We start from the raw sequence: 235,693 nt of genomic DNA on the forward strand, positions 1-235,693 counted from the left end.
CACACACACACACGGCCCACACACACACACACACACGGCCCCACACACACACACGGCCCCCACACACACACACGGCCCCCACACACACACACGGCCCCCCACACACACACACGGCCCCCACACACACACACGGCCCACACCACACACACACACGGCCCCCACACACACACACGGCCCCCACACACACACACACGGCCCCCACACACACACACACGGCCCCCACACACACACACACACGGCCCCCACACACACACGGCCCCCACACACACACACACACGGCCCCCACACACACACACACACGGCCCCCCACACACACACACACACACGGCCCCCACACACACACACGGCCCCCACACACACACACGGCCCCCACACACACACACGGCCCCCACACACACACACGGCCCCCACACACACACACACGGCCCACACACACACACGGCCACACACACGGCCCCACACACACACACACGGCCCCACACACACACACGGCCCACACACACACACGGCCCACACACACACACACGGCCCCACACACACACACACGGCCCACACACACACACACGGCCCACACACACACGGCCCACACACACACGGCCCACACACACACACACACACGGCCCACACACACACACACACACGGCCCACACACACACACACACACGGCCCACACACACACACACACACGGCCCACACACACACACACACACGGCCCACACACACACACACACACGGCCCACACACACACACACACGGCCCACACACACACACACACACACGGCCCACACACACACACACACGGCCCACACACACACGGCCCACACACACACACACACACGGCCCCACACACACACACACACGGCCCACACACACACACACACGGCCCACACACACACACACACACGGCCCACACACACACACACACACACACGGCCCCCCACACACACACACACACACGGCCCGCACACACACACACACACACACACGGCCCGCACACACACACACACACGGCCCCCACACACACACACCACACACACACACACGGCCCCCACACACACACACGGCCCACACACACACACACGGCCCACACACACACACACGGCCCACACACACACACACACACAGGCCCACACACACACACACACGGCCCACACACACACACACGGCCCACACACACACACACGGCCCACACACACACACACGGCCCACACACACACGGCCCACACACACACACACACACACGGCCCACACACACACGGCCCACACACACACACACACACGGCCCACACACACACACACGGCCCACACACACACACACACGGCCCACACACACACACACACGGCCCACACACACACACCACACGGCCCACACACACACACACACACGGCCCCACACACACACACACCGGCCCACACACACACGGCCCACACACACACGGCCCCACACACACACGGCCCACACACACACACACACGGCCCACACACGGCCCACACACACACACACACGGCCCACACACACACACACACACACACGGCCCACACACACACACACACACACACGGCCCACACACACACACACGGCCCACACACACACACACACACACACACACACACGGCCCGCACACACACACGGCCCACACACACACACGGCCCACACACACACACGGCCCACACACACACACACACACACGGCCCGCACACACACACACACACACGGCCCGCACACACACACACACACACGGCCCGCACACACACACACACACGGCCCGCACACACACACACACGGCCCGCCCACACACACACACGGCCCGCCCACACACACACACACGGCCCACACACACACACACACGGCCCACACACACACACACACCGGCCCACACACACACACGGCCCACACACACACACACGGCCCACACACACACACACGGCCCCACACACACACACACGGCCCACACACACACACACGGCCCACACACACACACACGGCCCCACACACACACACACGGCCCACACACACACACACACGGCCCACACACACACACACACGGCCCACACACACACACACACGACACACACACACACGACACACACACACACGACACACACACACACGACACACACACACACACGACACACACACGGCCCACACACACACACACGGCCCACACACACACACGGCCCACACACACACACGGCCCACACACACACACACGGCCCACACACACACACACACGGCCCACACACACACACACACACACACGGCCCACACACACACACGGCCCACACACACACACACACACACACACGGCCCACACACACACGGCCCACACACACACGCGGCCACACACACGCGGCCCACACACACACACACACACACACACACACACGGCCCCCACACACACACACGGCCCCCACACACACACACGGCCCCACCACACACACGGCCCCCACACACACACACACACACGGCCCACACACACCCACACACACACGACCCACACACACACGGCCCACACACACACGGCCCACACACACACACGGCCCCACACACACACGGCCCACACACACACGGCCCACACACACACGGCCCACACACACACACGGCCCCCACACACACGGCCCCCACACACACGGCCCCCACACACTGCCCACACACACACACGGCCCCCACACACACACACACACGGCCCACACACACACACACCACACACGGCCCACACACACACACACACGGCCCACACACACACACACACGGCCCACACACACACACACGGCCCACACACACACACACACGGCCCACACACACACGGCCCACACACACACGGCCCACACACACACGGCCCACACACACACACGGCCCACACACACACACGGCCCACACACACACACGGCCCACACACACACACGGCCCACACACACACACACACACGGCCCACACACACACACACACACGGCCCACACACACACACACACGGCCCACACACACACACACACACACACACGGCCCACACACACACACACACACACGGCCCACACACACACACACACACGGCCCACACACACACACACACACGGCCCACACACACACACACACACGGCCCACACACACACACACACACGGCCCACACACACACACACACACACACACACGGCCCACACACACACACACCGGCCCACACACACACACACACACGGCCCCACACACACACACACACGGCCCACACACACACACACACGGCCCACACACACACACACACACGGCCCACACACACACACGGCCCACACACACACACGGCCCACACACACACACACGGCCCACACACACACACACGGCCCACACACACACACACGGCCCACACACACACACACGGCCCACACACACACACGGCCCACACACACACACGGCCCACACACACACACGGCCCCCCCACACACACACGGCCCCCCCACACACACACGGCCCCCCCACACACACACACACGGCCCCCCCACACACACACACACGGCCCCCCCCACACACACGGCCCCCCCCCACACACACACGGCCCACACACACACACACACGGCCCACACACACACACACACGGCCCACACACACACACACGGCCCACACACACACACACGGCCCACACACACACACACGGCCCCACACACACGGCCCACACACACGGCCCACACACACGGCCCACACACACACACGGCCCCACACACACACACACGGCCCACACACACACACACGGCCCACACACACACACACGGCCCACACACACACACACGGCCCACACACACACACACGGCCCACACACACACACGGCCCACACACACACACGGCCCACACACACACACGGCCCACACACACACACGCCCCCCCCCCCACACACACGGCCCCCCCACACACGGCCCCCCCCCACACACACACACACGGCCCCCACACACACACACACACGGGCCCCCCCACACACACGGCCCCCCCCCACACACACACACACACGGCCCCCCCACACACACACACACACACACACACACACACACGGCCCACACACACACACGGCCCACACACACACACGGCCCACACACACACACGGCCCACACACACACACACACGGCCCACACACACACACGGCCCACACACACACACACACGGCCCACACACACACACACACGGCCCACACACACACACGGCCCACACACACACACACACGGCCCACACACACACACGGCCCACACACACACACACACGGCCCACACACACACACACGGCCCACACACACACACACACACGGCCCACACACACACACACACGGCCACACACACACACACACACGGCCCACACACACACACACACGGCCACACACACACACACACGGCCCACACACACACACACGGCCCACACACACACACACGGCCCCCCACACACACACACGGCCCCCACACACACACACACGGCCCCCACACACACGGCCCCCACACACACGGCCCCCACACACACGGCCCCACACACACGGCCCCCACACACACGGCCCCCACACACACACACGGCCCACACACACACACACGGCCCCCACACACACACACACGGCCCCACACACACACACACGGCCCCCACACACACACACGGCCCCCACACACACACACGGCCCCCACACACACACACGGCCCCCACACACACACACACGGCCCCCACACACACACGGCCCCCCCACACACACGGCCCCCCACACACACGGCCCCCCCACACACACGGCCCCCCCACACACACGGCCCCCCCACACACACGGCCCCCCCACACACACGGCCCCCCCCCACACACACGGCCCCCCCCACACACACGGCCCCCCCCACACACACGGCCCACACACACACGGCCCACACACACACACACACACACACACACGGCCCCCATACACACGGCCCCCACACACTGCCCACACACACCACACACGGCCCCCACACACACACACACACGGCCCACACACACACACACACACACACGGCCCACACACACACACACACGGCCCACACACGGCCCACACACACACACACACGGCCCACACACACACACACACGGCCCACACACACACGGCCCACACACACACACGGCCCACACACACACGGCCCACACACACACACGGCCCACACACGGCCCACACACACACGGCCCCACACACACACACACACACGGCCCACACACACACACACACGGCCCACACACACACACACACGGCCCACACACACACACACGGCCCACACACACACACACACGGCCCCACACACACACACACACACGGCCCACCACACACACACACACACACGGCCCACACACACACACACACACGGCCCACACACACACACACACACGGCCCACACACACACACACACACACACACACGGCCCACACACACACACACACACACACACGGCCCACACACACACACACACGGCCCACACACACACACACACGGCCCCACACACACACACGGCCCACACACACACACACGGCCCACACACACACACACGGCCCACACACACACACACGGCCCACACACACACACACGGCCCACACACACACACACACGGCCCCACACACACACACACGGCCCACACACACACACGGCCCCCCCACACACACGGCCCCCCCCACACACACACGGCCCCCCCCACACACACACACACGGCCCCCCCACACACACACACACGGCCCCCCCACACACACACACACGGCCCCCCACACACACACACACGGCCCCCCACACACACACACACACGGCGCCCCACCACACACACACACGGCCCACACACACACACACGGCCCACACACACACACACGGCCCACACACACACACGGCCCACACACACACACACGGCCCACACACACACGGCCCACACACACGGCCCACACACACGGCCCACACACACACACACGGCCCACACACACGGCCACACACACACACACGGCCCACACACACACACACGGCCCACACACACACACACGGCCCACACACACACACACGGCCCACACACACACACACGGCCCACACACACACACACGGCCCCACACACACACACGGCCCACACACACACACGGCCCACACACACACACGGCCCACACACACACACGCCCCCCCCCCCCACACACACGGCCCCCCCCCACACACACACACGGCCCCCCCCCACACACACACGGCCCCCACACACACACACACGGCCCCCACACACACACACACACGGCCCACACACACACACACGGCCCCCCCCACACACACGGCCCCCCCCACACACACACACACACACGGCCCCCCCACACACACACACACACACACGGCCCACACACACACACGGCCCACACACACACACGGCCCACACACACACACGGCCCACACACACACACGGCCCCACACACACACACGGCCCACACACACACACACACGGCCCACACACACACACACACGGCCCACACACACACACACACGGCCCACACACACACACACACGGCCCACACACACACACACGGCCCACACACACACACACACGGCCCACACACACACACACGGCCCACACACACACACACGGCCCACACACACACACACACGGCCCCCCCCACACACACACGGCCCCCACACACACACACACACGGCCCCCACACACACGGCCCCACACACACGGCCCCCACACACACGGCCCCCACACACACACACACACACACGGCCCACACACACACACACGGCCCACACACACACACACACGGCCCCCACACACACACACACGGCCCCCACACACACACACACGGCCCACACACACACACACGGCCCCCACACACACAACACGGCCCCCACACACACACACACACGGCCCCCACACACACACACACACACACACACGGCCCCCACACACACACACACGGCCCCCACACACACACACACGGCCCCCACACACACACACACGGCCCCACACACACACACACACGGCCCCCCCACACACACGGCCCCCCCCACACACACGGCCCCCCCCACACACACGGCCCACACACACACACACACACACACGGCCCACACACACACACGGCCCACACACACACACGGCCCACACACACACACGGCCCCACACACACACACGGCCCACACACACACACGGCCACACACACACACACGGCCCCCCCACACACACACACGGCCCCCACACACACACACACGGCCCCCCACACACACACACACGGCCCCCACACACACACACACACGGCCCCCACACACACACACACGGCCCCCACACACACACACACACGGCCCCCACACACACACACACGGCCCCCACACACACACACACACGGCCCCCACACACACACACACGGCCCCCACACACACACACACGGCCCCCACACACACACACACGGCCCCCACACACACACACACGGCCCCCACACACACACACACGGCCCCCACACACACACACACGGCCCCCACACACACACACGGCCCCCACACACACACACGGCCCCCACACACACACACGGCCCCCACACACACACACGGCCCCCACACACACACACGGCCCCCACACACACACACGGCCCCCCACACACACACACACGGCCCCCCACACACACACACGGCCCCCACACACACACGGCCCACACACACACACACGGCCCCCCACACACACACACACACACGGCCCACACACACACACACACACACACGGCCCACACACACACACACGGCCCACACACACACACGGCCCACACACACACACACGGCCCACACACACACACACGGCCCACACACACACACACGGCCCCCACACACACGGCCCCACACACACACACGGCCCCACACACACACACCGGCCCACACACGGCCCCCACACACGGCCCCCACACACACACACACACACACACGGCCCCCACACACACGGCCCCCACACACACACGGCCCCCACACACACACACACACGGCCCCCACACACACACACACACGGCCCCCCACACACACACACACACGGCCCCCACACACACACACACGGCCCCCACACACACACACACACGGCCCCCACACACACACACACACGGCCCCCACACACACACACACACGGCCCCCACACACACACACACACGGCCCCCACACACACACACACACGGCCCCCACACACACACACACACGGCCCCCAAACACACACACACACGGCCCCCACACACACACACGGCCCCCACACACACACACGGCCCCCACACACACACACACGGCCCCCACACACACGGCCCCCACACACACACACGGCCCCCACACACACACACACACACGGCCCCCACACACACACACGGCCCCCACACACACACACACACACGGCCCCCCACACACACACACGGCCCCCACACACACACACGGCCCCCACACACACACACGGCCCCCACACACACACACGGCCCCCACACACACACACGGCCCCCACACACACACACGGCCCCCACACACACACACGGCCCCCACACACACACACGGCCCCCACACACACACACGGCCCCCACACACACACACGGCCCCCACACACACACACGGCCCCCCACACACACACACGGCCCCCACACACACACACGGCCCCCACACACACACACGGCCCCCACACACACACACGGCCCCCACACACACACGGCCCCCACACACACACGGCCCCCACACACACACGGCCCCCACACACACACGGCCCCCACACACACACACACACGGCCCCCACACACACACACGGCCCCCACACACACACACACACGGCCCCCACACACACACGGCCCCCACACACACACACACACGGCCCCCCACACACACACGGCCCCCACACACACACACACGGCCCCCACACACACACCGGCCCCCACACACACACACACACGGCCCCCACACACACACACACGGCCCCCACACACACACACACGGCCCCCACACACACACACACGGCCCCCACACACACACACACGGCCCCCACACACACGGCCCCCACACACACGGCCCCCACACACACACACACACACGGCCCCCACACACACACGCCCCCACACACACACACACACGGCCCCCACACACACACACACACGGCCCCCACACACACACACGGCCCCCACACACACACACACACACACGGCCCCCACACACACACACGGCCCCCACACACACACGGCCCCCACACACACACACACACACCACGGCCCCACACACACACGGCCCCCACACACACACGGCCCCCACACACACACACACACGGCCCCCACACACACACGGCCCCCACACACACACGGCCCCACACACACGGCCCCACACACACACACGGCCCCCACACACACACGGCCCCCACACACACCACACACGGCCCCACACACACACACACACACACGGCCCCCACACACACACACACACACACGGCCCCCACACACACACACGGCCCCCACACACACACACGGCCCCCACACACACACACGGCCCCCACACACACACACGGCCCCCACACACACACACGGCCCCCACACACACACACGGCCCCCACACACACACACACACGGCCCCCACACACACACACACACGGCCCCACACACACACACACACGGCCCCCCACACACACACACACACGGCCCCCACACACACACACACACGGCCCCCACACACACACACACACGGCCCCCACACACACACACACACGGCCCCCACACACACACACACACGGCCCCCACACACACACACACACGGCCCCCACACACACACACACACGGCCCCCACACACACACACACACGGCCCCCACACACACACACACACGGCCCCCACACACACACACACACGGCCCCCACACACACACACACACGGCCCCCACACACACACACACACGGCCCCCACACACACACACACACGGCCCCCACACACACACACACACGGCCCCACACACACACACACACGGCCCCCACACACACACACACACGGCCCCCACACACACACACACACGGCCCCCACACACACACACACACGGCCCCCACACACACACACACACGGCCCCCACACACACACACACACGGCCCCCACACACACACACACACGGCCCCCACACACACACACACACACGGCCCCCCACACACACACACACGGCCCCCCACACACACACACACACACGGCCCCCCACACACACACACACGGCCCCCACACACACACACACGGCCCCCACACACACACACGGCCCCACACACACACACACGGCCCCCACACACACACACACACGGCCCCCACACACACCACACGGCCCCCACACACACACACGGCCCCCACACACACACACACGGCCCACACACACACACGGCCCCCACACACACACACGGCCCCCACACACACACACGGCCCCCACACACACACACGGCCCCCACACACACACACGGCCCCCACACACACACGGCCCCCCACACACACAGGCCCCCCTTCGCCCCCTGCCCAGTGCGAGCCCCCACCAAACGTGCAGCGTCACCCCCTGCCCAGTGCCGGCCCCCCTCACAACGTGCACCGTCACCCCCTGCCCAGTGCCGGCCCCCCTCAACGTGCAGCGTCACCCCCTGCCCAGTGCCGGCCCCCCCATCACAACGTGCAGCGTCACCCCCCTGCCCAGTGCCGGCCCCCCCATCACAACGTGCAGCGTCACTCCCTGCCCAGTGCCAGCCCCCTCACAACGTGCAGCGTCACCCCCCTGCCCAGTGCCAGCCCCACCCCAACGGGCCGCGCCCCGCTGCCCAGCGAGCCCCCGCAGCGTCCCTCGCAGGGAGAGAGAGGCTGCACGTCGGGGGGGGGGCTCGCAGGGAGAGAGAGGCTGCACGTCGGGGGGGCTCGCAGGGAGAGAGAGGCTGCACGTCGGGGGGGGCTCGCACCACTGCCCCGCGAGAGCCCACAACAACACGCACCACTGCCCAGCGAGAACCCCCAAACGTGCAGCGTCACCCTCCGCGAGCCCCCCCCCTTAAACATGCAGCGTCACCCCCCTGGCCACTGCGAGCCCCCCAAACATGCAGCGTCACCCCCTGGCCACTGCGAGCCCCCCAAACATGCGTCACCCCCTGGCCTCTGCGAGCCCCCCAAACATGCAGCGTCACCCCCTGGCCACTGCGAGCCCCCCAAACATGCAGCGTCACCCCCTGGCCACTGTGAGCCCCCCAAACATGCAGCGTCACCCCCCTGGCCACTGCGAGCCCCCCAAACATGCGTCACCCCCTGGCCACTGCGAGCCCCCCCTGGCCAGTGCAAGCCCCGCAAACGTGCAACGTCGCCCCCCGGCCAGTGCGAGCCCCCCCAAACGTGCAACGTCGCCCCCCAGCCAGTGCGAGCCCCCCCAAACATTTAGCGTCGCTCACTGCCCAGTGCCAGCCCCCCAAAACGTGCAGCGTCACCCCCTGCGAGCCCCCCCAAGCGTGCAGTGTCACACCCTGCCCAGTGCAAGTTCCCACCAAACGTGTCAGCCCCTGCCAGCCCCCCAAACGTGAAGCGTCGCCCCCTGCCCAGTGCCAGCCCCCCCCAAACGTGAAGCGTCGCCCCCTGCCCAGTGCCAGCCCCCCCAAACGTGCAGCGTCGCCCCCTGCCCAGTGCCAGCCCCCCCCCCCCAAACGTGCAGCGTCGCCCCATGCCCAGTGCCAGCCCCCCCCCAACGTGCAGTGTCTCCCCCTACCAGCCCCCCCAAACGTGCAGCGTCACCCAGGGCCAGCCCCCCCAAACGTGCAGCGTCGCCCAGGGCCAACCCCCCCCAGTGCCAGCCCTTCCAAACGTGCAGCGTCGCCCAGTGCCAGCCCCCCCCAAACGCGCAGCGTCGCCCAGTGCCAGCCCCCCCCAAACGCGCAGCGTCGCTCACTGCCCAGTGCCAGCCCCCCCCCCCCCCCCAAACGTGCAGCATCGCTCACTGCCCAGTGCCAGCCCCCCCCCCCCCCAAACGTGCAGCGTCACCCCCTGGCCAGTGCGAGTCCCCCAAACATGCAGCGTCGCCCCCTGCAAGCCCCCCCAAAACGTGCAGCGTCGCCCCCTGCAAGCCCCCCCCAAAACGTGCAGCGTCGCCCCCTGCAAGCCCCCCCCCCAAAACGTGCAGCGTCGCCCCCTACCAGCCCCCCCAAAACGTGCAGCGTCGCCCCCTACCAGCCCCCCCAAAACGTGCAGCGTCACCCAGGGCCAGCCGCCCCAAACGTGCAGCGTCGCCCAGGGCCAACCCCCCCAGTGCCAGCCCTTCCAAACGTGCAGCGTCGCCCAGTGCCAGCCCCCCCAAACGCGCAGCGTCGCCCAGTGCCAGCCCCCCCCAAAGGCGCAGCGTCGCCCAGTGCCAGCCCCCCCCCCCCCAAACGCGCAGCGTCGCCCAGTGCCAGCCCCCCCCCCCCCCCCCCAAACGCGCAGCGTCGCTCACTGCCCAGTGCCAGCCCCCCCCCCCCCCCCAAACGTGCAGCGTCGCCCCCTGGCCAGTGCGAGTCCCCCAAACATGCAGCGTCGCCCCCTGCAAGCCCCCCCCAAAACGTGCAGCGTCGCCCCCTGCAAGCCCCCCCCCAAAACGTGCAGCGTCACCCAGGGCCAGCCCCCCCCAAACGTGCAGCGTCGCCCAGGGCCAACCCCCCCAGTGCCAGCCCCTTCCAAAACGTGCAGCGTCGCCCAGTGCCAGCCCCCCCCAAACGCGCAGCGTCGCCCAGTGCCAGCCCCCCCCCAAAGGCGCAGCGTCGCCCAGTGCCAGCCCCCCCCCAAAACGTGCAGCGTCGCCCCCTGCAAGCCCCCCCCCAAAACGTGCAGCGTCGCCCCCTGCAAGCCCCCCCCAAAACGTGCAGCGTCGCCCCCTGCAAGCCCCCCCCCAAAACGTGCAGCGTCGCCCCCCTGCAAGCCCCCCCCCAAAACGTGCAGCGTCGCCCCCTGCAAGCCCCCCCCCAAAACGTGCAGCGTCGCCCCCTGCAAGCCCCCCCCCAAAACGTGCAGCGTCGCCCCCTGCAAGCCCCCCCCCAAAACGTGCAGCGTCGCCCCCTGCAAGCCCCCCCCAAAACGTGCAGCGTCGCCCCCCTGCAAGCCCCCCCCAAAACGTGCAGCGTCGCCCCCTGCAAGCCCCCCCCAAAACGTGCAGCGTCGCCCCCTGCAAGCCCCCCCCAAAACGTGCAGCGTCGCCCCCTGCAAGCCCCCCCCAAAACGTGCAGCGTCGCCCCCTGCAAGCCCCCCCCCAAAACGTGCAGCGTCGCCCCCTGCAAGCCCCCCCCAAAACGTGCAGCGTCGCCCCCTGCAAGCCCCCCCCCAAAACGTGCAGCGTCGCCCCCTGCAAGCCCCCCCCAAAACGTGCAGCGTCGCCCCCCTGCAAGCCCCCCCCAAAACGTGCAGCGTCGCCCCCTGCAAGCCCCCCCCAAACGTGCAGCGTCGCCCCCTGCAAGCCCCCCCCCAAACGTGCAGCGTCGCCCCCTGCAAGCCCCCCCAAACGTGCAGTGTCGCCCCCTGCAAGCTCCCCCCAAACGTGCAGCGTCGCCCCCCTGCCAGTGCCAGCCCCCCCCCAAACGTGCAGCGTTGCTCACTGCCCAGTGCCAGCCCCCCCAAACGTGCAGCGTCGCTTACTGCCCAGTGCCAGCCTCCCCAAACGTGCAGCCAGTGCCAGCCCCCCCAAACGTGCAGCGTCGCTCACTGCCCAGTGCCAGCCCCCCCAAACGTTCAGCGTCGCCCCCTGAAAGCCCCCCCAAACGTGCAGCGTCGCTCACTGCCCAGTGCCAGCCCCCCCAAACGTGCAGCGTCGCTCACTGCCCAGTGCCAGCCCCCCCAAACGTGCAGCGTCCGCTCACTGCCCAGTGCCAGCCCCCCCAAACGTGGCAGCGTCGCTCACTGCCCAGTGCCAGCCCCCCCAAACGTGCAGCGTCGCTCACTGCCCAGTGCCAGCCCCCCCAAACGTGCAGCGTCGCTCACTGCCCAGTGCCAGCCCCCCCAAACGTGCAGCGTCGCTCACTGCCCAGTGCCAGCCCCCCCAAACGTGCAGCGTCGCTCACTGCCCAGTGCCAGCCCCCCCAAACGTGCAGCGTCGCTCACTGCCCAGTGCCAGCCCCCCCAAACGTGCAGCGTCGCTCACTGCCCAGTGCCAGCCCCCCCAAACGTGCAGCTTCACCCCCTGTCCAGTGCGAGTCCACCCCAAACATGCAGTCGCTCCGTGGCAAGTGCGAAACGTTCCACATTGCCTCCTGCAAGCCCCCCCCAAACATGCAGCGTCGCCTCCTGCCTAGAATAACCCCCACATTCCTTATGAAACCTCCACAGCATCGCCCCCTGCTCCGTGTAACCCCCCTTCATAAGCCACTTACCTTATGGAAGCCTCCACAGAACGGTGCTGCAGCTTCAGCACATGCCCTGAGATATACACGAGCTGCAGCCCCCAGTGGTGACAGGAGACACTGCTCTGTGCCCCCAACATCCAGGCTGAGACCCCAGAGCTATAACTAATGAGGGAAAGCTGAATATTCCCCCATCTCAGGGTCAGGATCCTCCGCTCTGCACTGAGGAGCCCGGGCACTGCCGCTTCCCGCTCACAGATCTGCACGGTACTGAGGAGGCCCCGCCCCTTCCGGTGACATCATGATTTCATGAAATCACTCCTCCCCCTCAAAAAATCAACTCCGATCTAGCCTCTACCGTGCACTGGACCATAGTCGCCTGCGGCTGCTTCCTCTTTGCTCAGGCTCTCGGCCTACTGCACCGAGGAGTCGGAAAGGCCTAGAGCGGGCTCGGCCGGTAAGAACCGTTCTGTTGTATAGCGTCTCGTACATTGTGTGGTGATGGCTCCGCCGCTCGGGCCCGGACCTGCAGGTGAGGGAGGGGGTGAGGGGCCGCCGCTGTTGCTGTGCGGTATTATGAGGCGCCGTCAGGTAACAAGAAAAGCCGAGTTCTTGGGAAAATGCGCCAAAAAGTTTCCATTTCTTTGTGATCAGCTGAAGTTCTCCCATCAGTGTAGTGCGGAGAGCTAGAGACCTGCCGGTGCGGGGCTGCTGTGTGCCACGGGACAGTGCCCACGGGACAGTGCCCACGGGATAGTGCCCACGGGACAGTGCCCACGTCACGGCAGACTGCTCTCAGAAACAAGCATCTTGTGACAGACCATGGTGGCCTAGGCCGGCTAAATACAAAAATACCACCGGTGCCAGTGGACGGTCGGTGTGTCACCAGTGGACGGTCGGTGTGTCACCAGTGGACGGTCGGTGTGTCACCAGTGGACGGTCGGTGTGTCACCAGTGACGGTCGGTGTGTCACCAGTGGACGGTCGGTGTGTCACCAGTGGACGGTCAGTGTATGTTTTTACCATCAGTACATTCAGTGTCTGTTTTGTTTTTTTCATTGGTGTATGGTCTGTATGGGTTTTTACTGTGTTTTTACCATCAGTTTGTCATCAGTGTACAGTCCGTGTATGTCTGCACTGTCGGTGTGTCATAAATTGATGGTAAAAACAGACAATACACTTATGACACACTGACAGTGCAGACATACACGGACCGTACGCCGATGACAAACCGACACACGGACCGTACGCTGATGACAAACCGACACACGGACCGTACGCCGATGACAAACCGACACTACACTGATAAATTGATGGTAAAAACAGACAATACACTTATCAGTGTAGTGTCGGTTTGTCATCGGCGTACGGTCCGTGTGTCGGTTTGTCATCAGCGTACGGTCCGTGTGTCGGTTTGTCATCGGCGTACGGTCCGTGTGTCGGTTTGTCATCGGCGTACGGTCCGTGTGTCGGTTTGTCATCGGCGTACGGTCCGTGTGTCGGTTTGTCATCAGCGTACGGTCCGTGTGTCGGTTTGTCATCGGCGTACGGTCCGTGTGTCGGTTTGTCATCGGCGTACGGTCCGTGTGTCGGTTGTCATCAGCGTACGGTCCGTGTGTCGGTTTGTCATCGGCGTACGGTCCGTGTGTCGGTTTGTCATCGGCGTACGGTCCGTGTGTCGGTTTGTCATCGGCGTACGGTCCGTGTGTCGGTTTGTCATCGGCGTACGGTCCGTGTGTCGGTTTGTCATCGGCGTACGGTCCGTGTGTCGGTTTGTCATCGGCGTACGGTCCGTGTGTCGGTTTGTCATCGGTGTACGGTCCGTGTGTCCATGTTTACTTTTAGTTGTCATCAGTGTTCTTCACAGATTGATATATTACATAGCTTCGCCTTTGCAATGTTAAATATGTAGCCCACACTGGTGCCATCTGTGTGCTATGCACTTTACACGGACCCATACACTGGTATTGGCAGTATTCGTCCGTGATACTAGAGAAAAAGACGTCTCCATGAGTATTGTACAGACATACGATCTGCGAAAAAACCGGATGTGTGAATATTAGATTATAATGGATACATGTTGTATCCATGAAAAAAAAACCCAGATATAACACGGTTGTGCCATGAGGACATCTGAAGGAGACCAAAGAAGTCTGCCTGATATGGTTGGTTCAAATTGATTCTTATGTCCTATTCCAACAGCCTGTTGCAGTGATCTGCTGCCGATGGCTGGGAGAGCTAGTGCTCCATCTCGGAGACATCCGCGGCTCTTCTATTGATTAGCTGACCTGTACCGATGCCAGTACCAGCTGTTGCCTACCAACATCCATGGCCTTTCTTTTTATTAGCCGACCTACCATGATGTCAGTACCACCTCTTATCTGATGACATCTGCAGCTCTTTTCTAATTTGTTGGCCTGACCTGATGTTAGTACTGCCCTCTTATTAGCTGGCCTGGCAGGAAGTCTGTACCGCCTCTTATTTGCTATTGTTTTGATTGGCTCTTCTTTTGATTGGCTGATCTGGTATGACATCAATAACGACTCTTATTGCCGGTGTCCACATCATTTCGTTGATTAGACAAAGAAGAGCCTTGGTTGTCCCCAGGTAAGAGGCAGCACACCCTCTCCCCGATCAGTGGCCAATGGGATGTGGGAATAAATTCGCTCCGCTGCCGTTCACATGCTATCCCACCCTGTGCCCATTAAGGGCTGATAACCAGCAAACAACAATTTTATAAGTTCATGTTTTTCTGTTGTTAGCAGGGTCTAAATTCACACTCATGTAGAGTATATTGTAGATATATTGTGACTTATTCTCAATATTGTACCACTTCCTTTTGTTTTGCCATAAAATGTGGACCTTTCATGCATTACGTGGAATGCTAGTCTAGGTTAGTAGGATTAGAAACAGACTAGTGAACAGAGCCTTAGGCCAGATTCACATATCAGTGTTCAAATATGGATAGTGATGGATATCCTGCTCCGAACTTGAGGGCCAATGAGGGAATGAGTTTGTGTTGGTACCCCTTGACCAGTCTGCGAAGGACAAACGTATGTGTGAATGCAGAAAAGAAACTGTGGAAGACCTTGTTTAAAAACAAACAGGAAAACACTTCCAATTGTGTGGAACCACCCTAAGGCTATGTGCCCACGCTGCGGAAAATGCGCGGATTTTGCCGCGGATTTCTCGCGGAAAAGCCGTGGATTTTCCGAAAATCTGCAGCAGCGGCACTTCCCAGCCATTTCTACGGCTTTTTGGAAATGCTGTGCCCATGCTGCGGATTTTTCCGCAGCGGATTTGGTGCTGATTTTGATCCGGAAAAATCTGCAACATGTCAATTATTGTTGCGGATTTTGAGCCGGATTTTGGCTTTAAAATTGAGAAAAAAAAAATCTGCATCAAATCCGCGGGAATTCCGCAGTAAATCCGCGGCAAATCCGCACCTTTGAAAAGGTGCGGATTTTGCGGGAAAGCTGCGGATTTTGGTGCAGAAAAAATCCGCAGCTACATTCTCCCGTGGACACATAGCCTTAGGGGTACTTCTCACATAGCGAGATCGCTGCTGAGTCACGGTTTTTGTGACGCACCAGTGACCTCATTAGCAATCTCGCTGTGTGTGACACTGAGCAGCGATCTGGCCCCTGCTGTGAAATCGCTGCCCGTTACACACTGCTCTGGTTCATTTTTTGGACGTTGCTCTCCCGCTGTGAAGCAGCAACGATCTGAATGTGCAGGGAGCCGGCTTCTGGCAGCCTGCGGTAAGCTGTAACCAAGCAAAGTGCTTTGCATGGTTACCCGATATTTACCTTGGTTACTAGCGTTCGCCGCTCTCAGGCTGCCAGTGCCGGCTCCCTGCACACGTAGCCAGAGTACACATCGGGTACATAAGCAAAGCGTTGCTTATTAACCCGATGTGTACTCTGGCTACGAGTGCAGGGAGCCAGCGCTAAGCGGTGTGCACTGGTAACCAAGGTAAATATCGGGTAACCAAGTGCTTGGTTACCCGATATTTACCTTAGTTACCAAGCGCAGCATCGCATCCACGCGTCGCTGGGGGCTGGTCGCTGGTGAGATCTGCCTGATTGACAGCTCACCAGCGACCATGTAGCGACGCACCAGCGATCCTGACCAGGTCAGATCCGCTGGTGGGATCGCTGGAGCGTCGCTAAAGTATGACTGTACCCTAAAGGGGTCAGCAAATTAGCTTATGCAAATTTACAGTAGCAGCTTGACTTGTGTTATAAAAGAATTAGTAAGATTAGTAAGTCTACTGATGTAGCTCCTCTGTTTAAAAAAAAACCCAAAGAGTTTATGGCTGAATCCATACAGCATAGGCTGTCAACTTCAGGTCAGCAGACCCACACTCATCCGGGTCATTCCGTGTCAAGTGGACCAGTTTTAAAAATCGTCCCCACTCGACGTTCTCCGTTTTTGCTGAAAATTTATAAGGATGTACATGTATGTTTGAAAAGAGGTTCTGTAAATTTTTAGGGCCAGATCTCAAATATATTGGGCACTGTTGACCTTTCACTGGAGGCCCCCCCCCAAGCCTGCAGCTTCAGCTAAGAGGATTTTGCAAACTTTGGCACATAGCCATTAGAGTTCTATACTGGCTATGATGCTGAAATTTGGCATACTAGCTCAACTTTTGCTGCTAAACACGATAAAATTATTACCGGCTATGACAAAACAATATTTCGGCCGCAATTTTGTGTTAAAGCAGCTTGCAAAACGCGTCGCATAAAATTTATGCCAAACTTTGCCCTTATATAACTCAAGACCAAAAACCAATAGTAACTGGTGCTTTGCCCTGTACAACAAACATCTTCATGACTTTGCATTGCTGCAATATCACGGTCAAAGCATATGTATTTGTGGAAATATTCACACCCACATATGATGAAAAACTTAAAAAAAAAAAGAATTTTACCTATTTTTAGGTCAAATTTCCCAAAAAGGGTACCCCTAAAATATATTAATTCTGTTATCATTTAAAGAGCACATTTTTCTCTACAAGGATCATTGGGGTTTTTTTTGGAGTCTCTCCATTTAAGAAAAGAAAAATGCCACTGAACATGGTGTTATTTATTAATACGCAATGAATGGTAACTGCACTATTCAAACCCTTGCGTTGGTCCATGGTGGTTATACCACAACCAATTCCCTAAGAATTGGTCTTGTAATCCTATTAAGAATTGTAATAATGCTGTCTTTCAAGAATTGGCAGCTCCATCGCCTAGGAGCCATGGCCGATAGCCGTGCAAGGCAAGTCGCGGGTGGGTCTCTTTATCGCAGGTTCCAAAGTCTGAGGGTGGGTGTCTTTGCCTAGGATCCCAAGCCTAATATTGGGTATCTTTTGTTGGTTCCCAAGCCATAATGTTCAGTCTAAGTGGTCTGGAATTGTTGCTGAATTTGCAAAATAATCGGTTCAGAGAAGCTGTATTGTCGGCCCATTGCTGTTGCAGCTGGTGCTGGAATTATTGCAATGATTGACTGCTCGGGAATCCAGCATGTATCATTTCTCACAGGCCAGTGAAAGAAGCTAGCTGCTCCATGAGGATGCATAAAATGTATTAATGCATCATGGTCGTCGACTGAAATTTCAGAAATATTTCCAATCCACCAGTTCCTATCGTAAATGCAGGCAATGTATTGCCCTGGCTGGAGGTTTGCAATTGGCACAAAAGGCATTTCTGATCTGACAGATCAATCTACATGGGCAATGAAAGATGAAGGGTCATTTGACACCCTTGAAATGCGAATCTTTTTGTCATCAATTGGCACAAACTGGTGATTTTCTCTTGTTCCAGCAATTGTATGTCCATCTTTGAACCTTTCCTCTTGAACTACCCGTATTTCGTCAATTTTTTCTTTTGGAACAAAAAAAAACTTGATTCCATGCAGTTGCTCGTTGCAAAAGTTGAATAAATCCACCGGGGTCAGTATTTGGTTTTCAGTTGGGCGTTGAAGACTGGCACGAGCTGCCAACCTCTTTGCTGTCCCTCCAATCCCATCACCGGGGCGACTTTCCATGACTGGTACCAAAAAAAATTCCATTCAGCGCTGATATTGAAATCAGCATTGTGGTGGCACAAGTTGAGAACATTTTTGAAATTTTTGTACTGGGCTGCAGAATCCATCACTGAAGTAGTGGATATGATGAATCCCATTGATGAGTCTTGAGATACTCCACAATTACTGTTAAGAAAGTGTGGACTGCAACTGTGTCATGTCGTGAGCAATCACTGATTATGCACAAGCTGATGTTCTGCGCAGCTTCACCATTTAACTCCTTGAAGTAAATTACAAATGGGTGTACTGTCGCTTGACTATTTTCCCAGTGGAAACCTTGAATGGCATCTTGAACAATAAATGAGTAATTTTCAGCAAAGTCCATAAAGATCACAAGCTCTCCAGGTCTCAGATGTTCCTTCAACGATTTCAGATAGCAGCTTTGATGCTTGGCGATGTAGTGATGGCTACAAAGTTTAGAAATTTTCAAAACCAATTCTTCAATGAAATCTTCGATAGTCAGTTGTTTGGTATCAAGCGTGTCTCGATCTGTGTGAATCCATTGTTTGAACTCAATAATATCATCAGGGTCACTGTTGACAAACACATTGACTAGAAATTCTTTTAAAACTTCAGGACCCGGGCATTTATCACAACGGCCAAGCATACAGTCCTTGGATTCAATTCCACAGACCATTTTGCATAGGAGTTCTTTGTAGTCATCATTGATTGGGCATGCTGCAAGCATTAGTTTGACATTTTGGTGAATGGTACACTTACGGAATGTGTTCCAGCAGATCCAACGGTTACGCACCACTTTGGCTGAAGCTCACAAAACTTTGAAAATCCAATTTCAGGGCCATTCCGATCCCAATAGGCAACAAACATTTCCCTCATATTGCTCAGTAATAGTCGCTTTTGCATCTGCTTTTTTTCTCCTGCTATTCGCACTGATACATAGTCTTTTTTTCCAGGGCACATTCGACTGAATTCATCATCCTCAAAAAATGCCTGCACCTTTTTCTTCACTTCCTCAGAATCTTTCTTGCCACACTTGATTGTAGGTAAGGCTAAGATCCCATGTTCACATTTAAGCTTTCGAGCTTGTTTGACCATTCGTTCAGAGACTCCGAATTCGTCTGATATAGCCTTAATGGACCAACTGTTAGGTGCCAATGTCAAGATTTGGACCTTTTCTGCCCGACTGGACACCTGCAGCTTTTGCTTCAAATCTGCCAAAAGGTGATTGTAATCCAAACACATTTTGCACTGTGCTGTTTTTGTTTGCTCAATGTCTTTCGGCTCAAGCCCTCCAATTGAAGCAATCTTGCTAGAAAATGCATTTTGTACCTGGCTTATCTTTCTCCTTGCATATCCAAGTGAATCTCGCTGGCTTAGGGTACTTTCACACTTGCGTTATTTTCCTTCCGTTACAATCCGCCCTTTTGGGAAACAGCGGAATCCGTTAACGGATTCCGCTGTTTCCCATAGACTTGTATGGTTGACGGATTGTACCAAAAGGAGCTGCGTTGCTTCCGCTGGGCGACGCTCCGTTGCTTCCGCCCAGCGGGAGGAACGCAGCATGTAACGTTATTTTGAGCAGCGGAATCCTCTGGATTTCACTGCGCATGCTCTTTTTTTTTTTTTTTTTTTCTTTTTTTTTTTTTTAAATCAAACTTTATTTTGGCTCGCGGTGGCCGAACGTTCAGCTGAGCGCCCGGCCGTCGGCAAGCGACAGCGCTCAGCTGAATGACCGGCCACCAGCATGCCCGGCCGCCGGCAAGTCACAGCGCTCAGCTGAGCGCCCGCCCGCCGGCATGCCCGGGCGCCGGCAAGTGACAGCGATCAGCTGATCACCCGGCGGCCGGTTGCAGGGAGCGATCAGCTGATCACCCGGCGGCCGGGAGCGATCAGCTGATCACCCGGCAGCCGGCTGCAGGGAGCGATCAGCTGATCACCCGGCGGCCGGCTGCAGGGAGCGATCAGCTGATCACCCGGCGGCCGGCTGCAGGGAGCGATCAGCTGATCACCCGGCGGCCGGCTGCAGGGAGCGATCAGCTGATCACCCGGCGGCCGGGAGCGATCAGCTGATCACCCGGCGGCCGGGAGCGATCAGCTGATCACCCGGCGGCCGGGAGCGATCAGCTGATCACCCGGCGGCCGGGAGCGATCAGCTGATCACCCGGCGGCCGGGAGCGATCAGCTGATCACCCGGCGGCCGGGAGCGATCAGCTGATCACCCGGCGGCCGGGAGCGATCAGCTGATCACCCGGCGGCCGGGAGCGATCAGCTGATCACCCGGCAGCCGGCTGCAGGGAGCGATCAGCTGATCACCCGGCAGCCGGGAGCGATCAGCTGATCACCCGGCGGCCGGCTACTGGGAGCAATCAGCTGATCACCCAGCGGCCGGCTGCAGGGAACGATCAGCTGATCGTTCACTATAGTCTGCCGCTGGTAAAACCGGGAAAAAAAAAAAAAAAAAATCAAAACGAATTGCGTTGTTTTGCAGCATCCGTTGCATCCGTTGTGTCACTATATGCAACACATCCGTTGCATCCGTTACACAACGCAATGCAACGGATACCGTTCAACGCAAGTGTGAAAGTAGCCTTACCCGTGGATATTTCAGAGGAGAGATGCCAATGGATGTTAAGCTTGAATTTAGACTTTCAGGAGAACATTCCATTCCATCTGGATCTGATTCAGAGGAAACTGGATCAGCTGATTTTTTTTTTCTTTTAGCAAATTCTTTTCGACATGATACACACATCTTCTGGCCAGGCTTCACATCATTCTTTGTGAATTCGTTCAACTGGTCAGCTGCTAACAAATTGATAGCTCGCAAATTCTTTTTGGTGTTATGACCTTTCTTCTCAAAAGGATTGCAACACGATTTTTGCAAATGCTCATATTTGGTCAAGAATGAAGCTTCATGGTGTAAACAGATTTGTGAATGTTCGTCAAAATTTAGTCCCACTCGTCGACGCAGCAATTTCTGTTCATCCAATCCAAAGCTTGTAAACAATTTCAACTCATCCTTGCTATGGGTGAATGTCTTAAGGTGGCACTTTGAATTGTTCGCAAGGCCGATAGAGCACTGGGCCGATTCGTCATCAATTTCATTCTCCATCACTAAAAAATAAATAATATATGCATTAAAATGTAACAATAGTCAATAGGTTTATAGGTTTTTGATTATAATAGACATTGCTAGCAACAATACAACTCTGTAACGTGATAAGAATCTGAAAATCAAACACAAAATCAATGCATTACGTGCATACATAACACCATGTTCAGTGGCATTTTTCTTTTCTTAAATGGAGAGAGTCCAAAAAAAAACCCAATGATCCTTGTAGAGAAAAATGTGCTCTTTCAAATGATAACAGAATTAATATATTTTAGGGGTACCCTTTTTGGGAAATTTGACCTAAAAATAGGTAAAATTCTTTTTTTTTTAAGTTTTTCATCATATGTGGGTGTGAATATTTCCACAAATACATATGCTTTGACCGTGATATTGCAGCAATGCAAAGTCATGAAGATGTTTGTTGTACAGGGTGAAGCACCAGTTCCTATTGGTTTTTGGTCTTGAGTTATATAAGGGCAAAGTTTGGCATAAATTTTATGCGACGCGTTTTGCAAGCTGCTTTGACACAAAATTGCGGCCGAAATATTGTTTTGTCATAGCCGGTAATAATTTTATCGCGTTTAGCAGCAATAGTTGAGCTAGTATGCCAAATTTCAGCATCATAGCCAGTATAGAACTCTAATGGCTATGTGCCAAAGTTTGCAAAATCCTCTTAGCTGAAGCCGCAGGCTTGGGGGGGGGGGGGCCTCCAGTGAAAGGTCAACAGTGCCCAATATATTTGAGATCTGGCCCTAAAAATTTACAGAGCCTCTTTTCAAACATACATGTACATCCTTATAAATTTTCAGCAAAATCGGAGAACGTCGAGTGGGGACCACTGGTCCACTTGACACGGAATGACCCATCCATTACTAAGGGTACCGTCTCACTAAACGACGTACCAGCGATTCCGACCACGATATGACCTGGTCAGGATCGCTGGTGCGTCGCTACATGGTCGCTGGTGAGCTGTCAATCAGGCAGATCTCACCAGTGACCAGCCAGCAGCGAGTCGTGGAAACGATGCTGAGCTTGGTAACCAAGGTAAATATCGGGTAACTAAGCAAAATGCTTTGCTTGGTTACCCGATATTTACCCTGGTTACCAGCGCGCACTGCTTGGCGCTGGCTCTTTGCACTCGTAGCCAGGGTACACATCAGGTTACTAAGCAAAGTGCTTCGCTTAGTTACCCGATGCGTATTCTGGCTACGTGTGCAGGGAGCCAGCACAAGCAGCCTGAGAGCTGCGTACGCTAGTAACAAAGGTAAATATCGGGTAACCAAGCAAAGTGGTTCGCTTGGTTTTCCGATGTGTACCTTGGTTACCAGCATCCGCAGCTTCCAGACGCCGGCTCCCTGCACATTCACATCGTTGCTCTGTCGCTGTCAAACACAGCGATGTGTGCTTCACAGCAGGAGAGCAACGAGCAAAAAATTAACTAGCACTGTGTGTAACGAGCAGCAATTTCACAGCAGGGGCCAGATCGCTGCTCAGTGTCACACACAGCGAGATCACTAATGAGGTCACTGGTGCGTCACCAAAACCTGTGACTCAGCAGCGATCTCGCTATGTGAGAAGTACCCCTAAGGGTTCCGTTACACATAGCGACGTACCAGCGATCCGACTGGCAGGGATCGCTGGAATGTCGTTACATGGTCGCTGTTGAGCTGTCAATCAGGCAGATCTCCCCAGCCATCAGTCACTAGCGACCTGTGTAACGACTGCTCCCTGCACACTCAGAACCAGCGCTCGTTGGTCTCCCGCCGTCAAACACGCTGATGCGTGCTGCACAGCCAGGAGAAAAACAAGCAAAAATGGTCCTGATCATTTTGTCACGATCAACGACCTTGGAGCAGGGGCCCGCTTGCTGCTGCTTGTCACATCAGCGACCTCGCTGGCGATGTCGCTGATATGTCACAAAACCTGTGATGTTTCAGCGATCTCTCTGTGTGACGGGGGCTTAAGACTGTGATACAACTTGGGCAAAATTGCATAATGTTACATGTTGATTTGGGTGACCTGTACCATATAGATGGTGTCAGCTAAATCCTATTGTAATGGAGGAAGCTGCCATTCTCTTGATCAGGACAATAAGAGTCCTCTAATCCTGCGCTCCACCAGCTCATTACGCTGCAGTTGGTCCTGTGAATGTGAAATGCTGGAAGGGAGTGGCAACAACTTGCATGTCCACCTTCCAACAGCCCAGCATAACCGAGGTCTAGAACAACCAGATCAATCAATGTGTCCTTTCGATTATGCATTGGCCAATGATGTCAACCACACGTTTATATAATATAGATATATATATATATAATGGATGCGCACTGCGCATGAACTGGAGTCTGTAGCACTTCCGGCCATGCGCACTATACCTCACTGAAGCCAGGAAGGCTACAACTGGCATCCGTTTAATGCGCAAGATCAGAAGTCCTGGGAGCTCCTGATCATGCACATCCATCCTCCGCTGGCGGTCATCAAGACTGAGGTATGTGCGGCATAGCTTCGCATTCATTAGCATGTTAGTACACCCACAGAGGCGTGGTGTAACATGCTAAGGGGGCTGAGTAGCCAAGGGAAGTAATGCTCTTGTGACTAGTCCCTGCGCTCATTAGCATATAATAAACAATCTTTAGAAATACTTTTTCTAAAGATCCCTTTATCTATGCTAGTGTATACAGGGACGGTAGGCAGGGTTTAGCAATATAGACCCAGAACTGCTCATGGTTCGTAGTCGACTGGTTTATGATAAAAAAAAAAAAGTCTAGCATTTGTAAAATTTGCTTATGAACCCAATTCGTAAGGGGAGTTGAATCATTTGGATTGCAACTGTATTTAGGCTTAGGCTGGGTTCACACATAGCGACAGCGGCGTCACCATTTTCTGTGACGCAACAGCGACCTTGTATGTCGCTGTTATGATCGCTGCTTAGCTGTCAAACACAGCGACGCAGCAGCGATCATAACGTCGCTACATGAGCAGAGAGCCGCGCACACTGCTTAGCGCTGGCTCCTTGCTCTCCTAGCTACAGTACATATCGGGTTAATTAACCCGATGTGTACTGCAGCTACATGTGCAGAGAGCAGGGAGCCGGCACTGGCAGCGTGAGAGCGGCGGAGGCTGGTAACGAAGGTAAATATCGGGTAACCACCTTGGTTACCCGATGTTTACCCTGGTTACAGCTTACCGCAGCTGCCGGCTCCTGCTCCCTGCTCGCTTCATTTCGTCGCTCTCTCGCTGTCACACACAGTGATGTGTGCGTCACAGCGGGAGAGCAACAATAAAAAAAAAACGAACCAGGGCAGTGTGTAACGAGCAGCGATCTCACAGCAGGGGCCAGATCGCTGCTCAGTGTCACACACAGCGAGATCGCTAATGAGGTCACTGCTGCGTCACCAAAACCGTGACTCAGCAGCGATCTCAGCAGCGATCTCGCTGTGTGTGAAGCACCCCTTATGAAAGAGGATAGCTGTAGTAATCAACCCCCTTAAAGATTCCCTATCACTTGCCTTGAAGGGAATCTGTCGGAAGGATCAACCCTTCTAAGCTGTCTATATGGGCATGTAGGTCTTAGGAAGCTGAATAAAATGATACATTCATTGATATCTGCGATCCAATGTCTTATTCCAGATAAATCCACTTTTGTCTTGCTTAAGGCTACTTTCACAATTCCGTCTTTTTCCATCAGTCAAAATCAGTTTTGTGAGTGAGACGGATCAATCACAGATAGTGGGAAAACTGATGCGATGGATGGTGTGAAAAACGGATCTGTTGTACCAATTTTTTTTTTTTTTTTTACCTGCCAAAGGTTGTTTGCCATTGAAAACCTATATGACGCTCAGGAGGAGAGAGAGATTAATTTTACAGTCGATCTGGGCATGCCTAGAGTAAAATAACGGATCCGTCGCCTGATTCCGTCATTTCAGGAATGACTGATTCCTGCGCCCACAGGCTGTCATTATAACTAACGACGGATCTGTCGCTGTCCGTTTTTTCGACTCACAGAAAAAAATGTTACATTCAGCGTTGCTTCCGCCCGATGGTCAGTCATTCCACGACTGATTCATCGCGGGACAGATGCAACGCAAGCCCATCAGTCGCAATCCGTTATTAATAGAAGTCTATGGGGAAAAAAATGAATCCTGCTAATTATTTTGCAGGATACCGTATTTTCTCAAGACGATGGCTTGCAACTGAAGGAAAAAGACGAAGTGTGAAAGCAGCCTAAGGCTACTTTCACACATCAGTTTTCTGCATTCAGGCACAATCCATTTTTTTCCTGATCCAACGGGATCCGACAAAAAATGTAAAAACCATATCCACCGGATCCGTTTTTTTAACGGATCCGTTATGCTGGATGCGTAAAAAAACGGATCCGTTTTGCATCCGTTTTTGCATCCGTTTTGTCCGGGTTTTTTTTTTTTTGCTGGATCCGTTTTTTCAAAACATTGGAGCATGCTCAGTTTACAAAAATGGATCCGGCAGCCGCATCCGTTTTTTGCCGCATTACGCCGTATCCGGAGTCCATAGGCTTCCATTGTAAAACACGCCGGCGCGATGCGTTTTTTTTTGCCGGACAAAAAAAGTTACAAGATACGTTGCCGCCGACCGCCGCTTTAATTAATCTTGCCACATCCGGAAAAAAACTGATGCAACGCAAAGCCATCCGGCACAATCCGGTAACAATGCAAATCTATGGGGATAAAATGGATGCGGTACCGGATCCGTTTTACCCGTTTTTTTCCGGATTGTGCCTGATGGAAAAAACCTGATGTGTGAAAGTAGCCCTAATGAGATGTTCCAGGCTATGGGCCAGACACTGATTTCCTTGCGCTCAGTGTTTGGCCCATTGTAAAATATAAGAAAAACATGTATTGCTTTGGAATAAGACATCAGATTGCAGATATCGGCGTATTGTTTTAATCAGCTTCCTATAACCTACATGCCCATATAGACGGCTTGGGGGGGGGGGTGCATCCTACTGCCATATACCAGCATCCTACTGCTGTGTACCGGCATTCCAGCTGCTGTGTACCGGCATTCCAGCTGCTGTGTACCGGCATCCTGGTATATGGCCTATATTCTGTGGCACATAAAAAAAATAAACGTTTATACTCACCTTACCTCACTCCAGCAGCATCGCTCGTCTTACTGTCTGTATCAGCGCCGCTGGAGTGTGGAGCAGTAACCGGTCAATGCAGCATCGCAATGTCCTCCTGTCTGCTGTCCGCTGATGTGTGTGGAGCCGTGTGCACAGGGATGACGTCATCGCTGTGCGCACCGCTAGTCTCCACACACATCAGCGGCCGGCAGACAGGAGGACGTTGCGATGCTGTAGGGAAGTGACCGGTGAGTATACAGTACTTATTCACTGCCCCCCGCGATGATGATGATGACGACGACACCACACATGATCACTCACTCCAGGCTGTAGTTGCCAGGGTGATCACGCGGCCCGGCTGCTAATGATGCACGCATCATCCAACCCATCATCCCGCCCACCTGTCAGCGCCGGCTTCAGCGCTGAGAGATGATGGGCGGGAAGATGCATGCATATGAAATAAGCGGGCCCACGTGGTCACGGCAGGCGCTGCTACAGCCTGCTTGTGCAGCCGATGACCCGCGCCACCGCAGCACACTCATTCCCCGCAGCCATGCCCTACATTCAGACTTTAAGATGCACCCCCCACTTTCCCACAATATTTTGGGGGGGGGGGGGGGGGAGTGCGTCTTATAGTCCGAAAAATACGGTAAATGCTGCTGTTCTCCTGTTTCTGCTATTATTTTGGGGGTTTTTCGGTTGTTTTTTTTTTTTCTTTTTCTGCCTCTCCGTTCCTGAGATTTTAACACCCCCCCCTCTTCATTGTATGTATATCTAATGTTGTAAGCCAAAAGCCCATGATCCTCAATTAACGTACAGAAGAGTTGGGCCCACTTAACTAACTAAAGTCTAGACTTGCATGCTAGGAAGATTGGGCCACATTTCAGGCGCAGAGGCGCGCGGGAATAAATAAAAAATATAATGCCAGATTACGTAAAACTAGTATTTAGACTAGGTAAAAAAAGCTAAATATATGGCTTAATGGCCACAACATGTTGTGACGCATCAGAGTAAGACCTTGATCACATGTCACTATTTCATCAAAACAAATGGATCAAAACACAGGACAGGAGTGAATCTTTCAGTGAGGACTCGCACCATTGTATTGGACAATTGCAATCTGATTTTGTTTTTTTTGTTTTTTTTAATCTGATAGTACGTTGACCAATTTAATGTGGCAGTGCTAATCAACATTTTTGTGGTATGCTGTTATTTGATACGTCAGAAGGATGAGACTCGTGTATGGAAGTCTATGGGTGCATGGAAAACATCTGATTGCACTCAGATGACATCCAAGTGCAGTGTGTTTTCTCCAGACTTGCACAATGGAGAAGATGGTGAGATTTTTGTTTCCAAGACCCTAGTTCTCATTTTTCAGGATCTGGGGCTCAGTGACTGTTTTTTATTTTGCGTCTTGAGCTGGTGTTTTTAACATCTTCACAACCCATGACGGACTGGGTACATCATGGATCGTGTGAAGTTAATCCCCACAGCCTGTCGTGGGCAGTCCACGGCGATCCGCACACATGTCAGGTAATTTCAACAGCTGACATGTGTGCCTGCCAGGCGTGAGTGGAATCGCTATTCACCCGCGCCTATTAATCCCTTACATCTCGCTGTCAATATCTGGCAGCGAGATGTAACAGAGCGCCGTGGTAAGCATTAACTTACCCAGCGCCATCGGAAGTCATGTGACGTGATCACGTGACTTTCGGTGGTTGCCATGGTAGCACAGGATCATGTGATGACTCCTGTAGCTATCATGAGTCACTTTATCTCACTGCCGGCAGACTGCTGTGTGTGAGAATAAAGCAGCTTTTCTCCAGATCTCAGCTGTGATCTGGAGAAATGGAAGAGTGATCAGACAGCTGATTCTTATAGCCCCTAGGGGTGCTAGTAAAATAAAAAAAAAAGTTATAAAAAAACCTAAAAGTTCAAATCACCCCCCATTTGGCCCATAGAAAATTAAATTGTTAAAAAAATACACATTTGGTATTGCCACGTTCAGAAACGCCCGATCTATCAAAATATAAAAACAATTAATCTGATCGGTAAACTGCGTAGCTGCAAAAAAATTCCAAACGCCAAAATTACTTTTCTTTGGTCGCCACAAATTTTGCACAAAATGCAATAACAGGAGATCAGAACGTAGCATCTGTACAAAAATGGTACCGTTAAAAACGTCGGCTCGAGGCGCACAAAATAAGCAGTCACTGAGCCATAGATCCCAAAAAATAAAAACATTACGGGTTTTGGAAAATGGGGCAGAAAGTCCGCCACTTCTTTTAGACAAACTTGTGAATTTTTTTTAACTCCTTAGATAAAAGTAAACCTATACATGTTTGGTGTCTACAAACTTGTACTATATGAAGTGAAAGCTGTGCACCAAATTCAGAAAAATATGAACAAGCATAACTGCTTTAGGCTCTGTGCGCGTTTACCGGTTTTTGCTGCGGATTTGCTGCATGTTTCGCTGCAGAAAATGTTCATAACATCTCTGCAGTGAATCACCAGCAAAACCTATGGAAAAAAAAAATGCTGTGCGCACTATGCGGAATTTGACAGCTGCATGTTTTTCTGCGGGATTCCCGCAGCAAAAACAATTGCATGTCACTTCTTTTTCGCACATCGCTGCGGGATTTCACTCCATTGACTGCCATGTAATCGTGAAATCCCGCAGGGAATAACGCAGGAAGCAAATTCTGTGCGGTTCATTGCGTTTTCCTGCGTTATTCCCTCCGGTATTTCGCGGTTTACCTGCGGTAATGTACATCGCTTGCCTGCGGTTTGCAGGAAAGTGATGTCATTATGACAGGAAGAGGAAGCGGAGCAGGGAGTAAAAACACACACACACACACACACACACACACTACACACTACACACAATACACATAGAAAGTGAACGGAAATATAGAAAAAAAACCATGTGGGCTCCGCCGTATTATTACCTTCCGGTCGAGGTAAACGCACAGCGGCGGCCCGGTATTCTCAGGCTGGGGAGGGAGAGGGGCAGGGTTAATGTCCCCCGCCTCCCTCCCACCTCCCGCAGTCGAGAATATCAGCCGCAGCTGTCCCGGTACTGTCGCATGCATTATGCGGTAGTACCGGAGTGTCCGCGGCTCTTCTTGTTGCCGTGATGCAGTGGCAATCAAGGTAATGTAAGGAGTTAATGGCGGCGGATCACCGCCATTAACTCCAAGCTTTATCATGGCAGCGTCTATGTGACAGCTGACATGATCAACCCGTAAGTAAAGTGAAAAAACACACACACCGAAAAATCCTTTATTTTAAATAAAACACAAATAAGCCTCGTTCACCCGTATATTAACCCCTCCCGAAACAAACCTCTGAATTAATCCACGTCCTGCGATGCTTGTATCCAGCCGCGACTGACACACAGCTGAATGCAGGCTCGCAGCGAGTCAGCAGAGGTAACCACAGGTCATTTCCCACGGCCGGTAATGTGAACTCACTGCCGACCGTGAGAAATGCAGCGTGTGCTCAAAGGGACTCTCTGTCTATTCTATCTCAGAATGAAATTACTTTTTTTTTTCTTCTTCAATGTGCTTTATTGCATTGAATGCAATAAAGCACATGTACCAACCCACACACGGCAAAACCACAGCAAAACTGCAGCAAACCGCATGCGGTTTTCGGGTGCGGTTTGCCGCGTTTTTTTACCGCGGGTGCAGTAATCTTTCAATGCCTGCGGAATTTTTTTGAGAAAATTCCATTTTCCAGTGCGCACATAGCCTTATAATACATAAAGAATGAAAAATACAATTAGCCATATGAAAAATTTAAATGTGACATTGCATAACTGCTGAGGATTATTTGAAGAAAAAAAAAAAGAGATTTAGCTAATGTATTGATCAATTCATTACTGCCCCATAACCACTTCACAGTAATCTCTTATTTATGGGGTCCCTAACCAAATGTTACCTCTGTGCGGCTAAAACCTGCTTGTGTGTATGGGTCTGTAACCAAAAGTTACCTCTATGTGAGGTTGAAACCTGCTTCATTCATTACTGCCCTTTAGCCATGTTTATTCAATTTCCTATATAGCCAGGTCTCTGGCTTCCCATACACAAGCAGGTTTTAACCGCATATAGAGGTAACATTTGGTTAGGTACCCCATAAATAAGAGATTACCGTGAAGTTGGGCAGTAATGAATAGATCAATACATTAGCTAAATATCTTTTTTCAAATAATCCTCAGCAGTTATACAATGTCACATTTGAATTTTTTTAATTTTTCATGTGGCTTATTGTATTTTTCATTCCTTATGTATTGTAAAGCAGTTATGCTTGTTCATATTTCTGTGAATTTGGTGTTCAGCTTTCACTTCATATAGATTGTGTATATTTTGGCTAGCAACCTGTTCACATTTACAATGGTGTTCCAGCAGTCTTTTTGATTCTTATACAAACTTGTACTGACCTGAGACCTGGCACATCAGTTTTTCCATCTCGTGATCACAGTGAATAAAATATCCCAAAAACTATTGTGCGATCACACTTTTTTTGTAGTTTTTCCACACATGAAATTTTTTTGGCTGTTTTCCAGTACACTATATGGTAAAACTTATGGTTTAATTCAAAAGTAAAACACGTCCCGCAAAAAGCAAGCCCTCACATGGCAAGATTAACGGAAAAATAAAAAAGTTACGGCTTTAGGAAGAAGGGGAGCAAAAAAAAGTGGAAAATCGCACGGGGGTGAAAGGATTAATTACACCATTTTTGCGTAGATGCACTGTTCTGATTGTGGCTAATCAAATGTGTATATATTTTTTTTTTCAGTGGGTCAAAAGGGGGGTGATTTGAATTCTTAGGGTTTTTTATTTTATAATTTTTTTTTTTAATTTATATTATTGATTGAACTAGTTTTCCTAGTGGACTTTGACTCCACAGTCCAATCACTTCTCCTGATCAGAGTGGTGCAGCAGCATCGCTCTGATCAGGAGAAATGCTCAGCCCCTGTGAGTGCTGGCGCTCTGTTGGCTCTAACTGGGAAGTGAGTCATGACAGCGTGATCTAAGCAGTTATCAGGTACCGGAAGATCGGAAATCCACCGCTCCTGTGTGCCACATGTCTGCTGATCAGATCAGCAGATCTGCGGGGAATTCCACAGGCCTGCCGTCAGAGCCCGCGGTAGCTGGAGGGATGCGACCAAGGAGTACCAGTTCGTCCTTTGTCCTTAAGGGGTTAAACACATCTGTGAAAAAATGTTATTAGTATGTGATCTGTGTATCTGTTTTTACCATCAGTGTCTTTATCAATGATTTTCACAGATAAATTACAAAGCATCTTCTATCTTTCTCAACTTTCCTTACGGACCGCACACAGATGCCACCCATGTGCTGTACGTGTTTTTCATGGACCTATATCCTTCTATTGGCCCTTTTTTTCCGTGATACCGGGAGGGGAGTGGACATGTGAAAAGTACCATAGCTTATAATGGGTACTTGTAGCTGTTAGAAAACGGGTGCAACACAGAATGAGGCCTAAAATATTGAGCAGCTTCCAAGTAGAAGCCGTGTGAAGAATGGTCAGGTCACTTCTTTTAACCACTTCGTATTCTATGAAATTGAAGCAGATGAAGAAGTTAGACAGAGTAAACATGAACAACAGCAAGTTGTACATTGCATGTGTTCACTCTTGTTAACCTTTACTTAGTGCTTTTTCAGACGTGTTCTAGAATACTGACGAAAATGCGATGTGTAAAATATGCCTACTTGAAGATTAGGCTGGTTTCACACTTGCGTTGAACGGCATCCATTGCGTTGTGTGACGGATGCAACGGATGTGTTGCATATAGTAGCACAACGGATGCAACGGATCGTACAAAACAACGGAATCAGCTTTCCTTTCTCGCCTTTTCATTGGGGGACACAGACCGTGGGGGACACAGACCGTGGGTTATATGTTGTCTCCAGGGGAGGCTTGACACTAGATTTAAAAAAAGAGTTAGCTCCTCCTCCCACAGCATATAACCCCAGCTAGGCGGGAACTAGCTCAGTTCTTTTTAGTGTCAGCAGGGAGGCTGACATGTCTCGACTGAGCTCCACCAGAGGTGCCTCAGGCCAGCTTATTTTCACTTTTTATTTTGTTTTTCTTTTCTTATTCATTCTATTTTTGATAGGGGCAATACCAAGGTGCCTTTCCACCCCCGTTCCCCCCGTGTACGGGCAGAGGAAACCTGGCGTGCGTCACTCTTCCCTCGCGCCCAAGTGGTCGGGTCTGCGTACCCCTCCAGGCTCCCTGGAAGCACCTCACAGAGGTAGCTCCAGAGGGCTAAGCAGAGCCGAGCACCTGCTAGCCTTGAGCCGAAGATGCATCCCCGAGATCCCCGCATCCCAGGACCGACGTGTCTTCAGACGGAGCAAGAGCAGGTAGGGAGACGACGAGTCAGTCCCCTGCATCCAGACCGCCGCCTGAGAAGGCGCCGGTGGGGCGATGCAGGCCGTGATCCCGGGGAAGCATCATTAATTTAGCTCCCGGCGTCGGCCTGCATGTTTAGCAACGCCCCCTCTCACTGCTCTAGAAGCCGCTCCCTGTAGTGGGCCGTCTCTCCCCTCCATGCTGCCAGAGAATACTGGACGCCATTAAACGTGGGGAGCAGACAGGGTGAGATCGCCTCCTTGGCTATGCAACTCTGCAGCACTATATACCGCTCTGTTCAGTGGTATATCGCTTTCTTTCTAGCGGTGTGTGCCTGCTGGCTGGCGGTGTATATCAGCTTTCAGCGGTATATACTGACTGTGCCTGCAGGTATATACTGACTGTTTGGCAGTGTGTGCCACTTTTACTATTGGTATATACCAGCTCTGTATAGCAGTCCCTTTCTAATACTGCTAGTAGCTCCTCACCCACAGTAGTGTAATACTGCTAAAGGCTCACAGTATAATTATACGTTTGTTGCTGACATGCGTAAAAACCGCAAGGGTGATAAAGCTTCCCAGGCATCCTCTATGGACCTGTACTATGCTTGCACCACCTGTGGAAGCTCGTTTCCCAATGGGCGAAGCTATCCACTCTGCCGAGGCTGCGATGCCCCTACTACAATGTCACAACAGGCGTTGCCGGAACAGGGGGTCGTGCAATCTGTGGGTTCGGCCCCAGCCGCCATTCAGGCAGCACCCCCGTCTGATGAGGCCATCCCTGCATGGGCTCTTCTGATGTCTAAAAGGTTAGATGACCTGGCCGCTCAGATATCTCAGCCTTCCACAGGCTCAGCTCCCTCAGAGGAGCCCGCCTTCGTCTGGTGTATCATCCCCAGTACGTAAAAAGGCTGTCTCCAAAAGGCGCCATTGCGACCGCTCCGCCTCATCTGACTCACACGATGGTCAGTCTGACTCAGACTCCATGACCTTTAGTAGTCACGATTCCCGAGACTCTGACTCTGATTCAGATGTCCCTTCTGAGTCTAGGCATATGGTAGACACTCTGATAGCCGCTGTCAATCACTCTGTCGATTTCTGATCAGCCCTCGGACCCGACTTCTCAGTCTGCAATCAAGCGAGCCAAGAAGCCTCCTAAGTCCTTTGCCCAGGATCCGATTTTTCATCAAATCGTATCCAAACGGTGGGATCACCCTGATAGGAGGTTTAATAAAAAATCCTCCTCTTCATTCGCTTATCCCTTTCCCCCGGAAATGGTTAAGCCCTGGTCGGTACCCCCCGTTGTGGATCTGCCAGTATCCAGACTGGCTAAACACACGGTTATGTCTGTTTCAGAGAACGCGTCTCTTAAGGACTCGTCTGACCGCGCAGTTGAGGCTGCGGTCAAATCTATTTTTCAGGCTTCGGGCTCCTCTCTACGCCCCCTGTTTGCCATGACATGGGTGGCAAGAGCTATATGAGTGTGTGGAGTAGGAACCTGCGCAAGTTGCTTCGCCCTTGCAATATTCCTCCGGAGGCTCTTGAGATTCTTGATTTGTTCTCTCTCGCCTCTAATTATCTTCTTCACGGCTCTCTAGATGCAGCCAGCTGGTCAGCCCTAACGGCAGCCAATGCTGTCTTCGCCCGCAGGGTTCTGTGGCTAAAGATCTGGAATGCGGACAATGCCTCCAAGAAGTCCCTGTCCACACTTCCCTTCCAGGGTCTTCGTCTATTTGGTGAATCCCTGGACAAGCTCATATCTGAGGCGACGGGTGGTAAAAGTACCATTCTACCACAAAAGCGGCCTGTAGCCAGAAATTTTCAAAAACTCTTCCTGGCACAGGCAGTCCTTTCGGCCTGCTCCCCAAAAGCCATCGGCCCAAGCACCGTCCCAACGCTCAGATCGAGGATCCGGTCCCTCAAGGGGCTCTTCTTGGCGTTCCCACTCCAAGCAGCCTAAATCCAAAGGATCTCGCTCTGTACAGGCCCCCTCAGCATGACGCCAGGTATCCCGCAGATCCGACTCCTGTGGGAGGGCGGCTTCTGTTTTTACGGGATATCTGGCTAGAACACACTCACGATGCCTGGGTTCGAGAAATCGTCACCTCGGGTTACAAGATCGATTTCCATTCCCTGCCGGCCACCAGGTTTCTGCGTTCTCGTTTCCCAAAGTCCAAGACCCAAAACCAGGCCTTAATTCAGGCCATAGCTTCTTTACAAAAAGCAAACGTTATCATTCCAGTGCCCCTGGAACAGCGCGGCAAAGGTTTCTATTCAAACCTTTTTGTCGTCCCCAAAAAAGATGCGCTCTGTCCGCCCTATCTTGGACCTCAAACGGCTGAACAAATTCGTACGGATTCGAACTTTCCGAATGGAATCATTGAGAGCAGTACTAGCCGCCATGGAACCTGGAGAATTCCTAGCTTCCATAGACATTCAAGATGCTTATTTACACATTCCCATATATGTCTCTCATCAACGGTTCCTTCGCTTTGCCGTAGGACACCGTCATTTCCAATTCAGGGCCCTTCCCTTTGGACTGGCTACTGCGCCTCGAGTCTTCACAAAGGTCATGGCGGCCGTCATGTCCATTTTACACCCCAGAGGCATCCTGGTCGTTCCCTATTTGGACGACCTTCTTGTCAAAGGGCGCTCTCCTCACGTTTGCTCAGAAAGCGTGCAGATTTGCCTAGACACCCTGTCAAGGCTAGGGTGGCTTGTCAACTTCAACAAGTCATCCCTCATTCCTCATCAGCGCATCACCTTCCTAGGTATGCTGATAGACACGGCTCAGTCCCGGGTTTTCCTTCCAGAGGACAAGAGGGCTTCCCTGATTCGGGCTGCCCAATCCCTCCTCTCTCGCCGTCACACATCCCTTCGGAACGGAATGAGAGTGTTAGGCAAAATGGTGGCGGTCATAGAAGCCGTGTCCTTTGCCCAATTCCATCTGCGCCCTCTACAACTGGATCTTCTATCCTCCTGGGACAAGAATCCAGCTTCCCTGGACCGGTCAGTCCACTTGTCTCGGTCTGCGCTCAGCTCCCTCATCTGGTGGACTCAAGTCTCATCCCTATCTCAAGGGAAGTCCTTCCGCCCGGTCCACTGGCAGGTTGTCACAACGGATGCCAGCCTGATAGGCTGGGTGTCGGTGTTTCTCCACCACACTGTTCAGGGACGCTGGTCTCTTTCCGAGCGCTCTCTGCACATCAATGTTCTGGAGATCAGAGCCATATTTCTGGCCCTTCAGAATCTTCATCCCTTATTACTGGGCCTCCCTGTTCGGATCCAGTCAGACAATGCCACGGCCGTAGCTTACATCAACCGTCAGGGAGGAACTCGCAGCAAGGCAGCGATGAAGGAGGTATCCAAGATTCTTCGTTGGGCAGAGAAGCACATCCCCATCATCTCAGCTGTCCATATCCCAGGGGTAGACAACTGGGCCGCAAACTTTCTCAGCAGGCAAGGTCTAGCGGCATGAGAATGGTCCCTCCACGACGAAGTGTTCCATCAGATCACTCTTTGTTGGGGGCTCCCGGATGTGGACCTCATGGCATCTCGAATGAATGCCAAGATACGTCCCTTCATATCGCAGTCGAGAGACCCGCTAGCGCTAGGCTCCGACGCTCTAGTCTTTCCATGGTCGCAGTTCCGCCTACCCTACATCTTCCCTCCGTTTCCTCTCATTCCGAGAGTAATCAAGAAAATCAAAGCGGAGGGAATCCCGGTGATCCTCGTGGCTCCGGACTGGCCCAGGAGAGCCTGGTACCCGGAGCTCCTCCAACTTCTCAGCGGCACCCTCTGGCGTCTTCCCGACCGCCCGGATCTTCTGTCACAAGGTCCAATATTCCACCAGAATACAGCACAGCTGCATTTGACGGCGTGGCGCTTGAATCCCTGATTCTAGCCAGATCGGGGTTTTCGTCCAGGGTAGTTCATACCATGCTTAATGCTCGGAAGCCTTCCTCCGCCAGCATTTACCACAGGGCCTGGAAGACCTATCTTTCCTGGTGTGACCGTCATGGTCGGTCACCCCTGACCTTTTCAATCCCTAATGTTCTTGCCTTTCTGCAAGACGGTCTGGACTCGGGTCTTGCTCTCAGTACCCTTAAAGGACAAGTTTCTGCCTTGTCGATTTTTTTTTTTTTTTTTTTTTTTTTTTTTCCCAGAACCAGCTGGCTTCTCGCCCTCAGGTCCGTACCTTTCTTCAAGGGGTAGCGCATTTGGTCCCTCCTTATCGCCACCCCTTAGATCCCTGGGATCTGAATCTGGTTCTAGGAGTTCTTCAACTTCCTCCCTTCGAACCTCTGAAAGAAATCTCTCTTCAACGATTATCTTGGAAAGTTGCCTTTTTAGTCGCTATCACCTCTATCAGGCGAGTGTCCGAACTGGCAGCTCTTTCCTGTCGTTCACCTTACCTGATATTCCATCATGATAAGGTGGTTCTTCGGCCTTCCCCCGCCTTCCTTCCGAAGGTCGTATCCTCTTTCCACCTGAACGAGGACATTGTGTTGCCGTCATTCTGCCCGGCCCCGGTCCACTCCTTTTGAGAAAGCCCTTCACAATCTCGATCTTGTCAGGGCTCTGCGGATCTACACCTCCAGAACAGCGCCGTTGCGCAAGTCCGATGTCCCAGTAGGACACAAGAAGGGCAACCCGGCGTCTAAATCCACGATTTCTCGATGGATCAGGACTGCCATCTGTGAGGCATACAAAGTACGAGGTGCCGTTCCCGCTCAATCTGTGCGGGCCCACTCTACACGAGCAGTGGGTGCCTCCTGGGCTATCCGCCATCAGGCTTCGGCGGCTCAACTTTGCAAGGCCGCTACCTGGTCCAGTGTGCACACATTCACAAAATTCTACAGAGTGCATACGCATGCCTCCGCGGATGCTGCTCTTGGAAGACAAGTCCTTCAGGCAGCAGTGGCCCATTTATAAGTGGCCACTGCTCGGTACTGACAGTGTTTTCATATGAGTTCACTGCCGTTGCAGTTGTTAGTCAGCTCTTAGTCTGACGTTATACACTGTTATTAGTTCAGTTCCCACCCAGGGACTGCTTTGGGACGTCCCACGGTCTGTGTCCCCCAATGAAAAACCGAGAAAGGAAAGGACATTTTTGTGTACTCGCCGTAAAATGTCTTTCTTGGGGCCTTTCATTGGGGGACACAGCTCCCGCCCTTGTGGTTTTGGTTATCCTTTTCCTACTGCTTTTACACCAAACTGAGCTAGTTCCCGCCTAGCTGGGGTTATATGCTGTGGAAGGAGGAGCTAACTCTTTTTTTAAACCTAGTGTCAAGCCTCCCGTGGAGACAACATATAACCCACGGTCTGTGTCCCCCAATGAAAGGCTCCAAGAAAGACATTTTATACGGTGAGTACACAAAAATGTCCTTTTTTTTAGTTTCACCGGCGGCAGACTATTGTGAACGATCTGCTGATCACTCGGCTGCCGGGTGATCAGCTGATCGCTCACAGCAGCCGCTCGCCGCTGAGCGTTCGGCCACCGAGAATGTGTGTGGGTGGAGCCGAGCGGGGCTATGGCGCTGAGGACAGGTGAGTGTGTACGCGTGTGTGTGTACGCCTGCGTGTGTGTATATGCGGAGTGGAGTGCGGGAGGGGGCGGAGCCAAGCGGGGAAGTGTCGGGCTCCCTGCACACGTAGCCAGGGTAAATATCGGGTAACTAAGCAAAGCACTTTGCTTGGTTACCTGATATTTACCTTGGTTACCAGCGTACACCACTTAGCACTGGCTCCTTGCACACGTAGCCAGGGTAAATTTCTGGTAACTAGGCAAAGTTGGTTATCCGATGTGTACCCTGGTTACGGGTGCAGGGAGCCAGAGAGAGCATGCGCAGCGAAATCCTAAGGATTCCGCTGCTCAAAAAAACATTACATGCTGTGTTCCTTCCGCCCAGCGGAAGCAACGCAGGTACTTTTGGCACAATCAGTCATCCATACAAGTCTGTGGGAAGCAGCAGAATCCGTTAACGGATTCCGCTGTTTTCCAAAAGGGCGGATTGTGACGGAAGGAAAAAACGCAAGTGCGAAAGTAGCCTTAGAGGGAGAACTAAAGTAACATTGGAAGCAAAACACTTATATATTCATAAGACAAATCTGTTCACATTTTAAAGGAAACATGTTACTGCAAGAAACGCTATTTGCCTGCAGGTATTTAGGTAATCCGCTGGTACATAGCATTAAAATCCTGTGTAGTCAGTATATTGGTAAGTGCGGTTACAGGAAAAAAATGACTTTTATTCTCCATGCAGCAGCTCGCTTCCAGTCATTGAGGTGGGGCAGGGAGCAGTTCCAGTGAGCGCGGATGTAATCACTCCCCGTTACTTTGATTGCCAGCCAGTTCTGCACACATGCTGCAAGGCAGACTGCCAGTGTGCCGGGAGTAATTATAGCTGCATTCTGTATAGTGAGTGGGGTCTGTAGCAGCTTCAGGGAGAATCAAACTTTTTCTCTCCATCGCTCCAGTAAGCTGAATGCACAGGATATTTGCCTGCAGAATACCCTTATATCTACAAGTGTTTTCCTTGATAGGTTTTGCACAGCCCAGAAAACTGATACAGGAACACAGGCAATGTGCTGATTAACCTTTTGAAACTTTTATTTCATAAAAAGAGTATCCATTAACATGCATGTGAATTCAGTACTTAAAGGGAACCTGTCACCAGATTTGGGGCCTATAAGCTGCGGCCACCACCAGTGGGGTCTTATATACAGCATTCAAGCATGCTGTACATAAGAGCCTAGTTCGCTGTGTAGAATGCAAAAATCACTTTATAATACTCACCTAAATGGTCAGTGCGGTGCAGACTGGTTGGATGGGCATCTCCGTTCACCAGGTCCTACGTCATGCACACAGGGCAGCATTGAGGTCCTGCGCAGGCGCACTTTGATCTGCCCTGAGCAGGTATTGCAGTGCGCCTGCGCAGGACCTCAATGCCGGCCTGTGTGGATAACGTAAGACGCGTCATGCACACAGGCTTCAGAAAAAGGAGGACAAAGATGGTCAAAAGAGGAGGTACCAGATCCGGAGAACGGAGATACCGATCGACCTGTCTGCGCCGCCCCTTAGGTGAGTGTTATAAAGTGATTTTTACGCTCTACACAGCGGCCTGGGCTCTTATATACAGCATGTTAGAATGCTTTATATAAGACCCCACTGGTGGTGACCGCAGCTTATAGTCACCAAATCTGGTGACAGGTTCCCTTTTAAGTGTGAGATTTGTATTGGACTGTAAAGGTAAGAAAACTGCTGACGGTTTTTTACTAAGTGTAATTTTATTATTTTTCAGATTGTCAACAATCGTGGGAAATCAATCAGTGTGAGTATGGAACTAACCTTTATCTGCAAAGTGGCAATGCTTAGCCCCGATAGGATTACCTCTTACTCGGGTTGGGAGAACATTTGGAAATGGCACATAGCTCCTCTAGCCCAGCAACTCGTTCCACCAGGTTAAAAAGTGTAATACTCCATTATAGAGCAGGTAAACTGTCAGCCCCCGGTGTATGGGTATATGGTATCACTTACATTATTGCATTCTACTACTGAATATAGCATGATTTCTAGACCAGTAACTATTCAGTTAGATCCATACCCACGGGTACGCCATTATTTGGTTCCATTGTGCACATAACGCCTGTTAGATGCTCCGTCTATAGCTTGGTAGTAATAATATGTTTACATTAAGACCGTATAATAACCCTGTGCTTGTTATCTACCTCCGCTTGATTTTTAAGAAAGGGGGAGTTGTTTTTTTTTTTTTTTTTATTTGCATACTAGGTTAAGAAGACATGGAATTGGAATATTTGAAAGTCGCTTATTTTTTTTCTTTTCAAAGAATATTTGTTTTTTCTTCACCCAAGAAGACTTTTTGAGATCACAATCTTAGTAGCAAGCTGGGCTTATTCTTTTTGTGTTTTTAATTTTTTTTTTTTTTCCCCTCAAATAGTTGAGGATTTTTTTATTTTTGTTTTTTTAATTTAAGCCCTTTTCCTCTATGGACTGTCCTGTGTTGCTTATTCACAACTGGTCATTCAAAGTCAAGTCCAAATCCCTTCCTTCACCCTACTGCCATTCTTTCTGCCACAAATTAACTGTTGGATTGATGGTTGTTTCGACCTACAGGAGAAAAGTCTTGCAGCTGGTTCAGTACTGAGATCTACCGAATTTGCCTCGGTGAGTTTTCTCTAACATGTTACTCTTGTTAAAGGTGTAGCTACAGACTAAAGTCAACAGGACAGCAGTACCAAGGTGTCTGGTCTTACTAGGGCTAGAATGTAAGGAGCCCATCTATTGTCAGTAGCATCTTTCTTGAACACACAAGAAGTTACAAACCTAGCTGCCTGCCACTTTCACACACTGTCTTTAAAGGGGTTGTCCAGTGCATGTAATACCCTTTATAAATACCTTTTGTTTAAGCCTTAACCACTTGTGTAATTAGCTTTATTGTAAAATTCCCTACCAATCTGTCTCTACAACTAATCCCTGTATCTGTTTCTTATTTTCTTTCCTTCCTGTGACGTTACATTAGAAAGAATTCTTAAATGGGATGTCACAGGAGGATTGGCCTGAGGTCCCTTCCTCTTAGTCTCTGTAACCCTGGAACAGAATGTCGTCAGGGGCAGCGAAGGTGTCACTTACCACAGCTCCTTTTATTGCCGTCCCCTGATGACATCCTGAATCAATCGTGGGGAAGGAGGCAAAAAGAAGTGACCTCAGCTTCTTTCACCGCCTCCACACTTCTTCTGTCATCATCACTTCCACTGGTGCTCTCATATCACTCCTGCCTCATCATCGGGCATAGGAGCAGGGTGAATGACAGCAGCGCCACTCTACAGCTATTATCATTGCTCTCAAACAGATTATCGGAGCACGGTGATGGTGTCATTCACCCTGCATCTTAGACCGCCCCTTGATTTGGCAGTGAGGGCTGAAGATGTGGGGTGTGACTCTCATATTAAGCATAGGATCATGGCTGCACTATAAATTGTGAATCGGGGCCATGGAAAGAAGAGCTGATACTCTCTCCCAATTGTTTAGCAACCCCCACTGAGCATAGGGTGTGTGATCAGGCCACCCCTTGAGAAAAGGTTATTGCGAATTAGAAACTGATTTGGTGGAGGCACTTTTCTGTCCCTGTGTAATTAAAGGGAACCTGTCACCACTTTTTCAGCCTACAAGCTGCGGCCCCCACCACTGGGCTCTTAAATACAGCATTCTAACATACTGTATATAAGAGCCCAGGCCGCTGTGTAGAACATAAACACTTTATAATACTCACCTAGGAGGTTGCTCCGATGCAAACCAGTCGGATGGGTGGCGCTGTTCTCCGGGACCGGCGCCTCCCCTTTCTGCCATCTTGGTCTTCCTTATTCTGAAGCCGCGGTGCATGATGCGTCTACGCCATATACTCGCCGATCCTGCGCAGGCGCACCACAATACTTTGATCTGCCCTAAGCAGGGCAAATAAAAGTGCGCCTGCGCAGGACCTCAATGCCGGCGCGTGTGTATGACGTAGACACGTCATGCACCGCAGCTTCAGAATAAGGAAGACCAAGATGACCGAAAGGGGAGACGCCGGTCACGGAGAACGGAGACATCCATCCGACTGGTTTGCACCGGAGCGACCTTCTAGGTGAGTATCCTAAAGTGTTTATGTTCTACACAGCGGCCTGGGCTCTTATATACTGCATGTTAGAATGCTGTATATAAGAACCCAGTGGTGGTGGCCGCAGCTTATAGGCTGAAAAAGTGTTGACAGGTTCCCTTTAATCAAAGCAATATGGCCATTGATTGCAGGCTCTGCGGAACTATGTTGCCTGGTGTGGTTATTGGGGCTTTTCTGTGACACGCGTAGGTTCTATAGATTGGAGACATTTTATCAGCATTCACTTGCATTGCTGAGCGGCCTGACTATTAGTCTAGAATTAATACTGGCCAGATGGAAAAAATTGTGTATGTTGTGTCATATGTATAGAGAGCTATAATTCTGATGAGAACTATGGCGTTAATATCTTCTGCACGGGACCTCTAGGAGGCCAGATAGCCTTAAGATCGGGGATCTCACCATTTTTGGTACCTGAGCCTGCATCTTATTTACCGGCCCCCATCTGAGGTCACCAGAGGCGGTATGTGGGAATGGCTGGTGCCTGGTAAAAGGTTTTCACCTAGAACCCATGCTCTATACTGGGAGATACAGTATACTCTATGGACTTGCCATTTTCTAAACGGTGTGATCACTATTCACTGCTGCACAATTGAACTGTTAATAAGGGGTTGATAGTAGTAGACAGCTCCTTTTTAAAAATAAATAAATAAAACCACAAAATTGATAGAAAATGGTTTATCCCCACTGATTCAGATTTCCATAAACTTTTTTATTATTATTATTATTATTATTTGGGTTGTCAAACTTGTAGACATTTTGAAACAGTCTGCAAAAATAGGGCAATGGTGTTCATGGGAAAAAAAATGGATGTGGCCTTGATGTGTTTGAGGCTGGTGGTAGCTGAGCGGGTTATTTCAATTGTAGTTATGCTGGTAATAAGATTGGATCAGTGTATAGACATGCATTGCTATAGATATGTATTGCATAGAGCAATATTTAAGGGGATCAGTCACCAGATTTGATAGTATAAAATGCATACATTTTATAGATGTGTTAGATGATATGCTCGTTTGCGCTGAGATGTGTGTTCAATATGGTTTTCCACCTGACCATCAAAATACTGATTGTTACTAAAATTTTTATACATTTACTTAATAAAAATAAAAACTTGAAATATCTAATGTAATTGTGATGTAAAGAAAAAAATGAGTTTGCAATTTTCACTCTGATCACTCAGCCTAATATTATGCCTGCTTTAGACGAGTCGATCTATCGTGCGTCGTACCCACCCCCACCTTTTTTGCGTCACGGGCAAATCGCTGCCCGTGGCGAACAAACTCGTTTAACCCCCGTCACAGGCACTTACCTTCCGGACGACCTCGCTGTGGGCGACGAACGTCCACTTCCTGAAGTGGGAGGGACGTTCGGCGTCATAGCGACGTCACACGGCAGCCGGCCAATAGAAGCGGAGGGGCGCAGATGAGCGGGATGTAAACATCCCGCCCACCTCCTTCCTTCCACATAGCCAGCGGGTGCCGTGGGACGCAGGTAAGCTGTGTTCATCGTTCCCGTGGTGTCACACGTAGCAACATGTGCTGCCACGGAAACGATGAACAACCGGCGCCATTAAAAATAAACGATATTTTGAAAGTAAACGATGAGTACACGACTCACGATTTGTGAGCGATACTGTGTCGCTCGGAGGTGTCACACGAGACAACGTCGTGAACGATGCCAGATGTGCGTCATGAAAACCGTGACTTCGACGATGCATCGCACGATAGCTCGTCTCATGTAAAGCCCCCTTTAGGCCAATGCTAAATGTTCTGTAGAGATCATTTTAAAGTAATCATCTCCCCGTGATCACAGCCAGAGTTGTAATAAAAGATGAACCTCGGGATTCTACTATTCACAGTGGGTAAAGATAAGCTCACGTTCTCTCCTTCCCTGCACAGTTCAGAGTGCCTTAAAAACTCTCCTTTGAAGTCAATAGATTGCTGCGACTTTTATGTACAGAAAATAAAAAGGAAAATGATGGCAGATTACATTATATAGGGGATGCATTACGTTTAAAGGGAAACTGTCATGTAAATAAACGCTTTAAGCTGCAGATTTGGGCTTAATCTACAGGTTAATAGCGTTCTGAAGCCGTGCAGCTGCCTGGAATAAATGATCTTTATTCCTCCCAGTAGCCTCGGGCTTTCAGATCGGCCAGTTTGGGTTCAGTCATCGTTCTGTCCATAGTGACCGGCGGCTGTAACTATGCCCCTGGCATTGACTGACAGTTGGCTTAGCATTGCATCAGTGCAGAGTCGGGTGTCAGTGAGTGCCAGGACATCACTATGCACTGATCGGACACTTAAGCCATGCCGACCGCACCTCTATGACTGATACCCTGAGGCTGCTGGGAGGAATGAAGTTGACTACCTCCCAGCAGTGGGATTCTCAGTGCGGCAGTCACACAACAGCTTTAGAATGCTAGTAAACTGCAGATTAACCCCATATCTGCTGGTTAATAGTATTTCTTTACTTTATAGGTTCACTTTAAATATGAAAGTACTCCTTTTTTATTTATCCTACCCTCCATTGTCAAAATTCTGAGGGTCCCCAGCCAGTCCTTGTTTACTTTTCAAATCAAATGTTGTCCTTACTGGCGTTGGTCCTAGAAAATAAACAAGGACCAACTGGCCACCACCAAAGTGTGGGCACTGGAGTGGAGGAGCATTGAGCAGCTGAGTATTTTTTATTAATGACACGTCCTACTGCTAGTTTTAGAAGGCGACGTGAGGCTCCTCTACAACTTAAGGGTACTTTACACACTGCGACATCGCTAGCGATCTCGTTAGCGATGTGAAATTCTAGATCGCAAGTGCGATCTTTCGAGGGCGCACATAGGTCATTTTACGCATGTGTGATCTCAAAAGATCGCACTTGCGATCTAGAATTTCACATCACTAACGAGATTGCTAGCGATGTCGCAATGTGTAAAGTAGCCTTTACTGTATCGTTGCTCTTTTTATAGCTGTGGTTTTTGCTTTAAATAAAATTGCCACTCGGCCGTTGAATGCAATTTGCATTGAAGTCTATGGCAAATAGGTTTCGTGCGAGTTGCCACCAGCATGATAATATCTGCCACCTTTGGAACAGAAGCCCTCCTGGGCGCAGATTGCTGTGCCCGGTTATAAAAATAAGAGTGTTGTGCAAAATGTAGACAGCCAGCAGCAGTTCAGCAAGGTTTATACACAGCACATTGACTTTTAGAAATGTCTCCCAAATTAACTAAAAAACTGTCTTTTTTGTTTTAGTGTAGAAGATTGTTGATTGTACTTCTGTTTACCTGTAAAAATCGATAACCAGCAAGGTTACCAAGCCTGAACTCGTGACCCCGATGTCTAAGCAAGGAGATGACTGCTATTACTTCTACTACTCCACCTGCACCAAGGTAACCCTCAGAGCTTCTGGGCCATTAAAACCATTACTTTGCTAACTCCAGTTTAGCTGGATGATACTTTGCTCATATTGCTTTGTTTACTTAGGATGATATTATGCTACTAGAAGGTGGCCCGATTCTACGCATCGGGTATTCTAGAATTTATGTATTGTGTAGTTCATGTATATTTTTTGTTTTTATATATATATATATATAATGTTGTTGTGTGTAGTTACTAAGTGTTTGTGTAGGGCGCTGTACATGTTCTGGGTGTGGCGGGGGGTGAGAGCGGTGTTGTATGTGTGTTGCGTTTGTGGAGCGCTGTGTGTGTGGGTGTGGTGTGTTTTGTGGGGAGGTATGTTTTGTGCAATGTGTGTGTTGTGCGGTATGTGCGTATATTTTATGTATGCCGCGGTGTTTGTGTGTTGGGTGTTGTGTGTGTGCAGTGTTGTCTGTGTGTGTGGGTGTCTGTGTAGGGCGGTGTTTGTGGTTCCCAGTGTGTGTGTGTGTTGGGGGGAGGTGTGCACCTCCCATCGTGCTCCATCCCCTATGCTGCGCACTCCCCATCGTACTCCATCCGCCATGCTGCGCACCCCCCATCGTGCTCCATCCCCCATGCTGCGCACCCCCCATCGTGCTCCATCCCCCATGCTGCGCACTCCCCATCGTGCTCCATCCCCCATGCTGCGCACTCCCCATCGTGCTTCATCCCCCATGCTGCGCACTCCCCATCGTGCTCCATCCCCCATGCTGCGCACTCCCCATCGTGCTCCATCCCCCATGCTGCGCACTCCCCATCGTGCTCCATCCCCCATGCTGCGCACTCCCCATCGTGCTCCATCCCCCATGCTGCGCACTCCCCATCGTGCTCCATCCCCCATGCTGCGCACTCCCCATCGTGCTCCATCCCCCATGCTGCGCACTCCCCATCGTGCTCCATCCCCCATGCTGCACCAGCGTCAGCCTCTCTCCTCCCAGCCTCCTCCAGCACGCCGTGCTCCTCTGCCGACACTCACAGATCCGATCGCATACACTCACACTCACAACATCCGGAGATACCACATGCTTCTGGCCATGTGATCCTCCGGCAGGTCCTGGAAGGTCACTGCAGCACAGTATCGCGGCCGAGAAGCAAGCGATATCGCCGGATGCTGTGAGTGTGTGGATGCGATCTGATGTGTGTGTGTGAGAGTGAGTGTGATCTGATGTGTGTGTGTGTGTGTCTGTCTGTTATGTGTGTGCGTGTGTATGTTCCGCCGCTGCAGGACCTTGATGCGCTGGTAACTATGCTACCATGGTTACCAGCGTATCCCGTCCCCCGCTCGCACGGGAGCCCACGCCAGCATACGCCGGCAACCCCAGCAATGCGAGGGTATGTGTCGGCTGGGTTGGCAGCGTACGCTGATGTGGGCTCCCGGGGGTACAGTACTCACCTGGGAGTCGTGGCTCTGTCGGTTCGGGGAATGGGGGCGGGGCCAGAGCGAGCGTGCATTGCGTGAGGGGGGCGGGGCGTGGCAGAGTTGCCAATACGTGCAGGGTGCCGGGGCGAGAGGCCAATCCGTGTGGGGGGCGGAGCCTGGGCGAGCGGCCGGCCAATCCGTGTGGGGGCAGAGCCTGGGCGAGCGGCCAATCCGTGCGGGGGGGGGCGGCGGGGCCATGGCGAGCCCAGCGGCCAATCCGCTTTGTGTCACCGTAAGGACACAATTTTGGAGCAATACAGACAGAATAAGGCAATTATATTTATAGATTTCTTTTACACTCACTGTCAGCACTCCTTTAACCCTTTTCACCCCTTTGATGCAGGCTCAGGAGCTGAACCTGCAGTTGATAGGTGTTTTACATAGCCATCATCTGCCTCTTAACAGCAGGTCCGCAGAGCGGAGCACTACCCACTGACAGGGCCAGATTAAGGTTGGTGGGGGCCCCTGGGCAGAAAACCTGGTGGGGGCCCAATAACGTTAACATTTTTAGCCATAACAGTAGAGCACGAACTGTAGCATTTAGATATAAATACTGCACCTCAGTCTCACATTCCCCCTTCTCAGCATACTGCGCCCTCACACTGGCCACCATGCTGCCCCTTCTCTGTACTGCACCTCAGTCTCACATTCTCCCTTCTCAGCATACAGTGCCCTCCATACTGTGTCCTCACACTGGCCACCATGCTGCCCCTTCTCTATACTGTCTACCTCCTTCACTATCCAGTCACTATACTGGACCTTCATCTCACATTCCCCCTCCTCAGCATACTGTGCCCTTACACTGACCACCATGCTGCCCCTTTTCTATACTGTCTACCTTCTTCACTATCCAGTCACTATACTGTACTTCCATCTCACATTCCCCCTCCTCAGCATACTGTGCCCTCCATACTGTGCCCTCACACTGGCCACCATGCCGCCCCTTCTCTATACTGCCTACCTGCTTCATTATCCAGTCACTGCACTGTACCTCCGTCTCACATTCCCCCTTCTCAGCAAACTGTACCCTCACACTGGCCACCATGCTCCCACTACACAATCTCTATACTATGCCCCTCACACTTTTCTTTCCCAATACTGTCCACTTACAATTTTCTCCCACCATACTGCTGCCTCACACTTTACAATGGTGCCCCTGATTGCTGTGCAGGGACAAATATGCCACATGCCTTCCAAAGGTACGCCCCTGTACAGGGTATAGGAGAATACATGACTGGCACACGCAGGGCCGGCTCCAGGTTTTTGTAGGCCCTGGGCGAAACAGTCCTAGTGGGCCCCATCCACACACCGACATGCACAGATACATACACATACAGGCATACGTACACATATATATTTAAAGAGAAATTCACAAAAACACATATAAACAGACATAAATCTAGACACAGTCATATACACTGACATACATAGTTGACATACACAGATACACATTATACATGCACACACAGACACATTTTTATATATATTTCTAATGTTGTGAAGCCGTCAACAGCCTCATTCCCCTCCCTGCTTGTCTCCATCCAGCTCCTCCTGGGCACGTGTCTGTGCCACGCTGATTGGTGGCCGTCACTAACAGACATGGCCGCATATAGAGAACACTAACACTGCTGTATATACATCACAAGAGAGGCTGGGGACATACACATTACTGGGGGGCATACATATTACTGAGGAAAGGGGTATATATCAATGGGGGCATACAGCTCTAGAGGGGGACAGTGGCTCTGAAGTGGGGGGACAAACAGCTCTGAGGTGGGGGGGTGACATACAGCTCTGGGGTGGAGGGGACATAGAACTCTGGGGGAATAGTTGTATGCAGCCCCCATATTCCTGCATATAGTGTTATGAAGCTCCCATAGTCCTCCATATAGTATTATGCAGCCCCCATTTTGCATTATGCAGCCCCCATTTTGCATTATGCAGCCCCCATTTTGCATTATGCAGCCCCCATTTTGCATTATGCAGCCCCCATTTTGCATTATGCAGCCCCCATTTTGCATTATGCAGCCCCCATTTTGCATTATGCAGCCCCCATTTTGCATTATGCAGCCCCCATTTTGCATTATGCAGCCCCCATGTGGCACTATGTAGCCCCCATATGGCACTATGTAGCCCCCATGTGGCACTATGTAGCCCCCATATGGCACTATGTAGCCCCCATATGGCACTATGTAGCCCCCATATGGCACTATGTAGCCCCCATATGGCACTATGTAGCCCCCATATGGCACTATGTAGCCCCCATATGGCACTATGTAGCCCCCATATGGCACTATGTAGCCCCCATATGGCACTATGTAGCCCCCATATGGCACTATGTAGCCCCCATATGGCACTATGTAGCCCCAATATGGCATGGCACTATGTAGCCCCCATATGGCACTATGCAGCCCCGATATGGCACTATGCAGCCCCGATATGGCACTATGCAGCCCCCATATGGCACTATGCAGCCCCCATATGGCACTATGCTGCCCCCATATTACATTAAGCAACCCCTATATAGTACAATGCAGACCCATATAGCAGTAGGAACCCTCATGTCCTATACAGCCCCCATATAACACAATGCAGGGCCATATAGCATTAGGCACCCTTATGTAGTACACAGCCCCTGTATAGCACAGTGCAGACCCAGATAGCATTAGGCATCCTCACATAGTACACAGCCCCTATACAGCACAGAGCAGACCAGATAATATTAAGCACCTTCACGTAGTACACAGCCCCTATATAGCACAGTGCAGAGCCAGATAGTATTAGGCATCCTCATGTAGTATACAGCCAGTATATAGCACAGTACAGACCAAGATAGTGTTAGGCATCCTCATGTAGTATACAGCCAGTATATAGCACAGTACAGACCCAGATAGTGTTAGGCATCCTCACATAGTACCGGGTTTACTGTGATACAGACACCAGATGTTATACAATATACACATTATATACCATCTGATGTGTGTACACAGTATATCACACTACTCTGTACACTGGATGTGGTATACCATGTACACAGTATATCACTCTGCTCTGTACACTGGATGTGGTATCCCATGTACACAGTATATCCCACTGCTCTGTACACTGGATGTGGTATCCCATGTACACAGTATATCCCACTGCTCTGTACACTGGATGTGGTATACCATGTACACAGTATATCACACTGCTCTGTACACTGGATGTGGTATCCCATGTACACAGTATATCACACTGCTCTGTACACTGGATGTGGTATACCATGTACACAGTATATCACACTGCTCTGTACACTGGATGTGGTATACCATGTACACAGTATATCACACTGCTCTGTACACTGGATGTGGTATACCATGTACACAGTATATCACACTGCTCTGTACACTGGATGTGGTATACCATGTACACAAGTATATCACACTGCTCTGTACACTGGATGTGGTATACCATGTACACAGATATACAATGTCCTGCACTGATCACACCTGAGCCTACAGGACCTCACATATTCTATATGTAATATGGGCCACATAGTGTAATGTGTGCTGCAGTCTCAGATGTGATCAGTGCAGGATCTGTGTAGTGATGTCTCTGCTGAAGATCAGTGTGAGTTATTGCAGGGGAGGGATGAGGCTGAAGACCCGGCACTGACAGCCCGACCTGATCTGCAGCAGTTCACACTCCTGCAATAACTCACACTGGTCCTGCCAGCAGAGCTTCCGCTGACACTATGGAATCCCGTCCTGCTCCCTCCTCACTGTAACCTCCTGCCCGGCACCATGATGGATGACGTCACACTCACCGTCATCCACAGAGGCCTCTGCTCCGGTCCTCCCACAAGCTCCTCTACAGCACGAAGAAGCAGCAACAGCAGGCGCGCGGTGACGTCATCCATGCAGACGCAGCCCACACAGCGTGCAGTGGGCGTGTCTGCAGCACAGTGCCGGCCGGGATTGAAAATCTTTAAAGGTACAGTGCGGTCCTGAACACTGCGGTGTTAATAAAATGGCGGCCACACAGATGGTGGTGGGGGGCCCCCTCAGAAGCTCTAGTGGTGGGGGCCCCTGGGCTGAAGCCCCGTCTGCCCCGCCTATAATCCGGCCCTGCCCACTGATGTTATCACCTTTACATGCCTAACAGCATGGCATTTACAGCATCTAGTCTGTGAGGCGACTCATTCCACAAACCAAATTTCCCTTCCTGCGGGGTCCCTATGGATTGCCATGGCAGTTGGGGTCCTGCTGAAAACACCAGTCTGCTAGTGTGATACATCTATGAAACCCGCCTATAACTGCCATTCTTAGGACACCATAATATTACTATATATTGCAATCCTGTAATATTACAGTACCACTGCTAAGATAAATAGTTGAAAAAAAATGTAATACATCGCAACAACACAAAATGCAATCAAAACATTGCATTTCCCAAATTGTGTCAATTTAAAGCACCTCACAGCTCTCTATAGAAAAATGGAAACATTAAAGGTCTTGCTAAATAGAGGCACAAGCAAATGATTGTTTTTAATTCTGAATTTACCAAGAAAAAAAATAAACAAGTTTGGTTTAGCCTGTTAAGCAATTTTTACCATAAAATAACTTTTGTAAAAATATGCTGAATTGCATTTGTTTGGGGGGGTGTTGCAATTTCACCACAGTTGAATTTTTTTCCCATTTGCACTGCAATGAATAGTAAAATGTTTGCATTAAAATATAAAACTCGCCCCACAATCCTCCATACATCCATATCGACTGAGAAATAAGAGTTATGGCTCTTGGAAAGGGAGGAAAAAATGAAAATGCAAAAAAATGGAAAATCACCCAGTCTGATGGGGTTAAAATTTACCAAATTTTTCATGCCATCTTGTGCTGGATAATACATGTTATTGATTGATATCGCGCCTGTTTGTCTTTACCACATCTTAGCTGCTTACTTTTCAAGTTGTGATTGTTCACCAGGGCTGTGGAGTCGGTAAGCCAAACCTTCGACTCCGACTCCTCAAATTCTCTTGCACCGACTCCGACTCCGGCTCCGACTCCGACTCCGGCTCCGACTCCGACTCCTACATATATTGCTTAGTTAGGTGAAAAATTTATTGTAGTACATGAATATGTGTATGTGAACATCAGACATTTAATAATTTTTATGATACGATAATCAAGATATTTGGATAGAACATAAAATATATCTATTGGAATACAACTTTAGAACACAAAAAACTGTAATAAATTGTAAATATGTAATACACTATGTAATATACAGTAGATTACATATATATCTTGTGTGTGTATATACACTGTGTGTATATATATATATATATATATATATATATATATATATATATATATATATATATATATATATATATATATATTACATATTTACAATTTATTAGTTTTTTGTGTTCTAAAGTTGTATTCCAATAAATATTTTATGTTCTATCCAAATATCTTGATTATTGTATCATAAAAACAATTAAATGTCTGATGTTCACATTGTACTACAATAAATTTTTCACTTAAATATAAGCATTATACTAAATGTTATTATTTAGTAAAATATTCAGCACATTCTGCATTGCACTCCTGTCCCCAATTTATTATATATTTTAGGAGTCGGAGTCGGTGCATTTTATACCGACTCCGACTCCGACTCCACCAAAATGAGCTCCGACTCCGACTCCGACTCCACGACTCCGACTCCACAGCCCTGTTGTTCACAATTGTTAGTTTTTATGTTGCTGGTTGCAAGTCACAGGATCACTTGCCCAAAGACCTCATGGCAAGTAGCATGTGACTTGTCTTCAGTTTGGCTGTTTTATTTACAGCTCCCAAATAGGCTGCTTCGTTAATCAGCCATCATGTGCCTTTAACAGCCGCAAGTGGAGTCGGAGCTCCACCTGCGGCTGTTTACCTGTTAAATGCTGCTTCAGGCTCACAGCTGCAGTTACCAGTCACCGGTAGGCGATCTCGTCGTTCCACATGCCCATCGGTGCACTCGTGACGTGATCACAGGGCGCTGATGGGTTGCCGCAATAGCCGAGGCTCTCCCGAAGACCCCTATGCCTCATTACAATTTTCCTCATGATTGCAGCTTAACACCCCCTGCAGGGACTATTAAATACTATAAAAAGTAAAGAAAAATATAAATATTTTTTTGTTAAAAACACAATAGTTCAAGTCACCTCCTCCGTCCCATATAAAAATAAAACAAAATTCACATTTGGTATCACTGCATCTGTGAGTTCAATCTATCAAAGTATAAAATAAATTAATTCGATTGGTAAGCAGCATAATAAGAAAAAAATCGAAACTCACGAATTATATTTTTTTGCGCTACAATATTGCAATAAGAGGCAATCAACACATCATATATACCCCAAAATGGTATCAGTAAAAACGTCAACTCTGGGCGCAAAAAAAGAAGCCCCTGGGGTTCAGCAGCTATGCCTTATACTAATTTATATCGGAATATTTCTGTTTATTTTACTTTGTCATCATAGGATCAGTAAGTCGGTACAAATGTCTGTTTCTTTTCAACAGGGAGACGGCTGTGCTTTCCGTCACTGTGAGGCTGCCTTAGGAAATGAAACTGTTTGCGCTCTGTGGAAGGAAGGCCGGTGTTTTCGACAAATCTGCAAGTTTCGCCACATGGAAATCGATGTAAGTGGTCAAGATCAATACGTTACAGCCAAATGTGTATTATTCTGGGGTTGCTGAAAATATTATTTTGTGTGTTGTATGTGTTCCTATGAATACCTTACACTTTTAGCTTCGCTCACATGAGCGTATGGATCATACGAGTTCAATGCAAGAAAATATTGCATTGCACTTGGACCAATGTTAGTCAATGAGACAGAGTAGATCAGCGGTTTCCCACCCCCCCATCCAGATTCGGGATGAGAAAAAAAAGTTTCAGGATGCTGCAAGTGTATGTATAAATCGAACAAAACTCACTAATACAAGTCAATGGGTGCGAGAAAGAAAAATGGACAGAACACGGACCATCTGTATGTTGTCTGTTTTTTTCAAATACATCACTGTTTTGTAGCATAGAGCACTGTAAATGGATATGTAAATGATTGTAGAATAGAATCACAGAATATTAGAGTTGGAAGGGATCTCCTGGGTCATATAATCCAACCACCTGCTCAAAGCTGGATTCACTAAATCATCCCAGACAGATGTCCGTCCAACCTCTTTTTAAAGACTTCCATTGAAGGAGATCTCACCACCTCTCGCGGCAGCCTGTTCCACTCACTGATTACCCTCACTGTTAAAAAGTTTTTTCTAATATCTAATCTGTGTCTCCTCTCCATCAGTTTCATCCCATTGCTTCTAGTCTTTCCTTGTGAAAATGAGAATAAAACTGATCCCTCTACAGTGTGACAGCCTTTAAGATATTTATAGACAGCTATTAAGTCTCCTCTCAGTCTTCTCTTTTGCAAGCTAAACAATCCTAAATCCTGTAACCAATCCTCGTAGGACATGGTTTGCAGACCAATCACCATTCTGGTCACTCTTCTCTGAACTTGCTCCAGTTTTGATGTCTTTTATAAAATGTGGTTCCCAGAACTGGACACAATATTCCAGATGAGGTCTGACCAAAGAGTAATAGTTGCTGAGGAAAAAACGCATTGCATACAATGTAGACATCAATTCAATATACATTAAAGGGGCTATCTGGGCTTTTTTTTTCTTTTCTTTTCACTATTTGCTTGAGATTGCAGTTAGTTGCTGTCCACCTACCTGGTGAAAGATCTCTGCAAACACAGTGTGCGCAGGCCAGTCCTGCCAGCGATTCTGCCGCTTCCACTGATGTCACGCTGACTGAGCAGCACCTTCTTTTGCTCTGCTGTGTGCAGAGAAGGCACGACTCTCGATCCCATGCTTATTGACAGCCGACTCTCTACTGCGTAACTGCGGGGAGCCGGTTGTCAATCAGCACGAAATCTGCAGTTCTACCCCGTCCACAGAGCAGCGAGCAAAAGCTGCTTTGTTGACATGAAGCTGAAGAATCGCCAGCTGCATTGGTCCGTGACCACTCATAGTGAGCACATGTAGCAATACCTGCCTGTTTAGTTCTTTACATTCAAAGGAAAAAAACATTCTGAACAGCCCCTTTTAATATGCTAAAAATACTAAAGAGATGGGTCCATTTGACAATCGTTCCCATATTAATAACATTTAGTGTCAGTCATTTCTTTTTCGCTCCTAATTGGCAGACCCAGACAGTGGGTGTATAGCTACTGCCTCTGGAGGCCGCACAAAGAACTACACTTAAAGGTGTAAGGCCCCTCCCCTTCTGGCTATACACCCTCCCGTAGGAGTACGGATTCCTCAGTTTTAGCTTTGTGCGCAGGAGGTCAGACACGCACGCATAGCTCCATTGTTTTTAGTCAGCAGCAGCTGCTGACTGTCGGATGGAAGAAAAGAGGGCCCATACAGGGCTCCCAGCATGCTCCCTTCTCACCCCACTGTATGTCGGAGGTGTTTGTAAGGTTGAGGTACCCATTGCGGGTACGGCGGCAGGAGCCCACATGCTGATTCCTTCCCCATCCCTTTTTACAGGGCTCTGGGTGAAGTGGGATTTACTGGTCTCCAGGCACTGAGACCGTGCTCCATCTACAGCCCCTGGAGAAGATGCTGGATGGAGCGGAGTACATCAGGGACATGGCCCTGCTTCCTCAAGGTACTCTGTGTCCCCGTGCATTTGGCGCTCACACCGCAGCATGCTGGGTGTTGTAGTGCGCCGGGGGACATCAGCGCTACGGCGCTTGTGCCATGGCCTCATTCAGCTTCGCTGAAGCAGGCACACCTCTGGGAATCGGTCGCGCCGGCCGCTGGGACTGCGGCGCGGCTGGCACTTGTGGTGCGCCGGGGACTTCAGCGCGGCCCGCGCTTTTACGGCGGCCGCGCTGATAACTCGAGTCCCCGGCTTTTGCGGCCTGCTTCCGTTCGTTCCCGCCCCCAGACCTGCCAGTCAGGAGAGGGGCGGGACGCTGGCCACTTCTGGTAATCGGTCGCGCCGGCCGCTGGGACTGCGGCGCGGCTGGCACTTGTGGTGCGCCGGGGACTTCAGCGCGGCCCGCGCTTTTACGGCGGCCGCGCTGATAACTCGAGTCCCCGGCTTTTGCGGCCTGCTTCCGTTCGTTCCCGCCCCCAGACCTGCCAGTCAGGAGAGGGGCGGGACGCTGGCCAGTGCATCAGCGCCGAGGGCTGGAGTCGTTTTTACATACTCCAGCCCTCACAATCGGCACAGAGGGGACACTGTTTCCCGCACTTTTGTTTGGAAACTCCCACGGACTGCCCCTCTCCACAGACGCCGGCAGCCATTCCTGCTGACACGCTGAGCTGCAGAGGGGAGCCGGGGAGACCCAGACAAGGAATTCTGCGCCTCTTACCCGCTATTCAGCGGGCGGTAAGCAGCCCTCAGGGCTCACCCCCTCTTGTGCCAGTAGTATTATTAGTATTCTTAGTATTTTGTTTCTACAAATACTTGGTATTACATAGCGCTGGTCGCCCTTTGGCTATAGACTCTCTCACATTGCAGAGAGCCAGCAGCATGTCGTCCGTAAAACGCAAGGGTGCCAAGGCACCCCTGCGGCGCTTGCACAGTCGGGACCTCTGCTGGACGTGACCCAGGGTGTACCACCTGTGAATGCTGTCCAGGTGACAGGAACTGAGTTTGCAGCTTTGGCTGACAGAATGTCTCTCACTATGTCACAAATTCTTGACACATTGCGAGCTAGGCCTGTACTTCAGGCCACGGACACTGTGCAATCATTGCCCCCTGGTCCCCCTCAGCTGAATTACCTCCAAGCTCCGGGACGGGCATATACACCTCAGGGTGAAGACTCTGACTCGGACGATGGCCCCGGGCAGCCTAAGCGGGCTCGCTATGACGGGCCTTCACATTCATCTCAATGGTCAGGATCCCAGCGAGATGAATCTATGGGTGATGAGGCGGACGTAACTGATCAGGATTCTGATCCTGGGACCGCTCTCAATCTAGATACACCAGATGGTGACGCCATAGTTAATGATCTTATATTTAACATCAATAAGATGTTAAATATTTCCCCACCAGCTCCTCTTGTAGAGGAGTCAGCTTCGCAGCACGAGAGAATCCATTTCAGATACCCTAAGCGTACATTAAGCACTTTTCTGGACCACGCTGACTTTAGAGACGCAATCCAGAAACCCCACGCTTATCCTGAAAGGCGTTTTCCTAAACTGCTTAAAGATACACGCTACCCTTTTCCCCCTGAGGTGGTCAAGGGTTGGACCCAGTGTCCAAAAGTGGATCCTCCAATTTCCAGGCTTGCAGCTAGATCCTTGGTTGCAGTTGAAGATGGAGCGGCACTTAAAGATGCCACTGACAGGCAGATGGAGCTCTGGCTGAAATCCATCTATGAAGCGATTGGAGCGTCATTAGCGCCTTCTTTTGCGGCCGTATGGGCACTCCAAGCTATCTCAGCCGGGCTTGCGCGAGTCGACTCAGTCACACGTGCATTTGCCCCGCAGGTAGCACCATTGACCTCGCAAATGGCGGCATTCGCGTCGTACGCGATTAATGCTGTTCTTGACGCTACAAGCCGCACGGCAGTGGCGTCAGCCAACTCCGTTGTTTTGCGTAGGGTCCTGTGGTTGAGACATTGGAAAGCAGATTCTCATTCCAAGAAGTGCTTAACCAATTTGCCTTTTTCTCGTGACCGATTGTTTGGAGAGCGTTTGGATGAAATCATCAAACACTCCAAGGGTAAGGACTCCTCCTTACCGCAACACAGACAAAACAAACCCCAACAGAGGAAGGGTCAGTCTGGTTATCGGTCCTTTCGAGGACCGGGCAGGTCCCAATTCGCCTCGTCAAAAAAGACTCAAAAAGACCGGAGACGCTCAGATTCTTGGAGGTCTCAGTCACGCCCAAAAAGGACAGCCGGAGGAACCGTTGCCAAGACGGCGTCCTCCTGACTTGCGGTCTCCGATTCCCACACCTGCGGTCGGTGGGAGGCTTTCCCACTTTGGCGACATTTGGCTGTCACGCGTCAAAGACCGTTGGGTGAGGGATATTCTGTCTCACGGGTACAGGATAGAGTTCAGTTCTCGTCCGCCAACTCGTTTCTTCAGAACTTCTCCACCACCAGACCGAGCCGATGCTCTGTTGCAGGCGGTGGCCGCTCTAAAGGCGGAAGGAGTGGTGACCTCCGTCCCTCTTCAGGAACAAGGTCACGGTTTTTACTCCAATCTGTTTGTGGTCCCAAAAAAGGACGGATCGTATCGACCCGTCCTGGATCTAAAGTTGCTCAACAGACACGTAAAAGTCAGGAGGTTCCGGATGGAATCCCTACGCTCCGTCATAGCCTCAATGTCTCAAGGAGATTTTCTAGCATCAATAGATATCAAAGATGCGTATCTCCACGTGCCGATTGCACCAGAGCATCAGCGTTTCCTACGCTTCGTCATACACGACGAACACCTACAGTTCGTAGCGTTACCTTTCGGTCTGGCAACAGCCCCCCGGGTCTTCACCAAAGTCATGGCAGCAGTAGTAGCTGTTCTGCACTCGCAGGGTCACTCGGTCATCCCGTATCTAGACGACCTGCTTATAAAGGCACCCTCTCAAGAGGCATGCCAACACAGTCTGAAGGTGGCACTAGACACTCTCCAGAGTTTCGGGTGGATTATCAACTTTCCAAAGTCTCATCTTACCCCGACCCAATCTCTGACTTATCTTGGCATGGAGTTTCATACTCTCTCAGCGATAGTGAGGCTTCCACTGGACAAGCAGTGCTCGCTACGGACTGGAGTGCAATCTCTCCTTCAGAGCCAGTCGCACTCACTGAGGCGCCTCATGCATTTCCTAGCCACCTCATTGTCACAGGAAAAGTCGTTCCTTCCCCCGTCCTGGGCAGTGGTCACGACGGATGCGAGCCTATCAGGGTGGGGAGCGATGTTTCTCCACCACAGGGCTCAGGGGACGTGGACTCAGGAAGAGTCCACCCTGCAGATCAATGTTCTGGAAATCAGAGCAATCTATCTTGCCCTGCGAGCCTTCCAACAATGGCTGGAAGGCAAGCAGATTCGGATTCAGTCGGACAATTCCACGGCGGTGGCGTACATCAACCACCAAGGGGGAACACGCAGTCGCCAAGCTTTTCAAGAAGTCCAGCGGATTTTGACGTGGGTGGAAAGCAGAGCGTCCACCATATCCGCAGTTCACATCCCAGGCGTGGAAAACTGGGAAGCAGACTTTCTCAGTCGCCAGGGCATGGACGCAGGAGAATGGTCCCTTCACCCGGACGTGTTTCAGCAGATCTGTTGCCGCTGGGGGACGCCGGACGTCGATCTGATGGCGTCACGGCACAACAACAAGGTCCCAGTTTTCATGGCACGGTCTCACGATCACCGAGCGCTGGCGGCAGACGCCTTGGTTCAGGATTGGTCGCAATTCCGACTCCCCTATGTGTTCCCACCTCTAGCATTGTTACCCAGAGTTCTCCGGAAAATCAAGTCCGACTGCCATCGAGCCATACTCGTCGCTCCAGATTGGCCAAGAAGGTCGTGGTACCCGGATCTGTGGCATCTCACGGTGGGCCAACCGTGGGCACTACCAGACCGACCAGACTTGCTGTCTCAAGGGCCGTTTTTCCATCTGAATTCTGCGGCCCTGAACCTGACTGTGTGGCCATTGAGTCCTGGATCCTAGCGGCCTCAGGTTTATCTCATGAAGTTGTTGCCACAATGAGACAGGCTAGAAAACCATCCTCAGCTAAGATCTATCACAGGACGTGGAAGATATTCTTAGCGTGGTGCTTGGCTCAAGGGTTTTCTCCCTGGCCATTTGCATTGCCAATTTTTCTTTCCTTCCTGCAGTCTGGGTTGGAAAAAGGTTTGTCGCTTAGCTCGCTTAAGGGTCAAGTCTCCGCGCTATCCGTATTCTTTCAGAAGCGCTTGGCACGGCTTTCTAAAGTACGCACGTTTCTCCAAGGAGTTTGTCATATCGTTCCTCCTTACAGACGGCCATTGGAACCCTGGGATCTGAACAAGGTTCTCATTGCTCTCCAGAAGCCGCCTTTCGAGCCTTTGAAAGAGGTTCCCCTTTCTCGGCTTTCACAAAAGGTAGTTTTTCTTGTGGCGGTCACGTCTCTTCGAAGAGTGTCCGAGCTAGCGGCGTTATCTTGCAAATCTCCCTTCCTGGTGTTTCACCAAGACAAGGTAGTACTGCGTCCAATTCCAGAGTTTTCTCCCAAGGTGGTTTCTTCCTTTCATCTCAATCAGGATATCACTTTGCCATCTTTGTGTCCGCATCCAGTTCACCAATTTGAAAAGGGTTTACATCTGTTGGACCTGGTGAGAGCACTCAGGATTTACATTTCTCGCACGGCGTCTCTACGCCGTTCTGATGCGCTCTTTGTCCTAGTCGCTGGTCAGCATAAGGGATCGCAAGCTTCCAAATCCACCCTGGCGCGGGGGATCAAGGAACCAATTCTTCACACATACCGTTCTGCTGGGCTTCCGATTCCATCTGGACTGAAGGCCCATTCTACCAGAGCCGTGGGTGCGTCCTGGGCATTGCGGCATCAGGCTACGGCTCAGCAAGTGTGCCAGACGGCTACCTGGTCGAGTCTGCACACGTTTACCAAACACTATCAAGTGCATACCTACGCTTCGGCAGATGCCAGCCTAGGTAGACAGGTCCTTCAGGCGGCGGTGGCCCACCTGTAGGAAGAGGCTGTCTCACAGCCCGTTCATGTGGTATCTTTTTGCCCACCCAGGGACTGCTTTTGGACGTCCCACTGTCTGGGTCTCCCAATTAGGAGCGAAAAAGAAGAAGGGAATTTTGTTTACTTACCGTAAATTCCTTTTCTTCTAGCTCCAATTGGGAGACCCAGCACCCGCCCTATTTGTTCTTAGGGTTTCGTTTTTCGGGTGCACATGTTGTTCATGTTGTTTCTTAAGTTCTCCGATCTTGTTATCGGATTGAATTTGTTTTTGAAACTGTTATTGGCTTTCCTCCTTCTTGCTTTGGTACTAAAACTGAGGAATCCGTACTCCTACGGGAGGGTGTATAGCCAGAAGGGGAGGGGCCTTACACTTTTAAGTGTAGTTCTTTGTGCGGCCTCCAGAGGCAGTAGCTATACACCCACTGTCTGGGTCTCCCAATTGGAGCTAGAAGAAAAGGAATTTACGGTAAGTAAACAAAATTCCCTTCTTTTTGAATAATATAAGAGCATGCTGATACAGTGTGGATTCTTTGTGCAGACAGGAGTATGAGTAAATGAAGACTTTGCTAGGTCTCCTGAGCACTAAGGCAGGAGCAGTATAACATATAATACTCCGTATGCAGCAGATGGACATGTATAATGAGTGCTGTATACAGCAGTCTCCTAGCCCTGATCTGATTGGCCACCCTGGCACCATACGTGTGACCAGTGCTGCACATGTTTTATTAGGGAGAACATTACTTTCACTTTAATATTTAACTATGATATGATCTTTGCAGAAAAAGTGCAGCGAGATAGCCTGCTACTGGGAAAACCAGATCTCTGGCTGTCAGAAGGCAAACTGTGCTTTTCATCACACGAAGGGGAGATTTGTGGATGGCGCATTCTTTCCTCCCAGTAAAGGTAAGTCTATTGGTTTCTGCATATTCCCCAATCTTTCATCTGCTTGAACCCCTTCACGACCATGGACTGATATATCCGTCATGGAGCGTGTCCCGTTAAGCCCCGCCCCCTGCCGCGGGCAGGCGGCGGTCGGCACACATATCAGCTGTTTTCAACAGCTGACATGTGTGCCTGCTAGCCGCGGGTGGAATCGCTTCCACCCGCGGCCATTAACCCTTTAAATCTCGCTTCCCAAAGTCAGGCAGCAAGATCTAAATGCGCGCGGCCATGTTTTTTACTTACCGCCGCCCCCACCGGAAGTCACGTGCGTGATCACGTGACTTTCAGTGGTTGCCATCATAGCACAGGGTCATGTGATGACGCCTGCAGCTATGAAGTTTCACTTTCGTTTTCCTTCGGCCGCGAGCAGAGAGAAAAAGAAAGTGACTGAATCTGCTGTTTACAGCTGTATAGCTGTGATCAGCAGATAGATAAAAGCGATCGGATTGCTGATCGCTATAGCCCCCTAGGGGGGACTAGTAAAATAACAAAAAAGTAAAAAAAAAAAGTTTTAAAAAAAAAAAACAAAAAACCTAAAAGTTCAAATCACCCCCCTTTCCCCCCATTGAAAATTAAAGGGTTAAAAAATAAATAAATATACACATATTTGATATTGCCGCGTTCAGAAATGCCCGATCTATCAAAATATAAAATCAATTAATCTGATTGGTAAACGGCGTAGTGGCAAAAAAATTCCAAACGCCAAAATTACGGTTTTTGGTCGCCGCAAGTTTTACACAAAATGCAAGAACAGGCGATCAAAACGTTGCATCTGCGCAAAAATGGTACCATTAGAAACGTCAGCTCGAGATGCAAAAAATAAGCCATGACTGAGCCATAGATCCCAAAAAATAAGAACGCTACGTGTTTCGGAAAATGGCGCAAAACGTGCGCCACTTTTATTGGACAAACTTGTGAAAATTTTTTAACCCCTTAGATACAAGTAAACCTATACATGTTTGGTGTCTACAAACTTGCACTGACATGAGGCATCAGACTCACACATCAGTTTTACCATATAGTGAACACCGTGAATAAAACATCCCAAAAACTATTGTGCCATCACACTTTTTTTGCAGTTTTTCCACACTTGGAATTTTTTTGCTGTTTTCCAGTACACCATATGGTAAAACCTATGGTTTCATTTAAAAGTACAACTTGTCCCGCAAAAAACAAGCCCTCATATGGCAAGATTGACGGAATAATAAAAAAGTTACGGCTCTCAGAAGAAGGGGAGCAAAAAACAAAAACGGAAAGTGCCCCGGGGCTGAAGGGGTTAAGTATGTAGCTGACAGATGCAATTTAAATATTCTTCCACAGCGGTGGGAACGCCTCAGCCATGTGAGCCGGATGTGCCGACCTCTCTACCATCGCCAACCCCAGCCAAGCTTTCTGTGGCCCCCACACCACAGTTACGTGGGGTAAAAAAACTGGAGGCTACAGAGAATGTTCCAAGTCCCACACATCCACCTGTGGTCATAAATGCAGCTGATGATGATGAAGATGATGATGGTGAGTTTGGCCAGCAATTCTGCGTATACGTACACATTGCATCTGTTTATACTATTATGTCCGGCTAAATCCTCATTCAGACTTTACTGGTTTTTCTTGTACTCCAAAAAATATTGTCTGAGTTTTATCAGTGTTTTTTATCAGACTTTGGTTGCCATGTCAGTTACCATCAGTTTCATTCGTTTTTCTCAGATATAATAACTAAAAAATTGTTTTCTCAATCTTATATCATACAGTCTGTGAAATACAGCACACAGATATCGTTCGAGTGCTGTCCTATTTATTTTTTTCAAGATTGGATATGACTATGATGTTGTGTGGCGTACTCAGTTTGCAAGAACACAGGCATGTGAATAGCCCTATAGGCGAAACGCACAGGCATGTGAATAGCCCTATAGGCGAAACGCACAGGCATGTGAATAGCCCTATAGGCGAAACGCACAGGCATGTGAATAGCCCTATAGGCGAAACGCACAGGCATGTGAATAGCCCTATAGGCGAAACGCACAGGCATGTGAATAGCCCTATAGGCGAAACGCACAGGCATGTGAATAGCCCTATAGGCTACTAGGTACAAGCTCTATCTGTGAAAACCATGGGATAGAGCTCATGAGTATAACTGACATCTGAATGTGCCTTCGAATAGACATATTCCACTAGAAGAGTCCAAAACTTCATATTGAGGCCTCTATTTGCCTGCTTGAGGTCATTGACTCCTTGAAGACACATGTGAATTTCCTTGTTCAGTGATTCAAATGCAATGTGGGCCCGGCCTAAAGGCCGCTTTACACGCTGCAATATCGGTACCGATATCGCTAGCGTGGGTACCCGCCCCCATCGGTTGTGCGACACGGGCAAATCACTGCCCGTGGCGCACAACATCGCCCAGACCTGTCACACTACTTACCTGCCTAGCGACGTCGCTGTGACCGGCGAACCGCCTCCTTTCTAAGGGGGCGGTCCGTGTGGCGTCACAGCGACGTCACTAAGCGGCCACCCAATAGAAGTGGAGGGGTGGAGATGGGTGGGACGAACATCCCGCCCACCTCCTTTCTTCCGCATTGCGGGCGGGAGGCAGGTAAGGACAGGTTCCTCGTTCCTACGGTGTCACACGGAGCGATGTGTGCTGCCGCAGGAGTGACGAACTACATCGCTAGCTGCAGCTGCAACGATAATTGAGAATGGACCCCCATGTCACCGATGAGCGATTTAGCACGTTTTTGCGACGATGCAAAATCACTCATCGGTATCATACGCAACAACACCGCTAAAGTGGTCGGATGTGCGTCACAAATTCCGTGACCCCAACGAGATCGCTTTAGTGATGTCGTAGCGTGTAAAGCGGCCTTTACAAATATTGTCCGGTTTGTCTGATTTTCAACTTTTCTTTTTGTTTTAAAGATCAATTTTCAGAAGAAGGTGACGAGATGAAAAATTCTTCCCAGCATAGTATGTCATCAGTAAATCAAAAAGGAATACATTTATCTACCAGAAAATCAATGAAAAAAGGTAAATTATTAAATGGTTGTCTTACAGAAGTGCCCCAAACAAAATAGCAAATGATGCTCCCTTCCCTCCCAGCGACGTTCCTGGCTTTCCCTGCAGGTCATGTTACTGTTAGTCACTCTGCAGCTGCTGATCAGCTACCTCCTTTATAATTACCCCATAGCAGATATCTGACTAGGTATGGAAAGCCTTCATCTAATTACCTGTAACCGTCTCGTGACTCAGCAATGTAATGTGACCTATCGAGACTAGCCAGTCCTGGAAAACCCCATCTAAAAGGCTAAGTTTCTACAATGAGTGTTTGGTTAGTTTTTGATATTGCAATTTTTCTGTTCCAGTTCTATAAATTAGGTCACTTGCCTATTTTTCATTGTGTTAGTTTACATGCTTTTTTTTATCATGTTTTTGATGCTGTGGTTTTTGACATGTCCTGCTTTAAATAAAGCTGCTCTTTTTTTTAATATTTCCTGGTTTCTTTGTCGCTCCTAATTGGGAGACCCAGACAATTGGGTGTATAGCTATGCCTCCGGAGGCCACACAAAGTATTACACTAAAAGTGTAAAGCCCCTCCCCTTCAGCCTATACACCCCCCGTACTGCTACGGGCTCATCAGTTTTTATGCTTTGTGCGAAGGAGGTCAGACATCCACGCATAGCTCCACAGCTTAGTCAGCAGCAGCTGCTGACTATGTTGGATGGAAGAAAAGAGGGCCCATAACAGGGCCTCCAGCATGCTCCCTTCTCACCCCACTTTTGTCGGCGGTGTTGTTAAGGTTGAGGTATCCATTGCGGGTACGGAGGCTGGAGCCCACATGCTGCTTTCCTTCCCCATCCCTCAATTAGGGCTCTGGGTGAAGTGGGATCCCATCGGTCTCCAGGCACAGGAGACCGTGCTCCATCCACAGCTCCTGAGGACCCTGCTGGATAGGAGCCGAGTATCGTTCAGGGACATGGCCCTGCTACTTGGAGGTACTCTGTGTCCCCGTGGGGACTGCGCACAGCAACACTCCAGCATTGCTGGGTGTGCTAGTGCACCGGGGACAGCAGCGCTGGCTGCATGTGTGCCACTATACACTCAGCGTCGCTGAGTGTATTTGTGTAGGGGGACTACCGCGCTGACCGCCGCTGCCATGGTTATGCCTGCGGCGCGGCTGGGACTGTTAGTGTGAGGGGACTTCCGCGCCGACCGCGCTTATACGGCGGCCGCGCTTATAACTATAGTCCCCGGCTTCTGCGGCCTAGTCTCATTCTTTTCCCGCCCCCAGCCCTGCCAGTCAGGGGAAGGGCGGGACGCTGTACAGGTCGGCAGCACTGAGGGCTGGAGCATGCTTTGCATACTCCACCCCCCTCACTCTGCACAGTGGGGCACCAGTTCCCGCACTTTTCTGGGTCACGCCCACGGCTCCCTCCTCTCCTCAGGACGCCGGCAGCCATTCCTCTCAGCTCTGCTAACGCTGGAGAGGAGAGACAAGCTCAAAGAGACCCAGGCAGGAATTCTGGTGCCCACACAAACGCTTTGCGCAGGCGGTAAGCAGCACCTGTGGTGCTGGCCCCACTAGTGCAGAAGTGTATTTATAGTTTATATGATTATAGTCTATACTTTACACTGTAGGGTGCACTGTTGATTTGTGGCTATTTACCCTCCTGTATTGCTCAGAGGAGACAACAGCATGTCGTCCACAAATAGCAAGGGTACCATGGCACAGACTTACTATGCTGCCTGTGCAGCATGTACGGCTATACTGCCGGCAGGTTCCACTGACCCTCATTGTGTGCAATGCTCGGCCCCTGTGGCACTTTCTCAGCCGGAGCCTCTGCTAAGGGTGGCCCAGGGAGAACCACCTGTTAACACTGTCCAGGTGACAGGGACGGAGTTTGCAGTTTTTACTGAAAGACTTTCTGAGACTATGGCTAAGATATTAGAAGCCTTGCAGTCCAGGCCGGCATCTCAAGCCAGGGGCACTGTGTTATCATTGTCCCCTGGTTCCCCTCAGTTGGAACAGCAATGTCCTCCCGGGGTGTCTCATGGATCCCAGGGTGAGGTCTCTGACACGGACCGCAGCCCCAGACCGATTAAGCGAGCTCGCTATGATATCCCCTCGACATCATCACAATGTTCAGGGTCTCAGCGAGAGGACTCTCTGTATGATGAAGCGGAGGTAGCTGATCAGGATTCTGATCCTGAAGCCGCTCTCAACCTTGATACTCCTGATGGGGACGCCATAGTGAATGATCTTATTGCGTCCATCAATGAAATGTTGGATATTTCTCCCTCAGCTCCTCCAGTGGAGGAGTCAGCTTCTCAGCAGGAGAAATTCCGTTTCAGGTTTCCCAAGCGTACAAAGAGTATGTTTCTGGACCACTCTGACTTCAGAGAGGCAGTCCAGAAACACCGAGCTTATCCAGATAAGCGTTTTTCCAAGCGCCTTAAGGATACACGTTACCCTTTTCCCCCTGACGTGGTCAAGGGCTGGACTCAGTGTCCCAAGGTGGATCCTCCAATCTCCAGACTGGCGGCTAGATCCATAGTTGCAGTGGAAGATGGAGCTTCACTCAAGGATGCCACTGACAGACAGATGGAGCTCTGGTTGAAATCCATCTATGAAGCTATCGGCGCGTCTTTTGCTCCAGCATTCGCAGCCGTATGGGCACTCCAAGCTATCTCAGCTGGTCAGGCGCAAATTGACGCACTCACGTACGTCTGCGCCGCAGGTGGCGTCCATAACCTCTCAAACGTCGGCATTTGCGTCCTACGCTATTAATGCTGTCCTGGACTCTGCGACCCGTACGGCGGTTGCAGCCGCCAATTCGGTGGTAATACGCAGGGCCTTGTGGCTGCGGGAATGGAAGGCAGATTCGGCTTCCAAAAAAGTGCTTAACTGGATTGCCATTTTCTGGCGACCGTTTGTTTGGTGAGAGATTGGATGAAATCATCAAACAATCCAAGGGAAAGGAAACATCCTTACCCCAAGCCAAACCAAAAACACCCCAACAGAGGAGGGGACAGTCGAGGTTTCGGTCCTTTCGGGGTGCGGGCAGGTCACAATTCTCCTCGTCCAAAAGGCCTCAGAAGGATCAGAGGAACGCCGACGCATGGCGGTCTAAATCACGCCCTAAAAAGACCGCCGGAGGTGCCGCTACCAAGGCGGCTTCCTCATGACTTACGGCCTCCTCACACCGCATCCTCGGTCGGTGGCAGGCTCTCCCGCTTTTGCGACACCTGGCTGCCACAAGTAAAAGACCGTTGGGTGAGAGACATTTTGTCTCACGGTTACAGGATAGAGTTCAGCTCTCGTCCTCCGACTCGATTCTTCAGAACATCTCCGCCTCCCGAGCGAGCCGAGGCTCTTCTGCAGGCGGTGGGCATTCTGAAGGCAGAAGGAGTGGTGGTCCCAGTTCCTCTTCAGCAACAGGGTCACGGTTTCTACTCCAACCTATTTGTGGTTCCAAAGAAGGACGGGTCCTTCCGTCCTGTTTTGGACCTAAAACTGCTCAACAAACACGTAAGGACCAGGCGGTTCCGGATGGAATCCCTCCGCTCCGTCATCGCCTCAATGTCCCAAGGAGATTTCCTAGCATCGATCGATATCAAGGATGCTTATCTCCACGTACCAATTGCTCCAGAGCATCAGCGCTTCTTGCGCTTCGCCATAGGAGACGAACACCTTCAGTTCGCGGCACTGCCGTTCGGCCTGGCGACAGCCCCAAGGGTTGTCACCAAGGTCATGGCTACAGTAGTTGCGGTCCTCCAATCTCAGGGTCACTCAGTGATACCTTACTTAGACGATCTGCTGGTCAAGGCACCCTCTCAAGAGGCATGCCAACACAGCCTCAACGTTACTCTGGAGATTCTCCAGAGTTTCGGGTGGATCATCAATTTTCCAAAGTCAAATCTGACACCGGTCCAATCACTGACATATCTTGGCATGGAGTTTCATACTCTTCCAGCGATAGTGAAGCTTCCGCTGGACAAACAGCGTTCACTACACACAGGGGTACAATCTCTCCTTCAAGGTTGGTCACACCCCTTGACGCACCTCATGCACTTCCTGGGGAAGATGGTGGCAGCAATGGAAGCAGTCCCTTTCGCGCAGGTTCACCTGCGTCCTCTTCACTGGGACATCCTACGCAAGTGGGACAGGAGGCCGACGTCCCTAGACAGGAACGTCTCCCTCTCTCAAGCAACCAAAGCTTCCCTTCGGTGGTGGCTTCTTCCCACCTCATTATCGAAAGGGAAATCCTTCCTACCCCCATCCTGGGCGGTGGTCACGAAGGACGCGAGCCTGTCAGGGTGGGGAGCAGTTTTTCTCCACCACAGGGCTCAGGGTACGTGGACTCAGCAAGAGTCCTCACTTCAGATCAATGTTCTGGAGATCAGGGCAGTGTATCTTGCCCTAAAAGCGTTCCAGCAGTGGCTGGAAGGCAAGCAGATCCGAATTCAGTCGGACAACTCCACAGCGGTGGCTTACATCAACCACCAAGGTGGGACACGCAGTCGGCAAGCCTTCCAGGAAGTCCGGAGGATTCTGCTGTGGGTGGAAGCCACAGCATCCACCATATCCGCAGTTCACATCCCGGGCGTAGAAAACTGGGAAGCAGACTTTCTCAGTCGCCAGGGCATGGACGCAGGGGAATGGTCCCTTCACCCGGACGTGTTTCAGGAGATCTGTTGCCGCTGGGGGATGCCGGACGTCGACCTAATGGCGTCACGGCACAACAACAAGGTCCCAACATTCATGGCTCAATCTCAAGATCACAGAGCTCTGGCGGCGGACGCCTTAGTTCAGGATTGGTCGCAGTTTCAGCTTCCTTATGTGTTTCTTCCTCTGGCTCTGTTGCCCAGAGTGTTACGCAAGATAAGGGCCGACTGCCGCCGCGCCATCCTCGTCGCTCCAGACTGGCCGAGGAGGTCGTGGTACCCGGATCTGTGGCATCTCACGGTCGGCCAACCGTGGGCACTGCCAGACCGACCAGATTTGCTGTCTCAAGGGCCGTTTTTCCATCAGAATTCTGCGGCCCTCAACCTGACTGTGTGGCCATTGAGTCCTGGATCCTAGCGTCTTCAGGATTATCTCAAGAGGTCATTGCCACTATGAGACAGGCTAGGAAACCAACGTCCGCCAAGATCTACCACAGGACGTGGAAAATATTCCTGTCGTGGTGCTCTGCTCAGGCGTTTTCTCCCTGGCCATTTGCCTTGCCCACTTTTCATCTCAATCAGGACATCTCCTTACCCTCGTTTTGTCCTCATCCAGTTCACCAATGTGAAAAGGATTTGCACTTGTTAGATCTGGTGAGAGCACTCAGACTCTACATTTCTCGTACGGCGCCCCTGCGCCGCTCCGATGCTCTCTTTGTCCTTGTCGCTGGCCAGCGTAAAGGGACACAAGCTTCCAAATCAACCCTGGCTCGGTGGATCACGGAACCAATTCTCGAAGCTTACCGTTCCTCGGGGCTTCCGGTTCCCTCAGGACTGAAGGCCCATTCTACCAGGGCCGTGGGAGCGTCCTGGGCCTTGCGACACCAGGCTACGGCTCAGCAGATGTGTCAGGCAACTACCTGGTCGAGCCTGCACACTTTCACGAAACACTATCAGATGCATACCTATGCTTCGGCAGATGCCAGCCTAGGTAGGCGAGTCCTTCAGGCGGCAGTTGCCCACCTGTAGGACGGAGCCGTTACGGCTCTATTATGAGGTATTATTTACCCACCCAGGGACTGCTTTTGGACGTCCCAATTGTCTGGGTCTCCCAATTAGGAGCGACAAAGAAGAAGGGAATTTTGTTTACTTACCGTAAATTCCTTTTCTTCTAGCTCCAATTGGGAGACCCAGCACCCGCCCCTGTTTTTTGTATACACATGTTGTTCATGTTAAATGGTTTCAGTTCTCCGATATTCCTTCGGATTGAATTTACTTTAAACCAGTTTATAATTTTTTCCTCCTTCTGGCTTTTGCACCAAAACTGATGAGCCCGTAGCAGTACGGGGGGGTGTATAGGCTGAAGGGGAGGGGCTTTACACTTTTAGTGTAATACTTTGTGTGGCCTCCGGAGGCAGTATCTATACACCCAATTGTCTGGGTCTCCCAATTGGAGCTAGAAGAAAAGGAATTTACGGTAAGTAAACAAAATTCCCTTCATTTGGCTTTGACACAACTTTTTTGATACAGTAATGTGCGGCTTATATGCATTTTTATAGTAGACACAATAACAATCTTCATGTTCTGCAGGTTTAAATTCAGACAGCAGGAGGAAAGCAGGTTTAAATACCGCACCAAACCACAGGAGTCCAGATGATGTTAGTAAATCCCTTTTCTTTATTGTCACAGGTCTACGTGTTTCAGGGACATGTCCGTCCCCTTCCTCAGGACAATGTACAGAGAATGTACATTGTCCTGAAGAAGGGGACGGACATGTCCCTGAAACGCGTAGACCTGTGAAAATAAAGAAAAGGGATTTACTAACATCATCTGGACTCCTGTGGTTTGGCGCGGTATTTAAACCTGCTTTTCTCCTGCCTTCTGAATTTACTCCTCGCTGTGGGACATCCGCAGCATATTTCGCAGCCGCACATACCGCAGCATGGACACAGCACTCCCCATGTCCCATAGGATAACATGGGGAGTGTCTGTACTTGCTGTAACCTGTAGATTTAACTAAAAAATCCAGATAAATCCGCAGGTTTTCCATGGAAAAATCCGCAGGTGCGAGCTCCCGTGGGCACATAGCCTTATAATATGGTGATGTATTTTACATACAAATCCTACAGATCGATGCGACTACTGATCTGGAGACCTCCACCGGTCTAAACAAAAGAAAGGAAATAAAAAAACTGCTATTAAAGAGGCCCTTTCACCAAATTGTTTAGGCTTTAACTTGGCACAATGTAATAGTGGCTGCAGAGTGGAATAAAATATTTTGAGGGATTTGTTTTGTTTTTTAATACTCCTTTCTATTGTGGAGATATTGGCAATCAAATTATTTGGAACCTAACAAGGTTTGGGGTTTTTTTTATGTCCAAGTGGGCGTTATCAGATAGTTTTTACTGGAGGCGTGTACTTCTTCTCCCTGTTTGATGTTGACCAATCATAAGCAGGTATCAACAGTTAAAGGAAAGAAGATCACAAATCCTTGTGCCAGCAAAGAGAGAATCCTGAAATTTTTGCACATAAAAATAAATCTGTAGCGTGTTGATTTTTTTCAGCACTTTTGCAGTGTTTTTCCACACCAGAATGCATAGAAAACTCATGGGGAAAAAAATGCATAAAAAATTTGCACTGAAAACTCAGCATGTGCACAAAGCCTTAGGGTATGTGCATATGTTGAGTATTTGGAAGTAGATCTTTCTGCACGTCTTGGCAGTAAAAATGTAGAGGCAAATCACACACGTTTTTGCTGTGCTTGCATGCGTTTTCTAGTAGTTTTGGACAGCGATGAATGCAATAGAGATATACAGACATGTAATTGCACAACCCCCCAACAAACAATAAAATTACATCATGTGGAGCTTATTTTCTGATTAAATAAATGAAAAAAACGACTTAGTCTGGTTTTGATAACCAGCTAAGATAAATAAGACAGCGGAGAGCTGATACTATCATGCTGAGAGGGTCCATAGGCCTTTCACAGCCTCCCCAGAAGTGGCGCATCACATTAGATGTCCTAATTCTGGCACTTCATCTCTGCACTGAGTTAGTAATGGAGGCGTATGATAAATGCCTCTCCATTATTAACACCAGGGCTTGATGCCAGGTTACACTACACAGCCAACATCAAACCCAACTACCATTGCCCTGGTGCAGTGTCCATAGTGGTAATCTGGAAGAGCTGAGGCAAAGCACCAGAATTACCACATCTAATGTGATGCACCACTTCTGAGGGTGGCTGCGGGCTGGAGTTTTTAGGCTGTAAAGGGCCCAATAACCATGGATCTCCCCAACCTGATAATATCAACTCATAGCTGTCTGTTTTACTTTTGCTAGTTACAAAAATGGAGGGACCCCAAGTCGTGTTGTGTTTTTTTTTTTTTCCCATTTATTTAATCATAAAAAGCTGTTTAATTATCTCCACAGGGTGCAATTTTTTTTCTGTCACCATCTATTATATATCTCTATAGATCCGACAGAAAGAGACTCTTCTCCAATGACTAATGTAAAAATCCATTATTGATACATCAATTCAAAGGGGTATACATATCGAAAACCATTTAAAAAGAAAATAAGGGAATTTAGGATGCATAAAACAGACCCAGGGCTCTGAATCAATCCACCATATTGTTTGTAAATATAAGATGGAAAAGTATACATGCACACACACTATAAATAGCATTTAACCCCTTTACGACATATGAGGTATATTTACGTCATATGTTTTGTCTCTGCCTTTGATGCAGGCTTGCATGCTGAGCCCACATCTTTCCCTGCACATGTCGGCTGATTTAATCAGTAGTCATGTGCCAGTGTCAGCTGCCAGTGGTTTGGAGATCCGCTTGCGGCTGTTAACCAGTTAAATCCTGTTACCAGATAAAACGAGCACATAGGCAATCATTTTCTGCACCATATCTGCAAGTCACAAATAAGCAACGTGTGCACGATATTTCAGGATTCTCATGGGCTTTGCTGGCATCAGGATTTTCTTCAGGTTTAGTGACATAGTTGCACTAAAAAAACACGATCACACCAATGTGTACACAGAGCCTTACATGTTAGTTTCTAAAGATATGAAACCTGTTTATGAAGGCTTTTCTGTTTCTTTTTCAACCAGATTCCACAGCTTCTTCAGAAATGTTTATTTCATCTTCTAACCAAAAAGAGCATAGCGGTTCATTTCAGCTGACTGTCAAGTTCAGCCACAAAGGTAACCAGATGATGTTTTTTGTCCCTGTCTATTAATAATTTTCTGAAGAGCCCTTTTTCCTGAAAGTGTTAAAGAAGTTGTCCAGTTACCAAAACTGATTTTTTTTTTTTCTGATAAATCTTGCTAATATGTGCCTCTCCACACATCTATTATGTTTTTTCAGCAAAATTACCTTTTATTGTGCACTAGCAGCACATGCTCATTGCTGGCTCCAGCTCTGATGGGGTTAATCTCTCCTCTGACTTCCTGTGTTCAGTTCCTACAAGTCCCAGAATTCTTTGTGGCTGTGGGGCGGTGTCTGGCTTATCTAACACACCCATTGTGTCTAATACACCCACTCTGCTCCCACCCAAACCCTCCTCCCTGCCTCTTCCCAGTGGATGTGCACTGAGATCAATCATACAGAGACAGCAGCTCTGCACAGCCAGGGGAAGAAAGTGTGTGTGCGCGTATATACAGTGTATGTGTATGTGTGTGCGTATATACAGTGTGTGTGCGTATATACAGTGTGTGTGCGTATATACAGTGTGTGTGCGTATATACAGTGTGTGTGTGTGCGTATATACAGTGTGTGTGCGTATATACAGTGTGTGTGTGCGTATATACAGTGTGTGTGTGCGTATATACAGTGTGTGTATGTGTGCGCGTATATACAGTGTGTGTGTGTATATACTGTGTGTGTGTGTGTATATACAGTGTGTGTGTGTGTGTATATACAGTGTGTGTGTATATACAGTGTGTGTGTATATACAGTGTGTGTATATACAGTGTGTGTATGTGTGTGTATATACAGTGTGTGTGCGTATATACAGTGTGTGTGTGAGTGTGTATGTGTGTGTGTCATACTCACCTGTCTGCAGGGTCCCGGTGCCATGCCCGCTTCCAGCCCCTGTCCCGGTCCCGCCGCTCTGCCTGTGTGCAGTCTCCCCGAGGCACGTACGAAGCTTGCAGGACCTGGCCGTGGATCACCTGATGCAGTCACCTGACGCATCAGCTGATCGATTCTCGTGTTGTCGCCGGCTTTTTCGCGCCCGGCCGGCTATCAGCTGATCCTGCCGTCAGGGGACTTCATCAGCTGATTACCGGCAGCTCCTGCAGTGATGGGCCAGGATCAGACTCCGCTGCAGGAGCTGCCGGTAATCAGCACAGACGTGAGTATTTATTTATTTTTTTTTTTTTTCTACCGATGCATCAGCTGATTGTATAATCGGCTTTTATACAATCAGCTGATGTGTGATGGGATTCAGGCACTTGATCCTGACACATCATCTGATCGCTTTGCCTTCCAGCAAACCGATCAGATGATATTGGATCCTGATTGGACGGCGCGGGACCCTAACCCAGGATTACTGCGGAGGGGGGGTTCTTTATTTCAATAAAGATGGAGTCACTAATTGTGTTGTGTTTTATTTCTAATAAAAATATTTTTCTGTGTGTTGTGTTTTTTTTTTATCATTACTAGAAATTCATGGTGGCCATGTCTAATATTGGCGTGACACCATGAATTTCGGGCTTAGGGCTAGCTGATAATATACAGCTAGCCCTAACTCCATTATTACCTAGCTAGCCACCCGGCATCAGGGCAGCTGGAAGAGTTGGATACAGCGCCAGAAGATGGCGCTTCTATGAAAGCGCCATTTTCCGGGGTGGCTGCGGACTGCAATTCGCAGTGGGGGTGCCCAGAAAGCTTGGGCACCCTTCACTGTGGATTCCAATCCCCAGCTGCTTAGTTGTACCCGGCTGGACACTAAAATTAGGCGAAGCTTACGTCATTTTTTTTTTAAATTATTTCATGAAATTCATGAAATAATTAAAAAAAAAAAAAGGGCTTCTCTATATTTTTGGTTCCCAGCCGGGTACAAATAGGCAGCTGGGGGTTGGGGGCAGCCCGTACCTGCCTGCTGTACCCGGCTAGCATACAAAAATATGGCGAAGCCCATGTCATTTTTTTTTTTTTCTTTTTGGGTAAAAAACTGCATACAGTCCTGGATGGAGGATGCTGAGCCTTGTAGTTCTGCAGCTGCTGTCTGCTCTCCTGCATACAATGAACATTTTGAATAAGGAAATGACATCAGACCTTTTTTATTTTTTTCATCAACAATCTTTAATGGCATTGTGCACTGATTAAAAACGCAGTGAGCAAAAACGCAGCAAAAAAGGCACCAAATCGAGGCAAAGACGTGACATGCAGCACCGCAGGTGACAGAGCAGAGCAAGTTGGTGACATGCTCTGCTCTGACACATAGTGTGCTGCATGTCACTGTATCCACTCTGGGACTTGTTGTGCAGGTGACCGGATGATACATGTCACTAACTTGGTCCACTCTGTGACTTCTGCTGCATTGTTCCAACTGTATACACTCACCTGCACAACAAGTCCCATAGTGGAGACAGTTAGTGACATGTAGCATCCGGTCACCTGCACAACAAGTGCCAGAGTGGAGAAAGATAGTGACATGCAGCACACTACGTGTCAGAGCAGAGCATGTCACTGTCTCCACTCTGGGACTTGTTGTGCAGGTGACCGGATGATACATGTCACTAACTGCCCCACTCTGTGATTTCTGCTGCATAGTACCAACTGTATACACTCTCACCTGCACAACAAGTCCCATAGTGGAGACAGTTAGTGACATGTAGCATCCGGTCACCTGCACAACAAGTGCCAGAGTGGAGAAAGATAGTGATATGCAGCACACGATGTGTCAGAGCAGAGCATGTCACTGTCTCCACTCCGCTGACCTCACAGCCCGTACACGCTGCGATGGATGCAGGGGGACACAGAACAAGTAATCGGCCGACACTGGAGTCATCTGATTACTTGGGATGAATTGAGCAGTAAAATGCTCTGGTGCTCGATGGGCGAAGCCCATGCCGATTTTTTTTTAAAAAAAATTCATTAAAAATAAAAAAACAAAAAAATCACATTGTTTGTGGGCTCCCGCTGCATTTTCTATTGCTAAGGGTAACCAGGGTAACCCGCTGCTTGGTGTTACTTTCACTGGCAATAGAAATGCAGGGAAGCATTTTTTTTTATAAAGGTTTTTCCCTGAAAACGTTTTTAAGAAAATGACGTGGGCTTCGCCATATTTTTGTATGCTAGCCAGGTACAGCAGGCAGCTACGGGCTGCCCCCAACCCCCAGCTGCCTAGTTGTACCCGGCTGGGAACCAAAAATATAGAGAAGCCCTTTTTTTCATGAATTTCATGAAATAATTAAAAAAAAAAAAATGATGTGGGCTTCGCCAAATTTTTGAGTCCAGCCAGGTACAACTAGGCAGCTGGGGATTGGAATCCACAGTGCAGGGTGCCCAAACTTTCTGGGCCCCCCACTGCGAATTGCAGTCCACAGCTGCCCCAGAAAATGGCGCTTTCATAGAAGCGCCATCTTCAGGCGCTGTATCCAACTCTTCCAGTGGCCCTGGTGGCAGGTGGCACGCTGGGTAATAAGGGGTCAATACCAGCTATGTTTTACCAGCTGGTATAAAGCCCGAGATTCTTAATGTCAGGCCAAGTTTAACCTGGCCATTAAGAATCTCCAACAAAGGGTTTAAAAAAAAAAAAAAAAAAGAAGACATCACACAGAGAAAAATACTTTATTAGAAATAAATACACAGACACAGTAGGGACTCCATGTTTATTACTCCCTCTCACCCCTCCACGATGGAGAGATTTCTGTACTGACCATGCCAGGAGAGAGCGAGGAAAAGAGAGCGAGCGGGGGGGGGGGGAAGAGAGCGAGCGGGGGGGGGAAAGAGAGCGGGGGGGGGAAGAGAGCGAGCGGGGGGGGGAAGAGAGCGAGCGGGGGGGGGAAGAGAGCGAGCGGGGGGGGGAAGAGAGCGAGCGGGGGGGGGAAGAGAGCGAGCGGGGGGGGGAGAGAGCGAGCGGGGGGGGGAGAGAGCGAGCGGGGGGGAAGAGAGCGAGCGGGGGGGGGAGAGAGCGAGCGGGGGGGGAGAGAGCGAGCGGGGGGGGAGAGAGCGAGCGGGGGGGGAAGAGAGCGAGCCGGGGGGGAGAGAGCGAGCGGGGGGGGAAGAGAGCGAGCCGGGGGGGAGAAGAGAGCGAGGGGGGGAGAAGAGAGCGAGGGGGGGAGAAGAGAGAGAGAGGGGGGGGGAGAAGAGAGAGAGAGGGGGGGGAGAAAGAGAGAGGGGGGGGAGAAAGAGAGAGGGGGGGAGAAAGAGAGGGGGGGAGAAAGAGAGGGGGGGAGAAAGAGAGGGGGGGAGAAGAGAGCGGGGGGGAAAGAGCGAGCGGGAGGGGGGAGAAGAGAGGGAGGGGGGGGGAGAAGAGAGTGGGGAAAGAAGAGGGGGGGGCAGAGGTGCTCTGTCACCAACTGTCTCCACTCTGTGACTTGTGATGCAGGTGACAGAGTGCAGACAGTTGGTCCCATGCAGCAGGACAGATGGCAGAGCACAGCGGTGACATGCCTGTCAGTGTCTTGCTGCTGGGAGGAGCAGATGATCACACTGCCCGACACCGGCCGCTCTCCTGACATCGCAGCAGAGCGGGCGGGTGGACAGTGTGATCACATACTTACGTGCAGGGGGGGATTCAGCTGAAGACCCCCCCCCCCTGCACTGCACTGCACACTGGCGCCCTGTGCCTCAGCCTCACCATCTGCAGGACGCCGGCTCCACACAGACGTCCTCCGGATCCTCCCCTCGATGCTGAGCTGTGACGTGCGGTAGTCACCGCCCACAGCCCTGTCACTCAATCTGAGTGGCGCCGGCATCCTGTGACGTACCCGTCTTGTTTGAGAGCCCGGAAATGCCGGGACGTCAGAGGATGCCGGCGGCCACAGCTCCAAGGGGTCATGTGACAGGCACTGAGCGTGCAGCATAGCGCCGCTCAGTGCCAGAAATGGAAACGGAAGCCAATGCAGAAGATGCAGACAATGGTAAGTGAGAATCATTGGAGAAAAAAAAAAATGGGTGAACCACCCCTTTAAAATAAGTAGGGGAACTACTTTGTCAGAATAGTCGTCCTTCCATATGGGTTGTGCTGATTCTGTGTGGGTATGTGTAATATATAGTGTACTATATATAAGTATATCGCAAAAGTGATTACACCCCTCATATTTTTGGAAATATATCTTTCTTTGTCGCTCCATTGGGAGACCCAGACAATTGGGTGTATAGCTTCTGCCTCCGGAGGCCACACAAAGTATTACACTTAAAAGTGTAAAGCCCCTCCCCTTGTGCCTATACACCCCCCGTGCCTCACGGGCTCCTCAGTTTTCATGCTTTGTGCGAAGGAGGCTGACATCCACGCATAGCTCCACATCTTGGTCAGCAGCAGCTGCTGACTAGGTCGGATGGAAGAAAAGAGGGCCCATAACAGGGCCCCCAGCATGCTCCCTTCTCACCCCACTCTGGTCGGCGGTGTTGTTAAGGTTGAGGTACCCATTGCGGGTACACAGGCAGGAGCCACATGCTGTTTTCCTTCCCCATCCCTTAATGGGCTCTGGGTGAAGTGGGATCCTAATCGGTCTCCAGGCACTGAGACCGTGCTCCCTCCGCAGCCCCTGGGGAATCTGCTGGACAGGAGCCGGGTATCGTCAGGGACAAGGCCCTGCTACTGTGAGGTACTCTGTGTCCCCCTGGGGGACCGCGCATGGAGCGCTTGTGCCATACACACTGCAGCACTGCTGGGTGTATTAGTGCGCCGGGGACTACCGCGCCGGCCGCGCTTGTATGCCGGCCGCGCTTGTAACTTTAGTCCCCGGCTTTTGCGGCCTAGTATCGCATATTCCCGCCCCCAGGCCTGCCAGTCAGGGGAAGGGCGGGACGCTGCACAGGACGTCAGCGCTGAGGGCCGGAGCATACTCTGTATCCTCCTCCCCCCTCACTCAGCTCAGTGGGGCATCAGATTCCCGCACTTTCTGGAGCACGCCCACGGCCCCCTCCTCCCCACAGAACGCCGGCAGCCATTCCTGTCAGCACTTCTGACGCTGGAGAGGAGAGACAACACTGCTCTGGGAGGCCCAGGCAAGGGAATCTGGTGATCACACAACCGCTTTGAGCGGTCGGTAAGCAGCACCTGGGTGCTGGCCCCACTGAGTGCCGAAGTGTACATATATATATATATATTGTGAGACTGTGACCGGGGTTATCTATGACGGCCGGTATGTCTCGCCCCGGTTGTGCTCACTCCATGATAATCCACTATAGGGTTAATGCTGTTTTCCCTACAGGCTGAAGGGAGGGATAAATAGATTCAGGAACAAGGGCAGGTGTGCCTGGTGTGAGGGGGTGATCACATCTCCCTGAGTTCTCTGCCGGAAAGGCACATATGTAATATTGTGGACTTTTTCTTTGGAATAAACCGTGTGCTGTGAACCTTGGTGCCTGGATCCCGTGTCTTCTGCAGCGCAGCCGACGACGCTACCTCACATATGGTGGAGAATGCGGGCATGACAGCCGGTGAGGTGTAGCATCCATTCCTGGTGACCCAGTAGCACATGTCCTGGATTCGAGCGGCTATACTACAGCCCAAACCCGGCGACGCCATGGAGGACATACTAAAGCATTTGGCTCAGGCTAATGCACAGCAGCAACAGACCAATGCACACCTGCTTCAATCCTTGCAAATGCAGGAAAAAAAAAATTCCAAGAACAGATGGATCAGGCCAATGCACGTCAGCAGCAATCCTTGGAAGTGCACCAAGAACAGATGGAGCAGGCCAATGCACGTCAGCAGCAAGCCTTGCAATTGCAGGAAAAAAGGCACCAAGAACAGATGGTTCTCCTGGCCAAGTCGATCCGTGCCGGACCGGCAGCAACAACCCCGGGATCGGGTGATGACGGCAGCGTCCGGAAAGCGGTGAGACAAGCGTTGCAAAAGATGACCCCGGGTGATGATGTGGAAGCGTTCCTGGCGGTGTTTGAACGGGTGGCCGAGCGGGAAAAGCTGCCGACCCCGCAGTGGGCTGAGGTATTGTCACCTTATCTGACGGGGGAACCCCAGAAAGCATACCTGGACCTCTGTACCGAGGACGCCATTGACTATGTGACCCTGAAAGCCGAAATACTGGCTCGGTTGGGGGTGAATACCTATGTACGGGCTCAGCGGGTAAATCAGTGGTTCTTTGAGGAAGCCAAACCCGTACGCTCCCAGGCCTATGACTTGTTACATCTTGTAAAAAAGTGGTTGCAGCCTGACACTCTGAGCCCGGCGCAAATGGTGGAAAGGGTAGTAGTGGATCGTTTTGTGCGCACTTTACCCGTCACCGTTCAACGGTGGGTCGGACAGGGTGACCCGAGTACCCTGGACCAATTAGTGTCCCTGGTAGAGCGGCATGTGGCTACGCAGGACTTGATATGGGACACTGAGACTTTGCGTACCGCCCGGCGGTTCGGCCCCTCCAAGCCTAGGGCCAAGGACCCACCGCTGACACCGGTGCGGGAGTCCGCTACCGTCCCGTCTGAAGCTGCACCCTCCGTCCCTGAGGTCCGGAAAACTATGTACCCTAAACGACAACTCGTCAAGGGGGTGTCCTTCCCTATTAGATGTTGGCGGTGCCAGCGGGTGGGACATATGGAAGCCCAGTGTCCACTCACCACGGAGCCCATGGATTGTGGGGTTACCCGGCGGGGTTCAATGTATGCTCAGGTGGTGTGTACCGCTGACCTGGTCTACCCAGAGACTGAGCCCCACTTGTGCCAAATTCAGGTGAATGGATGTCCGGTTACAGGCTTGTTGGATTCCGGAAGCTTAGTGACCCTTGTGCGATCAACCCTAAGGGCTAAAGTAAAGGCCACCGGACGTACCGTGGGGGTGGTTTGCATACATGGGGACCGCCGAGACTATCCCACGGGGATAGTCACCATCACAGCACCTTGCGGTCAGGTGCAACATGAGGTGGGACTTATTAATACTCTTCCCTATGATGTGATCCTAGGAAGGGATCTGCCCTATTTTTGGACTTTATGGAAGGGACCTCCTAAGTCCCCTCAGATATTGGTCAGTCCGGGACCTGAGCCCTACAATCCTGAATCCGGGACGCCTGCCGTAGGGGTCCCCATGATAGGGACAGGATGTGAACCTGATAGGTCGCCCCTAGAGGTATTGGCAGGAGAGGCTGAGACGGTCGAGCCCATCCCGGAGTTGGAGGCGTCCCCGGATACGTTTGGGACAGCCCAACTCCAGGACCCTACATTAATACATGCCCGGAGTCGGGTGACAGTAGTTGACGGGGTGGCACAGCTGCCTGGTGCCCAGGTAAGATACCCCCATTTCGCTCTTAAGCAGGATTTACTCTACCGGGTAGATGAAATACGGGGCGTAGGGGTAGAGCAGTTGGTGGTGCCCCAGCCGTATCGCCGGCGGGTCCTCGACTTGGCTCATAAACACCTGATGAGTGGTCACCTAGGGGTCAAGAAAACGCAGGAGCGAATATTGCAAAGGTTCTATTGGCCCGGGGTCTTTGGGGAGGTAAAACGGTTCTGCGAAACCTGCCCGGAGTGTCAGCTTACCGCACCCCTGACCCACTTTCGCAGTCCGTTGGTACCGTTACCCATTATAGAAGTCCCTTTTGAACGGATAGGGATGGATCTGGTGGGGCCCCTCGTAAAGTCTGCTCGAGGGCACCAGCATATCCTAGTGATCGTTGACTATGCCACCCGGTATCCAGAGGCGATACCTCTCAGACATACTGCAGCCAAGCTTATAGCTCGGGAGTTGTTTGCTGTGTTCTGCCGGGTGGGGTTGCCCAAGGAGATCCTTACGGATCAGGGGACCCCATTCATGTCTAAAGTGACCAAAGAGCTATGCCGGCTACTCCAGATCAAGCAGTTGCGTACGTCTGTGTATCATCCTCAGACGGATGGTTTAGTGGAACGATTCAATAAAACCCTGAAAACTATGCTCAAAAGGGTGATTTCCAAAGACGGGAAAGACTGGGATATGATGCTTCCCTATTTGATGTTTGCCCTACGAGAGGTGCCACAGGCATCCACGGGGTTTTCGCCTTTTGAATTGTTATACGGGCGACATCCCCGGGGATTGTTGGACCTGGCAAAAGAAACCTGGGAGCAGGAGCCCACCCCCCATAAAAGTGTGATTGAACACATTTTGGGTATGCAGAACCGCATAAGCGCGGTCATGCCAATTGTGAAGGAGCATTTACAGGAGGCTCAGGCCGCGCAAAGCGGCCGCTACAATAGACAAGCCGCCGTGCGGACCTTTAATCCCGGGGATCGGGTGTTGGTATTGATTCCCACGGCGGAGAGTAAATTCCTGGCTCAGTGGCAAGGCCCCTACGAGATAAAGGAAAGAGTCGGGGTGGTTAACTACAAAGTATTGCAGCCCGGTAGGCGGAAACCTGAACAAATATACCATGTCAACCTATTAAAACCTTGGCAGGAACGGGAAAACCTGATGGCTGTTTTTTCCCCACCTCCCTCCTCTTCGGGTCGTTCACATCCGGCTCCAGCGACCTCCGGAGGGGACGAACCGGAAGTAAGGATTGGAGAAGCCCTCACCAAGACACAGAGGCGAGAGGCCAGACGGTTGGTTCAGCAGAACCCCGATGTCTTCTCCGAGCTGCCCGGTAGGACCAGTCTGATACGACATGATATTGTCACCGAGCCCCACCTGAAGGTACGCCTGAAGTCATACCGGGTACCGGAGGCTCGACGACAAGCCATATCAGAGGAAGTAAAGTCAATGTTACGCCTGGGGGTCATCGAAAAATCCCGGAGTGAATGGGCTAGTCCGATTGTCCTAATACCAAAACCCGATGGCTCCTTAAGGTTCTGCAATGACTTTAGGAGATTGAACGAAATATCCAAGTTTGATCTCTACCCCATGCCCCGGGTGGATGAGCTGATTGATAGGCTGGGACAGGCGCGATATTTTACCACGCTCGACCTGACCAAGGGGTACTGGCAGGTGCCACTAACGGAGTCCGCCAAGGAGAAAACCGCTTTTGTTACGCCGGAGGGTCTCTTCCACTATGTTGTCTTGCCTTTTGGGTTACATGGCGCTCCAGCCACGTTCCAGAGGTTGATGGACTTAGTGCTGGAACCCCACCAGGCGTATGCTTCAGCATACCTTGATGACATCATTATTTACAGCTCCGATTGGCAGACCCACTTGGAACAGGTACAAGCGGTGGTGGACGCGCTTCGAACAGCCGGATTGACAGCCAATCCCAAGAAATGTGCGTTGGGACTCACGGAAGCCCGCTACTTGGGCTACGTAATAGGCCAAGGAGTGATTAAGCCCCAAATTAACAAAGTGGAGGCGATCCAGAAGTGGCCTAGACCCCTGACCACGAAGCAGGTTAGGGCCTTCCTGGGTATCGTGGGGTACTACAGGAGGTTTGTAAAAGATTTTGCGGGACTATCAGCCCCCTTGACGGACCTTCTCAAAGGCAAGAAGTCCGTCATGGTGCGCTGGACTCCGCAGGCCGAGGACTCCTTCCGGGCCCTGAAGGAGGTCCTGTGCGGACAGCCCGTTCTTGTAAACCCTGATTTCCGGAAAGAGTTCATAGTACAGACTGACGCCTCGGAGGTCGGCCTGGGGGCAGTGCTGTCTCAGGTGGTTCAGGGGGTGGAACACCCCGTCACCTTCTTAAGTAGGAAGCTCACCCCTCCCGAGCGGAATTATAGCGTAGTGGAGAAGGAGTGTCTGGCGATCAAGTGGGCCTTGGAGTCCCTACGCTATTACCTGCTGGGACGGCAGTTTCGCTTGGTGACGGATCACTCTCCACTGGTCTGGATGAGGTCCGCCAAGGAACGGAATGCCCGGGTTACCCGGTGGTTCCTTTCTCTGCAGAACTTCCGGTTTACGGTTGAACACCGGGCCGGTAGGTTGCAGGGCAACGCCGATGCCTTGTCCCGCGGCCCATGTTTGATGGCAGGAGTTCAACCCCGCACGCTTGAACTGAGGGGGGGGGTATGTGAGACTGTGACCGGGGTTATCTATGACGGCCGGTATGTCTCGCCCCGGTTGTGCTCACTCCATGATAATCCACTATAGGGTTAATGCTGTTTTCCCTACAGGCTGAAGGGAGGGATAAATAGATTCAGGAACAAGGGCAGGTGTGCCTGGTGTGAGGGGGTGATCACATCTCCCTGAGTTCTCTGCCGGAAAGGCACATATGTAATATTGTGGACTTTTTCTTTGGAATAAACCGTGTGCTGTGAACCTTGGTGCCTGGATCCCGTGTCTTCTGCAGCGCAGCCGACGACGCTACCTCACAATATATATATATATATATATATGCTTATATGCTATACATTTACACTGTACGGTCGCACTGTTGATTTTTGGCTATATACCCTCCTGGATTGTACTCAGAGGAGACAACAGCATGTCGTCCACAAAAAGCAAGGGTGCCAAAGCACAGGCTTACTTTGCAACCTGTACCTCATGTGCGGCTATACTACCGGCAGGTTCCACCGATCCTCATTGTGTGCAATGCTCGGCCCCTGTGGCACTTACTCAGCCGGAGCCTCTGCTAACACTGTCCAGGTGACAGGGACAGAGTTTGCAGTATTTGCTGACAAACTGTCTGAGAGTATGGATAAATGGTCTGCTAAGATACTAGAAGCTTTACAGTCCAGACCGGTGACTCAGGCCACGGGCACTGTTCAATCATTGACCCCAGGCCCCCCTCAGTTGGAGCAGCAAAGTGCTCCTGGGGTGACCCATAGGTCCCAGGGTGAGGTCTCTGACACGGACCGCAGTCCCAGGCCGCCTAAACGGGCTCGCTGGGAAATTCCCTCGACCTCATCACACTGTTCGGAGTCTCAGCAGGAGGACTCTCTGGATGATGAAGCGGAGGTAGCAGATCAGGATTCTGATCCTGATGCCGCTCTCAACCTAGATACACCTGAAGGTGACGCCATAGTGAATGACCTTATAGCGACCATCAATCAGGTGTTGGATATTTCTCCACCAGCTCCTCCACTTGAGGAGTCAGCTTCTCAGCAGGAGAAATTCCGTTTCAGGTTTCCCAAGCGTACATTGAGTACGTTTCTGGATCACTCTGACTTCAGAGAGGCAGTCCAGAAACACCGAGCTTGTCCAGATAAGCGTTTTTCCAAGCGCCTTAAGGATACACGTTATCCCTTCCCCCCTGACGTTGTCAAGGGCTGGGCTCAGTGTCCCAAGGTGGATCCTCCAGTCTCCAGACTGGCGGCTAGATCCATAGTCGCAGTGGAAGATGGGGCTTCACTCAAAGATGCCACTGACAGACAGATGGAGCTCTGGTTGAAATCCATCTATGAAGCTATCGGCGCGTCTTTTGCTCCAGCATTCGCAGCCGTATGGGCACTCCAAGCTATCTCAGCTTGTCATGCGCAGATTAATGCAGTCACACGCACGTCTGCTCCGCAAGTGGTGTCCTTAACCTCTCAGGCGTCGGCGTTTGCGTCCTACGCCATTAATGCTGTCCTGGACTCTGCGAGCCGTACAGCGGTAGCATCCGCCAATTCGGTGGCAGTCCGCAGGGCCATGTGGCTACGTGAATGGAAGGCAGACTCTGCTTCCAAAAAGTTCTTAACCGGTTTGCCATTTTCTGGCGACCGTCTGTTTGGTGAGCGATTGGACGAAATCATTAAACAATCCAAGGGAAAGGACTCATCCTTACCCCAGTCCAAACCAAACAGACCTCAACCACGGAAGGTACAATCGAGGTTTCGGTCCGCGGGCAGGTCTCAATTCTCCTCGTCCAAAAGGCCTCAGAAGGATCAGAGGAACTCCGATTCATGGCGGTCTAAGTCACGTCCTAAAAAGACCGCCGGGGGAACCGCTCCCAAAGCGGCCTCCTCATGACTTTCGGCCTCCCCAAACCGCATCCTCGGTCGGTGGCAGGCTTTCCCGCTTTTGCGACGCCTGGCTGCCACAGGTAAAAGACCGTTGGGTGAGAGGCATTCTGTCTCACGGTTACAGGATAGAGTTCAACTCTCGTCCTCCGACTCGGTTCTTCAGAACATCGCCGCCCCCCGAGCGAGCCGAGGCTCTTCTTCAGGCGGTGTGCACTCTGAAGGCAGAAGGAGTGGTGATCCCTGTTCCTTTTCAGCAACAGGGTCACGGTTTTTACTCCAACTTGTTCGTGGTGCCGAAAAAGGACGGATCCTTCCGTCCTGTTCTGGACCTAAAACTGCTCAACAAACATGTAAAAACCAGGCGGTTCCGGATGGAATCGCTCCGCTCCGTCATCGCCTCAATGTCCCAAGGAGATTTTCTAGCATCAATCGACATCAAAGATGCTTATCTCCACGTACCGATTGCTCCAGAGCATCAGCGCTTCCTGCGTTTCGCCATAGGGGACAAACACCTTCAGTTCGTGGCACTGCCTTTCGGCTTGGCGACAGCCCCACGGGTCTTCACCAAGGTCATGGCAACAGTAGTAGCAGTTCCGCACTCTCAGGGACACTCGGTGATCCCTTACTTAGACGATCTGCTTGTCAAGGCACCCTCTCAAGTGGCATGCCAACACAGCCTGAGCATTGCTCTAGAGACTCTCCAGAGTTTCGGATGGATCATCAATTTTCCAAAGTCAAATCTGACACCGGCCCAATCACTGACATATCTTGGCATGGAGTTTCAACTCTCTCAGCGATAGTGAAACTTCCGCTGGACAAACAGCGTTCACTGCAGACAGGGGTGCAATCTCTCCTTCAAGGCCAATCACACCCCTTGCGGCGCCTCATGCACTTCCTAGGGAAGATGGTAGCAGCAATGGAGGCAGTTCCTTTTGCGCAGTTTCATCTGCGTCCACTTCAATGGGACATTCTCCGCAAATGGGACAGGAAGTCGACGTCCCTCGACAGGAACGTCTCCCTGTCTCGGGCAGCCAAGGCTTCCCTTCAGTGGTGGCTTCTTCCCACTTCTCTGTCGAAGGGGAAATCCTTCCTGCCCCCATCCTGGGCTGTGGTCACGACGGACGCGAGCCTGTCAGGGTGGGGAGCGGTCTTTCTCCACCACAGGGCTCAGGGTACTTGGACTCAGCCAGAGTCCTCCCTTCAGATCAATGTTCTGGAGATAAGGGCAGTGTATCTTGCCCTAAAGGCGTTCCAGCCGTGGCTGGAGGGCAGGCAGATCCGAATTCAGTCGGACAACTCCACAGCGGTGGCTTACATCAACCACCAAGGCGGAGCACGCAGTCGGCAAGCCTTCCAGGAAGTCCGGCGGATTCTGCTATGGGTGGAAGCCACAGCCTCCACCATATCCGCAGTTCACATCCCGGGCGTAGAAAACTGGGAAGCAGACTTTCTCAGTCGCCAGGGCATGGACGCAGGGGAATGGTCCCTTCACCCGGACGTGTTTCAGGAGATCTGTTGCCGCTGGGGGATGCCGGACGTCGACCTAATGGCGTCCCGGCACAACCACAAGGTCCCGACATTCATGGCACGGTCTCAAGATCACAGAGCTCTGGCGGCAGACGCTTTAGTTCAGGATTGGTCGCAGTTTCAACTCCCTTATGTGTTTCCTCCTCTGGCACTGTTGCCCAGAGTGTTACGCAAGATCAGGTCCGACTGCCGCCGCGCCATCCTCGTCGCCCCAGACTGGCCGAGGAGGTCGTGGTACCCGGATCTGTGGCATCTCACGGTGGGCCAACCGTGGGCACTACCAGACCGACCAGACTTGCTGTCTCAAGGGCCGTTTTTCCATCTGAATTCTGCGGCCCTCAACCTGACTGTGTGGCCATTGAGTCCTGGATCCTAGCGTCTTCAGGGTTATCTCAAGAGGTCATTGCCACTATGAGACAGGCTAGGAAACCAACGTCCGCCAAGATCTACCACAGGACGTGGAGGATATTCTTATCTTGGTGCTCTGATCAGGGTTTTTCTCCCTGGCCATTTGCCTTGCCCACTTTTCTTTCCTTCCTTCAATCCGGATTGGAAAAAGGTTTGTCGCTCGGCTCCCTTAAGGGACAAGTCTCAGCGCTCTCTGTGTTCTTTCAGAAGCGCCTAGCCAGACTTCCACAGGTACGCACGTTCCTGCAGGGGGTTTGTCACATAGTCCCTCCTTACAAGCGGCCGTTAGAACCCTGGGATCTGAACAGGGTGCTGATGGCTCTTCAGAAACCACCTTTTGAGCCAATGAGGGATATTCCTCTCTCACGCCTTTCGCAGAAAGTGGCCTTCCTAGTAACAGTCACATCACTTCGGAGAGTGTCTGAGCTAGCAGCGCTGTCATGCAAAGCCCCTTTCCTGGTGTTTCACCAGGACAAGGTGGTTCTGCGTCCGGTTCCGGAATTTCTCCCTAAGGTGGTATCCCCCTTTCATCTCAATCAGGATATCTCCTTACCCTCTTTTTGTCCTCATCCAGTTCACCAATGTGAAAGGGATTTGCACTTGTTAGATCTGGTGAGAGCACTCAGACTCTACATTTCTCGTACGGCGCCCCTGCGCCGCTCGGATGCACTCTTTGTCCTTGTCGCTGGCCAGCGTAAAGGGTCACAGGCTTCCAAATCAACCCTGGCTCGGTGGATCAAGGAACCTATTCTCGAAGCCTACCGATCTTCTGGGCTTCCGGTTCCCTCAGGGCTAAGGGCCCATTCTACCAGAGCCGTGGGTGCGTCCTGTGCCTTGCGGCACCAGGCTACGGCTCAGCAGGTGTGTCAGGCAGCTACCTGGTCGAGCCTGCACACTTTCACGAAACACTATCAGGTGCATACCTATGCTTCGGCAGATGCCAGCCTAGGTAGGCAAGTCCTTCAGGCGGCGGTTGCCCACCTGTAGGAAGGGGCCGTTTTACGGCTCTATTTCGAGGTTTTACTTTACCCACCCAGGGACTGCTTTTGGACGTCCCAATTGTCTGGGTCTCCCAATGGAGCGACAAAGAAGAAGGGAATTTTGTTTACTTACCGTAAATTCCTTTTCTTCTAGCTCCAATTGGGAGACCCAGCACCCGCCCCTGTTCCCTTCGGGCTGTTGTTCTTTGTGTACACATGTTGTTCATGTTCAATGGTTTCAGTTCTACGAAATTTCTTCGGATTGAATTTACTTTAAACCAATTTATAACTTTTCCTCCTTCTTGCTTTTGCACCAAAACTGAGGAGCCCGTGAGGCACGGGGGGTGTATAGGCACAAGGGGAGGGGCTTTACACTTTTAAGTGTAATACTTTGTGTGGCCTCCGGAGGCAGAAGCTATACACCCAATTGTCTGGGTCTCCCAATTGGAGCTAGAAGAAAAGGAATTTACGGTAAGTAAACAAAATTCCCTTCTTTCATGGGACAACACTGAAGCTATGACACTTAATACAATATAAAGTAGTCAATATATAACTGTACATTTTTGGTGCCCTCTAAATAACTTAGCACACAGCCATTAATGTCTAAATCGCTGTCAACAAATGTGAGTACACCCCTCTAATTGAAAATAGCCTAATTCTGCTCAATTAGTCTATTGCCTTTCCCGGTGTCATGTGATTCACTAGTGTTATATGGTCTTAGTGTACATGGGGAGCAGGTGTGTTACATTTGGTGTTATCACTTTCACACACTCTCATACTGGTCACTGGAAGTTCAACATGGCACCTCATGGCAAAGAATTATCTGAGAATCTGAAAAAAACTAAATTGTTACGCTACATAAAGATGGCCTAGGCTATAAGAAGATTGCCAACACCTGAAACTGAGCTACAGCACGGTGGCCAAAACCATACAGCGGTTTAACAAGACAGGGTCCACTCAGAACAAGCCTCGCCATGGCCGACCAAAGAATTTGAGTGCATGGAGTCTGTGTCGTATCCAGAGGGTGTCTTTCAAAATAGATTTATGAATGCTGTCAGCATTACTACAAAGGTTAAAGAGAGGGGAAGAGTTAAGGCTGCTTCACATGCAGCGACATCGTTAGCGATGTCACTAGTGATCGCACTTGTCGTGCGTGCGTCACGGACAAATCGCTGCCCGTGGCGAACAATATGGCTAGTACGCGTCACACGAACCTACCTTCCGAACGACGTCGCTGTGGCCGGCAAACAAACTATTGTTTAAGGGGGAGGTTCGTGCGGCGTCACAGCGACGTCATTCAGCGGGCCACCAATAGAAGCGGAGGGGCGGAGAGCAGCCGCATTAACGTCACTCCCGCCTCGTTGCTGGAGGACGTAGGAACGCTGTTGTTCATTGTTCCTGGGGTGTCACACATAGCAATGTATGCTGCCTCAGGAACGACGAACAACCTGAGTCCAAAACGAGCAACAATATTTTGAAAATGAACGACGTGTCAACAATCAATGATTTGTGCCGCTTTTCGGATCATTAGCGGTCGCTCGTAAGTGTCACACTTAACGACGTTGCTAACTACGCCGGATGTGCGTCACGAATTCCGTGACCCCAGTGGTATCTCGTTAGAGATGTCGTTCCGTGTAACGGGGCCTTTAGCCTGTCGGTGCTCAGACCATACACTGCATCAAGTTGCTTTGCATGACTGTTGTCCCAGAAGGAAGCCTCTTCTTAAGATGATGCACAAGAAAGACTGAAAACAAGCAGACTATAGGCATGGATTACTGGAATGATGTCCTCTGGTGTGATGACACCAAGATAAACTTATTTGATTCAGATGTTGTCAAGCCTGTGGGGCAGTAACCAGGTGAGAAGTACAAAGACAAGTGTGTCTTGCCTACAGTCAAGCACAGTGGTGGGAGTATCATGGTTGGGGCTGCATGAGTGCTTCCTGCTGTGGGGAGCTACAGTTCATTGAAGGAACCATTAATGCCAACAGATACTCTGACATACCCAAGCAGAGCCACAGAGCAGTATTACAACATAACGACCCCAAACACACCTACAAGATGACCACTGCCTTGCTAAAGAAACTGAGGATAAAGGTGCTGGACTGGCCAAGCATATCTCCAGACCTAATCCGTATTTAGCATCTGTGGGGGCATCCTCATCCAGAAGGTGGGGGAGCACAAGGTCTCTAAAGGTACCGTCACACTAAAAAACTTACCAGCGATCCCAACCAACAACGCAACTTGATAAGGATCGCTGGTAAGTTGCTAAGAGGTCGCTGGTGAGATGTCACACAGTCAAACCTTACAACAACGCAACAACGATCCTGAGATCCATAAACAACTTGTGCAACAACATCGTTGGTCACTGAGACCTGTCACATTGAACGATTAACAACATATAGGCGTGCATCTACGTTGCCTTCTCCGCGCCCCCTCCGCTCCTATTGGTGATCGTAAGTACGTTATGACTGGGCGGTGACTTTCTCTTCTTCCAGCGATAAGGTTCTGGATTGCAGATCGCAGTAGAGTACTCAGGGCTGTTATATGCAAACCACTAGCGGGATCACTGCTGCGACGCGGTTTATGCCGTTTGTGGGCGCTCGTGCGACATCACGTCATGACGTTTCTCCCGTCGTCTTTGAAGTCTGGTGGGCGGTGTTGATTTTCTATTATGTTTAGAGGTGGAAACATCGCTCCAGGAGCTGCCGGTAATCAGCACATAGTGAGTATTTATTTATTTTTTTTTTTTTGCACTGATGCATCAGCTGATTGTATAATCGGCTTTTATACAATCAGCTGATGTGTGATGTGCTTCAGCCCCTAGAACCTGACACATCATCTGATTGCTTTGCCTTGCAGCAAACCGATCAGATGATATTGGATCCGGATTGGACGGCGCGGGACCCTTGACCCAGGATTACTGCGGAGGAGGGGGGTTCTTTATTTCAATAAAGATGTAGTCACTAATTGTGTTGTGTTTTATTTCTAATAAAAATATTTTTCTGTGTTGTTTTTTTTTTATCTTTACTAGAAATTCATGGTGGCCATGTCTAATATTGGCGGGACACCATGAATTTCGGGCTTAGGGCCAGCTATACAGCTAGCCCTAATCCCATTATTACCCGGCGACCCACCCGGCATCAGGGCAGCTGGAAGAGTTGGATACAGCGCCAGAAGATGGCGCTTCTATGAAAGCGCCATTTTCTGGGGTGGCTGCGGGACTGCAATTCACAGTGGGGGTGCACAGAAAGCATGGGCACCCTGCACTATGGATTCCAATCCCCAGCTGCCTAGTTGTACCCGGCTGGACTCAAAAAATTGGGCGAAGCTCACGTCTTTTTTTTTTAAAAATTATTTCATGAAATTCATGAAATAATTAAAGAAAAAAAATGCTTCCCTATATTTTTGGTTCCCAGCCGGGTACAAATAGGCAGCTGGGGGTTGGGGGCAGCCCGTACCTGCCTGCTGTACCCGGCTAGCATACAAAAATATGGCGAAGCCCACTTCATTTTTTTTGTTTGGGGGGGGCAAAGAAATCCTGCATACAGTCCTGGAAGGAGGATGCTGAGCCTTGTAGGTCGACAGCTGCTGTGTGCTCTCCTGTATACACTATTGGATGGATGATGCTGAGCCTTGTAGTTCGACAGCTGCTGTCTGCTCTTCTGCATACACTAGTGGAGAATGAAGAACACATTGAAGAAGGAAATGACATCAGACCTTTTTTTTTGTTCACTGATAAAAAACGCATAAAGACGCAGTGAGCAAAAACGCAGCTAAACGCGTGTGTTTTTTGCCGTTTTTTTTTTTACACGGGTGCGTTTTTGTGCGGTTTTTGCAGCAAAAAACGCACTAAAACGCAGCGTCAAAAAAACGCAGTGTGTGAACCTAGCCTTACCATTTAGTGAACATGGTAAATATAATATCCCCAGAAAAAAAAAAAGGTAGGATCACCCTTTTTTTTTAATATTTTCGACACTGTTTTTTTTTTTTCTTTCACGTTTTCAAGAACACTATACAGTGGAACCTTGCTTAACGAGAACAATCCGTTCTGGGACTGTGCTTGTTAATCAAGGTACTCGTTCAGCAAAGCAAGATTCCTCATAGGAAATCATTGCAATGCTGACGATCCGTTCCACAACTTCTAAAATGTCCCATCCTGATACCCTATTCTGTCATTCCACACATGCACAAACACACAAAAATACACACAAACACACATGCACGCATGCACATGCACATATTATATGCTCACCTTACCTTCCGTTCCATCGCAGGTCTCCTGGTACTTGCTGTTCTCTGGTACGGGGCCGGACTGTGTATCACGTTACCATACCGACAAGGCAGGAACTTCCCGGCCAAAGCGCTGACGTCAAAGGCAGAGCCGCTTGCCTCTGATTGACCAGCGCGCTGCCTTTCCTTAGCGGTGACAGGAAGTTCCTTCCTCGTCGCTATGGATGCAGATACACAGCATGGACTGGAGCGGCCCGGCGCACTACAGCACACAGGAGGCCGGCGATGAAACGAAAGGTAATCATATTAGGTTATATTATATGCTCACCTTACCTTCCGTTCCATCGCATGCCTCCTGGGCCTTGTAGTTCGCCGTGAGGACGTCGCGATGTACCCGGGAAATACAAGAACCATGATGCCGGCGGTGCAACGGAAGGTAAGGTGAGCATAATACTGTATGTGTGTGCGTGCGTGCGTGCGTGTGTGTTTGCGCGTACATGTGTGTGTTTGTGTGGACTGCAAGTGCGGGTCAGAGTGTGGTGGATGTACAGAACCGGAAGTGTGTGCGGTGAGAATTTTGCTCGTACAGCAAAGCTTTCTCATAAAACGGGTTACAAATTTACAGAAAGATTTGCTTGTATAGCGAAATTCTCGTTAAGTGGGTTACTCGATTAGCGAGGTACCACTGTATGGTTAAACTTATGGTTTCCTTAAAAGGGAACCTGTCACCACTTTTTTGGGCTGTAAGCTGTGGCCATCACCATCACAGAGCTGTTATATATACAGCATTATAACATGCTGTATAGGAGCCCAGGCTGCTGTGAGCAAACAAAAAACAATTTAGAGAACTAATGGTCCCGCTGTGGTGGCATAGGGTCATGGAGGCCTGTAAGTTGTTCATTGCAATGCACAGTGTAGATCAAATGCTAATATATTCAAAAGAAAATAATCACATTAGAGATACAGTTTGCATATCAGAGGGAGAAGGTGGCAAAAAAGAGCTAATTACCCCTGGTAAAGGCTGATATGCAAACTTGAGTATACGTAAATTTCAGATATGCTCCTGTGGTATAATGGGATTATTTTCTCTTTGCATATATTAGCATTTGATCAACACCCTCTTTGCAAAAACCATGCTGTGTAATCGCGTTTGTAGTATTGTCCGTTGACTTGACTATCGTTGTTATCTCAGTGCATATCAAAGTGACAGTAGAAGCCTTGTGGAGAAGGTGGCAAAAAAGAGCTAATTACCCCTGGTAAAGTCTGATATGCAAACTTGAGTATACGTAAATTTCTGATATGCTCCTGTGGTATAATGGGATTATTTTCTCTTTGCATATATTAGCATTTGATCAACACCCTCTTTGCAAAAACCATGCTGTGTAATCGCGTTTGTAGTATTGTCCGTTGACTTGACTATCGTTGTTATCTCAGTGCATATCAAAGTGACAGTAGAAGCCTTGTGGAGAAGGTGGCAAAAAAGAGCTAATTACCCCTGGTAAAGGCTGATATGCAAACTTGAGTATACGTAAATTTCAGATATGCTCCTGTGGTATAATGGGATTATTTTCTCTTTGCATATATTAGCATTTGATCAACACCCTCTTTGCAAAAACCATGCTGTGTAATCGCGTTTGTAGTATGGTCCATTGACTTGACTATCATTGTTATCTCAGTGCATATCAAAGTGACAGTAGAAGCCTTGTGCACAAGCCATATGATCTTCTATTTAAATTAAATCAAAGAATTTTGCTGATTGGGCATTGCTTTTTGTGCCTTGTTTTTTCAATGAATGCAGCATGTCTGCTACTTTGAGGCAAGGGGTCCCCATGTGTCTGGTACCCCAAGAGAAAAGGTTTGTTAAACATACTTGAGAAAAAGGGGTTTACACGCACCAACAAATCTAACGATGTGTCTGCGGGGTCACGTCATAAGTGACGCACATTCGGCGTCGTTAGTGTTGTATCGTGTGACAGCTATGTGCGATTGCGATTAAACGTAAAACCGTTCCTTGCTTGAACATCGTTCAAAAGCTAAAAATTGAACGTCGGGTTGATCAATGTTCCCGAGTCTGCACACATCGCAGTGTGTGACACCCTGGGAGCACTGAACGACAGCATACCTCAGTACAGCTCATACCGCATTACAGTACGAAATCGTATGCGGAATTGTATGGTGTACAGCAGGCTTAAGCCTGGAGTTATCCGCTCAATAGAAGTTTTCTCCTATACCTAGGACCACCTCCAGCTGTACCACCACCGCAACCTGCTCCACCATCTCCTGGTACGCCATCTCCTGCGGATCCCCACCTCCACCTGCTGCACCATCTCCTGCTGAGGCACCCTCTCCTTCTCCTACACCATCTCCTGCTGCAACCCCATCTCCACATTCTACCCCATCGCCACCTTCTACCCTGTCTACTACGAATACCAATTCTCCATATATGGCCTTCTCCCCGCTATGCTATGTGTGCGCTATGTATGTATGTGCTCGGTGTATCCATGTGTGTCTGCTATGTGTGTATATGTGCAGTTGTTGTGTGTGTGGGTGTGTGTCCTGGTGCGTCGTGGGTGGTGTCACGAACTTAAAAACACGACACTGGCTGTACACTTACGTCCCCTAAAGTGCCAGCCCCCTTTCAGATCGGAGTGGACTACCGGGCACACCGGGTCCGTAGACGCTTGAGCCACCACCCAGCGACTCCGGATCAGAGCAGGCTCCGGTACGATAACTTCATTTGAATTTCTGTTTTCCTGGTTCATTGGTCACCGTTGCTATAGTAACCCGCTCGTTAGGTTACTAAGGCAGCGTTGACGTGGTATGACAGCACGGGCAGCATCAGCATGAAGAAGACAGAAGATCAGCATATTTTCAGAGGTGAGAGGAAGTAATAAAGATGTAGTCCCTAGGTGTTTATGTGTATTTATTTTTAAACCCTTGATTTGTGATTCTTATTGGCCGGGTTTTTACTTACAGTCTCTGTAAACCACTCCCGGGTGCTGGCCACCGTGAAAGTTAACAGTTATGGTAGTGGTCTTGCTTCCTCAGGACTTTAGTATCACTTGTGCTTGACCTGTGAGCCAGCTTTGTGCATCTTGTAGTGTGTAGGCCCTGTGGCCTGTATGGTGATACTACTCATGTGGTCCTAGTCATGTGCTATGTCTCATGTGGGCACTGTATGCTGGTACTACTGATGTGGTACTACTCATGCGCATTGTCCATTGCCCTGACTATAGTTAGTATAATGATGCATATCACAGTGACATTATTGAAAATGTTATACTTTTTGCCAGTGTTCAAGCCATAAGTGTGTGTATTTCTAGTGCCTATCTTTCTGAAATAAACCCCCTCTCATTTTTTCAACACACTGACTTAAAAATTTGAAAGTTCTATCTACCCATATCTTCCCCTAGCTGAATACCACCCCTACACTGACCAGACCTCAACCCAACACATTACCCAGCCTTATTCGGGCAGCTACAAGCTGTTTGCATTAAAGGCAGCAACAATTTTGAAAAGCAAAAACATGTTTATTAACATTAAACAAATAAGGCAACAAGCAAACAAACAAAACAAGTTAAAAGATTAAAAAAAAACAAAAAAACTACAAATCTTGGTAATAAGAGTCTGAAAAGGAACATCGTTCACCAGGTATCGGAAAATGTTGGGTCGATTGCGATCCCATGGGATAATGTGGATGAAGCCTCCTTGGTGTGCTCTGCATAGGCTCTTGAGAGGCATTCCATGAAGGGTATGACAATGGAGTTGGGTCTAACACAGTAGATTTGTCCGTCAGTTTCCCCTCTGCTGCTTGATTTAGAGCCTCAAACATCACTCTTTCTGCATGCCTTCTTTGTATTGGGTCCAGCTGCTTGAGTCTTTCATCTGCTAATTGTGTAAAACCGCACTTGGCGTTATTTTTTTCTTGATTTAAAATTGTGTTCGCCAAAGCGATAAGTTTTGCAGAATTAGAGCTGGAAGACGAAGTGGTGGATTTTCTTTTACGCGATGAGCATTGTCGCACAGCTTGACTGTTTTGTTCTTCGGCATAATCAACATGTTGAGTGATGGTAATAGCATCATTCGCACCTGTTGGTGTGTCCACATCTTGAAAGTGGTCCTGCACAAGGAAGACAAATATTATGTTAAAGCAAACCCAGAAAATAATTTTAAAACTTACAGCAACACCCAAATACAGTATTGTGTTTTTGCATTGGATATCCTAACCGGCAGGCACATGATAAGAAATGTCGTTCAACAGTATGCAAAATACAAAGTTTAAATGCTAATTATAGGTAAGAAAAAAAAGGTACTTACATCTCCGACAGGAGAGTGTGACCGGTCCTCAGCCTCTTCTTCCTCCTCCACCGTTATCATCGATTCCAGTGGACGAGGAATCTCTTGATCTCTCGTGAAGCTCATCAAGTCATAATACCAGAGCTTTGGAACATATAGTTCCTCAGTTCCGGCACCTGACTTTGATTAGTGCTCCACCTTATTTAATTCTCTTTTAAAGACTGTGCGGAGGGCCTGTATTTTCTTTTTAACCACGGTCTCATCCACGGTTTCTGTTGGGTTATATTTCTTGACAAGGTCGACCAGTTTGAGATAGGCGTCCCTTTTTTTATATCTGTTACTGTAATCTGCTGACTTTATTTGCCATAAACAGGGCAGGGAGCGATACATCTCTATCAAGTCTCTAATAAAATCTTGGCTATTAGAAGACATCTGAAAACAGAAAAGTGAACAGTGTTACCAAAAGAATACATGTAACAGTTTTGAAAACTCATAAACCACAATAGAAAAGCCCTAGCATTGAAAGGCATGGCACTACACAATGGTTGCCCTTGGCAAAGCATATCTGAAAAATCATAAACCACATTAGAAATGCCCAAGCATTGGAAGAATATGGCAATCAACAAGGGTTGCCCTTGGCAAAGCTTATGTACACAAATAGAAACCTAGGCCTCCATTTGCTTGCAAGCCTAAAAAGCCTTAGCACAATGCAGAACACAATCATGATTGCATAGAATTGATATTAACAAAAATATAATATATTTCACACTATTAAATATTTAAAAAGTAATATAATTAATACAAGAACGCAACTACGATCTCAATTTGAGCTCGCAAACATACCTTGCAAAGTAAGTAGTAGATGGTTTAGATCCACAAAGAACAGACTTGCGACTCAGATGGGAACGCAGAGGTAAATCCAGATGAATGCATTTGGAATCGCTAATTCGCTCCCTTTTATATAGAGACAGGGTCGTCCAATCACAGCGCATCAGTGGCCGCCAATCAGAGAATGACAACGCATCAGTGGCCACTAAAGAGAATGACAATTCAGAATGGCAGACAATTCAGAATGGCCGACGCAGACATTATTATATCGTGGTTTAAAAGACATGAAACTAGCCCGAATCGCTGATTTCATGTCACGTAGCGAACGCAGCTGCGTCCACGGTGTTGCCATTCTTGGTCGCAATTGCGTCACGCAAGTCCTTTGCGTCGACGTTAGAATTCTATTGGACGGCGCTGATTTGAGTTGGGCGGGTCTAATGTTGTTGTTGTGGCCTACTGAAATATGGCAGCTAGAAGTCAGTCATCAGCTTGGGGAGAGGCAGAAGTAATATATCTAATTAAAAATGTGGACAACAGAGATTATGATTGTGTTGGACACCATGTCCATCCTGTGCTCCACAAGAAGGCAGTGCTGAGGAGGATTAGTAGGGGCCTTTTGAGTAAATTTGGGGTGCAGCGTTCAACTACACAAATAAGGAAGAAGCTCTCAGATCTGCGTTACAGGTCTAGCAACCGCATTGCCAGCATCCGTTCTCAGAGCCAGCTCCAACCTGGTGAGTGGTGTTAACTAAAGTTGTTTGAATGTCCACTAATATTGGGGCTGGCGGATCACTGACATATTTATAAAAGAGTCCGATCTGCGCCGTAATCCAGTGCCCATATAAGTCAATGGGGTCCGGCCCTGGGATAGCGCATAAACATTGCGGATCTGGACGTTAAGGCTATGTGCACACGTTGCGTAAATCCATGCAGTTACGCTGCGCTTTGCAGCGCAGCGTAACTGCATGCGTCCGGCGTACCCTGCACAGTTTATGGAGATTGTGCAGGGGCCGTGCGCACGTGGCGTTTTAGAGCGCAGCGCTTCTGCTACTGCCGTAGCGCTGCGTAAAAAGAAGTGACATGTCACTTCTTTCCTGCGCTTTGCCGGCAGCTCCTGCTCTGTCTATGGGAGGAGCTGCAGGCAGAGCGCATGGAATCGGCTTTCACTACGGACATTTCTGCATCGATTTAAAGCGCACGTGTGCTCTTCAGATCGCTGCGGAAATTTCTGCAGTGACTGTACGCAACGTGCACACATAGCCTAACAGTCCGGGTCCGCTCAGCACTAGTGTTAACATTGGTTTGCCCAGTATATGGTGGCTCTTTAACATGAGTAGTACCACATGAGTAATTACACCCACATGAGACACAGCACATGAGTAGTACCACAAGAGTACTTATTGTGAGTTACCCCCATGTGCAAATATTACAAGGTATAATTTTATCCAGAGCCGCAGCCCCAGCAGGACCCACCTCCAGACCCGGAGCCGCAGCTGGAGCCTCCACCAGACCTGGAGCCACAGCTGGAGCCTACACCAGACTCGGAGCCACAGCAGGATCCACCAGCAGAGGCAGAAAACCAGCCGGAGCCACCTTCAGTCTCTCCCTCCTCACTTCATGTCATCGGAGCAGGTTTGCCTTACGGTAATTTTTAAAGTTAAAAATAGGGGCATATAACTTTGACACGATAGAGCTATCTTACCCACAGCTCCCAGATTTCCCATGATCTGAAATCCCTCTATCAGCACCCAGCTTTCCTATGTTCTGATATCCATCTTGTCCTCGGCAAAGTGCTTCCCCATGCTCTGCTATACATCTTTCACTCAGCACCCAGCTTTCCCATATCAGAGCCTGGGAAAGCTGGGTGCTTAGTGAAAGATGTATAGCACAGCATGGGAAAGCTGGGTGCTGAAGGAAAGAGCCTTTTTCCCTCAGCACAAAACATCCCCATCCCCTGATTGTATCTTTGTCCCCCTTCTATTTCGTTGTCAAAATACAATAATTGCCCCCACATAGCCTTAAGGCCGCTTTACATGCAGCGATATCGGTATCGATATTGCTAGTGTGGGTACCCGCCCCTATCTGTTGTGCGACACGGGCAAATCGCTGCCCGTGCCGCCTAACATCGCCCAGACATGTCACACATACTTACCTGCCCGGCGACGTCGCTGTGACCGGCGAACCGCCTCCTTTCTAAGGGGGCGGTTCGTTCAGCGTCACAGGGACGTCACAGCCGCGTCAATGAACCGCCGCCCAATCGAAGCGGAGGGGCGGAGATGAGCGTGAAGTAACATCCCGCCCACCTCCTTCCTTCCGCATAGCAGCCGGGAGGCGGGTAAGGAGAGGTTCCTCGTTCCTGCGTTGTCACACAGAGCGATGTGTGCTGCCGGAGGAACGAGGAACGACTTCGTTACTGCTGCAGTAACGACATTTGAGAATGGACCCCCATGTCACCGATGAGCAATTTTGCAACGATGCAAAATCGCTCATAGGTGTCACACGCAACGGCATCGCTAATGCGGCCGGATGTGTGTCACCAATCACGTGACCCCAACGAGTTCGCATTAGCGATGTCATAGCGTGTAAAGCCCCCTTTACAAAGAGTATAAAGGGTCCCACATAACCAATCATATATTAGAATACACCTCCATAGTACTCCATGAATAATTATGCAGCCAGCCTCTCCAGTCCACCATGTATAAAGCAGTCTCTCCAGCTATGATGTACTATGAAGTGTTTTGTCTCACCCTAGCCGCTGAAGGTGATGCCAGAGGATTCGGGTGGAACCTCAGCCCATCCTTACCGGACGAGGAGGAACACCCAAACCGTAAGTTTTAACAACAAACATGTACCTCTAAATCAGGGGTCTCAAACTCGTCAAAGTAATTAAGTGGGCCGCACATAAAAAAAATTTAAGGCAGAGGGCCGCATTCCTTTCAAATTTAATACAATACAATATAATTGCTAATCAATTATTTAAACTATTATAACAATGCTACATTAGTATGCGCTGAGAATCAAAAATACTGTGAAGCGAAACATCATTTTTTTATATTAGTTATTTGTCAAAGAGAGTGGGCATCTGTGATTGGCATCAGCATCAAAATGTATAAGCAGATTCCAGGTTATTCCAACAGCCAAGCACAGACACTCATTCTCTGTCACAGCATTAAAAAAAATTACATAGCGCTCCGCAGTATTTTTGATTCTCAGAGCAGATAAAGCGGACAGGTACGGGCTGCCACCCCCAGCTGTAACATTTTCCGGTCTTCCAGTCACCATCAAAACCATTTTCTTTGTCGCTCCATTGGGAGACCCAGACAATTGGGTGTATAGCTACTGCCTCCGGAGGCCACACAAAGTATTACACTCAAAAGTGTAAGGCCCCTCCCCTTCTGGCTATACACCCCCAGTGGGATCACTGGCTCACCAGTTTTGTGCTTTGTGCGAAGGAGGTCAGACATCCACGCATAGCTCCACTGTTTAGTCAGCAGCAGCTGCTGACTATGTCGGATGGAAGAAAAGAGGGCCCATACTAAGGGCCCCCAGCATGCTCCCTTCTCACCCCACTTTTGTCGGAGGTGTTTGTTAAGGTTGAGGTACCCATTGTGGGTACGGAGGCTGGAGCCCACATGCTGCTTTCCTTCCCCATCCCCTCAGGGCTCTGGGTGAAGTGGGATCTTATCGGTCTCCAGGCACCGAGGCCGTGCTCCATCCACAGCTCCTGGGAATCTGCTGGACATGGAGCGGAGTATCCTCAGGGACATGGCCCTGCTACGTTGAGGTACTCTGTGTCCCTGTGGGGACCGCGCACGGACACACGGCAGCATTGCTGGGTGTGTTAGTGCGCCAGGGACGGCGGCGCTGCCCGCACTAGTGCCATCGCACACTACAGCTTGCTGGGTGTGTTAGTGTATTAGGAGACTACCGCGCTAACCGCCGTTGCCATTTTTATTTCGGGCGCGGCTGGGACTTGTGGTGCGCCGGGGACTTCCGCGCCGACCAAGGCTTATATGCCGGCCGCGCTTATCACTCGAGTCCCCGGCTTGCGCGGCCTAGTCTCACTTCGTTTCCGCCCACAGACCTGCCAGTCAGGGTAGGGGCGTGACGCTGCACAGCACGGCAGCGCTGAGAGCTGGAGTATGCTTTGCATACTCCACCCCTCTCACTGTGTGCACTGTGAAACCGGCAGCGCTGAGAGCTGGAGTATGCTTTGCATACTCCACCCCTCTCACTGTGTACTCTGTGCAGCCGGATTCCCGCACTTTCTCAGGCACGCCCACGGCTTCCTCCTCTACACAGGACGCCGGCAGCCATTCTTGTCAGTGTTTTCTGTAGCGACAGAAGAGACAAGTTTAGGAATCCCTGGCAGGGATTCGGATAGTCACACAACCGCTGTGACCAGGCGTTAAGCAGCACCTGTGGGGCTGACTCCACTAGTGCCGAAGTGCACATGTACATATATGCTTATTCACTAGGCATTGCACTGTTTAGCTGCATTTTTGTATATACCCTCCTTGATTGTGCGGAGGACATAACAGCATATTGTCTGTGTAAAACAGAGGTGCAGAAGCACATGTTTTCTATGCAGCCGGTACAGCATGTACGGCTATATGGCCGGCAGTGTACAGAGACCCCCATTGTATACTACGGAGTCTCTGCTAATCGTCAGTGCAGTATTTACTGACAGATTTTCTGAGACTATGGCTACGATACTAGAAGCCTTGCAGTCCAGACAAGTCTCTCAAATCCATGGCCACTGTTCATTCATTATCCATGGTCCCCCTCAGTGGGAACAACTTTGAGCTCCGAGGGTGTCATGTGCTTCCCAGAGTGACGGCTCTGACACGGACGACAGTCCCAGACAGCCTGAGAGGCTCACTATGAGCGGCCCTCGACTTCATCACACTAGTCAGGGTCCCAGCAAGCGGACTCTCTGTGTGATGTGGCGGAGGTAGCTGCTCAAGATCTAATCCTGAGACCGCTCTCAATCTGGATACACCTGATGGTGACGCCATAGTCAATAATCTCATAGCGTCCATCAATAGAATGTTACTTATTTCTCCCCCATCTCCTCCAGTGGAAGAGTCAGCTTCATAGCAGGAGAAATTCCATTCACGTATCCCAAGCGTAAATTAAATACTTTCCTTGACCACCCTGACTTTACACAGGCAGTCCAGGAACACCACGCTTATCCAGTTAAGCGCTTCTCCAAACGGCTGAGGATACACGTTATCCCTACCCCCTGACGTGGGCAAGGGCTGGACCCAGTGTCCCAAGGGGCATCCTCCAATCTCCAGCTTGCAGCTAGATCCATAGTTGCAGTGGAAGATGGGGCTGCACTTAAAGATGCCACTGACAGACAGAGGGATCTCTGGTTGAAATCCATCTATGAGGCTATCGGCGCGCTGTTAGCTCCAGCATTCGCAGCCGTAGAGGCACTCCAAGCTACTTCAGCTTGTCTTACACAGATGGACACGGTCACACGTACATCTGTTCCGCAAGTGTCATCCTTAACCGCTCAAATGTCTGCATTTGCGTCTTATGCGATTAATGCTGTCCCAGACTCTACGACCCGTACGGCAGTGGCGTCCGCTAACTCCGTGGTTTTACGCAGGGCCTGGGTGTTAACTGAATGGAAGGCAGATTCTGCTTCCAAAAAAGGGCTTAACCAGTTTGCCTTGTTCTGCCGACCGACTGTTTAGTGTGCGTGAGATGTAATCATTAAACAGTTCAAGAGTAAGGATTCTTCCTTACCTCAGCCCAGACAAAACAAACCCCAACATACCAAGGGACAGTCGGGGTTTTCGGTTTTTTCAAGGCTCGGGCAGCCCATTTCTCCTCATCCAAAGAGGACTCAAAAGGATCAGAGGAGCTCAGTTTCTTGGCGGGCTCAGTCACGCCCAAAAAAAAAAAATAGCTGTCACAGGTCAAAGACCGTTGGGTGAGAGACATTCTGTCTCACGGGTACAGGATAGAGTTCAGTTCTCGTCCTCCAACTCAATTCTTCAGAACTTCTCCACCTCCCGACCGAGCCGATGCTCTTCTGCAGGCGGTGGGCACTCTAAAAGGCACAACGAGTGGTGACCCCCGTTCCTCTTCAGGAACAAGGTCACGGTTTTTACTCCGAATTATTTGCGGTGCCAAGAAAGGACGAGTATTTCTGTCCCGTTCTGGATCTAACACGGCTCAACCAGCTCGTGAACACCAGGCGGTTCCGGATGTAATCCCCCCGCTCCGTCATCGCCTCAATGTTTCAAGGAAATTTCCTAACATCGATACACGTCAAGGATGCTTATCCCCACGTGCCGATTGATCCAGAGCTCCAGCGTCTCTACGCTTTGTTATAAGACGCGAACACCTTCAGTTCGTAACTCTGCCTTCTGGCTGGCGATAGCCCCACGGGTCTTCGCTAAGGTCATGGCAGCAGTAGTACCAGTCCTGCAATCTCAAGGTCACTCTGTGATCCCGTATTTGGGAGATCTACTTGTCAAGGCACCCTCTTAAGGAACATGCCAACACAGCCGAACGTTGCGCTGGAGACTCTCCAGAGTTCGGGTGGATCATCAACTTTTCAAAGTCAGATCCGACCCCGGGCCAATCACTAACATATCTAGGCATGGAGTTTCATACTCTCTCAGCGATAGTGAAGCTTCCGCTAGACAAACAGCGTTCACTACAGACAAGGCTGCAATCTCTCCTTAGGATCAGTCGCACACACTGAGACGCCTCATGCACTTCTCACGTAAGATGGTAGCAATGGCGGCAGTCCCTTTCGCGCAGTTTCATCTGCGTCCACTACAATGGGACATTCTCCGCCAATGAGACGGGAGGTCGACGCCCATCGACAGAGACGTCTCCTTTTCTCAGGCGGCCAAAGAATCTCTACGGTGGTGGCTTCTTCCCACCTCATGGTCAGAAAAAGGTCCTTCCTACCCCCATCCTGGGCGGTAGTTACGACAGGCACGAGTCTATCAGAGTGGAGAGCAGTTTTTCTCTACCACAGGGCTCAAGGTACGTGGATTCAGCAAGAGTCCACCCTTCAGATCAATGTTCTGGAAATCAGAGCAGTGTATCTTGTCCTACAAGCCTTCCAGCAGTGGCTGAAAAGCAAGCACATCCGAATTCAGTCGGATATCTCCACAGCGGTGGCATACATCAACCACCACGGAAGAACACGCAGCCGGCAAGCCTTCCAGGAAGCCGGCGGATTCTGACGTGGGTGGAAGACACGGCATCCACCATATCCGCAGTTCACATCCCAGGCGTGGTAAACTAGGAAGCAGACTTCCTCAGTCGCCAGGGTATGGACGCAGGGGAATGGTTTCTTCACCCGGACGGGTTTCAGGAGATCTGTCGCCGCTGCGGGATGCCGGACGTCGACATAATGGCGTCACGGCACAACAACATTGTCCCGGCTTCATAGCACAGTCTCACGATCATCGAGCTCTGGCGGCGGACGCCTCAGTTCAACATTGGTCGCAGTCCCGGCTACCTTATGTGTCCCACCTCTGGCATTGTTGCCCAGAGTACTGCGCAAGATCAAGTCCGACTGTCGCCGCGCCATCCTCGTCGCTCCAGATTGGCCGAGGAGGTCGGGGTTCCCGGATCTGTGGTACCTCACGGTAGGCCAACCGTGGGCACTACCAGACCGACCAGACTTGCTGTTTCAAGGGCCCTTTTTTCCATCTGAACTCTGCGGCCCTGACCATGACGGTGTAGCCATTGAGTCCTGGATCCTAGCGTCTTCAGGATTATCTCAGGAGTGGTTGTCACCATGACGCAGGCCAAGAAGCCAACGTCCGCCAAGATCTACCACAGATCGTGGAAGATATTCTTACCTTGGTGCTCTGCTCAAGGAGTTTCTCCCTGGCCATTTGCATCGCCTATTTTTCCTTCCTTCCTACAATCTTGGTTGGAAAATGGTTGGTCGCTCAGCTCCCTTAAGGGACAAGTCTCAGCGCTATCTGTATTTTTTCATAAACGCCTAGCCGACTTCCGCAGGTACGCACGTTCCTGCAGGGAGTTTGTCTTCTCATCACTCCGTACAAGCGGCCGTTAGAGCTCTGGAGTCTGAACAAGGTTCTAATGACTCTCTTGAAGCCGCCTTTCGAGCCTTTGAAAGTTGTTTCCCTTTTCCGTCTTTCACAGAAAGTGGCCTTTCTAGTAGCGGTCACGTCTCTTCAGAGAGTGTCCGAGCTAGCAGCGCTGTCATGCAAATCTCCATTCCTGGTCTTCACCAGGACAAGGGGGTTCGGCGTCCGATTCCGGACTTTCTCCCTAAGGTGGTATCCCACTTTCATCTCAATCAAGATATCACCTTACCTTCTTTGTGTCCTCATCCAGTCCATCAATTTGAAAAGGATTTGCATCTGTTGGATCTGGTGAGAGCGTTGGATCTGGTGAGAGCACTCAGGATCTACATTCCCGCACGGCGCTCCTGTGCCGCCCGGATGCACTCTTTGTCCTTGTCGCTGGTCAGCGTAAAGGGTCGCAAGCTTCCAAATCCACCCTGACTCGGTGGATCAAGGAACCAATTCTTGAAACCTACCGTTCTGCTAGGCTCCCGGTTCCCTCAGGGCTGAATGCCCATTCTACCAAAGCCGTGGGTGCGTCCTGGGCATTACGTCACCAGGCTACGGCTCAGCAGGTGTGCCAGGCACCTACCTGGTCGAGTCTGCACACTTTTACCAAGCATTATCAGGTGCATACCTACGCTTCGGCAGACGCCAGCCTAGGTAGACAAGTCCTTCAGGCGGCGGTTGCCCACCTGTACGAAAGGGCTGTTTGACGGCCCTACCACGAGGTATTCTTTTACCCACCCAGGGACTGCTTTTGGACGTCCCAATTGTCTGGGTCTCCCAATGGAGCGACAAAGAAGAAGGGAATTTTGTTTACTTACCGTAAATTCCTTTTCTTCTAGCTCCAATTGGGAGACCCAGCACCCGCCCTGTTTTCTTAGGGTTTTTTTCGGTACACATGTTGTTCATGTGAATGGTTGCAGTTCTCCGATGTTTCTTCGGATTGAATTGGTCTTTAAACCAGTTATTGGCTTTCCTCCTTCTTGCTTTTGCACTAAACTGGTGAGCCAGTGATCCCACTGGGGGTGTATAGCCAGAAGGGGAGGGGCCTTACACTTTTGAGTGTAATACTTTGTGTGGCCTCCGGAGGCAGTAGCTATACACCCAATTGTCTGGGTCTCCCAATTGGAGCTAGAAGAAAAGGAATTTACGGTAAGTAAACAAAATTCCCTTCTTTATCATCATCATACACACACACCCACCATCATCATCATACAAACACACACGGCAATCATCATCATCATCATCATACACAGCCATCGTCATCATCATCATCGTCGTCACTCACAAACAGCCACCACCACAATCATCATCAGTCATACACAGCCACCACCGCCATCATCAGTCACACACAGCCACTGCCGCCATCATCATCATCATCAGTCGCACACAGCCACCACCACCACCATCATCATCATCAGGCACAAACAGCCACCACCGCCATCAGCAGTCACACACAGCCACCACCGCCATCATCATCATCAGTCTCACACACCCACCATCAATATCAGTCACACACAGCCACCACCGCTATCATCATCCTCATCATCATCAACACACAGCCATCATCATCATACACACACACAAACACACACACACACACAGCCATCATCATACACACACACACACACACACAGCCATCATCATACACACACACACACAGCCATCTTCTTACACACACACACACACACACACATCTTCATGCACACATACACACACACACAGCCATCATCATACACACACACACACAAACACACAGACATCATCATACACACACACACACAGCCATCATCATACACACACACACACACAGCCATCTTCATACACACACACACACCACAAACGTTCTAACGTGCCCTATGCTCTTGTTCCTTCCGCTGCACCCGCCGTCAAAGCAGCTGACGTCAGCGCTGCTCGGGTCGCGCTGCTGAGCTCGAGTTGAATGCCGCAGTCGATTGCTTCACCCTGACATCTGATTGAACTCCGGCTTTGATTGCTTCTCCCTGGCGGCTTCTCCAATGCGGAAGTGCGGCCGGCCGCAGCTGCAATGTGAAAGTGCGGCTGGCGAACGCTAAATGACTGGAGGCAGTGAAGGGCAAATATAAAGTGTTCTGCACTGGGTGTCTGCGGGCCGCATAAATCAGACTGGCGGGCCGCATGCGGCCCGGGGGACGCGTGTTTGAGACCCCTGCTCTAAATGATATATCTACATATAATTTGCCTTTTTAAGTTGTACCATTCCCTCCATAGAAATACCAACATTAGAAGACCTTTAGGCGTCACACATGAGGATTCTGGAGACACAGCGCACTGTGGCAGCAGCACAGCGCACACTGGCCACAGCAGTTAAGCAACACGGAGTGCAGCTGGCCAAATATGTGGCATCCCAACAACAGGGCGGCCAATAATATATTTTTTTTGTTTGTTTAAAATATTGTTTTTTATGTTTATTTGTGTGATTATTGCCCATCAGTGTTTTTGGGCGTAGACATGACAACACTGACAATAAAAAGTTTGTTATAATTCATTTTTGTGGTCTCCATGAATCGTTCCAGTAGGACTGCATTTTGCTTGGAGGAATAGATCTGTTTGAAGTTTTGCATTTAGATCCATACTCACCATGTCCACCAAAACCCTGATGCTGCCAATCCATGTCCGTGTCCTGGGGAAACCTCAGATCACCGTGCAATCATCCAGTGGGCATTCACGCCGGATAGGTACAGGGAGTGGAAGGACCAGTGACGCACGTGCGGTCACTTAACGTGGTGACGTCAGGAAGGTATTTCAGCTTACTGTACTTCGCAACTTCACCTGCGCTTCTGCACAATGGATCATACTACGGTAAGAAGACAAGATCGGAGGATTTCCACCAGGACCCGGACATGTATCGGCAGCATCGGTGAATGTTGACTATGGATATATGTGGCTGTGTGTATGTATGTATGTACCACTTAAAGACACAAACACTTAGTGCAAGAGGGAGGGACCCCTGTTTGCTACACGGGACTCTGTGTGTAATTCTTGTGAACTGTGAGTACACCATTTACCGCCGGTCCAACTCGGCACGTCACCTTCCCCAGCCATTTTTCCCATACACCTGGGACTACACCTCCCCTAACCGTCTCACCATCAGTCTCCACAACCCACGGGTGCCCTCACCGACAACTCACTCCACAGTAAGTACGAGCACGGGTCCGGACACCGCTGCTTACTACCAGGCCAAAGGCGGGATGCAGATGGGTTGGTGCATGTATACAGATGCATATATGTAATATAATGATTGTGAGTGATGATAGATGTTTACTTGCTTTTTGAAATGACAACTACCAAACAGCAGATATACATTTTAAAGTGTTTATAAAACATGTAACTTAAAACACAAAAATATTAAGGTAGCAACATCAACTGTTTAGGAAGAGATGTTTGTAAGGCCGGTTTCACACATCCGGCTTTTTGCCGTTTTGCCGGATGCGGCGCTCTCCCGTACAGTTAATACAGTACAACGACAGCGCAACAAGCGCCGGTCACATGCTGTCATGTGACCGGCGCATGTGACCCGGAAGTTACAGCGCTGTCATTGTACTGTATTAACTGTACGGGAGAGCGCCGCATCCGGTAAAACGGCAAAAAGCCGGATGTGTGAAACCAATGTGCAGCCAATGGTGTTTGAAGCCTTTACATTGTGTAGGGTAGGGTTACTGGAATTAAAAAAACAATCATTGTTGGGAAGAAAATTAATGCCTGCTGCCCTCCGCTTGGCCAGCCGCATAACGGGACATCATCATAGCATGATGGTCGAGCTTGGCCATCAGTCTCCTCTGTGCAAATATAATTCTTCTCTGCGCAGCAAGAATACTTGAGTGAGAAGAGATGAGGTCTGCCAAAGTTGGGATTCCTGTGGAGGGAATGGTAAAGGTTTTAAATTATAATTTTTGTTTCTGCTTAGTATTAAGAGACATACGAGATTCATGTTAAACACTTACTGCTTTCCTCCTCGTCGGACACAGAGGGACTGATGGACCCTGATGTGGTTGGAATACCGCCTATACAAACAAACAACATTTAATAGTACATGACAGCTTTATGTTTTGCAATTTATATGGAGCTTATGTTATGTGAAACTATTACCGGAAGCCGATCCAGCAGGGGGCTCTTCCTCCACTGGGGGCTCTAGCTCCACCGGGGGCTCATGGTCCTCTGCGGTCTCTGGATCCTCCGGGGGCTCATGCTCCTCTGGATCCTCCGGGGGCTCATGCACCTCTGGGGGCTCTGGATCCTCCGGGGGCTCATGCTCCTCTGGATCCTCCGGGGGCTCATGCACCTCTGGGGGCTCTGGATCCTCCGGGGGTTCATGCTCCTCTGGTAGTTCCTGCTGTGGTCCTGAAGAGAATTAACCTTATTACATACATATATCTATCTATCTATATATATATAATCAATATATCTATCTATATAGATAAGTATATATATATACCTATTATGTGTTAGGCACCCTTCACACGTCCGTGTTTGGCCCGTTTCCGTATGTACCGGAGACACGGCCAAACGTGCACCAATGTTAATCTATGTTTGAGGTCACCCCTGCATTATTTCAGCATGTTCGTGTGTCTGTGATCCGTATGTGTTTCCGTTTTGCTCGGAAGCATGTCCGTTTTCTGCACGGGACACGCACACGCGGACACCATGAAAGTCAATGGTTATGTGCGCACAATACGTGACACGGATGCATCTCTGTATGCTCCGTGTACGTTTTGTGCTTTTTTCTAGTGATACAGGTCATTCATTGTTTTCCTGCCTATGTCTGTCAATCTCCCTATGTCGGTCGGTCTCTATGTCTGTCGGTCTATCTCTGTCTTGTCTGTCCCTCTCTCGCTGTCTGTCGGTCAGTCTCCCCCCTCTCTCATACTCAACGTTCCCCGATCACCGGCGCGGCGCTGCATGGCTGTTCTCTAAACTCCGACGGCTTTTCCTCTTTTGAAAAAAGCTGGCCACTCTTTAAACAATCTCCTTATTACCCCTTATTATTAGCGTGGGGGCGTGTCTAACTGCAAGCAATCATAGGTGCCGGTGGGTGGGGAAAGCAGGGAATACGAGATTGTTTAATGAGCGGCCGCCTTTTTTAAAGAGGAAAAGCCTCCGGAGATTAGAGAACAGCCGTGCAGAGCCGCACTGATCGGGGAACGGTGAGTATGAGAGAGGGGTACTCCATTCAGATATACTGAGGATTAGCGTTCACCGGTGAGTACTTCACGGGTGACCGCAAATCAGGACGCGACACCCAGACACACCCGTGGTATGACAATGAATTTGGGTTAAGTTCACCCCAGTTCATTCTCTATGCGCGACTCTCTGCTGTCAGTGGGTGTGTATCTACGACATTGTGCATCAGAAACACGCATAAATTCACACGGACAACACATACACATGACAGTTATTTCTCACACGCATAAACGGCCAACCAACACGCACACACGGCTAGCATACGTCATTCACACAGATGGCACACGGACACATAAAAAAGGACACAAAAACGGACTAGAAAAACGGACGTAACACACGTGCATGTTTTTTCACGGACGTGTGAAGGGGGCCTTATATGTCTATCTATATATCTATATCATTATATATAGATATATATACATACATACATATATACATTTAATACCATTATACATTCCCTAGGCACAACCTTCTACACCCACCTTGATTATGCAGCCTCTCTGCCCGTATGGCTGAGATGCGGTTGCTTGAACGATAACGCAGATCCGCAAGTTTTTTACGGATCTGTGAAGAAGTCCTTTCCACATGGAATCTTCTCCTAAGACCTCGCTGGATTCTCCTCAACACAGATTTTTTTATGGAGAAGTGGATGCTCATGCGACTCATGACAATTATAGTCACGAGCATCCACTTCCCTTATCAAATACCGGACCTCAGCCTCCCCCCAAGCTGCAGCTCGCCTGCGTGACGCCATGTTTAATTATCGGACGCAGTTGCGGTTACGTTGGCAACGCAGGTGCGTCGCCAACGGGCACGCCTCCTTGCACGATTGGATGCATACTGTCACATGGACGCTAGCTGCAATCAGATTGGTGGTGGGGCGGTGAAGCCAATGTATTTCTCCAAGTTTGACTGTTGACATATTAGAATTGTTATTAAAATTTGAAAGTGAAAGTGAAACTGTCACTTTCAACTACAAATCAGTGAAGCCGATCACCAGAAGAACTACAGGAACGGACTCCCGCCATGACGCATACCGTGTGTCGAGGGTCGCTTTAGCACCAACTGCGTGTTCCCAAACCATGTTTAGAGAAAAACGCAAAAGGGATGTCGTTTTGGTCGCAGATTCCGTGACGCTAATATGACCCCGTTAGTAAAAGCTATAGAGTAGACGGCTTCATTGATTTGCATTGCTGGGAGTGCGATCATTTTTTTTTTTCTTTTTCGCTCCTAATTGGGAGACCCAGACAATTGGGTGTATAGCTACTGCCTCCGGAGGCCGCACAAAGTACTACACTTAAAAGTGTAAGGCCCCTCCCCTTCTGGCTATACACCCCCCCGTGGGAGCACGGGTCCCTCAGTTTTTGCTTTGTGCGAAGGAGGTCAGACACGCACAGCACAGCTCCACAGATTGGTCAGCAGCAGCTGCTGACTATGTCGGATGGAAGAAAAGAGGACCCATACAAGGGTCCCCAGCATGCTCCCTTCTCACCCCACTTTCTGTCGGCGGTGTTTGTTAAGGTTGAGGTACCCATTGCGGGTACGGAGGCTGGAGCCCACATGCTGATTCCTTCCCCATCCCCATTAGGGCTCTGGGCGAAGTGGGATTTTACCGGTCTCCAGGCACTGAGACCGTGCTCCATCCGCAGCCCCTGGAGAAGCCGCTGGATATGGAGCTGAGTATCGTCAGGGACATGGCCCTGCTCCGTCAAGGTACTCTGTGTCCCCGTGCATACGCGCGCACACCGCAGCATTGCTGGGTGTGTTAGTGCGCCGGGGACAACAGCGCTGCTGCGCTTGTGCCATTTCCTCACTTCAGCTTAGCTGAGTGGGTAGACTCAGGGAGAACGGTCACGCCGGCCGCTGGGACTGCGACGCGGCTGGGACTTGTGGTGCGCCGGGGACTTCCGCGCTGGCCGTGCATATATCTCGGCCGCGCTTATTACTACAGTCCCCGGCTTTTTGCGGCCTAGTTCGTTCGTTCCCGCCTCCGCACCTGCCAGTCAGGAGGAGGGCGGGACGCTGTACAGAGCATCAGCACTGAGGGCTGGAGTCGTTTTTACATACTCCAGCCCTCACACCAGGCACAGTAGGACGCAGTTTCCCGCTCTTTGTTTGTGGCACGCCCACGGTCCGCCCCTCTTCACAGAACGCCGGCAGCCATTCCTGCCTGCACGCTGAGCTGCAGAGGGGAGACGGGGAGACCCAGACACGGGATTCTACGGCCTCATACCCGCTGTTCAGCGGGCGGTAAGTAGCCTCAAGGGCTCACCCCCACTTGTGCCGTTTGTATACTGAGTATTTTGTGTTTGCAAATACTTTGTACTGTACGGTCGCTGGTGATTCTCGGCTATACCCCCTCCTAGATTACAAGGAGGCAACAGCATGTCGTCCGCAAAACGCAAGGGTGCCAAGGCACAGACATTATATACTGCCTGTACCGCATGTGGGGCTGCTCTACCGGCAGGTTCCACTGACCCCCATTGTGTGCAGTGCTCGGCTCCTGTGCAACTTGCACAGCCGGGGCCTCTGCTGGACGTGACCCAGGGTGTACCACCTGGGAATGCTGTCCAGGTGACAGGAACGGAGTTTGCAGCTTTTGCTGACAGATTGTCTATGACCATGTCAAAGATTCTTGAAGCATTGCAGTCTAGACCAGTAACTCAGACCATGGACACTGTGGCATCATTGCTCCCTGGTCCCCCTCAGCTGGAACACTTCCAAGCTCCGGGGGTGTCACATGCACCCCAGGGTGACGATTCTGACTCGGACGACAGTCCCAGACAACCTAAGCGGGCTCGTTATGAGGGGCCCTCAACTTCGTCTCACTGGTCAGGATCCCAGCGGGACGAATCTATGGGTGATGAGGCGGATGTAACTGATCAGGATTCTGATCCTGGGACCGCTCTCAATCTGGATACACCGGATGGTGACGCCATAGTGAATGATCTTATAGCGTCCATCAATAGAATGTTAGATATTTCTCCGCCAGCTCCTACTGAGGAGGAGGCAGCTTCACAGCAGGAGAAATTCCATTTCAGATATCCCAAGCGTAAATTAAGCACTTTTCTGGACCACTCTGACTTTAGAGATGCAATCCAGAAACACCACGCTTATCCTGAGAAGCGGTTTTCTAAACGGCTTAAAGATACACGCTATCCTTTTCCCCCTGACGTGGTCAAGGGTTGGACCCAGTGTCCCAAGGTGGACCCTCCAATCTCCAGGCTTGCAGCTAGATCCTTAGTTGCAGTAGAAGATGGAGCGGCACTTAAAGATGCCACTGACAGGCAGATGGAGCTCTGGCTGAAATCCATCTATGAAGCTATTGGAGCGTCGTTGGCGCCAGCTTTTGCAGCCGTATGGGCACTCCAAGCTATTTCAGCTGGGCTTATACAAGTCGACTCGGTCACACGTACATCTGCCCCGCAGGTGGCACCATTGACCTCTCAAATGTCTGCATTCGCGTCTTACGCGATTAATGCTGTCCTGGACTCTACGAGCCGTACGGCGGTGGCGTCAGCCAACTCCGTGGTTTTGCGCAGAGCCCTGTGGTTGAGAGAATGGAAAGCAGATTCTGCTTCCAAGAAGTGCTTAACCAGTTTGCCTTTTTCTCGTGACCGATTGTTTGGTGAGCGTTTGGATGAAATCATTAAACACTCCAAGGGTAAGGACTCATCCTTACCTCAACACAGACAAAACAAGCCCCAACAAAGGAGGGGTCAGTCTGGTTTTCGGTCCTTTCGAGGCTCAGGCAGGTCCCAATTCTCCTCGTCCAAAAGGACTCAAAAGGATCAGAGAGGCTCAGATTCTTGGCGGACTCAGTCACGCCCAAAAAAGACAGCAGGAAGAACCGTTACCAAGACGGCTTCCTCATGACTTTCAGCCTCCTCTCTCCGCATCCTCGGTCGGTGGCAGGCTCTCCCGCTTTGGCGGCATTTGGCGGTCACAGGTCAAAGACCGTTGGGTGACGGACATTCTGTCTCACGGGTACAGGATAGAGTTCAGCTCTCGTCCTCCAACTCGTTTCTTCAGAACTTCCCCACCGCCCGACCGAGCCGATGTTCTGCTGCAGGCGGTGGCCGCTCTAAAGGCGGAAGGAGTGGTGACTTCCGTTCCTCTTCAGGAACAAGGTCACGGTTTTTACTCCACTCTGTTTGTGGTGCCAAAGAAGGACGGGTCCTTTCGGCCCGTCCTGGATCTAAAGTTGCTCAACAAACACGTAAAAACCAGGAGGTTCCGGATGGAATCTCTACGCTCCGTCATAGCCTCAATGTCTCAAGGAGATTTCTTAGCATCAATAGACATCAAAGATGCTTATCTTCATGTGCCGATTGCGCCAGAGCATCAGCGTTTTCTACGCTTCGTTATAGAAAGCGAACACCTGCAGTTCGTAGCGTTACCTTTCGGGCTGGCATCAGCCCCTCGGGTCTTCACCAAGGTCATGGCAGCAGTAGTAGCTGTCCTGCACTCGCAGGGTCACTCCGTGATCCCGTATTTGGACGATCTACTTATAAAGGCACCCTCTCAAGAGGCATGCCAACACAGTCTGAACGTGGCACTGAAGACTCTCCAGAGTTTCGGGTGGATTATCAACTTTTCAAAGTCAAATCTAATCCCGACCCAATCACTAACATATCTTGGCATGGAGTTTCATAATCTCTCAGCGATAGTGAAGCTTCCACTGGGCAAGCAGTGCTCTCTGCAGACAGGGGTGCAATCTCTCCTGCAGAACCAGTCCCACTCCTTGAGGCGCCTCATGCATTTCCTAGGGAAGATGGTGGCAGCAATGGAAGCAGTCCCTTTCGCGCAGTTTCATCTGCGCCCTCTACAGGGACATTCTCCGCCAATGGGACGGGAAGTCGACGTCCCTCGACAGGGATGTCTCCCTCTCTCAGGCAACCGAGGACTCTCTCCGATGGTGGCTTCTTCCCACCTCATTGTCAAAAGGAAAGTCGTTCCTACCCCCATCCTGGGCGGTGGTCACGACAGATGCGAGCCTATCAGGGTGGGGAGCAGTGTTTCTTCACCACAGGGCTCAGGGTACGTGGACTCAGAGAGAGTCCACCCTTCAGACCAATGTTCTGGAAATCAGAGCAGTCTATCTTGCTCCGCGAGCCTTCCAACAGTGGCTCGACAAGCCTTTCAAGAAGTCCGGCGGATTCTGACGTGGGTGGAAAACACAGCATCCACCATATCCGCAGTTCACATCCCAGGCGTGGAAAACTGGGAAGCAGACTTTCTCAGTCGCCAGGGCATGGACGCAGGGGAATGGTCCCTTCACCCGGACGTGTTTCAGGAGATCTGTCGCCGCTGGGAGATGCCGGACGTCGTCCTGATGGCGTCACGGCACAACACCAAGGTCCCGGTTTTCATGGCACGGTCTCACGATCACCGAGCTCTGGCGGCAGACGCCTTAGTTCAGGATTGGTCGCAGTTCCGACTACCTTATGTGTTCCCACCTCTGGCATTGTTGCCCAGAGTGCTCCGCAAAATCAGGTCCGACTGCCGTTGCGCCATTCTCGTCGCTCCAGACTGGCCAAGGAGGTCGTCGTACCCGGATCTGTGGCATCTCACGGTAGGACAACCGTGGGCGCTACCAGGCCGTCCAGACTTGCTGTCTCAAGGGCCGTTTTTCCATCTGAATTCTGCGGCCCTGAACCTGACTGTGTGGCCATTGAGTCCTGGATCCTAGGGACCTCAGGTTTATCTCATGATGTTGTTGCCACCATGAGACAGGCTAGGAAACCATCCTCCGCCAAGATCTACCACAGAACGTGGAAGATATTCTTATCTTGGTGCTCTGCTCAGGGAGTTTCTCCCTGGCCATTTGCATTGCCTATTTTTCTTTCCTTCCTGCAGTCTGGGTTGGAAAAAGGTTTGTCGCTTAGCTCCCTTAAAGGACAAGTCTCTGCGCTATCCGTATTCTTTCAGAAGCGCCTGGCGCGACTTCCTAAGGTACGCACGTTCCTGCAGGGGGTTTGTCATATCGTTCCCCCTTACAAGCGGCCATTGGAACCCTGGGATCTGAACAAGGTTCTAATTGCTCTCCAGAAGCCACCTTTCGAGCCTATGAAGGAGATTTCCTTTCTCGGCTTTCACAGAATGTGGCTTTTCTGGTGGCGGTCACGTCTCTTCGGAGAGTGTCAGAGCTGGCGGCGTTATCTTGCAAATCTCCCTTCCTGGTGTTTCACCAAGACAAGGTAGTACTGCGTCCAATTCCAGAGTTTCTTCCCAAGGTGGTATCTTCCTTTCATCTCAATCAGGATATCACTTTACCATCTTTGGGTCCTCATCCAGTTCATCAATGTGAAAAGGATTTGCATTCGTTGGATCTGGTGAGAGCACTCAGAATCTACATTTCCCGCACGGCGCCCCTGCGCCGCTCGGATGCACTCTTTGTCCTTGTCGCTGGTCAGCGTAAAGGGTCGCAAGCTTCCGAATCCACCCTGGCTCGGTGGATCAAGGAACCAATTCTTGAAGCCTACCGTTCTTCTGGGCTTCCGGTTCCTTCAGGGCTGAAGGCCCATTCTACCAGAGCCGTGGGTGCGTCCTGGGCATCACGGCACCAGGCTACGGCTCAGCAGGTGTGCCAGGCGGCTACCTGGTCGAGTCTGCACACCTTTACCAAGCATTATCAGGTGCATACCTATGCTTCGGCGGACGCCAGCCTAGGTAGACAAGTCCTGCAGGCGGCGGTGGCCCACCTGTAAGAAAGGGCTGCCTGACAGCCCGATCGCGAGGTATTCTTTTACCCACCCAGGGACTGCTTTTGGACGTCCCAATTGTCTGGGTCTCCCAATTAGGAGCGAAAAAGAAGAAGGGAATTTTGTTTACTTACCGTAAATTCCTTTTCTTCTAGCTCCAATTGGGAGACCCAGCACCCGCCCTGTTTTTTCTGAGGGTATTTGTTTTTCGGGTGCACATGTTGTTCATGTTGATAAGTTACGTTCTCCGATATTGTTTATCGGATTGAATTTGTTTTTGAAACAGTTATTGGCTTTCCTCCTTCTTGCTTTTGCACTAAAACTGAGGGACCCGTGCTCCCACGGGGGGGTGTATAGCCAGAAGGGGAGGGGCCTTACACTTTTAAGTGTAGTACTTTGTGCGGCCTCCGGAGGCAGTAGCTATACACCCAATTGTCTGGGTCTCCCAATTGGAGCTAGAAGAAAAGGAATTTACGGTAAGTAAACAAAATTCCCTTCTTTCTTTTCCTTTTTTTCAAATCGCAACTGCATATGTAAATTTCAAGTAAAGAAGAACCCAAAATTTTTTTCCTCTCATATAGATGTTTTGATATTTATTTATTTATAGTTATATATCTAGGTATATATATAGAGATATATCCATGCAACTATTCTATATATATATATATATATATATATATATATATATATATATATATATATATATATATATATATATATATATACACGCTAGAAGGTGGCCCGATTCTACGCATCGGGTATTCTAGATTTTACGTATTGTGTAGTTAATGTATGATTTTTGTTATATGTATATGTGTGGCGGGGGGTGAGAGCGGTGTTGTTTGTGTGTTGCGTTGTTTGTGGAGCACTGTGTGTGTGTGTTGCGCGGTTTGTGTGTGTGTGGTGTGTTTTGGGGGGAGGTATGTTTTGTGCAATGTGTGTGTTGTGCGGTATGTGCGTATATTTGTGTATGCTGCGGTGTTCGTGTGTTGGGTGTTGTGTGTGTGCAGCGTTGTCTGTGTGTGTGGGTGTCTGTGTAGGGCAGTTGTTTGTGGTTCCCTGTGTGATGTGTGTGTGAGAGTGAGTGTGATCTGATGTGTGTGTGTGTGTGTATGCTGTTATGTGTGTGCGTGTGTATGTTCCGCCGCTGCAGGACCTTGATGCGCTGGTTGCTATGCTACCATGGTTACCAGCGTATCTCGTCCCCCGCTCGCACGGGAGCCCACACCAGCATACGACGGCCAGCCCCAGCAATGCGAGGGTATGTGTCGGCTGGGTTGGCGGCGTACGCTGATGTGGGCTCCCGGGGGTACAGTACTCACCTGGGAGTCGTGGCTCCGTGACCGTGTCGATTCGGGTAATGCGTGGGGGGGCAGGGCCGGAGCTAGCGTGTATTGCGTGAGGGGGGCGTGGCCGAGTTTCCAATGCCTGCAGGGTGCCGGGGCGAGAGGCCAATCTGTGTGGGGGGGGCGGAGCCTGGGCGAGCGGCCGGCCAATCCGTGTGGGGCGCAGCCTGGCGAGCGGCCAATCCGTGCGGGGGAGCGGGGCCATGGCGAGCCCAGCGGCCAATCAGCTTTGTGTCACTGTAAGGACACAATTTTGGAGCATGACAGATAGACAGACAGACAGACAGAATAAGGCAATTATATATATAGATATACACAGTATATGTATATATAGATAGAGAGATAAAGATACATACATATCTATATAATCACTGCAGGAGGGGGGCGTGTCCTGGCTATGGAGGAGTGAGGACGTGTTTGTCTCAGCTCCTGCCACCGGACTACATTACTGACAATTAAACCAGCCCAAGAGCCTGGAAGAAAAGGATATGCAGCGCAGGAGAAGGGAGAGCTCCCAGGGGCCCAGCAGAGGAGCGTCACGGACAGAGGAGAAGGGAATTAGAGGCTTCCTTACCGGGCCGAAGCAGAGGACAGCACTGCAGACATCTCCCAAGATGGAGAGGCAGGGGAAGCCCCAGCAGCAGCAGAGACAGAGGGAGGAAAGCACCCGGGCAGTGGAGGAGAGGCAGCTGTTAACCCCAGACAGCCAGCGTGTCCAGGTACAGGGGAGCCCTGGAGCAGGGAGCATGGGTACAACCCCCACCATTGCTGATTGCAGACCTGCAGTGGGGAGGCCTCAGGAGGGGGGAGAGGTGCCCTTACCCCTGTCACAGAAGGAGGACAATAATAAATCTCAAGCAGAGGCTGTTAATGCTGCAAATGGGGAACAGGGCCCTGCTAGTGGAAATCTCCTATCTTCAGTGAGACACAGCCTGAGTCAAAGTGTGTATGATATGGAAATGCAAGCAGAGTTAGAGCCTGCCACAAGTACAATAAGATCACATGAACCAGGAGTGCTGACAGAACTTAATGAAATCCGGGCACACATCTCTTCTATGCCCACCAGAGAAGATATGGAGACATATATAGCAAGGCTGGAACAGGCATACCGCACAGAGCTGTCGGCCCTGAGGGGGGAGGTGGAAAGAGTGGACACTCAGAACCAAATACAGGCAGCTAAAATACAGAATATAGAAGACACCACTCAGGCACAAGGGGCCATTTTGGATCAACACTCCTGCCAAATACAATATATGGTGGAAGCAATGGACGATGCTGAAAACAGGGGCCGGAGAAACAATTTAAGGGTCCGGGGTTTACCAGAGTCTGTTGAACCTAAGGATCTCCAGAGAGCCCTCCAAGTGATGTTTAATGAGATCCTGGGTGAACCATCAAGCCAACCCCTGGAGCTAGACAGAGTGCATAGAGCGCTTGGCCCTAGACCTACACAGAATGACAGACCACGAGATGTGATTTGCAGGGTCCACCGTTATGTCCTTAAAGAGGCCATCCTGTTTAAGCTGCGCAGTGGAGTTTCACCAGCATACGAGGGGAGCCAAGTCCAGATTCTGCAGGACTTATCCCGTTTCACTTTACAAAGAAGGAGAGCACTGAAACCTCTCCTGGACATGCTCCGTTCGTATGAGTTTCAATACAGCTGGGGATTTCCCTTCCGCCTGCAGGTCCGACATGCGGGAAGAATGCATGTTCTTAGGAACCCGACTGATATGCCATCGTTTGCTGCAGCCCTGGACATTCCATTGGTGCCTATAGAGGAATGGCCGGTGTTTCCAATGGGGGTTTGGGGTGCTGCCCCAGATGGTGATCGGATGCGTGGCCCTCGAAGAGGAAGACCAGTCTGATGTTTAAGGAGTTATTGGTTCATAAACAAAAATTCATTGGGTTGTTTCTCAATAGAATGTACCTCCCAGTTTTGCTATAATTTTTTTGCCAGGGGGATTAAGTCTTTCTGATTATGAGGGGGGGGGGTTCCCTCCCGCCTTCCTGGAAGAGGGGGCGGGGGGGCACCCCTGACGGTGTATAGCACAATATTCTCTCTAGACCTTGTGTCCTCACATTATATAGGGCTCTGGCTGACAAACTAAGTTGAATAATTGCTTATTGTTAGTCCGGGGCAGGGGGCTCCTTTGTAGAAAGTTCCCTCCCTGATTGGGATAACACGCCATAAAGGAGTGGCGTAGTCTCACCATCCCTAGGTTAGACAGTTTGGTATTCTCTTATACCTATACAGTTACTTTTAGTCTTTTTAGACCCGACGTTAGGGTCTTGCTGTAACCTTGCAGGCGGGAGGCACTCTGACCTCCTTGCCTTTGGTTTCTACTGCTTTGTTGGTAGTTTCTTTTGTATTCTCGACCTTCTTACCTCTTCTCTTTTATTTCCTCTTCTTTTTCCCTGCTCTTCCTATCCTACTTGCCTGCACATCTCTCTCTCTCTCTCCCTAATCCCCGAACCTATCCCTAGAGTCCCCACCGTTCCTCCGCATTGAAATGACGCAGATTAATTGGGGTTCACTAAATGTGAGGGGACTTAATGTCCCGCAAAAACGCTCCCAGATATTTTTTGACATGCACAAAAAAAGAGTCCATATACTATTGATCCAAGAAACATATTTTAAAACGGGCCACCTCCCCATCTTTAGAGACAGATATTACACTAACTGGGTCCACAGTTCCAACCCAGAGTCAAAATCCAAGGGAGTGTCCATAGGCATCCATAAGTCCCTAGTGCACACAGTTCTAGATACACGGGTGGACACGGAGGGAAGATTTATATTCCTGAAAATTAATGTTAACTCATCCATCTTTACCATTGTCAATTGGTATCTACCGAATAGAGATCCGGCGACGACCTGCTCCTCTCTCCTGTCATCACTGGATGAATTCGCAGAAGGGACCGTGATCGTGGGCGGTGATTTAAACTTCACTTTGGACCCTAAGGTAGACACAACGTCGGGACATAACTTTCTCTCAATAAGGAAACTAACGAAGGTTAAACGTTGTATACAGGAACTCAGATTAGTGGATGTATGGAGAACACTACACCCAGTAGACCGTGACTACACATATTTTTCCCCGGCTCACTCTTCATACAGCCGCATAGACCTATTCCTTGTAAGTCAGAAGGCCCTGACATGGCAGATACAGGCCTCTATAGGCAGTATCTCTTGGTCAGATCATGCCCCCATATTTTTGAGCCTCACTATGCCGGATGGGCCTGGGAGGCCGTGGTCTTGGCGGTTGAATGATAGTCTGCTGAGGGACCAGGGATGCTTGAAAGACCTGCAGAACACAATAGATGAATTCTTGGAGATACACTCAGGAGACACTACTACCCTACCTGTTCAATGGGAGACACTAAAGTGTGTGTTGAGAGGGATTCTGATCAAACATGGGGCTAGGATTAAGAGGGAGAGAGCCCAAACCATTCTGTCTCTACTTCAGAATATTTCAGACCTAGCGAAGATCCATAAGCAGACATTATCCCCGGTGACACTGACAGAGCTAGTTAAAAACAGAGAGGAACTTAAATCCATTCTGGACCGACAATACGAGCGCCACAGGAATAGACTAAAAAGATTTATGTATGAATATGCGGACAAATGTGGCAGACCACTAGCTAGGTTATTACATCCGAGGGGGGACCCCAGTCACATCCCTACGATCAAAAAATCGGACGGCCTTTTGACTCAGAACCCAATCCACATAGCGGAGCAGTTTCAAAAATATTATAGTGACCTTTACAACATAAGGGGCAAATTTGGGGATATGCCACAAGAAGCTTTGGAGACTAAAATAAATGATTACATACTTAAAACAGCCCTGCCGACTATACCCAATACTGAGGTTGAAAACCTAGAAGCAGACTTTACAGAGACAGAAGTGGCATCTATTATCAGGGATTCTCCTTCAGGCAAAAGCCCAGGTCCGGACGGGTTTACCCCCAAGTTCTATAAAATTTTTCAGACTCAGTTATCCCCGTTCATGACCAAAGTATTTAACTCCATATCTGAAAACTCCCAGTGGGTAGCACAGTCTCTTGAAGCACACATATGTGTTATCCCCAAACCGGGAAAGGACCACTTGCTGGTTACAAATTACAGACCCATCTCACTGATTAATTTAGATTTGAAATTTTTCTCTAAAGCACTTGCCAACAGACTTGCCCTGTCCCTGCCTGGAATAATACATACAGACCAGGTGGGATTTGTAAAAGGCCGGGAGGCACGGGACAACACCAACAAATTGTTCCTCCTGATGGCTCGGTCGAGGGCTCAGTCTCTCCCCATGTGTTTACTTTCAGTGGACGCGGAGAAGGCCTTCGACCGGGTCAGTTGGAGCTTTATGATGGCAGCCTTGAGACAGGTGGGTTTGGGTCAGAAATTTTTGGGTAGAATTGCGTCCCTGTATACGAGACCCTCAGCAAAAGTCAGGACAAATGGGTTTCTATCATCATCCTTTCTGGTCCACAATGGAACGAGACAGGGATGTCCACTGTCGCCCCTCTTATACGTCATAGTCATGGAGCACCTTGCGGTCGCCCTGAGAAACAACACAAGCATCCACGGGATAGAGGCGGGGGGGGAGAGCCGTAAGCTGGCTCTATTCGCGGATGACCTTCTCATGTTCATTTCCCAACCACACATATCCTTCCCGTCCTTGCTTAAGGAGTTCGAACAGTTTGGCAACTTAAGCAACTTCAAAGTAAATTTTTCCAAATCAGAGGCCATGAACGTGACTTTATCGGCAGAAGACCTTGCGAGAGTATCACAAAACTTCCCTTTTAAGTGGCAACCGTCAGTTTTAAAATATCTGGGAGTTATGGTACCTAGGGATCCAGCAAAAATTGTACATCACAATTTTTTCCCCTTATTAGAAAGGACAATCAGGGACTTAAAGAAATATGACAAAAAGAGATTGACGTGGTTTGGGCGTATAAACGCGATAAAAATGGATGTGTTACCGAGGTTCCTGTTCCTGTTTCAGACAATACCCATACAGCTACCGCTAAGTTACTTCTCCAAGATCCGGACAGCCTTGTCTGGGTTTGTCTGGGGGAACAGGAGACCCCGAACAGGAATTAAAACTCTGACCAGACACAAAAGTGACGGGGGGGCGGGGCTCCCAAATTTTCAGTTATATTACAAGGCAGCTATCCTAACGAGATTACTGGACTGGCATTTTCATGGTAATTCGAAACAATGGGTGGTGATTGAACAGGATGTACTGGGAACTCCCTTACATTTACTTCCATGGTTAGAGAAAGAAAGTAGGATCCAGATAGCGAAAGGAATGGAGTTCACGCGGACAGCGATGGGGATGTGGGATGGAGAGATAAAAAAGGGATCTCTCTCTCAGGAGCAGGGCCCACTTACCCCCGTATTCGGTAATAAGAAGTTCCCCCCAGGACTCCACTCCCATAGATTCGGGGGATTTACTCGGGCGGATGATACCCGTTTTTGTCACGTGCTCCAGGGACACACCCTACCAACTTATACTTCCATGCAGGCCACAGGGAGAGAGATTTCCTGGATGGAATATATGCAGTTGAAATCTTTCCTCTCGTACCAGGACAGGGAGAGAAGGATGAGGACACCCCCTACTCCTTTTGAGAAAATATTTTTACAGGGGTCATCACCTGGACATGGCATCTCACTCATCTATAAAATGCTGAACCAGAGAAATAGGGTGGATAAACCTCACTTTGTCTGTAGGTGGGGAGAGGAACTGGGAGAGGATATTGCAGAGGACGATTGGAGCAGAGCGTACCTGTGGACCCACAAGCTTTCCTTGGCGTGCGCCGCTCAAGAGAAAAGTTATAAAATTCTCACAAGGTGGTACCATTACCCGACTAAATTACATGCTATATTTCCCTCTGTGTCTGATGTGTGCTGGAGGTGTGGCACAGACACAGGTACAATGCTACACATATGGTGGAGCTGTACTAAGCTGCAACCCTTTTGGGACTCAGTGTTCTACCTGTACAAAAAGATGAGCGGAGGTGAAATAGAAAAATCCCCCCAGGTTGCCCTTCTTTCTATGCTCCCAGGAGCTATTAAAACACAAAAAAGGGACATGTTGCGATTTTGCCTGGCGGCTGCCCGTATGATTATCCCACGATTTTGGAAACAGACTAGATGCCCTACGGTGCTGGATTGGTTGGAGGAGATGACAAACCTCCAGAGAATGGAGGAGCTGACAGCAGAACTAAATGGGAACACAGAAAAATTTACTACAGTTTGGAGACCATGGATTATGTTCATGGAGTCCCCAGAGTTTGTGGAGAGTTTGGCGAGCTTTTTGAGCTGAGAAACGGTGGGGAGTCTCATTCCTTCCCCCCCCTTTTTTCTTTTCTTTTCTTGCTTCCCCCCCCTCCCCCCTTTTCTCTAATTTCCTCTTCTTTATGCTTATATCTTTCCTCTTCTTTCTTTCTTTTCTGAACATTAATCTGCATTTTTCTAGTTTCATTTTTTATATGAAAAGATTTATCAATAATTCATAAGACAATAGACATACAAGGAGAATGAGTATATTAGGATACGGGAAGTCAAAAGAAGTAAAATTCTGACCTATAATTTACAAGTGGTTGTATGGTAATAGCACAAAGATAATTTGAAGAATTCCAAGAAATTTAGTAATGTAACAATTTCTGGATGTTATCCCGGCATTGAGAAAATGATGCTTATGTATTGTAATTGCACAAATGATATGTTTGTATGTTGACAACAGTTTCATCAATAAAACAGATTTGAAATATATAATCACTGCAGAACAAAAGCAGATTTCATGCGCTATGCATGTATCCCCTCCCATACCCAAAATTGGGGTCTACGTGCAGACCGCACTAAAGAGTGCAGCACTACAAACTGGTTTTTTTTTGTGGCAACATGGTACGTGAACGGACCATTAGTTTTTCAAAAAACAACAAGTAGTTTAAAAAGTAAATTTTTAGGTTTATTACACATGATTACACAAAATGGAAGGATTGTTTATATTACATCAGTATACCACTATAAATTCTGATGCTGCCAAGTCACTGCACCTGGGCCATTAAAATATTGGCAGTAGTTTTTCTCGGCAGGCCTTCGCATCATCCTTTGTTCTGCCGTGCACGACTGGTTGAAGGCCTGCAATTGTAGGATCGTTTTCACGCCATTCACCAAGCTCCACTTCCCCATTTGTTGGGTCTACATAGTCCACAAAGCCAGGTGGACAGTACCCAATAGCATCGCGCCGCCGAAGAAAGTTGTGCAACACGCAACAGGCCAAAACAACATAGTCTATTGACTCAAGCTTCATGTTTATAGGTGTGTGGAAAATGCGAAAACGGTTGGCCATGATCCCAAAAGCGTTTTCAACAACACGACGGGCCCTTGACAGACGGTAATTGAAAATTCGTCTTTCCACCGTCAGACTTTTTTGATGGAAAGGTTTAACAAGATTTGCGTGAAGCGGGAATGCCTCATCGCTGACAAACACAAAATTAAGGTTGTCTCTAGTCTCAGAGTTGGGTGTCAAATTCAGTTCACAGTTGTTCAATCGCTCTCCAAAACGTGTGTGCTCTATAACACCACCATCGGATACCCTTCCATTCATGCCAACTTCAACAGTTATAAATTCATAATTGGCGTCAACTAGGGCCATCATAATGACGCTAAAGTAGCCCTTGTAATTGAAGAAAAAGGATCCGCTGTTCCCTGGTTGGGTGATCCTCACATGTTTCCCGTCCAAAGCCCCATCACAGTTAGGGAACTGCCAAAGATGGTCAAAATCAGAGGCAATCTTTTTCCATTCCTCTTTTGTTTTGGGAAACTGCATGTAGCTCCTGAGACTGCGGACAATTGCATTACATGTCTCCGGAATTATAATACTGAGCAGTGGCCTTGAAATGGCTGCAGAAAAATGTAAGTCTTGCAGTGAGCGTCCAGTGGCGAGGAAACGCAGTGTGACGGCCAATCTTTCCTCTGCCGGGACAGCAGCACGCATTCGTGTATTCTGCCGTTGAATATATGGCTTGACACTCTCCAGTATTAATTTGAAAGATTCCTCTGACATGCGCAGATAGTTCCGAAAATCATGAGGATTGTTCTCCTGCAGCTCTCTGACTAGTCGCATGTGGGAGAATTGGGACCTCTTTAGCAGCCACTCTCTGGTCCACATGCGACGCCTTCTTTTTGAACGCATCTGTGCCTCATCTTCTTGCCGAGCTGCCTCAAGCAGCAATGCAGAAACCAAAACAGCACGCTCGGTGTGGTTCATGATGTGCAAACTGCAAAATAAAATGATAAATGATATAAATATCAACCAAAAAAAAGAAATAATTTATTATAATCACACACATAAAATGCAGCAGAAAGAAAAAATGAATACTGACAACAAGTGTCAAAACATGAACACAATGCAGAATACTATGATATCAATCAAACAACACCACAAATTATACCTACCAAAGAAATATGTAGTATAAATCTATCAGAAGGTGGAAGATGAAAGCACGGAGGTCTCTAGTGCGATCCCGCCAACAGAGACCGTAAGTGCGACCTCGTTGACTTCTTAATCAAACAAAGCCGCAGTCGTGACCACCAATTGGAGTTGAAGAAGCCGTTAATAAGATCCTCAATCCAGCACGCAAGCTTGGAGGTCTCTACTACGATCCGAAAAGCTGTATGAACAAAGGACGGAAGTGAGAGACCTTTTGCTTAGTTGTGACCACCAATCGGAGTTGAAGAGGGAGGAGGCCTAAACCACGCCTGCGTCGTTGAATTCTGAATCGCCAACTAGTTGCTGGTTGTTGATACGGTGTCAGACATGTTCCCAGCGGGACACCAACAACCAAAAAATGGCCCAGGTCATTCAGCAACAACCAACAACTTCACAGCAGGGGCCAGGTTGTTGCTGGATGTCACACACAGCAACGTCGCTAAGGGGATCGCTGTTACGTCACGAAAAGTGTGACTCATCAGCGATGTTGCTAGCGATGTTGCTTAGTGTGACGGGGCCTTAACATCCACCTGCTCTGATGTCGTCATAGAGCAGTGAAAGAGGATTTCAGTGGCTCCTGTGAAGCTCTTGTGAACTCCATGCCCAAAAGAGTTAAGACAATGCATTAAAATAATGGTGGCTACTCAACACATTAAAACTTTGGACACAGTTTGGTCATTTTCACTTAAGTGTGTACTCAGTTTTGTTACATTAGTGGCTGTGTGTTGAGTTATTTAGAGGGCACACAAAGTTTACACTGTTATACAAGCTATACACTGACTACTTTATATTGTATCACAGTGTCATCTTCAGTGTTGCCTCATGAAAAGATAGTTACAAAAATGTGAGGGGTATACTCACACTCGTGATATACTTTGTGTGTGTATGTATGCATGTATGAGATATATATCTGAAAAATTATTATTTCTCTGACGCCTCATTGGGGGACACAGGACCATGGGTGTTATGCTGCCTATCCATAGGAGGACACGAAGTAGATGCAAATGCATAGCTCCTCCTCTGCAGTATACACCCCCCTGGCCGGGCCAGGCAAGCTTAATTTTAGCTTAGTGTCTGTAGGAGGCACTTCCTTTCAAGGTTTGTTATTTTTTGAGGGCGACTGTTTCCTTTTGGGACCGATCTCCCACTACCATCAACGGGTGGGAACGTGAAGCGTTGCCTACATGTACCCCCTCCCGCGACGCTGGATCCTAGGCTGGACGACGGGTTCCACAGACACCGATTTTCCAAAGCCCAGGTTAGAGGCCTGTGCCCTATAGCCCAATTCCTCAGCCCCTCTCTGCAGGCTCTGAGTTGAATATGACACCGACACAGCAAGCTGGCTCTACTATTTTCACTGCCTGGAAAGCAGTGTTTCTTTGGCGCTCCATTGGGAGACCCAGACAATTGGGGTGTATAGCTATGCCTCCGGAGGCCACACAAAGTATTACACTAAAAGTGTAAAGCCCCTCCCCTTCAGCCTATACACCCCCCGTGCTGCCACGGGCTCCTCAGTTTTTATGCTTTGTGCGAAGGAGGCAGACATCCACGCATAGCTCCACAGCTTAGTCAGCAGCAGCTGCTGACTATGTCAGATGGAAGAAAAGAGGGCCCATAACAGGGCCCCCAGCATGCTCCCTTCTCACCCCACTCTTGTCGGCGGTGTTGTTAAGGTTGAGGTATCCATTGCGGGTACGGAGGCTGGAGCCCACATGCTGTTTTCCTTCCCCATCCCCCTTAGGGCTCTGGGTGAAGTGGGATCCTATCGGTCTCCAGGCACATGAGACCGTGCTCCATCCACAGCTCCTGAGGACTCTGCTGGATAGGAGCCGAGTATCGTTCAGGGACATGGCCCTGCTACTTTGAGGTACTCTGTGTCTCCGTGGGGACTGCGCACAGCAACACTCCAGCATTGCTGGGTGTGCTAGTGCACCGGGGACCGCGGCGCTGACTGCGTTTGTGCCTTTACACACTGCAGCGTCGCTGAGTGTGTTAGTGTATGGGGACTGCCGCGCTGACCGCCGCTGCCATTGTTATCACTGCGGCGCGGCTGAAACTGTTAGTGCGCCGGGGACTTCCGCGCCGACCGCGCTTATACGGCGGCCGCGCTTATAACTTTAGTCCCCAGCTTTTGCGGCCTAGTCTCATTCTTTTCCCGCCCCCAGGCCTGCCAGTCAGGGGAAGGGCGGGACGCTGTAAAGGACGTCAGCAACTGAGGCTGGAGCATGCTTTGCATACTCCACCCCCCTCACTGTGCTCAGTGGGGCACCAGATTCCCGCACTTTCTAGGGCACGCCCACGGCCCCCTCCTCTCCTCAGGACGCCGGCAGCCATTCCTGTCAGCTCTGCTAACGCTGGAGAAGGGAGACAAGCTCAGGGAGACCCAGGCAGGAATTCTGGTGACCACACAACCGCATTGCGCGGGCGGTAAGCAGCACCTAGGTGCTGGCCCCACTGGTGCAGAAGTGTACTTATAGATTATATGATTATAGGCTATACTTTACACTGTATGGTGCACGGTTGTTTTTGGCTATATACCCTCCTGTATTGCTCAGAGGAGACAACAGCATGTCATCCACAAATAGCAAGGGTGCCAAAGCACAGACTTACTATGCTGCCTGTGCAGCATGTACGGCTATACTGCCGGCAGGTTCCACTGACCCTCATTGTGTGCAATGCTCGACCCCTGTGGCACTTACTCAGCCGGAGCCTCTGCTAAGGGTGGCCCAGGGAGAACCACCTGTTAACACTGTCCAGGTGACAGGGACGGAGCTTGCAGTTTTTACTGAGACTTTCTGAGACTATGGCTAAGATATTAGAAGCCTTGCAGTCCAGGCCGGCATCTCAAGCCATGGGCACTGTGGAATCATTGCCCCCTGGTTCCCCTCAGTTGGAACAACAATGTTCTCCCGGGGTGTCTCATAGATCCCAGGGTGAGGTCTCTGACATGGAACGCAGTCCCAGACCGACTAAGCGAGCTCGCTATGAAATCCCCTCGACATCATCACATTGTTCAGGGTCTCAGCGAGAGGACTCTCTGTATGATGAAGCGGAGCTAGCTGATCAGGATTCTGATCCTGAAGCCGCTCTCAACCTTGATACTCCTGATGGGGACGCCATAGTGAATGATCTTATTGCGTCCATCAATCAAATGTTGGATATTTCTCCCTCAGCTCCTCCAGTGGAGGAGTCAGCTTCTCAGCAGGAGAAATTCCGGTTCAGGTTTCCTAAGCGTACAATGAGTATGTTTCTGGACCACTCTGACTTCAGAGAGGCAGTCCAGAAACACCGAGCTTGTCCAGATAAGCGTTTTTCCAAGCGCCTTAAGGATACACGTTACCCCTTCCCCCCTGACGTGGTCAAGGGCTGGACTCAGTGTCCCAAGGTGGATCCTCCAATCTCCAGACTGGCGGCTAGATCCATAGTTGCAGTGGAAGATGGAGCTTCACTCAAGGATGCCACTGACAGACAGATGGAGCTCTGGTTGAAATCCATCTATGAAGCTATCGGCGCGTCTTTTGCTCCAGCATTCGCAGCCGTATGGGCACTCCAAGCTATCTCAGCTGGTCAGGCGCAAATTGACGCACTCACACGTACGTCTGCGCTGCAGGTGGCGTCCATAACCTCTCAAACGTCGGCATTTGCGTCCTACGCTATTAATGCTGTCCTGGACTCTGCGAGCCGTACGGCGGTTGCAGCCGACAATTCGGTGGCAATACGCAGGGCCTTGTGGCTACGGGAATGGAAGGCAGATTCGGCTTCCAAAAAGTGCTTAACTGGTTTGCCATTTTCTGGCGACCGCTTGTTTGGTGAGAGATTGGATGAAATCATCAAACAATCCAAGGGAAAGGAAACATCCTTACCCCAGGCCAAACCAAAAACACCCCAACAGAGGAGGGGACAGTCGAGGTTTCGGTCCTTTCGGGGGGCGGGCAGGTCCCAATTCTCCTCGTCCAAAAGGCCTCAGAAGGATCAGAGGAACTCCGACGCATGGCGGTCCAAATCACGCCCTAAAAAGACCGCCGGAGGTGCCGCTACCAAGGCGGCTTCCTCATGACTTACGGCCTCCTCACACCGCATCCTCGGTCGGTGGCAGGCTCTCCCGCTTTTGCGACACCTGGCTGCCACAAGTAAAAGACCGTTGGGTGAGAGACATTTTGTCTCACGGTTACAGGATAGAGTTCAGCTCTCGTCCTCCGACTCGATTCTTCAGAACATCTCCGCCTCCCGAGCGAGCCGAGGCTCTTCTGCAGGCGGTGGGCATTCTGAAGGCAGAAGGAGTGGTGGTCCCGGTTCCTCTTCAGCAACAGGGTCACGGTTTCTACTCCAACCTGTTTGTGGTTCCAAAGAAGGACGGGTCTAAAACTGCTCAACAAACACGTAATGACCAGGCGGTTCCGGATGGAATCCCTCCGCTCCGTCATGGCCTCAATGTCCCAAGGAGATTTCCTAGCATCGATCGATATCAAAGATGCTTATCTCCACGTACCGATTGCTCCAGAGCATCAGCGCTTCCTGCGCTTCGCCATAGGAGACGAACACCTTCAGTTCGCGGCACTGCCGTTCGGCCTGGCGACAGCCCCAAGGGTTTTCACCAAGGTCATGGCTACAGTAGTTGCGGTCCTCCACTCTCAGGGTCACTCGGTGATACCTTACTTAGACGATCTGCTGGTCAAGGCACCCTCTCAAGAGGCATGCCAACACAGCCTCAACGTTACTCTGGAGACTCTCCAGAGTTTCGGGTGGATCATCAATTTTCCAAAGTCAAATCTGACACCGGTCCAATCGCTGACATATCTTGGCATGGAATTTCATACTCTTCCAGCGATAGTGAAGCTTCCGCTGGACAAACAGCGTTCACTACAGACAGGGGTGCAATCTCTCCTTCAAGGTCGGTCACACCCCTTGAGGCGCCTCATGCACTTCCTGGGGAAGATGGTGGCAGCAATGGAGGCAGTTCCTTTCGCGCAGTTTCACCTGCGTCCTCTTCAATGGGACATCCTACGCAAATGGGACAGGATGCCGACGTCCCTAGACAGGAACGTCTCCCTCTCTCAGGCAACCAAAGCTTCCCTTCGGTGGTGGCTTCTTCCCACCTCATTATCGAAGGGGAAATCCTTCCTACCCCCATCCTGGGCGGTGGTCACGACAGACGCGAGTCTGTCAGGGTGGGGAGCAGTTTTTCTCCACCACAGGGCTCAGGGTACGTGGACTCAGCAAGAGTCCTCACTTCAGATCAATGTTCTGGAGATCAGGGCAGTGTATCTTGCCCTAAAAGCGTTCCAGCAGTGGCTGGAAGGCAAGCAGATCCGAATTCAGTCGGACAACTCCACAGCGGTGGCTTACATCAACCACCAAGGTGGAACACGAAGTCGGCAAGCCTTCCAAGAAGTCCGGCGGATTTTGATGTGGGTGGAAGCCACGGCCTCCACCATCTCCGCAGTTCACATCCCGGGCGTAGAAAACTGGGAAGCAGACTTTCTCAGTCGCCAGGGCATGGACGCAGGGGAATGGTCCCTTCACCCGGACGTGTTTCAGGAGATCTGTTGCCGCTGGGGGATGCCGGACGTCGACCTAATGGCGTCACGGCACAACAACAAGGTCCCAACATTCATGCCTCGATCTCAAGATCACAGAGCTCTGGCGGCAGACGCCTTAGTTCAGGATTGGTCGCAGTTTCAGCTTCCTTATGTGTTTCCCCCTCTGGCACTGTTGCCCAGAGTGTTACGCAAGATCAGGGCCGACTGCCGCCGCGCCATCCTCGTCGCTCCAGACTGGCCGAGGAGGTCGTGGTACCCGGATCTGTGGCATCTCACGGTCGGCCAACCGTGGGCACTGCCAGACCGACCAGACTTGCTGTCTCAAGGGCCGTTTTTCCATCTGAATTCTGCGGCCCTCAACCTGACTGTGTGGCCATTGAGTCCTGGATCTTAGTGTCTTCAGGATTATCTCAAGAGGTCATTGCCACCATGAGACAGGCTAGGAAACTAACGTCCGCCAAGATCTACCACAGGACGTGGAAAATATTCCTGTCGTGGTGCTCTGCTCAGGGTTTCTCTCCCTGGCCATTTGCCTTGCCCACTTTTCTGTCCTTTCTTCAATCCGGATTGGAAAAGGGTTTGTCGCTAGGCTCCCTTAAGGGACAAGTCTCTGCGCTCTCTGTGTTTTTTCAGAAGCGCCTGGCCAGACTCCCACAGGTACGCACGTTCCTGCAAGGGGTTTGTCACATCGTCCCTCCTTACAAGCGTCCGTTAGAACCCTGGGATCTGAACAGGGTGCTGATGGTTCTTCAGAAACCACCGTTCGAGCCAATGAGGGATATTTCGCTCGCACGCCTTTCGCAGAAAGTGGTTTTTCTAGTAGCAGTCACTTCACTTCGGAGAGTGTCTGAGCTAGCAGCGTTGTCATGCAAAGCTCCTTTCCTGGTGTTTCACCAGGACAAGGTGGTTCTGCGTCCGGTTCCGGAATTCCTCCCTAAGGTGGTATCCCCCTTTCATCTCAATCAGGATATCTCCTTACCTTCTTTTTGCCCTCATCCAGTTCACCAGTGTGAAAAGGATTTGCACTTGTTAGATCTGGTGAGAGCACTCAGAGTCTACATTTCTCGTACGGCGCCCCTGCGCCGCTCGGATGCACTCTTTGTCCTTGTCGCTGGCCAGCGTAAAGGGACACAAGCTTCCAAATCAACCCTGGCTCGGTGGATCAAGGAACCAATTCTCGAAGCTTATCGTTCCTCGGGGCTTCCGGTTCCCTCAGGGCTGAAGGCCCATTCTACCAGGGCCGTGGGAGCGTCCTGGGCCTTGCGACACCAGGCTACGGCTCAGCAGGTGTGTCAGGCAGCTACCTGGTCGAGCCTGCACACTTTCACGAAACACTATCAGGTGCATACCTATGCTTCGGCAGATGCCAGCCTAGGTAGGCAAGTCCTTCAGGCGGCGGTTGCCCACCTGTAGGACGGAGCCGTTACGGCTCTATTATGAGGTATTATTTACCCACCCAGGGACTGCTTTTGGACGTCCCAATTGTCTGGGTCTCCCAATGGAGCGCCAAAGAAGAAGGGAATTTTGTTTACTTACCGTAAATTCCTTTTCTTCTAGCTCCAATTGGGAGACCCAGCACCCGCCCCTGTTTTTGTGTACACATGTTGTTCACGTTGAATGGTTTCAGTTCTCCGATATTCCTTCGGATTGAATTTACTTTAAACCAGTTTATAATTTTTTCCTCCTTCTTGATTTTGCACCAAAACTGAGGAGCCTGTGGCAGCACGGGGGGTGTATAGGCTGAAGGGGAGGGGCTTTACACTTTTAGTGTAATACTTTGTGTGGCCTCCGGAGGCATAGCTATACACCCCAATTGTCTGGGTCTCCCAATTGGAGCTAGAAGAAAAGGAATTTACAGTAAGTAAACAAAATTCCCTTCTTTAAGGTGAGATCCCCCCTGACTGGTTTCCCAGACAAAGGGAGAAAAGACGCTGCAGGGAAGGCTTCCAGGGCATTTACAGTATTTATTATGTGCAAGGAGCAAGGATCCTGCACACACAGTGTTAACTTTCTGGCTGGAGGAGGGGGAAGTTCTGCTGTTTGCAGAAAGTCTTGCAGATAATTTCCCGGTGGCAGGGGGGAGGACCCAGGGCTCAGGGACTCATGCTGTGTATTATCTGCTCTGTTTATTTGCTCCAGCAAAAGCCAGCTGATAACCACAGCTGACAAGCTGTGTGCTGACTGTAGGGAGAGGGAGGAAAACTCAGAAGCTCCCTTCCCGCCGTTTTTTACTACCCACAGCAGGGGGGGGCACACTGGCTCATCTTCCCGCTCTTTTAGAGCTAAGCCCCGCCCCCACGGCTGCGATAAGCCCCCCCCCCCAGGGAAGCCTGCGAGATCTTCATAGAGCTTAATCCTTCCTGAGGACAGGGCCATAGGCTGATTCTGGTGAGTGAGGTGCTTGCTGTCAATTGTAGCTCTGCTGAGCATTGCTCCCCCTCCTGGCATACTCCTATTAGGAACATGCAGAAATCTAAGGGCACTAAGAGTACTAAGGCCCACATAGTCTATTACTCAGCCTGCACTTCCTGCCACGCTGAGCTACCACGTAAACACACCTCTTCTCTCTGAGAGTCCTGTGCCCCTATAGCCCCCCAAGATCCCCCTTCCACCACCCGCCTTGGGCCCCCAGCCCACCGGAATGGGCACAGTTTCTGTCCCAATCCATGGAAAAACTGTCACAGAACCTGGTTCTGGCTATGCAATGTCGTCCTCCACACCCTTCTGGGTCCCTGGACGGAACGCAGCCTGAGGATACCCCTATGGAGGATCCTTCTGAGGTAATCCGGGCACATGCTTCACCGGTTGCAGGGATCAGGAAAAGAGCACACGACCGGGTGTCTCCAGCACTCTCATGGCCCCCAGGTCTCTCCCTCGGAAGCACACAGGGCAGGCTCTCCCACACGCTCCACGGCTTCTGATGAGCTGGAGGAGGGAGAATGCTGTTTGTACCAGGAGGATTCCTTGGTTTCATGACCCCCAGATGATCAAACTGCAATAGACTCCCTTATAGCAGCAATCAACCAAATTTTGCATGTGGAGGATCCCCCATCCACTACCACTGACCATGCAGTCTCCTTTAAGAGGGCAAGGAAACCCCAAAAGGTTTTCGCTGATCACCCAGAGTTTCAGGATATCCTCACAAAGCAAAGGGAGAAGCCTGACTGGCGCTTCAGTAACCGAAAACTCATGGAGTCCCGGTACCCTTTTGCCTCACTTGCCCCTAAGGGCTGGGCCGATCTGCCCTCGGTCGACCCCCCGGTCTCCCGCCTTACCACAAAGACGCTCGTGTCTTTTCCCGATGGTTCTTCCATCAAGGACCCGACAGACAAACAGGTGGAGCACCTCGCCCGCTCTGCTTTTGAGGCTGCGGGTTCCTCCCTCTCGCCCTCCTTTGCCTCTGTGTGGGTCGCAAAGGCGATCTCGGTCTGGGCAGAATCCCTTAACACTTCGCTTGAGGAATCCCAGTTCACTCAGACCTTCACAGGGGTAACAGCTCAAATTGCCGCTGCGGCGGAGTACCTCATCCAGGCCTCCATGGACGCTGCTACCTGCTCAGCGTTTGCCACCTCAAATACCATAGCCATCCGTAGAGCTCTCTGGCTCCGACAATGGCGAGCGGACTCTGCCTCCAAGAAAGTCTCTCATGGGCCTTCCCTTTTTTCCAGACCGATTGTTTGGCGAACGTCTGGACAAGCTCATTTCTGACGCCACGGGAGGAAAGAGTACCTCCCTCCCCCAGCTGAAGTCCAAGACGTCCTTCACCAGACGTCCACAGTCCTCGTTCCGATCCTTTCGGAACTCATTTGGTTGGTCGACATCCCGTGCTGTCCCCGCCACCAGCCGCGGACTACGCAGGGACCGACCTCAGCTCTCCCCGAAACCCACTTTGTCATGGCAGCCTAGACCGAAACAGTCCAGGAGTAGGGAGACTCGGCCACGACGTTTTCTCCCCTCATGACTCCTTCGGCGCCCTGGAAGACATACTCATTGTAGGAGGTCGACTGCGGCTCTTTCAACACATCTGGGCTGCCGCCTCAGACGACAAATGGGTGCGAGACCTTGTGTCTTCCGGTTACCACATAGAATTTCGGACCCAACCCCCGAGTCGGTTCTTTCTCTCAAACCCCCCAAAGACTCAAACGACGCAAAGCTTTTTTCTCAGCAATCCACTCGCTCCAAACAGCAGGAGTGATAATACCTGTCCCAGACGACGAGAAGTTCGGGGGTTTCTATTCCAACCTCTTTGTGGTCCCCAAAAAGGATGGGTTAGTTCGACCCATCCTGGACCTCAAACACCTAAACAAACGTGCACGTACGGAGATTCAGAATGGAGTCCAAAATTTCTCACGAAAAATGTAATACAAGGAGAGCTCAAAACTGGTTCACAGACTAAAAACTCCTTAATATAAAAAATATCAATTTTATTAACAAAAGCATTTAAAAACACTTCCACATTATATAGAAAATATTAATTGGTGCCATACAAAGATTCCAACATATATCCCCCTTATTATTCTAGTCCTATGTGTTACCCCAATTAAGGAGCAAGAACAAATGTCAGTAAGGCGCAGTATACAAGTATATCCCTAAACAGTCCAATAGTCAAGGGTCCTACAGTCAAGATCCCTAAAAGCAGCACTTTTTTTACCCTAAATTAGTCGGTTCTGCACTGAGATATAATTCTGTATATACTGCCACTTCCTATATTAGTGAGGAGGCTGTCAACCTTCTACCCCTAATCGACCCGACGCGTTTCCCCTTCAAATAGAAGGTTCTTCAGGGGTCATCAAAAAGTAGTATAGAGAAATACAATTAATTTATACATTATCCTCCAATCATACAGTGAATACAGACATAGTTTTTGTAATCTCCCCAAACAGAGTACATAAAACAAATGATCTTCAGATTGTACAAATGACTATTATATTCTCCTCTGGTGCTGTCGTATCTTTAGTCTCCAAGAATTGCCAGGTAACACAGAGTTCCACAAAATATTAGCGTGGATATTACCGAACAGAGAATTCCCGTTATAGAAATATTTTTCAAATTTTTGTCATCTCATTCGGGACAAGGCTGTATTTTCAAGGTGAATGATGATGTCACCTGAAAAATTAAAAGAATTTTGTGTCCCAAACAGTTCATATTTTCAGATGTAATTACCATCAGGAATCTCACAGTCAATAATCATGGCAGAAGGAGATACAGATCTCCAGAGGGTGTATAAGAGGAGAATAACACATAGAGGTCCATCACCTCAAAGCCAGAAACACCTATGTGCCCATATAATCAAAAATACCTATTAAAAACATGCCCATTCATAATTCCCCTTCAGCAAGCTTTTTCCTTTTCAGTGTCCGTGTAGATAAATGGACTAGAGTCCTATGGAAAAAGCAATACAATCACCAAGTGTCTATGCAACACCCCATATGGTGCTGCATACATCTCCAAAGTCAAAACATACCCCTCAGGTTGCAATTGACATGTCCTGGTCCAAATAAGTTTAAAACTCTGCATGATGAAAGGTGAATGAAAAGAGTCCATCACAATACATTCACAGCTCTATAGTACATGTCAGCAGTTAGAATATCTCAATAAAGCCTGTTACTCACATATACCAGCATGTAGTTGGGGCTCCCTGTGTTGTTCAGAGCTTGCCCAGCCTCTGCAAAATCCACATGGAGACAGCGTTCACTTCCTACTTCCTCCAGTTACAAGTCATATGCTGTGAGGGGGCCAATCAATGCTACCCTCCACTAATATAGGAAGTGGCAGTATATACAGAATTATATCTCAGTGCAGAACCGACTAATTTAGGGTAAAAAAAGTGCTGCTTTTAGGGATCTTGACTGTAGGACCATTGACTATTGGACAGTTTAGGGATATACTTGGATACTGCGCCTTACTGACATTTGTTCTTGCTCCTTAATTGGGGTAACACATAGGACTAGAATAATAAGGGGGATATATGTTGGAATCTTTGTATGGCACCAATTAATATTTTCTATATAATGTGGAAGTGTTTTTAAATGCTTTTGTTAATAAAATTGATATTTTTTATATTAAGGAGTTTTTAGTCTGTGAACCAGTTCAGAATGGAGTCCCTAAGGTCCATTATTGCATCCATGGTCGAAGGGGAATTCCTCGCCTCCATAGACATCAAGGACGCGTACCTGCACATACCCATCGCCCCAGATCACCAAAAGTTCCTCTGCTTCGCAATTCAGGACCTCCACTTTCAATTCGTAGCTCTACCTTTCGGCCTTGCCACCGCACCAAGGGTCTTCACCAAAATCATGGCGGTCGCCATGAGCGTCCTTCACGCCAGGGGAGTAGTCGTTCTCCCTTACTTGGACGACTTCCTCATCAAGGCCCCCTCCTTCCGCGACTGCTCAACCAGCGTACAGATCACTGTGGACACCCTATCCTGCTTAGGGTGGCTAGTGAATCTGGACAAATCATCCACGATCCCATCACGATCCATCACCTTCCTGGGCATGTCCCTGGACACCCGTCGGGGCTTGATCTTTCTCCCTCAGGACAAGGCGTTCGCTCTTCAACGAGCGATACGCTGCCTTCTACGTCCTCAGTCTCGCTCCATTCGATTCAGCATGAAAGTGCTCGGCAGGATGGTGGCGGCTATGGAAGCAGTACCCTTTGCTTAACTGCACCTCCGCCCACTGCAGCTAGCCTTTCTAGCGGCCTGGGACAAGAGCCCCTTCTCCCTGGACAGACATCTTCACCTGACGCCTTCAGTCAGGTACGCACTCCACTGGTGGCTTCGGTCCTCATCCCTATCGAAGGGGAGATCTTTTCTCCCAGTGAACTGGCTGGTCCTGACCACGGACGCCAGCCTCCTAGGCTGGGGAGCAGTGTACCGGCACCACACTGCTCAAGGACGTTGGACGCCCAGGAGTCTTTCCTTCCCATCAACATCCTGGAACTCCGCGCGATCTTCCTCGCGGCAGGGGGGCACCCGCAGCAAAGCGGCTTATCTCGAGGCCCACAAGATCCTCAGCTGGGCCGAATCGACGGGATCAGTGACATCAGCGGTACACATACCGGGGCAGAGAACTGGGCGGCAGACTTTCGGAGTCGCCAAGGCCTGGCTGCCGGAGAATGGTCCCTCCACCCAGATGTGTTTCTACACATCTGCACTCGCTGGGGCACACCAGACGTGGACCTAATGGCATCAAGGTTGAATGCAAAGGTACTCGCGTTCATAGCCAGGTCACGCGACCCGCAGTCCATCGGCGCGGATGCTCTAGTCTGCTCCTGGCACCACTTCCACCTGCCTTACATATTTCCACCTCTACCCCTGCTGCCGCGGGTAATCAGGAAGATCAAGGCAGAGGGAGTCCCGGTGATACTGATAGCACCGGACTGGCCCAGGCGCGCCTGGTACGCCGAATTAGTACAAATGCTCACAGACGCACCGTGGTGCCTTCCAGACATCTCAGACTTGCTTACCCAAGGGCCCATTTCCCATCAGAACTCCAGAGCCCTGAAACTGACGGCATGGCCATTGAGACCTGGATATTAACAAGAGCGGGATTCTCCCCCGCGGTTATTTCCACCATGATCAGCGCCCGAAAGCCTGCTTCATCCCGCATTTACCACCGTACGTGGAAAATCTTCCTTTCATGGTGCAGGGAAACTAACGTCCAGCCTATGCCTCTGGCCATCCGCAGAATTCTCGATTTTCTACAGTCTGGCTTGCAAGCGGGGTTGGCACTCGGTTCCCTTAAAAGGCAGGTCTCATCGCTCTCAATCTTCTACCAATGCCGCCTGGCTCAAAAACCGCAAGTCAAGACCTTCCTCCAGGGCGTTTCCCATCTAGTTCCCCCGTACAAACGGCCGCTGGAACTGTGGGACCTCAACCTCGTTCTGGACAGTCTCTAGAGGTCTCCCTTTGAACCTCTCAAGGAATCCTCCCTTGCTCTTCTGTCCTGGAAGGTAACATTCTTAGTGGCAATTACGTCCATCAGACGGGTTTCGGAGCTGGCAGCACTCTCTTGCCGCGAGCCTTTTCTGATCTTTCACCAGGACAAAGTGGTTCTGCGCCATCTCCCGGATTTTCTTCCAAAGGTTCTTACCCAGTTTCATTTGAACGAGGACATTGTCCTGCCTTCCTTTTTGTCCACACCCAGTTCATAGGGTGGAAAGGTCTCTGCATTCGTTAGACCTCGTCAGAGCTCTCAAATATTACATATCCAGGACAGCCCCCTTTAGGAAAACGGACTCTTTGTTCGTCATTCCTGAGGGGTCTAAGAAGGGACAGGCAGCTTCAAAGGCGACGCTGGCTCGCTGGATTCGCTCTGCAATCCAGGAAGTCTACCGCTTGCAACTCAAGCCCATTCCTAGTGGGCTGTGGGCTCATTCCACGCGAGCAGTTGGTGCTTCGTGGGCCATTCGGCATCAGGCTTCAGTGGAACAGGTGTGTAAGGCTGCGACCTGGTCTAGCCCACACATGTTTTCAAAGCATTACAGAGTCCATACCCAGGTTTCAACTGAGGCAAATCTGGGTAGGAAAATTCTGCAAACGGCAGTAGAGCACCTCTCTCAGAAGGCGCTCCAGGCTGTCCGGGACTGGTTCCTAGTCCTTGGGTTGTGTTGTCTTCTTTTATGTTTCCCACCCATGGACTGCTTTAGGACGTCCCATGGTCCTGTGTCCCCCAATGAGGCGTCAGAGAAAAACGGATTTTTGTGTACTCACCGTAAAATCGTTTTCTCTTAGCAATCATTGGGGGACACAGCACCCACCCTGTTGCCCTGTTGGGTCTTGGTTCTCTCAGTACCTTATTTGGTTATGATTCTTTTTTTCTCATGTTTCTCTGTTGAGGTAAATTTTACTGTTTTTTTTCTCCTACTGCTTGTGTACTAAAACTGAGCTTGCCTGGCCCGGCCAGGGGGTGTATACTGCAGAGGAGGAGCTATGCTTTTGCATCTACTTAGTGTCCTCCTATGGATAGGAAGCATAACACCCATGGTCCTGTGTCCCCCAATGATGGCTAAGAGAAAACGATTTAACGGTGAGTACACAAAAATCCGTTTTTTTTTTCTTTTCAAACAGATATACCCGCGAACCTTAGTTTGGCTCAAAGATTGGGAAAACGAAAGAAATTCCAGGAAGACAGTCCGTTAGGTAAATGTATTTACTGCTTTATTTTGAGAACTATTATGTAATTATATGTAAAATTTGGCCTTTCTTGGATGTACTTGTATGTTCTAGATAAAGAGTAATAGTCTGTTTATTTTTTCTTTCATAAATTAATAGTACACATGAAAATCAGCAACTTTGTGATAGCCGATAAATCTGCTTCGTTCTCTGCCAGAACTGATCAGTCATTATCAAAATTCTTAATTGTGATGTAAAATCTGTATTTGGTGAAGACTTTCCCATTACTGAGATAGGAGATGGCAGGTGATACTGATTAGATTCTGACAGAGGGAGGATCTAGGCAGAGCTCCGCCACCTTATACATCTTTTAAAGGGAACCGATCACCAGGATTTTCGTATATAATCTAAAGCCAGTGCTGTACTGGCACTAATAGGCTGATTATCTACATACCATTAGTGGTCAGCTCATATGTTTAGGTTATGAAATCCAAGAAAGTGAAGTTTTTAAAATGAGCTGCTTCTTGAGTGACAGTTGCACTGGAGCAGATCATATATTCATAGTTATCGCCTCCCCCTGTTAGACTTAGCATAAGCATTATACAAACGACTCACTTTGTCACTTTGTCTAGCAGGACCTGTGGTGAGGTCATACCCATGTGACCAGAAGGGGCGGGGCCTCAGCCACCAAAGCTGGATACCAGGTCACATGGGTATGACCTCACACAGGTCCTGCAAGAGACAAAGTGAATAGTTTGTATAATGCTATGCTATTAACTATGAATATATGATCTTTTCCAGTGCAACTGTCACTCAAGAAGCTGCTCATTTTATAAACTTTACTTTCTTGGATTAAAAAACCTAAATTTCTCTGACGCCTCATTGGGGGACACAGGACCATGGGTGTTATGCTGCTTATCCATAGGAGGACACTAAGTAGATGCAAAGATGTTAGCTCCTCCCCTGCAGTATACACCCCCTGGCCCAGCCAGGCTACTTCAGTTTTAGCTTAGTGTCTATAGGAGGCACATCTCTGCAGACTACTGCAGCAAGAATTTTTTGTTTTTAGAGGGCGACGGTTCCTTCGGGGACAGATTTCCCCAAACCATCAACAGGCGGGAACATGGAGTGTCGCCTCCCCGTACCCCCTCCTGCGACGCTGGATCCTGGGCTGTTACTCACTGTCCGACAGGTCTCATGGCACTGATTTTCCAGAGCCCAGAGCAGATGAAAACTTCCTCAGCCCCTCTTGCAGGCTCTGAGTTGATACACGCTCCACACCAGCGTGACCAGACTGCTATCTCCACAGGAGCTGCGGTAAGATTATTCCGATTTTTCCAGAGCCCAGAGCAGATGAAATACTTCCTCAGTCCCTCTGGCAGGCTCTGAGGAGTTGATACAAGTTCTGCCAGCAGGCGTCAGACTCTCCACACTGAATTGGGGCAAAGGTCAGATCCTCCCTGACTAGATGCACATAACCTGATTGCAGACTCCTGCATAGCATTCCACCTGTGGCGGGGGGAGGGGACAGCTCCCAGGACTCAGTGCACCCGCAGCTGCGGTACACTTAGAGTTTTTTCTGTCCACCATTGTTGTGCAGGGCTGGAGGTGGGAAGGGGGAGTCCCTTCCCACCATATTTTTTTTTTGTTATATTTTCTCATGCCTTTTTGTCAGAGCTAAGCCCCGTCCCCTCCGACACTCAATAAGCCACGCCCCCTCACGAAATCCCGAAAGCGCGCGTAACCCTCCTCACACAGGATCTGCAGAGCATTGCTCCCTCTTGTGATCAGAGCCTGTGGGCGTCTCCTCCTTCCCACAGGAATTGTGACACAAGAGGAGGGGGGGAGGGGCTGTCAGGTTCTGGGTGAGTTATATCCTCACTTGCACATTATCTGTGCAGAGCATTGCTCCCTCATTACAATCAGAGTTTGTGGCTCATCAGCCAGGGGCTGCAGTCACATGTTGCTGTAGTTGTGCAGGGCAAAAAAACAACTATATGACTTTTAATCCATCCTGCCACGCTGAGCTACAAGGGGATGATAGTACCTCTTCCTTCTGTGAGTCTGGTGCCCCTGTAGCTCCCCCCAAATCCCCCCCCGCCACCACCGCAGCAACCGCTGCCAGCCTAGAGCCTACGGCCCCCAGTCCCTCGGAATGGGCACAGTTCCCAGAACCTGGTGCTGGCTATGCAACATCGTCCTCACACCCCTCGGGGCCCCTGGACAGAACACAGCCTGATGACACCTCTATAGAGGGTCCTTCTGATAAGAATCAATCCTCTGCTTCACCGGTTGCAGATCAGAAAAAGGGCATGAACCCCATGGTTCTCCCTCTGGGGTACACAGATGGGGTTCTCCCACAAGTTCCGCGGTCTCTGAGGAGCCGGAGGAAGGGGAATGATGTTTGTACTGGGATGATTCCTTGGTTTCGACCTCTCCGAGCGATCAAGCTGTGATGGACTCCCTTATTGCAGCAATCAACCAAAACTCTGCATGTGGAAGATCTCCCATCCACTGCTACTGACCCTGCGGTCTCCTTTTAAAAGGGTGAAAAAACCTCAATAAAAAAAGTTTTTTGACGCCACTTCGGTATCTGTAAACTCATGGAGTCCCGCTACCCCTTTGGCTTAGCTGTCTCTAAGAGCTGGGCCGATCCGGCCTCGGTGGGCCCTCACACGGCTTCCGCCTGCCTGAAGGACCCTCCTGTCTTTTACTTGATGGATCCTCCTTCAAGGACCCGAAGGACAGACAAGTGGAGCAGCTCGATCGCTCCGCCTTGAGGCTGCGGGTCCCTCTCCCCTTCCGTGTGGGTCGCACAGGCACCAGGACTACCAGTTTCCCTCAGACCCTCACAGATGTAACCGTTCACATTGCTGCGGCGGCAGAGTACCTCATGCAGGCCTCCCTCGACGCTGCTACCTGCGCAGTTATTGCCGCCTCACATACCATAGCCATCCGTAAGGCCCTCTGGTTCCGATAATGTAGAGCGGACTTGGTCTCTAAGAAGCCTCTCACAGTACTCCTTTCCAGACCGATGGTTTGCCGATCGTCTGGACAGGCTCTTTTTTTTGTCTGATGCCACGGGAGGAAAAGAGTACCTCCCTCCCCCAACTCTAGCCCAGGATGTTTTTTACTAGACACGCAGGGCCCGACCTTCTCAGCCCTCCCCGAGTCCACCTCGTCCTGGCAGTCTAGACAAAGACCGAGGAGTCTCGTCCTCCTCCATCTGGGCTGCCGCCTCAGACCACAAATGGGTGCGATACCTTGTGTCTTCTGGTTACCACATTGAATTCCGGACCCGATCCCCTGGTCAGTTTTTTTCTCTCAAACCCCCCCCCCCAAAGGCTCCAAAACACCGCTAGGCCTTCTCAGCGATCCACTCCCTCCAAACGGCGCGGGTGATGGTACCTGTTCCGGACGGCGAGAGGTTCAAGGCCTTCTATTTCAACCTCTCGTGGTCCCCAAAAAATGACGGGTCAGTTCGACCCATCCTGGACCTCTAACACTTGAGCAAACATGTGCACGTAAGGAGATTCAGAATGGAATTCCTAGGGTCCATTTTTATTTTTATGGTCGAAGGAGAATTCCTTGCCTCCCTAGCTATCAGGGACGCGTGCCTGCACATACCCATCGCTCCAGCTCACCAAAAGTTCCTCCACTTCGCTGTTCAGGACTTCTTTTTTTTCATTTGTGGCCCTACCCTCGGCTCTGCCACAGCACCAAGGGTCTTAACAAGGGTCATGGCGGCCGCCATGAGTGCCCTTCACGCCAGGAGAGTGGCTGTTCTGCCTTGCTTGGATGACCTCCTCATCAAGGGCTCAACCAGCGTGCAGATCTCTGTGGACACCCTATCCCGCTTAGGGCGGCTTCTGACTCCAGTCAAATCATCCCCGGTCCCGTCAAAATCAGTCACCTCCCTGGGCATGTTCCTGGACACCCTTCGGGGCTTGATTTTTCTCCCTCAAGACAAGGCGACCGCTCTACAACAGGCGGTACACTGCCTTCTACATACTCCTCTCGCGCCATACGATTCAGTATGAGAGTGCTAGGTAGGATATCGGCGGATATAGAGTCAGTGCTGCTCGCTTAGCCACACCACCGCCCACTGCAGCTTACGCTTCTAGCTGCCTGGGACAAGAGCCCCCTTTTCCTTGGGCGAACTTTTCACCTGACACCTTCAGTCAGGTATGCGCTTTGCTGGTGGCTTCAGTCCTATTCCATATCGAGAGGGAGTTTTTCTCCCCCAAGTGGACTGGCTACTCCTGACCACGGACGCCAGCCTCTTAGTCTGGGGAGCAGCGCACTGGCTCCACACTGCTTGGGGACGTTGGACGCCCCAGGAGTCTTCCCTTCCCAGAAATCATCCTGAAAATCAGCGCGATCTTTCTCGCGCTCAGGTCATTCCCCCCTTCTGCTAGCAGGTCGTTTGATTCGGGTCCAATTGGACAATGCAACAGCTGTGGCCTAGATCAATCTGCAGGGACGTACCAGCAGCAAGACAGCTTATCTTGAGGTCCTCAGGATCCTCACCTGGGCCGAATCGACGGGGGTCTGTGTTTTCAGCGTTACACATACCGGGAGTTAAGAACTGGGCGGCGGACCTTCTAAGTCGCAAAGGCCTGGCCGCCGGAGAGTGGTTTCTTCACCCAGAAGTGTTCCCACACATCTGCACTCGCTGGGGTACACCAGACGTGGCTCTAATGGCCTCAAGGTTGAACGCAAAGGTACCCGCGTTCTTAGCCAGGTCACGTGATCCACAGTCCATCGGCGCAGATGCTCTAGTCTCCTGAAGTCGCTTCCGTCTACCTTACATGTTTTTCGCCTCTGCCCCTGCGAGTAATCAGGAAGATCAAGGCAGAAGGAGTCCCGGTGATACTAATAGCACCGGACTAGCCCAGGTGCGCCTGGTATGCCAAATTAGTACAATTGCTCATGGCGCCTGGTAAACATCCCAGACTTGCTGACCCAAGGGCCCATTTCCCATCAGAACTCCAGAGCCCTGAAGCTGACGGCCTGGCCATTGAGACCTGGACTTTAACAAGAGCGAGATTCCATCCCGTGGTCATCTCCACCATGTACAGTGCCCGAAAGCCGGCCTTCATCCCGTATTTACCACCGTACGTGGAAAACTTTCCTTTTCCTTTCGTCACGACAGCACCCACGAGAGAGGGATCCGCCCCCTTCAGGACAGGAAACCTACAGATAAAAAGGGGCGGTCCCCCTCCCCCATCAGTTGGTTTTCTGTCCTACAGTACCTGGGTCCAGTTGAGTCTGTGCAGTCTCCGAGGGAACGGCGGAGCTCAGGATCTGAAAGCACGGTCGGTGGAGCTCCCCTCGTGGACTCCGTCCTCCGGTGCACCTCGTCCTCTTTCTCTTGGTCCGGCTTTGCCTCCAGGGAAATGACGCCTGCAAAAGAGCGCTGGTAAGTATGCTGTGCGCGGACCGGAGTCTCTCCCTGTGCCATGTGCCTGCTTCTTCCGGGTTGCACAGCAGGTGTGCGCGGCGGGGGTGTGTCCAGGACCTGCCGCGTCGGCGCGCGCTCTCTGCTGCAGTGGCCCGGAAGTGCACAGGAGCACTTCCGGGGGAACGGACCGGGGAGGTTCCTGGAGAAGCCCGTGGACCCCTCCATCCTGAGCCGGACGCTGCAAGTGACGGTGAGTTGCTGTACGCGGTCGGGCCGGAGACTGTCCCTGTGTCGCGTGCCTGCGACTTCCGGCTGCACAGCGTGTGCACACGGAAGGGGGTGTGTCCGGAGCCTGCCGCGACCGCGCTCTGTCTCCACGGCGGTAGGCCGGAAGTGCTACTGCTCCTGCGGCTCGGAGGATCGCAGAAGAGTCTCTGCCAGCCCTTCCCCCTGACCACCAGTCCGGGGTCGATGCCTCTCTGGGTAGAGGTCCCTCAGCCATCAGCGTCCCATCTAACATACTGTGGTATTACTGGCCGTGACTCCACTGCTCCCAGTGAATGGAGACAAGGTGGTGTCTGCACTGGGGAGTGCACTGGGGTTTTTTTCGGGGGCTCTGACCTGATTCATGCATCATGCTCTTATGCAATGCCTGGGCCTCATGCATTACCGTTTGCTTCAGGCCCAGAAGCCAGGCCTTGGAACTTTTGAGCTGAGTTTATGCCGCGTGGCTGTTGTTGCTGTCTCATGTTCTCTTTGGGCCGGCAGTCTCATATTTGAGCTTCCGAATTTCTCTGTTGCTCCTCCTTTCTGTGGTTGCATGGCCCTCCTATGTTCCCACTGTTATATCACCGGTCTACTCCTTCTGTTCTGGGGCACATATTGTGGTTCTTGCACACTCTATGGGATGTGGGACCTTCACCTCAGCTGGATCTCCGGGTGGATTAATTGGTTCAGGTGGGACTACTCTGACTCTTGACAGCCTTTCTCTGGGTAGGTTTCTCCTAGGCCCACGGGTTGTTTCTTGTGGGCAAGTCTGCTGTGCTTTCCTGTTCAAGGCTCCGCCTGCACCTCTGGCTTTGCACGTTGGGTGTCTCAGGGCTCACTGCTTCGGCCTTTGAATTTCATGGAGCACCCTGGCTCTCTGCCTCACTGGTGTACCCTCCTGGACTGTGCTCGGGGCCTCCTGGCCTCTGTGGCCTCCTGGCCTCTGTGGCCTCTGGGCCTCCTGGCCTCTGTGGCCTCTGGGCCTCCTGGCCTCTGTGGCCTCTGGGCCTCCTGGCCTCTGTGGCCTCTGGGCCTCCTGGCCTCTGTGGCCTCTGGGCCTCCTGGCCTCTGTGGCCTCTGTGGCCTCTGTGGCCTCCGGCCTCGTGCCTCCTGGCCTCGTGCCTCCTGGTCTCTGTGCCTCCTGGTCTCTGTGCCTCCTGGCCTCTGTGCCTCCTGGCCTCTGTGCCTCCGGGCCTCTGTGCCTCCGGGCCTCTTGGCCTTTGTGCCTCTTGGCCTCCGGGCCTCTTGGCCTCCGGGCCTCTTGGCCTCCGGGCCTCTGTGCCTCTGGGCCTCTGTGCCTCCTGGCCTCTGTGCCTCCTGGCCTTGGGCCTCTGTGCCTCCTGGCCTTGGGCCTTTGTGCCTCCTGGCCTCGGGCCTCTGTGCCTCCTGTCCTCGGGCCTCTGTTGCCTCCTGGCCTCGTGCCTCCTGCCTCTGTGCCTCGGGGTCTCGTGCTTCCTGGCCTCGTGCCCTCTGTGCCTCGTGGCCTCTGTGGCTTCCGGGCCTCTGTGGCTTCCGGGCCTCTGTGGCTTCCGGGCCTCTGTGGCTTCCGGGCCGCTGTGGCTTCCGGGCCGCTGTGGCTTCCGGGCCGCTGTGGCTTCCGGGCCGCTGTGGCCTCCCGGTCTCTGGGCCTCCCGGCCTTTGGGCCTCCTGGCCCCGTGCCTCTGTGCCTCTTGGCCTCGGGGCCTCTTGGCCTCCGTGCCTCTTGGCCTCCGTGCCTCTGTACCTCCGGGCCTCTGTGCCTCCGGGCCTCTGTGCCTCCTGGCCTTGGGCCTCTGTGCCTCCTGGCCTTGGGCCTTTGTGCCTCCTGGCCTTGGGCCTTTGTGCCTCCTGGCCTCGGGCCTCTGTGCCTCCTGGCCTCGGGCCTCTGTGCCTCCTGGCCTCGGGCCTCTGTGCCTCCTGGCCTCGGGCCTCTGTTGCCTCTTGGCCTCGGGCCTCTGTTGCCTCCTGGCCTCGTGCCTCCTGCCTCTGTGCCTCCGGGTCTCGTGCTTCCTGGCCTCGTGCCCTCTGTGCCTCGTGGCCTCTGTGGCTTCCGGGCCTCTGTGGCTTCCGGGCCTCTGTGGCTTCCGGGACGCTGTGGCTTCCGGGCCGCTGTGGCTTCCGGGACGCTGTGGCTTCCGGGCCGCTGTGGCTTCCGGGCCGCTGTGGCTTCCGGGCCGCTGTGGCTTCCGGGCCTTTGGGCCTCTTGGCCTCGGGGCCTCGGTGGCCGCATGGGCCTGTGTTTCTGGTCTTGCGCCTCTGCCCTGGAGCCTTGCGCCTCTTGTTTTGTGCTTCTGACCTCGTGCCTCTGGCCTGACGTCTCTGCCCTCTGCGTCTCTAAGCCTTGCGCTTCTGTGCTTTGCTCCTTGCGCCTCTCCCGCCTTGCGCCTCTGATGCCTTGCGCCTCCCTGGCCTTGCGCCCTGGCCTGGCGCCTCGGGCTTCATGCTTCGCCTCTTGAGTCTCTAGTCTTGCATCCAGACATGGGGAGGGGGATATGTGCCGCCCTTTTCTTCGGACTGGTTTCCTGTCCTCGCTGGGCGGATCCCTCTCTCGGGGCGGCGGGAGGAACTGGCTCAGATATTCCTTACTGCTCCCTTCTGGCCCAGGCGTCCCTGGTTCTCCCTCCTGAGTCACGTGCCAGTCCCGGGCCCCTGGGTTATTCCGTCCCGGCCAGCCCTCCTGTCACAGGGTCCTTTCCTTCCTCCCCGCGTCAAGGGACTCCACTTGGCGGCGTGCATTTTGAAGGGGCGTTGCTAACATCCCATCCCGGCTGCAAAGTAGACCGCCGGTCAACACCCGACATTATGGTCGGATGTGGATACTCTTCCTTGCCTCCCTTCCTGACTCCTCACCTGCTGTGGTCCCGATCTCCTCTATTCTGGCGTTCTTCAGTCTGGAAGGGTTATGGGTCTCTCTGTCAGTGCCCTCCAGGTGCAGGTTTCTGCCCTGGGCGCCCTGTTCAATTCCCATATTGCGGGTAACGGTGGGTTATGCACTTCATTACGGCTTGTGGCCGCAGCCGGCCGGTCTGTGTAGCCGGCGCACCTCCCTGGGATCTTGCTCTGGGTTTGGACGCCCTGACCCTTGCACCCTTCGAGCCCCTCTCCTCCTCGTCCGGTACGTTGCTGTCCCTGAAACCCTGCCTCTTAGTCGCCCTTGCTTCTGCCGGGCGTGTTCGCGACCGTCAGGCCCTGTCCGTAGATCCTCCTTTCCTTGGGATATTCCGGATGGGATTGTTCTTAAGACTGACCCGGCTTCTTGTCCAGGGTGGCGTCCCAGTTTCACCACAGTCGAGTGCTCATTCTCCCTTCCTTCTTTCTGCCCTTCTCTCTTCCTTCGTTTCGCAACCTAGACATGGGGGACACGGTTCTCACCTATGTCGCTAGGTCGGCCCCTTGGCGACAGGATAGGACTTTGTTTATTGTCTTTCAGGGTTCCAGACGAGGTCCTCGAGTAGCACGACATGCCTTGGCCCGATGGCTGAGGGATGCTGTTTCCATCGCATATGTGGTGAAGCAAGAACCTCTGACCTCCTCGATGACGGATCATTCTCCTAGGGCGGTGGCCTCCTCTTGGGTGGCCACGGCAGATGTCTCCATCGACGGTATTTGTAAGGCTGCGACCTGGTCCTCTTCTTCCACCTTTTCCAAGCTCTACCGGCTGGACCTTTGTTCTTCCGCTGACCTTACGTTTGGGAGCTTGGCCCTTCACACGTTTATCCCACCCTCAGTGTGTATTCTCTCTAAGTCTCTCGTGGGTGCTGTCGTGACGAAAGGAAAAGACTAAATTACTTACCGGTAATGGGATTTTCCAGAGTCCACGACAGCACCCTTTACACCCCTGCCCTTCCTTTGTTTGTTTTTCACCCTTCGGTGTCCTAGGGATTTGTCTGTTTTGTTTACCAATTCATTGGCGGTTCCTCTCCCGTTCTCTGCAACCCAACTGATGGGGGAGGGGGACCGCCCCTTTTTATCTGTAGGTTTCCTGTCCTGAAGGGGGCGGATCCCTCTCTCGTGGGTGCTCTCGTCTTTCCCAGTGCAGGGAATCTAATGTCCAACCTATGCCTCTGGCGATCCCCAGAATTCTTGATTTTTTTTTTTTTTTTTGCTGTCAGGTTGCAAAAGGGGTTGGCCCTCAGCTCCCATAAGGGGCAGGTTGCATCTCTCTCTATATTCTATCAATACCGCCTAGCTTGCAATACGCAAGTCAAGACTTTGCTCAAGGGCGTTTCCCATCTAGTTCCCCCGTACAAACGGTCGCTGGACCCATGGGACCGCAATCTCGTTTTGACGGTATCCAGAGGTCCCCCTTTGAATCTCTCAAGGAATCCTCCCTTGCTCTCTGTCCTGGAAGGTAACATTCTTAGTGGCAATTACGTCCATCAGACGGGTTTCGGAGCTGGCAGCACTCTCTTGCCGCGAACCCTTTCTGATCTTTCATCAGGACAAGGTGATTCTACGCCCCCTTCCGGTTTTTCTTCCGAAGGTTACTTCCCCGTTTCATATGAACAAGGACATTGTTCTGCCTTCCTTTTGTCCACCCAGTCCATAGGGTGGAAAGGTTCCTATATTCGCTAGACCTTGTGAGGGCTCTCAGATATTACGTACCCAGGACAGCCTCTTTAGGAACATGGACTCCTTGTTCCTGAAAGGCCTAAGAAAGGAGAGGCAGCTTCATAGGCAACGCTGGCTCGCTGGATTCGCTCTGCGATCCAGGAGGTCTACCACTTGAAACTCAAGCCCATTCCTAGTGGGCTGCGGACTCATTCCACGCGAGCAGTTGGCGCCTCTTGGGCATCATGCTTCAGTGGAACAGGGATGTAAGGCTGCGACCTGGTCTTGCCTACATACTGTTTCAAAGCATTACCGAGTCCATACCCAGGCTTCGGCTGAGGTGAACCTAGGTAGGAAAATTCTGCAAACGATAGTGGAGCACCTATCTCAGTAGGCGCTCCTGGCTATCTGTTACTGGTTCCTAGTTCTTGGGTTGCGTTGTTTGTTTACCCACCCAGGGACTGCATTAGGATGTCCCATGGTCCTGTGTGCCCCAATGAGGCGTCAGAGAAAAACGGATTTTTGTGTACTCACCGTAAAATCGTTTTCTCTTAGCAATCATTGGGGGACACAGCACCCACCCTGTTGCCCTGTTGGGTCTTGGTTCTCTCAGTACCTTATTTGGTTATGATTCTTTTTTTCTCATGTTTCTCTGTTGAGGTAAATTTTACTGTTTTTTTTCTCCTACTGCTTGTGTACTAAAACTGAGCTTGCCTGGCCCGGCCAGGGGGTGTATACTGCAGAGGAGGAGCTATGCTTTTGCATCTACTTAGTGTCCTCCTATGGATAGGAAGCATAACACCCATGGTCCTGTGTCCCCCAATGATGGCTAAGAGAAAACGATTTAACGGTGAGTACACAAAAATCCGTTTTTTTTCTTTTCAAACAGATACACCCGCGAACCTTAGTTTGGCTCAAAGATTGGGAAAACGAAAGAAATTCCAGGAAGACAGTCCGTTAGGTAAATGCACTTACTGCTTTATTTTGAGAACTATTATGTAATTATATGTAAAATTTGGCCTTTCTTGGATGTACTTGTATGTTCTAGATAAAGAGTAATAGTCTGTTTATTTTTTCTTTCATAAATTAATAGTACACATGAAAATCAGCAACTTTGTGATAGCCGATAAATCTGCTTCGTTCTCTGCCAGAACTGATCAGTCATTATCAAAATTCTTAATTGTGATGTAAAATCTGTATTTGTTTGTTTACCCACCCAGGGACTGCTTTAGGATGTCCCATGGTCCTGTGTGCCCCAATGAGGCGTCAGAGAAAAACGGATTTTTGTGTACTCACCGTAAAATCGTTTTCTCCATTGGGGGACACAGCACCCTCCCTGTTGGGCCTTAGATTTTTTTCTCTCTCAGTACTTTTTTATGAGTATTCACTCACGTTTTTTGTTACTTGTTCTCCTACTGCTTGTGTATTAAACTGAAGTAGCCTGGCTGGGCCAGGGGGTGTATACTGCAGGGGAGGAGCTAACATCTTTACATCTACTTAGTGTCCTCCTATGGATAAGCAGCATAACACCCATGGTGCTGTGTCCCCCAATGATGGCTAAGAGAAAAATGGATTTTTGTGTACTCACCGTAAAATCATTTTCTCTTAGCCATCATTGGGGGACACAGGACCATGGGTGTTATGCTGCCTATCCATAGGAGGACACTAAGTAGATGCAAAAGCATAGCTCCTCCTCTGCAGTATACACCCCCTGGCCGGGCTAGGCAGCCTCAGTTTTAGTACACAAGCAGTAGGAGAAAAAAAACAGTAAAAACGTCTCAACAGAGGAACATGAGAAAAGAAGAGTCATAACCAAATAAGGTACTGAGTGAACCAAGGCCCAACAGGGCAACCGGGTGGGTGCTGTGTCCCCCAATGATGGCTAAGAGAAAACGATTTTACGGTGAGTATACAAAAATCCGTTTTTCTCTGACGCCTCATTGGGGGACACAGGACCATGGGACGTCCTAAAGCAGTCCATGGGTGGGAAACATAAAAGAAGACAACACAACCCAAGGACTAGGAACCAGTCCCAGACAGCCTGGAGCGCCTACTGAGAGAGGTGCTCTACTGCCGTTTGCAGAATTTTCCTACCCAGATTTGCCTCAGTTTAAACCTGGGTATGGACTCTAATGCATTGAAAACGTATGTAGGCTAGACCAGGTCGCAGCCTTACACACCTGTTCCACTGAAGCCTGATGCCGAATGGCCCACGAAGCGCCAACTGCTCGCGTGGAATGAGCCCGCAGCCCACTAGGAATGGGCTTGATTTGCAAGTGGTAGACTTCCTGGATCGCAGAGCGAATCCAGCGAGCCAGAGTCGCCTTTGAAGCTGCCTGTCCCTTCTTAGGCCCCTCAGGAATGACGAACAAAGAGTCCGTTTTCCTAAAGGGGGCTGTCCTGGATATGTAATATCTGAGAGCTCTGACGAGGTCTAACGAATGCAGAGACCTTTCCACCCTATGAACCGGGTGTGGACAAAAGGAAGGCAGAACAATGTCCTCGTTCAAATGAAACTGGGTAAGAACCTTTGGAAGGAAATCCGGAAGGGGGCGCAGAACCACCTTGTCCTGGTGAAAGATCAGAAAAGGCTCGCGGCAAGAGAGTGCTGCTAGCTCCGAAACCCGTCTGATGGACGTAATTGCCACCAGGAATGTTACCTTCCAGGACAGAAGAGCAAGGGAGGATTCCTTGAGGGGCTCAAAGGGAGACCTCTGGAGACCGTCCAGAACGAGGTTGAGGTCCCATGGTTCCAGCGGCCGTTTGTACGGGGGAACTAGATAGGAAACGCCCTGGAGGAAGGTCTTGACTTGCGGTTTTTGAGCCAGGCGGCATTGGTAGAAGATTGAGAGCGATGAGACCTGCCCTTTAAGGGTACTGAGAGCCAACCCTGCTTGCAAGCCAGACTGTATAAAGTCGAGAATTCTGCGGATGGCCAGAGGCATAGGCTGGACGTTAGTTTCCCTGCACCATGAAAGGAAGATTTTCCACGTACGGTGGTAAATGCGGGATGAAGCAGGCTTTCGGGCGCTGATCATGGTGGAAATAACCGCAGGGGAGAATCACACTCTTGTTAATACCCAGGTCTCAATGGCCATGCCGTCAGCTTCAGGGCTCTGGAGTTCTGATGGGAAATGGGCCCTTGGGTAAGCAAGTCTGGGATGTCTGGAAGGCGCCACGGTGTGCCTGTGAGCATTTGTACTAATTCGGCGTACCAGGTGCGCCTGGGCCAGTCCGGTGCTATCAGTATCACCGGGACTCCCTCTGCCTTGATCTTCCTGATTACCCGCGGCAGCAGGGGTAGAGGTGGAAATATGTAAGGCAGGCGGAAGTGGTGACAGGAGCAGACTAGAGCATCCGCGCCGATGGACTGCGGGTCGCGTGACCTGGCTATGAACGCGGGTACCTTTGCATTCAACCTTGAGGCGATTAGGTCCACGACTGGTGTGCCCCAGCGAGTGCAGATGTGTAGAAACACATCTGGGTGGAGAGACCATTCTCCAGCAGCCAGGCCTTGGCGACTCAGAAAGTCTGCTGCCCAGTTCTCTACCCCCGGTATGTGTACCGCTGATATCACTGATCCTGTCGATTCGGCCCAGCTGAGGATCTTGTGGGCTTCGAGAGAAGCCGCTTTGCTGCGGGTGCCCCCCTGCCGATTGATATAGGCTACAGCTGTCGCATTGTCCGATTGGACTCGAATCTGACGACCCACTAGCAGAGGGCAGAACGCTCTGAGCGCGAGGAAGATCGCGCAGAGTTCCAGGATGTTTATGGGTAGGGAAGACTCCTGGGGCGTCAAACGTCCTTGAGCAGTGTGGTGCCGGTACACTGCTCCCCAGCCTAGGAGGCTGGTGTCTGTGGTCAGGACCAGCCAGTTCACTGGGAGAAAAGATCTACCCTTCGATAGGGATGAGAACCGAAGCCACTAGCGGAGTGCGTACCTGACTGAAGGTGTCAGGTGAAGATGTCTGTCCAGGGAGAAGGGGCTCTTGTCCCAGGCCGCTAGAAGGGCTAGCTGCAGTGGGCGGAGGTGCAGTTGAGCAAAGGGTACTGCTTTCCATAGCCGCCACCATCCTACCGAGCACTTTCATGCTGAATCGAATGGAGCGAGACTGAGGACGTAGAAGGCAGCGTACCGCTCGTTGAAGAGCGATCGCCTTGTCCTGAGGGAGAAGGATCAAGCCCCGACGGGTGTCCAGGGACATGCCCAGGAAGGTGATGGATCGTGATGGGATCGGGGATGATTTGTCCAGATTCACTAGCCACCCTAAGCGGGATAGGGTGTCCACAGTGATCTGTACGCTGATTGAGCAGTCGCGAAAGGAGGGGGTCTTGATGAGGAGGTCGTCCAAGTAAGGGAGAACGACTACTCCCCTGGCGTGAAGGACGCTCATGGCGGCCGCCATGACTTTGGTGAAGACCCTTGGTGCGGTGGCAAGGCCGAAGGGTAGAGCTACGAATTGAAAGTGGGAGTCCTGAATTGCGAAGCGGAGGAACTTTTGGTGATCTGGGGCGATGGGTATGTGCAGGTACGCGTCCTTGATGTCTATGGAGGCGAGGAATTCCCTTCGACCATGGATGCAATAATGGACCTTAGGGACTCCATTCTAAGTCTCCGTACGTGCACATGTTTGTTTAGGTGTTTGAGGTCCAGAATGGGTCGAACTGACCCATCCTTTTTGGGGACCACAAAGAGGTTGGAATATAAACCCCCGAACTTCTCGTCGCCTGGGACAGGTATTATCACTCCTGCTGTTTGGAGCGAGTGGATTGCTGAGAAAAAAGCTTTGCGTCGTTTTCGAGTCTTTGGGGGGTTTGAGAGAAAGAACCAACTCGGGGGTTGGGTCCGAAATTCTATGTGGTAACCGGAAGACACAAGGTCTCGCACCCATTTGTCGTCTGAGGCGGCAGCCCAGATATGTTGAAAGAGCCGCAGTCGACCTCCTACAAAGAGTGTGTCTTCCGGGGCGCCGAAGGAGTCATGAGGGGGGAAAACGTCGTGGCCGAGGCTCCCTAGTCCTGGACTGTTTCGGTCTAGGCTGCCATGACGAAGTGGGTTTTGGGGAGAGCTGAGAAGGTTGGTCTCTGCATAGTCCACGACTGGTGGCGGGGACAGCACAGGATGTCGACCAACCAAATGAGTTCCGAAAGGATCGGAACGAGGACTGTGGACGTCTGGTGAAGGACGTCCTGGACTTCAGCTGGGGGAGGGAGGTACTCTTTCCTCCCGTGGCGTCAGAAATGAGCTTGTCCAGACGTTCGCCAAACAATCGGTCTGGAAAAAAGGGAAGGCCCATGAGAGACTTCTTGGAGGCAGAGTCCGCTCGCCATTGTCGGAGCCAAAGAGCTCTACGGATGGCTATGGTATTTGAGGCGGCAAACGCTGCGCAGGTAGCAGCGTCCATGGAGGCCTGGATGAGGTACTCCGCCGCAGCGACAATTTGAGCTGCTACCCCTGTGAAGGTCTGAGTGAACTGGGATTCCTCAAGCGAAGTGTTAAGGGATTCTGCCCAGACCGAGATCGCCTTTGCGACCCACACAGAGGCAAAGGAGGGCGAGAGGGAGGAACCCGCAGCCTCAAAAAGCAGAGCGGGCGAGGTGCTCCACCTGTTTGTCTGTCGGGTCCTTGATGGAGGAACCATCGGGTAAAGACAGGAGCGTCTTTGTGGTAAGGCGGAAGACCGGGGGGTCGACCGAGGGCGGATCGGCACAGCCCTTAGGGGCAGGTGAGGCAAAAGGGTACCGGGACTCCATGAGTTTTCGGTTACCGAAGCGCCTGTCAGGCTTCTCCCTTTGCTTTGTGAGGATATCCTGAAACTCTGGGTGATCAGCGAAAACCTTTTGGGGTTTCCTTGCCCTCTTAAAGGAGACCGCGTGGTAGTGGATGGGGGATCCTCCACATGCAGAGTGTGGTTGATTGCTGCTATAAGGGAGTCTTTTGCAGTTTGATCATCTGGAGAGGCTGAAACCAAGGAATCCTCTTGGTATAAACAGCATTCTCACTCCTCCAGCTCTTCAGAAGCCGTGGAGCGTGTGGGAGAGCCTGCCCTGTGTGCTCCCGAGGGAGAGCCCGCTGGAGACACCCGGCCGTGTGCTCTTTTCCTGATCCCTGCAACCTGTGAAGCATGTGCCCGGATTACCTCAGAAGGATCCTCCATAGGGGTATCCTCAGGCTGCGTTCCGTCCAGGGACCCAGAAGGGTGTGGAGGACGACATTGCATAGCCAGCACCAGGTTCTGTGACAGTTTTTCCATGGATTGGGACAGAAACTGTGCCCATTCCGGTGGGCTGGGAGCCCTAGGCTCTGGGCTGACGGTTGCGGTGGTGGTGGCAGGGGTCTTGGGGGGGCTATAGAGGCACAGGACTCAGCGTGGTAGCTCAGCGTGGCAGGCAGTGCAGGCTGAATAATAGACTATGTGGGCCTTAGCACTCTTAAGGTACCGTCACACATAACGAGATCGCTAGCGAGATCGCAGATGAGTCACCGTTTGGTGACGCAGTAGCGATCCCGTTAGCGATCTTATGTGTGACACCTACCAGCGATCAGGCCCCTGCTGTGAGATCTCTAGTCGTTGCAGAATGGTCCAGGCCATTTTCTTCAAAGGCGATGTCCTGCTGGGCAGGACACATCGCTGTTTTTGACACTGTGTGACAGGATCACAGTGACTGCTGAGATCGTTATACAGGTCGCTACTGCGACCTGTATTGTTTCTGCATCGCTGGTAAGATCTATCTGTGTGACATCTCACCTGCGACCTCCCAGCGACTTACCTGCGATCCCTATCAGATCGCATCGTTTTCGGGATCGCTGGTAAGTCGTTGCGTGTGACTGGGCCTTAAGTGCCCTTAGATTTCTGCATGTTCCTAATAGGAGTATGCCAGGATGTGGAGCAATGCTCAGCAGAGCTACAATTGAAGCAAGCACCTCACCAGAATCAGCCGATGGCCCTGTCCTCAGGAAGGATTAAGCTCTATGGAGATCTCGCACGCTTTCCTGGGGGGTGGGGCTTAGCGCTAAAAGAGCACGAAGATTAATTCAGTGTGCCCCCACCCCCTGCTGTGGGTAGTAAAATAACGGCGGGAAGGGAGCTTCTGATAGTTTTCCTCCCTCTCCCTCCAGTCAGCACACAGCTTGTCACTGGTGGTTATCAGCCAGCTTTTCTGCTAGAGCAAATAAACAGAGAAAATGAGTCCCTGAGCCCTGGGCCCTCCCCCTGCCACCAGGAAATTATCTGCAGGACTTTCTGCAAACAGGAGTGACTCCCCCCCCCTCCTCCAGCCAGCAAGCAAGCTAGAGAAAAGTTAACACTGTGTGTGCAGGATCCTTGTAAATGCTGCAGCGTCTTTTCTCCCTTTGTCTGAGAAACCAGTCAGGGGGGATCTCACCTTAAAACACTGCTTCCGTCCAGGCAGTGAAAATAGCAGAGTGAGCTTGCTGTGTCCGGTCACACCGGTGTCATATTCAACTCAGAGCCTGCAAGGAGGGGCTCAGGAATTGGTGCCATATTCAACTCAGAGCCTGCAAGGAGGGGCTGAGGAATTGGGCTATAGGGGCACAGGCCTCTACCCTGGGCTTTGGAAAATCGGTGTCTGTGGAACCCGTCGTCCAGCCCAGGATCCAGCGTCACAGGAGGAGGTACGTGGAGGCGACACTCCACGTTCCCGCCCGTTGATGTTAGTGGGAGATCGGTCCCAAAAGGAAACAGTCGCCCTGAAAAAATAACAAACCTTGAAAGGAAGTGCCTCCTACAGACACTAAGCTAAAACTGAGGCTGCTTGGCCTGGCCAGGGGGTGTATACTGCAGAGGTGGAGCTATGCTTTTGCATCTACTTAGTGTCCCCCTATGGATAGGCAGCATAACACCCATGGTCCTGTGTCCCCCAATGAGGCGTCGGAGAAAACGATTTTATGGTGAGTACACAAAAATCCGTTTATCCGAGCTGACCACTACAGGTATGTATAGAATCAGCCTGATAGTGCCAGTATAGCACTGGCTTTAGCTTATATGCAAAAATCTTGGTGATTGGTTCCCTTTAACTAGAACATAGAATTACATCTGTAACAATCTCATCTATTATTTTAGTGGAAAAATGGTAATTGTTTTCATCTTAACAACCCAATGTTATACAATTTCATGAATCACCTGAGGGTTAAAATTGCTCACTACACTCCTAGATGTATTCCTTAAAAGGTGTAATATCCAGAGTGGGGTCACTTGTGGGGGGTTGGTTTCTGTTGTTTTGGTATGTCAGGGCATCGTCAAATGTGGCATGGCATCCGCAACCTATTCCAAGAGTAGTTTTCCACCACATATGGGGTTTTGGCATACTCAGGAGAAATTCTATGATCCATTCTCTCCTGTTACTCTTGTGAAAATGAAAAAATGAAGGCTAAAACAACATTTCTGTGGGTTTGGGAAAATGTGATGGATAGAGAGAAAAATAAAAATATTGCACGGCTCAACGTCATAAGTCTGTGAAGCACATAGGGGTTTAAGGTACTCAACTTGCATTTAGATAAATTCCTTGATGGGTGTAGTTTCCAAAGTGGGGTCAATTGTGGGGTGTTACCACTGTTTAGGCACATTAGGGCCTCTCCAAACATGACTTAATGTCCGCTATCAATTCCAGACAATTTTGCATTCCAATAGTCAAATAGCACTCCTCATCTGGGCTCTCCCGTACGCCGAAATATTAGTTTTGTGAAGGTACAAAATTTGCAGCTAAAGCTACTTTTTTTGTGTGTGGGTAAAAGTAAATTTTTCATTTAAACCTTCCACATTGGTTTAATTCCTGTGACAGGCTGGTAAGCATTACCGGCGTTAGGGGGAAAGGAGAGCAAATTGGGCCCTCCTTCTCTTAGTGTGTGTGTGTGTGTGTGTGTGTGTGTGTGTGTGTTTGTTTTTTTTTTATTTTTTGCTCAAAAGAAATGTCGATTGTTGTTTATGGGGAAACAAGACATCCCCTGAAAATATAAGCTCCATCCCATGTGTCAAAGCAAAAGTTAGACCTTTTCTTATCTTTGAAGAAAGACGCTATTTTGTGTGATGTAACCCCGTTTTAAGGGCATAAAAAGTGAAAGTGTGAAAATGACTTTTTTTCCAACATTCCTGTATTTTCACAATTTAAACATAAAAAAAAGTCAACCTAAACTTACTACTGCTGTCATGAAGTCCAATATTTGAGAAGCACTGATATCTGGTGATGCGTTCCAAAGTTATAAACTCATGAAGTGTCACTGGTCAGAATTTTAAAATGTGGCTCTGTCAGGAAGGTGGAAACATGCTTTGGCGTTATGGGGTTAAACATAAGCATTGATAGCATTGTAATAGATTTGTTACAAATCTTCTTTTACTTTATTCAACCAGCTGCTTCTGAAGGAGAGGTTCTGCCTCCTGTGAAGAAATCCTTATCAGAAAGACTTGGGAAGAGAGTTGCCGCACCTACTGATAGCCCAGATTTTCAACCAAAGAAAGGTATCTTATGGCTAGAAATAGCGTTTGGTTTAATTATTATTGTAAATTGGTTTTAAGCTATGTTGTCTGTCTTCCTGTACCAAATGAAACTTAAATTGTATAATAGATTGTGAAACCATATGAGATAGTGAGGGATGACCGGGCAGAATAGAGACATGGCGCATTCTGAAAATGCTAATTGGTGCTTTACAACTCTGGGCTTATCATAACAGTTTTAAAAAGAAACATTTAGGACTTGGAGATTTCATCCATGCCAGGTATAAATATGTATCTACTTGATTAACTAAAAGAACTATATAGATTATTTATTCAAGAGCACTACCAAGCTCGGGTGCTCGGTACTCGCTAAGAGCAGTTAGATGCTCGGTTGGGCGCAACTTGAGTACCCAAGTGTAAAGGAAGTCAGTGGGGAACGCAAGCATTTTTCTGGGAAATCTTTCCATTGACTTCCATTATACTCAGGTGCTCAAGTCGCGCCCATTTAACTGTTACGAGTACCGAGCACCCGATGATGGTAGTGCTCACTCATCACTAATATAGATCAAAAGGCAAACCTCCACATTCTGGAGTCAATTAATGTCCTCATTAGGGGGGTTACATTCCCTCACTCATCTGCATAACATACAGAACAATTCTAAAGGGTACTTTACACGCAGCGACATCGCTACCGATATATCGGGGTCACGTCGTTAGTGACGCACATCTGTCGCCGGTAGCGACATTGCAGCGTGTAACACTAATGAGCGACGATCAACGATCCCAAAATCGTTCCAAAATGGTGATCGTTGACACGTCGCTCATTTCCTTAATATCGCTGCTGCCACCGGTACGACGATGTTCGTCGTTCCTGTGGTGTCACACATAGTGATGTGTGATGCCGCAGGAACGACGAACATCTCCTTACCTACGTCCACCAGCAATGCGTAAGGAAGGAGGTGGGCGGGATGTTACATCTCCGCCCCTCCTCTGCTATTGGACGGCTGCCGCGTGACGCCGCAGTGACGTCGTTATGAAGCCCAACGCACCTCCCCCTTAAAGGAGGGATTGTTCGGCGGTCACAGCGACATCGCTGACAAGGTATGTGCGTGTGACGCTGCCGTAGTGATAATGTTCGCTACAGCAACGAGCACCAAATGTCGCACGAGCGACGGGGGCAGGTGCTATCGCGCTCGACCGCTAGCAATCGCTAGCGATGTCGCAGCATGTCAAGTACCCCTAAGTGTGACAGAAATATAGTCCCTAATTGGCAAAGGGGTGAGAACATTATGGGATCTTCTATCCTTCACATTACCTTTGGGGATACTGGAGGCTGTGCAGGCTGATATATGGTATGATATCACAGGCTGAGATCATTCTTCTGCAGTCACTAGACACTTCCTTCGTCCTCTCTTATTTACGGGGGGGGGGTTTCAGCAAGTATATTGAGTCTGGTATTAATTAGAAGTAAAGATTCTGGCCTTCTGGTATTATTATAAGGTCTAAGATGAAAATACAACCTCTTAACAATAAGCTCCCCCCTTTTTGTTCTTGAATAACACATTAGCGCATCATGTGCACTTAACCCGCAGTTCTATGTTCTATGTAGACCAGACCTGGGCAAGGGGCGGCCCGCGGGCCACATCCGGCCCGCCTGCTCTCTGTGACCGGCCCGCCCGTCTTCAGCCGGTGCAGTGGAACCGGGCTGCAGCGTGCCGAGCAGGGAGAGATCCTGTGCAGGTCCGCCGCACAGTCAGTGCAGGCAGCGGAACGCAGGAGTCTTTCCTCTGTTCCCTGCCGGCACTAATTGTCAGTGACACACGCGCGCGCTCTGACGTCAGTACTGCGTGTGTCATTTCAAAAGTGCCCGCCCGCCCTGCAGGAGAAGAAGCAGCACAGCAGATGGAATAATTCATCTTGCAGGACCTGCGATGATGTCACTCCCATGTGACTGTGTGGGAGGAGACACAGGATGCCGGGCAGAAAGCAAAGATAGTGAATCCTGAAGGAGAAATGGACACATGATGACTGGTAATGAGAAAAGAGGGGACATGAGGGGGAGGGGGGCTGCAGGGTGAGTGCATATGTGGGAAGATGGAGTTGCAGGGTGAGTGGCATATGTGGGAAGATGGAGTTGCAGGGTGAGTGGCATATGAGGGCTGCAGACTGACAGAAGGATGTGAAGGAGTGCAGAGTGTTTGAGAGGGGTAAGTTGGGGTACAGGCAGGGTGAAATATATGGGCAGGGTGTGTGACATATGGGGGTGTAGTATATTACAGGTGTGCTATATGGAGGTGTATATAGTGGTGTAGTATATGGGGGTATAGTGATGTAGTATATTACAGGTGTGCTATATGGAGGTGTAGTATATTACAGGTGTACTATATGGGGGTGTAGTATATTACAGGTGTGCTATATGGAGGTGTATATAGTGGTGTAGTATATGGGGTATAGTGATGTAGTATATTACAGGTGTGCTATATGGAGGTGTAGTATATTACAGGTGTACTATATGGAGGTGTAGTATATTACAGGTGTACTATATGGGGGTGTAGTATATTACAGGTGTGGTATATGGAGGTGTAGTATATTACAGGTGTACTATATAGGGGTGTAGTGATGTAGTATATTACAGGTGTACTATATGGAGGTGTAGTATATTACAGGTGTACTATATGGAGGTGTAGTATATTACAGGTGTACTATATGGAGGTGTAGTATATTACAGGTGTACTATATGGAGGTGTAGTATATTACAGGTGTGCTATATGGAGGTGTAGTATATTACAGGTGTACTATATCGAGGTGTAGTATATTACAGGTGTGCTATATGGAGGTGTAGTATATTACAGGTGTACTATATAGGGGTGTAGTGATGTAGTATATTACAGGTGTACTATATGGAGGTGTAGTATATTACAGGTGTACTATATGGAGGTGTAGTATATTACAGGTGTACTATATGGAGGTGTAGTATATTACAGGTGTACTATATGGAGGTGTAGTATGTTACAGGTGTACTATATGGAGGTGTAGTATATTACAGGTGTACTATATGGAGGTGTAGTATATTACAGGTGTGCTATATGGAGGTGTAGTATATTACAGGTGTACTATATAGGGGTGTAGTGATGTAGTATATTACAGGTGTACTATATGATATGGAGGTGTAGTATATTACAGGTGTGCTATATGGAGGTGTAGTATATTACAGGTGTACTATATGGAGGTGTAGTATATTACAGGTGTGCTATATGGAGGTGTAGTATATTACAGGTGTACTATATAGGGGTGTAGTGATGTAGTATATTACAGGTGTACTATATGGAGGTGTAGTATATTACAGGTGTACTATATGGAGGTGTAGTATATTACAGGTGTGCTATATGGAGGTGTAGTATATTACAGGTGTAGTATATAGGGGTGTAATGATGTAATATATCGGAGGTGTATTATATAGTGGTGTAGTATAATACAGGTGTATATGGGGGTGTAGTATTTTACAGGTGTAGTATATTGGGTAGAACTGAGGTAATTATATTAGTCCGGCCCTCTAAACCAATCCCAATTTCTCATGCGGCCCATGGGAAAATTAATTGCCCACCCCTGATGTAGACTATACTGCTGCGCTTGCTGAACCATGTATTTTCATATAATTGAGACAGTTGCCAGTTGGTATAAAGGAAATCTGTCAGCACTTTTTTAACCCCTTAACGACCGCGGGCAGTAATATTACATCCTAGCGGTCATAGTGTTTCTGCCCGCAGCCTGCTGCCGGCAGCATGCCGCGATCAGTGCACATCTCAGCTGGTTTTCACAGGGAACAGAGCGCAGTGAAAATGAAGCGAGGGAGGAGGAGGGGACAGGCACCCAGCAGAGTTTCTGTCTTTGAAGTGGTGAGCGGCCGAATCCAAGATGGCCGCAGCTCTCACCACGCGGCCGTCGGCAGAAGTGAAAGTAATAGTGTGCAGCAGCGCTCAGAGCTGCACATTGAATCATATCACGGATGAAGAAACACGAACTATCTTGGTTGGGCAGGATTACATCGGTGAAAATGTTTATCCTCCCACAGATATTGTATTTGTTTCGCAATCTCCCCATCATATTCCCAATGAAAATACTAAAAGAGATCCAAGCAATGCTTTTAAAGTATATTTGGCAGGAGAAACAATCCAGAGTCCAGATGGACACACTCTACACCCCTATGAGTAAGGGAGGTCTGGGATGCCCCTCAGTGGTCCGTTACTATAGAGCCGCACTATTCGAACAATTACGATTCATGTGGAACAATGATGATGACCGGCATTGGATAACAATTGAAAAATATCTGATGGGAACCGCTAATGTCTCAGCTTTCTTCCACGCACAACAAACCTTAGCCACCAATAGGAATCCAAATATATCCCCAACAATAGGACGTGACTCTGGAACTATGGAGGGTGCTGACTAATAAACTAGGCCTTATACAAAAAGCACTTCTCAAGGCCCCCATGGAGACATTGGAGCATTGTATGAGGGGATATTGAGCTCACTTAAAAATTGGAAAATTATCCAAAATCACATCAATTGGGAACTTGTATGAGGGGAAGGAATTAATTACCTTCTCATTATTGTGAGATAAATATAATGTGCCCCAAAGGGACTTTTACAAATATCTACAAATCCGACATTTCCTAGCTGAGAGGAAGGAGCAGATGTCTGCACCGCCATCTAAACTATACTCCATGCTACTGAACCCTACATCACAGATCAGAGCGCTGTGCACAAGCTATGATTGTATGCTAGAGAATACTCTGCCCTCACTAACCACATACCTGCAAAAATGGGAAAAAGACCTAAACTGTACATTCACACCGGATCAATGGCGAGCATCCTTCTCAATTATAGGAAAACAATCTAAATGTGCTAACCACATAGAGAATGCAAGGAAATTAATTATACAGGTGGTATCTCACCCCTATAGAATATCTAAAATGTTCCATAACTCCCCGGACACATGCTGGAGATGTGGAGACCCCAGTGCAGACATGTTATACATATGGTGGAATTGTAGTAACATCAGACGTCTCTGGGAAGCAATAAATCATTTAATAACTCAGATTTGTAATGCATCAATAATGCTAACCACACAGCAGGCGCTGCTCGCCATTGATCTGGACTCATTTCCATATGAGATCCGAACAGTTATTGTACATATTATTGTAGCAACAAGAATCAACATTGCAAGTTTTTGGAAAAACCCTAAATGCCCTACAATGTCCGAAATCATCTCACTGATTAATGAGAACTGTTTATCAGAAAAAATAATTGCTTCATCCAGTAACATATCGCAATTTCATAAAAAATTGAACAATTGGTTGTCTTTCCGTTTAAATACTGTTATTAAATAACTTTGCAGATTTATATATAGAGAATGTGATTTGAAAATTAATGTAACGTCACCATTTCCCCTACCCTCTCCCCTCCCCAACCCCCTTATTATTGTGTTGACTGTTGAGAACTTATTGTCAATATGATGTAATACTTGACACATTTTATTAATAAAAATTTATGGTTAAAAAAAAAAGACCTAAAAGTTCAAATCCCCCCCCCCTTTCGCCCCATTGAAAATAAAAGCGTTAAAGGAATAAAAAATATACACACTTTTGGCATTGCCGTGTTCAGAAACGCCCGATCTATTAAAATATAAAATCAATCTGATCAGTAAACGGCGTAGCGGCAAAAAAAATCCCAAACACCAAAATTACGGGGTTTTTTTGTTCGCCACAAGTTTTGCGCAAAATGCAATAACAGGCGATCAAAATGTAGCATCTGTGCAAAAATTGTACAGGTAAAAACGGCAGCCTGAGACGCTAAAATTAAGCCACCACTGAGCCATAGATCCCGAAAAATGAATACGCTACGGGTCACGGAATATGGCGTACAACGTGCGCCACTTTTTTCGGACAAACTTCTGATTTTTTTTTTTAACCCCTTAAACCTATACATGTTTAGTGTCTACGAACTCGCACTGACCTAAGGCATCACACACCAGTTTTACTATATACACAGTGAATAAAATATTTCAAAAACAATTGTGCTATCGCACTTTTTTTGCAGTTTTTCCACATTTGGAATTTTTTTGCCGTTTTCCAGTACACTATATGGTACAACTTATGGTATCATTTAAAAGTACAGCTCGTTCCGCAAACAATGAGCCCTCACATGACCATATTGACTGAAAAATAAAAAAGTTACGTGTCTCTAAAGAAGGTCAAAAAAAGGAAAGCGAAAAATCGGACGGTCGTGAAGGGGTTAATTTTAGTGTATTTGTTTAGGTGCTTGTCCTCTAATAAAAATTACTGTTTTGTAGAGATGCGGCGTGCTAATCATAAGAAATTTCTAGTAGAAGCCTTTTGCAAATCACTTTGGAAGTGAATGGATTCCCCTGAGTTTTCAAATTTTAATATTTTATTATCTAATTGATATACTGATAGCACTGTAGAATTATTGCTGCTATGTAAGCGAGTAAATTTATTAAAACTAAATTTTATTCTTGTATAGCAACACTATAGTCCCGTCACTGTCCTCATTGTGGCTCACTATGTAAATTCCTTATCGATATCACTTCCAGCTGATTTGCATATGGATTTTACCATAGAATTAACCTAATTGGCATGTCAAATCGCAATATATCTATATAAAGGACAGGTTCACTTTCACGCCCGATGAACAACTAATAACTATGAAATGTTTGTGTTTCAGTTCCAAGTTCCAGACATTTGAAGGATCGCCTTGGGTTACCAGCAAAGCAAGAAAACAGAGAAGCAGGTAACAAATTAAATTCCATTCTTAAGACTTTTTTTCCCCTCTTTGTTTCAGGCTGAAAGGTTATGTTTATGTTCCAATTCCACTTTTCCTGACTACTTTATTTAAATATAGCCGATATTGAGCCCTTACATTGTTTTTAAGACTGTCAGAGTTCATGAGCTATCGCTGTATGTCTTAACCCCTTCACAAAGTTTGTGTGCATGTATGTCGAAGGTAGTGTCCCTGCCTTTGCTTGCTCGTACGCCATACCTGCATCTTTCCCTGCTCATGACTACTGATTTAATCATCCATCATGGTTCTCTAAGGCTATGTGCGCACTTACCGGATTTTGCCGCGTATTTTTTCGGTTTTGCTGCATGTTTCGCTGAAGAAAATGTTCATAACATCTCTGCAGTGAATCACCAGCAAAACCTATGGGCAAAAAAAATCCTGTGCGCACTGGGCGGAATTTGACAGCTGCATGTTTTGCTGCGGGATTCCCGCAGCAAAAACAATTGCATGTCAATTCTTTCCGCACGTCGCTGCGGGATTTCACTACATTGACTCCAATGTTAATCGTGAAATCCCGCAAGGAATAACGCAGGCAGCAAGTTCTGTGCGGTTCACTGCGTTTTCCTGCGTTATTCCCTGCGGTATTTCGCGGTTTACCTCCGGTAATGAACATCGCTTGTCTGCGGTTTTGCAGGGAAGTGATGTCATTACAGGAAGAGGAAGCCGTGCAGAGAGTAAACAAACACACAGATCACACACACACACACATCACAGACATAGAGCACAGACACATAGAACACACATAGAAAGAAAACGGAAATATAGAAAACAAAGAACGTGGGCTCAGCTGTATATTTACCTTCCAGCCGAGGTAAGCACACAGCGGCGGCCCGGTATTCTCAGGCTGGGGAGAGAGAGGGGCAGGGTTAATGTCCCCCGCCTCACTCCCACCTCACACAGCCGAGAATATCAGCCGCAGCTGCCCCGGGACTGTCGCATCCATTATGCGGCAGCACCGGCGTGTCCCCTGTTCTTCCTGCCGCCGTGTAGCAGTGGCGGTCAGGGTAATACAAGGGGTTAATGGTGGTGGATCACCGCCATTAACTCCAGGCTTGATCATGGCAGCGTCTATGTGACAGCTGACATGATCAACCCGTAAGTAAAGTGAATAAACACACACAGAAAAATACTTTATTTTAAATAAAACAAACAAGCCTCGTTCACCATTTTATTAACCCCTCCCGCAACAAAGCTCTGGCGTAATCCACAGCTCCAGCATAATCCACAGGCTCCTGCGCTGCTTACATCCAGCCGCGACTGTCACAGACACAGGCTGAATGCAGCAGACAGCAGAGGTAATTGCCGGTCATTTCCCACGGCCGGTAATGTGAACTCACTGCCGACCGTGGGAAATGCAACGATCTGTCCTCTATCTATCTATCCCTCTATCTATTCTTCTGTCTCTTTATCTATCTATCTCAGAGTGAAATGACTTTTTTTTTTTTCAATGTGCTTTATTGCATTGAATGCAGTAAAGCACATCCCAACCCGCACGCGGCAATACTGTGAACAGTACCGCGGCAAACCGCATGCGGTTTTCGGGTGCGGTTTGCCGCGGTTTTTTACCGCGGGTGCGGAAATCTTTGAATACCTGCGGAATTTTCTTGAGAAAATTCCATTTTCCAGTGCGCACATAGCCTAACAGCCACAGGTGGATCAGAGATCTGCTGTTAACAAGTTAAATCCCACTGTCAATCTCTAAAAGCTATATTTAACACGCGCTGGCAGGGGGCACATCATTCTTTGCTCCCATCGGGGCGCCTGTGACTAGGACTAGTAAATACAATAAAAAGTGGGATTTTTTTAAAAAACAAAAAAAAATTGTCTATATGAAAAAAAATAAGAAAACACAAGTTGAAATCACCCACTTTTTTTCCCCATTAAAAAAATACACATTTGGTATCACTGCATTTGTAACATTCTGATCTATTGAAATATAAAATAAATGAATCCAATCAATAAACAACGTAACCAGAAAATAAATCAAAACACCAGAATTGACTTTTTTTTGGTCGCCAGAACATTGTAATAAAATGCAATGAGGCGATCATTTACCCCAAAATTGTATCCGAAAAAGTAAACTCTGGGCACATTAAAACACACAGTCCCAGATCACGAAAAATGAGGTCTCTGAAAATGGCAAAAATATTTTTTCAGAATTTTTTTTTTTCTCAACTTTAAATTAAAATAACAAAAACAAAAAAACTATACATGGTTTATGACCTGGAGAATCCTACTGCCATCACAGGTTTACCATATAGTGAACATGGTAAATGAAACAACCATTGTGGAATTGCACATTTCTTTTTGCAATTTCAGCTCACTTGGATTTTTTTCCCCGCTTTCCAGAGTTATCCCTGATAAAATGATGTCATTCAAAAGTACAATATGTCCCACAAAAACAAGCCCTCGTACAGCTATGGGGACAGAAAAATAAAATAGTTATGGCTCTTGGAAGAAGGGGAGGAAAAAAACAAAGGCACAAAAACTGAAAATCACAAGGTATTGTCCAGGACTGAGAGATTGTTGACCTATCCTTAGGATACGTCATAAAATTTGGATTTGTAGGGGCCTGACCTCTGGCACATCAGCTGATGTTATTGATGGCCGCATCCATAATCTAAAAGGTGGAAAGAGCTAACACCCCACAGTTCCATGTACAGTATGCGCCATATGCTGTATTGTCCAGTACTGCAGTTAAGCTCCTATTTCAGTATGAGCTGAACTGTGGTACCAGGTGTCAGCAGAGCGGTGGGGGATGGCGGGTGTTGTACACCCCCAATCTGAAATTGGACCTATTGATGACCTATTCAGATCTCAGTCCGGTACAACACTTTTGAATGATCTCCCCAGCGATCCCAGAAATAAACTGTGCAGAGAGCTGAATAAATGTTTTGGAGGTCAAACATGCTCCTCTCCTCGATTCATTGAGGGGTCTGCTGTGGGCTGACCACCTTAACTCACGAAATGCATAATTGTTAAAGGGAATCTGTCAGCACAGGGTGACTGTGCAAGCCAAGTACAGCCACTTAGTGCATCCTTGGCGTGGCCCAGCATTTACGTGCACCTTCCAACTGACTTTTTACCTCTATCTCCCCCTTTTCTGGCTCTATACAGCCAGAGCTGTCAATCCAAGGAAATAGATGGGATACAAGAAGGTATGAAGCTGCACTTAAATGTTGGGCCACATCAAAAATGACTGAGCACCTCTTCTTGGTCTGAACAGTTATTCCATGCCGACAGTCCCTTTTAGAGAGAGGACTCGCCATCTTTATTCTGTGGGAATATTCCTAGGTTGGGGTAACCGGTCACTTCTCGGGGTGCCCAGTCTTGTGTGCTTTCTTGGTGCAGGTTTGCATATTCTAGGTTCTAAACGAATTTTCAACCAACATCAATTTAATAACCAGAAGGAGCAATTTCTGTGGTCAATCAGATTGAAAGATAGTACCACCACCCCATGATTATAATAAGTGGATATACAACTGATTCAAGGATTGATACAATGACAATGACTTGATTACAAGACAGTGCACAAGGTGGCGTACCTAAAGCGGTGGAGGAAAAAATCAGAGTGTCCGATTGATAAGTAATAAGGCTCTATACAGCCTCCGGGAGAAGCCCAACACACAGAAATAAGTCAAAGTGTACAACCCCGTGGTGGGTGATAAACCCAGAGTGACTGTATAAAAAGAGAAGTATAAGACTGGGGGCGTATCTATAACACTACGAGAGGTAGGGCGGACCTGTTTACGTCACACCCGTCACGTGAGGTTATCACGTGGGGCGGTGACTGGTGGGGGTCAATTCTTGTGCCCTACGTAGTGATGACGCGCTTCCCCGTCTGTGCGCTGCATTGGTGTGTACAATGCGCATGCGCCATATGAGATGTTCCGATTGGTTGGGATGCTGTATTTATGTTCTCATTCTGCCGATATGACGCCACGCCCCCCTGACGAAGGCTAGCGCCGAAACGTGCGTAGGCGGGACTTGGCGTCATCTCAGCGGTGAGTAAAGTGATCTCCGGTCTTATACTTCTCTTTTTATACAGTCACTCTGGGTTTATCACCCACCACGGGGTTGTACACTTTGACTTATTCCTGTGTGTTGGGCTTCTCCCGGAGGCTGTATAGAGCCTTATTACTTATCAATCGGACACTCTGATTTTTTCCTCCACCACTTTAGGTACGCCACCTTGTGCACTGTCTTGTAATTACACCCCCTGTTCTTTATTATTTTACTTTGGTTTCAATAAAGATTTACCTTTTACTAACTTGCTCTCTGATTCGTTTGTGTGTGAATTGGTGGTATATTCTAGATTCTGTAATGTCTGTGATACCTTTTGTGAATTCTTGAATCCAATAGAGGATATGACTTTAGCATCTCTTAATGTGCGCTGCTCTGTTGTGTAGCTATTTTCCTCTACATGTCATACACGGTGGGGTTTTCCTATACAAGCCTGTAGCTTATTATATTACTTACCAAGGTTGGGCCTGCCCATTGTTATGGAAGAGAAGGCTCCTTACCCACCACCACCTTGTCTAATCAGACTACCTTGCTGCTTGTAGTTGAGGATATCGCCACATTTTTTATAGTAGTTTTGGCTTTGTTGAAATAATCTGCAGGCAATATTGTAGATATCTTCTAGTGCCAGGCTGCAGTGCAATAGGGTGCTTGTGTACTTCTTTGGTTCTCCGGGCCATGGCCATGAAGTGCCAGCAATGTATATTGTACGCCTCATTTTAGTTGCCAAACAGAATGTCTGGTCCCTAATTGAGATGTTTTTATTTGTTTTGTTTGCAGAGACCATTGTTAATACCGGAGCTAACTTCCATATTAAGACTCTTCAAGAAATTCGTCAGGAAAAATCCAATCAAAGGCTGGAACAGGAGGTCTCGAGTTCATCTTCTCAAAATGAAGAGAAAATTGACGTTAAAACCCAGCCTTCCTCCAACCCTCAAGCAGGAATTTACATCAAATCATTGCGCGAAATTCAGGCAGAAAAGAGACTAAGACAACTAAAAGATGTGGTTGAGAAATGTGAGACCGCAAAAGATGAAAATGATGGCAAGGCAGATAAAGATCTAGAGGAAAAACCTGATGGAAGGACAGCACAACATCGCATTGTCCCATCTGAAAATACACAAAAACAGGCTGGTTTTAATTGGAGACGTCAGGGTAAAAGAAATATTAAACGGGATATTGTAACTGACAATAATTCCACCAATGTCAGTACCACAAAACCTCTGTCTGTGAGTGTGAATGGACCAAAATGCCGTATGCAGTCAATAGAAAAAGTTAGAGTAAAAACACTGGAAGAAATCCGACAAGAGAAAGCTCTCCGTCTCCAACAAACCCCAAAATCTGAGAATGTGGAGTCTACATCTCCACCACAGGCACCCTCACACCACAGAAAGATCCTCCGGATCTCCAAACTCCCAGGTAAATAACCTCATGGGAAAGGTGTGAGTAACTACAATAGTCTGCAGCCATTGACTTGTCTGGATCTCATACTTATCATCAGGGCACACGTCAGCCATCAGAAAGGCTAAGTTTTGCAATACATATTTCTCCTCTGCGCCCTTATAACTAACTTCCCACTTCCATGGTCAAGAAAAACTGTAAACCCAATCATGACCAGCCAATTTTTCATATTGATATATGTATATAGATATAGATATATATAATTTCACTTTTGTTTTTGCTTCCATTTTTCATATTGATATATATATAGAGAGAGAAAAGGCCTTTTGTATATATAGAAAAAGTCTTATCTTTGATTTCAGATCATGAAAAATGGGAGCAAAAACAAGTGTTGAGTTTCTATTTTTGTCCAGGGTGATTATAAAAGATTCATCCGATTTTAAGTAGATATATTTGAAAATGTCTTAGATGCACAATAGTGAATGACACATGGTGGAGAACATAAACTGTACAAGTCTTTATTGTTCTATGTGTCCTTTTGTTACCCGACATATCTATGCAGTAATCCGGTTTGATGCAAACACACTGCAGCATGTCCCCATCAGTGGTCATTAGAGTGGCATAGAGTTTGTATCGGATGCCGTGGGTTAAAATAATCTGATTTAACCAGTTTAGTTTGGCATGTTAAAGGGAATTTGTCACCAAGTTTTTTGCTCCCCCCCCCCCCATCTGAGAGCAGCATAATGTTAGAGCAGAGACCCTGATTCCAGTGATGTCACTTACTGGGCTGTTTGTCATTTTGATAAAATCAATGTTTTCTCTGCTGCAAATTTAGCAGTTATACAGAGCTCACATGAATATGCTGGACTACCTGCAGCACACCAAGTAGTCCTCTAATGTTAATCTACTGTTGATTAAACAAAAATTTTATTGAAACTACACTAAGCAACCCAGTAAGTGACACATCGCTGGAATCAGGATCTCTTCCCCCACATTATGCTGCACTCAGATTAGGGGGCAAAAACTTGGTGACCGATTCCCTTTAAGGTTCTGATCCAAGATACAATTGATTGGCCCCGCTGTGGCTGATCCTTATTTTAGGTCTATGGACCACTTAAGACGAGAGTCGGGAAAGGAGGAAAAATACTGAATGAATAAGAGGAATAGAGTCCAAAAATAGTTCAGTGCAGTGTGTTTAGAAACTATGGGTTCTTATCTAACTTTGGCACTCCTGTACACAGCTGTAGCACATTGTTACCTTGTGCCACTATGGCTCCTGGGGTACGATCCTTGCCACAGACCTGCATGAATTTGTATGTTCTCTGCCGGTTTGTGTGGGTACGTCTGGGTACTGAGGTTTTGTTTCTTTCTTTAGACTTCAGAAACATGCCTATGGAAGTGGTAATAGTGTGCATGGGTGGGTATGAGGAAGGGAAATTAGTCTTTTTTGGGTCAGGAACTGATGTGTGTGGTTACATTCTGTGTTCAGTGCTTCCCCGTATCTATATATATAATTGCCTTAGTCTGTCTGTCTGTCTGTCTGTCTGTCTGTCTTGCTCCAAAATTGTGTCATTACGGTGACCCAAAGCTGATTGGCCGCTGGGCTCGCCATGGCCCCGCCCCCCCGCACAGATTGGCCGCTCGGCTCCGCCCCCCCCACAGATTGGTCGCTCGCCTCGGCCTGGCCCCGCCCTCCGCATGGATTGCCCGCTCGCCTCGGCCCTCCGCACGCATCGCCAGACATAACCTTGCGCTGCTGGGATCGTGACGGAGCCGGTGTACGCTGGTAACCATTATACACATCGGGTAACTAAGGTCCCTTAGTTACCCGATGTGTATCATAGTTACCAGTGTACACCGGCTCCGTCACGATCCCAGCAGCGTCAGACATAACCTTGCGATGCTGGGATCGTGACGGAGCCGGTGTACGCTGGTAACCATTATACACATCGGGTAACTAAGGTCCCTTAGTTACCCGATGTGTATCATAGTTACCAGTGTACACCGGCTCCGTCACGATCCCAGCAGCGCCAGACATACCCTTGCGATGCTGGGATCGTGACGGAGCCGGTGAACGCTGGTAACCATTATACACATCGGGTAACTAAGGTCCCTTAGTTACCCGATGTGTATCATAGTTACCAGCGTACACCAGCTCCCGGTACACATGTGCAGGGAGCCGGCATTATACTCCTCTCCCCCCAGGACTACTCCTCCTATTATAGTCCTCCTAATATACTCCTCTCTGAGTATAATAGGAGAACTATTATAGCATGGGGGATGGGTGCACAGCATGGGGGATGTAGCACGATGGGGGGTGCGCAGCATGGGGGATGTAGCACGATGGGGAGTGCGCAGCATGGGGGATGGAGCACGATGGGGAGTGTGCAGCATGGGGGATGGAGCACGATGGGGGGTGCGCAGCATCGGGGATGAAGCACGATGGGGAGTGCGCAGCATGGGGGATGGAGCACGATGGGGGGTGCGCAGCATCGGGGATGGAGCACGATGGGGAATGCGCAGCATAGGGGATGGAGCACGATGGGGGTTGGGCAGCATGGGGGATGGAGCACGATGGGGGATGGAGCACGATGGGGGGTGCGCAGCATGGGGGATGGGGGGTGCGCAGCATGGGGGATGGAGCACGATGGGAGGTGCACACCTCCCCCCAACACACACACACACAACACACCACACACACACTGGGAACTACAAACACCGCCCTACACAGACACCCACACACACAACGCCGCACACACACACAACACCCAACACACAAACACCGCGGCATACATAAATATACGCACATACCGCACAATACACACATTGCACAAAACATACCTCCCCCCAAAACACACCACACCCACACAAACCACGCAACACACACACAAACGCTACAGACATACAGCGCTCCACAAACAACGCAACACACATACAACACCGCTCTCACCCCCCGCCACACCCAGACAACACCCAGAACATGTACAGTGCCCTACACAAACACTTGGTAACTACACACAACAAGATCTATATATCTATATATATATATATATATATATATATATATAACAAAAATCATGCATGAACTACACAATGCATAAATTCTAGAATACCCGATGCGTAGAATCGGGCCACCTTCTAGTAATAAATAACGGCATACCAGACTCCCAGAAGATATCTGCTCTACTTACCACGACTATCACCTGTGTCTGTGAATTTTCAGTAACCTCATCTGAATTGCGTGTGTGTGCTTTCAGCTTTTTATACTATGTATCTATCCGATGACTGCATAAATTGTGTATGTTCTTTAACAGGGAGGACAGATGCAAAACTGTACCCATCGACTGACAAGCCAACCCCTGCCGAAGAGGTAAGGTATTTTGTTGGAAAGCCTGATGCTTCTAATCACATTCTTATAGAGAATGACAATAAGACACATTTTGCGTGTGTTGACCACATTTTCTCCATACAGACATCAGTGACAATCAGATCTTCTGTGAAAATGTCCAGTCCAAAAGAAGAATTAAAAAAAAATATCGCCGCCAAAATGGAGAGCAGCGTATTGTCTGCAGACTCTCCTGTGTCTCCACTGAAACGTGGAAGAGATACAGAAGTGTTTAAGCCAGCGCAGCTAACAGCTGACAAAAGAGGTATGTGTAGTAAATTCTGAGAATGTTGAATGAACAGCAGTACCTGTATAAGGTATAGTTTCACACATCCGGCTTTTCGCCGGATTCAGCGCACACCAGTACAGTGTATACAGTACAATGGCAGTGCGACAAGCTCCAGTCACATGCTGTCATGTGACCGGAGCATGTGACCCAGACGTTACAGCCCTGCCACTGTACTGTTTACACTGTACTGGCATGCGCCGAATCCGGCAAACCGGCGAAAAGCTAGATGTGTGAAACTAGCCTAAGGGATAGTTGGTTTGATGGTGGAATTTGTTTGAGTATTCAGTTTGTATATGTCTCACAGTGCAGGTGGCTGCAGATTTGTACTTAGAGGTTGTACGGGACTCAATTTTTATGTTCGTGAAAAAACAAACCGAAACAAAAACAGGATGATGGTAACAAAGGCAACCACCTGCTTGTTGTACTTGGTGGCGGCACAGAGCAGTCAATGGCTGCTCCTGCTGGAAATTCAGCTGCTCTAAGTCAACAGAGCAGCTCTTCTTACAGGCTGCTGTCAACAAGGCGTGACTGTCGCTGTCATGCTGTTTGACAGCAGTCTTCCCACAGTTAGGCTGTTAATGTGACGTCAGCGGAAGCCAGTTAATCGCAGGCAGGAGCAGAAGTGCCGTGTATATCTTCTCTATGCCGACAGAGATTGGTGTCGAGCACAACAGGCGGGTAGTTAGAACTAACAGGCATGGGTAGTTAATAAGACACATTGTAAAATAAAACAAATATATATCCCCTTTAACCCCTTCATGACCAATAAGGTACCACTACATCACTGGTCATGTAGCAGGAGTCACCACCGGCTGCTGCGGTGAGGTGGCGTTGATCTCTGCACAGGTCTGCTATTTTGAACAGCAGACATGTGGGGCTAACAGGTGCGGCTGGGTCCGCGATCCACCCGCGCCTGCTTGCCACTTAAATCACGCTGTCAAATATTGACAGTGCAGTTTAAATGTCCGTGGCTGGGATCGCACCGTTCCTGGTGGCCCTATGATATGATCACAGGGAGCCGATGGTTGACAGGGTAGCTCGGGGTCATGTGATGACCCCTGACGTGTTTCCTGTAAGAGCTGACAGAGCACCAGCTCTCACAGGAACGCTACATTTCTGCAAATCAGAGCTGTTTTGTTGGGTTTTTTTTAACACCTTTAGATAAAAGTAAAAGTATATATGTTTGTTATGTACAAAGTCGTACCGATGTGAGGCATCATAATGACACCATAGTCAGCATTGAATAAAATATCCCAAGAACAATCATGGAATTGAACTTTTTTTTTTCAACTTCACTGCACTTGGAATTTTTTTTTTTGTTTTCCAGTACACAATATGGTAAAACTAATGGTTTCATTCAAAAGTACAACTCATCCCGAAATAAGTAAGCCCTCATATGGCAAGATTAATGGAAAAATAAAAGTTATGGCTCTCGGAAGAAGGGGAGGAAAAATAAAAAATCGCCCGGGGTGAAGGGGTTAATAAGTGCTATATATTTTTAACAGCATCATTTCTACCACAAGTGTAACTTGCAGATCCTGATGGTATAACGCTTTAGAAAACAACCATGCTACCTTTCATGCTTGTTCTGAGGAAATTGTAGCTATGCTTTAAATGTAAATTTCTTTGTCGCTCCATTGGGAGACCCAGACAATTGGGTGTATAGCTTCTGCCTCCGGAGGCCACACAAAGTATTACACTCAAAAGTGTAACCCCTCCCCTCTGCCTATACACCCTCCCGTGCCTCACGGGCTCCTCAGTTTTATGCTTTGTGTGGAAGGAGGCACACATCCACTCATGCATTCCCATTTTAGTCAGCAGCAGCTGCTGATATTATCGGATGGAAGAAAAGAGGGCTCCCACGGGGCCCCCGGCATGCTCCCTTCTCACCCCACTACGTCGGCGGTGCTGTTAAGGTTGAGGTACCCATTGCGGGTACAGAGGCTGGAGCCACATGCCGTTTTCCTTCACCATCCCTTGCGGGCTCTGGGAGAAGTGGGATCCTGAGCGGTCATCCAGGTACTGGGACCGTGCTCCCTCCGCAGCCCCTGTGTGGAATCTGCCGGACCGGAGTATTTTCGTTATCAGGGACCGGGCCCTGCATCTGTCAGGTACTCTGTGTCCCCATGGGGACGGTTCATGGAGCGCCTGGCACCCGGACGCTGCAAGTGCTGCTAGACCGTGAAAGCCGGGGGACTTCCGCGCCGACCGCGCCTGTTTGTCGGCCGCGGTAATAACTTTAGTCCCCGGCTTCAGTTGCGGCCTACTTGAAAAATCTCGCCCCCGGACCTGTCTGTCAGGGTAGGGGCGGGACAGCCGACCGGACGCTGCCTGGGACACAGCGGCTGCTGATCCGCGAAAGCCGGGGGACTTCCGCGCCGACCGCGCCTGCTTGTCGGCCGCGGTCATAAATTTAGTCCCCGGCTTCAGTTGCGGCCTACTGGCAAGACTCCCGCCCCCGGACCTGTCTGTCAGGGTAGGGGCGGGACAGTCGTCCTGACGTCGGCAGTGAGGGCCGGAGCATCCTGTATGCTGCCTCCCCTCTCTGTGATCACAATAGGGACCCCAGATTCCCGCACTTTTTCCTGGTGCCGCCCACCGCTCCACTCCCCCTCTGAGAGCTCCAGCAGCCATTTTTTTTCAGAATTCTGCGCTGGAGAATCATCAGAAAAGAGCTTTTCACTGCTGGGAGACCTGGAGCAGGGAATCTGGAGGACACACACGCCGCTTTTTAGCGGTCGGTAAGCCACACCGGTCATCCGGTGTCGGTCCCCCTGGGTTGCCTGAATAGATACGTATTATATATCTTTATATATATATATATCTCTGTTCGGCCGGGCTGTATACTCTTCCCTTATACCCTCTGTGATCACTCTCCTGGAACACAACGGCATGTCGTCCACAAGGAGCAAGAGCGCTAGGGCACAGGGTTTCTTTGCGACCTGTACCTCTTGTGGGGCTATGTTGCCTGCGGGTTCCACCTACCCTCACTGTGAGCAATGCTCGACCCCTGTTACACTGACTCAGCCGGAACCGCGACCACTTTTTGGCCCCTCGGCTCAGGTAGACCCCCATGCTACCACTGTCCAGGCAGCAGGGACAGAGTTTGCAGTGTTTGCTGAGATGCCCTTTGAGTCACTTTCACAATCCATGGCTAAGTCTATGGACAAATGGTCTGCCAAGCTGCTAGAAGCCTTGCAGTCCAGACCGGTCCTTACACAGACCCAGGACACTGTTGGATCGGCGCCTCCAGGTCTCTCTCGGTCCACGCCGCAGCGCGCTCCCGGGGTGGGCTCTAGGTTTCACGTGGAGGACTCCTCCACGGACCACAGCCCCAGACCAGCTAAGCGGGCCCGCTTGGAATCATCAGCTTCATCACGCTGCTCAGGTTCCCGGCTGGAGGACAAAGCGGAGGACGAAGCGGAGGTCGCAGCTCAGGGCTCTGACCATGACGTTGCCCTCAACCTTGATACACCTAAAGGGGACGCCTTAGTAAATGATCTTATCTCGTCCATCAACCAGGTGTTAGATCTATCTCCCCCGCCTCCACCTATAGAAGAGTCGGCTTCTCAGCAGGAGAACCACCATTTTCGGTTCCCCAAACGTACACGGAGTGCGTTTTTCGACCACTCTAACCTCAAGGATGCTGTCCAGAAACCCAGAGCGGTTCCGGACAAGCACTGTACTAAGCGCCTTGCTGACACACGTTACCCCTTCCCCTCTGACGTAGTTAAGGGTTAGGCTCTGTGTCCCAAGGTGGATCCTCCAGTCTCTAGATTGGCGGCTAGATCTGTGGTATCGGTTGCAGATAGCTCATCGCTAAAAGATGCCACCGACAGGCAGATAGAGCTCCTGGTGAAATCCATCTATGAAGCCACGGGCGCGTCCTTTGCCCCGGCTTTTGCAGCCGTGTGGGCACTCCAAGCTATCTCGGCTTGTCTAACCGAGATTAATGCGGTCACACGTACTTCTGCTCCGCAGGTTGCGTCTTGACTTCTCAGGCGTCGGCGTTTTCTTCATACGTCATGAATGCAGTCCTAGGCTCTGCTAGCCGTACAGCGGTCGCATCCGCTAATTCTGTGGCAGTCCGCAGAGCCATGTGGCTGCGCGAATGGAAGGCAGCCTCGGCTTCCAAGGGATTCCTAACCGGTTTGCCGTTTTCTGGCGACCGATTGTTTGGAGAACGATTGGATGAGAGGGAAAGGACTCCTCCTTACCCCAGTCCAGACCGAAGCGACCTCAGCAACGTAAGATACAATCGAGGTTTCGGTCCTTTCGCCCCTCCGCCAAGTCCCAATCCTCTTCGTCCAATAGGCCGGAGAAAGGTCAGAGGAACTCCTACGCGTGGCGGTCTAAGTCACGCCCCCAAAAGGCGGCCAGAGGCACTGCCTCCAAGGCGGCCTCCTCATGACTCTTGGCATCCCCAAACCGCATCCTCGGTCGGTGGCAGGCTCTCCCGCTCTGAAGACAGAAGAAGTTGTGATTCCCGTCCCCCCTCAGGAACAGGGGCGCGGCTTTTACTCCAACTTGTTCGTGGTGCCAAAGAAGGACGGTTCATTCCGTCCCGTTCTGGAACTCAAACTGCTCAACAGATATGCGGGAACCGGACGGTTCAGGATGGAATCTCTCCGCTCGGTCATCGCTTCGATGTCACAGGGAGACTTTCTCGCATCGATCGACATCAAAGAGGCTTATCTCCATGTGCCGATCGCATCCGAACATCAACGCTTCTTGCGTTTCGCTATAGGGGACGAACTCCTTCAGTTCGTGGCATTGCCTTTCAGCTTGGCGACAGCCCCACGGGTTTTCACCAAAGTCATGGCATCCGTTGTGGCGGTCCTACACTCCCAAGGCCACTCGGTGATTCCCTACTTAAACGATCTCCTAGTCAGGGCACCGTCTCGGGAGGCGTGTCAACACAGCCTTACCGTCGCTCTGGAGACTCTCCAGCAGTTCGGGTGGATCATCAACTTTCCAAAATCCAAGTTGACACCGACCCAGTCATTGGCCTACCTTGGGATGGAGTTTCATACTCAGTCAACTACCACTGGACAAACAGCTTTCTCTGCAAGCAGTGGTGCAATCTCTTCTTCAGAGTCAGTCTCACCCATTGAGGCGCCTCATGCACTTCCTAGGGCAGATGGTGGCAGCGATGGAGGCAGTGCCCTTCGCGCAATTTCATCTACGCCCACTCTAATGGGACATTCCACAAGTGGGACAAGAGATCGACTTCCCTCGACAAGAATGTCTCTCTTTCCCTGGCAACCAAGACGTCTCTTCAGTGGTGGCTTCTTCCCACTTCTCTTTCGCAGGGAAAATCCTTCCTGCCCCCAAGGGGACCTGGACTCCGAGGGAGTCTTCCCTTCAGATCATTGTTCTGGAGATAAGGGCAGTGTATCTAGCCCTATTGGCGTTCCATCAGTGGCTGGAGGGCAGGCAGATCCGTATCTAGTCGGACAACGCCACTGCAGTCGCCTACATCAATCACCAGGGCGGCACTCGCAGTCGTCAAGCCTTACAGGAAGTACGGCGAATCCTGCAGAGGGTGGAAGCCACAGCATCCACCATCTCCGCAGTTCACAGAGCTCTGGCGGCGGATGCATTAGTACAGGATTGGTCGCAGTTTCAACTACCTTATGTGTTTCCTCCTCTGGCGATGCTACCCAGAGTATTACGCAAGATCAGATACGACTGCCGCCGCGCCATTCTCGTCGCTCCAGACTGGCCAAGGCTGTCGTGGTACCCGGGTCGGTGGCAACTCACGTTGGGTCAACCGTGGGCCCTTCCAGACCGCACAGACTTGCTGTCACAAGGGCCGTTTTTTTTTTTTCCATCTGAATTCTGCGGCCCTCAACCTGACTGTGTGGCAATTGAGTCCTGGCTCCTAGCATCGTCAGGGTTATCTCAGGATGTCATTGCCACTATGAGACAAGCCAGAAAACCGACGTCCGCCAAGATCTATTACAGGACTTGGCGGATATTCTTGTCATGGTGCTCTGTGAATGGGTTTACTCCCTGGCCTTTTGTCTTACCCATTTTTCTTTCCTTCCTTCAATCTGGAATGGACAAGGGTTTGTCACTAAGCTCTCTCAAGGGACAAGTATCGGCGCTCTCAGTATTTTTTCAAAGGCGCCTGGCCAGGCTCCCGCAGGTCCGCATGTTCCTGTAAGGAGTATGCCACATAGTTCCACCTTACAAGCGCCCACCAGAGCCCTGGGACCTTTACAGGGTGCTAAGGCTCTTCAGAAACCACCTTTCGAGCCGCTGCGAGATGTCTCCTTATCACGTCTTTCGCAGAAGGTGGCTTTTCTAGTGGCAGTCACATCACTCCGAAGAGTGTCGGATCTTGCAGCGCTGTCATGCAAAGCCGCCTTCCTGGTTTTTCACCAGAATAAGGTGGTTCTGCATCCTGTTCCGGAATTTCTCCCTAAGGTGGTATCTCCTTTTCATCCAATCAGGATATCACCTTACCTTCTTTTTGCCCTAATCCAATTCACCGATGTGAAAAGGATTTGCAATCATTAGATCTAGTGAGATCACTCCGGTGCTACGTGTCTCGCACAGCGCCCCTGCGCCGTTCAGATGCAATCTTTGTACTTGTCGCCGGTCAGCGTAAGAGTTCGCAGGCTTCCAAGTCAACCTTGGCTCGGTGGAGCAAGGAACCGATTCTTGAAGCTTACCGTTCTTCGGGGCTTCCGCTTCCTTCGGGGCTGAAAGCCCATTCTACCAGAGCCGTGGGTCCATCCTGGGCATTGCGGCACCGGGCGACGGCTCAGAAGGTGTGTCAGGCAGCTACCTGGTCTAGCCTGCACACTTTCACGAAACGTTATCAGGTGCATACCTATGCTTCGGCAGATGCCAGTCTAGGTAGGCGAGTCCTTCAGGCGGCGGTTGCCCACCTGTAAGAGGGAGCCGTTTCGGCTCTATTTATCGAGGTATTCTTTTACCCACCCAGGGACTGCTTTTGGACGTCCCAATTGTCTGGGTCTCCCAATGGAGCGACAAAGAAGAAGGGAATTTTGTTTACTTACCGTAAATTCCTTTTCTTCTAGCTCCAATTGGGAGACCCAGCACCCGCCCCTGTTCCCTTCGGGCTTGTTGTTCAATTGTTTCTTTGGTTTCAGTTCTCCGAACATCCTTCGGATTGAATTTACCTTAGACCAATTTATAAGTTTCCTCCTTCCTGCTCTTGCACCAAAACTGAGGAGCCCGTGAGGCACGGGAGGGTGTATAGGCAGAGGGGAGGGGTTACACTTTTGAGTGTAATACTTTGTGTGGCCTCCAGAGGCAGAAGCTATACACCCAATTGTCTGGGTCTCCCAATTGGAGCTAGAAGAAAAGGAATTTACGGTAAGTAAACAAAATTCCCTTCTTTTTGTGTCTAACTATTGGGATGGGAACACCATTGATCCCATTAATGATCTGTATTGCAAGTCAGAGTACAATGTGCATCCTATGTATTTTCTCATTCTGCTACAAGTCTTTTCTTGTAAAACGTAAGCCAGTCATGTTTTTCGATTGATTATTGGCAACATATAAGAGGGTTAAAAAATGTGTTCCTGCTTACAGAGAAACCAAAACTGAATATAGAGCCTTGTGTGGTGAAAAAAATCTTACCTGTGAAAGTTACCGCAAAGCAGAAAGCACAAGAAAGAGCTATTGTTGCTGAATTGAAACCAATGAGCTCTGCTGTAACCCTCAGTGGAGATGACGAAGCAACAGAAATAGTAAGTTAGATTTGTTTTATTGGCACATGAACACTTCACAAACTGAACGAACAGTACATGAACATAGAGTGTGTGAAAAGTGCTGCCTCTTGTTACTCAGTACATGAACATGGTGTGTGAAAAGTGCTGCCTCTTGTTAATCTGCTGTATGTCAGTGATCAATCACTGAATTCAGTGTAGAATTTAATATGCATCACTATGTGCCGCCTTCTGCTTTACACCTTATCCGTCCATTATCATGTAGAATAAACTTATTTGTAGTTTTGCACAGTACTCCACAGTGCATTTTCTAGCTATAATTGTGAAGGTGACCATACACTACTAGGACAACCCCTTCTTATTCCACATGTTTCCCCCAAGTAAAATAATAAAGCTTATACTCTCTTCCCGTACTGGCACCATTAGTGTGGTGAAACGGTTCACTCTCATTTCCTATTGAGTATTCGATTGGTCCAAAGGCGGAGAGGGAGAAGCTAGCACTGATTGGACTCTGTGCTCCCATGACATCAAAACCCCCCACTAGAGCCCCGGGTCCTCGAGCTGCAGCACCTCTGAAGCGGCGTTGGTACGGCAGATGAGTTTAGGCTTTATTATTTTACCTGGGTGGAAACGTGGAATCAGAAGGGGTTGTCCTAGTAGTGGACAACCCTTTCAAAATAGCTGTCCGCTTAAACCCACTGCAATTTGGACCAACTTTAATCTGTTTAGCTTTTTAGAGCTCAGTGTAGTGCAGGGGTCTCAAACACGCGGCCCGTCAGGCTGCTTCGTGCAGCCCCCAGGCCCGTGCCCCTGGTCACTATCGCGGCCGGTGCAGGGGCCGCAGCCACTGTCTGCACTTTGTTAGATGAGTGTTTTGCCGGCGCTGCGTCCTCAGAGGCAAGGACTGTGCGCGCGCAGCGCTGGCAAAACAAGCATCTGATCTAACATAAATCGCTGCCAAGGGCTGCGGCTCCTGCACCGGCCGCGATACTCACCGGGGCACGGCCTGCAGACAGCAAGAAGCAGAGATGAGGAGCCAAGGGAACGCGGGACAGGTGAGAAGAATGGTGTTTTTTTTTATTTTTGTGTATGTGAAGGACGGCACATTAACCACTTAGCGACCTATGACGTACTGGGTACATCATGGTTCCCTGGTACTTAAGGATCCATGACCTACCCAGTACGTCATGGCGAAATCGCAGCCCCGGTGGCTGCGATCGCTGTTTGCATTGCAAATAGCAAGTACCTTAGATTCGGGGAGGAGGGGACCTCAGGAGGGGTGGTGTCTCCTCCCCGAACCTACGGAGGCTTTGCTTGGCTGACGAACGCCGCTCAGCCAATCACAGCCACTAATGTTTCAGCCATTGAAAATGTCTGTAACATTGAAATCCAGCCATGATCAGTGCATCTGTAGCACCGATCATTGGCTGGAGCTGGGTGACCTCTGTTTCACCCGCCCCCAGCTCTGATTGGAGAGACCGGCCTTGTGACCGATCTGTCCAATCACTGTGGATCTGGGGCCAGAGACCGCCCCTTCAGCTTCACTCAGGAATCTGTGGGTGGAAGCCGAGAGCGATTGGTAAATTATCACCTTTCACCTGCCGCCGCCACTGCCCCCCCCCCCATTACTACAGGATGGGGACATTACTATAGAATAGGGACAAGGTGGGCACATGTCTATAGGATCGGGACACAGTGGGCACATGTCTATAGGATGGGGACAAGGTGGGCACATGTCTATAGGATGGGGACAAGGTGGGCACATTACTATAGCATGAGGACAAGGTGGGCACATTACTATAGCATGGGGACAAGGTGGGCACATGTCTGTAGCATGGGGACAAGGTGGGCACATGTCTATAGTATGGGGACAAGGTGGGCACATGTCTATAGCATGGGGACAAGGTGGGCACATGACTATAGAATAGGGACAAGGTGGGCACATTACTATAGCATGGGGACAAGGTGGGCACATGACTATAGAATAGGGACAAGGTGGACACATTACTATAGCATGGGGACAAGGTGGGCACATGACTATAGAATAGGGACAAGGTGGGCACATTACTATAGCATGGGGACAAGGTGGGCACATTACTATAGCATGTGGACAAGGTGGGCACATGACTATAGAATAGGGACAAGGTGGGCACATGACTATAAAATAGGGACAAGGTGGGCACATTACTATAGCATGGGGACAAGGTGGGCACATTACTATAGCATGGGGACAAGGTGGGCACATGATTATAGAATAGGGACAAGGTGGGCACATTACTATAGCATGGGGACAAGGTGGGCACATGACTATAGAATAGGGACAAGGTGGGCACATTACTATAGCATGGGGACAAGGTGGACACATGACTATAGAATAGGGACAAGGTGGGCACATGTCTATAGGATGGTGACAAGATGGGCACATGTCTATAGGATGGGGACAAGGTGGGCACATGTCTATAGGATGGGGACAAGGTGGGCACATGTCTATAGCATGGGGACAAGGTGGACACATGACTATAGAATGGGGACAAGGTGGGCACATGACTATAGAATAGGGACAAGGTGGGCACATGACTATAGAATAGGGACAAGGTGGGCACATGTCTATAGGATGGGGACAAGGTGGGCACATGTCTATAGGATCGGGACACGGTGGGCACATGTCTATAGCATGGGGACAAGGTGGGCACATGTCTATAGTATGGGGACAAGGTGGGCACATGTCTATAGCATGGGGACAAGGTGGGCACATGACTATAGGATGGGGACAAGGTGGGCACATGTCTATAGGATGGGGACAAGGTGGGCACATGACTAGAATAGGGACAAGGTGGGCACATGTCTATAGGATGGGGACAAGGTGGGCACATGTCTATCGGATGGGGACAAGGTGGGCACATGTCTATCGGATGGGGACAAGGTGGGCACATGTCTATAGGATGGGGACAAGGTGGGCACATGACTATAGGATGGGGACAAGGTGGGCACATGACTATAGGATGGGGACAAGGTGGGCACATGACTATAGGATGGGGACAAGGTGGGCACATGACTATAGGATGGGGACAAGGTGGGCACATGTCTATAGGATGGGGACAAGGTGGGCACATGTCTATCGGATGGGGACAAGGTGGGCACATGTCTATCGGATGGGGACAAGGTGGGCACATGTCTATCGGATGGGGACAAGGTGGGCACATGTCTATAGGATGGGGACAAGGTGGGCACATGACTATAGGATGGGGACAAGGTGGGCACATGACTATAGGATGGGGACAAGGTGGGCACATGACTATAGGATGGGGACAAGGTGGGCACATGACTATAGGATGGGGACATTGCTAAAAGATGGGGACATTACAAGGATGGGCATAATACTATTGGATGGGGACATTACTATAGAATAGGGACAAGGCTGGGGTCATTACTATAGGATGGGGAACATTACTAAAAGAAGTTGGCCAAAATTTCTATATAGTGATAATTGTAATACTATTAGTTACAAGAAAGGGATAAAATGTAAAAAAAAACCACAAAATAAAGCATGACTTTTTTTTAACATCAAATTTTTTTTTTTTTTATTTAACCAAAGAATGTGCACATTTGTTATAATAAACAAGTGAAAAATGTTGAAAATCAGTCATCCAAAAGTGTGTAAAAAAATATATATGGTATCAATAAAAATGTCACTTTGTCCTGCAAAGAATGCGGCCCCCCAAATTATTTTTTTCCTCTGTGCGGCCCATACACCCAGCCGAGTTTGGGACCCCTGGTGTAGTGTATCATTTGATCAAATGTTCAAATCCCCTTGGGAGACTAATGCATATTGTTAAAAAAATTGACAAATAGTACACCTTTACCAACAATCACATTTTCTTAATAAAATAAATTGCTTAAACTGGAAAAAAGTAAGCATACCTTAAAGTCCCTTATTTAGTATTACTACATTCATAATGACGCATACCTTAAAGGGAATATGATAGCAGGTTTTAGCTACCTCATCTGACAGCAGCATGATGTAGGCAAGGAGACTGAATCCAATGGTGTATTACATAGATTACTGGCTGCAGCAGTTCTGATACATCACTGGGTTGTAAACTCTATAGTTTATGTAAACAATAGCATACACACTGATAAGAGAAGCATATTTGCTTTTTTGTTTTTTTTAACTCTGAGGCGGGCTTTGCACACTGCGACATCGCAGGTGCGATGTCGGTGGGGTCAAATTGAAAATGACGCACTTCCGGCATCACATGCGACATCGCAGTGTGTAAAGTCTCGATGATACGATTAACGAGCGCAAAATCGTCGTAATCGTATCATCGGTGCAGCGTCGACGTAATTCATAATTACGCTGACGCGACAGTCCGATGTTGTTCCTCGCTCCTGCGGCAGCACACATCGCTGTGTGTGAAGCCGCAGGAGCGAGGAACATCTCCTACCGGCGTCACTGCGGCTTCCGTAGGATATGCGGAAGGAAGGAGATGGGCAGGATGTTTACATCCTGCTCATCTCCGCCCCTCTGCTCCGATTGGCCGCCTGCCGTGTGACGTCGCAGTGACGCCGCACGACCCGCCCCCTTAACAAGGAGGTGGGTCGCCGGCCACAGGGACGTCGCACGGCAGGTGAGTGTGTGTGTGAAGCTGGCGTAGCGATAATTTTCGCTACGCCAGCTATCACCACATATCGCTGCTGCGACGGGGGCGGGCACTATCGCACTCGGCATCGCAGCATCGGCCTGCGATGTCGTAGTGTGCAAAGCCCGCCTAAGTCTATGTGTCCAAGGGAGCTTGCTCCTGAGGATTTTGCCGCGGAAAACCTGCAGATTTATCTGGATTTTCCAGATAAATCCACAGGTTTTAGCAAGTACAGACACTCCCCATGTTATCCTATGGGACATGGGGAGTGCTGTGTCCATGCTGCGGAATGTGCAGCTGCGGAATATGCTGCGGATGTCCCGCAGCTGCACATAACTGCATGTCAATTATTCCTGCGGATTTACATGCGAAAATCCCGGCCCTCCACTATGGAGATAGAGGCCGGGACTTCTGCAGGTAATCCGCAGTTATGTCCGCAGGTTTACCGCAGCTATTTCGCTTGAATCCCGCAGCTAAAAATAGAAAATAGCTGCAGCTTCCGGGGAGCTGCTGCGGGAAACCTGCGAACATAACTGCGGATATATCCGCAGGTGCAAGCTCCCGTGGGCACCTAGCCTTACAGCATGCTGTCCTCGGCTTACATAGCAAAAACAAGTTTCAAGCTGTGATGTAGTTGCCATGCTCATTACATTCTTAGCATTTTTACTGCGCCACCAGACACTCATATGCACTGATGTATTTTTGCCATGAGTGCTTTGACTTTTTATGGTTTTTTTTTCCTTTTCTTTTTATAAAGTAAGCATATATGAAATTTATAAACTGCGCTCTTCAAACTGCGTTCCTGATTCAAAGATTAACAAACTACATTTAGTGATTAACAGCCGCAATCAGATACCCACTGATCTCCTGAGCCCACTCATTACATGTACGGCGGATGTCTGGACGGAGATAGTCTTGTACAATTCATTGTATCAGCTGTAAATGTCCTTGTAGTCTCATATGTATTCTCTTGGTGTTAAGTCTAGGCATGTTTACACAGTGTATATGTATATAATATATGGTGAGTGTATGGAATTGCTTTGTTTAAATTGTAGTTAATGTCGCCCTCTCTTCACAGCTTTCCATCACCGAGTCGTCTGACGAACCATCAACGGACAGTCCAAAATCAAAACGTCTCAAACTCAGGTATTTGAATCCGAAAAATGTGACTTGGTTGTGAAATAAGATATGTTTAAATGTGTACTGACAAATGGATGTAAGTGTAGTATAAACGATGGCTAGCAGTGTTCAACAGTGATGTTAGACGCATAATATGCTGCATCTTAGTGAGAGATTTTTCTACCCCTATAGCACTTTCAAAACCATGTCACTACTCTTACATTTCGGAGAAAGGAAGTTAGAGCACTTATCACCAATCTGAGTTGCCCTTTTTGTTTAAGAAGAGTAGTGATTTTATTAAATATTAGCATAACAACCGCTCTAAGGCCTTGCGCGCACTAAACGGAATTTCCCTTGGATTACCCGCGGATTTGCTGCATGTTTCACTGCAGAAAATGTTCATAACCTTTCTGCAGTGATTCACCAGAAAGGGAAAAAAAATGCTGTGCGCACTATGCGGATTTTGACAACTGCATGTTTTGCTGCAGGATTCCCGTATTGATTTATAGATTATAAAATATTGGATTTCTTATCTAGATATGTCTATTACTGTGGCATTATAATGGAATGTGAGCTAGGCTGATAATGGAGTTGACTACTTATCTTTGTATCCTAACAATTGTGTTGGACATGATTTCTGTATACAATTCTTACACATTCTCTCCTCCACTTGTTATTGCAGCTGTGCTCACAGGCTTCACAGCTCTCCTGTCCATAAAATGACTGCTAATGGTGTTACATGTGGCTATCTGTGTTCATCGGCCGAATCAAATTGAAAACCCCCTCACATGGGACAGCTGCTTTTCAATTAGTTGATGCTGATACAGGTCTGGTCCTGGGCTCCTCCATCAGCAGCTATTTTGAGAATAGAAAGACTGTGCAGCCTGTGAGGAGGGCTATACGATCAAGCAGGCATCTCTTCAGTGTGTTTACATATTTTTTTTATTTTAAAATTTGGTTCAAACAAAACAAATTGTTCACACAGTAAAATTTAACAACAATTAGTGAAATTACAATCTAAAGTTAAATTAACATTCAATTTTTGAAATAGAAAAAGTGGAGCACGGGAAAGGGGGAAAGCAAAAAAAAAAAGAGGGGGGGAGAGGGAAAGGCTATATGATTAAAGAAAAAGGTAAACTATTAGTTATAGTAAAGTTTTGGCTGAAAATTTAAACTGAATCTCAACACATAAATTGCTAAACGTAACTATTAGAATAAAAAAAAAAAGAGAATAGAATTAAATCATTTTTACAGCTAGTAGCTCCACTAACTCAAGGATTTACTATAATAAGATTGGGATTGAGTGTGGAGTGTGAACATGTAATACTTAAAGGGAACTTGTCAGGTGTAGTATGTACCCAGAACCACAAGCAGTTCTGGGTGTATATTGCTAATCCCTGCCTAACTGTGCCTATATACACTAGCATGGATAAAGGGATCTTTATAAAAAGTATTTCTAAAGATCATATTATATGCTTATGAGCGAGGGACTAGTCGCAAGGGCGTTGGTTCTCTTGTCTAGCCAGCTCCCTTAGCACGCCCACAGGAGCGTACTTACAAGCTAATGAATACTGAGCGACAGAGGATGATCATGCTTACCTCCGCTGCCATCGTGTCAGACGCTGGATTTCGGCTCAGTGCACGTGATCCCAGACTTTCGGTCATGCACACTATGTAGCCGGGTGTACGCATCCTGGCTTCAAACTCGTGTAGTGCGTATGACCGCATGTTTGGGATCATGCGCACTGAGCCAAAGTTGACCGATGGCAGCAGGGAGGTGAGTGCGACCATCCTCTGACACTGCGCATTCATTAGTACGTTGGCACACCCACAGGGAAGTGCTTATATGCTAAGGGAGCCGACTAGCCAAAAGAACGAACACCCTTGTGACTAGTCGCTGGCATGATTAGCATACCATATGGAATTTTTAAAAATACTTTTACTAAAGATCCCTTTATCTATGCTAGTGTATACAGGGACGGTTAGGCAGGGAATAGCAATATGCGCCCAGAACTGCTCGTGGGTCTGGGTGCACATTGCACCTGACAGGTTCCCTTTAATGTTTGTCCCATACTAATATACAGTATATGTCCCCAGTGCATTTGTTAAACTAAAGATAAAGTGGAGAAACCTATCAAATAGGTTGACCACTTTCTATTGTTAGTACAGCTTTCCTCACAAACTAACCAGCACTTCTGTCCAGAAAATGGCTGCTGGTGGAAGATCGTGTGATCAGATCAGTCCATCCTCCAAGAGTAACACCGCCTCACATGAGAAACCTATTTTTCTATTGGAGGAGGCTGATGGTCTGCTCACTTGCTCGTCTACCAGCATCCATTTTATGGTGCAGAGTGCTCTGAGGACAGCTGCACTAAGGAGAGGCAGCGGCCAACCTCTTTAAAGACCACTTTGTTGGAGTTGAACGAAAATGGTGTGAGAATAGCAAAAGCCACCAAGAGAATCCAGTTGTACCAAAGTTATGCAACTTTACTAAACTTTTTATGCCAGTATTTATGTGTAAAAAGCTTTGAAAAGTCGTCACATAATTTTGTCACACTTCATGTCTATGCTAAAATGTAGTGACTTTTCACACTGTTTTTGCCCAGCTCCAACATAGATGGCAGAGCTGGGACAGGGTGGGGCATCCGCCACTTGTCAAATTCATGGCGCGTGGATCAGGACTCCAGTATATCTCCTCATCAACACCAGCATGAGCAACGCCGGTCTTGATAAATCTGGGCCATGTGCTTCTTTATACCCCAGACTGATCATTCACACTCCGGTCACTAATAGAATGTGCTTTGGGCTCCCGGAGATTTGAGATGACCGTTACTGCTCATACGTCTATGGGCAGGAGGAGGGAAGCACTGGAGGAAGACGCTGACATGCAGCTGTAACTGGCAGTTAATAACATTTATTTCTTTTCTTCTCTTAGCCCCCAAGACTATTCATCTTTGCCTAGCGTTTCTGCTCCAGTACCACTTCCCATAAAGTCACCAAGGACGAGTACAGCATCAGTGGGAAAACCGTCTGTATCTGCAGAGGATGAGTTTGAAGACCTGATGTGGGAAATGGATGACGATAAGCTTGATGGAGACTTGGATCTGGACTCAAATAAAGATGAAGATGCTCTTCTTCTGGAGCTGTCAAAGATGATTGACAGCTGATCCTGCAATGACTTTTATACCTGCGCGATGTATACTATACATGATGTAAATAAATAAACAACTGCCATAGTTTTGCACAGTGGTGGCTTTAATAGAATGCTCCATTTTAATCCTGAGCTATGTAAAGCATCGGAATATTATATGGCATCCAGGCTAAAATTGTAGGGAAAAAAAAATATGAAATTTTTTAACTTTTGCCTATATAGATATTACCTTTCTGCTGATTTAATATATCTTCCTAGACTCAGGCAAAACCAATATAAACGATTTATGGGCAATATCTACGCGCTTGACACATTTGTTTAACTTTTGCAAGACTATTCAGCCCCTATTTTACATTTTGTTTGTTTCTATAAAGACTGGAAGAATTTTTTCAATTAATTTTTCTCTTTAGAAGTTCAAAGAAAGACCACATGGGGTTGTTTGGATGAATTACATGCAAATATTAAAATAATTGCTAATATATTATTTAAAACAAGTGTCCCTAGAAGCTTTTTGTGCATAAGCCATAAAACCAAGCTGTAATTTGTTTCTCAGGAAATGCTCTCACCATTGAATCCTATACATTTTTGTATTACTTTTTTTATTGGATTAATTTAAAGGAACCCTATTTGAGGATGACTATTTTTCTTACCCTTAGTGGATGTACATAACTGCATTTACTTAACCCAGTCAGCAACAGAATTTTTAATTTATTTGATTAATCTACCAATGATAATGTGACATTCATTTTTCTTTTTATTTTATTTTATGGACGATTCAGTTTTGGAAAAGCTGATGTTTAAAAGTTGAGTTAGAAGATGTAGAAATGTGTTGAATCATATATTTTCCATTGAAAGTTGTGTGTTATTGCCACAAAGTAAACATTTTCTCAACTTGAATGGTTTCTCGATCTTCTTTTTTTTTCTTTTTTTTTTTTTTTTTCTTCTTTCTCCAATTCTTACTGACTTGAACAAAACATTTTGTCATCTAAAATTACTTTAAAGAAATAACCGTTGACATTATTTTACCCACATGGCCAAAATTGTTGGTACCCCTCATTTAATGAAAGCAAAACCCACAATGGTCACAGAAATAACTTGAATCTGACAAAAGTAATAAATAAAATCTATGAAAATGAACAAATGCAAGTCAGACATTGCTTTTCAGCTTCCACAGAATTTTTTAAAAAAAATAAAACTCATAAAATAGGCCTTGAAAGAAATGATAGTACCCTTAGGGCTCATTCAGACGACCGTTCCGTCTGTCCTGTTCAATTCCTGCTTTTTGCAAACTTACTGACAGGACCATCTTTTCAATATATTTTGTGTAGGATTGGAAGGCAAACAGGAGCACTTCCGTGTGCATCTGTTCCTATTAAAAAAAAAAAACAACAAAAAACCATCTGATGCCATATGTGCGATCCGTTATTATGGAACATGCCATATTCTGGTCCGTAATTGCGGAGAATGATTCAATGCAAGTCAATGGGTCTGCAAAATCCCTGGAAGCCACACGGAAGCACTTTGTGTGGCTTCCGTCAGGTGCCCCTGCAGTCTGTGTCCCTCTCCCGCATCAGCCCCTCTGCTGCTCTCACTGCAGTGTCAGCAGCTGCGGAGATGAGGCGCGCTGCAGTCAGGAGGTTAGCTCAGATCATTACCTGATGTGACGATCTCTGCTGCACTCCTGACGTCAGCACTAGTGACGGAGTTCCATTGCCCACAACTAAATCACCTCCAGTCTCGCAGGAGCTTGTGACGTCACCGCTAGTCACAATCACGAGACTTGCGGTGAGATCGCGGTGGTCATTGAACTCTCTGACAAGCGCTGACATCAGGAGTGCAGCGGACTTCATCACTGCAGGTAATGATCTGAGCTATCCTCTTGACTGCAACGCTCGTCATGCCCTGCAGTGACCTGACCTGACCTATTGATAATAGCTCGGGTCAGTGCACTGCTCTCACAGCCAATGGGGAATATTCTGTTCTTCATTGATTGGGACAGTGAGTATGGTTCATCGTGGGACCCCCTTTTTGGATTACGCTGGACCTGGATTTGTTTCCCTCTTTCACCAATTTATTGGAAAGGAAAATGTGTTGGGGAGTGTTTTTCAAATAAAAGTTTGTCGTGTTTTTTTTTTTTGTTTTTTTTTTTTATAAATATTACCGACTGGGTTATTGGTGTCGGGTATCCAATAGATGCCGTGACATCACTAATGCCAGGTGACATTACATAGCTGGTATCAACCCAATTTATTACCCCGTTTGCCACTGCACCAGGGTAACGGGATGAGCTAGGGCAAAGTGCCAGGATTGGCGCATCTAATAGATGCGCCACTTCTGGGGCACCTGCGACCCGCTATTTTTAGGATGGGGAGGGTCCAATAACCGTGGACCTCCCTAGTCTGAGAATACCAGACCACAGCTGTCCGGTTTACCTTGGCTGGTGATCCAATTTGGGCGGGACCCCACGTTTTTTTGATTTAAATGAATTTAATTTAAAATAACAGCGTGGGGTGCCCTCTGTTTTGGATTACCAGCCAAGTTAAAGCTGGCAGCTGCAGGCTGCAGCTATCTTCTTTACCCTAGCTGGCTACAAAAAATACGGGGGGGGGGGGGGGCCCTATGTCCTTTTTTTCAGTTATTTATTTGGCTAAGTACAAAGCTAAACACCCTTTAGTGCCACATGAAAGGCACTAAAGGGTGCAAGATTAGAAAATGCAGAGGAGCGGGACATTATATTTCTTTTCTATCTATTTATCCAATTATCTATCTATCCTCTATCCAATCTATCCAGCTATCTATATTTTTAGCTTTTGACTGTATGTAACCCTCCTTCCATTTTTTTTTTTTTTTGCGGTCTGCAAAAAACGGAAGACACAGATCGTATACGTAATGGAAAGGATACGGATGTCACACGGATGCATCCGTGGAAAAACTTGACTTTGTTTGCACAACCTTTTGAGGCAATCACTGCAATCAAACTATTTCTGTAAATGTCAATGAGACTTCTGCACCTCTCAACATGTATTTTGGCCCACTCCTCAAGACCAAACTGCTCCAATTGTCTTTTGTTTGACGATTGCCTTTTCCAGACGGCATGTTTCAGCTCTTTCCAAAGATGCTCAATAGGAGTTAGGTCAGAGCTCATAGAAGGCCACTTCAGAATAGTCCAATTTTTTCCTCTTAGCCATTATTGGGTGTTTTTAGATGTGTGTTTTGGGTCATTATTCTGTTGTAGAACCCATGACTTGCGACTGAGACCAAGCTTTCTGACATTGGGCAGCACATTTCACTCTAGAATTCCTTGATAGCCTTGAGATTTCATTGTGCCCTGCACAGATTTAAGATGACCCCCGTGCCAGATGCAGCAAAGCAGCTCCAGAACTTAACAGAGACTCCTCCATGTTTCACAGTAGGGACAGTGTTCTTTCCTTGATATGCTTCATTTTTACATCTGTGAACATAGAGCTGATGTGCCTTGCCAAAAAATTTTGTCTCATCTGTCCATAGGACATTCTATGAGAAGCTTTGTGGCTTGTCAACATGTAGTTTGGCAAATTTTAGTCGGGCTTTATGATTTTTTGGTTTTCAAAAATTGTGTCCTCCTTGGTCGTCTCCCATGAAGTCCACTTAGTCTCAAACAACGACGGATGGTGCGATCTGACACTGATGTTCCTTGAGCTTGAAGTTCAGCTTTAATCTCTTTAGACGTTTTTCTGGGCTCTTTTGTTACCATTCGTATTATCCATTATCCCTTTTGATTCGTCACCACTTTTCCTCCTGCGGCCACACCCAGGGAGGTTGGCTACAGTCCCATGGATCTTAAATTTCTGAATAATATGTGCAACCGTAGTCACAGGAACATCAAGCTGCTTGGAGGTGGTCCGATAAACTTTACCTTTTACATGCTTGTCTAGAATTGTCTTTCTAATCTCCTGAGACAACTCTTTCCTTTGCTTCCTCTGGTCCATGTTGAGTGTGGTACACACCATGTAATCAAACAGCACAGTAAGTATCTATCTGTAGCCCTATATACAGGTGCAATGACTGATTACAAGATTGTAGACACCTGTGATGCTTATTAGTGGACACAACTAATGTCCCTTTTGTCACATTATTTTCAGGGGTACCATAATTTTTGTCCAGGCCTGTTTCATGAGTTTTACTTTTATATTGTGTGGAAGCATGGTTGAAAAGCATTCATTTGTTCATTTTCATAGATTTTTTATTTATTACTTTTGTCAGATTCAAGTTAGTTCTGTGACCATTATGGATTTTCCTTTCATTAAATGAGGGGTGTCAATCATTTTGACCACTTGTGTATATTTTGTCCACAGATTCATAATAAAAATGGTGTTTACAATAAAACTAGTAATCTTATAGCTATCCTCCTATGGATGACTAACCCATTAAGGGGTGGCCTATTCTGGGGCTTAAACCCAGCAGATTATGTCTGTGATACACAGCTAGGACCCGTAACAGCCATGGATGAAGCTGTGCTACACCCGCTGCTCTTAAACACCTAAATGCCATTGTCAATCTGTGGTCGGGATGCACCATTTCATGCGGCTCTCATTTCATCCCTCCCAGGATGTGATCATAAATTTCCACGGTATATTTAAAAGCCCAGAATGAGGATTACCTTCATTACGCATATGAAAGAGGACCTGAGTGGCAGCATATCAGAATAGCATGCTTATCAGTGGAGAGACCCTTGATACAGGCAGCCTGTGTGAAATATTGTGAATGTCACATATGACCGAAACGTTATATTGAATATTGATTGTCACACAGAATACTACGCCTGTCAATAAAAAAAATAATACAAAAAAAAATCTTTTTGCAAATTCTACAAGTTTGAGTGCCGGGCCTTACTTAATTGTTTATGGAGTTGGACCCAATCTGAGCACCAACAAGGTTTATAAGGAGTGCCGTATTTGTAACCAGTATCATACTGTAAATTGCCGATAGTTTGCTATGGCTGCTGAAGACCCCCATGTCTGTTATCCTAGGGCTCCAATCTAAAAAAGATTATAATAGACAAGTATTGGATAGCACAAGAAATAAAACATAAGCCCCAGAACAAAACAAGTGAACTTAAAGATTCTTAAATTGTACAGGGACACAGAATAAGTATGATCCAACAGATTTGTAAATTCCCATATAGACATAATATAGGTGAAGAATGGCACCAGTCAGGAGATAAGTTATATCCAATTTCCCGCCATGATGTTTAGTCTATTAAATTACCAACTGTGATGTATGTGCAGCATACATTTTGAATCTACGGGTAAAACCTTGAGATAAGTCTGTTGCTGCAGTAATCAGGTACTGTCCTTTCACCGGGACATGTTTCGCCCAGCTTCTCCTGGGGGCATGTAGGAGAGAGGGGGTTTGCCAGGTTTTAAATACGGCTAATTAATCAAGAGCAAAAAACGTCATCACAGGTAATGCGTTCGGCAACTGTGGAGCATAGCAAGAGATTTCTTGGTTGGATCCTGTTGTCAAATCTTATAAGATGCGATCACTAAACCCTGAGATTTATCTATTTAGATATACCAAGAAACCCTACAATAGGCACTCCTAATTAAAACATCCTAAAAGAAACTGGAGTAGACAGCACTAAAGAAATTTCAAATATATAACTCTTTATTCATAAATGTACAAAAGGTAGTATAAAAACACTTAGAGGTTGTCAACTACTTGGACAACCGCTTCTGATTCCACCTGTTTTTCCCAGTAAAAATAAAAGACCCTGTGGTCACCTCGTCCTGGTGCCGTTCAGCACTGTTGATAACTGCGGTTCACTTGACATTGTGATATAAGCAATATACTGAATGTTATTATTTAGTATGTTTTTGTTGAAAACTGTTTTTTGTCACTTACAGTACATAGTTTATTATATAGTGTTATATATAACACTATATAATAAACTATGTAATACACTATGTAAGTGGCAAAAAAATGTTTTCAACAAAAACATACTAAATAACATTTGTATCAACACTTGAAAAAACATATGAACTCATTTTTTCAAAAAAGGAGCAACAAAGTCCTGCATATAATCCATATAAATTTTATTAATGTACACTCACTCAAACATAAAAAGATGTATGCAACAAACAGACAGAGATTAGCAGCATAATAGTATTGCACATATATCCGATCCACAAAAGTGACTAGTGCTGTGCAAGAATGCAATTAGTAATGCCCTATGAGGTCAGTATAAGGGGTTCTAAGCCTAAACCAATTTACCACCAGAAATAATTAGCAGGCTGACCACCAACAACTAGACATTCCAGCAACATCCTATGTTATTGCATGCAAAATGAATATATAAATCACCAAATCACTACATGGGTCTGAATACCGTATCACATTACCCAGTTTGCAAAAGAATGGTGGCCTTTAGTCTTAATGCGTCCATAGATGGCGCTACAGTCCCATAAATACACAGGACCGATATATAGGTAGTAAAGTAAATGAGTCGGCCGGTGCCTGCAGAACTACTCCCCCCCAGGGGAGGAAACCGTGTACTAGCAGACACCGAAACCGGCAAAGTATGAGCACCGAAAAAACCACCATTCAAGAGCATAACAATTACCTGGGAATGCTGTGAAGACACGCTGCTAGCCTCTTTCCCCGACGTACGTTTCGCTTCCCGCTTCTACGTAGAAGCGGGAAGCGAAACGTACGTCGGGGAAAGAGGCTAGCAGCGTGTCTTCACAGCATTCCCAGGTAATTGTTATGCTCTTGAATGGTGGTTTTTTCGGTGCTCATACTTTGCCGGTTTCGGTGTCTGCTAGTACACGGTTTCCTCCCCTGGGGGGGAGTAGTTCTGCAGGCACCGGCCGACTCATTTACTTTACTACCTATATATCGGTCCTGTGTATTTATGGGACTGTAGCGCCATCTATGGACGCATTAAGACTAAAGGCCACCATTCTTTTGCAAACTGGGTAATGTGATACGGTATTCAGACCCATGTAGTGATTTGGTGATTTATATATTCATTTTGCATGCAATAACATAGGATGTTGCTGGAATGTCTAGTTGTTGGTGGTCAGCCTGCTAATTATTTCTGGTGGTAAATTGGTTTAGGCTTAGAACCCCTTATACTGACCTCATAGGGCATTACTAATTGCATTCTTGCACAGCACTAGTCACTTTTGTGGATCGGATATATGTGCAATACTATTATGCTGCTAATCTCTGTCTGTTTGTTGCATACATCTTTTTATGTTTGAGTGAGTGTACATTAATAAAATTTATATGGATTATATGCAGGACTTTGTTGCTCCTTTTTTGAAAAAATGAGTTCATATGTTTTTTCAAGTGTTGATATAATTGTATAATGGGAGTGTCCATAAGTATTAGGACCGGCCTTGTGTTAACCCCTTAAGGACGAAGCCAGTTTTGTCCTTAATGCCCAGGCCATTTTTTGCAATTCTGACCAGTGTCACTTTATGAGGTCATAACTCTGGAACGCTTCAACGGATCCCGGTGATTCTGACATTGTTTTTTCGTGACATATTGTACTTCATGATAGTTATAAATTTAGAACGATATTTTTTGCTTTTATTTGTGAAAAAATCGGAAATTTGATGAAAATTTTGAAAATTTTGCAATTTTCAAACTTTTAATTTTTATGCCCTTAACCCAGAGAGTTATGTCACACAAAACAGTTAATAAATAACATTTCCCACATGTCTACTTTACATTAGCGCAATTTCTGAAACAAAATGTTTTGGGGTTAGGAAGTTAGAAGGGGTCAAAGTTCATCAGCAATTTCCCATTTTTTCAACAAAATTCACAAAACCATTTTTTTAGGGACCACATCACATTTGAAGTGACTTTGAGAGGCCTAAGTGACAGAAAATACCTAAAAGTGACACCATTCTCAAAACAGCACCCCTCAAAGTACTCAAAACCACATCCAAGAAGTTTATTAACCCTTCAGGTGCTTCACAGGAACTAAAGCAAAGTGGAATGAAAAAAAGCAAAAAATAAAATTTTACCTAAAATGTTGCTCTACCCCAAATTTATTCACTTTTAGAAGAAATAACACAACAAAATGAACCCCAAAACTTGTTACCCACTTTCTTATGAACGCGCCAATACCCCACATGTGGTCAGAAACCTTTGTTTGGACAAATGGGAGGGCTCGGAACAGAAGGAGCAATATTTGAATTTTGGAAAGCAAATTTGGCTGAAATAGATTGCGGGCACCATGTTGCATTTACATGTCCGCTAAGGTACCTAAACAGCAGAAACCCCTCACAAGTGACACCATTTTGGAAACTAGACCCCTTAAGGCTTCTATCTAGGGGTATAGTGAGCATTTTGGATCCACAAGTACTTCACAGATTTTGATAACGTTACGTTGTCACATTGAAAATTTTCATTTTTTTCTCAAAAATGTTGCTTTAGCATCAATTTTTTCACTTTTTCAAGAGGTAATTCCAAAAATTTGACCCCAACGTTTGTTACCCACTTTTTTATGAGCGCGGTGATACCTCACTTGTGGTCTGAAACCTTTGTTTGGAGAAATGGGAGGGCTTGGAACGGAAGGAGCAATATTTGAATTTTGGAAAGGAAATTTGGCTGAAAAAGATTGCAGGCACCATGTCGCATTTGGAGGACCCCTAAGGTACGTAAACAGCAAAAAAAACCACAAGTGACCCCATATTGGAAACTAGGCCCCTCAAGGAATTTATCTTGATGTTTGGTGAGTACCCTGAACCTCCAGGTGCTTTACAGAAGTTTATAACGTTGAGCCATGAAAATAAAAAAATAAAATTTTACCACAAAATTGTTACTTCAACCAGGTAGCTTTTTTTTTCACAAGGGTAACAGGAAATAAATCACCATGAAATTTATTGCGCAATTTCTCCTGAGTTTGTTGATATCTTGTATGTGGTGGAAATCAACTGTTTGGGCACACTACAGGGCTCAGAAGAGAAGGAGTGCAGTTTGACTGCAAAATTGGCTGGAATCAATAGCGGACGCCATGTTGCATTAGGAGAGCCCCTGAGGTGCCTAAGCAGTGGAGGTCCCCCACAAGTGACCCCATTCTGGAAATAAGACCCCTCAAGGCTTTAATCTAGGTGTATATTGAGCATTTTGAATCCACGAATACTTCACAGAATTTGATAAGCTTAGGTTGCCATATTGAAATTTTCATTTTTTTCACAAAAATGTTGATTTAGCGACACATTTTTCACTTTTTCAAGAGGCAACAACAAAACGTGTACCCCACAGGTTGTTATCTAATTTCTTGTGAGCGCAGGGATACCCCACATGTGGCCAAAAACCTTTGTTTGGATAAATGGGAGGGCTTGGAATGGAAGGAGCACCATTTGAATTTTGGAAAAGTTGAAGTAAATTGCGCGCACCATGTCACATTAGCAGGGCCCCTTGGGTACCTATACATCAGAAACCCCCCACAAGTGACCTCATTTTGGAAACTGGACCCCTCAAGGATTTTATTCAGGAGTATAGTAAGCATTTTGAATCCACAGGTACTTCACAAAAATGTTGCTGTAGCAACAAATTTCTCACTGTTAAGGGGGCTTTACACGCTGCGACATCGCTAATGCGGAGTCGTTAGGGTCACGGAATTGGTGACGCACATCCGGCCGCATTAGCGATGTTGCTGCGTGTGACACCGATGAGCGATTTTGCATCGTTGCAAAATCGTGCAAAATCGCTCATCGGTGACATGGGGGTCCATTCTCGATTATCGTTACTGCAGCAGTAACGATGTAGTTCGTCGCTCCTGCGGCAGCACACATCGCTATGTGTGACGCCGCAGGAACGAGGAACCTCTCCTTACCTGCCTCCCGGCCGCTATGAGGAAGGAAGAAGGTGGGCGGGATGTTCCGGCCACTCATCTCCGCCCCTCCGCTTCTATTGGGCGGCCGCTCAGTGACGTCACTGTGACGCCACACGGACCGCCCCCTTAGAAAGGAGGCGGTTCGCCGGTCACAGCGACGTCGCCGGGCAGGTAAGTATGTGTGATGCGTCTGCGCGATGTTGTGCGGCACGGGCAGCGATTTGCCCGTGTCGCACAACAGATGGGGGCGGGTACCCACACTAGCGATATCGGGACCGATATCGCAGCGTGTAAAGTAGCCTTTAGGCTATGTGGCCATGATCCAGCGACACGGCGTCTAGTACACAGTGTCAGCCTCCTGCAGAAATGTGAGTGTTGTCCACGGGAGAACGCAGCTGCCCATGCCCACGATTTGGGTTCAGGCTGCTGTGGACTTTAGTTTTATTCTACCTGCAAAGAACACTCATCTCCGCAGCATAAATTGACATGCTGAGGCTCGGGAAGCTGCGCCACAGGTCGGTTTATGCTGCGGAGAAAAGAAACACAGTGGGCACGGGATTTCTAAAAATCCTGCCACTGTGCTTCTACTGCACAACGCAGCGTTATGGACGCAGGGAAAACACTCTGCGCCCAAAACGCTGCAAACCCTGATTGTGGGCACACAGCGTAAAATGCTACAATGGATGAATGGATAGATGTCAAACATATATAACGTCCCACCCCCTGCATATTCTAAGCTGGCGCCCTTTAGTGCCTTTCATGTGACACTAAAGGATGCCTAGCCTTGTATTTAGCCCAAAAAAAAAAAAAAAAAATTAAAATAAATGACGTGGGGTCCCCCCTATTTTTGATAGCCAGCTAGGGTAAAGCAGACAGCTGTAGCCTGCAAACCACAGCTGACAGCTTCATCTTGTCTGGTGATCAATTTGGAGGGCTCCCCAAGCTGTTTTTTTTTTTTTAATTATTTATAAATAAATAATTAAAAAAAAAAACAAACGTGGGGTCCCCCCAAATTAGATCACCAGCCAAGGTGAAGCTGACAGCTGGGGTCTGGTATTTTCAGGATGGGAAGAGCCATGGTTATTGGACTCTTCCCAGCCTAAAAATAGCAGGCCGCAGCCGCCCCAGAAGTGGCGCATCCATTAGATGCGCCAATTCTGGCGCTTCGCCCCAGCTCATCCCGCGCCCTGGTGCGTTGGCTAACGGGGTAATGAATGGGGTTGATACCAGGTGTGTAATGTCACCTGGCATCAAGCCCAGCAATTAGTTATGTCACGGCGTCTATCAGATACCCGACATAACTAATTGACAGTAATAAGAAAAAAAATTGACAACAAAAAAAAATTTATTTGAAAAAACACTCCCCAAAACATTCCCTGATTGACCAATTTATTGAAAAGAAAAAAAAAAAATCCACTATAATCCATTTGGACGTCCCACGTCGCCTCTGGACCTTCTAGAATATGGGGGACACGTTCAGGGAACGTATCCCCCATTTTCTAGGAGGGCAGACCCTCCATTTGAGGAGAGTGGGTGCAAAAAGCTGCACCCACCCTCCCCGGGTCACAGCTGCACAGTGCTGAGCAGCAGCCAGCGTCCTGAACACAGGAAGCTGTCATCTGCTCGGCACATGTGACCGGAGTCTGCAGAGAAGGAGGAGGGGGCCGCGGGGGATCAGCGCTCCGGTATGTATGACACCGGGGGACACCGGGGAACACCAGGGGGGGGTAGGGGGGGACCCGGCAGGGCCTGGGGAGCAGGTTTCTGTCGTATGTGTTATGGCACATACGACAGAAACCATAGGAACAGTGTAAATGCGGCCGGCGCGCTGCTGTGCTCTCCGATGCGCGCGGCCATCTTGGATTTTCGGGAGGGGGTTGGGGGTCGGGGGGGGCACTTTGGGGACACCGGGGGACCGGAGGGAACCGGGAAAAAGATTTATCTCCCATCTGGCATGTTTGATCATGCCAGATGGGAGATAAATGATTTTTTACCGGCGCGGTCATTTACTATAACTTGATGATCGGTATACGGTGTATACCGGTCATCACGTGACTGGGGACCGGAAAAACCGGCCCGAATCATGATCTCCAGGGTCTCAGCTACCCCCGGCAGCTGAGACCCCGGAAATTTTCTGACTCTGGGGGGCGCTAGACCCTTTTTTCCGACCGCCGTTTTAAAACGGCAGAAAGGAATAAGTACCCTTTTTTAGTGCCGTTTTAAAACGTAACGCGGTCGTAATGGGGTTAAATAACATTTGTGCAGTCTATGAGTTCGTTCTAAGAAATAGAATTGCTTCCATCAGATCCTCCTTCACAGATGACCTCAAATCTGACCTAATTTTAAGGCTAGAGAACAACCTCTCTACACTAACTTGGGTTGGAGGCAAAGCCGTAACCACATGGGCAACATCTCTAACAAGTTCCGGGTATAAAGGAATTGCCTCATGCACAGTTAGTTTTGATGAACGGTTGAATTTTTCTATTTCTTTGAGAGCAAGTGAAAAATTTTACTGAAATCTGGTCAATCTGCTGCTATAGGAGACGGAGTGAAATCTTTTTCCTTGCGGCAACGCTTTGCCTTCTCCATGTCATCCAAATACTTGTCAAAGTTAATCTCTTCATCTGATGAGGATGAAGATATGGCAGTAGTAGCACTGTCAGGCCCCAAGTCCTCTTGCGCCTGGCAGTCCTGTAGCCGCTCATCCTAACTGCTACCTCACTCAAAGCTTCTTTTCCTTTAGTAAGCTGTTGATCATCAAGCAGTATACAATGACTTGGGTCCACATAAACAGCTGCCAGAAGCTCCAATAGCTGTTTCTCTCTCCGTTTCATTGAAGCAGAAATGCCATCTGGGATTAAACCTCCTCTTTGGGAGAGGCAAAATAGCAAGTTCTTCCACTCCCTTATGAAAATGCCAGGCGTTAAATTCTCAGCTTGTAATTTTTTAGTCACAGTAAATGGGTGATTAGGAAATCCTTCAATTCAGCCACCTGTGTCCATTGACCTTCATTTAAGGTTACTTGAGGGTTTGCCATCTCTATAGGAAGATTTTAGTTCAAGCAATCGCTCAGTCATTAAATACCGTATTTTTCAGACTATAAGACGCACCCTAGTTTTAGAGCAGGAAAATAGGAAAATAAAATTTTAAGAAAAAAATGGAGTCATGACAGTTATGGGGCGAGGATCTGTTGCTGACACTGTTATGGGGGTAATGTCCCCAAATTCTCTACTAAAATACCCCATCCTTGTAATGATCCTTATGCCTTGTATATACAGTATATACCCCCAACCTGCTCATATACCCCCATCCTGCTCATAATATACCCCCATTCTGCTCATAATATACCCCCATCCTGCTCATAATATACCCCCATTCTGCTCATAATATACCCCCATCGTGCTATACACCCCATTGTGCTATACACCCCCATGCTGGTATACGGCCCGCATCCTGTGGCACATAAAAAAAATAAACGTTCATACTCACCTTACCTCACCTCACTTCCTGCAGCATCGCTCCTCCTCCCGTCTGTGTAAGCGGCAGCGCCGCTAAGTGGAGCCGTCCACGTTCCCCTGCAGTACCGCAATCTCCTCCTGGCTGCCGGTGGCCGCTGAGTGGAGCCGTTCCTGTTCCCCTGCAGTACCGCGATCTCCTGGCGGCAGCTGAGTGGAACCGTCCCCGTTCCCCTGCAGCACCGCGATGTCCTCCTGGCTGCCGGCGGCTGCGTGTGGACACGTGCGCACAGCGATGATGTCATCGCTGTGTGACCCGCTAGTCTCCACACTCAGCGGCCGCCGCTGGCACAGGAGGACATCGCGGTACTGCAGGGGAACAGTGACGGGTGAGTGTACTGATTCACTGCACCCCGCACTGATGATAATGCACGGGGGGCAGTGAATACAGCCGCACATGATCACTCCAGGCTGTAGTTGCCAGGGGTGATCACGGCCAGCTGTTTATCCCTCGCCCATCATCCCGCCCACCTGTCAGCGCTGAGAGATGATGGGCGGGATGATGGGCGTGCATATTAAATGAGCGGGTCCACGTGGTCACGGCAGGCGCTGCTGCAGCCTGCTCATGCCCCCGATGACCCGCTCCACCACAGCGCCCTCATTCCTCGCAGCCACATTCAGACCATAAGACGCCCCCCATTTTCCCCCAACCTTTGGGGGGGGGAAAGTGCGTCTTATGGTCCGAAAAATACGATAAGTGCTGCATCACCGAGTGGCTTGATCAACAATTGCCCCTTTCCCAGCACGTCTCTTCAAGATGGAATCAATTTTAGGGGTTCTGGCGGCAATAACCAACTTCCTCACTTTTCCAATTAGATTTCCAGCATGTCCGCTCAGTTTCACACATCCGGCTTTTCGCCAGTTTGGCAGATGCGGTGCACGCCAGTACAGTACGATACAGTACAGTGGCAGCGCCACAACTTCCGGGTCATATGCTGTCATGTGACCGGCGTTTGTCGCCCTGCCACTGTACTGTATACACTGTACTGGAGTGCACTGCATCCGCCAAACCAGCGAAAAGCCGGATGTGTGAAACCGGGATCCCTCTTGCAGACTCTCTCTTATTGCCAGCTGCAGCGTGTGCACAACACAGCGCATGTGATGAATATGAAAGTGTTTTGAAGCAGCTTCAACAAGATCATCTAATCCTAAAGTATCATTTTGCTGTTCTTCTGTTGTAATATCTGTTTGTTCCCCAGTTACATGAACAGCGCTGTGACCTTCCATCTCACACATACTGAATCCTAAATTTTCTTCTAGCTGTTGTTCATTACTCTCATTCATCAGTTTAATTGTACTTCTCAAGTTTGAAGCATTGTCCTTTACAATAGCAAGAACCTGTTCTTTTTTGCATTCCTAATCTTGCAGAACTTTTTCCACTAAGGCCTGGAGAAACTGGCTGATGTGATGAGCTTTACTATCTTTTACTGCCAGTGTCTTGCTAACAGTTTCTTTCTTGTTACAAACATATCGAACATTGATAGCAAAATAATTCAGTGAAATTCAGTGACTCCGGGCATCCCAGCAAAGGCAATGGGTTTTAAGATAGGACATTCAGACACATCGTTTTGTGAGGATCTTCACAAAGAATGAGCATGTCAGTTTGTGTGGCGTTTTTCTAATCTGCTTTTGCTATTGAAAGCATTATTTATGAGCTCAAAAACCTTTCAGGTGATGCGGTTTTTTAAAAAAGCTGATCTGCTTTTGCAGCTGACAAACGTATCCTCAAACGCAGCAAAATCGCTGTGTGTGAATGTAGCCTTAGATCAGGAATAGAACCGCCATTTATAGGACATTTCATAACTTTCCCAAATTCCTATGAAAAAATATTCAGCACATTCTGCATTGCACTACTGCACCCAATTTATTATATATTTTAGGAGTCGGAGTCGGTCCATTTTATACCGACTCCGACTCTACCAAAATAAGCTCAGACTCCGACCCCACGACTCCGACTCCACAGCCCTGAAAAAAAAGGCACTAAGGCTAAATGGTACAGACAGTCATTTCTAGATAAACCAGTATGTGAGCATAAAGAGGCAAAAGTGGAACAGAGAACGCAAGGGAGGTCAAATGACCTATTCAACACCATTTTGCAAAAATATGCACACAAAGTGTGAAGTTGCCATAGTGTAAAAGGGCAGTTTACTGCTGATGTAGCGAGAACACCTCGATGTGAGTTTTCATTTCTTCAAATGGGGGATGGTTACAGGAACATGTTGCTGGCACTATATAGGTATACCTGGATGCTGATAGGCAGTTGTGTTATGGCACTTGTCTGCTCTTCCCCCTCCATCAGGTCATCTAATCTGCCCCCGCACTTCTGAGCCAGCAGGATGTGAGCAGGGTGGTGCCACAAAAACCTGGGGTAGGGAAGAGCAGTACGAGCGCTCACCACTAGAATAGACTGGGAGCCCTAAAGGAGGTTTGGTGTGTAAGTTCGAATTAGGACTAAATGTCCCCATAAGTATTGGTGCACTAGGATGATTTGAGAATTCCGAGAAAGTTGGACATATCGGGGCAACGTTACTATGGTCACCAGTCACCAGAGTAGCATATAAAGACACTGAGGATGTATATGGACACAAAAAAAGTGCAGTGTCATAAAACAATGAGAGCACGTTCCCGCATTTTGTGGTGTGCAAGAGCTTGCCGTGTGCAGTACAAGCATGACCTTGTGTAAGAGAGAAGATCCAATTATCACAGAGCGCACTGGGTCTTAATTTGAATGTCCTGCCTAAAAGTACTACAGCTGAAGATACGTCAGACTGTAGCGGTGGTAGATGAGTATAACTGTGTGTGTCTTTTTTGTTTCGTAATACACAACCCCATACTGTATACACAGGTTCACACTACTGTATATCATACGGTATTAGAGTACAGTGTTTTGTTTATTGCTGTGTATATCGTACATAAACATATCATATGTGATATAGATAGCCATCACTGTGTCACCTATGTGATATACAGCTAGAAGTGTGTTCCTTTATGATATACTGTGTGTGTGTGTGTGTGTGTGTGTGTGTGTGTATATATATATATATGTATATGTATATATATATATATATATATATATATATATATATATATATATATATATATATATATATATATATATATATATATATATATTATATTATATTGTGAGGTAGCGTGGTCGGCTGCGCAGCAGAAGACACGGGATCCAGGCATCAAAGTTCACAGCACACGGTTTAATATTCAAACAAAAGTCCACAATAGTACACATGTGCCTCTCCGGCAGAAAACTCAGGGAGTTGTGTTCACTCCCTCACACTAGGCCACCACGCCCATCTTCCTGTTTCCTTTTAACCCTGTAGGGAAACAGCATTAACCCCGGAGTGGAGTTACTTTCTATCATGGAGTGAGCACAACCGGGGCGAGACGTACCGGCCGTCATAGATAATCCCGGTCACAGTCTCACATACCCCCCCCTCAGTTCAAGCGAGCGGGGTTGAACTCCTGCCAGCAAACACGGGCCGCGGGACAAGGCATCGGCGTTGCCCTGCAACCTACCGGCCCTTTGTTCAACCGTAAACCGGAAGTTCTGCAGAGAAAGGAACCACCGGGTAACCCGGGCATTCCGTTCCTTGGCGGACCTCATCCAGACCAGTGGAGAGTGATCAGTCACCAAGCGAAACTGCCGTCCCAGCAGGTAATCGCGTAGGGACTCCAAGGCCCACTTGATCACCAGGCACTCCTTCTCCACTACGCTATAATTCCGCTCGGGAGGGGTGAGCTTCCTACTTAGGAAGGTGACGGGGTGTTCCTCCCCCTGAACCACCTGAGACAGCACTGCCCCCAGGCTGACCTCCGAGGCGTCAGTCTGTACTATGAACTCCTTCCGGAAATCAGGGTTTACAAGAACGGGCTGTCCGCACAGGACCCCTTTCAGGGCCCGGAAGGAGTCCTCGGCCTGCGAAGTCCAGCGCACCATGACGGACTTCTTGCCTTTGAGAAGGTCCGTCAAGGGGGCTGATAGTCCCGCAAAATCTTTTACAAACCTCCTGTAGTACCCCACGATACCCAGGAAGGCCCTAACCTGCTTCGTGGTCAGGGGTCTAGGCCACTTCTGGATCGCCTCAACCTTGTTAATTTGGGGCTTAATCACTCCTTGGCCTATCACGTAGCCCAAGTAGCGGGCTTCCGTGAGTCCCAACGCACATTTCTTGGGATTGGCTGTCAATCCGGCTGTTCGAAGCGCGTCGACCACCGCTTGTACCTGTTCCAAGTGGGTCTGCCACTCGGAGCTGTAAATAATGATGTCATCAAGGTACGCTGATGCATACGCCTGGTGGGGTTCCAGCACCAAGTCCATCAACCTCTGGAACGTGGCCGGCGCGCCATGTCACCCAAAAGGCAAGACAACATAGTGGAAGAGACCCTCCGGCGTAACAAAAGCGGTTTTCTCCTTGGCGGACTCCGTCAGTGGCACCTGCCAGTACCCCTTGGTCAGGTCGAGCGTGGTAAAATATCGCGCCTGTCCCAGCCTATCAATCAGCTCATCCACCCGGGGCATGGGGTAGAGATCGAACTTGGATATTTCGTTCAATCTCCTAAAGTCATTGCAGAACCTTAAGGAGCCATCGGGTTTTGGTATTAGGACAATGGAACTAGCCCATTCACTCCGGGATTTTTCGATGACCCCCAGGCGTAGCATTGTCTTCACTTCCTCTGATATGGCTTGTCTTTGAGCCTCCGGCACGCGGTATGACTTCAGGCGTACCTTCAGGTGGGGCTCGGTGACAATGTCATGTCGTATCAGACTGGTCCTACCCGGCAACTCGGAGAAGACATCGGGGTTCTGCTGAACCAGCCGTCTGGCCTCTCGCCTCTGTTGCTTGGTGAGGGCTTCTCCAATCCTTACTTCCGGTTCGTCCTCTCCGGAGGTTGCTGGAGCCGGGTTTGAACGACCCGAAGAGGAGGGAGATGGGGGAAAATCAACCATCAGGCTTTCCCGTTCCTGCCAAGGTTTTAATAGGTTGACATGGTATATTTGTTCAGGTTTCCGCCTACCGGGCTGCAATACTTTATAGTTGACCACCCCGACTCTTTCCTTTATCTCGTAGGGGCCTTGCCACTGAGCCAGGAATTTACTCTCCGCCGTGGGGATTAATACCAAAACCCGATCCCCGGGTTTAAAGGTCCGCACGGTGGCTTGTCTATTGTAGCGGCCGCTTTGCGCGGCCTGAGCCTCCTGTAAATGCTCCTTCACAATTGGCATGACCGCGCTTATGCGGTTCTGCATTCCTAAAATGTGTTCAATCACACTTTTATGGGGGGTGGGCTCGTGCTCCCATGTTTCCTTTGCCAGGTCCAACAATCCCCGGGGATGTCGCCCGTATAACAATTCAAAAGGCGAAAACCCCGTGGATGCCTGTGGCACCTCTCGTACGGCAAACATCAAATAGGGAAGCATCATATCCCAGTCTTTCCCGTCTTTGGAGATCACCCTTTTTAGCATGGTCTTCAGGGTTTTATTGAATCGTTCTACTAACCCATCCGTCTGAGGATGATACACAGACGTACGCAACTGCTTGATCTGGAGTAGCCGGCATAGCTCTTTGGTCACTTTAGACATGAATGGGGTCCCCTGATCCGTAAGGATCTCCTTGGGCAACCCCACCCGGCAGAACACAGCAAACAACTCCCGAGCTATAAGCTTCACCGCAGTATGTCTGAGAGGTATCGCCTCTGGATACCGGGTGGCATAGTCAACGATCACTAGGATGTGTTGGTGCCCTTGAGCAGACTTTATGAGGGGCCCCACCAGATCCATCCCTATCCGTTCAAAAGGGACTTCTATAATGGGTAACGGTACCAACGGACTGCGAAAGTGGGCCAGGGGTGCGGTAAGCTGACACTCCGGGCAGGTTTCGCAGAACCGTTTTACCTCCCCAAAGACCCCGGGCCAATAGAACCTTTGCAATATTCGCTCCTGCGTTTTCTTGACCCCTAGGTGGCCACTCATCAGGTGTTGATGAGCCAAGTCGAGGACCCGCCGGCGATACGGCTGGGGCACCACCAACTGCTCTACCCCCACGCCCCGTATTTCATCTACCCGGTAGAGTAAATCCTGCTTAAGAGCGAAATGGGGGTACCTTACCTGGGCACCGGGCAGCTGTGCCACCCCGTCAACTACTATCACCCGACTCCGGGCATGTATTAATGTAGGGTCCTGGAGTTGGGCTGTCCCAAACGTATCCGGGGATGCCTCCAACTCCGGGATGGGCTCGACCGTCTCAGCCTCTCCTGCCAATACCTCTAGGGGCGACCTATCGGGTTCACACTCTGTCCCTATCATGGGGACCCATACGGCAGGCGTCCCGGATTCAGGATTGTAGGGCTCAGGTCCCGGACTGACCAATATCTGAGGGGACTTAGGAGGTCCCTTCCATAAAGTCCAAAAATAGGGCAGATCCCTTCCTAGGATCACGTCATATGGAAGAGTGTTAATAAGTCCCACCTCATGTTGCACCTGACCGCAAGGTGCTGTGATGGTGACAATCCCCGTGGGATAGTCTCGGCGGTCCCCATGTATGCAAACCACCCCCACGGTACGTCCTGTGGCCTTTACTTTAGCCCTTAGGGTTGATCGCACAAGGGTCACTAAGCTTCCGGAATCCAACAAGCCTGTAACCGGACATCCATTCACCTGTCTTTGGCACAAGTGGGGCTCAGTCTCTGGGGAGACCAGGTCAGCGGTACACACCACCTGAGCATACATTGAACCCCGCCGGGTAACCCCACAATCCATGGGCTCCGTGGTGAGTGGACACTGGGCTTCCATATGTCCCACCCGCTGGCACCGCCAACATCTAATAGGGAAGGAAACCCCCTTGACGAGTTGTCGTTTAGGGTACATAACCTTCCGGACCTCAGGGACGGAGGGTGCGGCCTCAGACGGGACGGTAGCGGACTCCCGCACCGGTGTCAGCGGTGGGTCCTTGGCCCTAGGCTTGGAGGGGCCGGACCGACGGGCGGTACGCAAAGTCTCAGTGTCCCGTATCAAGTCCTGCGTAGCCACATGCCGCTCTACCAGGCCCACTAATTGGTCCAGGGTACTTGGGTCACCCTGTCCTACCCACCGTTGAATAGTGACGGGTAAGGTGCGCACAAAACGATCAACAACTACCCTTTCCACCATTTGCGCCGGGCTCAGAGTGTCAGGCTGCAACCACTTTTTTACGAGATGCAACAAGTCATAGGCCTGTGAGCGTACGGGTTTGGCTTCCTCATAGAACCACTGATTTACCCGCTGAGCCCGTACATAGGTATTCACCCCCAACCGAGCAAGTATTTCGGCTTTCAGGGTTGCATAGTCTATGGCGTCCTCGGTACAGAGGTCCAGGTACGCTTTTTGGGGCTCCCCCGTCAGATAGGGCGACAATACCTCAGCCCACTGGGGGGTCGGCAGCTTTTCCCGCTCGGCCACCCGCTCAAACACCGCCAGGAACGCTTCCACATCATCCCCCGGGGTCATCTTTTGCAACGCTTGTCTCACCGCTTTCCGGACGCTGCCGTCGTCACCCGGTCCCGGGGTTGTTGCTGCCGGTCCGGCACGGATCGACTTGGCCAGGAGGACCATCTGTTCTTGGTGCCTTTGTTCCTGCAATTGCAAGGCTTGCTGCTGACGTGCATTGGCCTGAATCAGCTGCTTTAGTATGTCCTCCATGGCGTCGCCGGGTTTGGGCTGTAGTATAGCCGCTTGAATCCAGGACATGTGCTACCGGGTCACCAGAAATGGAAGCTACACCTCACCGGGCTGGCATGCCCGCATTCTCCACCATATGTGAGGTAGCGTGGTCGGCTGCGCAGCAGAAGACACGGGATCCAGGCATCAAGGTTCACAGCACACGGTTTAATATTCAAACAAAAGTCCACAATAGTACACATGTGCCTCTCCGGCAGAAAACTCAGGGAGTTGTGTTCACTCCCTCACACTAGGCCACCACGCCGATCTTCCTGTTTCCTTTTAACCCTGTAGGGAAACAGCATTAACCCCGGAGTGGAGTTACTTTCTATCATGGAGTGAGCACAACCGGGGCGAGACGTACCGGCAGTCATAGATAATCCCGGTCAGTCTCACAATATATATATATATTATATATATATATTATATATATATATATATATATATATATATATATATATATATATTATATATATATATTTATATATATATACACACTAGCTGTACTACCCGGCTTCGCCCGGGTTAATAACTGTTGTTAACAAAATAGAATGTATTAACAAAAATGTATTCTGCACACAAAAAAACACAAAACAAATAGATATAAATGTAATTATGTCTGTCTCCCTGTCTGTATATATCTCTCTGTCTCTCTCTCTCTTTGTCTGTCTGTCTCTTTCCCTGTCTGTCTCTGACTGTCTGTCTCTTTCTCCGTCTGTCTCAATCTCTTTCCCTGTCTGTCTATCTCTTTCCCTGTCTGTCACTTTCCCTGTCTGTCTCTTTCCCTCTCCCTGTCTGTCTCTTTCCCTGTGTCTCTCTTTCTCTTTCCCTGTCTCTTTTTCCCTCTCGTTCCCTGTCTCTGTCTGTCTCCCTGTGTCTGTCTCTGTGTCTGTGTCTGTCTCTTTACCTGTCTGTGTCTGTCTCTTAACCTGTCTCTCTTAACCTCTCTTTCCCTGTCTGTCTTTGTGTCTGGCTCTTACCCTGTCTATGTCTGTTTCTTACCCCTTCTGTGTCTGCCTCTTTCCCTGGCTGCATTGTGACATACCAACATTCAATTTAAGGGCGTGGCTGCGCATTCTTCTGAAGTTCTGGCTGCACTGTGACTCCCAGCTCCATTCGCTTTAATGGAGGCAGGTTTTTTGGTGAATAACTGTAAAGCGCGGGGTTAAAATTTCCCCTCAAAACATAGCCTATGATGCTCTCGGGGTCCAGAAGTGTGAGTGTGCAAAATTTTGTGGCTGTAGCTGCGACGGTGTAGAGACATACATACACACATACATACATACACACATTCAGCTTTATATATTAGATATACACATACACACTGGAGATAGAAATTAGAGAACAATGTATGATCACTTGCTTTTTTCAGAAATAATGTAATCTACATTGATTCTGGTAAAATATATCTTTGCACCCTGTTAGCCAGTAGAGAGAAAAAAAAGGAGGAATGAATGTGTCAACGGGAATGGTGCCCAGCTCGGAGTCGGAAGAAACGGGTGACAGTGGCTTCGGGGGTGATACGGAGTCCGTCTCCGAGGATGAAGCCCCGACTGCTGCTGGGGGTATGATATTCCCGATCTGTACAGTCATGGCCAAAAGTTTTGAGAATGCTACAAATATTAATTTTTACAAAGTCTACTGCTTAAGTTTTTCTAATGGCAATTTGCATATACTCCAGAATGTCAAAAAGAGTGATCAGCTTAACAGTAATTACTTGCAAAGTCAATATTGGCTAAGAAAATGAACTTCAACCCCCAAAACACATTTAAACATCATTGCATTCCTGCCTTAAAAGGGGCAGCTAACATTGTTTTAGTGATTTTTCCATTAACACAGGTGTGGGTGTTGATGAGGACAGGGCTTGCGATCAATCAGTCATGATTAAGTAAGAATGACACCACTGGACACTTTAAAAGGAGGCTGGTACTTGGTATCATTGTTTCTCTTCAGTTAACCATGGTTATCTCTAAAGAAACACGTGCAGCCATCATTGCTCTGCACAAAAATGGCCTAACCAGGAAAAGTATCGCAGCTACAAAGATTGCACCTCAGTCAACAATCTATCGCATCATCAAGAACTTCAAGGAGAGAGCTTCCATTGTTGCCAAAAAGGCTCCAGGGCGCCCAAGAAGGACCAGCAAACGCCAGGACCGTATCTTAAAACTGTTTCAGCTGCGGGATCGGACTACCAGCAGCGCAGAGTTAGCTCAGCAATGGCAGCAGGCTGGTGTGAGTGCTTCTGCACGCACTGTGAGGCGGAGACTGCTTGAGCAAGGCCTGGTTTCAAGGAGGGCAGCAAAGAAGCCACTTCTCTCCAGAAAAAAACATCAGGGACCAACTGATATTCTGCAAAAGGTACAGGGAGTGGACTGCTGAGGACTGGGGTAAAGTCATTTACTCAGATGAATCCCCTTTTCGATTGTTTGGGACATCTGGAAAACAACTTATTAGGAGAAGAAGAGGTGAGCGCTACCACCAGTCTTGTCTCAACTGTTAATCATCCTGAAACGATTCATGTGTGGGGTTGCTTCTCAGCCAAGGGAATCGGCTCACTCACAGTCTTGCCTAAAAACACAGCCATGAATAAAGAAAGGTACCAGAATGTCCTCCAAGAGCAACTTCTCCCAACTGTCCAAGAGCAGTTTGGCGCCCAACAATGTCTTTTCCAGCATGATGGAGCACCTTGCCATAAAGCAAAGGTGATCACTAAATGGCTCATGGAACAAAACATAGAGATTTTGGGTCCATGGCCTGGAAACTCCCCAGATCTTAATCCCATTGAGAACTTGTGGGCAATCATCAAGAGATGGGTGGACAAACAAAAACCAACAAATTCTGGCAAAATGCAAGCATTGCTTATGCAAGAATGGACAGCTATCAGTCAGGATTTGGTCCAGAAGTTGATTGAGAGCATGCCAGGGAGAATTGCAGAGGTCCTGAAGAAGAAGGGTCAACACTGCAAATATTGACTTGCTGCATTAACTCATTCTAACTGTCAATATAACCTTTTGGTACTCATAATATGATTGCAATTATATTTCTGTATGTTGATGTAAACATCAGACAAACACAATTAAAAACCAGAGGGCAACAGATCATGTGAAAATATAATTTTGGTGTCATTCTCAAAACTTTTGACCATGACTGTAGATACTGCACACAGCCTGGGCACTTTGCCGGTGCGTACCCTTAGAATGCCCGGTTTTAAAGGAGCTCACCACAAGGTTTAAAGTATAAAGTTGCAAGTGTGATGTTTATGGACTGTCACCCCTGTTGAACGTCCTCATGTCCCTGGAGGAGGCCATCTGCACCGCAGGTGGGGGGTGGCAGGGCAGTTAAGAAGTTAAAGGATATAGCGCTCCGTTCTTGTTGAACGTCTTCACTCTTACAAGTTCCAAGTGAAGAGGCCATCTGTGGTCGGAGCCCCAGGTGGAGGATGGAGCCCGGTCCGGAGGGGCAGTCGTACCCGCACCATTGGCAGTTGAAGACGGAGTCTTTTTGACAGTGCCGCCCGTGAACGAAGGTGGCATTGGGGACTCGTGCTGTCCGGTGGTGGTCCGAGGAAGAGCTGCAAGAGGAGGCTGTTCCGGCAGCAGAGTTTAACTGTTACAATAGACCAACCTTTTCACCAAGCCGCAGTCTCTGGAGAGGCTGGTTGAAGGATGGGCCTGCGGTAGAGTCGCCCGAGGCCCAGTCACCAGCAAAACCGGTGACTACCCTCCGGGCCAGGGGTCCCCTGGACGTGGGGCCCTTGAAAAGGACTGCCGGGTAAGGAACTTTTTACCCGGCCCGTTTGGGCAACACCCGGACCTACCCTGGACTTGGGCAAGGGGTGCCAATCTGTGTTTTAGTGGTGGCACCAGGGCTAGGTTGTTTTGGGTGGGTGAAGTGAAAAGGACCCGGTCCGTCCCGTCCCGGTTATGTATGTGCAACATTTAAGAAACATGCCTCCCGTAAGGGAAGAAAAACAAAATATTCTTGAAATGTAAATATGTTACGGTATTATATTTGTAAAATGTTTTACCTGTTTTATCTCTTTGCAGTAAAAATAATCCGGTGGTGGTCGGACAGCCCGCGGACGGTCTGTGTTTAACCAAGGGGGAGTGTGACGCCCTGGCAAAACCAAGTAGTCACAAATAGGCCCCTGCATAACACCTTACCTCACTAGGAAACACACAGCCAACCAGTAAACCCTAGTCACCCCCCTTAGGGAAAGACAGACACACCAGTGGGCATGACCAGGCGGTTGGGACACGCCCACCCAGGGGTCCAGACAGCCTGGGGCAGGAAAAACAAGAGATGAGTTTTAGAGTTCAAGGGAAGAGGAGTGTGGAGTGGAGGTCAGGCATGTGTGTCAGGCCTGAAGCTGACTGACAGGAACCAGGGTAGGAGCCCTGGTGCTACTGGCTAGGAGGCAGACGGTGGTCTCCGTCAGCAGGAGACGGGAAGACTGCTCGGTGGAACCGAGGTGGACCGGGACAGGGTTGTAGCCCACTGGAACCGACCCGGAAACAGTAGCACAAAGGGGGGTACTCGGACCCTGAAGCCAGGAACCAGAAACAAGTGGAACTGGTTAATTAACCGATTGAAGCCAGGACTAGAGGTCCTGTCCCACCCAAAGTCCCTCATAGAAGACAACAGCCCACCGATTAGGGATAGGAGGTCACCTCCAGTGCCCATAGATCCCACGGGCCAGCGTCTGCGGGCACGGCTCCTTAGGCCACATCCAGCCGGGAGCGGACTCCTGAGTTTTATACTGGGAAAGTCCACCTTACATAACAGTGCAGGAAAAGGATAGAGACCACCAGCCGGGTGGGGGATTCCGAACGCAACCAGCCGCGGCACTGGCCACCACCACCTTGGTTTACCAGAGACTCGTGTGTTTTACTAACTGTGAGTACATCAGCACCCACTGCGGTCGTCATTCCCTCTGCACCAGAGCCATCGGGTCCCGGGGCCACCATCCTTGCCCATGGAGGGGTTAACATCTTGCTGCACAACATCTCCCCCGGGTGCCCCGTAACAGCAGCGGTGGTGTCCCACCTCACCACACACCGTGGGTGGCGTCACAAACTTACTGCGGCCTAGCCCGTACATCTACGTCCCCCCATTTTATTCAGCGTGTCCGAGAGACCCCCGGGTCCGGAGACCCTTGAGCCACCACCCCTGGAGGTCCGGATCCAAGCAGCGTCGGCTGCTGGCACGGGGGTGGCACATATAAATATGTAACTTCAGATTTTGTGTTATATTGAGCCTGAAGAAGAGACCTGAGTAGTTTCGAAAGCTTGTTATTATTACCATCTTTTCAGTTCACCATTAAAAAAGTACCAACCACTGAGGACTTCAGTTATCTACATTGATCAACACTTGAAGGCTTTTGTAAGGGGTAGGTACATCATGCCACTAGAACAGTGTTTTACAAAAGATCCAAAGTTTATCAACATAAACCCTTTATTTTGCCCTAAACATGATGTTCATAATTAGAGAACAACAATGACTGTAGCACAGAGAAAGTAAATTTTCGCAATATCGAAAATTCTGTATCAGACCAGGAAAACAATTGCTAGACACTGGTTGGCTGCTAGCCCACCTGGGATGTCTGAGATAATTTCCATCCTAAATAATACCATTTTAATGGAGAAAAGAATATATATCAGCAGAGGTGTCACTCCAAAGTTCGGTAAACAATAGGATGAGTGGTTTCGAAGTCCTTCTGTGGTTTCTGATGAGCTTGCCAGCGATTTGCTCTTTGTTTGCTTGTATGATCCTGTATTTGATATGACTTGAATTGCAAATTTTTCTCACCTGGGAATTTAGTTAAGGGGATAGTGGGACAGGTGAAGGGGCGGGAGGGGGGTAAAAGGGATGGTCTGTTTTAAGTTATATAAAGAATATCGTGAATCTTAATTTATATTGTATTTTGATGATGCCATGATTTGCTATGGCTATATTGTACCTAATAAAATTTGATTTAATTTTTTTTCTCAGAAGGTAGCAAGTCACCAATCAGTATGAAGTGTACAAGCCTTTGATTTGAATGAATTCAGCACATCTGCAGCCACAGGACATCACAAGTCTCACACTGCTTTGTTGTGATTTTGGTCCACTCTTCTTAGAGTCTCTTCTACAGTTCTTTGACTGTTGTGGGTTTCCTGGCCATTTGTCGCCAAGGATTTCCAGAGGTTTTCTATTGGGTTTAGATCAGGACTCTGTGCTGGCATTTCATTGTTTCATGTTTTCTCTTTCAAGGAACTGCTTTACCCCTTTTGCTGTGTGACAGGTGGCATTGTCCTGCATGAAAATTGCTGTCTAACTAAGTGATGAATGCAAGTAAGGAACCACGTGTTGCTAATGAAGGTTCTGATACACAAGTGCATTCACTCTGACATGTATCTGTATCAGAGGTCCAACTCCTGTTGCAGAAAGCATTCTTCAGACCATGACACTTCCTCCACCACCTTTCACTGCCTTTGCACACTTTGGGTTCAGTCTTTCCCGTTTGTAGACGAACAATGTTTCCCATCAGAACCAGAAAAATTTAATTTGCTTTTATCACTAAAGTGGAGCACTTCTACTCTGTCCATGTCCACACAACATGCTCCTCACCAAAAGTGAGCCTAGCCTTTTCATTCTTTCTGCTAATGAGAGTTTTGGTCAGAGTGGGCTTTCAGTCCAAATGCTATTAAACGTTGTGACGCTATATGACGAGACAGATCCTTACCCTGTTCAGTGCTGGACTGGCGATTAATTCAGCTGCAGTATTGAAATGATTACCCATGGAGATTCTCCGTATTATCCTGTCCTTTCTTGCATTTGTCTTTTGTGGGCAACCAGCCTTCTTGGGGAAGTTGAAAGAGTTTATGATGTTGTAAAGATGCAATATTTAGAAAAAAGCAAATTATTAAGAAACAACGATGAAATATTCTCAAAATCACAGACTTGAAACGACCACCTTCTCTTGCTATGGCTGTTAGGGTCAACCCTTTGGCCTTCATCTGGACAACCTGGTGCTTGAGGGTTTCAGTCACTTTGGAACGGCACACCATTTTTGCAAAGTTGGTGCAAACTGGAAAGCTAGACTGCCATTTAAATAGGGTTTGTCAGATAATTAAGGAAATTACCACGACGTGCAAGATTAAAGGCCCTGTCACACACAGAGATAAATCTGCGGCAGATCTGTGGTTGCAGTGAAATTGTGGGCAATTAGTGCCAGGTTTGTGGCTGTGTACAAATGGAACAATATGGAACATGACTTCACTTCAACCACAGATCTGCCAAAGATTTATCTCTGTGTGTGACGGGGCCTTTACACCAATAACTTGCAAGTTTCTGAAATTGTTCTCTAATTTTGATCAGTGTACTTTTTCATCTATCTTATTTTCATTTTTATTATATGCTTTTGAAAAAAGTAAATTTATGAAATAAGCTTAAAATACTGCGAGTTTAGTCATGTTAGGATATAATCACATCGTACTACACAATTACCTTGACATTTAGGTAATTGTGTTCTCTAATTTTGATTTCCTGTGTATGTATGTATGTATGTATAGAACAAACAAATGCCGGCCATCTCACATCAATGAGTCACCTGGATCCTCCGCTCTCCTGATTGCCTTAGTCCTGCCCAGATCAGGATTAGGAGTCCACCTGTGTAATGTGAGCAACAAAGGAATAAGATCCAGCATAGACGAGAACTTCAGGGTGCTGTTTAAAATTCTTCAGGTTTATTTCAATTCTTAAAATACAGAGATCCAAATGACTCAGGTACAAAAGGTAAATGCAAGAAACAAAACACAGATGGAACTACGCGTTTCGGCGGTGTTGTCCGCCTTCATCACGGTCCAAAACCTGGTTTTGGACCGTGAGTAAGGCAGACAACACTGCAAAATGCGAAGTCCCATCTGCATATATATGGTTCACATCATGATGTATATGTCCTTATCCTGAGCCCCTTCCTGATATATACAGTCCCCGGTCTGTCTTTAACGTATTGAAAAAAAAAAAATACTCTTCTCACATCCCTCCACTCCAACATCACGCGGAGTCCTCTTGCCAGCGTGTAGTGGCCAGCAGCTGACATTGGAGTGAGCGTCATGGTACATTACATCACTGTCATGCTTCCCCACTCACGATACCGCGGATATCAGCTGCCGATCCAGCAACTTGTATTGCAGCCAAAGGCATATCTAGGGTTTCAGCTCAAGGAGGGCAAAAAATCTGATTGGACCTGTAACTGGTAACCCTGATTTACAACTACAGTGGTGCAACCTAATAGGGGGTACAGGGGAACCTCAGCAGATGACTTGTCCACGCTGTTACTGAAAATAAATCTCTACACAAAGGCTAACACTGATATTACCACCATACGGTGACCAAATAGTGGTAGATACCAGTCCTTCAGAACATGTAAGTGATTACAGTACAGATAGAGATGGTGACTTACAGCTGATGTTCTTATTGAGTTGTTCACTTTGCCCAACTTTTCCATCTTACCCAAACTAACATGACAGCTCCTTGCAGTCACGATTCATCTACAGAGACTTTACAAAAAAGACACATTTGACTTCTTTCATTTCAAGCACTGTCCCCATCTTTTCCCAACCTGCACACACTCCTCATCCTACTGCGTTGCTGCCAAACAACAGGGCTCCTCTTACTGCCGCACATAGTAATGTGCACTCTAAATCGTAAAATTGCCTCCTAGAAAATATTAATACCCTGTGCAAATGCCCTAGAGGGTAATATTGCCCCCAGTGTGCCTTTGACGGTAACAATACCTTGAGTCCCCCTATATTAATAATGTTTTTTAATTGTTCACTTAACATTTAACAATGTCCTCCAAATCCCCCTCATGTTCAGCTCCCCTATACACAGTATGATGCGCTTATAGTTCCCTTATACATAGTAAGATGAGCCCACAGCTCCCCTATACACAGTATAATAACCCATAGCTCCCCCATGCCGAGTATAATGTCACCTCAGCTCCCTATGCATAGTATGATGGTCCCACAGCTCCCTATACACAGCAGTAGAAAAAAACACCAGCTCACCCACTTGGACTTCCATAAGAATCTGACCGGTGCATGGACATCAGCAGGACCCACTGAAGTGTGAATATGAAGAAAGGAAATTCCAGCATCCAGGTTCCAGATTATTTTAAAAAACGAATTTCTTTATTTCAAAATTATTAAAAGGTCATTCCATATGTATAAAAAAAAGTGGCAAAATTCAAACAGGTACGCGTTTCGGAGGGTTACCTCCTTAGTATGAGACAACACCATTCAAATGAAAAGCCCTTATAAAAGGTCAAGGGGGAGGGGAAAATCACAAAGAAATGACATCACATGTGTAGAAACACAACTGAATAGGTAGCACATGAGATAGACTTTTTACAAAACATTTGAAATTTCATTTTTCACATTGAGCCCATACGGCATTCTGCTATTAAGTAAAATTATCCATTTTGCTTCGCAGCGGTGTAACAATTTTATCAAATCGCCACCCCTTTTGGGGAGGCTCACTTTTTCTGCAGCATTCACTTTGAGCGATGTTAGATTGCCAGCATGCACATTTAAAAAATGTTTAGATGCGGCAGACAAGCTCTGTGTAGTGGTATGGTTTACATCATAGACGTGCTCTGAGATGCGACAGCGTAATGTACGGGAGGTATTTCCCACATACTGGACGTGGCAGCTCGTGCAGGTGATGATGTAGACCACCGCAGCGGTACCGCTTTTAATTTGAATGGTGTTGTCTCAGACTAAGGAGGTAACCCTCCGAAACGCGTACCTGTTTGAATTTTGCCATTTATTTTTATACATATGGAATGACCTTTTAATAATTTTGAAATAAAGAAATTCGTTTTTTAAAATAATCTGGAACCTGGATGCTGGAATTTCCTTTCTTCAGCTCCCTATACACAGTATAATGTCCCCACCCCTCCTTTATATATATAGTATAATTAGTCCACAGCTCCCCTATACATAGAGTATACAGGCTGCTTCAGTTACAGAGCTTTCCCCGCCCACTCGCCGTCCTGGCGCCTGTGATTGGATGCAGTCAGCTGACAAGCTGCTACTCAGGGTGGGGGCACGTCTGACTGCGCGTCTGACTGTAATTAGCGACAAAAGAAGTGAATGCGAGCCTGGGAGCACAGCCATGCCGGAGCCTTCGTAAGTAAAGACATCACAATAATGTGCATTGTCAATCAATAAACATTTACAAATCCCAAACTGTCAACAATTCAGGTCTGACCGATTTTAAGGATTATAAAAGAAACCCTCAATACAGGAGAAACAAGACAGGTACAAAAGAGACAGAGCCAAGAAGAATTAGGAAACAGCAAGGGAAAAGAAAGACAAAATATAAAAAGTTAGGGAAGTTCCTTCAGGGACGTCAGACCACCAGCCTATTGAGGGGTGCCTGTGGGACAGAGAGCAATCTAGTGTACACATTTGAATATTTGAACTCCAGCCATGGAAATCATGTCCTACAAAAAGTCTGTTACCTATCATTAAGAGACGATGTCATATCCTCCATGTGCAAAAGGTCATCAACCTTAGAAACCCATAACTCCATAGTGCGGGGTGGGTGGCAGACTTCCACCTAAGTGGGATGCAAGACCTAGCTGCCATAACCAAAAACGTCAGCAATGAGCATTTGTAGGAAGGAACAGAAGACTCAGATGACTGTAAAAGGAACAGCTCCAGGTCTGATCATCTCTCCCACATCTGACCAGAACTGCTGTAAAGAAGGACAGGAGCAGAAGATATGTACAAAATCCCCCTGTGCCACATCTCACACAGCAGGGATCCACCAAGGGGTACATCTTGAGCAATTTAGTCGGGACCCTGTACCACCTGTACCACTCTTAGCCAATAGTTTAAAATTGGATTCCTGAAGTCTGGAGCTAATCAAAGTTTTCTGCGCAATCATTAAGATTTTATCCCTTTGCATATTGGTTAATGTAATTGCTAGGTCCCTCTCCCACAAATAGCCCAGAGGGGGCATATCCTCTGGGTTAGACAACATAGCATATACCAGAGAGAGGGAGTGCCAGAGGTGCCCCCCGCCTTCCCTCAGGCATAGATTCTCAAACCTTATAGGAGGACTAGCGTATTGAGCAAAGCAGGGAGGGAGCAAAGGTAGTGCTTCAACTGTATAACCCAACATCTCCCCAGGTGACAGGCTGTCTTGGATAGCAGTAAGTGGGCCAGTCACCACCAACCCCCATATGACAAGCTCGAAATCTACCCCCCAGAACCTAGCCTCGAAAAACGGGGTCAGAGAAACCAGGACGGAAATCCGAAGCACTTATCGGTGAGAGAGGAGAAGGCACCAGGAGAAGTAATCTGCACACCACTTGTTTGGAACAGCAATCTATTGTGGCACTAATAGGATGTAGCCCAACAATCTATTGTGGCACTGATAATAGGATGGAGCCTCAAGGAGGACGGAGAAAAGCTCAGGAGCCAGGGAAGTTGTATCTCCAAGAAACTCTGTTCTAAGGATACCAAGGCTTCGTCGGGGAATGTTGGCAACAATCTATCACCTTGATCATGTGTGAGGCTCAGTAGTACATTTTCAAATTCGGAATCCCCGATCTCCCCTTCTTTTGAACCTATTTAGAAGGGAGCGGGAGAGTCTCACTGGTTGGATTATTTGCCCATATAAATTTAGTTTGTTAAGAAGCCATGTCACTGAAGAAGGAGCTGGGGATCTTAATCGACAGGGACTGAAAAAGATATAAAATACGAGGTAAAATATTCATCTTCAAGATTTCACATTTCCCAAACCATGTGAAGGGACCTTAAGCCCATTTGGAGCAGTCTGTTTTAATGATCTGCAAGAGAGGAAGAAAGTTCAGCTTAAATAGGGAGTTAGTATTTGCTACCAGCTGGATCCCCAAGTACCTCAGAGAGTGAACAGCCCACTTGAAACTAAATGAGGCCTGCATAGTGGCTACGCTATGAGTTCATGGGGAAGAGTGACATTAAGGGCCTCGGACTTTGACATATTAATCTTAAAGTTAGGTAAGGAAGAGTATTTTTCAAATTCCCTCATCAAATTTAGGAGGGAGACCTGAGGGTTGGTAATAAAAAATAGTAGATCGTCAGCATACGCCGCAATTTTGTAGGAGGAACTTTAATGCAAGAACCCGAGATGTTAACATTAAATCTAATGTGGTATGTGGTATAGTAGGGGAGAGAGGGCACCCCTGTCTAGTACCATTGAGAATAGAAAATCTGTCGTTCAAGAGACTGTTCACCCTGACCACGGCTGATGGGACACTGTACAGAGAGAGCAAATCCACCTCAACATCAGCCTCTCCAGGCTAACCGCTCATAAGACCTCCATAAATAACCGATTATCTCTATCAAACACCTTTTTGATGTCAGTGGATAGATGCATCAGGGGCAACCTTTCGGATTTTGCTTTTTTACAATAAATTCAGGCTTTAGTTTTGTTGTCCCTCGATTCCCTGCCTGACATGAACCCAGCCTGGTCATAGCGCACGATCTCTCCCAACAAGGGCAACAACCTATTTGCCAGAATTCTAGTGAAAAGTTTCAAGTCTGTGTTTAGGAGAGAGATAGGCCTGGAACTGGAGCGCAAGGCAGGGTCCTTGCCCTCCTTAGGAACAACAACTATATTAGCCACCAGGGCATCTCTCGGGGAGAGAGTGGATTGGAAAGAGACACATTATTAAAAGCTGATAAGAATGAAGAAAGAAGCATAGTGCCATTTTTTTGTAATATAATAAGGGGAATCCATCCGGGCCGGAGGCCTTACCGGTTGGGGAATTTTTAATTGCAGCCAACAGCTCCGCCTTGTAAATGGGCCTCTCAAGAACGGCAGCTTCTTTTGGCCTGAGATTTTTCAAACCAGAATCAGATATGTACAGTACTTCCGAATACGCTTGCACAAATCCGCCCTGGCACTCCCGGATCATGAACCGTCAATCGAATAGAGAGCAGAGTAAAAGCCTTTAAAAGCAGAAGCAATGTCCTTTGATAAAGTAGCCCATCCTCTTCTGGAAGTGCATACTCTCGGAACAAAGCCCCGAGCTCTTTGAGTCCGCAAAGCTCTTGCTAGAGTCCTAAAACTCTTAGTGCCGAATTCATAAAAATGCCTCCTACATCTAGCCAGCATTCCTTTAGCTTTGTGGTATAACAGGGTGAATAGCTCCTCCCTTTTCTGAGAAAGGAGGAACCCCACAACCCCATCCAAGGTTTCCTTGTAGGACGTTTCCAGCTCCCGAATATCAGAGAGGAAGGAAGTAACCTTTGTGGCCCGCTTCCGCTTTAGACGTACACCATGTTTGATAAAAATCCCCCTTCCCCACAACTAGCAAAGTATTCTATCATGGCCTCCTGAACCTCCTGCATTGCTGTAGGGATATGATGCAATTAAATGTGCACAACACAGGCGGTTCATTTGAGCCCAACAGTAATAAGGCCAACTTCACATGGATACAATGGACAAACCAAAAACTGATCGAGAAGTAAGTGTTGTTGTTGGTACTGCTGCCGAAATATGTTCCGATATTCTTTGCTTGAGTATATGTCGCGGGCGGGGAGGGGGACGCTGCGCTCACCACGCTCGGGTCCGGCGCTGCTGCTTGCTGCTGGCTGCTCGGTAGCTCGAGCAATGGGCCGGATCCGGGGACTCGAGCGGCGCTCCTCGCCCGTGAGTGAAAGGGGTGGTTTTGGGTTTGGGGAGTTGGTCCGTGACGCCACCCACGGTTTGTGGTGAGGTTGGGGCACCACCGCTGCTTTGGAGCAGCCGAGATGTTTCTTTCCCCTCCGTGGGTAGGGGGATTTGGTGGTCCCGGGGCCCGGTGAGGTGACGGGGGAGGCAGGGTTGGTGAGGTGCAGGGTCGCGGGGGCAGCGCGGTGCCAGATGGCATGGTGGTACTCACTCAGCCAAGAATGGATACAGAGTCTCCGGTAAAACAAACGGCTGGATGGACGGGTCCCGCAGCCGGCTGCTGTGGTTACTCCCGGACGGTTGGTGGTGGCTGCCTTTCCCTGCACCTGTTGTGTATCTTCGGTCCCGATGGCTTCCCACCGGTAACCCGCTCCCCAGCTTGGATATGTGCCGGAGGAGCCCCTTTTGCCCGCAGGCTCTGGCCCTGGGAACTCTAGCTGTGGCGGTAGCTGTATTTCCCTTTCTCTGTTTGGACGGTTGCCTTCAATTTAGTCTTTGCTGCTAGGAAACCCTGGAGGTTCCAGTCGCTAACAGATTTGACCTGTTTAACGGCGACTCCAAGCCTGGTCGGGGTCCGCAGGCCCTGCCGGTTTGTGCTGGCTTCTCTTCGCTCCCCGGTTTGGTACCGGCGGGCCAACCCCCATCCCCGGTCCTACGGTTCCGCGTCGATCGGCCTCTCCTGCAGACGGCCACCACCGTCTGCCAACCTTGCTCTTGGTGCCCGGACCACGTACCCGGACACGGTCAGATTGCTCCTCAACTGCTACTTCACTCCATCTCCTTCACTCTCCCTAACTCAACTCTCTCTCTGACTTCCTTTCCCGCCTCCAGGACTGTGAACTCCTCAGTGGGTGGGGCCAACCACCTGGCTCCACCCCACCTGGTGTGGACATCAGCCCCTGGAGGGAGGCAACAAGGATTTGTGTGTGACTGATGTGCCTATCTCGGGGTGTGGGGTGTGTTGTTGCAGTACCTGTGACAACCTGGCTAGTCCAGGACGCCACATTCCCCCTTGGTTAAATGCAGACCGTCCGCGGGCGGCCCGTCCACCACCGGTTTTATTTTTGTAAAACTGTAAAAGAGGTAGAAAAACATGTCAAACATTAAACACAAGTATTTTTTTATGAAACTTCCCCTAACGGGAGGCATGGTACTTAAACGTTACAAACACAGGATTTGTGTGTGACTGATGTGCCTATCTCGGGGTGTGTTGTTGCAGTACCTGTGATGACCTGACTAGTCCAGGGCGCCACATATACATGAAGTACAAACAACGTAGTATTTATAACAGACAGTGCAAGTGGCCATATAGATTACATGTGTACTTTCACAGTTGATCAGAGTTTTGATAGGAAAGCTTTTATTATTTGTATTATTGTGAAAAGAATCCGTTTGGTGAATATACAGTAGCTGCATAAATTATATTTAGTTGTTCTCCAGCACCCATGACAGCACCACAAGAGAGGGGATCCGCCCTTCATGGACAGGAATCCTACAGGATAAAAAGCGCGGTACCTCTCCCCGCATCAGTTGGTTTCCTGTTCTTGAACAGGGAGCCTCCAGGAATCGGCGGGATTCAGGATGGTCCTTAGGGCCAAAGACTTGAATTTCAGCCCTGGCCGGCCAGTACTGGCAGAGGCACAGGTCCTGCTGCGGCCGCCTCAGATGCTGAAGGAATGCCACAGCAGACCTACGGGGGTGCTGTCTGCATGCGGTATCACCCCCCTCCACTTACGCCGTGGCAAGCCCATAAGGGCTGTGATCGGAGAGGCGAGGTCCCCTATGCAGTGAGTTCACGGGGGCGGTAAGGAGTCCCTATGGGACTGGGTGAGATCACGGAGCAGGCGGCGGTGCTGGTCAGACCCCTGCACAGGATTCGCTTACCCGGGCGGACTGGAGCATAGATGGCGCTTCCTCGTGACTGCGGGCTCCAACGGCGTTCCGGTATTGGAGCGGAGGTGCCATGTTGTGAGTGGCAGACTAATGCGGTGCATTGGTACTAGGCATGCATCCTCTCCTATTAAACACTCCACCTTTTCACGTCAGCCATCTGGAAGTCGGGGGGTGGAGTTGCCAGTTCCTTTGAAAAATGAGCGGCAAACCGAGCAGGCTGGTGTGATACAGCCTCTGAACTCTCCAGTAATATGGATGAGCAGCAGAAGCAGCAGTCAGCACCATCACCATCACAATCTGTATCACTGTGGCTGCAGCCTGATCAGGTGGATTGTCTTGCCACTCAGAAGCGGCAGCAAAGAGGCAAACCTCACCGTAGTTGAGATAGTAGTACCACGGGCTCTGTTGGAAAATATTCCGGGGAAAGTGATGGCCGATCCAGCCAGCGGAGTGCAAAGTCTAGCAGACCCAACAGCAGGAGATCCTCCAAGGGAGAAGAGTCAGCTGGCATCACTCCTGACCCGGTACTGCCTCTTTGCATCTGAATGATAAGTGATCTTCGTGAAAGTTCACTTTGTAAAGTCATCTTTGTCTCTGTTCTTTCAGATTCAGGACAAACCTAAAATATGTATCTCCAAAACCAGACATAGGAAATGTACTCTGTGTAAAAAGGAACTGTCTAGTTCCTGGACAAAAAGGCTATGCCGGAACTGCATTCAACAGACACTGTCGGAAGAAGCCCCGAGATTTGCCTTTGATCTGAGGTCCATGATTAGGGCAGAGATCAGGGACTCCCTTAGATCCCTGTCTAATGATATTCAAAACTCGAAAAAATCCAGGCCTCCCCCTGCTTATGAAGAATCAGATAGGTCAGAAGGGGAGTGTGGTTCTTCTGCCTCGCCTTCCCCTCCTCATCAGATAGTGACTCAGGGTGTCATCAGTGCTTCCCAACAGTGGCGTAACTAGAGTTTGATGGGCCCTGGTGCAAAATTTGGACCGGGGCCCCCCCTTCCACGTACACCGACACTTAGGGTACGGGATAATGACACTGACACTCGGGGTACAGGATAATGATGCTGACACTTGGCTCTTACCCTCAGCACCCAGGTTTCCCATGATCTGAAATCCCTCTATCAGAACACAGCTTTTCCATGTTCTGATATCCATCTTGTCCTCGGCACCCAGATTTCCCATGCTCTGCTATACATCATTCCCTCAGCACCCAGCTTTCCCATATCAGAGCATAAGAAAGCTGGGTGCTGAGAGATGTACAGCAGAGCATGGGAAAGCCGGGTGCTGAGGGAAAGAGCCTTTTTCC

At 49.5% G+C, this 235,693-nt stretch overlaps 1 protein-coding gene across 1 annotated transcript; it reads left to right on the forward strand.

Moving 5' to 3' along the window:
• The first annotated feature begins 14,571 nt into the window (after positions 1–14,571).
• On the forward strand, positions 14,572–198,501 carry LOC142291331 (zinc finger CCCH domain-containing protein 11A-like). Its single transcript, XM_075335799.1, has 18 exons — positions 14,572–14,721; positions 42,191–42,220; positions 43,024–43,074; positions 47,812–47,948; positions 55,942–56,061; positions 63,905–64,028; positions 65,388–65,579; positions 66,981–67,088; positions 75,847–75,939; positions 145,442–145,513; positions 165,056–165,163; positions 171,884–171,949; positions 176,801–177,439; positions 180,736–180,791; positions 180,894–181,071; positions 188,665–188,822; positions 194,520–194,587; positions 197,496–198,501. The coding sequence occupies exons 4-18, from the start codon at positions 47,895–47,897 to the stop codon at positions 197,725–197,727; spliced, it is 2,268 nt and encodes a 755-aa protein (XP_075191914.1). The 5' UTR covers positions 14,572–14,721; positions 42,191–42,220; positions 43,024–43,074; positions 47,812–47,894; the 3' UTR covers positions 197,728–198,501.
• Positions 198,502–235,693: the final 37,192 nt, after the last annotated feature.

This window comes from Anomaloglossus baeobatrachus, chromosome 2 (genome assembly GCF_048569485.1).
Source record: "Anomaloglossus baeobatrachus isolate aAnoBae1 chromosome 2, aAnoBae1.hap1, whole genome shotgun sequence".
In the NCBI taxonomy this organism is placed as follows: Eukaryota; Metazoa; Chordata; class Amphibia; order Anura; family Aromobatidae; genus Anomaloglossus; species Anomaloglossus baeobatrachus.

Coding starts and splice junctions, on each gene's coding strand:
- LOC142291331 (XM_075335799.1), top strand. CDS start 47,895: ATGTCTAAGCAAGGAGATGACTGCTATTACTTCTACTACTCCACCTGC. Junction 171,950..176,800: donor GCAAGAAAACAGAGAAGCAG/GTAACAAATTAA, acceptor TTTTGTTTGCAG/AGACCATTGTTAATACCGGA. Junction 188,823..194,519: donor ATGACGAAGCAACAGAAATA/GTAAGTTAGATT, acceptor CTCTCTTCACAG/CTTTCCATCACCGAGTCGTC.